General features: G+C 38.8%; 6 protein-coding genes and 1 long non-coding RNA gene across 14 annotated transcripts; 3 read left to right on the plus strand and 4 right to left on the minus strand.

Moving 5' to 3' along the window:
* Positions 1-540: 540 nt before the first annotated feature.
* Positions 541-96307, minus strand: CLEC16A (C-type lectin domain containing 16A). Of its 4 annotated transcripts, none has more exons than XM_026096351.2 (24): positions 96010-96307; positions 88020-88148; positions 86229-86362; positions 85277-85425; positions 84515-84620; positions 82783-82906; positions 81711-81885; positions 80048-80101; positions 77622-77735; positions 72335-72563; positions 71356-71485; positions 66852-66952; positions 60581-60703; positions 59504-59613; positions 58946-58990; positions 58178-58228; positions 55980-56108; positions 49332-49452; positions 34002-34153; positions 33051-33255; positions 31659-31826; positions 17740-17886; positions 11878-11997; positions 541-7727 (listed from the first exon to the last, which is right to left on the minus strand). In XM_026096351.2, exons 1-24 carry the CDS (start codon positions 96087-96089, stop codon positions 7357-7359), a joined length of 3267 nt encoding a protein of 1088 aa, XP_025952136.1. In that variant the 5' UTR covers positions 96090-96307; the 3' UTR covers positions 541-7356. The 4 variants fall into 4 exon arrangements, with proteins under 4 accessions (XP_025952136.1, XP_025952138.1, XP_064376465.1 ...); XM_064520395.1 differs by having other exon boundaries at positions 7589-7727; positions 11878-12001; XM_026096353.2 differs by lacking the exon at positions 11878-11997 and having other exon boundaries at positions 96010-96306.
* A 1809-nt stretch (positions 96308-98116) lies between these two features.
* Positions 98117-109184, plus strand: DEXI (Dexi homolog). The gene is made up of 3 exons (XM_064520397.1): positions 98117-98462; positions 98801-99583; positions 108591-109184. Exon 2 carries the CDS (start codon positions 99016-99018, stop codon positions 99295-99297), a length of 282 nt encoding a protein of 93 aa, XP_064376467.1. The 5' UTR covers positions 98117-98462; positions 98801-99015; the 3' UTR covers positions 99298-99583; positions 108591-109184.
* Positions 109185-111166: 1982 nt separating this feature from the next.
* On the minus strand, positions 111167-146544 carry CIITA (class II major histocompatibility complex transactivator). Of its 3 annotated transcripts, none has more exons than XM_026096469.2 (19): positions 146127-146544; positions 136351-136494; positions 134409-134537; positions 133889-133948; positions 132433-132516; positions 131737-131796; positions 128021-128161; positions 127825-127881; positions 126152-126217; positions 124005-125712; positions 123718-123891; positions 122763-122834; positions 121943-122023; positions 120365-120457; positions 118962-119045; positions 117970-118053; positions 117237-117320; positions 116540-116632; positions 111167-113381 (listed from the first exon to the last, which is right to left on the minus strand). In XM_026096469.2, exons 1-18 carry the CDS (start codon positions 146425-146427, stop codon positions 116560-116562), a joined length of 3495 nt encoding a protein of 1164 aa, XP_025952254.2. In that variant the 5' UTR covers positions 146428-146544; the 3' UTR covers positions 111167-113381; positions 116540-116559. The 3 variants fall into 3 exon arrangements, with proteins under 3 accessions (XP_025952254.2, XP_025952256.2, XP_025952257.2); XM_026096471.2 differs by lacking the exon at positions 146127-146544 and adding an exon at positions 142391-142731; XM_026096472.2 differs by lacking the exons at positions 136351-136494; positions 146127-146544 and adding an exon at positions 135614-135754.
* A 13605-nt stretch (positions 146545-160149) lies between these two features.
* Positions 160150-178368, plus strand: TVP23A (trans-golgi network vesicle protein 23 homolog A). 3 transcript variants are annotated; one of them, XM_064520400.1, is made up of 8 exons: positions 160156-160304; positions 160415-160494; positions 164448-164592; positions 165499-165588; positions 168436-168561; positions 170347-170476; positions 170922-170987; positions 176475-178368. In XM_064520400.1, exons 1-7 carry the CDS (start codon positions 160296-160298, stop codon positions 170981-170983), a joined length of 642 nt encoding a protein of 213 aa, XP_064376470.1. In that variant the 5' UTR covers positions 160156-160295; the 3' UTR covers positions 170984-170987; positions 176475-178368. The 3 variants fall into 3 exon arrangements, with proteins under 3 accessions (XP_064376471.1, XP_064376470.1, XP_064376469.1); XM_064520401.1 differs by lacking the exon at positions 170922-170987 and having other exon boundaries at positions 160150-160304; XM_064520399.1 differs by lacking the exon at positions 176475-178368 and having other exon boundaries at positions 160157-160304; positions 170922-171362.
* NUBP1 (NUBP iron-sulfur cluster assembly factor 1, cytosolic) lies at positions 172100-179338 on the minus strand. The gene is made up of 11 exons (XM_026096354.2): positions 179250-179338; positions 179068-179172; positions 178807-178943; positions 178516-178584; positions 177534-177566; positions 176452-176542; positions 175180-175334; positions 173885-173995; positions 173650-173752; positions 172835-172918; positions 172100-172266 (listed from the first exon to the last, which is right to left on the minus strand). The coding sequence occupies exons 1-11, from the start codon at positions 179281-179283 to the stop codon at positions 172214-172216; spliced, it is 975 nt and encodes a 324-aa protein (XP_025952139.2). The 5' UTR covers positions 179284-179338; the 3' UTR covers positions 172100-172213.
* A 123-nt stretch (positions 179339-179461) lies between these two features.
* Positions 179462-214380, plus strand: TEKT5 (tektin 5). The gene is made up of 7 exons (XM_026096310.2): positions 179462-184687; positions 185210-185293; positions 186858-186928; positions 189082-189225; positions 193123-193345; positions 209657-209811; positions 214051-214380. The coding sequence occupies exons 1-7, from the start codon at positions 184127-184129 to the stop codon at positions 214262-214264; spliced, it is 1452 nt and encodes a 483-aa protein (XP_025952095.1). The 5' UTR covers positions 179462-184126; the 3' UTR covers positions 214265-214380.
* Positions 197214-237184, minus strand: LOC135329950 (uncharacterized). The gene is made up of 5 exons (XR_010391631.1): positions 237103-237184; positions 229609-229706; positions 218368-218443; positions 200631-200760; positions 197214-197632 (listed from the first exon to the last, which is right to left on the minus strand). It is a non-coding gene; the product is annotated as an uncharacterized LOC135329950 (long non-coding RNA).
* Between the last annotated feature and the right edge of the window lie 28659 nt (positions 237185-265843).

A 265843-nucleotide genomic window follows, 5' to 3' on the forward strand; every position in this document is an offset into this window, starting at 1 on the left:
TCTTCCCAAGAAAACTTCTGGAGCAATGCCTAGTTTGAGAAATAACATTTCACAAGGAACATATATTGACTGTAATTAATGCCTATAGATGGAGAGGCTAATTAACAAGAACCCCACTAATAACTCAGTTGGATTTGATCCATATACTGAACTGGCAACATGCACCAGAGAAAGAGGCAGAGGGTACCAGGATAGATTTGTGGAAGAAATCACACATGACAGGCAAAAGGTCCCTTTCAAAGTGGTTCACAGACACTTTAAATGCTGCCCAGCCACTCTTAACCCTTGGTCCGGTCTACTTTCCATCACCTCTACAGGCTTCTTTGCTGCTCTCTCTTGCTTGCTGTGTTTTTCCTACACACACAATACCAAAATCCCTCAGCTATTTCAGTTTTCAGCTTAAAGATTAAAATGGTTAATGTTCACACATGAACAGCATTTTTCTTTACTAGAGCAAGCTTCTGCAAACTGTGCATTTCACTGTTATTGAATATCCTTGTGTACCAAAGCCAGCAACAGAACATGAAAGGGAAGGAAGGGTTCTCAGTAACACCATTTTTATTGCCAAGTTCCATTTACAAAGAAAGGTCTATTGTTCATTCTTGTCCAGGGTTTCAACAGTCATGACATATGATTAATGCCAGCAAATACAGACGCAGCTATAGGAATCTGGATTTCAGCACCATACATCAGCATTTTCTAACTCCACTCCCTACCCAGACACCTATTTACATTTTCCTTTAAATTAACATTAGGTACTGCCACATTTACTCTGAATGTCTAACATAACTTACATGAAATAGTTAATACTTATTGCCTGAAGAGAAGACATTTCAGAATTCAATTAACCTTGTATTCAGACTTTTTTTCCATTTAAATGCAAGTGCGTGTTCAGGATGACTTCTTTTTGTAATTGATTAAAAAAAGCATTTCAAACACAACATTACTGATATATATTTCAGAAGAAGACAGTCCTTTGCATTCCCTAAATGCTTTACGTATTGTTCAAAGCCCAGGTACATTCATTCTTCTAGAAAAATGTTTTTTTCCTCCCCTTTGCACTTAATACTAACTTTCAGAATAGCAGAAAAGCTCAAAATGAACTGAAGAGTTTGCAACAAAGCGCCAACACACATTCACAAGTGGAGATGCCTAAGGTTAACCCCTGAAGTTTACCGTGCTTCCAGCAGGTCCCCTGGAGTTGTAACAATCTCTTTATCCAGTGCTATCTCTGGGCAAAACAAACCTAGAAATTCTAATTGCCCATACATTTGCAGGCTTGAACCTATTATCAATTAACTTCATATTCACTGTAAATATTTCTGCCACAGTTAGTCCTTAAACACACCCAAATAGAAAGAGACAGACTTTCTCATCTCCTTTGATTCATCATACATGCTTGGATACCAGATAGCAATTATCATGCCTTATACAGACTTTACACTAGAGTGAGTGCCCAGAACAGGCAGGGGAGGGAATGGGGACACACACACACTCACGTAACTTAAGATCATAATCTTAAATAATCCTGGGAACACAATATACTAGTCTGAACCTTGTTTAACTCTAATTTTTGTCACCAACAACTTCAACTAAACAAGTATTCTTAGTCACTATCTGCTTCTTAAGCCCTGTGTAGTTACTTTGATAAAAAAAACAAAGCACTCCTCACCTTCATTTATGCTAACAAGACAGTCCCAGTAGTGACAAGTTTTGCTTTTCCTATTCATTAAGAACCAATCAAGTTAGCAAATAAAAATAAAACTGGTACCTCCACAGTGTATATTTATTAGACAAGCAAAGTTTAGTTTTACATTTGTAATACTGTACATTAGCAAACATAAAATACATACTTTATAACATCTTCCAAAGGAATCAAATCTAAGCAACGTGCAGATCTTTAAAAATGTTCTGAGCTCAAAATAGGGACAATTCTGTATAAATGTAATATAAAAATATGTTTCCATATGAAAGAACCTTCTGATCGAGATTCAGTGCAGAACTGCATCTCCCTGTGCCTCTTACTCATCAAAAATGCTGAGCAGCAGAAAAATAAGCACCTCCCTTCCCCCCCTCCAAAAAAAGCCCCCACCCTAGCGAGCCCTGCTTGGGTCACCACCTATTTTTCAGGAGCTAGTAAGAGACAGCAAGAGTTATACTATACATCTCTAATTCGTGCTGCCAATGTGGGAAAAGATGAGAGCAACAAAACAGGCAAGACTAGAGAGTCACCCCCCTAAAAAGACTTCCAGATAATAGGTGTGCAGCATCTAGGCTAGCGATATCCTAGGGTAGGGCAGTGATGGTCAAACAGTGACAGTACCAAGAAGCTCCTTCAAGCAAAACAGGAAGAGGACTTTAAACAAACCATGTATTTAGACACTCAGGGTTGTCTGAAAATGTCTCAAAATGTTGTCAGACCAGTCAATGCTGTCAAAATGTTTCAGATAACTCAATGTTGTCTGAAAACGCGTAGGAGACTCATCAAGGAGACTTATTATCGCTGAGGCACAATGCCCAGATCTCACTGCTGTCCCCATTCCATGTCTCTTTCCATATCTTTTATTCAATCATATGACTAATATAGGTTTAGCTTTCTAGACAACAGCTGCCTGTGCAATGTTCATTTAAAAGCAACTCACCATTAAACTTAAGCTGGCTAGTGAAGTCAACATCAGAATTTTTTGCGTGCCCACCTTTTGGAAAAGTAGTACATACTGGTTAGCAAAATTACTCATTGGGCTATTCTGTAGTCATTTACCTATAATACTTGTGCAAAAGAAAAGTGACTAGAGCACAAGCAACACATGATTAGCATTTACTTTTATGAAGTGGCTTCATACATTTACATAAAGTTTCACCTGATTATCTGATAGCTTACCTATGCCTTTAAGCATACAGTTTTAACAGTTTCATGTACTTTACAAAAAAATCCATTTCCTATTAGCAAAATGACACTCAATTACAGGGCAATTATTGAATTTCTAGATTGGTTAAAGTAATCACCCAAGGCCACTTGCTGTGAGTGTGGAAATTACAGCTACTCATGTCTTACTGCTTAGTTAGAAAAAAAAAAAAATCACAATAACTTAAGTCCTGCTGAGTATTGCTGATTTTTGCTATAAACAAACTACTTCAACCTTCTACTTTAAAATTCTGTATGCAACAACAATACTTCAAATCCACAAAGGAACTCTTTTTCCCCCGTATTCTGTCACTGTTGAGTGAAGGGTATGTGCGAATCACTGGACGGTAACTTAAACTGTGAGTACTGATTCAGATTTAAGTCAAATTCTGGATAGGGAAGAAGGGGTTTTAAATGTCACATACCTATACTTTAGCAACAGTATTTCAAAAAAGTTAATTTCACTCTGAAAAACAGCCCTAATTTTTCCTCACTGAATGACTTGAAAGAAAATTCTGTGTTGTAAAGTGAAGAATGATGAGGAGTTTACAAGGTGTAACTATACATTACACACACACACACACACACACACACACACACACACACACACATATATAAATAACCTCAGCTTAATTTAAGGAACAGAAGTCAGAATTGGAATTTATCATGAGTTAGCAGTGGAGAATATGAATGATCTCAGTCCTTATACTGTAGATAATTCATGACTTCACATGCAAATATAGGCTCCGGTAGGAATATACATGATCAAGTTTCTAACGAATTTGGTTTAATCCACACAGCCTATAAAGTGAAGTACAGGAAACAATGTCTGGTTTCTTTCAATATAAAAAAAAGTTCTGAAAAAAACCCAATTTCTTACACAAGTTTTAAACTGCAAGTATTACTTCACTAGTGAGGCAGACATTAGAATTAGGTGCTAATTTTTTTTCCTCTTCTTTACCAGATTACCAAATGTATGATGGCATTACTCTCCAAGAGGGAAAAGTTCAAGTGTTGTCCAGCATTGTACACTGGATGACAGAGAAACAAGAGGGCCAGTAAGAGAAAGCGAGATGTCAAAGGTCTGTGAAGGCAACCCATAGTTCTGTTTAAAAAAGTAGTATACTGGTAAAATTTGATAAAATACAGGAGGCATAGATCAGGAAATAGCAAAGAAATAATTAGTATGCGTTGGCTTCTTTGGCTTGTCTCAAAAGGATGGGAATAATAGAACTGTTTTATGTTTATATTCAGCAAATCCATTGAATGCTGTTGAAGATGAGCACAGTCTTTACAAACAAAGACTGAGAATTTAGCATCTCACACCAAATTTCAGGATTCTGCACTGGACCATTTCTGTATCTATTTTTAACGTGACTGTAGTTTCCTCACCTTCCCTCTGTGGTATTACACTGAAACATGGAGCCTTATGAATGGTCAGTTGTTTAGCTGCTCTTGTCATTTGCAACTTGGTATCTGGATTTAGTTAAAAAAAGTGATGTTATACTGATTCAAATCAACTTTTGTTTAGAAAAAAATTAAATTTGTGGCTGATGTGCTAATGCTTTCTTGGTTGAGTTTCCTTTTTACAGTGAAAGGGGGGGTAAGGAAACGGCCCTTGATTTTTTTCTGATAAGAGAGAGATAAATATGATACTCTTCAAGGAATTGTAGATGAGTAACATCATAGTTTTAGAGAGATAAAAAGATTGCCAGATGACAGACATTTCAGCATCTCCAGAGCTTTTACATTCTGAACTCTCCTCCTGCAGCATGAAGCACAGGCAGATTTTATACAATATGCCTTAATATTAGAAACAGACAAAGTAATTGCTTCTGTGACACAACCCTTCAGAAATTTAGGTTGGTCTAAACACTTTGCTACTTTTTATATAATAGCACAATATTGGTAGAGCTGATGTGGCTAGAACTTTCCTAGTGTAACTGCACATTTGTAGAGAGCTTTTGCCAGAACTGCTAACAGATATCCCACTTCACCACCCCTTGTCCCATAAAGCTCTGCCAGGAGTGGTTTACACAGTAGACCTAGTCTTCTATTTTCTTAACAGCAGTACCTATTTCTCTCAGCCCTTTCCTTTGGAGAGCTCAGTAGACAATTGGTCATGAGATTTAAAATTAATTAATGAAGTTAATGAAGAGCACAAACTAAGTTGGCTTTCTTTCCCTTTGTCCCATTTGTTGTGCAGTATGGCTCAAGAGTGAGATTATGCATGCCCATTAAAAAGCCTCTTTGTACATGGCCCTAATCTTGCTAGAATTGGATTTTAAATTAGATAAATAAAGATCAAGGTTTTTCTTGTCCAAAATTAATTCTATTTAAGAGGACTCAGCCTGCACAGTGGCATTTTCTGTAATCTAGGTAAAGAGTTAAGGTTAACAAATAACATAAAATGTTTTCAAATTAAGTAAGGCATCATTTTTTATAATGTTTTTTAAAATATTAGTGGGGCTACAGTGTAATACTGCCACATCTTAGAGTAAGTGTAGTCTGCAATCACTTCAGCTAATAAAAAAAATTATTTATGTGGTCCCTGTGGCCAAACTGCTCCTGATGCCTAGGCTACTTCAGGTCCATCTACATTAGCTGCCAACAGTGACTGCAGTGTAAACTTACCCTAAGCATATGACAAAAAAAGGTGGGCTCTCATTCCAGCTGCAAGGCCAAATTCTCATCCCACATCCACAGTAGTGCTGAGGATACCTAATTCTCAGATTTCATTTAGAGTTTGAGCCTATCTGAAATGGTCAGAGAAATGGTTAATTCAATTTGATACAAAGTAGAAGCCACAGAAAACTAGAAATCAACAAGATAGCATGCAAAAAGCTGATAAAGGAAGAGAAAATTCACTGGCTTTCATCTTGTATATGCACGTTTTGCAACTATTAAGTTATTACATTATGGAAAAGACTGAAAAAGTGAGCAAAGTTATACCTTTGGATTATTCAATCTCAAGATATAATATTTAAAATCAGTTCAGTAGTCCATCTGACAGACAGAGACAGTAAGAGAACGGAAACTGGAAGTAGGTAAAAACTTCTCAGATTTACCTATCTGATATCAGATCAGTGCAAGTGGAGACAGAATCAGGAAACAGATTGCACTGATGATTGAAATCACAATATCATGTAAAGCAAATAGTAGTCTTTAACCTTTGAGAGGCGCAGAGCACTTGATAATGCTATGTGAAGACCAGCAATAACATTCTGCTCATCTTATTACTAATTTAAATTAACACACATGGAAACCGATGAGAAAGCTTAAACTCTATTCATGTTAAGTTATGAATCAAGTCAGCAAGAAACATGCCAAACTTTAATCAAAACTTTTCCATTACTTTGTCACCTCAGTATCAGGATCTACAAGGCAAAGTAAGGCAAGCATAAGATCAGAATCACTTTTACGTAGCAATTTCATTTAACTTTTTTTTTTTTTAAACAGTGATACTATCCCAGATAGAAAAAAATACCTTCCCTTCTGTGTTTCGTACTTGGAGTTATCAGTTAGGTGTGGTGACCTTCCTCCTACATGAAGATGCAAAATTAAAAAAACAACAGCAACAACAAGAAAGAAAAAAACCACTCTTTCAACTGTTTGCTTCTAAAAATTGTCCTTCAGTAGAATGGATTTCTTCATTCCTCAGATGAGTAGCAATCTGACTGTCAGAAGAGAACAAACAAGCTATAGCAATCTCAAAATATTTTACATTCTTCTGCAGATGGTTAAGCAAAGACTAAGGAAGTCTCAAAAATCACTTATGTTAACCTGAATAAGCCTTTTTAAGTTTGAGGCGTTTACCTTCTAAAAAAGGTTAGATATATATCTTGCTTTGAATCAAACCCTGAAATAAATATTACACATGGAAAATACAATATTGAAGTTTAGAGTCCTATGAAGACAACACTGAAAGTGGCCAAGCCTGCTGTTATCATGCAGACCTCCAAAAGCTGAATGAGATCAGTATTAAAAAAAAAAAAAAAAACAAAAAACTTGTCTCAAATGGAAATGATACATCTGTACTATAATATATACTTTTTTCCTTGTCAATGGCATGTCGCCAGTTCCAACAAAATAATGATTCAATATCCCGAAGCCAGGTATCCCAAAATTTCTTCACTTCTCCATAATACTGTAGAGCTTTTACAACTAACCCAGTTCCTGCAGCTGGAACTGTATTTAAAGAAAGTAGGTGCTCTGAAATACTTTTGTGTTCTTGTATAACAGAAATGGTTGTGGAAACATCCAGCCCAGATTCAAAACAGTTCCCCCCCCAACTCAGTTTAAATATGCTGAACATCTGATGTTTATTTAAAAAGCTGCCGATATTCTCTTTCATCAGTGGGCCTCTTCTTGTGGACCAGCTGGCCTCTAATGGTTCAAGAAGTATCTGCACTTGCCCAAAAAAAATGACGAAGAAACTGGTTGCATTTGCTTCACTGTTTATCACAGTCCAAAGGTTGACATGAGTCAGAACATTCTTCCTCTCTTTCTTTCACCTTGCAAACTTCAACTTCAGATTGCAAAGAGGACTGAGGAATGTAGCTGAATGTACGAATGCTGTGTGAATCAACTGGTGGGACCAATGTAAGCGACTCTACGCTTAGTGCATCTGTATTGTCATCCGATATTAATGATATTGTGGGCTGCTGTGCAGGAATCAGGCTAGGGGACAGGTTTGCTGTTTCTATGTCACTGTGTTTTACAGCGTTCTTGCTAGACTTTGAGACAGCTGAAAGAGTTTCATCAGTCAACATCATCTGACCAGAAATGGTCATCTGAGGCTGCTCTGGAGCTGAAGAGTCATCTATCAAAGAAAACATTGAGAAACAATCAACGTTCAAGTTAGTGTGTACACTGTGTGTTAAAGCCTAACAGTGTATTCTTAAATATTCATAAGGAATAGTACTCAGGTGGAAAATGCAGTTCTGTGAAGCACTATGCTTACACATTCACTTTTCAGTAATTAGAAAAAAACCACAGAATATTATGAAGGCAAAATGTAAAATGCCAGCAATAAACTGTTCACATTAGAAATGAGAAAATGTGTATGTTTAATATTATAATGTGTAGCAATATCTGTAATATTCCTGGAGAGATTAGATCAAGAGGGAGAATAAGAAAGGCTCACCAGAATTTAGTATAGACTGAAATGAACACCCACCACCCCATATGAGGAAGCTCTTTAGAAATAACAAAGCAACCCCTGTAAAATTAATTTTCCCAAGAGGCTGTCTGGTTCTTGCAAAGTTGTGGAAGTCATTTCTGTGCACAATCCATTCTCAAAATCCAGATTTAAGTGACAACTGAACTATAAAAAAATAGAAGTATGGCAGAACAAGAAGTATAATGGAACAACGTGCTTACTGTAACTGGAAAGTACTGAATAAGCCTGTTTGTATACAGACTTCTGTTATATGCATTTTTTGCTCATAAGCATGGAGCACACAACATGGATAAAATTAGGAATAAGCAATTGCATCGCACAGAAAACTGATATGCTGCTAGCTCTTCCCACCCAATGAAAAACATTTTAATAGCTATTTGTACTGCCCTTTTCTGTCTTAAAATCCTAGCTATCTATCAAGCAAACTGCTCATTTGGCTCAGATGGATACTGAATGAAGGGGATGGGGGGAGGTACACAGCCTTATATGAGCAAGTCTTCACAGACAAGTCAATGTTTTTCTTTTCAGATTAGGGTAATAGATGCCATTAAAGTAACAGGTATCCAGCTTCAAGACAGCCCATTTTTAGAGCTCTTATGAGAAACAGCATGTGTTCAAGTGTACAGGCATCTGCAGAAAAATCTACAAGGCAATGTAGTGAATACAGAATCTAAGAATTAGTTTTTGTTTTTAATACACAACAACCTTAAGATATATCAGTTTCAATACGATTCCAATTATTCCTGCAAAATAACAGAAAACATGAACATAAGGCAAAACAAGGGAAAACAAAGCTTAGAATGGAATGGTTCCCCCCCCCCCCCCCAAAAAAAAAAAAAAAAAAAGAAAGGAGTAGTTTGGAATATCAGTAAGAGACAATTGTTTTCTCATCTTTCTGCTGAGATAACCCAAACAAAGATGTACTCTCACTTCAGAAAACCACTCAATTTTACTTTTTGCTGAACTGGTGCTAAAGCTTCTTGCTTTAATAAAGAAAAACAAAATTTATAGATCGTAAAAAATCTTGTCTCTTTTTATCACTAATTTTGAAAAGCTAGGACAGATGCAGGAGTAACTGCAGATTCTTATTAGTTGTCAGGAAGCTTTAGTGAGAACGTGGTACTGATAACAGAGGAAGTGATGAAAGGTTTGCGTGGAAAATGACTTGCTAAGAAAATATTGAAATAAAACTTCATTTCTCTGAATTCCAAGATAAAAGCTAACATTTAAATATGTAAAAACCAGTGAGCTTCTTTGCAGTGGTTTTAAATTAAATTTTATAGAATCTTAAAAAAAGAATATTATACACTGCCAACACTACTTTTGATCTATAAATATGGTAAAAATATTCACCAAAATTCAGGATTCAGACCCCTGAGACATTCTGGTAAGTAAAGTATATCAGTGAGTGATACTCTGGTCAGAAATAGTATACTAGAGCATATTTCTATTACAGTTCTGCTACTTCACTTCTAGTTCTGCATTACACTTTAGTCATTCTTCCCATCCCCAACAAGATATGACAGAATTCCTACATAATTTATTAAAATCATGATGGATAGAAAAACATCCTTTTGTTACGCTATGCTGTCTCAAATCCTTCCTCGCAGGATCTAAATGAATGCTAAAGTGACCCCCTTTTTAACGTTACAAAGGTAAAGGAAATAGTTGAAAAAAAGTCTCCATAGAAAAGTATCTGGAGTCAATAAACTCAAATTTTCCATTGAAAAGTCTGAAAACACATTTGGAAAAAAAGACAGCAGATACCAAAAAAGTGAGCAGAACAAACTCATTGTGTCCTTTGATTTCAGCTGCAGTGTTTATAAATAGAAATGCAAAAGTAGAGATCTTCTGTGATATTTATTATCAATAGCAGTAATTCTTCCTCTCCTCTACTCTCAATACTCCATTAGTAGCTGTCTGCACTTCACTTCCTTCACTCTATTACGGTATTTAAGGGCAGCAGTGACAGATTTGCTGTAACCCAGCATGGCACAACTGCCAAAGCTACTAGGGATTAGCAAACTGCGGCTAGTCGCTGCAGGGGCAGAAAGCAAATGCCAATGTACGAGGAGTTCATTTTAAAGATATCTATATCTATATCTTTAGATATAGTTAGATAGATATCTATATCTATCTAACATTTTCCAGAAAAGGTCAACAACTCTAATTATTTGGCAATATGTTATCTTCCCTAAACAACTACGTAAGTAAAAATTGTACTCTGCAATCACAGCTATAAACTATGGCTGCTAGAGGTACTCGAACCTTTGTGACCAAGCTGTCACAGATCCCTTGGCTATTTCACATGTGTACTCAGGTTAAAACTGCAACTGTAAGCTAACCCTAAGTACGGGTTTTAAAGTAGGATGATCTCCTATACCTTTTGAATACAAAGATGCTTAAGAGGAAAAACAGGTATTCCTAGACTATGGATCAAGGAAACTGAAATGAAAACAGAATGCAGAGATCCAGCATCTTGGCATAAAAATTTGGAATATAAAAGACATTACAATGAAAAATTGGATCATCTTCTTGATCTAAAAAGATCGTACACATAACAGCTCCCAGTTAATTGTATACATGGTTTCAGGACAGTAATTGTTAATAAGAACATCTATGAGGCTAAAAACTTCAAAGCATTTTGAGTTCAGACTCAATTCAGAAAAGGATCTAAATACATAATATATATTTATGTATGGCCTGAAGTCTTGTAGTCTACGAAACTTGTATAGACAATTAGCAAGAAGATGCACCCTCACTGAAAAAAACTCAAGAAAAGAATATTAGCTCTCTTTGGATGCAGAGGAAAATGAAGTGTTCAGCAACCTTAGATTTTGTTCAGCGCTTCTATAATGCTACCAAGGTTATCATTACAGAAAAAATTCCAAAACAAATCACATGTAACAGAAGTTAAAGATTATTATTAGGGAAAGAAGGTAGAAAAGAACAGGACAAGGAAAGAATGAACATAATACACAGAAAAGTGTCCTAAGCTGTTCAGCAATACACTATGAAAGGAAAAACAAACAAACCAAAAAACCAAAAATACCCTCAGAGCATTAAGTGAAAAGATGCAAAGCAAATCTATAAAAATGACAAAGGATGTTTATATAATATTAACAGAGTAAAATATTTTCATGCCATGATGGTGAAAAAAAGTAGTAAATTAGATTCAAGTTAAAACAGGTTTTATAACCTGTTATAGTAAGAAAGAAGTCTGAAGTCTATTTCCATCTTTTTCCTATCTGCTTCCCTGCCCCCCACCTTTTTTTTTTTCCCTTCAGACAGACAATTAAACAGTCCATAAAGCCATCTACCTGAATTTGATAATCACAGAAAAACAAGCTTCTATCATCACAGTCCAAGGAGAATCTCAGGCTGAATGTCTGTTTTACGTGAGTTGTAAATAGATTTCCTGCTGTTAGCTAGCTACCTGCATTCCTGTCCATTTAGGAACTTGAGCTTGCTAAATTCCACTACAGCCATGGCTGCCCCTGTGCAAATGAAGACATAGCTGCTTTGAAGCTGGAGGTTTGATATATCATTTCCTGGTAAACAGGACTTCCATTTTTTGGCAAGAGAGAAAATCATGGAAAAAAATGAGTAAAAGACTTTCAGAAACAGCTAACTATTGCTGCATGATTCTCAGTATATAACAGTATAGTCAAATATTTAAGATACTTTCTTCAGTTCCCTACATCTCCATCATTGCTGTGAGCATGGAAATCAAATATCGTTATGTTTCATTAACTGTTGTGGGCTTTTGAAATCTTATGGAGGAACCTGCCTGAATTGATATTGCGTGAGTTTCGGTTGCAGCTGCTGCTTGAAGACCTAAACCCAGTGTCCACCGTGACTGTCAGCCTCCGACAGACTAAACACCCGCCGTCGTCCTTTCCTGCCAGATCTTACTAGAGGAAAACACAGTGATATATCATACGAAGGCTTTAACAATGAAACAAGGAAGGGAAACTGGAATGAAGACAAAGGATAAATGTTAGAGTAGCAACAAGAATAAGGGACAAGGACACATCCATAACTGCTGATATCTTGAATACAATTTAACACTACACCAAGAGCTTTGTCAGTTTGGGAAATACTTCTGAAGATGGAAGTATTCATTCTTTAGGAAAAAGTGAATTTAACTAAAGTTATTTTTTGCTTACCTATCTGGAAATGTACATGATATGTTCTGGGCTAGGTCTTGCAATTCTGACAGCAGTTACACTGAGGTGGGACTGGCAGGCCTTTGCATTACAATATGACTCATGCTTTAAAAAAATTAAAAGAAGCTATCTTATTACGGATTCTGGTGATATAGCATTATTCCGATTCTCACTGGCAATAAATAAGAGGTGTACTACTGAGAAGGTGACAATACTTCAGACTGTGCAGCGCTGCTACCCTTAGACAGAAAACTGAAGTATTACATTTGGATTATAATAAAGCCAAATGCAGTATTTTTAAAAGATAACAGCAGTTAAGATGATGAAGCTCAGTGCATAGAAAGTTTCTGGAAAAGAAACTTTCAAGAAACAAAAGTATTTCTTCCTTACTTAGTTAGAAAATTACTAGCATCGTAGAACAGAAACAGTCACAGCACATTTACATTACTGATCAGAGAGGGAAGAGAGAGGGATGGTTTCAGTAAGATGGCAGGCAATGCTTTTACAGGTTCTCCATGCTTGATTAAGCATCCTCTCGTTGGTACATATATAAATTTTACTTTACAGACTAGAATCCAATTGATTCTGTGCAACAAGGGATAGCTCTTTCTACTTATTTTAGTCCATTTACCATCAGTATCTGCCAAAAGCATGAAATACAGCATAAATGGCAAAGAAGATCAATGTCTTCTGAAGTCCTCGATAGTCATTGCTTCAGTGTAAACATTTTCTTAAGTAATGGAGCAAAATGCATTTCAGGGCTTTAGACAACTTAAAAAGTGATAAAATACAGCATAGATGAAATTACACATATACACTTCTGGAAGAATGCTAACTTACTGTAAGAGAGGTTCTTTATCTTAATTATTGGCATACATAAAAATAAGCACCTCACAGAAGTGTACAGTTTCAGTAAGTGCAGCCAAGAAGAGACTATTCTAAGCTCAGAAGTTTAATGATTAAGATCTGCCTAGCAAGAAAACATTTTTATCTTCTACATAGCAACACAGATAGGTACATTTAAAGATTTTAAACATATATATACACATAAAAAACCAACCTGACAGCAGCGTTTTCAGAACCTGATGCTGCTTTTTCTGTCTTGCTAGGGACTCTCCTTTCTTTAATGAACAGCTTCTGCTTTTTCCATTTTAAGGAGCTGAGATCTCACAAAAGGCTAAACTTAATCCCCAAATATTGTAAATGCAGGAGCTGCTAGGCTTTAAAATACCTATGCCATAAAGTGTAGTGACAGTTATCAGGTAGGATAGTTGTAAACTCAGGAAAAAATTAATGTATTCATTAAAAAGCAGTTAATGCAACCATTGTTTTCTTACAGTGATTGAAATATGCATAACAGTCAGACAATTTTATGTCAGTTTAGTTAACATCCCTCCTCACATTAAGGTACTATGACATTGCTTTATGCAGGTAGGAGTGATAGCAAGTCAAGTATTTTGAATAAAAAATGAAAGTTAATTTTTTTCCTGCAATACATTTTGCAAAAAACTTTTTCGCATGATATGAAGTAGCATAAACTCTTTGCAAAAAAACTCTTAAATATTTAACTGTTAATATATGCACTACCTTGTAACATTGTTTTTTCTCCACTAATATGCAACTTTTCCGTATTTCACTCTCATCTATCACTGTCCTATGTAAATATCAATGTATTATGTTCCAAACCCTATGAAAATTAGAAGTACCATCTCAAACGTATCAAACCTTGTACAGTCTGCATCCCTCAAGAGCTAGTAGTCTAGGACAGCATAATTACAAGTTAACTGTAGAAACAGCTGTCATGGTTTAAGATGTTGCTCTTAGGGAAGGTAGCTGGAGTAGTTTCCTTGAAGTCCATCTACCCATCTCCACCTTTTCTTGGCTGGCCTTCTTTGACTGAACTTCCTGGGCAACCTAGCAGATTCTCACCATGTTCTTCATTGTCAACAACCAGATCAGCTGGTAGAAAAAGTAAGGTAGGAGGGAAGTAGAGACAGGGAGAAAGTATGTATGCTCACACGTGTGTGTGCGCGTGTGTGTGTTTGTTTAAAATGGGATGGGAAATGAAAAAGGAGGCTTAGATATGACTGACTGGTGGCAGCATTCAAGTGCTACCCTGGGTCACAAAACAGATCTTGGTAATTCTGCTTGCTGTCCACCAGCTACTTGTTACTTCCCGCTTTGAAGGGGTGACAATCTTTCATGCCACTTCTTATCACGGAAGCCGCCTCCTCCTCTACTTCACAGCAGAGTAAGGCAGCTTAGTTTAAATAACTTTCAAGTTAAGTGAAAATCACTTAGTTTTACACTGAAGAGGACAAATACCAGCAGAGCTGTTTTAGTAGTTTGCTGAGTGGGCTATCAGAGCTGATATGGTAAGAAAAATAGTGGTCAAGACACCATTACTTAATTTCAGTAGCGTATTTCTGTTCATGCCCAAGCCTACAGAACAGCCATCTGGACAAGCCAACCAGATTGTCTCTTTCACAGTCATGCTTCTGGCAGCAGCTTCCAGTATAGATCACAATTATGTATAAATACTATAAAAAAGAGAACATTCATTATCAACTTGCAATAAACTGATCAAATCAGTTAACGCAGAAAAACTGCTCCCAGAAATACAGATCACAGAATTGCTCTGACACTGCAGATCAATGAAAAGTGTGTCAACAAAGCCATCTGGGGCGGAGATGTCCCTTCCCCAAAAGGACTCAGCTCCAGAACCTAAGGGATTTCAGAATCCTGTCTAGTCTAAGGACCTTGAGACACCATTGGCTTCTCAACTATAAGTAGTTATAATGCTGCCTGTCCATTATTGGCTGCAAAGACACTAACATTTTGGTTCAGACCAGTTGTGCAGTTTTATAGAATTATGCACACTTAATACTTTAGTCTAGTTTGAAGAACAGTTTGCATGTACATGAATGAGTTTCCTTCACAAGGAAACTAAACCATAAGATATGCAGCACGTGTGCACAAAATGCACTTCAAATGTTAACAGAAACATAGGTCTGAACCAATAAGTGGTCTTTTGGACAACTCTGAACCACGTACATGTCAGGGATGCTTGATCCAGGAGGTCAGACTAAATCTAGTACAAATCAAAATCCTCAAACCACATGCTGGACAAATGTTTGAGCCTCAGCACCAACTGTTTGTTTTCCCATTGCACTGCTCACGCACATACAGTCGCTGTCTTCCTCTGAGATCACTGCCCTCAGAGTAGAGCACTGGAACAAAATCCAGGAGTTTAGCTCAAAATTTATCCCTACAGTGGTTTAATGCAAGATGCTGACTTGGCACTGCCATAGCTGAAGCAGACTCTCCTGTTTGTTTCCACTGACTTTGTTGAAGGTCACTATCCCCAAAGCAATAGGGCACAGACTTCTTGTGTCATCACAACTAGATTTGCTAAATCATATCCTACCAGCGCCCCTAGATCCTGTGCAAAAAACAGAAGACTCTTCTTTCCTGCATGACATGGCGTTTCGAACACACTTTATGATTAAGCCACAATGCAGGTCACACTAAATGCAGGCAGTTCATGCAATCTAATTGGTAAAGTGCAGACACTGAAAAACAGACTTTTCAAAACCTTCCTCGGATTTTTGTTTTTTAAACAATGAACAGCCTCCTCTCACTAGGCTCTTTTAATTGCATGAAAAATAAACAGGACTTTACATTACACAAATGCCTGTATACTGAATAAGTAGATTTTATTTTTGTAATTGCAGCCTATGATTATTCTTTTATGATGTACTATCTTGTTATGCTAGATGGGGAATTATCTGCTCTGGATTTACTCAGTTTTTCACAGAAGTCAGACTATATGCACTTGGAAAGATCTCTGTCTGAAACATGCAGTATGGTCTTGTTTGATACTTCTGTGACCTACCATGTTATTTACAACAACAAAATAATTTTTTAAAAAATCTCCTTTACCACAATTTTCTCTTAGAGACCGTTGCCAAGAACTTGTAGTTGTATTTCATTTCTTGATCACACTGAGGATTCAAATAGAGCAGAGGACATAGCAGTAGCAGGTAAGCCGTTTGACAAATCATACCACTTCTTCCCTCTGTGTAATCTCCACATATTTGTCTAGTCTCTCAAAAGACTAAGTAACAGTAATCACTTGTCAACAAAGAAAATAAAATGAGATCTTTTTGCAGTTTTGAATAGATTGCATATGAACACCCACATATGTTATTCCAGAATTATACACACTGCAAGAATATTTTGACTATACGTGAGTCTATTATAACATGTTTTTTAATCTAGTTTGGGTGCTAGAATGCTCTCCATATTATTCATAAACTTGATAGGCAGCCTTTTTTTTTTTTTTACCCTTTTAAGCGGTACTTCTTGCAAGAAGGCTAGCCACTTCAAATATAGAGTGTACACTGATCTCCCGATAGCGTTCAGTAATACTAAGGCATTTTATGACCTAGAGAAAACTAAATGCATAATAAAGATTGTATCATTCCTGGTATGGCTGCAGAAAAAGTTTAAACTTATCTACGTGAGGCTTTCAAATGAAGGCAAAATGCTATGCCATAATAGAGGGAACTGGAACAATCATTTCAAAGACTGATCAACACTGAAGGTGACTACCAAAATGAGGGGACTGCTTGAAAAAGTCTTGAGAGTTTTGTTTGTTTGTTTTTAAGTGGAGCAGCGCTGTTGCAGAATGAAAGCATTTCAATGTGCTGTTTCAGAATTTCTTGCTCAGCCTCCAGCTTGAGGCTGTCTACCATATAATTGGTATTCAGAACAAACAGCTGTAGGATTCTCTACTAATACAACACACAAAGGAAGAATGAAGGAGTTTTAATGCAACAAGAAGCCCCAATATTAACATATCCACTAAGTATACTCACCAATACATACACAGCTTCATGAAAGTTATAATTGTCAGTTAGCTGATGTGCCAGCTTCCTTTGCACCATTGCAATAGCCTCCTCAGCTGTTTTGTTCAACCAAAGGAGAGTCTTACGGCAAAAGCTGTACACTATTAGCATCTGAATAATAACTGCTTTCAAGTATCGCATATTTGGCTCATAATTAATTTAAAATAAGTATCAGACAAACGCATAAAAGCAAATGCTGCCCAGTTCAGAAGAGATGCTTCATGTGAAGTCTCCTACTATAAGTTTATGCAAACCAATACTTCTAGTTTAAAAAAAAAAAAAAAAAAAGTTGTATGTGCTAGGAGACAAATCAGACCAGCAGGAAGTTATTTCACTAGTATTTAAGATCATCACTGAAAGATGTCAAGTATTTATTGAATACAGAGTTCCAGAAATCTGAGAAGATCACTAAAATTTGCACTGCAATTTACTTTAACTGGTTTAGAAAAATGATCAAGTGCTCTAAAAACATAAAGTCCTAGTCTGTATTTAACCTAATAATTCAGTAAGTTAATTTTATTATAAACTACTGTTAATCCCTTAGTTCCTAGGCTGAAAATAGTGATTTAATACCTGATGGGCTCTGTGCAGCAGAAGGAGTGGAAGTTGAGCTTGCAGTCACTGAATCACAGCGCCCTGTACTCCCACTGCCGCTTGAAGGAGATGGTGATGAGAGTGGTGATGGATTATGCTGATTTATACACTGCGCTACAGCAAATCCTGCAAGACAGGACAATGACATTTACCAGTAAATAATTAGCATGGAAGAGTTCACTTATGTGAACAAACTGAGAAAGGTTAACAGTTGCATCAAAATGGTGTCAATTCCACATAGTGACCCAGAGGAGGTACCTTCTCTCACTTCCATCTCAGAAGCCTGAAACTCTGAATTTTTCTCTATGAAACATGCTATCTACAACTGCTGATCAATGAACAAGAAAACAGAGGGTAAGAGATGGAAAACATTTTGAGAACACAGAGCTTCGGAAAACAATGAAAACATGTCAAAACTCTGCAGTTTTTGGTGTATTCAACAAATTCAAGGGCCACAGAGCTAGAAGCGATAATGGAAAAGGTTAAGACAAAAAACCTCAGATAGAAAGCCTGCACTACACTTCTCAGTGCAATGATACCATCTTCAGGAAAATTTATCTATCAAATCCAATGCTGGCATTGGAATTACTCCACCTTCTCATAAGTCAAACATTCTCCATTCTAGAATACAGAACATTTAATATAGTGTCTGATAGCCATTTTTAAACAAGTGTTCTTTTGGCTTCTAGTCTAACATTCCCTCATACTCCTCAGACTGTAGCATCTTCCCCTTTTCTGATACAATCCAGCATTCCTTTCTCCTTCCTCCGCAGCCCTCACTTCAGGTCTTTGACATGCTGTAAGTTTCTTCACTTTGGTTCTCTCCCTCCTCTATGTACAGCAACCTGTGCACTTACTCCTTCAAGACGCAATTTCCAAAAGTATTGAGAACCTGAAGCACACAGGACCTTCAGCCAATCAGAAGCTTAAGATTTGGAAGAAGGACTGCAACGAAGGAAATCAGATCCTTGCTTTCTCAAACCCAACATCTCAGAACTTAACGACCTGAGAATGGGGTACTTTGCAATATTTGATTTCACAGATTTGATCAAGTTCTCACAGCTAGGCAACATCAGAGCCAAGATTAGAAGCCATGACTACCTGACATCTATGTCATGCATTCATTCCATAAAACCACACTGAATCAAAAAGTAAACAATAGTTATTCAATGTATGGTTGCATACAATAATGAAAAGAAGTCTACTGCATGCAGATATGCTACAAGCCAAGAGACAACCACAACTTATTCTTTTGTTTAGTGGTGAATGCACCTAATCATTCAGTCATATTCCACTAAAACAAGTGGCCATAAGGGTGTCTCTAGTTAAAGCCCAGCAGCACAGCAGACACCTGCTGAACATTTAGTAGCAGTAAACAATTAGTATATTTTGCTTCTATGGGTGATAATGTTGTTATCGTAACATCGTCCAAAGCAGATGCCACATTCAAAACTATTTGTTATAATCACTAGTTTTTATTTATGAACATCTATATTTTAAATAGCTTCTGCTCTAAACTGTGGTTAAGTGATGACAAACTACAAGAACAGTTTCTCCAAATTGACTTGTAACATTGTTTATTGGAGTTTGGTACCCATAATTAAATAAGGTTTATAAACAATTATTTCTATCTTTAAAAATCATTTTGATCTCTTATAAGCAGTCAGCTCTCAGCATTTGACCCAGCTATGTCCTCTGGGGAGCACATTACATTTTCTCGCTATATAAATGAACACGGATACTCTATCTTGAAACAGACCAGCCACGGTTAATCAGAGGGAAGTGAAAAATAGTAATTTGTTCTCTGATTCTTATTTCTTAATCGCCTATTTCTACCATAGAGGAAATATACAGCAGGTTCTATTTTATAGGTTGCTGATAAACTCCTCTATCACAAGCCTACATTAATTCACTGAAAAGGTTAAACACAATAATCATTATATCTCAATTATATTTTTTTAACGAAGCATTAGCTAAAGCTACAGTAAAACATAAAAGAATGACTGTGTGATTTTGTTCAGCTCTCATACTTAGTGCTCTTTCAATCTAATTAATTTATATCTAAATATCTTCTCAAATCTATTCTATAATCCAGACCTAAATATGACCATTATGTTTCCAACACTTGTGCTATATAACCTAATAAATTCTCTCTCCTGCGTTCTGTGTTGGTAATGGTCTGTTTTCAGAAATGTTCACAGTTCTAAGAACAATCAAGAAATCCCCTAAATACTATTGTTTTCTGAGAAATCCTCACACAAGGAAGTGATCTGCATGGCATAGGCTGCAGTGCTGAACTGTGAAGAATGCAGATGAGCTTTGTGCAAGAGATGTTTGTATCAAAGTTTAAAAGTAAAGTGGAATTCTAGCTAGATTATATCCTAACTTAACTTTCTTACAGAATATAAAGTATCTGATCACTGTAACTAACCCACTGAGGTTAACAACTTACTTGGAATTTGCAACTCAGAGCAGTTATGCCTCCCCCCCCCCCGCACCCCCCAGGGGCATGGTAGTTTAGGTTATTAAATAATATCAGTTTCCAACTCGTTTTCAAAAGGATTCTGTATCAGATTTCAACATGGCTACAGTGGCATTCAGTATTTGTGAAAGAAAATGAGCTAATATATGTTTCCACTGAATAGTCACTATAATTTTGTAAGTGAAGAAAATCCAATAATTAGTGTGTGCTACCATTCCTGTAGAGTCTGATGGTATTATCATTTTCCCTTCACCTTGAAATTATTATTCATAATTTGCTATTACAACTAGAATACCAGTCAACCACTGGCCAAAATACTGTGTCATATTTATTCCAAACACATTTTTCCCTAACTTACTAGGAGATTGTTTAGACAACCCAAGCAGATGTTATTAGCCAAGCATCAATAATTCAGCATGAACAGGGCCAGTTTTGGGGGATCACAGAACGTAACTTTAATGGACTTCTCTGCTCTTAAGAATCCTTTCCAAAATTAGTGTTCAAGAAACACTTATCCATGGTGCAACCTGTTTCCATAGGGAGAACCTAACAGATTACTGGAACTGATAGACATTAACACAAGAAGATGACTAAACAGCATCCCCCAATACTTGGAGGTATCTAAATTTGGCTGCTCCAAAGAAAATTAGTATCTTCAGCAAAAAAGATCTTGCAACTTGCATGGAGGTATTACTGTACACAGGCAATAAGTCTGATTGACATCATTCACTTGTGACAATTTCAAACTAAATATAACACTAATAAATTTCAGATATTTACAGATGATAAATACCAAAGGCATACGTTTGACTGATTCACCTCAACGTGAACGGAAACACAGGAGTGTCTTTGGAAGATGGTTAGAACACTTTAAAATACCGGCCTTGGAGAAAGTAGTCATTTGTAGAGAGAAGCTGAAAGATGGTGACTGTCAGCCAAAGAAGGGCCAAAAAAAAAGTCTGCTGTTCCAAAAGCACATTATTTTAACATTTCCCCCTCCTTCAAGAAGTCATTTTCTATTTACAGTTGACAAAGATATGTTTGTTGTTTCAAACAGCTTATATTCTTGACTGATTACAAAGACTTCCTTAAAGCTTATATTCTCATTTAACAATGGAGGAGTGGGTGGGTTTTTTTGTTTTTTTGTTTTTTTTAATTGCTAGGACTGAGGCAAGTAAGCGTGCTGTGGCTTTCAGCAATCTCAGAATCAAGGAAGTCAGAGCACTTAACTCTTGTACAAACCCTCTGCCAATGGCTTTCCAGAGAAAAGTTGATCAGTGGCAGTATAAGGGGCCTAGGCTTGACAGCAAATGTTCTTTGGCATAAACTCCTGCTGAGGAATACCAAGACTTGCAGTGAAAATATTTCAGTTCTGAAAAACTTCAGAAATTCTTTTCATGCACTTTATGTGGATCACTGGTTTGAGATGATCTGCTAACTCACTTGTGAATAGACTGTTTGAACAGGTCAGAGTATCTTCATGAGATGAAATTACTAAATTGCCCCTTATTGTTTCTTTCACTCACTGTTATTCTTTTTCCTCTTTGCTCTGTTTTTCAGCTGAATTTTTAAGAATTTTCATAGTTTTGTCATTACAGAAGTTGATGATTATATCTTGAGCTGCATCAATGCTAGAAAAATCCAAAAGGATCACAACTTCGAATGTCCAGCATGTAAGAATACTATGAAATTACCTGCTATAATTTACAATATGCTCTGAAAGCAAATTTCATAAACTACCTTTACCACACAATTCCAGTGAAAACAAGTAGTACTGTATTGTTCACACTGCCCTGAATCTTTCCTTTGAGGATCACACACTTCCCACGGTTCACTTTGCAACTTTCCTCACAACAATGCACCTAGAACAATTGCTGGATTTTCTTAGTAAGGCTTTCTTTTGACAGACATTCCTCCAAAAACTTGGAAGCTTTTACTCATTGCTGCAGGTTTTGTTAGCCAGCAGCTCTTCAGAAGTAGGAGTACCTCTCGTAGCAAGAAAAATGCCTTCAACATAGGTCAGGTGATGTATACAACTGTTGGCTTCTTCTGCCACACTGCTCACTCTCCCACAGGAAGCATTAATGCAAAAAGTTTACTTTTTATCGGCAGCCCCTGAATTACTCAAAATAGCCATGACATGTACAGTATGAAACACCTAACAATATAACACTTGCTGTCTTTACTACATATTGAGCATTAAAGCGTAAAGTATCTGACAATCAGGTATATGAGAAAGCAAATGCACCACACAATAGTTCAATCTTTTATAGAGAAGTCTCTCACGGCACTGGGTGGATGATTGCTCTATTTTAGAAAAACTCCCATATAAGGAATTTTCAGGTGCCCTGCAGCAAGCATTCAGTCAAAACTCAGTTTAAATGTGTTTGTTAGAAGCAACACATGAAAGCTTTAAACAGAATTACAAGTCAGGAAAATGCTGTTGAACAGCAGTGCTGACAGGATGTATTACAAAGAAAAGCAGCCAGGGAGGCTGAAGAAAAGACGACACGAAGAAAGCTGCTAGCAAATATCGGTTCTGTTAATAATTTGATTTCATCTGTGGTCCTACCTCTTATACTGTACCACCCATGGTTCAAAAATTCAAGAACTGGACCCAAGCACTTGCAGAAACACACCATCTAAACTGCTGTAGTACTTGGATCATATTTTTAGATTGATAAATGCCCCCTTTACCAAGCTTTTCTTGTATTTTAAGTCACAATTCATTACGTCCAAGATGAACACCACTTGAAAGAATTCCATGATAACCATGGCAGAGGACATCTACTTTTGGTAAAAACAGAACAGCTTAGTTTCTGAAATAAAACACATGTATTTATTTATGTTTATAGTAAATATAATAGTAATAGTTAATAGTTAGCTGCTTACCAAACTGATCTTTCACAGTCATTTAGATGGATTAGGTTAAACTGAGGCTACACACAGTGACACCTGATAGCTTGCAAAACATTTACCTCAGACTAAACTACCTCAGACTAAACTACCTCAGACTAAACTACCTCAGACTAAACTACCTCAGACTAAACTACCTCAGACTAAACGGACTTCTTTACACTCAGGGCCACTGGTACATGTATTTTTCATACAGTAAGTGTATATTACACTTATCATACATACTTCACGTTTTTGAACAGCAATTATGATGGGGAAACAAGAAATAAATCAATGGACTTTTGCCCACACAGGTGAGGCAAAGCCATCTGTCAGAATGAATGAAACTTGTTTTTGGAACAGTTACTAAAACCGTTGGTATAGAAGTGCCTACATCAATATGTTTTGTTTCCCCTTCAGCGCTGAAAGAGTTATACCCATCCAAAGCATTCTATATCCACAGAAGATTTGCACTGCTATTTCAAGGGAGGAACAATCTTTCATCCTTCCCAGAAGAGCAGAGAAAGTAGACAAGGCCTCCTGTACTTCTTCCTCAGGAAGAGCTTGCCTGACTCAGCAAGCCTGCCTACCCAAAGGTTCTGCAGAACAGCCCTCACCCTTCAGGTCCTTACACCGAGATTTGCTTGCAAATGATTTTAACATTTTCTCTCCCTTCTTCCCATGAAACAGCTGTGACTGAATTGCTGTTTCAGGTCCTCTCCACATATCAGTAAGTGAGCAACTCTACACAAAATATGTAATATAGAGGCAGAAGTTAAGTTATATTTAGCTCTAATTATTTTTTTAATTAACTTTTAATTTATTAACTTTTAATAAGCAGTCTTAAAAAACAAAACAAAACAAAAAAACCCCAACAACAACAACACACACCAAACCAAAACCAAAAACGCAAGCTGTCTGGAAACCACTGCTGACAGCACGGCCAGCTTTCACACCGCAGCGTCTTCATTACTACTGGAACCTTTGATCAAACTAGAGCAGGAACATTAAATTCTACAATGGTAGTTTCCTTTGCCATGTAGACAAACACAAAACATCTCATAACTGAACTCTACATCCGAGTCTTTACTCATCTCCTTAAGGTGTTAAGTTTCCCCCAAATGTTTACAGTGTCACTCAGACAACTCTCTATAGCAATACAAACTATAACCTTGAAGAGAGTCTTGTTTTCTTTCCTGGATTATGCCCCTCGTCCAAAGCAAGATACATTACTCAACATACTACCATGTCTAAGACAATCTTTCTAGAAGCAGCCCTAGTGCGTTAGGATAAGAAAGTCTGAATAGAAATATTTAAACATTTCTTTGGCCACCATATGCACAGATCCTTTAATTAATATTATCTGTGCAGCCACAGGTAACACTCATCCTGCCTGAAAATTTAGCACTTTTCAAACCTATAATTAACTTGGGAAGCAGAATAAATTTGTACTTCAGAGAGCCTTTGATAAAAAAGAATCTAGTTATCCATTCTTTTTTTCCAGTTTTGTACAAAAATGTCACTAAAAAGCTCTTTAAGCTGTGGTTCAGGAGGCAATGGCAGATGCAGTTAGTTTTCCTAGGAAGCTATTAATTTTTTTTTTTTTTTTTTTTTTTTAGACAAGTTTATAAAGGCTCCATGTGTTTTCTATTGCTGTCTAAATATAAACACATATTTAAGACTGCAGTAACTGTATATACTAAAATAGCACATAGAATTGTATTCTACAAGACCGGGTACAGAACTTCCCTGAACAGCATCCAGACACCAGCTTGTGCCACCTTCCAAACGTATGTCTGTTCACTACCATTTGAAATACAAGGTTACCTTTTTCCAGAGGCACTGTCCTCATTCACTACACAAGCTGACCAAAACTTAGAAAGGATAAACATTCAGGATGGACTCTTTTTATCTGCCGGAACATGTGGTCCTAAATCTTACGTCTACCAACGTAACTGCCCAGAAGACAAGATTAAAGGTGTAGTTAAACAGTATGCTTTCTTCAGCAGTCCATCCAGCTTAAATATATCTCACCCTTTTCTCTCCTGTCCCCTTCAGTTGAATTAGCTGAACCATATATAGAGATGTTTTGTTAAGCATATCTCCACAAAAATTTAAGCAAGAAATAAACAAAGTTTCTTTTAAGGCTGCTCATGTCAGTAATGGAAATTCAGCCTCATAACCATTTGCACCAAAATAACAGATGGGTTAGTGAGCAACATTTGAAAGACGGGCTGCAGTGGAGGACAGGTGAGATTAAACTTAAATCAGCTTTGCTGCTGAAGACAGGGAATCCTGGAACAACAGACTTGCATGCCCTTATCACTTTGGTGCTAGGAAAAAGTGTTAAGCCCAAAGCAATCTGATTTTGGATACCAACTTAGGACAAGGAAGGCTGGACATTTTTAGTGTTCAATATGTTCAAAACTTTCACTGATTTTACTTGAAAATGAATGAGCTCAGTCATTCTGTAAAGCAGGCTCTAGCTCCCCAGGTGACTACCCACAAAACTGGCAGTAGTGTCTGACCACCATGAAAACTATCAAGAGTTGCGTGTTGAGAATCTAAGAATCCAGTGAATTCTTAGCACCAGAGGAAGCCAGTTCTCCTGGCTGATACTCAATTTCTCTTCAGAAGATTATTCGCTGTCTTTCGGAAATCTTCATTCTCAGCAGTCACATACCTTCTTAATTATAAAAAGTGCGATTTGAGACTCTAGAGGCGAATTGAGAATTGAGATCCAGGACTGGTGGCAGGAGACGTCCCTATTTGTTGCAGGTGTTTTACTAAACAAACTGAAGCCCACACACCGTCATACTAGTAATGATTGGCAGTGTGCCACTTATTACCAAAATCACTATTGCTTTGTGTGCATACACGCTCGTCTGTATATACAGTGAAACAATAAATAGTTGCTTATTAGATAACCACAGTCATGGAATGATCACAAAGTAGTAGGGAGAAAGCAAAGAAAATTACTTTAAGCAAGCACATCAGACCCATTCCCATATTTGCAACTTCTGAATGAAGCCAGACCTTGCTTGTGAAAGCAGCTTTTTAATCCTGCTGTCTCAGCTTTCAAAGCTCTTCTTTTGTGGAGTTCTGCGAGTGTTGAATGCATTTTTATCTGCCCTGCATTTCACATGAGTTGCTTCCTGAAAGCCACAATTTTGAGGCCAGAGTAGAATCAAAATAATACTTTCTGGAAAGGTACAAAGTAAAAGCTCCTTGCATAAGGTACAGGAAGCAAACAGAACAAAAAAGACAATACTTTACCAACAGCAATAGAATACTTTTAAATTAAAAACCAGTATCCGTAAATGCACTGTTCATAAGGCATTCATCATTCTTTTAGATGTGGAGTTGGCATTAGGGGAAATGTTGCTTGGTATTATGCAACACCTTCATTTAAAATCAGGTAGAGGGGTATATGTGCCCAGCGCTAACAAACTGGCACACTGCATGTCAGGGGAGGGGAAGGACAACAACCCCACCCTCACTCCCCCAAAACCAAGGAAGAAATATGAACGCTTACTGGGTTTTAAAATTGTCCTCCATTGTATTATATACTTATTATCTACTCTGAGCTATAATATCTATAAACAGCAGTGGTTCAGACTGCCCATGTCCAAGTATCCTTTCTTTAGCTTCTATTTTATTCATGCCCCCTAATATATTGCTTACCACCCTTTTACCTTAAAGCCAGTACGTATGATCTCCTTTAAATGTCATTGGAAGTTGCTGGTACTAGTAACTTGCATGCCTGAAGTAGGACACATCCTGTGCAAGACTCTTGTAATTGTGCTGCCAGCAGCCAAGCTCAGCTCTAACAAAGTATTTATCAGAAGCAAACATTTCCCCCCCATCTCAGTTACTGCTTTATTTTGTGGCTCAGATGTCTCAGTAAATTTCATTCTTCTGTGATCAGAAAGGTCTCATCAACAGAAATACAGCTTGCTCATTTTCCGACATGACATATGAAGGCACCAGAAACCAAAACAAAGACGAAACTGCTCCCAAGGGCACTGCCATCAGATCCTGCTCAAGGCTATATTTCTACTCTTTTTTTGTGGATTATCTTTAGAGTTGCCAAGGCTAAAATACATGAGAAAAGAGTCACAAATATTAAGTGATGAGTACAAGCAGATTACACTTGCACTCCATCCTCAAAACACTACTGGATTAATTTGAACTGAATGCAAGCGCAGCACTGCTTATGTAAGTTGTCAGTGATTCCTGCTGTTTAAGCATTTGCTTAAATCATATTTTTGCGAATAATGGGTGAACACAGCTAGAATATTTTGTCCAAAGCTGTCCAAGTTTGTCAGTCTTTTTATATGCTTGGAAGTAGTTAATCGAGGAACATTAAAGTAAAAAGCCCAAACTGATTATTAACGTGATGAGTTAGTAGATATCCTCCACTATTCTTCAGCAGAAGAAAGGAATCAAGAAATATTTTAAATGCACTTACAGGCTATATAAGCAACTGTGTCCTAGCATCATGAAGGAAGAAATGCTAACCAAAATTCTCATCTATTTTTATTTAAAAGGGATATAAAGCTACAAAAGGAGACAACTTTTTTCCCTCCAGATTTTAATTTTAAAAGATGTCTATACTTTGCTTGCAATGGCTAACATTAACAAGAAGTTTTACTCAACATTATTCCCAAAATCTTGTGATAAACATCATATGCTAAGGTATGAACAATGGAGAAAACAGTAAAAGCAATCCATTGATTTATTTTGTTTTTTAAAGAAACATTCTCAGTAGGAAAGCAACTATAGTTGTTAAAATATGCAAAGGTATATTTTGCAGGAAATATTTAAGATTTCTCTTAAAACACACTGAGCATATAATCTCAGCATATAGCTGGTATTTGAAATTGATATTTGAGTTTGCTTGGAGTGCAAGTGTGTTTTTCAGGGGTTTTATTTGTTTGTTTCTTATTTTTTAAATGTAAGACCTCTCTTTGCCTGATGTTTACCAAAGCTGTTCATCTGGTTTCTCTGGAAAAAAATACGACCTTTTACTTGCACAAAAAATGCTTAACAAGCATCACATGAATATATAACTAACATAAGATGGTCAACAGTTCAATCAGCAAAACTATTTCCAAAATGCAATACCATTCTGGCAAGGGTCATGGTCACGACTCTGCAATGATAGAACTGTTCCAGTGAATGACTTTGCTTCTGCTCTTCTCTGGTAAGAATTGCCCAGTTCAGCAGGCCAGTCAGCAGTAATGAGTACAACCTCTCACCGTATCTGCATAATCCAAACTTCATAGAGACATATTAATGATCAGTTAATATTTTTGCAAATAAGGAGAGCAAAATAAGCAGAGCTTTAACGTATATGTAGTATGACACAGGTAGGAAATGTGAACCGGAGCAGACTTAAATGAGTGTTCTTGCAAATTTTAAATTCCTTGAGAAGTGGGACTAGAGAATTGTTTCAGAAGTTGCACTAAGATTCTCTGTATGCAATGAAATTTTCGGGAGGGCTGAAACAGTTTGTCATTGTTTCATAATGTCTGAGAAACACTTTGGACGTACAGCACTAACAGCTAACACTGTCCTACTAAAGAAAATGTTTAGCCTTCTACAAGTGTTGCTAACTCTCCTTTAACTCAATGAAAAACATCACCACTGAAGGAAAATTTTTCTTTTTCTTATAATTACAGTCAACATTTTGCTATTACTGTTTTTTTCACACAGTATGAATTCTGCAAAACTCTTTTAAATGATAGGAGTTGTTAAGAAACAAACACATGAAAACAGTGATTTAACTGCAGGTAGTTCAGTAATTTTCAAAACAAGCCCCCAAAAGTTTCTACTAAACTAAAAATCACAAATAAGCACAAAAACTTCTATGAAAAAAATCAGTGGAAACTAGGAACCCTCTTCTATTCTTTATTGAAGATAAAGGGAGAAGGAACTAGCCTTTTCAGAAAAATAGCTATTTTGTAATCAGTTGTAAAAGAAGTAATAATACTTTTTTTTTCCTCCTAAACTTATTACTGGCTATCAACAGCAGCATTTGAAAAACGCAGCATTTGAAATACACATATTGCATGTACATTTGAAAGACACATGGTGTCTGATTTCTCATATTTAATATTGGATAAGAGCTTCAAATGCTTTTTCTCCAGGCTTGCAAGTGCACACAGTGAAAGTCTCCAGTTCCTGGAGTTCAAAGCAAGTATCCTGCTGTTTGAACTAGCTACCATATGCCAATAAATAAATAAGTAAATAAAATTAGTAGCTGAAGTCATTTGTTATGGCTAAGAGTGTACTCTTCTTAGAGAAGGTTGATTCTGAAACAGCAAACAATATCCAGAATGCTGGCATCTTTTCAACCACACCTTTTCCATGGAAGTCTTACGTCAAAAGCAGCAAGGAAATATATTTCCCTGATACAACATAAACTTGTCTTTTGAAAAACCTGACTGGGAATGTGTAAGCTTTTATGATTTCTGTTCTCCACATGCAGGACTCCAGCAAAATATAGCTCTCATTTAGTCACAACACAGTAGAACACCTACTTGCTAATTAGAGTGCCTGTACTATGTTTCACCTCCCCTCTTTTTAATCTGTGAATTGCACTTAAAGAGAAGTACTGAGTTTCGTACAATGATTGGCAGCTAGCAGTAACAAGAGTGCATCTTTTTGCACTAATACAGCAAAATTAAGTAATTTCAAACAGTACGAGATTCAACTTTAAACTGAACCCAGAAGAAGAAAATTTCACTATTTGGAAGAAAGACCTCTACAGAGAGGTCAGGTCAGTTTTTGATAAAGGAAATAAGGAGCTGAAAGAAAGAAAGCATCAATTTAGAATTACCCCTTTAATCCTAGTTCAAAGTTGATGTCTTCGGAGGAGTTGTGAGCCTTTTCTGTCTTGTTAGTGCTCAGTATCCCAGTTATTTCTATGCACTGATGAGATGATGATCATAACTTATTCGAAGGAGGAACTATGCATGACTAACTGATGTGTTGTAGAGTGAGTGTGTGCAAGATGATTCATATTCCAACTCAATTTTTAAAGGATGGCAAAGTATTAAGACACTTCCAGCATATTTAGAGAAACTGCCATGGACATATTGCTCAAAACACACCTGGAATACACACCCTATTAGTACTTGTTCTCCTATGAGTAAATTTTTCCGTAAGCCTCATTCTGGAATTGTGTGTTCAGAAACATATCACATGTAAACACTTCATTGTTTACACAAATGTCACAGCTCAGCCTTTGCAGATGTAAGCCAAAAAATTTGTTCTAAGTGCAGTATGCAAAAAAGTTAATCTCAATATTATCAACAGTTCTCAACAGCTCAATGAAACCGAGTAAACTGGAAATGCAAGACAAATATTTTGATTTGTTTATGTTCACTAGATGCTACATCAGCTATTGCTAATGGTCTGACTTCTTAAATGAACTTTATAAACTCAAGGTTCAAGGCTCTAAACAACTGAACGTAATAGAAAGAACCAGTGAATTTACATTAACCTAGCTAGTTATAGTTATCATCGTTACTTGTTTCTATTCAAAATATTATATTGGATACTTATATTGAACTCAAGCTGATGAAAAGTATGACCTCTCCTACATACATCCTCTGATTCCTTCAGATTTCTCTGAAGAAATCCCAATGCTTATGTGACTATGGACATCAAGCTTTGAGTGGAAGCACGTTCTAGGGAGCCATGGGTTTTCCTTTTAAAATACAGGTGACAATTTTTGCAAATCACAGGTGCAGAAAAAGTTATCCCATTTATTAACCAACTTCACAGAATCTTGCTGTAAGGACTCAGGAAGCTTTCTGCCAAGGCAGAGAACCCGCCCCATCAAAATCTATCAGAGAATTCAAAGGTTGAACCACACTTAGCATTCAGACAGTAAAACAGGCCTCTTCTCAGTCCTAGTACTCAGATAAGGAGTAGTAAACTATGACTACTTTTCTATTTCAGAGGTAATCCACATCCATCAAGAATTTGGAAAAAAGTCATTTTAATACTGGACCCAACAGCCTTCTGATAATTATATGCATTATGAGAAAATAAATTAAATTCATAAGGTAAACTTATACCTCATGTAAGCATGAAACACAAACATGCCTGCATTTTCATCTATAAGGCAGAACTTTTCCTAAGAGCATGAGTTACCACACCTTGCTATGCTAATAGTCTTGCATTGGTTACAAAATAACCACTATTTGATGGGTAGCTGTTAGAGCATTTCTTAACTTTCAAGTTGCTAATCTTAAACTTTTTTTTTTTTTAAAAAAAGTACTGATGCTGTAAAAAGACAGCTAAATTACAACTGTCATTTAAAAGACATTTGCTAAGCTTCAGAGAAAAGCCTGTTTCTATTAAACATGAAAATAAGTTGGTTTCATTTTTTGATACTGTACAACAAGCATGAAACTTTAAAAGGAATCTAGTTAGGATCTTCAAGGTATGCTCCTTTTAAATCTGTTTGAAACAGACCAAAATTGCTTGATAATGAGTGCTATCTTACCTGGAACTTTGTCAACAGAGGCAAAAACAGACCGTTGCACTGTGGGATCACTGCTACCACGTCGTGACTGATCATAAAATCTAAATGGAAGGTGTTGGGACGTAGCTGCAGAGCTGTGTCCAAAACCCATAACTTCAGTTGAAGGCTGAACAGGAAGATCCAGGAGAGCTATGTTTAATCACAATTGATAATTTTTGTTACTCAAAAATATGTAAGAGGAAGAGTAGATGAAAACAAAATTCACAGTGTGCCCAGAATCTTAATGCTATACCAGATTGCTTAAAAATGCACACTTGCATTTACTTCTTGATTATGGTTGCAATTACATTCGAAAAAAAGTGGGACATTTCTGGCAATCTTTCCCACCATCTCTGTCCTACCGCATGCACACTAAGGAAGTCTCAGAATATAGTGCAGGAGAAAAAGGGGTTATTGTAAACTCTCTGCATTACACAGTCATAGTAGGAGCTATTTAAAAAAAACAAACCTGTCTTTCCCGGTACAAGTCAAGTCATTCACTAGTTATAACTGAACACTGCAGAAAGTCATTCAAAGAGACTACCTGCTTTTCACCAGCAAAGAGCTGTCTTTATACTACCGTTCTATTTATTTTATATCAAAACAGATCTGCATTAACTTCAAACTTGCTGTAAGATTTTTAAAGGGAAGAAAGCCATAAAAATATGACATATCTATTTTGTAAGCTCAGAGCATAAAACTGTTGACATTTAGCTTCATACAGAACCATAATACACTAAAATAATCTGAAATCATCTACAGTCAGAACAGTTCTCTGGCCAGCTCATTAAAATTAAAAGTAGCTATAACTTTCTCACAATTCTGATTAGTTAATTATTGCTCTTGGACAATTTAAGTAACTGAAATAGTTGTTGTTCTTCACTCGCCCACCTACTTTCCTTTTTATATTTCCAGGCTGCCTTTGCGGTACTCACCCATTCATTCAGCTTATTGCTAAACTTCAACCTATTCTTCACTCATTCGATATTTAAATAATATTTTACCCACTGTTTTATTTACTCAGATTAACTTTTTCCTTCATCTCTTAACATGCTTTGCCCCTAAACACAAAGATATCTAGCTGCTGATACTCTATTTAACTTTTCAGACTGCTCATCACCATCATTTCCAAGCATTAAGCATTATGACACAATGATATGCGATTCCTTCTTTTTCATCCTTTGATGCATGTGTCATTGATCTATCAAAATAGAAATTTTACTCCAATAAAAACTATTGCTTGGAAATGCGAATCTGTTTTAAATTCTACTTTGGCACATCACTTCTAAAGTCTTTGCAATACAATCTTGTATCACAATGTGATTTGCTATGACACATGACTTGCCTTAGAACCATTTGAAAATAACAACTAACCTGCTATTCTCTGCATTTTCATACGCCGAGCTTGGATACGACCTTTAGCAAGACGCTGTTTCGCAATAATACAGCGAATGTGATCAGAAAAAATAAAGGTAGCTTGAAGGATAGGGAAGGGCTTAGAATGAGGACTAGAAGCAGGTTTATGAATTATTATGTTCAGAGCCCTACTATCATCTTCTACTCCTGTTACCTGCATGTCCTGAAAAGAAACAGAAGAAAGTAACTAATGAAAAAGTTAACATTTGAAGTTATAGATTAAATAAAAGCATTTTTAAAAAACCCCATGAATGTATCAGTTAAAACACTTAAGAAAACAATTTCTGGGTTAAAAACAAAAAACCCACACAAGACTATGCAAGTTGTAGTATCCTGGATTTAGTTCTGCAGAAATTAGTACTCCTAGAGGTTAAGTCAGTTAAAAATTCAACTGAGTTATTTAAGCATAGTGAAATTTCAGGAAATACAAACATTAATGCTGGTATAAGGTAAGAAGCAGACAAATGAGCGAACCTTAAGTTTTTGAAAGCAGTTATATAAGCAGAGGTCAGTGTAAAGTGACCACCTCTCACCTTCCCTAACGTTATTTGAGGATCACAACACCAGCCCTATTGTGTTGACTAAGGAAAGCACTTGGGACTCGGTCCTAATTCTGTAGGATTTCAGTGTTCAGATGAACACATCCCAATTAATAATTAGGGATGCTTTTTTGAAACAGAATATATATTGAGAAAGTTACTTCATTTTAAAGTGTCTGTCTAATTAACCATATAAACTTCAGAAAAATCAAAGTCTCTTAAAAGCACAGATCAGAAGACTTAAGTAACAGAAGAAACAGGTAAGCATGCAACAGAGCTAAAGTGTATAAGATACTGTTATTACTATTTACACTACTTAGAATTTGTCACTCAAGAAAAATACGTACCCACGTTTAAAAACCGCCCTTACCTGCAAAAGGCCTGCAAACTTAACGACTCCCCAGCCAAGTCTGGCGACATCTGGCTCAACCAAACTCATCTGGTAAATATCCACAGCCAGGAACCTTTGAACTTGACCCCCATCTTTTGTTATCACTGTACAAGCAATTAGATCACTGTTATCTGGAGGAAGGGGAAAAAGTTAAAATGTTAACATACAAAAGTGCAATCATCTTTTAAGACAACTTTAGAGCTATTCATGTTTCATATTCTGCATTTCCTATTACATTCATATTCAAATTGAAAGAGCAGGATATATTTTAACTACAGTGGCTCAAATATCTTGCAAGTTACTTATATGATACATACTATGTCTACCTTGTTTTTATTACTTTCATTATCTTCAGGAAAAACTTGCACCAATGTTGATTTCTATTAATAAATGAAAGTCTCAAAGTCTTGTTGAAAGATCACAGGTACAGACCTTTATCACTGCAAGGAATTGTATCTGCCCTTTTCATAAACTTAGGCTCCATTCTGACATTAATTATATTTTTTGCTGCTACTAGAAAGTTTATTCTGACAGCTGATATTGACTTTTGGAAGCCTTTCGACTTCAAGGCTCTATGGACTCTCCAAATAAGCTGTAGCAGTCTTTTTCTAACTTGTTACATGAGCTTACATCTTTTCCTTTACCCATCTATTTTATGGATTTATATTGAATAATGATATCCCTTAACCATTACACTAATTAAAAAAAAAAAAAAAAAAACCCAAAAATCGGAAATCCTCAAACAAGCCCTACACTGCAGACCTCAGGAAATAAGTACTCTTCTGATCTTTTCAGAATCTTCTTGTTATCTGTCCCAGTTCAAACCCATCATTCTTGAGAAGCAACTGGAATCACATTCTTTACACCAGCTGAAGTCTGAGAGCCCCATAAACTGGCACTAACACCTCCCAGCAGACCTCTGCTGATCTTACTGCATTTGCTTTTTCTTTGCTTCAAATTAATACAATCACCTACTCAAAGCACACAGGTCTTTTCTCTCTCACCTCAAACCACCACAACTTATAGCGAGTAAGAACTTCCCACATGCATACACTTTGTACTACCATTTATTCTTTCTGCAGTTTACCTGCTAGATGGTACTCCTCCCAATTTGATAGATTTGACAAGTGGCATTGCAGTATTTTAACTATTTCTTGCAACAGTTTTTTAGGATGGAGACCATCTGACTTGCCAGTAATGATTTCTGTATATTGTTTCTACCTTTGCCATAGTTTTTCAACACACTCATTCCCATTAGCTGTCCCATTCATTAGTATTGCCAAGGCAATGATGGACCCAGCAGTTTGTACTTATTTATTCAAATAGTCTTTCCTAAAATCATGCATTTATGCTACAGACATTAATTGCATAGATGGCTGAGACTTTTGTCTTCTCCTGTTCTACATACACTTACTATTTTTAAGCTCACTATTTTTAGATGTGTGTGTCAAATATACATTTACAGTAAGATAAGTGTCCTTCAGGAAGATTACCTCATTACGCAAATTATTTATATCTATTTGAAGGCAGCTACTCTGACATGCAGAATTCAATGTCTCTCTGAATACTTACAGCAGTATCTTCATACTGATCACTGCTGTTGAATGCTCTTGCATTTGAAACCCAGCTGCAGCACTTTTCATGTTATTCATACAGCGCATTAAAAATAATCCTGCTAAAGTTTAATTCCACCTTCTGTATCTGAATTTAAAAAATGGAAAATATCTTACTACTATTTGTCTCTACTTTAGTTTCTCATGGAAGAGAAAAGAAAAAAAATGTATAATAATAAAACTAGAAGAATCAGCCAGATGGATAGGAATGAGGCTGCAGATCATATGCAACAGCAAACTTTGACAAACTTACCCACCCATCTAAGCATTGCGTTTCATACTAGAAACATCCACAAGATTAGATACAAACTACAAGTGGGAGGGTACTCTTGGTAGTGGCAGGTCACATAACAAGGGACAACAGCCACAAATTGTGGCTTGAAAAGTCAAGGAAATTTTTTGTTGTGATTAGGGTAATACAGCACAGGAAGTAGTTACCCAGAAAGCTTGTGCAATCTTTGTCACTGAAGGTTTTTAAGACTTAACCAGAAAAAAAGCCACAACTGACCTAATGTTATCCATAGTGTTGCAGTGAGCAGCAGGCTGGACTAGATTATCTCCAGAAGTCCTTTCCAACTACCATTTCTATGATTTAGCAATTACCCTTTATCATTAGGATCCATTCAATATTGATTGGGTGGGAAGAGGGAAAGGAAGGGATCAGTAAAACAGATATGGAATTCAAAATTAAAATTGGGTAATTAATGCTAACCCAGTGTGAAATTAGTGAATTATTGAAATTTTGAGAATACAAGTTTAATTAATAAATATAGCATTGCTACATTGCTGCAATACATATGTGGTGTAATTCAGTTACACAGGGTAGATTTCTATTACCTTTGCATATGCCCTAGAATATCCAAGAAATCCATACAGGATTGGCAAATGACTACGGGACCTATGCGAGATTCATGCCTTTCTAGAGAAGAAACTGGGAGATCAGGCAGGAAATCTTAGCAGATTTAAAGTGGCAATGTATGCTACGTTTAACCAACAGAATCCTACCCCTGATATTTACTGCACCAGTAACATTCTAATAACCTGGAAAATAAAAGATAACAATACATATTAAAGGAATCAAAAGCTCCAGCAAAATCTCAGATCTGAAAGCATATCTGTATTTGCATGCCTTATACACATACACATCTAGGAAGTGACAGGAGGAGTATGGCTCTAATATATTCCTCCAGGAATTACCTTCTAAAACTTATGTTACTTAACCTTTTTAATTAAGGACTGAAAAGCTTTAAGTTGTTACCAATGTTTGTAAATTGTGGAAAGCAGAAAAAAAAAAAAAAACAAACCACAAATAGCATGTACACTGAACTTAACATAAAAACAAAAGCCATATTTGGCTGTTTGGAAATGCATAAGGTCACATATCAGAGAATGAAAACCACACGCCTTGTAGGAGGAGGGATTCCAGCCAGGATTTAACTTCTGAAAGAGATCTGAAGCCACAGCTGACAACACACCAGTCTGCTTCTACAGTAAAATGGCAAACATTATCTCTGAATATACATAACAGGGGACTTGGGAGGAGAAAAGTAACGCCTCTGCTTTACATTGGTGTGACTATTCTCGTAACAATGGGTCAGTTCCAACACATTTACACTACTGTTTCTAGTTCACAGCTGCTGAAGAGTCATGATACAGTCATTTTTATGAAGAAAAAAAGAGAAAGTGCAGTTAAACACATTTCCAGTCAACTGATCTCATAATACTTAGTTACACTATAAAGCAGTGATGGAATTATGTGTTTGTATGTCAGATACCCAACTACATTTAGATGAAAATTTCAAGCTGAGTTAAGTTTCAGTACTATGAAAATGATCAGGGGGTGTGAGGCAGACCACAAACTGAAGGGTGTTGATGTGACCTAGCTACAAAAAGGTAGTGTCTTTTCTGGGATTAACAAGAATGCTTACACAATTTTTCCTCATGCAAAATAAATCTTGCATCCAGTTTGGACACCTCTAAGATGTGGATCCAAGATGTAGTTCCTAGACTTTCTCCAAGAAAAATACAAGTTTTAGGAAATACAGCCTAGGAGGGAGAGTTCAAAGACTTCTGCTGCTCACAGATTTAGATCAGGTGAAAATACTACATGAACACAGGCAACTATGTGCCTGTGGTAGCTGGAAGTCTTTAAGAACATAACAGGTACTTTAGGAGACAGTCTAGATGTACCTGACTGCCTCAGAGCTTCACATTTAGTTATTTCATGATTTACAGTCATCACAACCTTAGAAATCCTCTGTAGTGATTGTAAACCTCCTACAAAGGGTTAGCAGTCTGCAAGTACTTAGCTGCAGTCCAAGATAAGCACCAGGCAGCAGATAGTACACCTCTTCCCCTCGCTCCCCCCTTTACAAAAATAACTTTTTCCAAAAGCACGTAGCCACTTTGGTACAATATATTGCTTCACTACTTAGTGTGCCAGTCTAAGTGCAAACACAGCTTCAGAGTTAGTTTTGTACTTGGATGAAATGAGTTTTACAGATTAATATATGATGCTCTCGAAAACTGCAACATACTCCCCAAATATTATATTCAGAAAGTTTACAAAGCAATTTCAAACTTTATGTAGGCCCTAGGAAACAATTATCTGCCTTGTCCAAAATGTTTTTGGCTACCTACATTTCGACCATCTTGTTGAGCAGTTTAAGAGTAATTATTTTTGTTACTCTTCAAAACAAACATCCCTCTTTTAGAGGGACTCTAAACCCAGCAAATTTAGCAGAGAAAGGATCGTTACCTCAACTAAAAAGAAAAGTAATTAAGCATTAGTAAGCAAAACAGTCAAACTAAGCTCTCTTACATTACCACCAGTATAAGATTTGAACATCTCACACATGACGTAGGAGGTCAGTTCTGCCAGTAAGTCTAGAAAAATCTTGCATCCTGAAGCTCTTCAGGGCAAAAGTGAGTGTTGGCATTTGAAAGGAATGCCTCTGCTGGAATTTCTTATAAAAGAATTAGATTTTTCTCTTAGATGCTTATCAAATTTCAAGCATACTGAAAAATATTCATTTTCTTGTACCACGTGTGCTGGCACTCACTAAGTCACAGGGAGAGACTACTGAAAAAGATTAGTTTTCAGAGTATCATGAAACTTCGCACTCAGCTCGGTGTTTCATGACCATCTGGAAAATGCTGAAGACGACTGTTTACTAGTATCTATGGTGATGCAGGAAACCAAAAGCAGGTATGAATTTTTCTGCAAGATATAAACCTAAAATGAATAGCTATTTCTGCTCAAACTGTATTTTAAAAAATATATTATGTATAGGCATTTTAAGTGTTTTTGCATATATATGTATTTAGATACATATATAGATATACACACACACGCTCACATGTAAAAAACATTTGAATATGCGTCTTTAAAAAGATATTTTTATCTCCTCTAAATGCATTATAAAAATCTTAGAGAAGTACACAGGATGCTAAAATGCCAAGTACTGAAGTCAGAACATGTGAAATGACACAGTTTATTAAAAAATACAGCAAAAAAAAAGGAACAGATAGAAAGCTTCATGTTCAGCTTATAATGAGTACGAGTTTTTACATTGGCACAAAGTTCAGATACTCAGATCTCAGTTTTAAATCAACAGATTTAAACCTATGATGCTTGCTTTGCTATTTTGAAAACAACTTCAAGAACTAAAGATTTTTCAGGAAATATCTAGCTGCAACAGTATGCAGAGAAGAAAACAGAATTGTTTTATTTATTAAGCTATAATTACATAGACATAGACTTCAGTGTCTGAGGGATGACAACACTGAACTAGAGAAGCACAAGAAGCACTAGACTGTGGTTATGTTACCCTCTACTACTGCACTCTGATACAGAGGCCAGGGCTATGGACCCACACCTGTCAAACCTCCTAACTGGACCCACTCTGTAATAAATTCCTGAATGTGACAATCTGGAGAACAGATCAGGAAGATTTCTGAGAAAGTATTTTTTCTGAGGAGGAATCATTTGCAGTAACAGGAGGAATGACAGGAGCCTTGTTTTACATGCAAATTTTAATAACTGGACAGTAGCCTGGGAATAGTTATGTTTCAGTTAGGCAAAATATGTTTGTTCTAGACTGAGCAAGTGTTTAAAGCCACTACATTACTTTCAAAGTGGGAAGGAAATGACATTCATTCACCTCTGAAAAAAGCTGAGCAAACAGGAGTTCTAAAACATCCTCTGAAGCATCTGTTAAACTTGAAAAATCCCGGCATTCCACTCAGCATAGTGTCTTTATTTAAGAAAGAGGGGATAGCATAGATCAGTCGTCCAATTTCAAGTAAAAACACATAAAACAAAGCCTTTCCATTACAGAACCCTTGGCATAAACCCAGACAGCATCCTGGCCTGCACGAGGAAGATGTAGACTTGCAGGTTAGGGGAGGTGATCCTTCCCCTCTACTCAGGGCTGGCGAGGCCACGTCTGGAGTGCTGGATCCAGTGCTGGGCTCCCAGTACACGAGAGATGTGGACACGCTGAAGCGAGTCCAGTGAAGGGCCATGAAGACAAATAAGGCACTGGAGCATCTGTCATGAGGAGAGGCTGACAGAGCTGGGATTGTTTAGCCTGGAGAAGAGAAGACTTGGCAGGGCGCGAATCCTATCAATGTGTATAAATACCTGGTAGAAGGATAAAGTCAGGCTCTTTTCAGTAGTATCCAGTGACAGGATGGGAGGATGAAGATGACAAAAATTCCACTTATATTTAAGTGGGGTTTTTTTGTTTGTTTTTTTATTATTGTGAGGGTGATCAAACACTGGAACGGTTTGCCCACAGACATAGTAGAGCCTCCATCCTTGAAGATATTCAATTTGCAACTGGACATGGTCCTGAGTGATCTGCTGCAGCTGATCCTGCTTTAAGCAGGGGGTTGGACTGGATGACCTTCTGAGGTCCTGTCCAACCTCAACTATTCTGTGATAAATATTCTCAAATCTTAAAAAAAAAAAAGGTTCACTATGATGGCCTTTACAAAAAGTGTACATTTGGCAGAGAGAGTGGTTAAGGAGACTTAACTATCACATTAACTTTTTTTTTTTTAAACTAAAATTGAAAAAAAAAAAAAAAAAAAAAAAAAAAAAAAAAAAAGCTTTAAGCATTATTCGCTTGCTGGCCATGGCATTTAAAACACTGTAATTAACAGAACCAACAGCCTGAAACCAAGATCAAAGCACCAAGACTGTCAATTTGAGCTGCCATCGAACTTCATGCGAAAGGTTAGCTGCTATGTAAGATTAAAGAAGCCACCCACATGAGACACCTACAAACATGGCAAACAGTCTAAGGCCGGCAGTTTTCATATAACGTGCAACTGCTTCAAAACTGTTTACAGTAAAAAAACAATACTGAAAAGTAGCAGTATACACCATTCTGATGGCAACATAACCAGCAATCTAAAATAAAATCTGTGGAACACCTGACTCATTTCTAAATATACAGTCATATACAGTGCTGAGAACCTTTCAACTACAGTCAACGTTGAACATATCTGCCTCAAAATAATAAAATGCTTCTTTATAAAAAGAATTTCAACCTTTCCCACTGAGCTCCCATAGAACACTACCACTTTCATTCAATATTATGGAGCTTCACCTCTATGGCCAATATTTCTTGACATACCAGGGAATACATTTGAGATCTAACATCACATTCGGGGAAAAACTGAAAGCCATTTTGATAGCATGAGTTTTGTGAGATTTCTGAAAAAAACAAAACAAAACAAACAAGTGAACCCCCCCCAGAAGTAGCTGAAATAAATACTGCATTTTGTTAATCTCTATTCCTTCTTGACAGTATACGTATATGAATCAGTATGATCACTGTAGGCATCCCTGTTCAGAAAATTTTAAAGAGTACTGAAACAATGTAGATTGAAGGAAATTAGACCAAGAATACCCACAAAGTAATATTATAGTTTAAAAAAGGCACATATAACTAACTTTTTTGGCCATATTCTGTCAAGTGCTAAATCTCTCCACAAGATATGGCACCTATGCAACAGCATTTATCCTATATGCTTTATGCTGAAATGCCAGTATTCCCTTGTCTCTTGTTCTTGGACAACAAAAAGGCTTGAACTGGAAGCTGTATCTTCATGCTGCCATGCAAGTTAATCACTGTACTACCTCAATTTAGGTAGCTTGAATAACGATAGCAGTGATAAGCAGTTTAGGAAGTGCTGCCAAAGAAAACACATACACTGATGCATGTTTAACTGGGCAACTCCACTCAAAGGTCTCATGAATACAGAGTACCTGACAGTAGCCTTATAATAATTTAAAAAAAAAAAAAAAAATCATGAAACAGTGTGAACAGGCTTCCACTGTGGGCACGGCCTCTGATGACACTGAGCAGAGTCCACAGTGTTGGAAACAGGGAGGAGAAGAGGCTGTGGGGTAAGTAAATGTCCCAAGGAAGATGATTAAAAAAGAAAAAAAATATAAATCCTGGATACTTAACAAGTGACCCGTTAAAACCAAATGTTATCTATTTACTGTGAGGACCAGGTCCAAACATCTGTATCTGTGCTGAATAGGGCTATTTCAGCCATTTACTGACAAAGGAAGCTCCCTCCCAGGGAACGTGATCATGTTTCATGGAGACAAATACTGGTGCCACTGCAATAGGTTTAATGCCTCTCACAACTTGATTGGATTAAGTCTGTGCCTTTCTAGCTAACCAGAAACAAAAACTCTTCTGAAGCGACATATAAAAGATTATCAGGTGCTGGCTGTTTACAACATATTCTGACTCTAAATGACATAACAGGAGAAAAGACAACAAGAGAGGCTTTTAACAGCCTTTTCTGATTTAACTCCATTTTTGGAAATAGGCTGGAACTCTATTCAAAATTTTGAGATGCCAGAATTACTATTACTTACTCTCCTCTCTGGATATAGGCTGTTCTCATCAATGATAATGGGGTAAGTCATCTGTTTAATTGAACCTCTCTAAGTGTTAGCTCTGGACAGTTTCTTGTTTTCTATCTAATAAATGCTGGAGTACATGAAAAGAAATAAGCTCTGAAAAATCTACAGCTGTAAGTACACATTGCAGTCCCAACGTAAAGACTACAATCTTCAAGGAAAAATCAGAACACAGTGCACTTACATGAATATACTAAGGAACAGAACTGCCAACATTATGCGAATACTCTGCATTTAAACTTAAATATGTCACAACAGCAATAGATAAGAAATACATACTATTGATTTACTGTGATACTGTTTAACTGAGTAATACCCTCTTACTACAATTCATATTGTTCATAATGTTTGCTATCTGCACTAGATGTTTACTAAACAGTATTTCTCTGGAGCTACAGAAACATTTCTGCAAAAGGTTCAGGTTTAGCTATAACATACTCTATAGATATAGCTTCCTGTCTGTCCAAGGAATATACACATATATATACACATGTATGTATATGTACACAGACATTTTCAAAGTCCGGTATCAATTCTTTTGTCTTCTGATTTATGCCATACTGAAAACTGGTTCTGTAGCTAAAACACCTGAAAAACACATTCACCTACTTGGTGAATAAAGCAGTGGTCACAATGCATCTTGTTTCCTAATTAAAAAATAAAACAAAACAAAAATAGCTTAAGTTCACCACAAAACTTTAAAATAGAAAAAATACATTAAACTGGAAAAGACTCATTTTTTCCAAAATATGCTAATGGCAGCACCGCAGAATTGGGGGGGGGGGGGAGGGGGAAATGGGAAGCATAACACCTATACTTTTGAATGATACACCTACTTCCAGGAGAAGCAGTTTACAGTGGTTTCTTCTGTAGATAAACTCAGTTGCTGAAACCCATACTAATGAGAATTTTTCTCCTTTATAGAAGGAAGAATCCACTATCCCAAATAGTACAAGTGGGAGTAAATTAAATTTGTTCATTTCAATAAGTTCTGGGTTTTGTCATCAAAAATTATCTACATGTGGCAAGTATAGTCATTTTAATTAACCACACTTCATTCAAATTGTATTACAAAAACTTAAAGAGAGTAACTTGGAGGATCCTTATTTACAGGTGACATTTAAGCACTAATTCACATTTTTGAGTCTTGCTTTGCGTTTTGTGCTGCAGTTGTGAGACCTCTTGAATGCTCTCCTAACATGTCAGATGATAAATAGGTAAGAACTCCACATTGCTACTATTACAATTTTGATAACAGTAAAATATTCATTGTAGAATAGTCTGCACATTAAAAAGACAACATTAAAAATTACTAAAAACTATAGACACATTTCATAGCTTAACATTTTCAACTTTGTTCCTAAAGGAAAGAGTCCACTGGCCCTTCTGAAAAAGGGCACTAGAAGATAGTCATTTAGCAAAGCTGTTGAGGGGGCTATCAGCTAATACTTTAGGAATTACCTAAAATGGGTTAATTGCAATGTAACCATCTCAGTTCATTCCTGGGATTTACTACAGTTAGGTGGGCATCTCTGCAAACTTCCATTAAGAAAGCAGGAAAGCACAGCTAAGCAGTCATCCAAGAAGGAAAAAACAACACACACAAAAACCCTCAAAAAACAACAGCAAAGAAAACTACTGCCTGCCCTTTAAATACCAACCAAAGCTAAATAAATACTCAGTCAATCTCAGTGTTGGTATTTACTTGAAATATTGCCATTTACCTTCTTAAACAGCTTAGAACCGACTCAAAAGAGAATCCAAATACTCATTCTTACATCAAAAAATTAATTTTAACTTTAATTTTTTATTTGGAACTTGAGTTTATGTTTACTGTAGTGGAAAGGATAAAATAATCTTCTGAAAACTAAAATATGAGTCATCAGATAAAAGTGAGTAAAGTGTCTTTCTGTTCCAAGTTTTACATCATTGAAGGCAAAAATGAATCAGAGAATAGCTAACAAACTTTGCAAGTCAAATACATAAAGACACCACAGAGTTTTAAGTGTGGCTTATGAATACACAGAAACCTCTCCACAAGTTTTAGTCAGTGCTTATTCATTCTAGTCCATCACATTGCACGAGTGTGACAGCTCATCTCTAGCTGGCCTAAGAAGGCAACGAGGCAGGATTAGAGCATGATTAAATTTGTGTAGTGTCCTCAATGCATCATACTCCCTCTCTTCAGCAGTCCCATGTCTCTTCAGTGACACTTCCTATATTCAATCTGTCAGCCATATAGATACTGAAAAATAGAAAACATCTGGAACACTAACTTTATTGCCTCTTTTTTGCCTCTTTTGATGTTCTTGGACTAGAGTAGGCTAGGTTACTGTCTTGCCAATGGTTTCATTCCTCACTGGAGATTAGGTTCCTGTGCACAGCGATCAGCTAGCATAGGAAAGTGGCTATTTCTGTTCTTTTTAAAAATACAGTGGAACTGAACAATACAGATGCTTTCATATGACACAATGACCACTTAAATTTAGCTTTGCATTATATGAAGTTTACAGAGAAGGTATAGATAAGTAGTTTGCACATTTTCAGCAGCAAGGAACTTTAACAAACCTTTGTTACAGCTAAACGAATTGTTTGTTTCTAGTCATAGGACAGCAGGGAACTTGTGGAGCATCTGAAAAATAGTCACTTACTTCTGTCTGTTCAGAGAAATATTAAATTCTAAAAGGAAATTGTGTTAGAATCTATTAAGAATACTGTGAAATCTCATCCAATTACAGATTAATAAACTGCAGCAGGAAAGAACAGACTCTCACATGAGGACTTCCTGCATGTTAAAGCATGCAAATGTATTTTGCTTGCTCTACTGAGATATCTTTTTAAGGGGTTGAGGTCTAACATGAGATTTTTTCTTTCACTTTTTTGTTCTTCCCACTTCTACATCTTGGCACAACACTTCAGTTCTCAAAAATGTCCCTAGAACACTGGCATTGTGCATGCATATGCACATACAGAGACATGCCTATGAATGTATAGCGGTATTTATAAGCAATAGTTTCATGTATATACATACAAGTATACAGACAAGCAGTTCAAATACCATTGTTATTTCAGTCTTCCATGTTCGTCAGTACAAATATGTATTTTCAGTTAAGAACTGTATAGTTAAGGTCTACGAAATTCCTTAACAGACAACAAGTTAGTTTAAATCTGAAAGAGTGATATTTTAATCAATACTACAACTTTAGTTTATACACCTTCTTAAAATGAATTATGCTATGCATTACATTTTTAAATTTCAGAACATTTGATTCAAATTTAAGCAAATAAAGATACTTTTCAGGCTGACAGTTGTATTTACATCCTACACACACACTTCTAACCATTTACGTCTGACAGCCTACATTCAAAAAAAACCACTGTTCTGGACACCATTAAACATACAGAGCATTTAACTTTACTTTAGCAATTAAACTGGCATAACTTTCAAACATGTAATTAGAATTACAAGCATCATATATAGCAGAATGAAGAATGAGTAATCTACAGTCTGTTACATGTTCCAAGAAAAGGATACCTCATATTTTGCATAAAAGCAACTGCCTTAGAAATGAAGTGTCATAAATAAAAAGACACCTGCAATGAATTGCACAATACCTGCAGTGTAGTTCACTAGGTTGTATACTGAGAACAACCAGTTCCCTAGACTAAGAGACCAGCAAGAAAAAACAATGTTCTTTGGCAGGGAGGAGGGGGCCTAGCAGACAATATTTGGAAATGGTGTTCAATTTGATTTACTTTTTGTTCGGTACATTCTTAAAAATTAGCAACTGCCTTATAATCATGTTTCCAGTTAACTTATGAAGAACTCTTTTTTTTTTTCCAGTAGAAGCTGATTCATTATTTCACTTCACTCTCTGAAAGACAGCCAACATTACAATAAATCTGTAATTCATTAGAATCAGGAAACTGAGTTAATTCTGTACTACTATTCTTTTAGGAGTCAAGAGTAATTCAATCATGCACTTCATTTCTTATCTGACAAGTAATAATCAGGTATTGTGATTAACAATATCACATGCTGCTCATATTTTCTCCAGGAAAGTTCAGAATTTTTTTTCTAAAAATAAGCAGCAAGAAGAGGTTTCAAAACTAAAACTAAAGCCTCTTGGATAGAAAACATGGATTTCAGAGTTTGTGCAAGAATAAAGGCTCAGAATCAACAGCTGAAATTTAAAAAGAGAGTACAAACACATACCCGTTTAATTACTTTTTAAGGATAGCATTTTTAACTGTTTCTGAAAACGTTTGCTGTCATGACCACAAATTATATAAATCCTCTACAAGTTGCTATGCTATTTTGTTACTAGGCACATGGGTGAATTTCAGTCTGTTATGAAAGAAGAGGTGGGCATTTATATTATAATACCTTAAGGAGAAAGGCTAAAAGGGGTGAGGTTGCACTGCTCATTCTGACTAATTCACCAGCCCCAAACAATGCCAGTGTGAAGATGAAAAAGCACAACTCTTCAAGAACACATTTTAAGATGTATTTCCCCCTACATGTTTTCTTACAAGAAAACAGGAATTGAGATGACTAAACTATCAGTCTTCCACACCGCTGGCCACATAGCCACCAAACGCAAATAGTGGATTGATACCGTCTCATCTCTTGAATATACCCTGTAGGGTTTACTGCAGCCTAATGCTCACACTTACTTAATAAAAACATGTTCAGTTCCCTGTAGCTTGTACATTTTTACCTTTAATAAGTTCAGTTAACTGCTTCCACAGCATTCTTTCCACGTTTCCAAATAAATGAGTTTATCCTCAAAACATTTTACTGCTTGGAACTTACGCCAGAGGAAATATCCTACACGGTCTCATTCTTGTATACAGACACTTAAATAGATTTTAACAAATTATTAAAATTGTAATTTTAAGAAAATATACTTTTATTAGGTTTGTCTTTTTTAAAAAAAAACTATTTAGTTCCCTTGACTTAATTAGCTATAATTGCTAATATTGACTCTCTAAAAGCACTATCAAACCAAAATGCTTCATATTGGTAAATTCCCCAAAATTTAACAGCTATTCTGCAGAAAAAAAGCACCTATAAGAGAGTAACATTGGTTCAGATCATAGCTAAGCTATCTGATTGCAAGATAACAAGATGAATACAACAGCCTTTTTTTTTTTTTTTAAATCTTAAAATTCATTTCAGACTCTATTGTATCTGTGCAAGAAGCACATCATGGTCTAGGCAAATAATTTTAACACTAGTATGAGCTGAATACTAATACTAGATCCTATTTCTGTGCTTTTTATCCAAAATCATTCTATGCTTTTATCCATTAAGCTACTGCACAGCAGCTCTGGTTTCACAGAATATTTGCTTATCTCATTTGATTTCAAAGTTGGCACTTCACTCAGGTAAATAATATTCTTGATGGACTTGAGATGCACAGAAAAGGTCTATGAGATCCTCGACATAATCCCATCACATCTAAGACAACTGTTTTTCTAGTCTGAGTAGGATCAACAAGCATTTAAAAATAGTCTCAATATTTAAAGGCTCAAGTATCAGATTGAATCTTTTTCCTTTTTTTTTCTTGAAAGAAACATCTGAAAATTAAAACTCTGACAAATACGTACACTATTTTAGTAATCACATGCTCTCTAAAGCTAAGAATGCTACCCACAAGTTCTTAACAAGGTAACTGCCTGAACAAATTAGACAAGCACTTAACACTAATCAACTAACACCAGTATGTCAAAGCACTTTTCTTCAACACATTTAAAACCTTTAAAAGGTAAGTGCCTTGCACTACAGTAAGATTAACTTAAAACATTACAAGTTACTATTTATCAAACAGTGCCAGTTCTAGAGACAACTGAACTACAGTTTTATGATTAAGGCCAGAGTTACTTTATCAGGAGGCAACCTGACTTAGCCAAAAACCCAGTACCATTAAGTAACATGTATGGTCATCTAAAACTGTTATATTTTGTTGTTTAGTGAACACAGGCATCTTCAATTTGCAGCCAAATAGTATAGCTCATGATAATATTCCTTCCAGCTTTTCTACTACTTCAGTATGGAGCTTGCAGTCTAAACAATATCCTATGATACCGCAGAAAGATCACACTTTTGCTTAATAGTTAAGTATTATTTAACATCACAGGGTCATCCTGGATATCACTGGCTGATTCCCCTTGAGAATAGTTCAGTATGCTGTTCAACTAAGGGGTAAAAGTTTGCGTATGTGAGCTTTAAAGTGACAGAACTTAGGTGTAGAAAAAAAAATTGTGTGTGTCGGGGGGGAGGGGGAGGGAGACACCAGCAAACACCACAGTGTAGCTGGTCAAGTAACTCCAGTTCCTTAAAGTTCCTGCCTGATTTAAGAATATCAATGTATCTGAATAGGTGAAAGATGAAATCAGGATAGAAGAAAAAAGAAAAAAGAAAGATAAATCCTCCTACGATCTAGAATTTAGAAAAATGACATTTTTATAAGGAAACCAAATGAAGGATTCAGAATCCTTTACCTGCTAATATTTAAACATTGTGATACTTGAGCAGTCACGACCACTCCCATTCCAATCATTTACAAAAAGCATTTCCAAATCCAGTAGAAGATAAACTTAATACAATTGTCTTGGCAGTCAATCACACAAACATGATAAAAAAAACACCAAATAGTTAAATCAATTGTTTTTTTTTTTAGAGAAGGCTTGTAATTTTCCATCTCGTATATCATTTGAGAAGTTGGGAGGACTACTTACTCAAGTCAAGAACATCATCTGTCTTTATTAGATCTTCCTCCCTTGTCAGTGGTAACTGAGTTTCTGGTTCATCTCGCAGGTGCAGTGACAGTGAACGGAGCATAAAGAAAACTCTGATCGCCTTGAGAAATTAAGAAAACTGAATATTAAAATATTGCTGCACTCAGTGCTAAGTGTTTTAACAGAATCTTGCAAACATATACTCACTTTTACAACCCTTGAATTTGCTGACATGCAGTAAGTCTACTTTTTAAAATGTGAAAGCAATGTAAATTCTAAAGTTAAAAAGAATACAGGAAAAAGTTGACACACAGGCCATTTCTTTCAACTAAGTGGAACCAGCAAAGAGTTTATTCCACTGGCACAATTATACACCTTCTGACTGACAAGCAAATGATTACGAGAGCTGTGTAAGCAAAAACCTACCAAATTTTTTTCATTACAAGTCTGATTGTATCTACCAGACCTCTACTCTTTACATATAACTAAACAACCAACCTTCAAAGGCCCTCATGCTTTGGACTTGAAACAGTGAAGTGACTAGAGCCAGTCAAAAAAAGCTATGATGTATAAAAGTTTGAGAGAAAACGTTGGGATTTTTTGAGCTTTAATCTGCTGGATCATCTAACACTAATTTGATGCAAGACAGCATTCTCAGAGAATTTCATGTGTACTCTGCGGAGGTTTACATCAGGGCAAAGGATTCCGGAAGCTGCACCAGTTCCCAGGAGCTTTCAACAGCTGCTCTGTGAAACTGATATTCTCGTTTTGATTTAGAAATTAGTAACATACAGTATATAAAAAACAGATGAAATTATGGTTGTTCCTTGTCACTTTATCAGTCTATTTTGAAAGGCACCATTTATAATCCTCCTCAACTACAAGAATTCTGTTTTTTCAGTATAGAAAGTGATTTTTCATTTGCTAATACTATAGTATATACATTTTTTAAACAGCTTCCTACATAGGAATTCTTTGGTATACTGTAAATTGATTGCTGTCTTACAGTAAAAGCATCAAATCTGTGGAACAGCTGCAGTGCCCAGGGAACTCCCAGCTTGCAGGAAAGTTTGGGGGAAAAACAATCTAAATCACTTTCAAGGAAAACCCTTCCTTCCTCCCTATTTCTAAAGGCAGAACAACTATGGTTACTGGGAAACTAGAGATGTAAGTGGTTAGCCAGCCGTATTGGTAACGCTTTCAGAAACTTTTGGAAAAAAACAGATGACAAGAAGGAAGTTGTGTAATCGACTCTTCTGTGATTTGACGAGTGGGTGAATTTGGTACGCTGCTGAAATCTTAATAGGGGAATATGATTATTCAGAGTAGATGACGAGAGGGAGAAGAAGAAATTGTACTCCAGAATGAACAGACTAAGAAGGTCTGAGTAAAGACTGTCAAGGACATCTAGCAAAAATATGACACTAACACTACTTCATGAGTAAGAGTAGAGGCAGTTTATAATGGGAGATCTCATGTTCATGGAGATCACATTCAAATACACTGAATTTACTTAATTAAATAGATTATAAAGCAGCTTTATTACTGGATATTTTAAGAAAAAACCCACTATGCCGAGTTTAAAAGCCTCCAAATTCAACCAGGAATAGCAACATCCTTGTATTTTTGTTAACCCAACAGTTAAGCCCAAAAGTATTTTAATTCAGGGAGCAGCCATTACTCAGCCTGCTTTACTCACTTTTCCCTCAAACCCCTTTCCCTCCTAGACAGCGGAGGGGAATAAAAGCATAATAATAATTTAATATGAACATACTTCAATGAAATAAATGAGAGATTTCTCCAGGCACATAAAACACAAGAAGCCCACTAGCAGGTCATACTTCATCTTCCGTGAAAAATCAAGACCCACATACCACCTAATCAACAGATTAAAAACACAGACCTACCAGAGCTGCAGTGAAAAACTGAACAATTTTTAAAGGATTTAAGTTTAGAAGAAGAAAGTATTATGATTAGAAAGCCTCACTGAGCACTCTGGAGAAAAGTCAGACACGTCCTTACTAGGCTAAGCAATTAAAAATCTTTATGGCCAATGAGCATATTGTGCATTGTTAGCAGAAATAGCCTGATGAAGAGTTTTTAAAAGTGTACTCAAAATGCATAAGATGAAGAACAAAAATGTATTTTTTTTAGGAATTGTCAAACATGAGGAAATTATGATTCTTCTGACACTAACTACATGACAAAAAGAAATTAGTAGAAGATACAGGCAAACCATCGCAGTACTTATCTTGCTTTTATCACCAGAAATATTTCCTTATAGGAAAGTTACGAGCCTCTCGGAGGCCACCATATTTTATTCCATTCATGAAGAGTCACATATAAAGCCTTTGCCTCCTTAGGAATAAATCCCATTGCCACTCACTGACTAAACTCTGTGCAGCAAAAATAAAGTGCACAAAAGATGGTGCTCTGATCATGACAATTGGTTGACTATAGACAGGCTCAAGAAGGTTCCTAGTAACCCATAGGTAACTAGGCAAGTTTGATGTGTATTATAAAGAGCTGTTGAAAACAGTTGCTTTGTATCCATATTTCTCACACTGCCCTGAAACTTGCATAGGAAAATGCTGTAACTGCAGCCCTATTTAAGAATTAGCAATTTCTTTTTTATCCTATTCTCTACTTAAAAGAATCACTGGTGACAAAGTTACTGAGCCAGTCTAGGCCCAGGAAAGATGCAACAGTTACCAAAAATTTAATTTTCTTTAAGGATAAAGAATTATCAATACAGAATTAAACCTTAAGTCATTATCTACTCAAAAGGTTTTATGACATTAGAATTTTTCTATATTGTCTAGATGTCAAGGCAGAGCTGAATATACACTCACATCCTTTCAGTTTTCTGCTGAACAGCTGAACCCAAAAATCCTATCCAGGACCTCAGCTGGCACTAACCATAGTGAAAACAGTATCAAGAAGGCAGAGCTACATCTCCATCTGAGGTAGCAGCATACAGAACAGTACTTTTCTACTCTAACTGCCAGTTTGTTGGTCCCTAAAAATTACCCAGTGCAATGTGGAAGCATGCTGTTCTGCATAGGAAAAAGAAAGCATTCTGTCACCACACTGCAGTCAGCTGCCCCTCAGACATCTAACGAGGCAGGAGACAGAAAGGCAGCTATCATGGTTACAGTATACCATACGCTATCTTCAGCACAGTCAAGTAAGAGTCCACAACTTGCGCAAGAAGTCTCGTAGCAGTTTTTCCAAACCTAGATGCAAAAAACGAATGCGCTACAGAGAAGATTATCTCATTTACTCCAATTGTTATGTTACTTTTCACCTGGTCCTCTGTCATAGGAGAATTCATGGATTGCAGCAGAACTGATACAGTTTTTCTTTCTTCCCTCCCTCACTCTCCACCTCACAGCACAAGACTATTTTGCAAGGGATTCACAATAATCAGAAATATTAACTAGCTAATTGATTAATTTTAACACAAGTGTAACACAGGCAAGAATCACGAACCCTGCAGCTCTGAAAGGTTGCCAAGCCGTATAAAAAGTATTCTGCTACCACTAGCCTTTTAGCCCTGTAATGGAAATTCCAGAAGACTGTAAGGTAAGGAAGCAAAGGACAATTATGAGAGAGTGCTTCTTCTGCAACTTTTGTCTTGCAAAAGTATTAATTTTCCTTGCATGCACTCCCTATGAAACCAATGCCATCCATCTCAAAACATATAATGATATTCACTGCAGAATAATCTACAGGAGCAGGAAAGAAAATTAGCATTTCTGCCTTTGCAAACTCAATGTATATGAAGAGGGACTCCATCATGCTTCATCATGTTACAAACACTGACAGCCCTCAGTCTGCTAGTCATACCAATATAAACCCAAAAGCATGTGATTTGTGACTTTCTGTAACACTTTTAGACCGCAATGTAACAGCAGAGCTGTTTTCAACTGACCTCTGTTTTCTAAGAATATACTATCACAAACTTTGGTTAAGTGTGAACAAACAGGAATGGCTATCTTCCCTAAATAACTGTGCCTTATGAGGAGATACACTTTGTGTTGATTCCGCTACGTACATACACATACTATGTGCAAAGAAATACCAATGTGCAGGCAGACATCCTAATATCTTCTCACTCCTGACAAATGGCATCCTCAGGGGCAGTTCAAATCCTTCTCTGAAAAAAATCTTTGTTAGGTATTCCAAAATACAGTGTTCAAGACCCATTACATCCATTACTTCCCAAAGCAGCACACAGAATAAAGCAAGCTCATTTAGGTGACTGGCAAGTAGTACCGTTTTTAGGACTATAGAAACCAGAAGCAAAAGCTGCAGACAGCAGTTGGACTATCAACAACTCTAAAGCAGGCAGAAGACTTGATCAGGCACCAGCAGACTGTTTGAGAAAGTAGCCTTACAAATTAACATTTGTTAACATCTAATATCTTAAATCAAAGAGGCTGGCTGGCTGGACTTTGAGATGAGCTGTTGAAAACTCTTGAGAGGTATCTGACTTCTGAAAGTTCTTCCTAAAGTCCTTACAAGCAAATGAGATGTCACTTAGTGGAACTTTCTAGACTAAAATGAGAGCCAAAAGAGGTCCGATCTCTGACAAGTAAGAACTACTGACATAAATAAAGTACGGGATTTTTCCGCTTATTGGTGAAACAGAATTTGTTAATAACTTTTTTGGAAACATGTTATGAATCACTATACATCCAGAACTGTCAGCAAAACACACCTCCTGGAGATTAAGCAGCAGCAGTGTCACCATGGAAGCACCTGAAGTTAGGCATAGTGTCACGGCAATTCATCAGCTTAAGAGAAGTAAAGGAAAGTCTAACTGGAAGAAAGTAGCTATGGAGTAAGAATGCTAATAAACTCTAAAAATTCGAAGGCAATGTGATCAGGGGAAGGAGCACTGATGACAGTTTCTAATGCAAGATAGCATTCAGGGAGTTTGTGCTGATGAAAGAGACTCCTCCCCATACCCCAGGAGGCACAATTCCTATTTACAGGAGTATTTATATTTACTTTTGATCTTCCACAGATGGGAGTTAAGTCATTTCCTATTGAGCGCAAGAAAAAACCACGAAGCAGCTTCCATTAACAAACACTTCTAAGTAGTGTTCTGTTAAATGCCTCAGAGAATTCTAGGAAGCATATTTTGCTTTCTAAGAATTACACTGTTCAAATTAATTCACAGTACTTTATCAAACTTCAGTTGCTGTGATAACAAAAGTTGTGTGGCTTATAATTAGTATTGAAAGCAAAAGTATGCAGAAGATCCGTGGAAATATTTTTTTCTTCAAGAGTACTTGAATATGCTTACATAGATACATGCATAAATTCAAAGCTACCCAAAGAACACTGCTTTTCAAATAGGTAAACGCAATTATCCACTATGATGAAATTTAATATTCATAAGGAATATTCATGTCTTGAATTATTCTTCATACTAAACAAGAGCTTCCTAGATTATAGTTTTCAGAAAGAAAAATATCTGCGTGCTTCAAGCAATTCACTATGCTCTGGTTAGCATCAAAGCATCTTCAGTTTTACTGAAGCCATATAAAGTACTTTTCTGTGAACAGCACCAAAGCTTTCCTTTACTAGCTTTTAAAATATTTTCCTTCAACTGGAATCCTACAGATATGCAGATCACTATTACAAGTTGACTCTGTCCTGCTGCTTTGTCATCTTCCTCAGCAGTGTAGCCTTTCCACCCACTGGCTTCAACAAACCAAGCCACATATTTACTCCCTAAATCCTTGCATTCAAAACTGTCTTTCAATACTATGAAGATCATCATGCTGTCCTTCTCCACCCCCCTTCAAATTCAATACTTTTCCCTCTTTTTTTAACCATACATTTATTCTCCCTTTTTAACAACATAAAAGGTTACATGTACACCACCTTTTCAGTCGCACAGGAACTTGCCTTGTCGACACCCTGACTGGATAGAAACAACTCTAAGCCAAGTATCATGCAACTGAATTAGAGATATATTACTGCACAACGTTACTAAGACTTACTAGCACTAAAGGGCTTAGAGGACACTGCCAGATAAGGACTAAGTGACTATCCCAAGATTGCTGATAATGATGCGGTTATTTGTAATATCAGTATCACCTCTACAAATTGTTATAGTTATTAAAATATATTTTGCCTTCAACCTCACTCCAAAAATCTATACCATGAATTACTCTGCCAAGATGAACACTCTAGTGCAGAATTTTAGTTTTGCTATGTCAACAAATACAACCAGTATGGAGAAACCCAACCAGCCTCCAGTTGGAGATTTTTGCTTTACTGTGGGGAATATAATGAAAGATGGACTGAAATATCAGATCATGAAAGAAAATTGTCAATATGTTTATGAATCTCATATCAAAAATGCCTTTTTATGTAGATGTCTCCACTGCCTAGCAATGAAAACCTCAGCATGTATTAAAGTGACCAGATATAAGAAATTAGAGAGAAAACATTTCTCTGCTGGGACAGGTAAAAAATTAGATGGTCTGAACAGGTCCGTCTGCATTTAGTTTTTAAGATTCTATGCATGAAGCTTTTAATCAAGCAGCTTTTAAGGGAAAATGTTTGTATTTCCAGAACTGCTCATCAGCAGCGGTATTATTCCACTGTGAAAAAAATAGCCTTACTCACTCTTCGTGTCCTTTCCACATCTCCGCAGGGCAATCTTTTCACAAAATCAATACCAGTCAGTGGTGTCCCCGTTGGAGGCAACAGAATGGAGGCATCCATCATCAAGTACTCTACATTCATGGGTTTCATCTATGAAAATATTTTTACATCAATTACTATACAGCACAATTGAAGCTTGCACCTTTACTTTCAAATGTACAACATGGTTGCATATTTTGAGAGGAAGGAGTTGTCGGAGCATTCTGAGAATTTTTGATACCATACACATTATTTTAAGCTCTTTACATGCAATCTCTATTTTATATTTGCTCATTGGTCCCTAACACATTATTGCAGTTTCCATACTGACAAAACACAACAAAAACTGAAAGATTATAGAGTAGAAAAGCTGTTTTATGACTACTAAAATCCAAAGCCTCTATCACGGTTGATTACAAGTTTTGACTCAAATTTGTCTTGTGCTTGAAGCAACTATAAGAATTTCTTGTTTCTTTCCCCCTCCCTCCCCACCCAAAAAGAATCTAGTCCCTAATAATGCAAAAAATTTGCACACTACGTATTTTCCTTCAGTCTTACCACTAACAGAGTCCCTCCCTTAAATGGTTCCTTATTTTCATGAATCAACTATGTTTGAAATATCTATCCTCCTATAGAACTTGGCTGAAACTGCCCAAGGCTATCGCATATACCCACTGAACACGCAAGCTTCTTTTCGCCAGAAAATGAGCCAAAATGTCTGAAACATATTTAAAATCCTTTCCTTCGATTGTACAACACTCTGCGTAGAAGGCCAATGCAGACACGTGGGCATTCTCAGATAGTCGACAGAACCTAGAAGCGTTCCTGTCGACTTTGCAACATCCAGACACAATAAGCAAACTCAAACAGGTACCAGAATTTTCACAGTACAGTGTTAAGCTGCTGCCTTTCACATATACCAACTCAAAAATAGTCTATTAGTCAATTTAAAGGATCTGGTCTCAGGGCAGTCCATCTTCAGTGTCTAAAACACTGGATTAACAACTCCAGTTAATGTGCAGAAAATATAAAACAGAAATCTAAACAGAAGACAAGACAAATGAGAACACAAAACTAGAAGTTCCAACAAGTAAGTAAGTGAGTAAGTATAACTACTTGCAGGCACAATTCACATGGATGAACACTGGTTTAAACAGCATTGTACTTCATAAAAATGAAGAATGTTAAAAAAATGAAACTAATCACTGAAAGCAAAAAACAGAGACAAAGCACTACTGTATACAAATGATTTGCTTCTCTGAACTCAGTTTTATCTATGATTGTTAGGACATAACTTTTGCTCCATCTGAAGAATGGAGAAAGGAAAACATACCTGCCTTCAGAAAAGCTCTCTACCATGTTATTTGCACACCTCATCTGATAAAAAGACATCAGCAATACTCAGCACTTAAATTAGGTAACGAGTCATTTGCCAACTGAGCAAATAAATATGCTTAAAGGAGAATATAAAGCTCAACTTCTAGGGCTCAGCTCTCTACTGGTGAGTAAAAAAAACATGCAATCTCAGTAGTAGGTACCTGCCGGACATATATACTGAACTCGTAACATGAAAACAGTGTTAATTTTAGTGTCATTTTTAAAGCCTGAGAGAATGCAATAGCCAACTACTAAAAAGATTAAATGTTTAGTGAATGTTTAATTAAGTATCTCTATTATTTAGGCTGATAAAATACATGTAAGGTGCTTTTAAGTATTAAAAGTGTTATTGCAACATACCAACTGTAATCTTTTTTTTTTTCCAAAAAGATAAAAAGTGGCTGCTAACTGAATCCCTCGACTACTGTGAAAAAAAAAAAAAAAATGCCTGTAACTGACAATACACAGTATTTTTACCTGAATACTAACCTAATAATTGAAACAAATAATTTTTTAAAAGTATTTACAGGTTAAATATTAACTGTATGAGATTAAGCTTTGTAATATTTTAAACTTCCACATCACTGCTTCACACATGATACGGCACTGCTAGCAACACATCTAGTAATGGCTTTTTATTAAATAAAGAGCTGTGAAATTTCAGATAGATGATTTATGCAGAAAACAAAACATTTTCTTCTTCTGTTCTAGAAATAAAGACACCAGTGTGTCTTCTTACATATTCTTACTCCTGTCTTGTATCTGGGTTTGAGTGTGGGCTTATTTATTTATTTGTCACTTACTGTCATACTCCGGTATTCATCTTCAAACATATCCAGAAAAATTTCTTCTCCCTTTCAAAAAAAGAGGATATAGACATATGAATCCTTATGGTTATGGAACCATCTGCTTTCTTGGTTTTTAATTACTTATTTCCTATAAGCTACAAATTAAAAATAAACCCTGTACCACATCTTTCAGCAAGTACTCTTCAGGAGCATTCTAACAAAAATATGATAACATATTAGACATTTGAGAACTGTCATGGATTTACTACTCCTTATATAGGAGTTAATGCCTAGGGCTAAACATTTTACTTGTCTCAAATTGTTTACAATATGAAAGAAGCAAAAAGCTGCAGAGGTCTCATAAGTATAAAAGAAAAAAAAAGATTAAGTAAAAATATTTGAGATAAGATGCAACTAAAAAGCAGTATCAAGACAGGAACACCCTCCATGTTAGTCTCAATGATAGAAATCCCAGAAATGTTCTTCTGAGGTTTGTTTGGTTCTGTTCCATGAAACATAGCAGTGGCAACAAAGGCGCACCACTGCTCATTTGACCCCTAACACAAAGCCCACGAAATTTCGAACAGTCCTTTTGTGAAGCACATCAGCAGGTTAAGGGATAGGCAGGAAACGAGAATAATCATCCAATTGAACACTTTCTTCCCTATCACAAATATGAATCCTCCCCCCCAATAAAGCCACCAGGGGCACTAAGCAGAGACCAGCTTACAGACTTGCCTGTAATTCCACACTACCTAAATGACTTTCTTCCCATGTACATACCTTGTAAAAACGTCGCAGCAGATGAACACTTTCTTCCCTTGCTCCCTAGAAAAGGGAATATAACAACTTAATTGCGTTCCAGGTAATAAGTACTCCATTTACTCAAAGTCCCTTCAGAAAAGAACACCCCCCCCCCCCAAACCAACAAAACGCCATGCCAAACCAGCACTTTCAGAGTAAAGTATGCCCCCATACTCAGTCTTCAGCCTCGACCTCAGTAGAACACAGTTCTTGCACTTACAGAAATACAGCTTATCTGAGATTGGTTTTGAAACCGCTCTTCATTAGATTGTTGAGATGGCTAACAGGAATTTTACAGAGAAAATAAAACAATTACACTTCAGAAGTTAAAAGTTTAAATAGTGAAGTAACAGAAAATTGAATATTGGGTAACAATTCTTTAATTTCACTGCACAGAACCACCTATTGAAAAGTGTTGTAAAGGCTCAAACGTCAATGTTATGCTTTTTGTAATCAAACGTCAAACAAATTAATTCAAGTATACAACAAGACTAAGACAAGTAATGCTAGAATTGGTAATTTGAAAGAAATACTTACTTCAAGGCAAGCAAGGTGAACATCTTTTATGATGCTGCTATTTTTAGAAAATACAAGTTGCTTAAGCAACAGACAACCAAGTTCTAATGTTGCCAAACGGATTTTTCCATCTAAGAAAAGAGAATTTCAATACACAAAATAGGAGCAGTGTAAGTATTATTCTTCTCATTATTATTATTTTTTTTTAAACAGGTTTCTACTCTTCCCTGCAATTGTTACAAACATTCCTCCTCTGTCAAGAGCACCCTACCTGACAAAGAAGGGTGGTGATGCAGATACACAGTGCTGATTGCCATAAAGAAAAAACTTAAAGACTAATTGGGAAGATACTTTAAAATAGAACCATTCAAGAAGAAGGATCGATGTCATCAGAAAAGATTTAGAGTCTCAACACAGCAAAAGAGCTATGGCTTGAACAACAGAAAAAAAAATCCTGTCTCCATGGACTATTTCATTGAGCCCTGAAAACATCATTTCACAAAAACCTGAAAGTCAAGGAAAAATGTTTTCTGCAAAACATTTCAGAGCTGAATATAGAGTCTGCGGTTAAAAAAGTAATCATAGAAATATTTGCTATCACCTTCAGAAATAAAGGAAAGCTATAAACAAAGAGTACCAGCAATTTCCTGCATTAAAAAAAAAAAAAAAAAGAAAAGAAAAGAAAAGAAGAAAAAAAGACTACTACTTCATTGAAACTAGTGTTGGAAGCAAAGGCACCCAAACTGTGTTTTCAGGATGACACTCTACATTCAGCCAAAATCACTAGATATCTTTCGGCATTTCTTGCTAGATATTTTGCTTATTCAACAAAGCAGAAAGTAGGAATTAAGACAACAGACCTCTGTATAGACCTGAGCATAAAAGCAGTTATTCAGAAGAAATGCAGAGTTCCTGATTCTTCAACAATTGAGGGGAAAACTGACACTTGTCTTTCATAGTCCATATCTATTTATTGCTCAACAACGAACATGCTAAACAGACACTTCTCCTCAAAGGCAAGAGGCTAGCTAGCATTTTATTTTAAGCATCTCCAAAAATTTCAGCTTGTCAAGATGACAAATACTAGAAGTGTGATACCTGGTTGTGCAGCATAATTCATTATCCTGATGAGCCCTTCTGCAAGTACATGATTATATGAATTTCTCTCTTCGGCATGTTGAGCAGGAAGTTGAATTCTGTCCAGCTTGATTGGGTCAATTCCTTTTGTGAGGGGATGAAGGAAGGGAAATAAACACGCAAGCAGGAGTATGCTTCAGGGTAAACACTTTGTAGAGTGCAAGAGTTTTCTTGGATGAGTATAATCAGCATTACAAAACTATTCAAGTTAGTTCTGCATTTGTCTCTATCACAAAGAAAATGAGGAACAACAAAAAGACTAAACGAACTTGTATATCACTGGCAAATGTCAGATTTAAAAGGAGCCTACTAGGCAAAGACACTCAAATCCCAACAAAATGGCTGGTGACAACCAAGTCATTTTGCTGCATCTGGAATTCTCAGACTATCTGTCTGCATCTAAATCAAATCAAAGTCATACACCTGAAGAACGCAAAGGCTAAAGAAGGAAAAGACAAAAGTCTGATTTTAAATTCTGCTTTGGTAGTAAGTGATCAGTTCATATATAATTTAGAAATATAGGAGTTTTACTCTAGAAATAGAAGCCTCTTATTCAGGGAACATCCCAAACTCCCACAACACAGATTCCCACTGACTTGTGGTATTAGGAAACTAAAAATTGTCTTTTCTCAACCTATTCCTGTAAAATAGTAAGGTTATTTCTCAGTATGGGTTGGTTCCCAGAATAGACTAGTTACTGTAAGATCTCAAAGTAAAAAAGTTATGGATTTCTGAGGATTTCAGTGTCCTTGTTCTAAGGAATGGTAATAAACATTCCTTTCAAACAGAAGAGCAGTGTACCCTGGTTATTTTTTTCCAACCCTGAACTTGTAGTTAACTCCATATACCAATACTACTTGTGATATATATATGGTAATGAAGAAATAAAGCAGGTATTTGGAAAAAATCAATACAGGCTACCTTACGGATTAATGACAAGTTTTACAAATTTTCTCTGTCATACCAAGACTGACTAGAAAAATGAAGCATTTAAAGCAAATCAGTGGAATATTAGTGTTCACAACAAGCCAAGAGTTTAGTAAAGAGTTACAATTTCCTTCTGGGAAAAAAAAAAAAACCCTGCTTACGAGTAACGTATCTTAAGGAATATCTGTATGCAGATTAAGCAATCAGAGGGACATGGCCATTAATCAGCAGAAAGCCGTTAGTAGACTAGTAGACGTTTTAGTAGACTAAGAAAACATAGCAGGGGGAAGAGGCAGGACTGAGCAGGTGACCAAAAAATTGGCCGAACTGAAATCACCACAAAAGAATTAGCATTCAGCATCTTTCATTTGGCTGTCTGCCTGTCAAGAATGTAACACAGTCCTGCATTCTTGAAATATAGTACATGCTCTAGGATCATGTCTGAAGGACTCCTTTGGGGATTAAATATATCTAGGACACACTTTGCAAAGTGCTGCATTCACATACCTCTTGGGATTCTTTTTTCCTATTCACATGGATATTTCTTGCTGGTGAGAAACATGCACATTTTCTGTAAACCCATTCAAGAATGTAATACAAAACGCACAGTGAATGTCCAGATGGAGGGATCACCCAACCAAATGCCTCACTAGAGGTCTAAGTTTAGTTACAGAGTTTGAGAAGCCTGCTCCTTTAGAAGCTAGGCCTGACACCAAAATTCTTGGTTAGGCTAATGTAATTCATATTATTTTAATGTGCCCTGCTGTACTACTCTTTACACTGCCAGAAAGAGAAGGATGGGGTGAGAGGTGAAGTTCACGTTGTCCAGCCAGGGAATCAGAAACACATCTGAAATGGAAGTATACTGAAATAGAAAATCTACAATTCATTTTCCTGGGCTGTAGAGAGAACAGTCTTTTTTATGTTCAATCATAAGAAATCATCCTATGTTTCTAATTCATTACCTATGTGTTTGAACTGACTCCAGTGCTCAGTAATGCATTTACCATCTCTGTCAGATGGACTGCAAACAGATCAGTCAGATCCTCGACAAACAGGAATAACCTCCCAAAGATTTGCTGCTTTCTAAAATATGGGAAACTACTTTGCACTTCCGCATTTTCTTAATTAGATCATCACTGGGACATTGTTAGCTGTTACCACAGGATTTAATGCCCCTTTATAAAAGAAAAGGGTCACGGGCCCTTACCTTGAGAAAGGCTGTACAGACAGGTCGCTTGCATTCTACTGAATGCAGATATAAACATGGGCTCCAATCTAATCCTGAGGCACCTTCCATGATGACCCTGTTACTGAACTTGGTGTAGAGAAGAACTCCTCCACAGAAATTCCTGAATTTAGGAGGAACATTTAGCTTATGCAAGTCAAATAGAGGCACTAGAAATCAGGAGACTATAAAACCTTTCTTCTCCAAGGTACAGAGGGACTGATTGTGTGGTCCCTAAGGCTGAAAGCAGTCTCTTAAAAGGGACAAGAAAAGCAGGTTGATGAAGGGCAGTCAAGAGCAAAACTGGATGTCATTATCTGTCAAGTACCTAAGCTCTAGACCAGGGCAGGAGGAGTGGGAAAACTTCCAAACAGCAATGCGCTAATATAAGTTGTTGGAAAACTTGGAAAACTCATGAGTATAGCCTGAATGTTTGTTTATTTAGAGACAGCTGTCATGACTGCCAAAGAATGAAGTGTTGATTTTGAGCACTTAAATGCATAGAACGTGTCTAGGTATCTTCAGTTTCAGGGCCAGGAAGTTTCAGCCTCTCGAAATGTAGATACTTCACCACCTCTTTTATTTTTCTCATTAACCAAAAAATAAACAGCATAAACATTGCTGAAACTATGGAGCAACAAGCTGTGTCTGCTGCACCCTTCACTGTTTACAGCAATACCCTACATGTAAGCAAATCTTTGACACAAGAGACCATAGGCAACCTTTTTTCCTGGGAGCAGGACATCAAAGTGACTTTAATTAAACTGGAAGCAAGTACAGTGGGCTGAAGGACCTGCTATTTTATGGCCTTAAAAAGAAGAACTCTCAAGAAATACAATCCTGCAGTGTAGGCCACCTCCCATACTCCCTTATAAGGGCCTTAAAGGACTGCTGAGAACTCTCTGAAGCTGCACAGTTACAACTAACAAATTTGGCCATGGTAAGAAAAAAGAATCCATCTCTGCCATCAGAATTTTATAGCACAGACTGATTCTCAGAAGTCCATGAAGAGCAAGGCATTTTCTAGAGGAAGTATACTGGTTCTAAGATTAGCTTTTGGGGATGAAAAAAACCCAAAACCCACAGAGGTTAAAGTCAGACCAGGCTAAAGCATGACAAAGCTCTGGTGCTGCCTTTGGTGATAATAGTTCCACTGTCTGCTTTCTCAAGAGTCTGTGAAAGCCCTGAAATTCTCTGCAAATGATAGTCTCAGAGAAGCATCCTTTCATCCCTAGAGAAAGATATCTAAGAAGACATCAAGAGTCTAAAGGAGAACAAGAGGGGCTCACCTTAGGATCCTAGAGTATTTAGTGGATGAAGAAGCAAAATGTGTGTTCAAGACTGAGGAAAATATGGCAGGCATACAGAGAAGATAACAGAGTTAGAAAGGGACTATTTGAGGGCCATGGTTGGTCATTTTATATTAGTTGTTTTAATACATCACTATTATTACTTGTAGCTATTGGAAGAGAACCGTAAGGGAAGACAGATAATTCTAGTTTTAAGAACAGGACATTGTCCAATCAGTCTGAGAGCGCCAGTTACTTGCTAGGTAAGAAAGTGCTCCTGTGCTTCTGCTTCTTTTTATAATCATGGTTTAGACTTGCCAAAGGTGGAAGAAAAATCTGAAGGCACTGGTAAAATCAAGAAGTTCTGCCCAGACATTTGACCAAAGTACACATACGTTGTGAATATCCGTACAGGTTGGTTTCCAAGTAATTTGAGTAATAACCAAAGACTTATTGCTTTTACCCATATTTCTCGAAGAAAGGGAGCTGACGTTTAATGGCCATCCCTTCCCATACTCGCACCTGAAGCTTGACAGGAAAAGTACCAAGTAAAGTAGCAGCTAAGACAAGAATGAAATTCTGAAACTTCCCAGTACTTTGAATGAGTAGTATTTGCTTTAACTTGTCCAAGAAAAACTCCTTGTTTATTCTTATCCAGAAGCACTTGTTCAAACAACTGCCTGTCAGGCTGGAAAAAAGTTATCTGTTTATAAAAATAAGTTTCCCCTCATATAAAGCAATTATGAGGAAACACAAGCAAGACAGAGGTACTGACCTGGTTCCAGAGTGAGTCAGGCACAGCAGTATACCCCTTTATTACATTAATGCTATAGAGAAGCATGTTAAATAACACCCCCTCACACTACCCTAGAGTCTTTATATTTGCCAGAGAAATCATAGCCACCTTCCAGATGCACTGAAGTGAACAGAAGCTAGCTTACAGAACACAGTTTGCACAGGCATAATAGCCCAACACAATGTTTCCACTGTGCTCCCAAATAGGATGCTGCTCAACAGCGTTCTAATGTATCTTCTGTTCTCTCCAATCAATTGGGCAGAAGCACTTAATACATCTATGTAACTGAACAGCACTATAAGGGTTTGGAGTTAGATATTCAGCTTACTGCAGCCCATCCGACACTGAAAGAGATAGCCAGCTCGCTTGCGCTTCCTGAAAGAACTTTCCCAAAGCTTATTGACAGATGAGTATCTGATCTCATACAAGCATAAAGAAATTGCAATGACTTATTTCCCAATCACAGTAGAAGTCAAATCAGGTTAACACCCTTCAAAGCAAGCTGTAAATGTAAGGGCAAATATTTCGCAGCTGCAAGCCAGCAACTCACATAAACTGACATTTTTAAACATACAACAGTCCAAAATGTCACTTTAATCTCCTTTCACAGGTCCCGAGCTATTGCAGCTACCAGTCCCCACCTCTAAGCTAGTCACTGTGTCATATGACAGTTTCATTACACCCACTCCAGAATCGTTGCTCCAATACAGAGACAGATATTCAAAAGGGAAGACTTTTTTCTTTGAATAGTGTCACAAATTCTCTCAATTAGTTTAGTAACTCTCCTATCTCTAAAGGGCTACCAACAGTTCAAATTCACTTTTTTCCTTGTAAGTTCATAAATATTAAGTTTTCTTGCAGAACTTAATCGTGCAGACCAAAAATTTATCTCATGAGTCTTCCTCAAGATCCTCAACACCATTCTGCTTGCCTTTTATAGGCACCTTGAAGCTAGAACAACATTCTTACTTGTCGACATGCTATCACACCCATTGCCCTTTTGCTCTGTTCACTGAAGCAGCTCATGAACTTACATTTTCAGTATAAAGCTCTAAAGAAATTATTATAAGCAGAAAATAACTTAAATTCAGCTCTCGATTCCCGAAATAAATGATTATTCATATGAATGAAATGCTCACATAAAGAACCTATTCGAAATGCACACAAGAAAGCTAGTAATTTAAAAAACAAAAATCCAACCACAATCACCCCTTAGAAGAGGCTGCATATTCTCAAATTGTATGAATGATAATGGACTGCACTTTTAACACAGTTTTGCTAGTTTGTAAAACAGTTCAGGCTTCTTGAGACTTGGGAGGATGTCGGTGTTCTGTGTCATAAAAAAATAACTTAAACAAGCTTTCAATCAATTATGGCACAACAGATGAGGGAGGCTGTTGAGGAAGTGCATGGTAGAAAGAAATAGCTGAAGGTCTGGCAAAGCTGAATGCAAACAGGCAATAGCTGACTTTCATAAGATCTGATTCTCAAGCCTTGTGCATCATGCAGATGTGTAAAGCATACAAAGATTTAGTATTAGCACATGGGGACAAGTCTTGCAACACTTTATATTTAGATTACATGTAGCCACCGCAGTACATGCAAAGAGGGGGGGAATCACAGAAGGAAGAATCACAGGGGAAGAAGAAAAAAAAAAAAAATCACACCCCTTATATATTCAGACTGAATATAGTGGCCTTCAACTGAAGTTGAGAGACTAAAAATGAAACACAATAATCCTATTCCAGTTCCAAGAAATCAAAAGAAAAATTTGATATTCACAAAGCTTTCCACGAAAGCTGTCATAAAAAGGAGATCCTTAGCAATTATTTTTAACTTTCAGCACACTTATTTTCCTCCCTCTTATTGTGTAAGGAATTTCTCACTGTTTAAAGCACATATAAACATCAAAGATTAAGTAGGCAGCATGTGACTGTTTACAAAATCACTGCGACTCATTTAGTTTTCTCCGGGAAGAAAAAAGTTTCTTACCTTTATTATGTGACATGGCATACAGAAGACAGAGCACAAAGAGAGCATAGTAATCATCTTCAGCACAGTCTAGCGCATTATAGACCATATCGAGAAAAGGCCTGTGGAAAGCAGTAACTTTGAGATGGTGGAGAAGAAAAAGGCAATGTTTACAGAAAAACACATAATTAGTTATCCTATTCTACACATAGCTAATGGAAGAAACAAACCTAGCTATGCACATTTTCAGGCATTAAGCAAAAAATAACCAATTTGAGGGCAGGTTATAGCCATAACTTGTATTTTCTGACATTTTAACAGGATGTGTTACATAATACTTTCCCAACTAGTAACTGTTCACGCTTCTGTGGGGTTTGTTTCTAGCATATTTATTATGTATGCAGAAGTGTTCTACAGCTTATTGTAATGGTATACATAGATAACTGCCCAGACCTGCTATCACTGTGGCACACAAGATGACTACCTTAAAACTCATGTTGTGCCAGCCTTGAAATGTTTTTACTTTTATAGTAAGAAAGACACTTCACTAAAGGGTTGGAGGAGGCTAGGTTACACTAACAAAAGCATCAGAAAATTTTGAAGTTAACCAGTTAGAGAGAAAGAGAGAGAGAGAAAATAGAACAAGGAAAGAAAGTTGGGAAGGGAAAATAAAAACTCTGGACTACAAAAGTTTTTTCTCCTGATTTTAAGACTATGTAATCTATGACATGAGTATAGGAAGCTACAAACATTCATGAGTTCCCTTCACCTGCACCCTGAATAGATCAGAAAGTCAACTTAATCCAGAAGCCGTTTAGATAGACCAGATATGGCTGAGATTCAGCTGGTATTAGCCCACGCCTGGTGGCAAAGCAACTTGGCTTCTTGTCCTGAGCTGGTTTGCATATGGTCAGCTCAGAGCACAAGCAGGAATTAAATTCTCTGATCTATTTTTACAGAATAAGTGGCCAGGAAATACAAGATAAGGAAAGCGACAGGATCACCAGAAGAGCTGGGTTTAGAACTTTGATTAAAAAAGACATAAGAATAATTCCTTCACTGAACTGTAAAGTTTTTTCTTTAAAGTGAAAAAATCCTTATGTTACATAACATGTTCCTGATACTTGATGTAGCAATACATTAGCAATCTGAAATACTTTAAGATAACAACATTCAAAGTGGGAAAAATAAATTTCCCCACCTTCTGACACAGCAATTCAGAAGCATGCACTACAAACTCATTGTTGCAGTTAACTAAAGGTCAGAAGTAAAGTAAAGAATCTAACATGCTTGTATAGATATTTCAGATCTGTGGCACCCTCATGGCCACAATTTATGTAAACCACTCAATAGAAGTCACAACAATGTATTTGACACTTCCCTTCAGCTCCATAAACATTTCTACAACATGCTCTCTTCCACTGGAACAAAGCTATCACAAGAATAACTGGTCAGTTCATGACATTGCAGCCACATAGTAACGCATTTTTCATGTTAGATCACAAGCATCCTCTCTGAAATACCTAACTGACACTGAGTTACAATTCCTCTTTGCCCAAGTTCAACTTTGCTGTACTTAGTTAAGCCAAACTTCCCATGTGACATTCCCAGCATAAGAGATGTGAAGGGAGAAGAAAACTATTTGATGAAAAGCAACCTAAAATACTAGCAATATTGAAAATTCCGAATAATAAATGAGTGCCTTCAGTTTTCAAAGCACTCTCTAAGCATCAAGCAAGCCATATACAGGCCTCACAACATCCTGAAATAGGGTGTTTTACACATAGCCAAGAGAGCTCAGACTCAAGGCCATAAGCAGGAGAACCAAGGTATCCAGGTTCAAGAACTATTTAAATACTGTTTAAATACTGAGTTAAATACTAGACAATTCTATGTTTGTCGCCAGACCAACAACTGATCATAATTACTCTCAAAATAGACCTGAGAGGTCAAAGTCATGTTTTGTTTTAATTTTAATAAAACCAGTGGTTTAGGAAGTCATAGTTGCAGAAATATCAGTAACCCTTCCACCAACAATGATTTTACATGCTGTTAAAATATTTCTACCATCTCTAATGCATTTGTCACTGTTTTTCCCCCCACACATTTATATCAGATTTTTTGAATTACACAATTTCATGAAATCCGAAGAAATATGATCATAGCAGTAGGATGAATAATTTCCATTGCAGGTACTTTTTTATGGCATCTGTCTTTATCAGTATTATCACAGTCCCTATCTGAATAATCTGTGGCTCAAACTTCTAGGAATCCCCACTCTCATTAAGAAGTCCCTATATAGGCTAAATACAGCACAAACCAAATGAATTTCAGCTGAAAGAAAGCAGCACCAGAAGGGACAAGATGGCATGAATGTATAGCATTTTGGAAAATCTTTGCTACGTAACATATCATAAAAGTTAATTTAAAACAACCTTTAGCCTTAATCTATCTAGGAGTGAGGCACAAGCTAAAATGGCACAAAAAAATAGTTAAACTTTTTCCTTTTAATATTCCCTCCTATAGTAAAATGATTAAGGGAAGTTGAAAGCTTGACTTACATTTTATATTTATATAGAGCTTTACTAACTGAGGCCTCTTCTGTTCATCTGTCTACCTCTATCGTACATTTTTTTTAAAATCACTTCTAATATCAAATTAAAGGCTATGTGGCAAATATTTTCGGAAGTATTTCATAATTCTGAAGCCACGTTTTTCCTTTAGTCTTCTATGAGTGACTTGTAACAATCAGATCAGATGCCACAAGGGAATTCTTCAAATTATTTATTCTTGCTCCAGTAGAGCATCTCCACAATTGAAAAATACAACTCATTAGGAATCAATATCATCACACTCATCAGTTGCTACTCCAGTTACAAAAGTTTTACCCACCTGAGGTATGGGGTAAAACATTTCGCATTTTCCACTACGGTGTGGCACCTATCACCTTATCCACAACACTTGCAGTGATACCAATCAGTGAAGGAAAGAAGTTATGCATATTTAAGCAATCTTTTCTGAGACTTAATTATCATTTTAAATACTACGTTTGGGATATAGGATACCCCCAAAACTTAAGCTATAATGGTTTATCCTACTACTTTCAATAATTCATTTTAATAAAAGCAAGCTAACATATGCACAGAACTAGGCCAGAAATGCCCTGCCTAAGGTCTGTCCTTGTTTTTAAGAATATTTTAGTCCTGCAAGTTTTTTTTTTTTTGGATGCTATTTATTTTTAAAAATATGCAGGATGTTTTCAGATCACTACATGCAGACTCAACTGTCCTGAAATGCAAACATCTGCCAAATGCATTGGGATCTCACATGTAAATATTTTGCATCTTGAAGAGTTAAACAAACTAGTTGCTTCAGTATTCAATGCAGTCAATGCCAATTTCATTCTGAAAGTCATTTGGCACACTTTATCAAGATATTGCTAACTTACAACAATGTATTTTAAAAATAGTTCAAGTCTAGGTTCAATTTCATTTTTAAAGTGAAATTAAATTAAAAATATTATTTTTATTAGCCAATGTAATCAAAGCTATCTAAGCAACATACTTGCAAGTACTTTTGTGTCAGCGATGACAAGCTCAGTTTCTTTTTAGCATTCTAAAAATTTTAAAATATTTTTAATATATTTATATTTTTTCTTTATATTATTTAAAAACATTATTTTTAGCATTCTAAAGATATGAACACAGCAGAAATCTTACAAAAAGTATCTCATGGGTATTTAATATATAAGAAGCTATAGCCGATTTTAAAAAATTTTGCAAATAAAAAAATTTAAGATGGATTAGACTGCACTATCAGAGTTTCTGTTCTGAAATCAGGAGAACTTCTGCTCCCAGAAACAGGTGAAAACTGTATTTTAGCTTTATTCTTTTGTTTTGAGAACATTACCATACAAGTTAACAGATTTCAAGATGAATACATTTTCATTACTTACTCAGTTTCATTTAAAGAACAGTTCCTCATTTAAAAATCAATCACCAAGAGAAGTGTTCAATAACCCTAAGATACACTCGTACACCTCAGAAAGCATACAAAGGTTAGCAGGGCTTATTGATAAAAACTCACTACTGAAATTTTGCAAAATTCAGCCCTAAACCAAGGAATTCTTATTTTATCTTTTTGCGTATAGAAGTATATAAAATTGACAGGTGGGCAAATAAAATTCCTTAAGAAAACTGTTTTTCTAGCTGAATTCAGAGGTTTTGAAAAAGCTCATCTTCCATGAATACATTTAACATTCTGTTACTACATTTAACATTAACTACTTAAGGCACCGTAATTGCTTTAAAAGAAAGCATAAAGTTAACAAAGCAACTGGACCATATCCCAAACTGCTCAGTGGAGAGGCCACAACCCATCTTCCTATTGCCTCACATACTTTTGACTCACAAGAACCCCTGTAATTTTAATTAAAAGCAAACTTCAGACGTCTCTTAAGAGGGATGATAGAAGTGAGAGATAGCAAGCAAGAAAGCCAACAAGGAAAATTAAAGTTCCTTCTTACCTATTCCAGTTTGTCATCTCACTCCCAGAGGCAGCTGCACTCTTTTCTTCATCTGTTGTATTCTGTTCTGTCACAGTAGAGATAGACATTTCTGACAGTTTACATCTCTCCATGATTACCATCTCTATTTCTAAAGAACAAAAAGTTATATTTTTAACAAGTGATTACTGCAAACGCTTTCACATTTTACATTATGCATTAAAAGCAACTAATGCAACTATACATAAGAAGTATACGCTACAAACTTAAAAAGGTTAACGAATACCTAGATTGGGATTTTCTTTCCAATACAAGAAAAGCTTACTTATTTTAAAGATTTCTTTAAGGAATTTAAGTGCTACATAAGGAAATATGCATATACTCATATAAAACCAATTCTTCTTGTAGTTAGCATTAGGTCAAAAAAACTTGAAAATGTGTGATTAAAATCTAAAAAGCTCAAAGATTTTTTTTTTAATTTTGAACCATAAGATTCAAAAAGTCGAAAGTGACAATACATGGTAGATAATGGTATTTATTCATTCAGACATGTATAAAATACTCCTGAGCATCTTATAAAGGTAAAGTGGCTACGCTATTTGCCTTACCAACCAAACAACAACAAAAGAACCACCTTGCAGATAGCTGCACGTGATTGTTGAGCATTTTCTAAGTAGACTTAATGACTTTGTAGCTTTTTTGGGGTTTTTTTTGTTTTGTTTTTAAGTAAGGGCCAAATAAGAATAGGAAGAAATGAAAATCCTTTCATATTTTTTAATCGGATTAAAATACCATGTTCTGACAGAATGATTTAACAAAAAAAAAAAAAAAAAAAAAAATCCAGAAAAACAAATCCAAATAGAAAAAGATAAAATCATCCCTAGGTTTACCCAGTACAATAAAAGAAAAAGAAATCCATTTAACAGATCAAAACTAGGTCCACACAATCAGTAACGTTATCCAAATTGGGGACATCGTTTTTGTTTACTGATATACTCACCTTCATTTTCACTGCTTGTTCTGATGCCCTTTGAACTCCCTTCTGTACCTTTAGATTTATCTAGGTCATCTTGGGAATCCTCAGATCCTCTCTCCTCTTCATCTTCTTCACCAACATTTTTATAGTTGGGTCTTTTCTGCAATCTCTTCTTCCCCTTCTGTTTGTTAATTTCAAGAGACCTCTCAAGAGTTTCGGTGGGTTTTATGAAACATCTGATACTTGACTTTGCCTGCAAATTTCAATAGTACATACTGAGCTAGAGAGACATTTTACTATAGTTTATGAAGAAACTTCAGTTCTTACAAACAGGGTTTTTAGAATACAATTTAGCACATCACTTAGAAATCGCAAATTAGTATTAAAATACAGGAAAGCGGATCTCAACCAAACTGAAGTGTATCAAATCATAACTAGAACAGAATTATCTGCTAAATAATGTATCCTAAAGATTTCAAATTAAGAAGCAAGCCATTTTGGGATGAAGATATAGAATCATCTACTTTATCAACAGAAGTGTCTTAAAAAAAATGAAAGTTTTCTTTTGAAAGTTCAAATAATGAACTGTACTCAACAGGTGAAGTAGCTTATACATAGAAAATTAAAACACCTTTTTGTGAATAGGATAAAGACAGCTAAACCAAAAATGCATGTGAAAAGCAAGGTATTAATATGGAATACACTGTTTAAAAGTCTTATGCAGTAATGAGAATAAAAACCAGTGCTCTATGCTGCAAGCTTTTTTGGAATCTAAGCTTCCTTCAACTACATATTAGGCTTGTGCCAACTACTACAAAGTCTGGCAACTGAAATCAGTTCATTTATTAGGCTTAAATACACTTGTGTTCTATCCAAAGATATCAGAAGTTTGCCTTTCAGGTCAGAACAATGATTTTGGACTAGAAAGCAAATAAATACTTACTTTCCTAAAGATTTATTTATAGAGCAAGAAAATAAACGTAGACGATGAATACCTCCCAGAAGAAATCAGTATTTCAAGAGATTACAAGAAGTTCTGTGACTAGTGGGACTAACAAAACCTGTTTCGCTATATTTTTGTGGATTGCTTCCGAGTTGTGATGTTTTGAGCTCCCTTCTCATGTTTGGCCTGCCAGCTGGATTACCAGAGCACATGCTCTCTCTTACCCAGGACTGTACAAACACTGATCAGCTAACAAAACTCTCTGTAGCCAGGCAGCAAAATAGATGGTTTGGGGGCTTCCTGGCCACACAGGTTTACGCTGAGCAAGTGAGTTAGAGCAACTTCATTACCTTTCAGACCTTTATACCTCAATCAGATTTAGCTGAAACTGGATGAAGGGTTCAAAACTTAACGGGCAGGCAGGAGAAAAGAAATACAAGAATAGAAGAAATACAGAACTGAGATTACGTTCCTTCCCTTAGGTGTCTCAAGTGCAGCGAGCACTGAAGCAGAATATATCAGACAGATCTCAGAAAAAAAGTTTGGAAAAGTCCCTCCCCTCACTTGATAAGGAACTCCTACATGGAAAAAAAAGATTAGGAAAAGATTTTGGAAGAACCCTAGAACAAGACAAAATGCTACAACATTTCTCTGAGCCTCATTTGTTAAAGAGTTTTTATAAAGTCTTGCATAAGGCACCCTGCACTTGTCACTGAAACAAGTCACACAGTAGGAAGAACCTTTCACAATACCAAAAAAAGAAAGAAAAACCCCATAATGTGAAATTTACCACACATCTCCCCAGTAACCTCTCTGATATATTTTTAGTCAGATCAAACTGCAACATAGGAAGGTTATAAAACAACTGGAATTACTGGAACTACTTTCTTTATAAAGAATACAGGTACTTCACATCCGTGCATTCTTAATACACTGTTGTTAACCATGTGAGCAAAAGAACAGAAAAGACCATTTGACAGTGATATGCTTATGAGCACTAATCCATTGTCTGTGCAAACTGAATGTTTAGAATAAAGCTAATATATATTCTTTGCTGTCAAATATAATATGGTTATGTATTTCAAATAGTCTAAAATCAGAGTTTAAATTAGTTTACACTGTCTATATCTAAGCTGATTATACATTTTGAGATACGGCTATTTTATGCTTTTTAAATGTCTTTCAACCATATTTTCAATTTTGGTTCATCTTGAGCAATGCGTGCTGGTAAAATAAGGCAGTACCAGTAATAACTTCTTACGGGAAGGAGAAAGTAGGTTAAACAAAAAAAAAAGAAAAAAAGAAACAGGTAGAACTGACCCACATCCTAATTATGCAGGAAAATAGATCTCACAGGAAATAAGGTAAACCTTAGTGTGATGACAGCCAAAAAGTTAAAATACATTCTCTTGACTACACATATTCAACTCTCATCATGAAAAAACAGCAAGTATTTCTACTGATACCACCTAATAATAGAAACATGGGGGGAAAAAACATACGTACAGGAACACCATCACATCTTAACTTGCTACACTCTGAAGTAGAGTACCTGTTCATTTATCAAGCTGAGTGATAACGGATCCACTTTACTGAAAGCTCCATGTATGGAGTTTGGGCAATTACTACTGCCCTGTGGTGTTCAGCAGCTCTCCATGGGTAGACTATTGCAAATTCATAAGCTATCAGCAGTGAAATCTGCTGGTGATTTTTTCCGCAAATCTGATTTCCAGTAGAGAGCACCATTTATTCCTGCATTATCATTGTTATTTGCTCTGAATAAGTCTGGATACATTGCATTTACACACAGCAACTGCAACACTTCTCAGCTTTTCCTTTGTCTACTTGTTTTTCAAAGCTGCATGTTAGTATATACACTGATCGTTTCACTGCAATTTAAATATTTCAAGATCTCAAATACCAGAGAAGAGCAATGTTAAATAAATAATGCAGATTTAGAGATAACTGGCTTTCACCTCACATGGAATTATCCTGAAAACAACAAGAAGCCTAGGCGAATGAAAAATTACTACCTATGGAAATTATAACAGAAAGGAAGAGGTAAAAGAAGTAAATTTGGGACTGATATAAGAACAAACTCAAATCTAAATTTCAGTCCAAAAATAAATAAATAAAGCTCGCTCACCACTTTTCTATTTTGACCCCAGAACAAGCAACTCCAAAGTAGCTCTTGAAAAAGTTTGCATTATTCAGTAAAAGTTTGTAATTCCTTTGCAACAGAATGCACTAGAGTAAAAAACTTATGATGCCAATACACCTTAAGATAGTCCAAAGAACAGTCTGTAAAATGCTTAGCATTGCTCAAAGTCAACTTTCTGTGCTAAGAAGTCCTATCACAGAGTAACAAGGAACTCTCACCTTTATTTAGATCTGTCTATGCCCCCCCCCATGTACAGCTCACTTCAGCATCACTGCATGAAGTTGTGTATCAGCAGCAAATGCCATGCAGTAGTTGTTCACTCTCCTCAACTGAGAGCAGCTCACTTGGTATAGCTCCATGCCCTACTTAAAACAACAGGGAGTTCTTCCACAGATTATTCCCTGTTCTTTCTGCAAATAAAGAACTTCCACTAGCCGGCTTTATGGCAGTAAAGGATCCCTGTCTAAGTTTTCACTAAAGAATATGGCTGAACCTACTAAAAACTCATTTTTTCCCGTGGAATTTTTTTCCCCCCTTCCACTAAAATTGCCAAAACTTTGCTCTCTCCTAAAATCAAGCTCGCCTTTAGTGTGGTTTTATTAAGCATCTATCCTAGAAATACAATTCCCCTCCTATTTAGTAACTTTTCAGGTATAACAGAAATATTTTTTATATAATGACAGGCCACATCTTCATGACCAGCAAGAAGCAACAACCTAAATAATACTACAAACCTAAAACAAACAGAAGTTCATATGAAACCCCTAATATCCCTAATATTAATTCAGGCATACAAACATTCACGCTACAAATACTTTGCAACTCTCTACAGTAACTATGACAGGGAAAAAAAATACATATCTTTTACTTCTGCAACAAATGGTGCCCCACCCTCTTGCCACAAATTTCCTAGTAACAAAGCTGCTTCTGCACAAGTAACACACACAAAAACATTCAGTACGCAACTAGCAGAAGGTCTCACATTTCCTAATAAGAGACTGCTTTATCTTAAAAACATAAGGTCAACTCCATTATTCCACCTTAGAGGTTCTTCTAAGCAAGATTAGGTTCTAAAAATAAAGGTCAACAGTACAAATACTAGGACCCAAAAGCTACTGGCAAAGATCAGCCCATATAGCTTCCACCATACAGCGGGAAGAAATTTGAAAGAGTTGACTTGTATCATACAAAAGTTTAAGCATACCTCACCCTTGAAACTCTAACACCTATAGGCACTGCTGAGAAAGACTGTGCATATGCAACCAATCTAGTGTTTGTTATAAATTAAGCATCAAGACAGTAACACCCTTAGCTGTCCAGTCAGACATTAGGGGACACATTCATCTTTTAGACAGAAGTCAGTAGCCTCTTTAACAGAGTAAGGCCATACCTCCTTATTATTAGTATCCCCAAATAAGCCTTTTAAAAGAGCATTTCACCAACTGTGAAGCCCACAACAAAAGAGAAAAAACATATACATGAAACTCTTGGGGAAAAACCCCCAGCAACAGCAGCATCCAGGAACACTTGCACAGAATTAAATCTGAATGTATAAAGGGCAATGACAAAGCAATAAAATCCTCACCTATTGTGAGGTGAGGTCTTTTATGTATGCTCGTGGGCTTTCAGAGATGATCAGCCTTAACACTAAAATACTGAGAATATTTAGATGAAAAACTTAATTTCCCTGTATATTAAAAGGATTAACCATAAAGACAGTTATATTTTACTAATTCTCTCATTCCTGCTACAAGTTGTGTAAGGAAATAATTTTATAGGAAAGTTGCGATGACTGATCTGTATCTCACTACCAGGAAGTTAATAACTAAAACTGAAGGCAGACTTGATTGTAGGAATGTCTCAAAAGAGCTGAAAGCCTCTGCAGTGTCTCACCCCAGCAGAAGGGACAAAGTATTCCAATTTGTGTGTCCTGTACATTCTTGTACCACCACCTGCGATATATATGCATGCATAAATGCACAAATATTGTAATGTTGGCAAGTAAGAAGACATAAGTTGCACAGAGCATTTTACTGCTGTCATATTTGAGAATAAAAGTTGAAGTCTCATGTTGCTTTTCTTCCCTCCTAAACGTGATCACCTTAACTTACCAGTTTCAAAAGATCCAATTTTATTTTTCAAGTATTTTCTTTGCCTCTAAGTTAAAAGAAATGAAAAAAATATTCAAACATTAGCTGACCACTTACTGAATTTTTCTGAATATCTTGCTCAACTTTAGAAGAAAACACTGACAGGTCACCATTAAGAATAACCTCAGCCAATGAGTTCACCAAAGGTGCATAATGTATAATTAGAAAAACCTATTAAAAGAACGGGGGAAAGAAACATTAGATATTACAAGACACATACAATTTCATAATTTCAGTCACTGAACATATTTCTTTTGACCTCATTAAACACTATTACATTAAGTTTATATATAAGGACAGTACAATTGTTTGCACTGTTCATGAAATCTACTTTACTGGACAATAGATAACAATTCTTTCTACAGATATTTGCCCTTTCTCTACATTTTATACTACCTAGTTATAATGATGCTCCTTCTAAAATAAAGAAATTAGTCTCAAAGCTGATAAGGAAGGATAAAGTTATGCAATATTCTAGCAGGGAACTCAAATTAAAACCACTTCATAAAAATGTGGGTTTGGAGCAACTATACAAATTGAATATGTTACACAGTATCCATTAACTTTCTTGCATGTCAATGACTGACAGTACTCCAGTACACAATTATTTTGCAGTGATTCATAGTTAATGTCATGCAGCAGGCTCACTGGATCTGGACAGAACATCCAGCCACAACAGTCATATGTCAGCCTACACCTATTCTTTGCAAAAAAATATTGAACCTAGATGCCTAAACAGTGGTTCTAGCTGAAAAATCTTCAGATAATTTCCAAACCAGTAAACCTGAGCATTGTTTGGACAATATTTAGTTAAACACAGTATCCACAGGTTTTCTTTCTGATTCAGTTCAGCACAATTCCAGATTTTCAAAGGTAAGGTGGTTAGTATTCAATAGAGGCCTATATAAAACTTTGGAAAGTTGCGACACACTTCAAAATACTTTGAACAACCTCACAAATCACTCAAACTTCTAATTCAGAAAACAGGAGGGCCAAAACATTCCTGTGTATAGTCCAAGCACCTTACATATTCACTTGAAGTAACCCTGGATTTTTATCTGCTGCTACATGTGTTTCAAGCACCTGTCTCTAATATATGAAGAGCTATAATTAAAGAATGTGTCTGACAACAGTAACTGAAATAATTAAAAAAAGTTTTCAGATGCTCAGTGTACGCTTTTCAGACAGGATGTTTTAGTAGTTTTAGTCCCACCCTTTCAGAGATGCTCTCTAGGTTTAAAACAAAAACAAAAAACAAAAAACCCACCCACACCACACACGTGTACTTCTGCCAGGTACAGAAAACTTAGCTTGATTTTCCAGACCATATCCCATTCTGATGAACAAAATTTGCTCCCCAGTCTTCACGACTAGGAAACAGTGTTCCATTTTCTTTATTAAAACACAATTTAAAAATATAGATGCAAATCTTGAATTGATATCAAGCCAACACTATCACTGAAATCAATGAGATTAAGCGAGTTCAAAGTACACAACACTGTGTGATGTAGATTGCTTTAGTTGCACAGAGCTGTTGCTCCCAAGGTTTTATTTGTAGTCAATAAATCTAAAAAAAGTTCAGTGACATGGGAGTTAAATTAAGACACATCAAATTATGTATTCCTAACAAATCAAATTTTTTCAGAGAAGTTTTTAAAAATGACAATTATGGGCCATACAATAATGACTAATTTAAATTTGTAATTTAAAAGAAAAAAATTAAGAATTAAAAAAATTCTATTAAATAAGTAAAATTTATTTTCAGAGAGCATAATTTAAGAAAACTAGACTCAGTTATGTACAAAAGACTATAAGGAGACACAATTATTTAGCATAAGGTTTTTTCCTCCATTGTCTACAATTAAAACAAAAATAAAAAATATTCCCTCCCCCAAAAGACTTCCTTCATTTGAAAGGAAAAAAAAAGTTCCAGAAAGAAAAGGAAGTGGGACTTGTGAGAATGAGAAATAACAGGTACTTTTATAATTACTCCAATTACTGCAAAGCAACAGATTTAAGTTATAGACATAATGACAAAAACTGTGAGGAAGTTTGGGTGTAGTTCGGGAAAATTCAAACCTGGAATCCTCCAAAGTTTAGGCAAGTTCAAAGTGCAATATGCTGTTCATTTAAGTTTCACCTGCAATTTTATTAAATTCTGCCCTAGCACATTGCATGGCTCCGTTGAGTGCTGTTTGACAACTGTCAGAGCACTGAGTATACTTAAGGCTGCCATGATGCGATCCTCTGAGGAAAGATACTAACTGAAATGAAAGGTTCATTGGTCCATCTGTAATACAACAAATGAGCTTGCTTTTTTTCTTTTTCTTTTTTTTTTTTTTTTTAAGGGATTTAAGCAATGTTTGCCAAGTTGTCTTTAGCAGTTTTTCTGAAATACATCAAAAAACTATAATTCCTATTATAAATTATGACACTGTTGCAAAACATGTTCTGAAACAGGACAAAATAAGCTAAATACGTACTTGAGAAAGAAGATAGAGGGAAACTTGGAGACTTATTTTTGGACGCTCCCCACCCTAAGGAAAGAAAAAAGTTAAGAAAAGTGCTGATTTACTTTTACAAAGTTAAAGCATTTACACTATGTAATATCTTATTTAAAACAAAACATTGCATTGCTCCACATTCGACACCCTATCACCAAAACTTCCAGAAAGTATCATGCCAACATTCATTTCTTGTAAACAATTTTGAATGAAAGACTCTCCTATTAAGCATACATCTGGCTCTATACGCTTTAAAAAAAATGACTATTTATTATAGCCTTTCATAGTTGCTTCTGGTAACATTTTAACAGCTGAGTAACTGAGAACTATGTTGGTTTTCATTTTGCAACTATTTCTTCAAAAAGTACTTTTCAGATAACACTCATTAAAGGATGTTCTCAAAACTAGTTAGTCAGAAACAGAAACAATGAGATATTACCTACATATTAAAAAGGAGTTGTTGACAGACATTTTTCTAAATCAAGTAGCTCACAGACAAAAATAACTAAGTATAAGCTGAGCACAAGAACATTAAATTTACATATTAATAGTTATTTAAATATCTCTAAAATACATTAGTGATACTTTAGAAATCATCACCAAATAAATTAATCAGTTATCTCAAGAGGTAAAAGATAGCCCAGTTTCACAATGGTAAATATCTTTGAGTTCAGCCTAGTAAACATATTAGTCTGTGAACAGGATCTTTGATTTTCAAGTGCAAAAATCTGCTAGCTTTTGTGTGTTTATTCATGAAAGGGAAGGGTTAGAACAGCTGCAAATGAAAGCAAGAATCAGGAAATCTGCTTTCTGCCCCATTTCAAATACACCCTATCAATGGCAGGGTGAGATGACGATGACTATTCAGTCTTCAGTGCATGTGCAACAGACCGAATTCATTAATTTGCAATGAACTTTAGCTCTACGTAATGAAAATATTCTGAAATTCACAAGGCACTTCAAATCTTAAGAACAAACATGCTACGGAAGATTTAGAAGGAAAAAACCTCAAATAAAAAAAAAACAGTGGCTTTTTCTTTTAAATGACAATTGAGTATAGGAACCTGGAATTTTACAAACACAAGCTCAATTTCATTGAAACATAGCCTCAACTAAATTTAAAGGCCATATTCTAAAAATAAAGAAATAAAGCTTCAACTATATCATATCACCACTGCTAATAACAGAGTCAAGTATCAGAAACAAGGTTTACATTTTCAGCCTAAATTGGATTTTTACACTGTGGAAAATCTGTGCTTGTATGCTGGAAAAAGGTATTACAATCAGTTCTTGCCGGGGACATGTAACCACATCAGAAAATGAAACCAAACATCTCCTAGTGTCGCAGAAACTCAAACCCAGATTCTAATTTACAGCTCCTCTTGTCCTCACTACCGCTAACATTTAACAACCATATCATCCAAAACAGTACACGTTTAGTGAATGAATCTAAGAACAGAATAGATGAAGCTTTAGTCTTAGAGTATTTCCCCTACAGTCGCCTTATTCAAACTCTTTCATATACAAGAACTTTGACACAGACAATATTAATCCTACTACAGAATATACCTGGCAGACAAATCACCATACATACCAAAGTAAAAAATCCTTTAAGACTTAAATATTGGCAGGTATCCCTTACCTTATCTTGATTTACTAAGGAATACACATAGAGGGGAAGAAAGAGCCTATTAAGTAGGTGGTCTGTCAGCACATCATTTAAAAATTCACAGTTAATGATAAGGATATCATTAAGGTAATGCAAATGATCAAGATGTTCTGCTACCAGGTCACTCAGTTTGCCCCTATTTCTGTGCCTGAAAGAGAGCAGAAAAAGAAAGCCTCTGATACAAAAAAAATGGTAGAAGTGTTTTAAAAACTTAATGGCAGAATTCACATGTATCTTTTTCACAGATTGACTACCTGAAGCAGATGCTTTCAGTATAGTCACCTGAAGCAGCTAGTGCAGAGTATTCAGGCTTGTAATTGCTTTAGGATACACAGATTTTTTCCCCTGAGTTTTCAGAAGCAATATTTTCATGAAACTTCAGTTTCTACCTTCAGAGTCTTTTCAGACGCCAATCATAAAAAATGGTAAGGTTTGTCTCAAAAGTAAGATAAATTTCTGTTTTAATGCAACTTTTTCACACTTTCTTAAAGTGAGGAGATAATGGCTGCCCATTCTAAGGCATGTATATAAACCAAGGATAACTTGAAGAAACAAAGTGTTTCTGTAGTTGATAGCAGAATGTTACACAGAAATTTCAGATCTGACAGTTCAAGTATTAAATAAAGTTCAACTTTCCATATTACAATTTTTTTCCTAGAAAAACTTTTCAGAATGCTGTTCTACTGAGATCATACACAGAGAAAAGGAACATTAAACAAAGCAAAGTTAATAAGACTGAGAAGCACAAAATGGCATTTATGTCTTCCGAATAGCTATCAAACTTAGCAGAATGAAAACAAGGATGAAAAAGCATGTTGCTAAACAATAATTTACTTGTACAGACGTTAGCACAGATAGGGAGCACTAACCACTATTAACTCAAAGAACTGCTAACATAGCTTTGCGAGAATTAAAAGCTTGAAGTGTCTACAGGGGACTGTATTGAGAAACTAACTTAACTGTACTACTACAGACAACGTAAGAGATTATCAGTGTATTTGGGAAAAGCATTTCTATTCAATACCCAGCATTTGTAAAGGCTTACTCTTCATCAGTCTGCACACAGTTATCCAGTTCTATCACGTGGCTTCCAATAAACCAAACAAGGTTGGAGAAATAAGGGACAGCAGTTTTATCTCTAATGTAATGCAGCATTGGCTGGTTGTCCACTAGAGAGAAATTGTTAAAGAGAAAAATGAGTTTCCAATCTTTTTTTTTTTAATAAAAGTTATTTTCTGATTTTTGATTGCATGCTAGCTTTTCATACAAGTATATACCTGAATTTATCTGATGCATGAAACAGACATCTACAAAAGTTTAATATTGACTCTTAATTGGCTTGAATGAGCCTAATATTGATATATTTACATGGGTCTGAAGATAAACAAATCTAGTGGAATTCAAGAAGCTTTTTAGCACATTCTTTATTAAAAAGAAGAGAAAAAGCATAAGAATAAAGCAGTAATGCTGAAAGTCAAGCTAGTGAGACTTACATGACACTGCATTAAGGAACACAGGAATCATCAGTGAAGGAAGGGCAAAAGAAACAGACAACAGTTAACAGGATTAGGAACTGGGATAGTGACATCCTCCAAAAGGGTTAAAAAAGCTAAAGCACGAAGCATCTAAACTAAAAGATACAGGGTATGTGTTAGATAAGAACATTTGCAAATGGTAGTCAGAAAATTATGAAACCTGAATGCCTGAGCTCTTTTCAGCTGTAACCTTCATAACACTGCAACATTCAACTGAATATTCTTACCGTGAAATGTTATCATTTAGTTTAGTAAATATACACAAATAATGTATGAAGCCTGCACTTTGCTCTTTTTGTGAGCTCATTCAGGCATACAGCTATTTGAAGTAGAAAACAAATACTACAGTGCCTGTTTCTCAGCATACAAGAGGAAGACATTTGGTCCCTAGTGGTCAACACTATAAAAAAAGCTACCCACTATAAAGAGGCTATTCAAATTCTTTGCAAAGTGAATTGTTCATTGCTTTAAGAAAGATCTTACATTCTAATATGATGAAGACTGTCATGAAATCACCATTTCTCTTAATTGATAGAAAGATCTTACATTCTAATATGATGAAGACTGTCATGAAATCACCATTTCTCTTAATTGATAGAAAGTCATGTTAAACTTGCAATAAAGTAAAAAAAAAAAAAAAAAAAAAAAAAAACCCACAAATTCAGTGAAACAGAAGCCCTGTGTGAACATATTTCACAATACCTTACAGCATGCTGATTTCAGAGACAAGTTCTGAATATGCACCCATTTTTCACAGAAATCACTGTGGTATTTTCAGTCTATCACATAATGAACATTTATAGACTTACAGAAAAATTTAGGTCGGAAGGGACTTTTGGAGGTCATCTAAGCCAAATCTCTTTTTAAAGCAGGGCCAACTTCAAAGTTGGATCAGGCTGCTTTGGGCCTTGCAGAGTTTTGAAAATATCAATAGAGAGTCCTCAGCTTCTCTGGGAATCCTGTTCCAGTGCTTAGCTACTGTGAAATGTTTTTTCCTTGTGTCCAATTAGGATGTCCAGTAGAGGAATCTGTAACTGCATACTATTTACAAATACACACTGCAGCTTTGGGTTTCTGTTTCATGAAAAATAACATGTGCACATGCAGAGCAAGGACATCAGCATGCTAAGGTTTTCAATCTCATATAACAAGAACTAAGTTTAAATATGTATAGCTGAAAATTAAACTACAGTAAAACAAACATTTTGTATATGTGCCTTTTCTAATATTAAAAAAACATACCTTTGTAGACGTTTAAAGTTATAGTCCTAACAGCAATTCTGACCATGCTTTCTGGGTGGTTAAAAAACTTTATAGCTTCTGTATACAAAGCAAAGTCATTAGTGTGCTGTAACAAAAGGAAAGAAAGCATTATATGTTAGAATTCTACATGAAAAATGTTTTCCATGTATTGCTCAAGTATTTTTAATTTTTATAAAGCAATCAAAATGGTTTAACAATTCAGGGTCAGTTGCAGCTGTAGCTTTGATATAAAATAAACTGCTTTGACCAAAGCATTCTATGTTGACTCTGCACATATTCAGAGCTTTGATGCCCTCTTTTGGCAAAAAGTGGTATGGAGAAAGAGGAAAAGAATGTTTCAGCTCTAGCCTTCGATTAACCAGGCTTTGCAGACTTAGAGTGCGCCTCTTAAGAATTGAGTGGTAGAATGGAAAAAAAGATTCTGTTTATAAAAGCATGGTAATGGGCACATAATAGGTTGGATTCTCAGCGAAGCAGACTTGAGAACTGCTGAAACCGTAGAAGTAATACTAACTTTTAGATTTAGGTCACACTGTAGTTGTACAAATACAGGGACCTTCTTTTTTGATACGCTTCTCCAGAGACCATCACAAATGAATTCTCAATCACTGATATTACCATAGTAAAAATAAATTTAGAACAAACAAGTCATGTTGAGACAGAACGGAATACATCTCAAATTGGTATCAATTTTTACTTAAACTCCTCTCATCCTTATCCTGTAACTCTTTCTTCACTTACCTCATTATAAAAGAAATGTACAGTATGATTGTTGAGTTTCAGAGAAAGAGTTTTCAAAAATGATATGTAATATGCCATGATCTCCTCATCGGAAAAGTCAAATTTGTGGACAATAATAGAATTCACATAGTTATTAGAAAGCAGGTAGTCTGAAAAATAAGAGACATGACACAGGTTAATCAAAAGAGAAAAAAATCATTATGTTAATTAACTGTACTTAAAGTACCAGCTAGCAGCAAACTACTTGATGCCTGAAGAGCCCAATTTTTAGCCAAACTCCTCAAGTGACAACTTCAAGCAGTAATATGATAACAGGAGTCAATAGAGGATAGAATACACTTCCACTTGCATTTTCTCAATTTAAGCATGCTTTGTGGCTGACAAATCAAACCCTTAAAATAGCATTAACAAAATGTATAAAAAGGTCTCTCCCCCTCCTTAAGTCTCATACTCTCAGAGGCTTGTGTATCGCTTTCTCCTATTGGTAGTCTAGGAGTACACCTTTAACTGAGCATTAGCTTTCTGTCTTCTTTACATGTTTCTGAAAACCCTGAAGTAAACACATTTCAATTGAATGCCAGCCCCAAGGATGTCAGAACAGTTCCAGTAAGAGTTAGATGACAGACTTGCACTGCATAATCTGCAGTAGCAAAGCAAACATTTCAGGCCACAGCTAACTGCTGAGTTAAAGAACCCCTTGAAATACATGAAATGAGTGTTTCAATAGTATCAAACAACTACTTCTGTACTACTGAAAATGTGTATTAAAAAGATATTTTGGAGTAAATTACGCTATATTTTTAGTAGCATTCAGTTAAAAAAAGACTTAATTTAAAGAGAAAGAGTTCTTCTGTGGCAGGGCACCAGCGTTAAAGTTCATAAAATTAAAATGATTTAAATCAACTCTTGATCATTTAATACTAACTAAAATGTGTTAAAAATGTGCCCTTACACAATGATGTTTCATGACTGATGTTTTCAAAAAGGATGTTCAAGGTCTGCAGCAGCTGTACGCACACATAACGACCAGACTTCTGACGCAGGATGTTCAAGAAGAAAACAAACATATTCTTCTCCAAGAAAAAGCTAGAATACAATAAAGAGGTGTCAGTAAGTTACTTGATATGTTTAATAAGAACATGATTTTACTAGGATCAAGGATAATTCTAGGAAAGATTCACAAACTGCATATTTATGAGGAAGTATTTTGCAAAGTTTTATCTGTATAACAGAAGAACATTTTCCAAAAGCCCTAAAATGTAACTAGGGAACTTTAAAAACAGTCAAATTATGTGGTAAAGGGATATAAAGACCTAACGGCTATTTAATCTCCCTTCTTTTATTTTAATGCATCCAATTTATCAGGCAGCTTCCCTACCTTGCAATCACAAGCTGACAATTTTGAAGAGAGAGCTTTTAAATGAAGGTCAGGCTTTGTTTAATATTCACTTGTTCCTAAGCTAACAGGCTATTTATCTCCAACATTATGCATCTGCTTTTTGATTCTTGAATTTTGATTTCCAATTTTTTTTTTTGGTTTACAGGCTCTATATTGCATTCAGTCAGTCTCAGTTTCTGCTATCACCCTGAAGCTCAATTCTTAATTGCCTATGTTTAAGACCATGTCAGAGTACTGTAAATTCTTATTAAATATGCACCTAAGAAGGAAGCAAACTCAAAGCATAAACTAGAAGAATGACCACAAAAGGCTGAGCAAAAAGAGAAGACTACACATCAGAAGCAGGCATCTCAAAAGTGTTATTTGTGTACAATTCAAAGAGAAATAAATGCATGCAGCATTTTTAAACCAGCAATGCACATAGTTTAAAAAGGAACAGTATGGACTTTTTCCTATCAGGACATCACGAATACATGCTCATGAAAAAAATCTTTCTGCATAAACTGCAGTGAAAAACACCAAAACTGTGCAGCCTTAAAATTCTTCCAAGCAGAGACTATAGTAAGGAATGTGATGGAGCTATAGTATAGATACGATCAGAACTGTACAAGCTTTCTTTTTCTTAGTTCACATCATAACCAAGTCATGTTAAACTGATCTTGTAAAAATAAAACCAGCCACCCCTGAATAAGAAATGTTAAAAGTAATTAAAAACACTAAACATATTAGCTTTCATTATCTCAATCAGAAATTGCCTTCAAAAAAGACTAAGCATCACCAAGTAAATATTCTCATAGAGAGCCAACCTATGGGCATTAATAGCGAGATATGCAACTCTGAATATTCAGCTTATTTCTTTAAAAGTTTATTTTTTTATCACATTATTTTATAAGGAATGAAATACCATCTAAACAAGAATTCTAAATATCACTGCTAGAATAAGATACTCATTTAGAGTATCTTATATAAATTAAAGCAAACAAATGAAAGTCATATGATATTAATAGATGTACTTAGTAAATATGGACCCTAAAATAGGTTAGATTCTGTATTTATGTCACAGATTTTAAGGCCAAACAAAAACAGTACACGGAAAGGCCTCTGGACTTTGAACACTTTCTGTTACTAACAGAATGTATTGTTTATTTTAGAACTAAATTCTCTGCTTCTTTGTAAGAAAAGAATTCAATCCTGCTTGTCTTTCTGCCACAGGATATAACCTTTCCACCAACATTCACGAAAGGCAGTCTTAGAAGAGTTAACCTCTTGCAACTAGATCTCTATGCAACTCCAAACAATTTAGGGTCTGGATTTTGTTTTTGAAGAATGATTAAAATTACTTACTCAAATACTGAACTGTCATTCTGATCCCCCCATATAAGGATCTCTGTTATAGAACGAATAGTCTCCACCAGTAGGTTGCGGTTGTGATCTGTTACTGTTGTATTTTTGGTCAAAACATGATACATGTACCTAAAAGAAAAATTAATTGCAATTAATATGCTACCCTGTGACTTTCACACACACCATGTTTGTCTGCAGTCACTGTAACTTAGTTTAGATACACATACATACTATTTCTAATCGTACAGTTTTAAAATTCTGAAATTACCTTTGAATAGTGATGCAGAGGGAAAAGTAATTGTTAAACAGAATATATGGCAAATAAAACAAATTTATAACTACCCAGACTAATTACAAATGCTTATGCATATGTTAACAGGAGGAGAATTCCACAAAACTTGTTCCATGTGCTTCTTATGGCAACTTAGTGAAATTTATTAGTGAGTACTTTAAAGTCCAGTAGCTGATACGGAAAAGAGCAAGTCCAGAAGAACACGTGTAGGTCCAGCTAGAAAACAGCCTTCTATTATCTGCAGTGACACTTCTAAGAATTTATGTTAATTTGATGGTTAACAACCAAGACTATCAAAGACTGTTTCATTCATCTTGGCAAATCTTCATCTTCAAGTCTCTGACCATTCAAACATAGAAATACCATCTGAAAGGTGGCAAAGTCCAGCCTTACTGTCTCAGAGGGTAAAACTGTAAGACTGTCCAGTGAAGTTAGAGAAATGTACATCTATATTACAACAGGTGACAGGAACCTAAAGAAAATCTGAAAAGCTTGCATTACAAATCTCAGAATTTTACTTAATCAAGGAAGTGCATTTTCTGTTTTTCTTCTATTTTCAAAATAATATATTATGTCAAAGACTATTTCCCTTTGTCCTACAAAAAGGAGGGAAGATGCTAATAAAAGCATGAGAAAATATTCAAAAATCACTCCTTTCCTTAATCTGTGGTTTTTGCTTTTATGAAGTAATAAAGAAAAAGGAAGAATGTAAAGAAGTGGCACAGTTTTTATAAAAGAAAAAAAAATTAAGTTATACATAGTTAGAGAAATCTCATATAATTTTAAGACTGTGAAAGTTTAGCTTACTAAACACCTTCTGGCTATGTGACAGTATCATTGTTGTTTTGGATTCTGTGGAAGTTTGCCCAACAATTACAGTTGAAACTTGAGCAAACCATTAGCACAGGAGTCTAAAAGTTAAGGATGCCATTTTTAAGGAAAGCCACAGACCTGATGACCTCCAGCAGCTGCTGAACAGAATGTAAGAATACAGATTTTTGCCAAGCTACCATATGGTTCCAGGAAACACTGTGCATTTCTAAAACAAAATTTTGGGAGTCTCTGGTTTGCAGTAAGTTTCAGAAACGTGCGTCAAAAACAGACCTGAAATCGCATTTCAAAACCAGTATTTCCCACCAATTTAATCTACCCTAAGAAACTTAATCACTGCACAGGGCAAACACACAGCTGGACATCAGAATGCCACTTAACTGAATACATGTATAAGGCTGTTCCAACTATTTATCAGACTTAGGAAAAGGACAAACCAAGGCAGAAACAAACCAAGCTATTACCTAGCTTCGGAACCTTTTTCACACTTTAATTCAATGAAAAAAAGTTTGACCATACTTCCCGTTTCCTTAAAATTTACAACTGGTTTTGGGAATCTTTTTCAACCACTAACAGAGCTGCCTCTCTGTTGGCCAGAACTTCACATAATTTGCTACAAGACACAGACCATCCTCACAGGCCATGAAGGAAACAGAAGCAATTCCAGAGAAGTTTATTATAATCTTATGGTAAAATGTTATCAGTCTGCTGATTATGATAGTGCTTAATCATTAAATAAGGACTTAACTGTGTTAGGTACTGCACAAACACATCGAAAATTAAATGAGCAACTCTGAGAAGTTTACAGTTTTAACAAACTTGATATACCACATCATCCTTTCCCTCCCCCAAAATTAGCAATGTGGTAAAGGATAAATCATATTAAGGTTAGTGGAGCAGAGGGCAGAGAAAGAGAAAAGGAAAAGGTGGCAGAAGGGGGAAAAGATACGCTTTTCGTACTTTTCCTGTTCAGTAAAAAATTCTCTCTTTCTCTTTCTCCCCCTCTCTCCCTCCACACTGTTTTTCCTCACAGGTCAATACTTGTTTCCCAAGTCCAGATCTAGAGCTGCTCGGGTTGAAACCAGACATTGGAAAAGATGATTCATAGCTACCTCCTACAGTCATAACTGCCTAGTCACGTGCTGGTCCACAACAGGAGTCCCTCGACAGCAAGACAAAGCTTACATGCAAATCCTCTTCAATTAATCTGAGTACCACAGTTCATAATTCCTTCTGTGGAGACAGCGTGATGGGTCACAGGGAAGATGGGCAAGTTTGTAATTCTGACCACCTATTGGAATTCCTGCGGCTTTCTAATAAGCACATGGTACACAGGTCCTGCAAAAACTTCCTGTTATGGTACTGCACCTGTTATCAGGGCAATGGGTCCAGTCAGTGCTCTGTGTGCACGTCAGTTAACAGAGTAATGAACAGTTGAAGTCTGAAGGCAATTATATCAGAACAGTTCATTCTACAACAATCTGCTTGGTAACTATTTTTGAAGAGAGTTAGTTTAGTTTTAAAAGGATAATTAATGTTACACTGCCTGACAAATTTTAGCCTATTTATTTGAGGTAATATGTTTATAGATGTGATAATTTAGACATATTTCTAATTAACTAGTTATATTACATAAACTTAGGAACAAGGTTTACTCCAACTACAGAATTCTTATGAGCATAAACAGTGGAAAGAATTATATGCTATTACCTCACCTCAGGAGTCACTGGTATGTAAAGCATTACAAACATTTCTGACAAAGCAAGGAACATTTAATAACCATAAATACATTCTTAAGTCCAAATATATTTGCTTGATATCGATGTCACTGCAAAGTTCCCTGACTTGCAAACACACCAATGCATTATGAGAAAAATGTAGGCTTTACTTTTAAGCTACTCCTTTATCCATTTACTTGAAAATCAATGAGAAAACATGCATGAACTTGTTTCTCTTACCAGACAAGTCATGCAACATCCTGTATCATGAAAATATAAAGTACTGCACAAGACTGGTATTTTTATATTTACACAAATTCTTAAAAATAAATAAATAAAAATCTATCTTTATGTGCTGTGACAAAGGATAAGAATTGGTGCTCCAAAATACTAAATCCTTACAAAGAATAGACTGTCATCTCTATCTCTCTACATCTGAAAGCTTCAAGTTCAAACAACAAAAAACCCACCATGTAGGAATACCATTGACATCAATGGGAGATTTTGCTAACAACAAGACAGAAAATTCTGAATATTTTCTGGTAAGAAACTATGCTTATCGCAGTAAGCTTTTACAATTACTCATGAATACAGAAATTGTGCAATTATTTTTCTACTTCTTACACACACATTAAAACAGACAACGGTTTAGAAAGTCAAGCACTCAGAAATTAGAAAACACTGAATTTAACCATACTATACATGCTTCTTCATGCTGCCTATAACTACATAATTAAGGTTCTTGCAAAGGCAACTCAACACACAGCATGGACAGTACTTCAGGAAATGAATCAGGTATGAAACAAGAATCTTTAGCCATACTTAATTACAGACACTGTATGTGACCAGGTTATGAGCAATGTTTAGCATGCATCTATAATGGCATGTATTCTGCATGCATAAAAGGTTTTAATTAAAATACCAAACAATGAGACAGTAACGAGAAACGCGTGTAAAAGTACCAACAGCTCTAGATAAAACACCTCTTTACAAACAGGTTGGAAAAGCAGGAAAAATGTTATTTGTACCTAGAAACAAAGAAACTAAGCTCAAATTCCAGGCAAAGTTGCTCGACCTTTCACATTAATAGGAAAACTATGATCAGAAAAAATATGATCAGAAAATATCATCAGAAAAGGTTGAGTTGGTTTAAGACACTACCACTGAATTACTGGAATAAACCACATAAATTCTCTTTATCCATTCCACTGTGAAGTCAACCAGCTTAAATTACAGTTTGTAGATTGAGAGGGGAGGAAAATAAAAGCGTCCTCTCAACTAGATCTGGCTATGTATCTACTGAGGTTAGACTGTCCTCAACCGGCAATAAGAACTTTTTTTGGTATTTTAGCCACAGGTCACAGCTCCTAAGGCGAGGAGCTGCAGAAACAGAGTGCAGTGACTATCAGAGCAGCCAGAGAGAACAGTAAGAAACCCTGACCTACACAAGAGTGCCTGGCTTACAGGCAAAAGTAGCCAAGAACCATACCTGAACAAGCCACACAAACGAGAGAAAGAAAATGCAGCTAGTGAGGAAGCAATAGCTTCAGGTCTGCATAGCAAAAAAGGCTGTTGCCTCAAATAGCCACAATGCATTCATTTTTAGAATTGAAAGCATGTAAAGAACAGAACAGAGGGATAGATGAACAGCCTAGCTAAACAAACACTTAGAACATACACTCTCTAAACAGATCAAGGTTATTGGGTGTCCTTTCTTTACAATAATGCCATTTTAGATTTCACAATTAAAGATATCACACACAAACAAACAAAGTAAAGCTAGTATTCTAGGAGAGAATTATATACTTCATCTCTTATCTAAGTCAAGCATGAGCCACAATACTTGTAGACTGCGTCCATTCTGCTGCAAATCAAACAGGATATTACTTGTTCTACCATCCATGGCCACAAGAGAACATATGATCGCATTTTTCTTGTCTAAAAGATTCTAACATGCTGAAAGTGTCCCTCTCAGCCTCTTTTTTCTAAACTTAAATTCAATTTATTCAAATTTCATCATGCATCAGCATCCTTTCTCTCTCTCTCTGTACTTGAATTTGTCTGTCTTCAAGGGTAATATCAAAACCAGATAGATGTTCTATCTAAATGCCCATCAGCGCTAAGTAGCTCAGAATAACTGCCTCCTGAATGTTTATATCTGAGGGTAATTCCCCGCCCCAGCAATGCCTGATGATGTTGACTTACTCAGTCTGACCTCCCATGCTTTCAAAATTACTTTCCACAGTACTGCTGCCTCACCAGTTACATTCTATTTTGTATTTATGCACATGATTTCTCTTTCTTTGGTAAAGAGCCATACACTTAAATTTAGTCTTGCTGGTTTTGAACATTTCTCCAGTTCAGAGATAAGGACTGCAATACATACATCATCTTGAAAGAGCACTTGTAAGATCCAAATCTTATACAAGTGCATCCGACTCATTACTACTCATAGTCCTACCATCCTACACTATCCTACTTATAGTCAGAACCCATTCAAAACCTCTTTGTAAGCTGATTAATCATTGAAATCTACCAATTGTATATTTCTCAATAAGGTTTGTATTCACAGTGATTTCATTTAGAAAGTACTTCTCCTGTTAATGCTCTCCTTTTCTTGTAATACAGATTACCAGTACTGGTATTGCATTGCTGATCATACATCACTTGTTATTATTGCAGAAAAAAAATAATTTAAAGGAGGAGAGGGGAGCACCCCAAATTGTTAATTCACTGAGTTATCCACTGAGATCAGTGAGAAGTGAATCATGAAGAAAGGGCATTACAACCTGTTCAGAATAGGATTAAGATCATCTTTTTTACACATTGGCCAAAATGAATTTTATTTTCATACTGTTAGGCAAAATTGTTCATTTTGCTGCAAAGCATTTGGATTTCTCTACAGGCAAGTCTGAAGAGATTTACTATACAACATTTAGCTTTTGCAGGAAAATAGAGAAGGAAAGAAAGAAGAACAGTACAAAACAGTAATACAGCAAGAATATTTAAGTGACAAACACTGTGGTTTCTTCAACTTCATATTAAGAGAAAATTACAGCTATTATTTTAAAAGCTACCCAAAGTATAACCATTAAAAACATAAGTGTTAACTGCTAAAAATGCAGATTTTTAATAGAACCTAAAGAGATGGATAGTGTGTGTTGTTCCAGTGAAGGAATGACTAACATGCTTATATTAGGATTTATTCATTACTGACATTCACCTAGTCTAAACAAAACCCAACAGATCACTATACTTTTTTTAATTTAAAATAAAAGTAATTTTACGACAACAGACATAGCTCCTTTAAGCTGCTTTGAGACCAGCTTCCGACAATCAAGACGCACTTAAAAAGCTGAGTCTCGGAATCCAAGAACATTCTCTGACTGTTGTGGATAGCCATGATAAAATTAAGAAAAGTCAGCTAGAGACATAAAACCTGCACACGCATTCAAGTAACAGACCAGGACCATATCTGTTTTTTTTTCCCCAATGAGAAAAGAAAATAGGTCCATTTAGGTCAACCTGCAGGCTTTCAAACAGAAGGAAGTCTGTGACAATTGTCCATCCACTCACACCGTCCAAATCCAAATCTTGATACACAATCAAGAAAAGCCTCAATTTCCAGTGTCCTGCTCCAGATCTATTTAGGAGCTGCCCATTCAAGTGCAAATGCATTTTAAAGTCACTCTTTGTAGTTTGAATACCACTACATCTATGGAAGATGAGAAAAAAAGGCCTTAAAATAAAGCAAAGAAGAACTCCAGGTATCATGCTTTTATGACTTGATAGCTATACTAATTGGGAGAATCAATGCGGAGATATGCAGACCAAGAAAAACTGACATCTCACCTAAAATGCCATTAATATTACTCTCAAAAAATTAATATTAATTCATCTATTCATAAGTTATTCTAGGAAGCAAGAAGATAAAGCAATTAATTCCTGCAATACTTCAACTGTCATTAAAAGGGGGATTATCCATTCATCATTTCATGCAATGGATGTGAACTGAGTATCAATAGATATGGCACTTATCAGTCTACCAGAGGTAATGTCATGACAATTTTCAGGTCCTTAAAATAACTTCCCTAAAATAGGATGGTATCTTTCACTTCAGAATGACAAAAATGTCTATTTTAATCTATCATTCCTCAGGAAAAAAGTTATGACCAGGTCCAGCACCAGAATTATTCAGTAGCAAGAGAAGCTCTAAGCATAGACCTCACTGATTTTCTTGCAATAATCAGAACCCTTAGAATAAAACAGAGAACTTAGAAGTTTTTTATCCTTTGTCTTCCCTCCAACTCTCCAGTGGCAGAGCTAGAAAAAGCTATTCTACCCCTTCTACAGTTAGCAATAATGCAAGGATGTCAGACTCCACAGACTAACACTGCAATTCCCAAGCTCAATAGCTTTATTTTCATGCCAGCCTTCTACCCAGGGTACATCCCTGGACCTGCAGAACCATTGCCGACTGTTGTGAATCACTGCTGACTACTAAGATCCATTTCCTTTTCAGAAGCTCTGTACTGTTTACAGCCCAGGACCAGGCTCCTAGCTTCTTGGCCACTACCAGGAAGCAATAAAAGTTCTCTCTCAACAGGAACGCGATATTTCTCGTATTTAATACCTCTTACGCTCTACTCCACAGGGCGAGCCTGTGACATAATTAGAAATAAAAAACACGTATCACAGCCGTGAGTGTGGCATTGCGCCATGGAACTGCGTCTGCCCTGAATATATTTTGAGGCCAAGAGACGAGAGTGCTATCAAAATCGGGACTCATTTCACGGAGAAGGAGGTGGAGGAAAAAGAAAAAACACACTAAACAGAAAACCTCCGTCGCTGCTCGAGAACTGCTCCGGGAGCCTTCGGCTCAGGAGAGCTGCCAAACGCGCAAACCAGGGAGGGACCAGGGAGCCTCCCCCCCGGCCCCCGCACCCCTCCGAGCCAGAGCCCGCCAGCTCCCCCCCCCCCCCCCCAACGCCGACGGGCGCCGGTAGCCCTCTCCTCCCCCCCGCCCGGGGAGGGCCGGCCGCGGAGCGGCTCCCGCTTGCCGCCACCGCCAGCCCCGCGCTCCCCTCAGCGCGCTTCCCCTCACAGCACCCCGCTCCCTCCTCCGAGCCCCCGGCGGCCCCGCGCTTACTTGAGGTGATCCAAGGAGTGGATGCTACGGGCGGCCTTCCCGTGTCCGCCGCCCACCCAGCTGCGGGAGCGGCCGAACATGCTGGCGGCGAAGGGCGGCTGCGGCCCGCGAGGCTCTATGGCGCCATGGCCCCGAGGGGAGCGACGAGCCGGGCAGGCGGGCGGCGCCGGGGCGGACGGAGACCAGGAAGCAGCCGGCACCTCAGCGACCGGCAGCTGCCGACCCAAGCAGCAGGCGCACACAAGCTCCAAGACACAGGCGCCGGCAGGGCACGCTGGGAAATGAGGTCCGGGGGCCCCGCCTCCCCCAGCTCGGCAGCGGGGCGCGGACTGCAAGTCCCAGCATGCACCTGGCGCGTAGCACAGCGGGGGCGGGGCCCGGGCAGGGGGCTGCCGGGGCCGTTGGTGCCGGTTGAGCTGGGGAGGGGGGGCTGGAGACCGCGGCGGCGGGAGGGGTCGGGGAGCGGGCACCGTGAGGGGCGGCCTGCGCCCACCGGGGCGGACAGGGGCGTCAGGCGAGCGCTCGGGACGGAGACAACATTTTTCCGGGAGATGTTTGTTTTTCCAGGGTCCCGACGTTGGGAAAGCGGGATGGGGACGGTCCCGGCGGCGGAAGCGGGAAGTGATCCTTTTATTTCGGCTGTCTCATCGCTCCCTGCAAGGGGGTAAAAACAAACAGTGAAAGCAAAACACCGAAACCGAACGGGAAAACACCGCTCCCGCTGTCCTGCCCTGCAGGCTCTGCGACGCGTCGGGCCCTCCTGGCGCTGCGGCCTGTGTCCTTGCGCTCTGCTGCAGCACGGACCGAGAGGAGGCGCTGCGGGCGGGCCTGCCTGTCACCGCAACGGCTCGCCACGCGCCGCGGCCGGCAACGGCCACAACCGCCACGCGCCGCCAACCGCCACGCGCTGCTGCAGCCCGCCAACCGCTCCAACCGCCACGCGCTGCCGCAGCCCGCCACGCGCCGCCAACCGCCACGCGCTGCCGCAGCCCGCCAACCGCCCCAACCGCCACGCGCTGCCGCAGCCCGCCAACCGCCACCGCTGTCACCCGCCTCCCGCCTGGAAAAAGTCGCGAAAGGTCCCCGGGGAGCCCAAAGTTTTCTCCTTTCCTGTCAGTATGTCCCAAGAAAAGGGAAAACGCTTACCCTAAGCCAGCTCCCTCTGAGAACTTTATTTTGGCGGTTCTTTTAGAGGAAAGCAAAGGCAAAATATACACACCAAATGGCACTTCGGAGGAACGAAACACGCTTCGTGTCAGGAAGGTGCTTAACTAAGTGCCACCTTTGACCACAACGGCAGTTAGGAACCTCGAAGGCTTGAAGGATACCCCGCACCTCCGAGAGCCTGAAGACTGAATTCTATTTTTAATTTATTCTGCCCTTCTGTTTTGGAAGTTATGTGACTTAGATCTAGTCACGTCGTGAGAACACTGTTAAATTAGAAGAATATAAAAGACTAATTTTAGCCTAAACTAAAAATAGCCTTTTAACATGTGCACATACCTTTCAAATACATTGTAATCTGAGCTAAAATACCGGCCTCTGACATTTCTTGTTCACCGCTCGTAACTCAAAGACGAACCAGTTTTTGATGGGGTCAGTTCTAAGCAAAAGAGAACAGGAAGGTGCAGGAAGCGGTGATGGACATGCAGTTGCTGCCATTCTTGCTAAGGTCTTTCATATGCAGTATTGCACATTTCATTTTGAATTGGCTTTAAAACCAGCTTAATTGAAGCAGAACAAAGAGTAGTAATGACTGTCCTAGTAGATGTGTTTTATATTTATTTGGTTTAACCAGATAAAAAATCAAAACAAATCAAACTAAAAGTTGAAGAAAGAGAGTTGGGTTTGTTGTCCAGTGTCAATAAACAAGTTTAAAATCATGCCTTTGATGATAATTTGGCATTGGTAAAACCTTAGCCAATAAGGAAACGCCTCAGCTGACTATTAAAGTCCCGTTATTATTGCCTCTGGCATCAGGAAACCCCAAACCTGACAGTCTGCCTGAGCTGCAAGACCAAATAAAAGGAACAGAACGACCTGCTACAGAGGAGGTGCGTGTGGAAGGGCCTAACGATTGCAAATCCATTGGCGGGCGCTGGCGGAGATGCTGGAGGAGCTCGGGGAGCGCCCGGCGGCCCGGTGCGGCCTGGCGCCCGGTGCGCGCGGCGTGCAGCCGCGGGGTGCCCGGGGCAGAGAGGAGAGCGCACCCCGCCGGCGGCAGCGCGGGGCTGCGGCGGCGCTGCTGCAGGGGCAGAGGAAAGGGGAGGCCCCGTCCCCCCCCCCAGCCAGACGTGGCCGATACCCCCGGGCAGGGGAAACGGGATACGAGTGCGGATAGAGCCCCGTGAGCGCGGCGGTGCCAATCACGGTGCCTCCAAGCCAACCAGCGGCGGCGAGGGGCGGCGGCGGGCGGTGTCGGCGGAGGAGCGATGCGAGGGGAGCCGGAGCGGGTAAACAGACGCGGCATGCGGTGGCGGGGGGCGGAGGAGGCGGGCAGGGGGTCTCGCCGAGCAGGTCGGGGGCTGCCGGGCTGCCTGACGGCAGGCAAGGGCTCCGCGTCAGCCGCGCGGAGAAAGCGCCTGCACGGTTATTCCGGGAAGTTTGCAAGCGGGAGGAGGACGAGAGCCGCGGCGGGACTGCAGCAGCCGGGCTGGAAATGCCCCTGACGAGCCTTCCGCGAAAGGCAGCGCTGCGGCAGCGCCCCTGAGGCCCGCGCCGGCCACCTGCGCGCCCGGCGACCGCGCGGGAAGGAGCCGAGCCGCTCCCCTTGCGGGTTCTCCTCCTGCAGGGTCCGCATTGCTCCGTCTCCGGGATCTTGGCGTTTTCCGCAGCTGAGGCTGCGGGTGCGTCCTCGCCCGCCTTCTCCCCGCTCCCCGCCTGCGTCCCGCGGCTCCCGCACCTCCTCCGCGCCCCGCCAGGCGCCGGTGGGGCAGGTCGGCGCCCGCAGCCCGCCGCCGAGCAGCGCCCCGGCCGCGGAGCGCCGCCGCAGTGCCGCGCAGCTGTATGCCCGCCGCGGTCTCGGCACATCTGGATTCGCTGGAGTCCTGGGCCTTCCATGCGCTGTTGGTGCTGCCCTATATGTTTTACGTGGGCTTGTTCTTCGTCAACGTGCTGATCCTGTACTATGCCTTCCTGATGGAGTACATCGTTCTCAATGTGGGCATCGTCTTCGTGCCCGAGGATATGGACCAGGCTCTGGTGGATCTGGGGGTGCTGTCCGACCCTGGCTCAGTGCTCTACGAGACGGACAGCGAGCTGGATGTCTTTGATGGCTATTTGGAATAACGCCCCCGCGGCGCCCCGAAGTGACGTGACTGCGGAGCGAAGCCTCCTGGCCGCGGGCCGCCGGGGCTGGGTGTCCCGGCACAGCCGTAGCTAAGGCATCGCCGCCGCCCGGGGATGCCGCCGCCGCCCGGGGATGCCCTCGCCGCGTCTCAGCTCCTTCTGCACAGCATCTTCCGTTCAAAATGGCCTCACGGGTGCCGGGGTCAGCGGGGGCTGCTGCTCCTGGCCGGGCTGCGCAGGACCTGCCGCCGCTGCCGGGAAGGGCACCGTCGGGCTCGCACGGGAAGTAAGTCATCTCCTCCCGCGCGGCCCCGCTCGCGGCCCGCGGCGCGCACCCGGCGGCCGGCAGAGCCGGTGCGGAGGAGCGCGGCGCCGCAGCCGGACACGTCTCCGCTGGGGCCGGGAGCACCAGCCGGGGTCGCGCCACAGCCGGCCGGGAGACAGCGACCGCGAAGGGCGGCCGAGCTGTCTGCGGTGACCCCTCCGGAGCAGCGGTTGGCCACGGCGGCGCTGCGGGGTGGGGGCGGCAGGCACTGGGCGCAGCACACGGGGCCGGGCGCTGCCCTGCTCTCTCAGCACGGGCAGGCTCTGGTGTGCGGGGCAGGCAGGCGGCCGGTCCCGGGCTGGCTTCGGAGCACCGCGCTGCGGCTCCCGGAGCGCCCCCGGCAGTCCCGGGAGCCCGCAGGCGCGCGCCCCCCCGCGCCGGCCCAGGCCCTTCCCGGCGTGCGGCGCAGGAGCCGCTGGGGGCCGCGGGCTGTTGTCCTCTGCTGCATGGTGAAGAGAATGTTTTTCCCTCGTGAGTAATTTTCACAGTGCTGAGCCACTGCAGCTCTTACAGCTAGGTATTATGTTTACAGTTGGTCAACGACTTTGCTAATCGGGTCTTACGTGTCCTGGCTCTGAATCTAAATGATAATTCAGGGTAATATTTATCAAAAATTCACAAATCATATGGTAGCCAGAAATACATCTTAAACAGATGACCTTTAAAAACTGTATCTTGGATAATAGTAAACCTACACAATTCACCATTCTTTTTATGTTAATTCATAGTAATCACAGTATGAGGGTTTGTTATGGTTCTGAGTTACACTAAAACTCTGAAAATGTTGTAAGGATTTAGCATTTTAGAACATTGAAATGCAATTGGGAAGAGAATCACGATTTCCAGCTAGGACTCTCTGTGCCAAATGTATGTTAATCAAAACATTCACAGTTTAAATTAAAATACATTAACAAATCTGCCAGTAGAATTTTCAGCAAAATATTGGCTGTAAATTTGAAAACAAATTCAAGAGACCTTTGTATTTTCTATTTGAAAATACAGAAGCAGGAAATTCTGTTGTAAAGTTGCAAATATATCTTCTTTGGACATATTAGACAAATACCATTTAATATCAAACTATTTTAGTAAGTCTTCTAATTTAAAAAAACTGACTTTCCTATAGCATTCTTCTTCATACAGGTTAAAATTATATCCCTAGAAATTTCTATTCAGGTCCCATATAAAGTAATGGGAGCAGATTTTGTTCAATAGTTTTAGAAGGTATAAAATGGAAACTGGAGTTGCTGGAGTAATATTAGTATTACTCCGTTTGCACACACGCAACTGAGCAGAGTTTGGCTGAGGGCACATGGGAGCATAAGAAGTAGGGAAAGGGGGAACAGATCTGTTACCACTGAAGTAATCCCACTGCATGTAGTTACTGCAAGTCAGTGTTCATACAAACATTCAGTGGTGTATCGCAAAAAACTCTGTTTCTACTACTACCACTTCTGCTAGCACAGAAGGTTTGAAACAGAACTGAACCCCCACTGAACACTGTTGGCTACTTTTCTGACTGTCTCCTCCTTCTATCCCTTTTAATTTCAGCAAACAGCATATGTGCTCAGAATATCGGAGACCCAAAGGCCTTTGTCGGTCACCTTCAAATCCATATTCCCTGTCTTCCAGGAAATAAATTCATAATAATTAATGAAAACTTAAACAAAATCTTTGGTGAGTGTGCAAAAAGCCCTAACCCTCCCCCTCCTCCCAAATATCTCTCCCCAAACTCCAAATATTATTATTCCAACACTGTCTATTACAGGGATTTTAAAAAATGCTTTATTTTTCTTCTCACTTTTTTGTTGACTAGAATTTGTCATGATGGATTGCATCTAATTTTCAGGAAGACCCAAGGAGAAAAACAGTCATACTCTCTTTCTCCAGTGGATTTTTCCTATTACATAAACACATAGCTTAGCAGAGCATAGGAAGGATCTGAGCTCAATCCTGTTCAGTGTACTTAAATGGGCTTCTTAAAACTTCCCTTCATTTCAATAGGATAAGAAGCTTTGCAAACTATTTGATATTTTTGCTCTAAGACCATGTCACCTCTATATGTAGAAATCAGAATGCAGAAGTCTTCACAAATGCAGAAATTCAAAAGCACAGGTTTTCACAAAGCTTAGAAGTCCATACTCCCACTGGAGCCAATGGAGCTCTGCTCAGGTACCACCTGCAGCCCTGAATCTTTAATTTTAAAGTTGTCATGTTAGGCTATTGTTTCCATTGAGAATCAAATCACAAATTCTTAAAATTAGAGAGCAAAAAAGATAACATTACTATGCTTCATCTATTTATTTATTCAACAACCAGGACACAAATTGCATAATTATTTAACTACTAGGCAAAGACTAAGCATGTCTCCATGAAAAGGAATTTATGCTAATAGCCTGGTTACAGAGTTCTTTACTGTTCTGTGGCATTCATCTTCATCAGTTTCCTAGAAATACATGCAGAATAGGAGGTCCTTAATTCAGAGCTGCAGATTCTGTTTTGGGAGCAGAAATAAGGCATTGAAGGGGAAGATTAAATCCCGTGAGTGTCTGGTATTAAGTGACCTGAGTTCTGATGGGGGTTAACCTGTCTACCCATAGACTGAGGAAGGCTGTCCACCTGCTCTGTTTGCTTAGACCAGAAGTACTGAGGATTTGCAAGACACTGCAGGAAAAGTAGATCTCAGTTTTACCAGCAGAGCTTAAAATATACAGGCATTACTCTTTTGCATATAAGAGGAGTGTTCTTCATGTGACTCACCAGTGACTACTGAGAACAACCAAAGAGCTATGATTAGCCTTAGCTGAAATCCTGCAGTGTCGTCTTTGCATTAGCAAGTGATGCCTCCCACCTAGAAGCTGAGTGGCTTGCTTGAACAGAGGAACAAAGGGAGGAAATCCCTAGAGTTATTTAGATGTACAAGTAGAAGAGCATGTGGATTGGAAGAGTTCTCTTCTCTCTTGCACCCAAAACCTCAGTTGAATAAAGAAACTCAATAGAAGCAAAATTATGGCCAGGTTTCTGAGCATAATAGTCATGACTGAATTGGTAGCAGAGGTTGAGAATAGACAGCTAAGCAGCCTGAAGAAGCTTCCTATCCTATTCAAATGGAAAAATCTGTGTAAATTGAGCAGAATTTAGCTTGCTCATGTCATCTACTTTTTTAGCTTGAGTGTCCCTTAGAATAAGATTATGTGACTGTTCTCCTTGTACTGTCTTAAAATTAGATGTGACTCATCATGAAGTAATCTAATCAGAAAAAAATGAGCAAAAGTAATCAACAATGAAAAATGAATAGGAAATACAGTACAGGCATTACATATATTTTTGCATCAAGGTGAATTATGATGAATGTCCTTGGTGAGCAGAACCCAGCACTCGAAAGCTTGTGACTCAGCACTTCTGCTAAATGCCAGCATCTAAGTCCTGAATCAGTCAAAGAAATAGCTTAGTTCACTAGCTCACCAAAATAGTGCCAATTAGAAATGAGGGCTCAGTCTGTATGAGAAACGGTATGGCCCAGCGGAGGTGGAAATAAATAAGCATGCTAGATTCCTTCCCATGTCTCCCACTGATATGTTCTGTGAGTTTAACTCACTTGTGTCTCTGTTTCGTCTCTCTAAAACAGAGATGCCACATAAAGGAACGGATCAGAAAAATGTTATCACTAGCACTGTCAAGATATATACGTAAGCACATCAGAAGCCACCTCCTGACTTCTTCATTTTAGACTTGGAATCTTAATAACAATATATCCCAGTGATCAGTTACTGATTTTACCTCCCCATTTCTCAGTATGTTTTTCTCTCATTCGCAGAAATCTCTATGTTAAAAAAATGGGAAACAAACAGATAGACTCCATGATACAGACCAGCTGTCTATTTCATATCAGTTATAGTAACAACAGGATTAAGAACAATAGTTATGATTTTTAGAACCGTGTTTTGAATATTTAGGTGTTATTAAAATTAAGAGCAGTTGTGTGCTCAAACTCACCGGGTAGATTTGTTGTAAAGAGACTATTGTACTCCAGCTACTGTTAACAAGAACTCCATCCTAGATGGAAGGAAGACAAAATCTCAATTAACTGATGAACTGACCATTCAAACTCATTAACCACAGCAATGCACAATCCTACGGGATTTTCTACCAAATACATTCATTTATATATTTCAAGAGAGGAGGCAGACTTTTAAAAAAGTTTTCCAAAAGCTGCTGTTAATAACATGGATTAAAATGAGTCATAGAAAATTAAGAGACATCTAATATAGAACAGAAATGCTTAAGGCCTGAGTATTTCATTGGGTAAAAGTCACAGCCCACAAGTGATTTTGAAGACTAAATTGTGAAGAAATTTCTTGTTTCTGTTGTTCTTCATCACAAAAATGAAATTTACTCTAATCAGTTTGCTTTAATAGCAGGTGACAAGAGCCAATTACCAGTTTTAAGCCATCAGAGGAATTAAGAAATGAATCAAATTTAATTCATGTTTGTTTCCTTTGGAAAAATAATAGTGACACTATAGTTCAGGTGGCAACTAGTAATCTTGAAATAGCAAAAAGGAGTAATTTTTTTAGAGAAATTTAGTTTGTTCACTTGGCCAGTTCAACTCTTCCCCTTTATCTCTTCATAATGATTCTCATTTATAAGGAGAATGACTGTCCCAAAGAATTAAAGTGTACACAGTAATGGCTAAGTCTTTCCATTTCTTTGGGGAAAATTATAAATCTTCCTTCTCTTACCAGATTTACAGGCTTAAGTAGTCTGTCTGGCCACAGACTTGGGAAAAGACAGCTGAATAGTTTTAATGGTCCCCTCTGAGGACACAAAAATATTTGTAATATATATCGTCTCTAGTCATGAGATCAGATTTCACTCATTAAAAAGGCCTAGCAGCTGTATTGAAATTCTTTACAGAATTCTTTATGGAATCAAAACCTTAGAAAGTTGTGGTGTTGAGACCCTGATGCAGGAAGATCAGTATCTCTTGCAGGTGTAAGAAACTTGAGGAAAATCTGGCACAAATGTAGTCATTTCATTGACAAACCACATTCTCTTTGTGTAGAGAGTAGTGTGTATTTCCTCCCTAAAAGTTTGTGAAGAGATAGAACATTCAGTCAAAGATCTCATAAGCATCAGTAGAAACTTCACCATCTGGTGGATATTAAGGGAATTAAAAAATCTGACCTTTCACAGCCTGGTAGAAGGGTTTTGAGTAGAGTGGGTCCAGCAGAAATGAGGAGGAACAATTCAGCGATGACCAGTGGTTGGTTCAGAGGCTCCATAGCTTGGGATCTTCTTTTGCCATAAATTTTGCTAGCTTATTCTTGCTCTGGAGATGGGTGCTGAGAAGCATCAGTTTTGTGACCTGCTATGGTGAATGACCTACTCAAGTTTTCTTCAGCTCAGGAAGGATTTTTTTTTTTCCTTAATGGTAAAGAGCAATTTTCTCCTTTGCCAAAGAACATGGAGTAGAAGTGGGTTGTTTCCTCACGTTCTGTTCAGCAGGGAGAGACCTCTTCCTCCTCTTGTGAGAACTGTTGTAGGCTCCCAGCTACAGGATTAACTATGATAGAAAGGGGAAAGTCTAGTGGCAGCCATACACAGGAAATAATGGAAAATAATGACCTGTATCGAATAATTTCTGGGTAATGCTCTAGTTAAGTTAATAGACTTATGGCTACATTTCACCCACATACTCCTTGAAGGGCCAGAAAAAAAGGGCTGAGGATTGCTCAGGTAGTATAGCCCAGATAAGCCATAATATCTGAAACATGCTCTTTCAGAAAGTCAGGAATCAGAAAGTAGACAATCTCAGGATGCAAAACTGAGTCACTACATTTCCTTTGCTCCAGTCCGAGTTGTGAGGAACGGCAACTTCCTAGACAGAATTAACAAAAATAGCATGATGGAGTCTCTTTTTCTAATGGTAGAGTTATGATTTGGTAGACATACTGTTCAATACTTACTGTTATCCTTTAGGCTATAGAATAGTTCCAAGATTTAAAAAGATTTGCTAGCTTTTCTTTTTCAATCTTTTTTTCCACTGTTGAAAATTAGGTTCAAGTGAAATTTGAAGGACAGACTTTTAATCAGCTGAATAGAAAGGAAAGATTGAATATTCTGGTCAATTATGTCATTCACACACCATTTAATAGCTGCCACTACAAATTACAGTCTTGGACTAGCAGCCCTATAGCAATACTTGAAACCTTCAATAGATATCTTTATGCTTTGCTCTGGAGGCCCAATACATTTTGCGTGTTATTTCTAAACCAGACAAAGATTTGATCTACAATGTAGAACACTAAAAATCTCTCAGAACTATCTACCATGTAGCAGAGTTTTTAGTTCAGCTTGGAAAGTAATTAAACACCAAGTGAGTAGCTGCTGCTCCCCCTTTTCTTGTTCCTAGTTTAAGTAATAGGATTTTGAGCATGTGATTATTGTTGACAGGTACTGTAGCTGATAAACATTTGAGTGAAATACCTCAATGGGCACAAAAGTGCTTCTTGTTCTTGTCTTTACAGCTTCAGTTAGCTGCAGACAGAAGAGCATAGATCTCCTGTCATAGAGTCAGACCACTGGTCCCCCTAGTACCATGTTCTGCATCTGGCAGTGGCAGATGTTTGGGAAGACACACGAACGTGGCCAAAATCTACAGTCTGTTCCTCCATACTTCCCAGAATCCACTACGCTAGAATTTAAGGTGTTAGAGGGCACACTGACGCCCAGTCCCTTTAGCAATTGTTTATGGGCCTATTTTCTAATCCCTTTTTTTCCTGCCTGTTGAGGCTGAGATGAGCTGCTCTCTTCCCTGGACCATGATAGTTGTTGTTCTTTGCACCTCCTCTGCTCTTTTATGTTCTTCTTGAAATATGGAGATCAGAACTGTACAGTATGCTCAAGATGTAGGCACACCAAGGTTTTATATAGACTCACTATCTTGTTCTCAGTACCCCTCGTGATGATGACCAAAATTTTGTTGGCTTTTTTGGGTGCCACTGCACACTTCAGAGTGCCTCCTCCTGTCTTCAGACACCTGTTAATGATGATGCCAAAATCTTTCTTTAGTTGTAACTGCCAGTTCCAAGTTCAGCATCATGTAAGCAGGTGTAGGTTATTTGTCTGTAACTGCATTATATTACATCAGTTAAGTAAAGCTCACCTGCTACCTTTTTCCCCACTCATGCAATGTTATGAGGTCCTTCTGGAGTTCCTTGCCATCTCTACAGCATTTGAATATGTCAGAGAGCTTATTTTTTGCAAGCTTGGAGATTTCTTTGTTCACTCTTTCTTCTGAGTTGCTGATGATGATGTTGAGTAAAACCGGTCCCTGGGAGACCCTACTACTGACTTTTCTCTTATCGAGCCCTGTCTTTTGCATCCACTCTTTTAATCAGCTTTCAATCCATAAAAGGAGCTGTCCCCCAATTCTGTGGCAGTCTGGTTGCTTTATGGCTTCCTGTAATGACACAGGATTCCTCAATCTGTTCATGCTCATACAGAACGTGTGGCAACCACATTTGATTCTTCATTCAGACGCTTCATATATTCTGTTATGTCTGTTGTGTCTTGCACACCTTAAATGTCACATTGTGGCAGCCCTCCTGCCTCAGCACCTCTTGTGCCAGACAGTCTGCCTGGCGTGACATATGATCTGCTGAGCCACTCTTCAAGCACAGAAAGCAAAGGACAAGGAGAGAGGCTGCGTTTTGCCCTGCAGCCCAGTGAGAGCCTTTTTGTAGAGCTCCCTGCTCAAAGCAGATCAGTTAGGAGGCCTGTTAGGCTCCCCAGCCATGGCTTTGTACCACAACCTCCTCTGCCATTATATGACCAGGAACGCCCAAATTTGCTGCGGAGCGTCCCCTGTCTGCATGCTCTGTGCAGGAGGCCTATGCTATCTGTGAAAGGGGAAGGAGGGAAGAAGGGTCCTGGCAGAGACCCGCTCCACGCAGCGCGTTCGCCGCCCAGCCCGGGCTCTGCTCCGCTGCAGCCAGCAGGGGCTGCTCTCGGGCTCCCGCGCCTCGGAGCGCCGTGCGGCGCAGCCCCGCGCCCGGCCTGCTCTCCCCACGCACAGCTGGGCCGGGCTGCGCTGCGTTACGTAGCTCGGGTGCAGGATCACGGGACCAAAGTGATCCTGTCACCGGTGCCCAGCACCTTCACAAGCCCGGCTTCTGCTTCTGCCTAAAAATAAAGCCTCTTCAGGCACAGGGTTTACTTCTGATGACGGTAAAAAAAAATCACCCTTTAATAGCTGTCAGATACTTTGTCCTAACCAAGGCAAATTAGGTAAATTGGGATAAAGCATTTTAACAGCAATTTATTTTTGTCACCAAAACCAAGAATGTCACGTTATTTAGTTCCATAACTATTTGCTGGTGGATCCAAAATGTTTCAAACAAAGTGTCTCTAATGAAAAAAAAAAAAAAAAGTGACCAAAGTCAGAGGCTACATCAAATATAGAGAACACATAATTAACTCATAATTATAAAAAAACCCTAATGATCTAATAAATAGCATCTGCTTAAGAGAAAGTACCCAATTCAAAAATCAGTTTTAAGTAAAAAATAGGTCTAAGGATATCAAACCTAGCATAAAATAGAGTATCCTTCTGGATGTCACGGCTGGTTGTCCTCTCCTAAGAGCAACCCTTAATAATAGACCTGATGGACTCTGGTTGACAGCATATTCTCATACACCTCACACTAATATTTTCATGTCTCTGGGAAATTGCACTAAGAGCTAGTGTGCTCTAACACTAATGGGAACTGTTACATTGGTTTCAGTGAGAGGTTTTTCAGGCCTTTACTTTTCAAAGAATTATTCATAGTCAGAAAAAAAAATTCAAAACCTTTTAAGAAAAAACCAGCATGGTGCTATATCTAACATACGTAGTGATTTCTCTGTTCAGTCCAGGTCTAGAGGGTTACTCTGTATTTGTTATACTTGTGTGTTTTCTTTTAAACAGATTCATTATATACCTGAAATGGATTATGACCAGGTTACTGGATCAAGTCATGGAAAGAAATTATACTCTGAAATGTAGAGATGAAAAGAAGGACAATGGGACAACAGGAAGAGTTGTTATCAGACCTTGTCAATTGTGACTTTTTCCCCATGATCATTGCATCTGAGCGTGCACTAACTGCAGTGATTCATGTACACTACCGGGCTTCCATAGGTAATTCTGTGTTGGACTGAAAAAAAGCTGTGTTCTGTTATAACAGAAATTCAAGACTTTACTCAGATTTGATAAACTTTTGACTGAATACCGTGTCACCCAAATGGACACATTCTACATACTGCTTAAACAAGTTTCACAGTCGCACACTGAAAACTCTGCCAGCCAGTAGTTCAAAATCAGTGCTCTCTCAGGGGAATATATCCAGAAGTGGCTGCAAGGGAGGTTCTGTTCAGGGCAGAATTATGGCAAGAACTGTGCTAATAAGATATTTTGTTTATATTGTGAGTTTTGAAATAGATCAGAGAGTGAATTTTATATAAGTCAGGTGGATTCATTGCCTAACACAAGATACTTTACGGATTGTTTAAGCTCGTGTTCCTATGTACAGATGTGAAAGCAATACAATAAAGACTGACTTTTTTCATGAAAAACTGAACAGTCATTTGTTGGGTTTGTTCCTTTTCCACTTGAACAGAAAAGGATTTAAATATGCTTTCCAGGAAATTCCAGTTTTCTTAGATCTATCTGCAGCTAGTTCCACACAGACTGTTGAGAAGGCCAGCTTATAGGAAATCCTTCTCCATGAATAACTACTTTAAAAATCAGACCTGGACTGAAACACCAGCAACCACACTCTGTGGAAAAAAGAAAAAAAGTTACTGAGGGCAGGTATCATACTGGCTTTGTCTTATTTTCATTATATTTTTAAGAAAAAGGCTAATTTTCGTAATTGTGCAGTTCCTAAGACAACTTGATGTATCGAGAACATTTCAGATAAAACAGAATTGAACACATTTCTCCTGAATTCTCTCCATACCTTATATGTCTGTCTTCTGCAGTCTGTCTCTCTATCCTCAGCTCCCAGCTCAGGCTTTCGGCTCCAGACAGATGGTGTCACGAGTCCCTTTAACCTCTTCTTGACAACTAGTATAAGAGAACAAGGAGGAGACAGTCTACATCCCCATTGAAACAATGAGATGAAACGTGCTTACCAGAGTCTGTTTTTTTTCCCCAAGTATTCTTAGTGTGTTGTTGCTTTGATAGCATTTTTGAACTCCTACTGCAATAGAAATTTGCTCCCAGGCCTCAATATTGTGTGCCCCCAACACAATTTTCAGCTGCTCCTGCAAGAGGTGAAGTACTATCCCTGAACTACTTAGCATTTCTCCATTATATGTTCTGTCAAGTGCAGCTGAGGGACTTAAAAAACTGGCAAATACTGTGTTATAGACAGTCACTGGCCTGTGATTCAGGGAGGTAAGTCACTTAGGACACAATGTTCTAACATGGAAGAACAGATTTAGGGAGCTAAATCCCCATTTAGGCACCTAAATCCCCATTTAGGCACATATATAAAGAACAACCAAGTTTTAGGAAGTTTTTTAGTTCTTGTTCACATGCCCATTTGGTATTAACACAAGAAATACTGAATTTTGCTCCTAAAGGTGGCATGCCTGCTGCCTATATAATTAAACTTCTTACTGTTCACAGAGACAGCTTACATGAATTATTCAGGGTCACATGTATGCCATTCTAAGGATATGGTTCAAACTATCGTTATAGGTACAGCATCTGCCAGTTTGTGATTATTTCTCACAGTGGGTTTAGTGTTTTGACCATGCTACATAATGCACAGATCAAGCAATACAAATCCCACCAAATAAATCACTTAGGAGACTCTGAATCTTAGATCAAGATTTCTGGTATCTCACAACAGCTCAGCGTCATACATTTTGAGGACAGGGAAAGTATTTAAATTAAAAATATATCTGACTATCACCATAACACAGGCCTTAGCATTTTATCACGTCTTCATGCCTAAGAAAAAGAGCATGGGCATAGGGAGGGAAGGATTTACATTTTTCTCATCCTAAAAGTCAGGATTTTTTAGAACACACGTTTGGTTAGAGCAGGGTCTTTTTTTGGGGGGGGAAGTGAATTCAGTCTTCTATACAGAAGGCCTTCATTTGAAGAAAGCATTTTGGATGAGCTTTGAGCCAGAAGAATATCCAGACATTGAATCTTGATCAGTCTGAAAACTTGTAGCTGAAATGATAAAAAGCAACTTTTCCTCTGAAGCTGGCAGCTTCAGTCAGCACTTTTATATCTTCTAACTCTGGACTTACGACCTGTCGGTTGGCATTGCAAGATCTCACTGCCTGTTAAGAAAGCATTTTCTCCATTTCCAGACCACTGAACTGATTAGTGCCAACAGGACGCAGTTGTCTCCCTCTCACGCAGTGCTTTCTGTTAACTTAGAATATGGAGGCCCTTTGCATGCCATTACATTTGAAGCCAACAATGCTTTCATAGTGTTACAAAGAGAAAAAAACAAAATAATTTTCAACAAGTACTGCAAGTTACTGTAAAAAGGAATATTTTAATACATTTTGAAAGACATACAAAAATATCAAAAACACTGCATCACAATTTACAATCTGTACATTATCTGTATAAACATACCTCTCCTACTACCTCACAGAAAGAGAACAGTAGTTTACCCAACATCATTTTATGCAGACCAGACAGAGTCCTGCCTAGTATTTAGCACATTCTCAAATTTAGCCACACTGAGAAGTAACTGCAGAATATTTCTGTAAAGCGGCATTGCTCTGGCTAGGCTTTGAAAAGCTGTGCAGATTGTGAAGAAAATGGTCATTTTCTAGTTATAGTCACAATCGGCCTAGTGTTTTTCACCTTGCTCCCTTGTACTATTACCTCCACTCACTAGGTCAAACTAGGTTTGATTAACAGAAACAAACAATCCAAAAGACACACTTTCCTCCCTTCCTTAATTTGTCCACCCTCCCTCCCTGCTGTCAAGATTCTGCAGGCACTAAAATTTCAGCAGAGAAGTACAATTTGCTGGAAAGAACATAAAGATTGTGTTTTAAAACTGTTTAAATGGGTGACTGTTTTTAAACCAAGTAACAGAGTATTCAAGAGGTTAGTGGAAAGATTTCAGTTTGCATAGGTCCTTGGTCAGGATTCTGTCAACTCTTCCTGGCAGAAGAGATTTCAAAGGATTTGTTGAGCTAACCCTGAGCTAGCAGCATGACATACAGAGATCTCCCTTCCCAATTTTTGAGGCATATAGAACATTCCTAGCTATTTCCATCCAGTCTTGTTTTCCTGTCTTCAGCCTGTAACTGGACAGGGAATTAGAATGCTGGTCCTGACAGCTGTCTGTATATGATTATAAATTCTCTCCATGTTCCCAGAGCTGAACTGAACTAAAAAAAAAAAAAAAAGAAAAAAAAAAAGAGAGAGAGAGAGAGAGAGAGAGAGAGAGAGAGAATTGTTTTGCTATTAGAATCAGCAGGACTAGTATTTGGCCCACAGAACACCAAGGCCAGCAGAACAGACACTTGCTAGCACTCTGAAATATGCTATTGTCTATCATTGTCTAATTCTTCCTAACTCTGTAAAAGAAGGTCTCATAAACCCCACAAAGTAGTCATTTCACTTTCAAGTATAAAATAGATGTTTGTACATTTATGTTACCATCTGCAAGTGAGAGACTAAATCCCAGTCCAGGTATATGAATGAGAAGAAAAATTTGTTTCAGAAGTCAAACTAACATTTTTCAGCTCTTCAAAGTTTTATGCACAAATATTTTAGTTGACATGTATCTTGTGACCTAGAATCTCATTTCTTAGTAACTTACACCCATATATAAATAAGTGCATTTTTTTCACTCCTTAAAATAAAAAAAACACTTTTAAGATCTCATTTTAGACAAGCTAAAAAACTTTGAAGATTGTCACTTGGAGGATTTTTGTGCAATGAACTGAAACTCTTTATAGTATTTGGATTTCTGTGATATCATCAGAAAAATCCTTAATAGTTTTCCATTTTTAATTCATTTCTTCTCTTTAACTCTTTCTTTTTCCAATTCTTTTTGAGGGAACCAATAACAAGAGACTTAGTTGAACGAAAAATCTCCTTCTATCCTTTAAGACAGCATTGATGATAAATATGAAGAAAAGAGCCACTTCTGGATTCTTATGGATAATTTTACCATACCAAGCTGTGTTCCAGACTGATCATTCTTATGCTCCTGACCCTAACGCTTCAAATCAATCCAGATTTATGGGTGAAAATCATTGAGCTTTGGTAGTCCAAAATCATCAAACCAAATTCAATCGCAGTTACCACTGGCACCGGCACCATGAAACAATCAGATTTTATCTATTACTACTTCAGATGTGGCAGGTCCAGCAGCTTGCAATCTTACGCTTTGGTGAATCAAGGAAGCAGTTTTATACTACCAATATCCTGGTGACTCTTGTTCACATTTAATGGTGATCGCAATATCCAGATGTTCTTTTCATCTTTGAAACTTGATGTTACATCATCACTTCAATGGAAACACTGAGTCTTTGAATAGCATGTTAAAAGACAGTTTACATATTTGAACTCTATCATTCACCCACTTCAGGAATCACCCAGGAGCTCACATGTGACTTTTTTCATTTTGCCACTGTCATGAAAAATCAGCACTTTTCCTGATTCATTAAGCAGCAAAGAAGATAGGGAGATACAGAGGAGACCTTCTGCTCTCCTTTATGATACCTGTGAAATGATGAAAATAGAATGTTAGATGTATGCCCAATAGCTTAATACTCATCAACATCACCAAAACCATATATATGTGATGTGATTTGAAAACACAAGACAGTGACTGGTAGATGCTGAATGTTTCCATTTTGAGAGACAAGATACAGACTTCCTGCTGCTACAGATCCTCAGTGCTAATGAAGATGAATGTGTGCCTGTTTCCTCGCATACTCAGATATTGCATGAATGGGTAACCCACATCAGAGAATTGTGCTGCAAACATGAGAGGGTAGCAGCAGAAGGAGATACTAGGAAGACCAAGAGGTTGTTTATGGAGATCTGTGTTAAACACATCTTCTGCTTGGTGTGAAAGCAGACCAATGACCAAGAGTAACCAACTCTCAGAGAGCTGAGCTTGCTATCACTGACAGCCATAGCTCTGTGGCCAGTGATTTTCAGGACTGGAAAACCGACAGGCAGCAAGGTGATCTGGGAGCTGACCTACATGTTCAGAAGATTCTTATTCCCTGCTATCCTTGAGTGACAGACGCCGGAAGTTGTAGCAAGCCTTGCTTATATGAGATTTCCCAGCAGTGTTCATATCCCTAACATCTTCTCTCCCAAGTACGGTTATTCAACAAGACAAAGAGGTATTTGTTGTCGTGCAGGCTATTAAGGATCATTGCAGTTAAGGATCACTATGACGTTTCACTGCTGCTGTATTCAGTTAGTCTGTGGAGCTGGTATGGCACCTGTCTTCCACAGTCTGTACCCTAATCAGTGCCATATAAATAGCTAAGTCTGTATCTGGTGATCAGGGCACTGAGAGCAAGAGTCATGCAAAACCTTTGCTTGCTCCATGGCTTAGGGAGCCGTAGACAGCCACAGCCATTGCCAGGACCATTCAAATCGCAGCTCAAGCAGCTGGTGCTGGCTCTGCAATGTGTTTTTGGCCATCTGAAAGAAAACTGGAGACCCCCTGGTGTCTGGGTTTACTCTGCCTTCTGCCTCTTTACTGGTATCATTTCATTGGTGCATCCTGAGTAATTTTTCAGGAGCAAGGAAGAGCACATGGCAAAAAACTGGGAGTAAAAATACTAGATGAAACCGAAACGTCCTGTGCCTGCTGCAGTTCCTTCAGCCCCTAAATGTCAGGGCAGTCAAATCCTGATGATCATCAGCAAACTGTTCTTTGGTCACAGCGCAATTATTTTTAGGATGCTTCAGACAGAGCAAGGAGAATCAATGAAGCAAATGTGGCTGCAAGTGGGTAAACTGCACAAAACAGAGTGAGAACAAGGACTGTAGGAAACAATGGTTTGCTTTGGCTCCAGTATAGGCTCAGCGTCATGGTGAGAGTAGCAGCTGTTGAAGATTTGTATTAACAAAGGAAAAGTGAAAGAACTTACTAAAAAATCAACACAAAACTTAATCCCTGAGGTGTACAGAACTCATCTATTAAACATGACAAGAATACAGAGGTATTGAGTTTTGTGCAACACAAAACAGCAGGTTAGCAGGCCAGCCGCCAGTCACTGGGCCAAACTAGGAGTCCTAGGAGGAGTTTGCTCTTCCCCATGCAGCACTCTTGCAGTCTGCTGGTGTTATTGCCAAGGAGATGTGGCACGCAAGGTGAATGGGGTGGGGAAAGGGGGAACTGGTGTGATATTGATGTGTGTCACGCTGGGGCAGCATCTCTTCACTTAGCCACCTATGCCTTGATGCTGTTGCTGTGCCTGGTAAAACCAGTTAGAATCAGCAGCTTACGGAGAACCAGCAGAGAGGCAGGATAACCTCTCAGGGGTATCGGGGGATACTATCTCACTATTTCAAGTGAAAGTGAAGTTTCACATACTAAACTCATTAAGCAGGGTTTGACGCATTATCAGTAATTAATGGAGAGAGGGAAGGGAGGACCTGGATGGAGGCTATACTTTGGGCATGACATTGCCATTGGAATGGGCATACATTCCCACATATGGGCATGACATTCCCATTGGATTCTGTGTCTCTGGGTGAAAGCAAATGCTGCTACACAACAGGTTTAGCAGAGGAGGGTAGAGAAAGTGTGTCTGGAAATGGAGGTCCAGGACAAAACATTGTTTAATCCTAAAGCGGGACAAAACCAGGGAAGATCTATGACATGGCACAGAAGATAACACTTGTGGGAAAAGCTTTTCTGAGTGCATTCAGAAAGATGAAACACAAAGGGGAGAAAAACAACAATTCAGAACTCACTGCCGAAGAGTTCAGCACCACGCACCATTCCTTCTAAGCTCTAATGGCAATAGTCTGCCTATTCCACAGATTACGATTCTCAAAGGAGCTGCTGGATTTTAAAGGCATCCTAACTCCTATGACCCTGTGCCATTCTCTGTCCCTCATACCCCCCTGAGGTCTGGTGATCCTCCTTGAAATCTTTGGAAGGAGCCCGTTGTCCTCTAACTAAAAAGGAACTTTAAAGACTATGCCTGCATCTGAATTGATAATGCAGTTAAGTTCATCACAGAGCAAACAGAATATCCTCCATAGCTGCCATCAATGTTTTTAAACTTTTCTGTAGGCCTACTGTAAAGCCTTAGCCTTAGCCTTGGCCCAGCACTGCTCCAGATCCCTTTACTGTTCATGCTGGGGCAGTTGCAAGGATATGGCTTGATGAAGAGTATCACACCATGCACTGCCAATAAGCACTTTGTGCACAGAGTTTTTCTGCCCTAAACTCAGCAGTTCCAACTTGGAAAATGGCAGACTGTACCAGAGCGGCTGGCAGTGCCTAGCACAGTTAGCGCTGGCTTCACAGGGATGTGACTCTGTCATTTAAGGTCCTGGATGCTGAGACAGAATTGCAGAAGTGTGATGCAAGATGGTGTCAGGTAAACATCCCCGTGAAAAAGAAACTATGTACACCTACATCTGCTTGTAAAGGAGAGCAGCATGATACAGGCCTCTGGAGACAGTGAGCTCTAAGCATAAGAAAGCATGAAATAAGCAAAAAGGAGCAAAAGAAGCAAAAATAGGAATAAAGTCAGCAAGATTAAGATGCCTCCTGAAAATTGTAGTCCAAATTTATCCTACCTCATCTCTTCCCATCATAGATCTGCAGAACTTTTGATTCATCAATAGGTGCCATCAAAACAGATTTTAATGTCTCAGGGAGCAAGGGTTTAAGTTACCTTTATAGGATCAACTGAATCTACAAACTAATTCTAGAATCCAACTGATGAAGGTGTTCAAGAACTCCATAGGGAATGGTAGGATTCCACATCCTGTAAGAGCAAATTCATAAAGGAAAAAGATTTTAAGCATAACTTGTTTCAGTTTCTTTGTAAAAGCTGCCCTTCTCTTTTGAATATAGTTCTATAAAAGTATTTAATCTATGGAACAAATTAAGATGTATTGTCTTTTAGAATAAAGAAGCCCCTCTGGTGACTCTGATTATAGGACACACTACAGTCCTGTCTCCCTAAATATTCTTTAGCTTCCTGTCAAACTCCCTGACTCTGAACGTACACTGGCAGCTTCAGTCTCTTCAACCTCTAGTGATGGCTGCGCATGGTTTATCCTTCAAACACAAGCCCTGCAGCCCGGAGTGGGTCAGGTACACTAGGAGGGTACGTTGGGAGGAATAATGGGAAGCTCAGTGCAAACTATGCTTAAAGCTGGATAAGCATGCTTCCCTGGGGCGGCGGGGAATTTATGCAGCTGAGACCAGAGATGACATTTGTAATATTTCTGTGACTACTTTTGTATTTTGTTGATTTCCTTTTTGTGCCTCTTATAAACCTGACAGATGCAGAACACAACTGTAGCATGAATTCTAACCTAATTTACAGACCTAAGACACAACAAACAAAATATCAAGGGACTCACAGCAAATTCTTAATATGGGGACATTTTCTTAGGCTGTCAGTCAGCTGTTGGGCTCCAACGTCAGTTATTTTGTTATATTGAACACTGAGGGAAAAAAAACCCAAAGTATTTGTTAATTTATATCACATCACCTAGCAGTACAATCAAACATTTCATTCAAGATCAGGAATACTGCAAAGGCTTATCTAGGGATGGTGGAAGAAAGAAAAAAAAATCAGAATAGATCCCTGATTCCAAAAACCCAAAGCTCCAGTGGCTCCACAGTATCTATGGTGAACTGCTCCTTAAACCTCTCTAACCACTGACCCTATCTGGACTCCAGCATAAGCACATTTTCTCTGCACATGAGGCTGGGAATGACACAAAGCTTTCCAATACAGAAAGGCAGCAGCAAGACAAGTCTTCAACATTCGCTACAATCAAAACAGCCTTCTCAAAAATTCTCTGCTGCTGCAATCCAGAATAGCAGTCCAGAATAACGGAATTGTTTGTATCCAGTGTAGGGGCACAAAATAGTATTTTCAGGGAAATACACATCAGGCATCATCTCTTAATCTTTCCACAACCTTTACATCTTAACCAACATCAGCCTCTTCTAAGCTTAACATAATCACAAATCAGAACTTTTGTCCCTCAAATTCTGTCTCCTCTACTTTCCCTCAGCACAGATCTGAATTTTCAGAATGTAAGCAACTTTGCTCTCCTAGATCATCTCAGAAGATTTCATACTTACTCTAACACTCTTAAAGATGCCATTGCAGGAAGAATTTTTGCAAGATTTTCTGCTCCAAAATCACAAATGCTATTATTGTACAAGCTGCAAAAAACAAAACCAGTATAGTCACAACTGAATAATGGAAAATGTAAATTAGTGATATATCAGATCAAGGAATTTCAGATAGGGTTGGTACATCTTAACTTCCAATTTATGCTTACCTATTTGGAGTTAATCTTTAAAACACAAGTTTCATATTTTCTATATCAAGTAAGGCACAGAACCACCTCCCTTCTTCAGGTTACACAGCTACAACAAAAATGTCTAAATTCTTAATGAACGAGAACATTCTTGCCTACATTAAATCAAATAAAAAATCTGCAAGAAGATAAAGCACAAAGGCTTGAGAAGGGCATTCAGAACAAGATTTCCATGTGAGCAAGTTATTCCATAATTGTACACTACAGCTTCTCACATTTCTATCTAAGACTCTTCATTCAGCCCTATGCCAGACATTTTAATGGAGTGGGATGGACCATTGGTCCTGTACCAGCAACACACCACCACATTGCTGTCATTGCACTGGACTCAGCAAGCAGCAGATCTCTTGCAGCACTCTTGCAGTAGATCATAGCCCTGGGTAGGCATTTGTATAGGGCATTATTGAACAGTGGGTATTTTGAATAGGATTTAAAAGTCAGTATAGTCCTTGTTATATTCCTGAGATATGCTTCTGTATGTCTGCACTGGGTTATACATTTATCTCCTCCCTAAAGACACATGTCTGGAAATGACCGGAGTGCAAACGACAGAAAGAGAAGTCAAACACGCCAGCCTTCCTTATGGGACATGCCTTGCCACTTGCAGTGGGACTGGACTTTGTGCAAGAATGAAGTCCAAAGCTTGCCTGTCACAAAGGGTGTGCATATTTGCTCACCATGTTCAGTAATTTTTGGCAGAAGCAGTGAGATTTGTTGCACAAAACAATTGAACAGGATTCAACCACTTACCTAAGGGTTTTCAATGAAGACAAGGAAGGAAGAGCTTTAGCTAGTTTCTCTGCACCCACATCTGTTATCTTATTCTGTGATAAGCTATAGTAAACAAGATGGTTTTGTTAGTTGAGCATATTTATTCTAATTTATTATAATGTGGGGAAAATTCATTTTAGCTTTTGTCCTGAACAGTAAATGTGATGCTGCAATATAGGATAATAAAGCCATCTTTGAGCTACCATTAACTTGAGCCCTTTCCCCAACCTAGAATCCAAGATTAGGCTGAATTTCAAGAGCCTTACAAATAACATTAACCTCTTGCTAAATTTGGAGCATTTCTGAAAAATTTAGGGCAGTAACTTGTACCTGCCAGTGGAAGGGAAGAAAAGAAGGGAAAGGGGAAAGGGGAAAGGGGAAAGGGGAAAGGGGAAAGGGGAAAGGGGAAAGGGGAAAGGGGAAAGGGGAAAGGGGAAAGGGGAAAGGGGAAAGGGGAAAGGGGAAAGGGGAAAGGGGAAAGGGGAAAGGGGAAAGGGGAAAGGGGAAAGGGGAAAGGGGAAAGGGGAAAGGGGAAAGGGGAAAGGGGAAAGGGGAAAGGGAAGGGAAGGGAAGGGAAGAATCTCCCCTTTAATACACGCCAACATCTAAACTGACACAAGCCTACAGCGTTCTGTGTGCTAAGCCAGACACAAAGCATTTACATTCAGAAGCCTAATGACTGGACAGGACTGCAAAGCTGGATGGTTATCTAGGGCAGCAGGCTGCTAGGGACAGAAGAAGGGGATGAGAGGGACAATAGAAAATTATTTATTCCTACTGAAAAGTCCTGGAAAATTTAGCTCACTACTGCTCCTGTACAGGGTGGTCTAGGCTGTGTGAGGCTGTGATTGGGGCAGGCTGCCTGTCCCTCTCCCACTCCCTCAGTACTATCAGAAGGAGCAACCTGAGCTCTCCTGGGACCTCCATTGCTACTTCACTCCCTTCCTTCCATCTTCTCCCGAACTTTGTTCTTCCCTTTCCCAAGGGCTTGCTGCTTTGGCCTGGCCCTTGTCCTTTTTGCCTCCATTGCTTGAAGTTTTGAGGCAGCTCTTCCTGAAACAGATTCTGAAGTATTTAAAATATTTTATATACACTTTGTTTTTCTAAGTAATTTGCACAGTCTGTTTAGGTCAAATGCAGGAACAAAGATGAATTACTACCCTTGAAGGGAAATGAGGAATTGCTAATACACAATCCCTACTGCTATAGGATCCACCCACTTCTCTGATGAACGAGCATGCTAAATATGCCCATAGACTAAGTGGTCTACCATGCCCATGGGTTCGTTGTGCCCATAACTGTTAAGGCACAATATCCCTTAGGCTCTAGGTTTAATCTATTTCTTTTCAAAATTTTCTGAAACTGTTAACCTTGCAACTTACTTTAATGTTTCCAGCGACGTCAGCTTCGGAAAGACTTCAGATAGACTCTTTGCTCCTTCATCTCCTATGTCATTTTCACTCAGCGCTTCAAGGCTGCATGACCACAGAGAGGGAATTAGCTCCCTTTCAATATAAATTGTTGTTTTATTCACCTCAGAGACTACTCTTTATATCTTGAGAAGCTTCCTCCCCACAGTGGCCTTAATCAGCAAGAAACATCTCACAAATTCCAGCTTCTCTAATAAGTAGCTGTCTGCTACCCGAATTTACAGCCGAAGAATTTTTTTTGCTAGTTGAATGGCTTGACCCATTTCCTTTGATATGCAAATGGTAGGTAGCACTTAATGCCCTCCTTCACTATACACTGGCAGTTATTAAAATGGTTATGAAATAGCTGCGTTTCAGCTATTCTGAAATAAGATTTCCTGTGCTCACAAGAACAAAACAGACAAAATCCAGCACATGCTGTAAATCCCTGCTTAAATTGTTCCTTCCCAAGATGGTACCAGAAGTGAAGTTTTTTCATTCAGGTACCCTGACGGAAAGAGTTTTAGGCAGTCTCAATTAGATGCTAGATGACTTTCTAATCTCACAGACAACACTGGGATTCATCAGGCTATTTCCAGTTTTAGAGCTCTACTGTTTTTCTGAAATATCATAAATAGGCTACTGTTCAGGTACCATACACAAATGGCCGATGGGCTGAGCCAGTAAGGCTGAATGCCCTCTCAAAACCCAGTAATCTTCCAAGAGATATGATGACAGAATATTGACTTTTTTTGCTGTGATTCTTTCTAGAGTAAAGCAGCTTAGAATTCAGAGATAGCTCATTTGACATGGATGTGAGAGAATAAACAGTAACTGGAGTTCTTGAAACTGTATTTCTAATCTGGTAAAGGAAGGCAAAGACAGGGCAAAGATATGTGGGCAAAATGAAACCAGACTTTTTTTTTTTTAAACAGAGCTCATATCTTTTATACGAAACAAACCTGCAAAACTGAAGTTCTTGCACGTGTTACCAGAAGTTCAAGATGTCTGTTGACCCTGGAGGGTGCATTACCCAGCACAGGCACATGTACCCAAGTTAACCCCATCATTTAACACTGCTCCTGGTTCAGGAGCTAGCCTCTTCTCTTAGGGGACAGACTTTATAGGGAATCTCTCAGAGACTGAACATGGAGAAGGCTCGAGCTCAGGTGGGTTATGGAACTTGCATGAAGAAAAAGAAATAAGTAGGCAATGTTGGTCTGTGCCATTGCAGCAAGAGGGAGCACCAAGTGGGGCCACTGCATTAAACTTCTACAAGTTCTAACAGAGGTGGAAGTGACTGATGGGGTATCAAATGAAGGAAATATCTTAACTGGCATCAGCAACAGACCTGACGAGTCTTAACTGTTAGTATGTTGTCTATTCACTGAATATTTTGTTCAGTTTGTTCACCAAAACAAGTAGTCCCGTTGCAAATAAAACATTTCTCGGGTACATGAACTCCCCTATCCTCAAGGGCTGCTGAGGAGAAACATTAGCATGGTTAATCTTTAGAATTACTTAGCATAGTTAATCTTTAGAATTACTCACTCTAAATGCTGAAGTGATGGAAATGCTGCAAGAATTCCCACAAGTTTTAGGAATCCCTGAAGGCCACACACCTGACCCAGCCTAGAAGAAAATAAAGATAGACACACAGCAGTTGTTTCATGCTCAGGAACAGCAAAAGTTATGAATTTGTTATGCTCTTGCCCTACAGCCCCCAGTGGAAGCTAGTTTACACTCCTGAATAAGCAACCATTCCCTGCCCCAGCAGACTGGTGGGTGACAACTTCTGCTTTAAAACCTCCAGAAGAGGAGTCCACAAGGCTAAGGTCAAACAGGGCAGAACTGTTTGCACTGAGAAAGCAGTACATGCACTTTTTTGTTTCTTCTTGCAAGATTACTCTCAATTTGTTTTTGATTCCTGTAATTCTGTTCTTTTTCTATTTTTCACATTTCTCACTAAGTATTATACTCTTGATAGTCTCAGATAGGAAAGTGAAGCATTTCTGGGGAAAGATAATTTCACAAGTAGTTGGACCATGATCACAATATTTTACATCCTGTGGGACAAGATCTGCATCCGCTCATAATGAGCTAAATTTCAGTAAAATCAAACAACATTGATAGAACCATGTTGATATGTATCACTGTGGGAGCTAGAAATGACATTTTCAAGTTCTGACCATAAATTAATAATGCCAGTTCAGACTGGCAAAACATAAATGAATGGGTTTTACTTATTGTTTCTCCTTTAACTAGACTTCAATAGACTACCTTTATGTGAGTTCAGTGATTGCAGCCAATATACACAACTCTTCTCAGTCTTAAATGTAAACATATATCAACAGAGAGGCATAACACTTACGCAAATTCTAGTTTTCTGAGGTTTTTGATGGCAGGAATTTCATAGCTGTTCCAACCAGATACATCTTGCACACTAAATAAATCACAACAGAATGAATATATGAGAAATATTTTAGAAGCCAAAACAGTACTTTATAAAAAATGTATTAGTAAACTTTTACAAGAAACAAACCACTGCTGTATTAACTAGGAAATTTCTAGGAAAGTAGGAAACTTCAGAACAACTTCTGCTCCAACTTTTCTTCACTGGATTGATTCCAATCCAATAATTGTCTTTCATGGGGCAGTTGTCAGCCCTTTTTTTAACACAACTTAAAAATACATTCTTCTAAAACAAGTATTTTCTGTCAGACAAGAAACTTACTTTGTGTGTATTTGAATCAAAATAATTTGTGTCAAAACGGATGTCAGCATTTTCATTTCAAAAAAAACCCAAAATACTTTATTCGTGCATGTTTTTAATTGTAACCAATCCCCTAGCCACATCACCAGCAAGGATGAAACACAGGGCTTGTGGACCATGTAACACAAGCCTTTACCCTCTGAGCTAAAGGACTACCTGGGGTGATTTATGTATGGTCAAGGCAAAAAAAGCTTGTATTTATGGCCTAGGTGCTATAGGGGGGAAAAATCAGTTAACAGAGGTTATGTAACTGAAAGCATTTAGAAGATAACATTCTCAGAGACTGAAAAGAAAGGTGAGGAAAAAATTGGCATTAACTTCTTTATTGGCAGTTTGGAGAAATATTCTGCATGAGGCTATTAATCCTCCCTGCCACGACAATCATTCTACCTCAGAGTAGTAGAACACATGAGATGACACAAGAACTTGTGTTGCCTCAGTTTATTTCTCCTTTGGACAAACAAAGGACTCCATTCCCCAGGACTGTCATTGAACCCCCATTTTCTTAATTCACTATTATATTATGAGGGCTTTTGATCATAGATGAGCCTACCAACTGATTATCTTCCTCTGCATCTCTACAAGGTCAGAAAGGTCAATGATGTCCTTCACCGTCTTTGCCTTAAAGGGATCAAGAACAAATTTCTCTGTAGACATTCTCAGCAGTTCATACTCTTTTGTCTGTTCTAAAGACTTCCAGAGCCTGATTGTATCTCTGAGGGAAGCCCTGTAAAGTGACAAAACATATGAAATCAACAGATAGGACTGCTGCTGTTGCATGAAAATGTCTTCCATGTACAGTCCTATAACTGATGCTAGGATCTATGAAGAATGACCAACCTGAATGATGCCACATTCTTTAGTCCAATCAAGTCTTTTAGCCCTTGCATGTCAATGCCACTGCTTTGCAAATCCAAGGAAAACTCTTTTCTTGACCGTTTTAAAATAGAGTACAGCACGTGGACATCAGGTGGTGTAAGAACAACACCCAGAAAAGACAGCTCTGGCTTGAGTCTTAGGGCCACATGCTGCAAAAGATAGTTGTTTTGTGTTTCATAAATGCAATGGAAAAGCTCCAGTAACCTCTCTGGACAGAGGTCATTTATCTGCAGCCTTCTAATATATTTCAAGAGTGTTTTCTGCTTCTTGGTTGATTGTTTTACATCCTTGTTTGAAAGGAAGTAGAAGTCCATGTCATCCTGGAGGAACAACAATCCAGCCAAAAATCGAGGCAGTAAGTCTAACCAGTTATAAGGTTTTTTCTTCTTGGATGGAAAAGACAGGTACTTTGTTAGGCTTTTATCCTTGATCTCTTCTGCTAACATAAGGTGAAGTGCACCCAAGAAATTCTGAATGGCAAAATTGGAGAATGTGCTCCCAAATTCTTCTTCTCCAGTATCTGAATGTTTGGGGAATGCAAACGGCAGGACGAATCCATACTTCAGAGCAAATTCTTTAACTTCCTTAGAAGGAAGAAGATCACTTTTCATGGCACTTTGGTGCTTTCCTCCAAGATACCAGGCTATACGGGCTAATGTAGCAAGAGTCTCTTGATTTTGCATGGCTGTAACATCTCTTTGCATAGGTGTTAGCTTTTGCTGAACAAATTTCAAGAAGAGTGTAGTAAGAGTTGAAGGAAGGTCTTCATCTCCCATTTCAAGTACTGTCTCACAGAGAAAACAAACAAATCTACACATAACAGGGCTGTAACAATGACTGAACAGGTACGGACAATCTTTGATTAATTTCAGTGCCTTATCACAGTACGCTAATCCTTCAAAATACTTGGTTATGAATAATTCTCTCTGCTGAGGGGAGAATCCTACTACTTCAACAGTCTTATCCACTTTGGACACATACTGGCTCACCTTGTCTTTAGGTCTTGCTGTAAGTAGTAAAGTACAACCATTCAGTATCTTTTTTTGGATGAGGCCTGAAAGTAGCTCCTTTATACTGTATACCTCTTTGTCAGGCTTGCTGTCTGAGCAACGAGAAAAATTCTCATTATCATGCAGCCCTTCAAAGCCATCAAAAACCAGAAGGACTTTAGCAGGATTTTGTAGTATGTATTCAAAGACCTCATTGCTTCCCTCTTGAGGTTTTACAAAAAACTCAAGAAGCAGATCCTTCATGCTGTACCGCTTCTCAGGCATGCTTATTTGTTTGCACTCAAACCAAAAGACAAATTCAAACTGAGAAAACTCTCCATTGGACCAGTCCTGGCAGATCTTCTGAACAAGAATGCTTTTTCCCATTCCTGCTTTTCCTAGCACCACAATCACTTTAGTCTCTAATTCTTTACCTCCTGGGATTTGAAATATTTGGCTTCTTTCAAGGGCTGCCTTTTCCTTCCCTTGCAGATTACAAGTCACCAGCTCCTTTTCCATTACTTTTACACTATTCTTCCCACTCCTGGTTTCAATTTGGCCTTGAACAAGAGTTCCATCAATAAACAGCTGGTCAAGAGTTACTTCACGCTCCATGGCCACAAATTTGCACATGTCTCGGAAATAATCCATAAGGGATGTACAAAAACCTTCCACTGACCCTAGAGAAACAAAAAACACATGTATATTGAAGAAACCAGTCCACAATTTTCAGCATTGGTTCTGGGTGTTCATAACTGTAATACAGCCAAAATACATCAGTTCCCAGGAAGCAGGTAGGTCTGGATTCATCCCATCTAACTCGAGGTACTTAAATTAAGAATACAGGCACAATAGACGCCTTTACACATAAGACCTGAATCACTTTGGAGGTATCTATGTATTTGATATAAACAGCTAAGTATGTTACACGCCTCAGGTAGATAACAGAGCGATGTCTAAAGGTGAACAAGTATGACATCTTAACCAGGAATTGGAACAGCTTCACAAATTGTCACGAAGGACATTTTCTACAACAAGTAGCTTTTCTGTATAGAGAATAAACACAGCAAAATTAGCCATAAATGGTCAAAGTTTTAAGTTCAAGAGGTCTAAACTCACTTGGTCTTTTGAAAGGTTCTTCAGAAGGAACTATAGGAACTTGCACTTCTTTGAACACTTCTAAGCCTGGAGAAACACAACAATATACTTGAGGAAGATGGCCACTGATTCAGCTTTACTGATTTTAACAATGATGTGTCTAATCCAAATGTTCAAGTTCATTGCAACACAAATCATGTGCTGTCTAGAGAAAGAAAAAATGGCCTATTTTACAAGAAAAAGATGAAAAAGTTCACAAATAAAAGTACACCTTAGCTGACACAAACTGTTGTAGTCAGTATGACTACAAGATGACAGCTGTTCCAATAGCTGCGTGAAGCAGAAAACATATCATAAAAGAGTGACATCCACTGTTCTTTTCAAATGTCAGTGTGTTGCATAAATTCATGTTCACATGTCAGACTTTTTTATGCCACCAAAAGTAATAGCTTCCTTTTGTTATTCTGCACCTTGTAACTGGGTGTTAAGTATTAAGAGTCACAAATAATTGATATGTAAAACCTTGACTGAACTGGTAATAGAATTTATCCATTATTATATCCATTATATCCATATCCATATAACCATTATCCACTGTCATTGTTCAACTTTATTTCTTTTTCTCTGTTTGTTTTCATACTATTGCAGACCTTTGCACTTGGTCAGACGAGCAGCGTCTGCCACACATAAAGAAATGATAATTTTTCCAGAGAACGTGTATTTTCTACAAACAGACTATTAGTGAGAAAGCATCAGTTTTGACAAAACTTTTGGTAGGAAAGACTTTGTGGGTCCAGGACAGAATTTAAATTGATAGAGATGTTATAAACCCAACATCACCAATAGTCTGGTGGTTACCCCACTCAGCAGAGATGTGGAAAACCAGGTTCATCTCCCTAGACCTGCACAATATACCATTTAAAAACACTTCCCCAAACCTAGGGTTATTTGCCTATTAATCCTCACTTTAAAATTTTGCTATTTTAGGTGGTGTTAGCCACTAGAGGCAATAATACACTTGTACTAAGCTGCAAGCAACTGTAACCACCAGGGTACCTAGTGATCAGGAACTAAACATCCACTGCAGTGAAACTCCCTGGTCTAACGGCTCTCGGGGGGTTGGAAGAAAAGTGCCTGAGGAAAGTCTGCTTCCACAGGCAGGACTGTTACAGCCTGACCAAAACTCTGATTTCTTTATAAGCCCTTCCGTATATTAGGCTTCTGTATCATTTAAAGTTACTATATTGTTAAAGTTACATAGGAAAGAGGTCATTTGGGTTTTGGGGCTCCCATGCGAGCTGACTGCAATCTAGCTCCTAGCGCAGAGTGCTTAAGATGCTCAGGCCAAGCCCGTACCAGTACAACTTCTCGTTCAGATGATGCTCAAACACACTGGGTTTTTGTAATTGTTTTAACCAGATAAGACTTGAGAAACTGGACTTTACAGCAAACACCGTGGATTGGTTACTAACGTCTACTGGAACCTGTTGCTCTACAATCTTATCTACCTCATATTCTGGATTAGACTAAGCAGCCAGTGATCAATACAGAGAAGGAAATGCCATTAATTTTTCTTTTCCTGAAGAATGTCAACACGAGTAAAGCCTGGAGGATAGAACTGGCTTTGAGAACAAGCAATATGTTCCCCCTCCCACCCAAAGAACTCTACATACAAAAAGCCATTTTACACTCACCACATAAACTAACTGGAAAACTTGAGGGGATCAGTGTTTCAGTGGAAGAAGTCAGCACTGGAAATGAAACAAATAAATGATAGTTTTCAGGGTACCGCAGCTACCATCAACTGTGATGAGGGAACTTAGTACTTGACAGCATTGATTTTCCAGTGCTTTCTGACTATTTATGTGAATAAAAGATTATGGTGTTTACCTGGATATATTATAACATTTGATGTGCCATTTTCAATAAGAAAGTTAATTATCTGCTGAGGAGGAGCTGCAAAATCTGTATTCTCTTGGCTCCCTTTCGCGCTGACAGGCAGATACTCTGGAATCAAATGTGCTGAAGACCCTGGAATGGAGTGTAGAATAATTACTCTCCTGTTTTTAAAGCCTCTTGGCTTCTAAAAGTGGGCTACTTATCCTCTCCTGCAGCCTCTGGGCAAATCTGGAGAGTTTGCAAACCATAATTCATGCAGTCATGTAATGGCCACAAAATCCATTAAACAAAACCTCTTAAAAGGCACAACGAATACAAAATACAAGTGATTACCCAGCTTTTCATGGATGCTGGTTGCTGATAGACTAAAGAAAGTCTATTAACATAAGGCAAAGCACACAGGTCAAAGTCTAAGTGCACAGAGCACAGATCTAGAAGAGAGAGAACGTATAAATACTGCATGTCTGAGTGAATTTTACCATTCCTTGACTTCTTTTGCACACAATTATGCATCACATGGCTTGTACAATCAGCTAGCAAGCACCTCTGAACAGACTCACACCAGAAAATTTTTTGATGATGCAGTGCTTGCAACTCAATCAGCCATAGCCCTGAGTTTCTGCAGTGATGACAGAATTTCTTCTACTACTTTGTACTGTGTCTGCCAGCATCAGATACTTCAAGACTTTCAAATTATCCACTGCTTTTTGGTTCACTTCCAGCATAGCTTTAACAGGCAAAGGTGCTGGATTCTCTTTGCCATTATCCTTTGCCAGTGTACTACACACACTCTCTGCTACACAACATGATCAAGAGAAGGTGGCAACACAGGCCATTACTCAGATTAGGACTACCTTTTTGTGAACAAAATTCCACCACTGTTTTTGCTCTACTATTGCAAATACAGTAATAGCATATATCATTGCAAATTTAGTTACCCAGCAGCTGTTTGCAAAGTACTGGATGAAAAAGAAATTGGAATTAGAACGAAGTTTATTAATGAAAACTTTGCAATATCTTATTCTTAAGCCCAATTATTAATTATTGAGAAGAGCAGATATTAATTAACTCTGCTTTCTTATTTATTAACCTGCATGTCACCAATTAAATGAAAGACACGTTTTATTTCATTAAGGGTAAAGCACTTTTAATTTCCCTTGCATATATTTCATTCTTTTAGGGTATCCCACAATTTTAAGTGCTGGATTGAAACAGATGTCCCACTTGTTCTCCCCACCACCATTCATGATCAATGACTAACTGGGCTCATAGAAGGGTTTCCCCTTGTATAAATCAACCTGTGTAAGGGTGCACAGCTATAGCTGTACTGTACATACCAGGAATTATAAAACTTCTCTCTGATATAGTTATAGTGGGAACAGACAAAGACACGTGCTGGTGAGTTAGTGAGGTGGAGCAAACTGGATGGCTGCTGAGCGGCATGGCTAAGAAGCTGCCATTCCTCGTAGCCGCTGCAGGGACATCCATTTGAAAAAAGCAAAACAAAATGGGAAAGTTATTTTTTTCATTACTAGAAGCCAAGCAGGCCACAGAAAAGGTCTCAATAGATAACATAAGCCACCTGGCTCTGATCGGTTCTGTTTTATCTTCTAAAAGCAAGAAAAATGATAATCAGTTTCTGAAACATGCTCAGGTAGCAAAATCTAAAATGTACTTACAAAATTCTACTGTATCTCAGTAGTTCACTTTTTTCCCCCATTTTGTTCATTTTTCCTGGCCTATCTTCTTCCTGGGAATCTTCAGATGTGTTTTGATGTAAATGATCTTACACACGGATGAGTGACAGATACGACATAACAAGGTCTTAAATTGGCTGTACTAAGTTTCTCAGACATGGTCTGTTACCTTAATACTGCAAAAGATTAAAGAGGCCCAAGTACAGTAAGCTGATGATCTTGACTCCCTAGGTAGACACTGTTGTCCCTGTAAGAATAACTAGGCTGTGTTAGGAGGGTTTCTCCAAAACCAGTCACAAACACTTGAGAAACATCTCTACCACAAGTTCAGTCAAGTAAGATATACTTGTCTGTTTTGAACTAGTCTGCTAGTTTGCTCATTTTTGTCACACCCTTATTCTCAGAGTTGGTTGTGCTTTTTTTCCCCCTGTCCTATCCATGCAGGAACAATTAAGTCTCTATTTAATCACTTCATGTGGTCTAATACTTTACCAAGTGCTGCAAACCACGCTTTCTGTGCCGCCCGCATTGTACACTGCAGACTGGAATGCAAGCTCTTTAGGGTGGGGTGTTTTTACGTTGTTCATCAGGAACTGATGTGCCATTTTCATATTGGAAATTCTCATTGATATTGTGGTACAAAAGCAGGCTTTAAAAGGTGGCAAATCTATAAAGAAATTTAAGCAACTAGTACATAATCCACCTTTAATAGGTACTAACTGCCAGGAACTTTCTGTGTCTGAGTAACTACAAACAGCAGGCACCAGTTCAGCAGGAACTGTATTTACCTTCCCAAATCCATCAAGTGTATTTTTGCACAGCTGATTCTGCTCAATCCCCTCCCAGAATTCCTCACAAACATTGGAAAACCAGCTCGGGTCATGGGCCCCAGTGCACGTGCACTGTCTAGGGCTTTTGTCTGATTCTACACCAGCCCTTGGCAACTGCTAGGTGTATGCTTGAATTTCGCAGACGTGCAGTCCCATGATCCGACCACTCTCTGGATGGCTCTCTGGGTTACAAGCTGTGTTTTGCTGCCCATCCTGACACATAAAATCCCTGGCAGATATGGTACAACTGGAGTTCCCCTTAGGAAGCCTTGGAAGCCCACTAGCATACAGTGATGCACACGCTATTTCAAAATACCATATATTCAGCAAAAGGCAATTGCTTCAAAAGACTGTTTTTTCTGGTTTAGCTATCCCTGAGACTGCTGTAGCCTACAGCAGGATACGAACTTCAGCACTGCTATACCCCTGGGGAACAAATTACAGCCTGCTTGCCTGTCACAGATGCTGTCCCGTAGGTGGTCTGACAGTGCTCTGCACCAAAAAATTTCCTTTTCTTCCAATATTTACTTTGGTTTAAAGGACTGTATAGCATGGGCTGGGTCAAGGAGCCTTCTCTTCACGGTTAGTACTTTTACTACGCTGTTTTACTGCATTTTTGGGAGGTATCACACTTAGGCCACAGTTTGGCACTTCCTGGTTTTGATCCTCTTTTGTTCAGAGTCAAATAACCCACCATAAACAAAGGATGTACATTATATAAATTACAAAATTTGGCCCTGTCCTAGTTCTCCACTAGCCTGCTTTTTGCTCTCAGAAGGATTTTAAAAAGTTCAGCTCTGCCTCTCCTGATGCTAAGGAAATTATTTTTCCTCTCACTTGGCAGGAATTTGTGCTTTTCAAGCACAAGATCCCAGCTGTTTCCAGGCCACCACGTGCTCAGTCCCAATATGCACAGTTCAACAGCTACTGATAAGAGGCCATAGATTTGTTACATCACCAATTAGACTGAGGGGCATAACCAGAAGAATGTGATTCTGCAGTGATTTCTACTCTGCTCAAAGCATTTAAACATGAAAATTCACCATTACACTATTTTATCAAATCTGCGAGAGCAGACTTTCCCTAGAGGGCAAGACTACAACACTTAACAGGGGAAGAAATGTTGGAACACAAGACAATATACATTCAGTGATCTTTTCCTATTCATCCAATAACTCACCAATTTTCTTGTATTTGGGTTCTGAAACGTCAGAGCAACTCTCTGCAGAGCCTAAGAAAGCTGATGGAAAAAAAGATGATGGTGAGTGACACAAATTGAGCCCAGTTCGGTAATTTTAACTTTCCACTGTGGAAAGTTTCTACTTTTTAAAGTAGAAGGGAGTGCTAGCTGTTCCAATTCAGCTATTTCAGAACTGTAGAATTCATATTTATTAAACATGAATGTGAATAGCCTCACATTATTTTACTATGACTGTGAACTTTCAACAAGGTTGCAGATTTTTGTTACAGTAATCAAAGCTTTTCCCTATTGCTATTGTGGCTGCTAGAATCACTCAGCTAAGGCTTGCTGAGTTATAGATATGCTGAAAACAAAGTTAACACTGTCACATGGACGATGAAAAAGTGAAGAAATATAATATGCTTAGCGTCATATAACACAACAACAAACTGAAAATTGTAGAAGATATGCATGGGGGGAGTTGTAGTCCTTTCCAGCTCACAAAGGATGAGCAAAGTCACTGCTGATTTAAATGTGCAGGACTCTATTTTAGAGTCAGAGGAAGTACATCTGCTTATATCGGTGAAGAACTACATGAAAGATACATTGGGGCTGCTTCACAAACCAAAGATCTTAATGCACATTTAGAATCCAAACACCACAGCTTTTCAATTTACTCATGGTTTTTTTACTTACTTCGTTTGTGACATTTCTGCATCTTCACGTCAGTAAATTTCTCAGTGTTTTCAGCAGCCATTTCATCCAAAATAAGGTTCCCTGCTAAAAAGCATTAAATATTGCCAAATGTCAACCATTGTTCTCCTAGAAAAGTTACAGGGAGAGGCAAAAGCAAGAGACAAACACTCACAGGCAGCAATGATGAAACATGCTCCAAATGAAAGACGACAAACAGAAAACATATTGTAAAACATATATCAAAATCTATATGACTTAGCCCACAGAACCCTGGCAGCACACTCCGTCACCTTGTGTTAGTTTCTAGACTGCAAGAGATTCATCTACTGTCATGAATTCAGTGGCTACTAAAATGCAAGAACTTCTCAATACTCTAATCATGAGCAAAGAGGGCAAAACATCCCAGGTTTTGGACTGTATCTCAGGTGAATCAGAGAGTTTGTCTGATCTCAGTACTAGTAAAGTTACTCAGTCATTTTATATATGGAAAGGATTCGCTTGTTTAAGAGGCAGAGTAAAGGGTTCTAAACAGATCTTATCACTGGAGTACTCTGTGTTGTAAGAACTGCTCAAGTTATCCATATCATTCTTCTGCTGGCAAATGCTTAAGTACTAATACTGTACAATGTTTCCTCTAAACCCAATAGTAATTTTGCCATTAGGTACAAAACCCCAAAACTCTAAATAAACCTGGGAGCACTGAAAAGCATCAAAAAAGACATGGAAACTTGTAACCAGAATTAATTATCTGAGTTAAGGACTCAACCTTGGTCAGTCATTCCAACTTATTTTTCTCAGGCATGAAACAGGACATACAGAAATTCTGTGAATCTTTCTCAACCTATGGATTTCACAGCAGCCACATATTCATATGTATATATTTTGAAATAATAAACACCTGCTTATGTATCAACAGAAAAACAATGCTTTTGTATAAAGCAAATCAATTATCTCTGGGCAAGCACTGCAATGAAGAAATCATTCACTATGTGCATACTACACCATTGCAGCACTGGTCAGGGAGTGAAGCAAAATCTGACATGCTTCCTCAGGCAGCTCTGTGCATCCTCAACAGAAACAATCACGCATGAACTCTGTTTATACACATGCTAAGTTCTCTGGATGGGTCAGACTAATGAACACATGCACATCAGCTGTGTCACACGCTCAGGAAAAGTCTGATGCTACCTGAGGGCATACACTGCACTAGATGGTTGAGCTGCACATACACTACGGGGCCATGGTGAAGTGATCAGCAACTTGGTCAGAAATACAACTGCCACCCAAAATACAGAAAATCCTCACAATTTGCCAGGACACAGTTCCCAAGTGGAAGAAGAAGATACCAGATGTATAGAAACCTTACTATCATTCAAATTGTAGGGATGAAGTACAGAGCAGATGTTAGTCAGATCACTGTCATGGAGAAAACTAATCTTTGCCATAAAGATCTTACCAAAAGTGTCTTCCACCTGCTTCTCCTGCTGATCTTTGAGCACATATTCTGCTAATTCAGCTATCAAGAACAAAAAAAGGAACAGAGTAACTGCATAGTAAATTGCACAGTAGAAACTACTGCAAGTTTACTCTATTAACAGAATTCTGCATTCTCAGTGAAATTGAGGAGTTAAAATGATATTTTTTTCTTGTAAAACCTCTAATTGTTGTTCAGGAAATACAGAACACTAGAAAGGAGAAGTTAAGACAGGAAGTGTTTAGCAGAAAGGGACATTAATAGAGAGATTTTCCCCCTGACAACCACAAACTGTTGTTCATCTGTTTCCCCACAGTGAGATGTGCACAGGTTTGGGTAGTATGGTTAGATCTAATGGACATGAGTGACAGATCACTTTTAAGCAGACACTACCGCTTTAGAGTGAACATAGAATTTGTAAGAAGTGAGCAGAAAATAATGATCATGTTAAGATGCCAACACCTTTAAAAAAAACCAAACAAACCCAAAACAGCTTCCATACCTATTCTAGCATAAGCTTCTCTTGTGTTGGAACAGAGATACAATTCATCCCCATTTTCATCATTTTCCATTGTACAAAGGAAATCCATGTTACTGAATTGATCATAGTTGCTGGTATCAATTTCAGGATCTAGAATTAAGAAGGAGTGAAAATTGGCTCAATGAATACTGTAACTAAGGAAAAGAAAAACAGAAAGCAGGACATCCTGAAGAGGGAGAACTACTTCAGCGTAAGGCTTTGGCTCTGCATCGCACGTTGGCTAGCTAGGAACTGAACTCAATTGACAGTAACTTATAGTTATCAGAAATCAACACTCACCTTTTGCTAAATTCTGAGGCTTCCTGACTCCTAGCAAACTAAACAGTTCCAGAACCTGTTCTCTGACCCTGATGCCTACTGGTGTGGTTTGGACCCATCCATAGTATTAAACTTTCCTACCCTCCAGAATATGGTGCTACTATCCAAATTCCCTGTTGGAAATGGTGCTAGGTCCATGCTAATCCCTGAACTGCACCTAGGAATTGCCTGGAAAAAATGCCAGCTGGTCACAGCCAAAAGTATGCCAGGGACCATGTTAACAGTTTAACAGCACAGATGTCAAAGTTCCAGGGATGGGCCATACCCTGACACTAGTTCATTTACCTATGTCTTCTCACACACTGTTAAGGCTCAAAAGTATTCAAATAAGTGAAACATCTCTGATGTAGTAAGAGTCAGTCCTTGATCCCTAATTCATTCCACCTTCAGTCACTGAGCAAGTGAGGCCATGGCAGTGCAGAAGGCACATTCCTGCGGACGCTAGTAACAGAAGTCGAGAGAGCAAAGCTTAAACAGGGAAATAACGAATCACAAAGATGATTCCAGATTCTGGAGCTCAGGTCTCCACTGATTTGCACATGTAGTTGTTGACACCTGTCACTCATGAAAGCAATGAGAATGTGAAATGCTATCATTCTGATCTGGTAACATTTTATGCCTATCTAGCGCAGAGCTGTAGGACTTCATATCTGTCATATATTAACTTCTGTTCTTCTCCTTTCATTGACACTCTCAACCCACAGTCCAGCTAATTTGTTTAAAATAAGCTCAGATATTGTTCCACAATACAGTTAGCACCACAGATACGCATGCCTATTTTTATGCTGTCCTTTCCTCTCCCCAGAAAAGCCAGGGAAGGGAAGAAATTCCAGGGAGCTAACACTTACCTACTACAGGATGTCCGTTCCTGCAAATTAACCTCCACGCTTTCACACAGATTCAGGAGCAGAAAGTTAGGCCTAGGGCCAAACTCCTCACTTGCTTAGTTGTAGGAACTGATACGTAAAGTACCACCCTTCCACCCCACCCTTCTGCTTTCTCTTCCGCCACAGCATTATGAAATTGTTGGTCCGTGCCCCCAAAAGCTGTGAAATAGCATCTGCTAATGGAAGCCCATTAGTGTTGGTGCCTTCGGATCTCAGAAGGAAACAGAACGCTAGTTTGATTGCAGTTGTTTGTTAGCTTGCAGTTGTTTGGCTTCATCGCAAGCTCGTGTTTTGCAAAGCTTTTGGCTTGAAACTATGAAAGTGTTGAAAGTTATGCTTGACCAGCCTAGGACAGGAACATTTGCAAACACTAATTACAGGAATGACATGTGAACCAAAGACACTCCACATCACCTCACAAACTAATGGGTAATATGTACAGTATGTTTCATTACACCCGCTGAGCAGAAAGCTGTAAATATGTACTCTGCTTTAAGTAGATGATGGCACCTGGAACCAGTCACCGTTTTATATCTAGACAGACACAAAGTTATCACATTATAACCCCAAGTATCCACTGAGTTCAGCTCAGCAGCCACAGTACATTGCCCCTCGATGGCTGCTTCATCCAGAGGAGATGGGGATGGCTTACCCAATGACGGCTGAACAGATCGAGCAGTGTTGAGAATGCTACTCACCTGCTGAGAAGTCACTTTCTTCATGTCCAGATGATGCAGGGTCAAAGAGAGTGTACAGATGCAATGGATCGATATCACTGTGCAGCAAATCGAGATAGCCGTTTTCAGACACAAATGCTGAATCCATGATTTGTGTCTTGCTGTCTGAAATCACATCACAAAACAATGAACACGGCAAAAGAGCATGTTGTTTATGAGGTATGACAAAATCACAAGCTTTTGTAAACCAAAATTTCCACAAGGCAAGTGCTGTGGCTTTCTGTTCACTACGAGACATTGAGATCTTAAGACGACGAAACTGGTATTGCTTAACAAGTCTGGAGTTGATTTATAACCCTGAGTTACTTAAACTTATGGAGCCAGATGCAGCTTGTGATGAAACTTGTCTTAGTTCAGCAACAGCAAGAATCTATTTTTCACTCCGGTCAGGGGGATACTGCACTGACCATCTGGGCCAAAAGTATCTGGCAAATGCTGAATAAATTGCAACTCCTGTAAATTCATCAGGATATAAAAGGTACGAGCACAGATCCAAAAAGGCACCGGGGAATGAGAAGACTGCAGAGAAGCAGATGGAAGAACAGTCCCATTCTGTTCTGCCACGGCAATTTCTTCTCTGGAGAAGCAGCTTCAGGTTGGGATGGCACATCCCAAACTCCTGAGCCCTGGAGAGCATTGGGAGACATCCCCTCGGCACAGGAAAAACAGTGAAAAGTAGAACACTTATTCTATACAATTCTTCCCCAAACCGTAAGGCTGAATGTGTACAGAATGGCACGGTCACCGCGGGACTTAGCTTCTGCTAACAGGCCACTCACTGACATTGTGGAATTTATCACTGTTACTTTTTAATCCCTTTTCTTTCCAGAGCTAACGATATCTGTCCGCACCAGACAAAAAGCCCCGCGCACGGCCCAGCCCTGCCGGACTCGGGCGGGTGCCTCCCCGCGAGCGGCGCTGCTGCAGCCCTGCGAGCAGAGGCAGGGCGGGCGCCCGTTCAGCAGAGCCCCACGGCGCAGGCGAGTCCCCTCGCTCCGGCCAGCCACGTTCATACGGCCTGGGAACTGGTTAGGTTGCTGCAGCTGCGCTTCCTGGTAAAGCTTCTCTCTTCCACGCTATTTTAAATCCCTTGTGTTTCCTCCCAGTTACTCCAGCAGGCACCAGAATAAGCTCACACATTCTGCCCAAATATTCCACGTTACGGAACAAAACAAATATCGGCTTCTCAGGCTTCACAGATCACTGGTATGGATGTATCACGGGGCCGATCAAAGTCATTTACCCAACCGCAACATTCAGATGCCAGCATGAAATGAACAACTGGCAAGTTTTCCAGTCCACAGTTCACAGTTGTCCACATATCACAACCATGAAAAGTTTCAGCTTGGCAAAACTGTGTTTTGCAATGAAGGATAGCTATAATACGACTCAAATATCCTGCCTTCAGTAGAATGCCATTGCTGTCCCCAGTTGCGTGTGCCTATTTTCACAAGTTGTGCAAATGTGGAGCAACCTGCTGTGCCATCAAGTTTGCCTGTAACTTGAAGAAAAGCAGCTAACATTGCAGCTCTGAGCAAAGCAGCAGGGCAAACCTCCTTACACCACCACATGCTACTTTGTTATAAACTAATCCTCATTCCTCTCACAGCCCTATATGCAATTGTCCCTTCAACAGCTTGGAAGCAGACCCTCTCTCTGCGTTATGCAGCAGAAGACACTGGAGTCTGGAGCCAGGACTTAGAAGAGCTGGTGCACGCAGCGAGGACCTACGTGTGCGAACAACCTCTACTCAGGTAGTTCTCCTTTTTCATGTTGTGCGGCCTCATAACTTTACCAACATTTCAAAAATTTGAGATTAATGCCTGCTCTGCTATAAATGGAAAGCAGAAGTTGACTAACTCTCATGAGAACCAAGAATGAGATTATAAACATACTGGATTAAACTTTCAATTTGTTGCAGTGTTTTGGTTTGCCACTTCCTTTGGTGAATTAACATAAAAGTCCAAACAGTGTCGGGTCTTTGAGAATTTCAAGATTCCAGATTTTGCCAATAACCTTGTTGAAGCATTACCTCTGATTCAGTATAGTCCTTGGGCTGGGGACAGTGAAGTAAGTGGACAGAAGTCCTAAAGGCAGATAAATGCATCACTCCTTTCAAGCCCAGGGAGCAGTAAACTGCCTGATGACAACAGCCCAACAAATAAACAAGTCCGATGGAAAGAAACTAAAGTTGGCCTACTTAGTCTTTACGGAAATGCTCAGTTTTAGTTAAGTTATAGTCATAAGAGCTTTTGTTATGTTAAACCTTCCTTTGAATGGCATAAATAAACAATCCAAAATGTTCTGAGTTACAACAGTTGGGAACAGTCAGGAAGCAGCCAAGAGGACGTCTGGCTGGTGCAAAGCCCAGCCAGAATCCTGAAAAAGAGAAAGTAAAAGGTACTATAACCCAGGAAGCAAGTGGGAGAGAAACACAGCCTTCTGCCTTGCGAAGAATGGAGATATTGTCGCTCCTTCAAGAATGAAAAAACTGATTACCTGTCTTTTTTGCTTCACCAGTATGAATGGTCCTCAACTCACCCTCTTTCTCCTTCATTACACTGGCCTTGACACAAATCTGTGGACAGCTGCCTTGCTGTTAACTACACTGGGTTTCAGATGCCGTGATTTCTTTCTTTAGCAGAACCAAGAAATTCTTAATAGCAGCTGGGCTTTGCTGCATTAAATGACAGTGCCACTGTGGAAAGTGCTCTGTCCAAGGGGGCAGGGAAAAAGAAGAGTGTTTTGGAAAGAAAAATGTCTGCATCCAGAAAGCAGCAGAGGCAAACAGAATGACACTTTGGGGTACTATGTTTTGCTGTGTTTTAACTGAAGCACACAATAAAGCCTGTTGTTACCAAACACGTTTACAACAGCAATTGCTTTTCCAGGGTTCCCCTTCCTTCTCACAGCATCCCGCTAAATCCAGCAGCCCGCTGTCTGACACCATGGATGGATATGCTCTATACCGCTCAGTACCTTTCCTTGTTGTCTCATACACGATTTTAACTTAATTTACTGATGATAGAGTCCCATTGGGGTCCTGCAGTCCTGTCAGATGGGGGTTAGGCACATTTTCACCTCAGAGGACTAAAAAGTTATATAGTAATTTCTATATTTAGGGCTGTGAATTCTAGAGCCCAATCTCGGGGGGAATATCAAGGAATAAAGTCCTCTGGAACGCCAGTTATCTCAGTTGCATTAGGCCTGTAGGCACACTAAAGTTGCATACACTAAAGTGTGTTGCAGGGGTAGGGGAGACAGCAGGAGGGTCTTCCAAATATACTTCCATACCCTTCAGAAAGTTCAATTCTTTGTTTTTAGGACACTAGCTAAGAAAGATTTTTTTCATTAAATCTTTAAATAACACCTTCTTTCCTCATCACCTTTTACTGCAGCTCCATTGCTACATCCATCAGACCTGTGTGCCCCCTGTATTGCCCCGTGACAGCTCAGTGCGTGCCTGCTGCGGCAAGACTTGCGCTCAGGAAGCATTCGTTTTGGTCCTGTATTCTGCATTTGCAGCACAACAATACGATTCACTTGTACGGCTCTCAGCAGCTTGTTCGGTGCTCTCTTAGAGTTCAAGCAAAACAGTATGAACTAAAAACACCAGAAAAGTAGTCAAAGAAATACTGAACATCACCATATCAAGACAAAGAATCCAGTTAAAGAAACAGTAGATGTTCACTTAAATCACATGCAAATTTTAAGAGTTGAACATTTTATATTTTTAAAGATAAGAGAGAGAGTTATGATTATCGTTTGGCCCCAATAATTTGATTTAGCCATGTCTTACATTTTAAAAGATCAACATGTTAAAGACACTGAGTAATGGAATTTGTGACTAACTAAAATCAAACAGTAGGTAAGATAAAGGAGAAGATTTATACAAAGACAATAATGTAAGGTTTTCTCCAGAAAGAAGGTAGATGTTTCTGAGGCGATTTGTTAGGGGGTTTCCTTCCCCAAACTCTGTTGACATCTGAACTGGACAGGTGATAGAATGACCTCCCACAAGAGTATAGAGGCTAAGAAAATGAAAAAGTGAAGTCATTTCAGGAACAGAGGAAACCCCCTGCAATTTAATTCTCACATCAGTTTAGGAAGCTGTGGATAATTCATAGCAAACAACTGGTAGTGCCATGCAAATCATGCATTTCTTAACTGGAGAACGACATAACATTATTGCTCTGTACAGCTCCTTATCTTTAGATTACAGAAAGACCAGAGAATGGGACTGCCATCAAGACAGAAGGTTAAAAAATTACAAACGCAGAGATTGCTGAAGAAATACCATTCTTGAAACACCCAGGACTCTCAAGTGCTACACTTGAGACTAACCAGGGCGAAGCAAGCTGACAAAGGAACAGGTTATATCAAACTCTAAAATACGGACTCCAGTGAAACAGTTGGACTAATAACCCCTTCCCCAAAGGTACTTTGAATTAAACACTTCAATGCCACCAGCCACAACGTTCAGGCCTTCCGCCCCCCCCCCCCAACTTTCTATTTACCTTCTCTTTTCTTATCCCCCCCCGTGACGTGTCGTTGCTCATAGCCCACGATAAAGGTATCAGAAGATAGGGTTTTTGCCCCACACATTTGTTTTGGAGTAAAGCTATTATCCTGATGTTCCCTGGGATGTGGATGGGCAGGTAAGGAGGAGGAAGGAAGTCCACACCATGCTGTAATCACCTCTCTCTTTCCTCTCCCCAAAACCCTAACACTCCTTCTGCTCCATAGCTACCAACCAGCTTTTCCTTTCAGAGATAGCTTTATTATTCTTAAATTCCAAATAATGCTACTTAATTTACATTTAGCTTTGAAAGTTGCAGTTTCTCTTTCAGATCTAAAAAGGCTAATACATATGAAAGCCTATTTCCAGTTAGACCACCTGATTTCATGAAAGACACTACTTTTACCTACAAATCTTTTGCCTGTTCAAGTGTGTTATTTTCCACAGGCTTTATAGTCTAAAAAAAGAAGAAGAATAGATGATGTAGCAAAAAAGCTGTTCTATATCCTGCCACATTCTCCTTTAGATGTGTTTAAAGAAATTAGAGAAGCAAAGTGTAAATATCGACTAGAAGGATCTTTCTTCTGCTTTTCAAGGAACCTAGCTGCATGATGACCAGCACAACAGATTAAAGAAGTGTAACTACACTCACTCTAGAGTTGAGTTCAGACAGATTAATAACATATTATCCTGTAGGTGTCAGAGTTGTAAAAGCATTTGAGAGCCGAATCCACATTCTTATATCCAGTATCACCTCTTCTGTCACAACTGCACCATGCTCTCCCATCCTAGAAGTATGATGAAATAAAGCGGCACTGCAGACACCTTGCCTCTAAGTTTTTTAGCAGAAAACTACATCTGCATTCAGAGACTTTCTCTGAGACAGAACCTAAGCCCTTCTGAAAGAGAAAATAAAATCCTAGGCCTTCCAGCCAGAGCTGAGAAAAAAACTGGAAAAAAGCCAATTTCTTTCAATGTTCCTTAGTTTCACTTTCTGTAGAATCAACGTTTGTACAAAAAAAACTCACAAACCCCAAAATGAACAACAACAAGCTTTCTACCAAGTAACATGGCTAACCACAAAACAAAAACACTACAAATTCTCCAGAACTTCACCAACTCAAGCATATACTTCATGTTATAATATTTCAAGCAATACCAGTGTGGATACTGACACGCCGTACTTATTAATATCCAGAAAAGGTAAGATACAATGAATTTATCCTGACAAAAGCACCGCATTGAAAAGTGAAGGAAAAAGTGACCTGGAGAAACTGGACAGTTCCTGTTCTTTCCCTCTGGATTCTGCAGCAGGAGGTCAGCGGAGCTGCTACCACTGCTTGGTGGTTATAGAAACAAACCACAGAAAGGAGGAAATAATCCAGGGCAGAGGCAGCAGGAAAGCTAAAGGCTCCGGGGAATTCCAGAGGGGAAGATGAAGAAGCAGCTCACTTCTAGCAATCCCCGTATAAGCATTCTTACCTTCATCAGCAACTTGTCACCGGTAGGAAGAGCCTGCCACTTGTCACTAGTTTACTGTGGAACTGATCAGTTTACTCAGCTGGAAACTGAAATTGGATGGGAGCAGGTGCAACAGTCCTCGGCGCTCCCCAAAATTCTTTCTGTCCTTTAAAAAATCCTGTGAATTTCAGTTCAAATCTGTCCGAAGTCACATGTTTAAGCAGTGCATCAGTACGAATAAAGCGAGCAGCGCACAACCACTCTTACCTTGCAGCTCCATTTGCTCTAACAGAAGTGAAAGTATTTTTTCACATGTTCAGGAACCCTACCAATCCAAAATTAGCTCAGTATTTCATGCAAGCTTGTTTTGTCATTGCCCTAAAATGACAAGCACTGGGTCTGATAAAACAGGAACTTATAAAGCTTGTCTGACTTACGCCTAGTGTTTAGTGTTTGCATGTACCAACAACCTAACATACTGTGTATGTTCCTTTAATGCATTTCAAACTGAATCACAGTTTTTCCTCTATCCAGTGAATCACAGCTTTTCCTCTACAGCCGGTGCCTATCTGGTGTAAGAAGGAGATCCGTTTCCTTATCAGTTACACTAGTGAGCGTTCCTACCATGGTGCCTAGCTGCTTCAGTGGCTTTGCAAGCATGTTCTCTTATTTTTTTTCCATTTGGTATCATGGGATAGACCTACACAAATTAGAAACTAATTATGAAAGAGAACATATTGTCAAATGAGCAAATACTTTTTGTGGTATTATTCCACTGGCTTATAGCCTATAGCAAAAGTTCCACCACTGCTTGAAGGGGGAGGGAAGGAAGCGGGATATGCCCAACTCAGTGGCACGCAGGACCTGCTGCTTCAGGAAGGCAAGTTTTTGGTGAGCCGGCTGGTAAAGCTGGCTTCTGTACAAGGCCATAGCTCCCACTAAGAGCCTACAAGCGAAGCAGCTGCTGACCTGCACAGCACTTTTCCCTTTACAGAGGATATCTACTTCCACCCAGTTCCATGGGAAACATGCTCACCATAAAGAGATTCCCATGGGAAACATGCTCACCATGTTTCCTTCCCGGGAGCTGCTGACCAGCTCCTAATACTTAGAGAGAAACGGGATCCAGCCAGGGGTGTAGAGCACTAGCCACCTCTCTTCGGGCTCTCCAGCCAGACAGGCAGTTGTGTTCTTGGGATTCTTCCTCCTGTGTGACCATCATGAGGCACTTGATACCGCAGGAACTTTTGGCTGCTTCTAGTTTCAGGACACTTCCCGTCAGTTCCAGCTGTAGCCTATTCTGAGTTTTTCCCTTTAAGTAGTCACATGAGCTGCAGAGACCCTGGAATAAGTCAGGGCCTCTGCTTGGTATCTAGAGGATCAGCCGCTCTTAGACAGCTCAAATCTTTTCAGGGTCTCACAGCATCACTGTTTTACATGTTTCCTCTAAGCACAGTAGAAGAAAAGCAACATCTCTGTATAACAGCAGTCAGAGCAGAAACTACTGAAAGGCTTTCAAGCACAAATACAAATTCTGTATTCTAGTGCTCTGCCTATTCAGACAGAAGATAATAATAAAATCATTGCAAGGGAAACCCCTACAAAAGTTAAGGGGCTTGTTGTTAGCCCCATTCTAATGTGGAGCACAACCCCACAAGTTTACCAGCCTTGCAATCAGATTTTTTTTTATTAGATTTTGAACCTGTAATCCCATGAGATGATCTCCATGTTTCAAGAAAGTCTAGAGAACAAAAGAGTTCAGTTGTATGCTGTAGTCTGAAACTATAGTAGATAGTGTCTGTCCACGTTCGGCACAACATTCACAGCTACTCAGAAACAGCAGAAAGGAATTGCTGTACCTAATCAGATTAATGGTTCATCTAGTGAACGAGTCTATAGAAATGGTCTTAGAGACAGAACGAAAAACAGACTGGGACATGGGAGGCTGTGAGACAGCTGAGAACTGTCTAAGCTCCTCAGGTGACCATCAGCTTCTGTGCTTCAATTTTTGCTAATTCAAAGTGAAGATACGCTACCCTACTGCAGAAAGAGGAAACAGAATTATCGATCAGTACTGGAAGCACGGTGAAACTGATGCCAATAGTGGACTCTGCAAGAGGCACTTGCCAACTGGCGAAAGCAAGGACATTTTTGTCCAGAGATTTTACGTATCTGTATTGTGATAAAAAATAGCAGCAAAACTATGAAGTAGATAGGGAGAAATCTGCTGATATTAACCTGTAACTCTCCTGAATTCTCTTTGCAAAGGCTTCTTCAGAGTGCAACAGTCATGAGATGCAAGGCTGAAATTCAACTAATTTGACAAGAAGTTAGAAAATAACTTGCTTCAAAGGAAGTTGAAGTCTCTAATACAGTTTTGAGTCACTTCCTGATGAATTAATGTCTCCCAAACCACTTCTTTAAGCACATGTCTTTACTATAAAACCTAGGGAATAGCAAAAATAGTTGAATGTGTGATGGAGGAAAACTAATGGTTCTTTGGATGCGCTTCAACTTCCTTCTGTTATGTCTCAAATAAATGCAAGCTTTGTGGCAGAGACATGTGGCATGACAGGATCAAGATCTTTGAATACAGATTTTAGGTGCTACCACTACAAAAATGACAAGGAGGGGAAATCTTTTCCAGCACTTCAGGGATTTAATTAAAAACAGAAACCAGACTATATATATCCCCAGCATAAATAATACTAGCATACCTGCTACGATATTCTACATTTAAAATGTGAATTCTTGGCATTACATTTTAATCCGTGCAATAACTCTAAAATCTTCCAGTTGAGTATTTTTTTCTCTTATGAACTATTTTTAAGATTTTTCCCCAACATTTCCTCTTGTACTTCCAGCCATGTCTTGTGAAGTGATGCTAAATACTGTTTTTTTATGAAAAGAAAAAAGTCTACCCCCGCTACATTGTAGCCCAATATGCTTCCCTATGTTTTACAGGACTGATACAGTATTCTGTTAAGTATTCTTTTATTCTTGTTTTACAGTTTCTTATAGTAGCTTGGTTTTATAAAAGTAATTCTGACTGCTATAATTTAAGATGAGGTTCTGTAGCTTTACACGGGAGGGATGAGGTTAGGAGGTCCCAGAGCTATCCTGCTCCCAGTCATATACAATACCAATTCTTTGGTTGGTCAGACTTAAAAGTCAAGCGAGTTTATTGCCTCAGAATCATTAGGTGTCTGCATTTTCTTCTGTGCTGCCCACTAAGAATCTCAAAACTCTTGAATCCAGCCTTGTAAGTCACTAAATACTTCCCATCCCTAAGTTTGCAGCAGTCTTTTATAAACCCTGCAGCATTTGCCCTTATAGACATCTGGAACTTACAGTGGAGAACACTCCTCCTATCCATGCTTGCAAAAGACAGAGATTTCCTACCCTGAGTTGCCACGATGTGCCATGAACAAATGCTGCTCTGACTATCAATGGCTGATACATCAGTGAAGAACAACTGATTGTATCACGGTCTCCTTAATCTACTTTGCATTTCTGGTTCTTTAGAAGGTTGCAAACAGTATGTTTTATTATGGCCTGGCTATGAAAATGGATATCCGGTAGGTACTCTGTATGGGTGGATCTGTTTTTAGTTGCTGGTGCACTACCTTCTGCACTCTTCTCTTCCCCACTTCCCCTCCACTGATGCACTTTGCACTGCGCTGTGATACTATCTCAGAATGCCATAAACAAAAGTAAATGTTTAACAATGCAAAAAAGAGAAAGAAAGCAGATTTACCAGAAATGTACTTGCTTCCTGTTGGCTTGTTATCTGTGATGTTTTGAGGCTTACTGCCACACAGTTTTAAACAACAGAGGGGAATCAAAGTGTTCAAATACAGGTCCCATTTTTCCACAAATGTCAGAGATATCTTCCTTGCGAGGTCCTCTCTGTCTTTTTCATGGAGCAAGGTTTGATGGTACTCCTTGGATATCACATCTTCTTTCAGCATGAGGTTAAGCAATGCATGATCATCAGAAGCTGTAGCACTTGAGAGAATATTCCTTACTCTTGGCAGGATCTCCTTAAAAAGATTCATACCTGCAGCTGAAGACGTTTGAAGGAGGTCTGAGCAAAATCTAAACTGCTTAAATTAAAAAAAAATCCACTCAGTCAGCATCAAAAAGATGAAGTGAAAAAAAAAGTTATACTCTGCAATAGCAGAGGTGTTTCCTCATTTGATTAAGATTTTAAATAATGTTTCCAACAACAAATAACTTCTTGATGAAATGACACAACAGCACAACCCTTCCAACCATTCGTAAAAGCCAATTTTCCAATCAGCAACAGTCACCTGGAAAAATAATTCAAAAACATTTGCCCCATTCAAAAAAGAGTGCTATAACTCGATCTTGGTCTTCCAGTAGAGATGGAGTGTGGCCCATCAGTGGGCCCAACAGGGTCATTGCTCAACCAGAACAATACCAAAAGCTTCGGCACAAAACAGTATTACACATCCTCTGTAAGAGGGACAGGTTTAAAACTTGCAGACTCCCACATAGGGTTAGAGATTAGGCTGTGAGTACATTCTGCTTCATGAAGTCAACTGGATTAGAATAAGGGTGAAAACTCTGGGGTAAAAAGTGATCCCCAATCTGGCTCAAGCTTCTGCCACATTTGAAGTTACTACAAAGAAGAAAAAAAAAAGGGGGGAAAGAAGTTGGGCATGACTTCCAGCTACTCTTATTCAAAATCAACATACTTATATTCCAAGGGGCAGATATTTTAAGTTAAATTACTTAAAAAGAAGAGTTTTCAAAGCTCCAGTTCAAAGGAGCAGCAAATCTTCCATACCACCAAAGGCCCCTGCCTATATACCTCCAAATCTACTACAACCTGAGCCCTCAGTTCAGCTTAAAAATAGTAAGAAATCTATTTTAATACTACCTTCTTGACTCATTTCTCGCTCTTATTTTGTAGAGCTCATTTTGTATGCAATGTCTGACTAGGACATTTCAAAGACTTCTAAATGCAATCAATAAAATCTTACCTTTGTCTTAAGAAGATTTTCTAATAGATACTGTAATAAAGAATGGGTGCCTTCACCCCGGACTACTTTAAAAAGAAAAAAAACAAGTTTTCAATAAGAGCAGAGTACAAGGAACACAGCAAATGATCTTGATAAGATATCATCTATCTATAAGCAGAGTATGGATCTTTTTTCATATTAAGAGTGCAAAAATGATTGACAAGTTTTATATACTGTGACAGCAGAATGCAGAATAAATCTGCAAAGCCTATATCAAAGGGAAAATTTAATTAGTTGCTAGAATATCTTTAATGCACGTAACGCGACCACCTCTGAGCCAAGTATGAACATTCATCCTGTAGTAAGTAAAAATATGATAATATATTTCATCATGGATTACCTAAATTCTATTAACATGGTGCTCATTTATAGCAGCTATATCTACTAACAACAATTTTTACAGATGCAAAGTAAACTACGAATTTTGTTGAGCTATGAAATATACTAGAATTTAAATTAATTTTCTCATTTACATAACATTTTGTAGGGTAATACATGTTTTACATTTCTAGCTCTTTGATCATGAAAATGCCTTTTATCACGCCCAAATATACAAGAGTCTATGCCTAAAATTAAACCGATAGATGCCATACGATGCTTCTCAGCACTGGCTTATTTTTCCTTATGTCTATTTAAAACTTCTTAATTATTGATCTTTATGAAGTTTTGCAGTGGCTTGTGCGTAGGTATTGTTTATATTTGGGGAGGACATACTTTAGAGTACTTCAGTGTTTTAGAATAGAAGTGACAGCATTATAAAGATGGCAGTGACAATGGCAGTAAATAAGCAATTACCAACTACTTAGAATTGAGTTTACACTATAGTTTTTTCTACTTCATTTTTAGATACGTGATCCTTATAGTAGAACCTATATTCCCGAAATAAATACTGCAGCAAAATTCCTAGGTTGTTAGGAGGCTTATAAATGGAATCTTTTTAAATAGTCTGCTATATGGCTGCCTAAACAAGCCTGCAGGCTGAGTATAGAATAAGGTTCCAAATCTCATCTAAATACTTTTCTGTGGATTTGTTACTGGGTTTTACTACCTTGAATATTGCCATGACTTCTATTCAGCATAGGAAGCATTTGCAAATGGAACAATAATTCCACTTAGTTAGAAACAATGTATTGAGAGAAACTTGCTAAATCTTCTTAAATGTTTTGAGCATCCAGTTGCAAATTTTGGTTAAGATCCAAAATACCTTCGTAGAGGAACAAGGATTTGCTGCTTTTTCCAAATGTTCATGTTTATGTTCAGTATTGGAAAACTATGATTTTGACCTGCTTTTGACCTGATCTTGACCTACCTTAATGTAGCTATATAACTGACAACTGAGAAAAGCAAGTTATTTTACTTGTCCTTAGGGGAAAGTAAATCCCTTAACTCTTTCATTCATTTTCTCATTTTTCTCAGAATTTGTCTTTTTAATGTAATTTCTTTTAAAGTTACTGGCTACATTGATTCAAACAGAAAAGAGAACTTTTTTTTAAAGTGTGAGTAGGAATAAGCTCCACCTCAGAGTAACACTGTTTCTGTCATATTACATGGAAAAGACCATTTCCCCTACTTTTATCAACCCAAAACTGCACTGAATAAGATCTCTCCACTTACACGTGACCACCTTTTGGAGTAGATCACGTGCGGCAGCTAGGGGTTTGTCTTGCAGAGAACTGGGAACTGTTTGCTATCACAGAAAATCTGAATGGGTTCCCCACAGCTTGTGGAAGAGAGACAGTCCCAATCTCAGCTTCTCCTGCAAAGAATGTGTTCTTGTATGGGTGCAATAGATTAAAAAAATAAGTGTTGTCTCCATTATTTGGCTATGGGAAATTTTCAGAAACCCTTTTCAGCATCAGCAGTCACATTCAGGCCTCCTGTAGGTAGTAGTTCTCCTGAGTGAGAAGTTTCCTTCTTGACAGGAGATGAAGAGAGAGAGTTCAAGCCACATGAACAGCTGTCTATTAAAAGAAGAAACTCAATTTAAACTGTAATCCTCAACCAGTCTCTGCAGCTCATTGACCTGCTGCATCTTAGTTCTGCAGAAGCTGGATACAGAGAGCCTTGCTCATTGCTCCAGGGCATAAGTGTGTTTGAATGTGGGGGGATACAATAATGTGGGGAAGGCGGATTTGTCTTTGTGGGCAAAAAAAGAACTCCCTGCTGTGGGAGAGTTCCCTCCTTAAACAGACAAGCAAGTGAGCACACAGCTTATGATACCTCATCATGATTGCTACTTAAGCATGAGAAAAGCAGATTTTCTGTGTCTCACACACTAAGCAGTTTCCGCCTGCAAATGTGCCCACGGAAAGTCCAACACTAAGAGGAGATTACAGGCTTTTCAATCCAAATACAATATTGTTTCTTCTGTCATTCTAGATTTGAGACAGAAGTGGGATCAATAGTGGGATTGCCTTTGCATAGGTGTGAGGAATAATGATTTAAAGTTCATTCCTATTATACTCTTCCCACATGTTTTCAGGATTCCTGAGGACTTCTCCAAAAGGATCTGCAAGACGATCATCTGAGATGAAGCACAGTTTCATACAGCTGTCTCCAAATTCTATTGGAATATAGGCAAAAATACCAAGCAAATGGTTTCTAGCAAATGTGCTAGAAACACTCTGCCTTTGACCTTAAAATTTATTAGCCTGTGGCTATGGGCAAAATAAAGGGAAGGGGACTATAGTGGCATTAAGTTTTGAAAACTTGATTCAACTTCTAGCACTGCTGTAGTCCTAATGCACAATATTGAGAAAATGGTTAAATCTGCCTTCTATTTCTGGTTTTGTTTCTGCATTTGTAAAATCAAAATAACACTTTCTTACCATCTTGACACTAGGTACAATCTACTAAGGCTCATGAGATACCCAGATACCAGATAACGAAGACCATTACCCAGCCTGGACTGGTACAGTTTCACCTGCTTCACTGTCCTTAAGAAAAAGGATGCAAAGAATTGCTAGGATTTTACTAAGTTCATTCGGATTTCAAAGCTAGCTGTAGACATTGGGCAGCATCATCTCTACTTAGAATTGATACTTCCCCTCAGTGCAGAGAAATCAAAAGCACAAGTTCTCCTTTTTTTAACTAAATTTCTTCTTTAAAACGTCTCATAGCACAAACAACGTGTGTGAAAAACAGAACTAAATCTGACTGTACATTTTTGCTAGTTGTTGCTTCCCATGTTGCTTTTGTTTATCTCTTTCTATATCTACAGCAGAGCACTAAATATCTCTTCCTTTGGAATCTGAGAGAAGACTACCATGAGGATCATTAAAAAGAGACACAGCTGCCACGTAACTCCATTCATATCTGCGTAAGTGTATGTGACAGTTAAAGAGAATCCTTAAAACAGGAAGGAAAGTTGTGCAGTTCAAAACACACATTCATATGTGAAGCACAGAAGTGAAATGCTGATGCTGATATATTATACAGACTTGAGTCACTAGAATTGGAAAGTAGGAAATGTGCTAAATGAACTTTTTGGACTCTGACATATCGTAGGTTGAACAATTTTTCAATGCTATTCAACCTGAATAAAAGAAATCCCAAACAGAAATTCTGGTATTGAAGCACATTTATAGCCAAAGCAGTCAAAGATGCTAGCTGATTGGAAAAGAAGATCTTGAAGGCAGAGCCAACAGCTTAGACAAAGCCAATTTTCAAAGAAGCACAGTTCCTTTGTGATACAGTATCTATTGAAATCAATAGGGACTTTGCAGCAATTTCTGTAAGTGCTGGAGAATGCTGCATGTGATGAATGCCTGCTTAAGGCTTTAGCAGCATTTCCCTTAACTTTGTTATGTTTCTCAAAGCTGGACTAGAGGAATTTACCTTAGGTAAATCTTAGAATGGAGACATCAGTTACCAATATTGTGTTGTTTGACATGCATACACCCACAAGATTTTCTAAGTAATTCTGCCAAAAGTTACAGCTCTTAAAATCTTTTATATGTCTACTATGAAAATGGTCTTCCAGCAGGAAAATAAAGATGTAATATTACGGAAGATGTCTTAAACATAAAAGCCCTGCCTTTTAGGTTGCAGAGCTTGTTTTTTCCTCTGAGCTTATTTTTAGAACTGTCTGATCACACCTTTCCCCTGCTTCCTCACCTCAGTGCTTCCACTGATGGGTTAAAGTCAAGTCTTTCAACATTCTTCCACCCATACACTGCTTCTCGTACCACCTACCACATTGCTTCCCAATCACTAAGACGAACCTCAGCAGCGAAGTATGAACACTGCAGGTGAGATATGGCAAGATAATAGACTACAGCTCTGCTGGTCATATTGCCTGCTTCCCCAGAACATAATTTTCTTAAGTGAGCTTAGGAGCTCAAATGGTTGGGAACTTCCAACCTAGCAGATGCAAAGAAAGATTAGGGCCTCAAATATTTCTGGTCATTCAGGATCTCACAGAACTTTATGCAAGCATTCTCAGAAGACTGATGGAGCGAGGCAGTCTGAACAAAAGAACTGTTAAGACAACTGCATTGCAAAAACCTGATAGTATTCACCTTCTAAAGGCGCTCTCGCAAAAATGACCTTGTTTTCTAGTTTTATTAGACAGTTTGCTGCCAGTCTGCCATAAAAATTCAATGGAATTTCAGTTGCACCTTTAGTTATGTTTCCTGTAAAATCTGAGACTTAAAACTTATAGCCCTCACTTTTTTTTTAGCTTAATAACATAAATTTGCCAGACTAGCTTGCACAGTCTAGATTCATTATCAAGCCATGAAAACACAGTTACCACAAAGCTCTCTTTGTGGAGAATGAGGCAGATATATGAAGACAAAGACCTGAAGCTGCTTTCAATACAGCAAGGTATAGAGTATGTTCTAAACTATCTCTGCATTGAGAAGAACACATTTATATCATGAAATCCAACACTTTCCTCCTTGCCTGAATCCTGGTGATTCATTCCTTTTGCCAGCACTCGAATGATTGTGCTATGGGATATGCTGGACTTTTCCAGTGAAGAGGAAGCTGTAACAACTGAAAATTAAGTTAACAATATATTGTTGGTGTTCAAAACATAAGCATTTGTCATTTATAAGCATGCTGTTCTTTTATTATATTAATAGCACACTAGCCCTCTGTGATCAAATGTCAAGAGATTCTGTTCCCAGTCCAACTGACCTAGCTGGGAGGTCCTCAGAGTTGCTTGCAGAGGGCTCTAAAATTTCTGATGGACTCATCCATACCCTTAGACAAGTGACTGGGAAAGTGGAACACTGGAATGTCCTAAAGGGATCTTCGGTCTCAGATCACTGACAGCCTGCTCACCCACACAGCACTGACAAGTTGTGTAGGACAGGAATACGATATCAGAGGATGTTCCCTTCTAGTCTTTCTTGCTCAGCAATTTTCATCCCTTCTGCACGTAACAAGGGAAAACAGCTGATCTCTAGGATTTAATACACATACTCTGTCACAGTGCTAAGAACACTCAGGCGGACTTGTTAAAAAGAACTTATGTCTTATGGAACAGATACAAAGGTGATTTTAGGCCCTCTTCCACTTTTGTGAGAAAGTTATTGTAGTCACATTACATGACATACTCTCTGTTTCATGAAAAACTGTCTGGTTAGCTGCTCTTTAATTGTAGTTTACCGGAGCATAGTATTTCCTCTTTTGCTGGTATCTTTCAGAGTCATTTCATTTATTTTAAAAGTTGCCTGACATTTGCCCCTAGGGCACATGACTCCACCTCTTTGACAAGCATGGCAGAAACAAAATAATTTTTTCAACCACTCCTGCCTACGTACCCTTGCTCTGCAAAGGTAAGCATAGTTTTCTGTACTTTAATTGCAGATGTTAGAAATGATTGGTTACACGCAGGGAAAATTCCCTGAGATGAAAAGGCCTCATTTTTTGTGAGGTGTTACAGATCTATCCTATTTTCCACTTTAGCTTCAGCTTGATGGGTTTTATCACAGTCACAGTAACTTGAAGGTCTCAGTGATAGATGTTGTATTCATGAGGGAGAGAAGAGGAAGAGAGAAGGTAAGACCCTTCAGCAGACTTTCAACAAAAGTTTCAATAGGAGCAGCAAGGCCGTGATGGCTAACGAGGAAGGAACTGTGAAACTTCCCAAGATGTGGAAGTCATCAGTGTACATGCACAGGTATGTTCCATACTTATCTTAGGAACAAAAGATATCACCTGTCACCTGCAGGGAAAACGCACCTTAAAGGCAAGCTGCTCTTTCAGGAAGCTGTGGATGGAGTGTGCAGCATTTTCACCAGTAGCCAGATGCAGCTGCGTTCTCTGCAGGTCTGCGCTGAGTACGAAGGCCTGCAGTAACATACAGCTGCTCCCTGGCCTCCAGGGCTATACGAGGGAAGACACTGAGAGAAAGTGTTATCATTTCTCTTAGTTCTCAAGAAGTCTCTGAGTGTCATGTAAACAGGCAGATCGCATTGCCAATAGCTTGAGACAGGCAATGCATAATGACAGCCATCTAGCTAACAGAAGAATGGACTTGTCATTTATCTAACAGCTAAGGGTAATCAAAAAAAAAGAAGAAATATTAAAAAAAAAGCTGAGAAATTAAAACATTCTGTCATCACCTCTTGGACTTCATAGAATCAGTCCAGTACACTAGAACATGTGACAAAAACTGTAATTCCCCCTAGACTGAAATAAAATAGAACAAGAATGGGAAACAGAATACTAATGCAAGCCCAAACCAACAAGGAAAAGGACGTGTGCAAAACCACAGCACTGTGTCAAGTTTCAAAATGATGGAGGTAAGAAAACTGGGCAAAACCACTACACTGACAGTTGGAGAAATCATGTATTTTAGGGGCTTCCCTGCAACGTTTCTGGTTTTTAATCAAATATACACTAGACACAACAGATTCTAAAATCCACACATCTGCTACAGTGGCTCTGTCTTTAGTCACTTTAACAAAACCAGCACTTACCACTACTTTCATTCCAGATTCTGTGCTGTTTTTCTTGTAACTGCAACCAGAAAATGTCACAATTACGGACACAGTTACGAGGCCTTCTTTTTAGGGGCTTCAAATCCATGCTTCCATAGCCCTGCAGTGTCATCTCCTGGGTGGGTTGCAGTGGAGAAGGGGCGCTTTCAAACCCTTCTGTGGAAACTTTTTCTACCCTGCATAGAAGAATGCAAGTCAGATGGTTAGGGCATCCTCTGAGAAACATACAGGTTTGGGATGTAGCCCTTCTTCCAAGGTTTATTTCAAGATTTCTATTTGGAGATTGCTTAATCAAAAATCTATTAAAAATCTGTGGATCACGCCATGCACAGGAGAAACAAATGCTCCAACCACCATTTGGGGAGTCAGGCAAAACAGCCTTTGGGGACTGGCTGTGGGGGCCTCCAGCACAGCTTGAAGCTTCCTCCTCTTCCGAGATGGGAGGCTGAAATTTGTCACCTTTTGGGCAGCAGAGGAAATTGCTCTTCTTGAACATGGACTCCTCTGTAAATGGGGGACACAGGTCACACCTAAAAGAGAAATGAGAACGTTGCTTTTGGTTTTGTTCTTTCATAAAAAGAGCTTGGTCCTACTTGGTCCCCTACTTTCAGGAGAGGTTCAGAGCTGTATACTGCGGATAGAAGGAACTGTCTCCAAGCAGCAGCCCGTGCATCTTGAGAAGAACATGCTGTCAACGTGATGGATCCCAGTCCAAGACACTTAATCTTTCTGTGGCTTATATGAGGGGCCAAATACCTAAAAAACAATCCTGAGCATCTCTGTCTCTTCGTATGATTCAGGTGCCTACAGAAACAGTATGGATTTTGTGATTTTTAATTCTTCAGCTGCCTTTTCAAATTCTCTGTGGCTGAGTACTAGGAATTTTAGGGAGCTGAATCTACTCAGTGAAACAGAAAAAATGGTATTAACAAATTAAAGAAAGATACTATTAAATAGAAAAGCTATGGAAGCAGGTACCACAGTCTGCTTCACAGAAATCTGCATGTCAAAAGACCTGCAGATGCAGTTTTCTCCCTTTGTTGCATCGCCAGTTTAAGAACCCTCTCTTACTTCTCTTTTCTGTGTTTTGTCTATATTCTATGCTTTTTTCTGAGAAACATATTGCCTCCCCCAGCAGATACCAATTTAGAATAAACTAAGTAAGACCAATAAATACAAGCAAACATAACAAAAGCCACTTAACTACAGCCTCTACAGCAAAAGATGAAGTAGACCTTGCTACTGGAAGCAGCGGTTGATGAACTGTCCAGCAAGCACCTCCGGAATTTGTACAGAATTACATAGTCTTGCTGTACTACTCACAAGAAAAAAAGATAAGCCAATGAATTAGCTTGCAATTTTTATTAATAATTGCACCTTTAATTTGCACAGATAAAGCAGTAGAAGCAATTGTACATAGTTGTTTTTTTCACTAATCTCCTGTTGTTGTACTCAGTTTCTCAACTGTTTAATTATCTTCAGTATCTTTTTAAAGTAGGTTTAGATTACTTGCAGATTTTTTTCTCAGGAAGCCTACAAAGGACTGGCTCAAGTCAGGAAAGGTGTTTGATACTTAGGTCAATGTGTACAGGCCTTTTAAATTTATGTAGTGACGGAGGACAGGGATCAGGAGAATGCCTGCTGGTGAAAGCAGACAAATGCCAAGCCGGAGAAATGGATTCCATCTCTGCTCGCCACAGAGGCTCTATGAAGTCACTTAAACCAAACTTTTGAAAGGTGTCCAAACAGTTCAAGTTCCTTATTTTTAGAGTTTCCAAACCGAGAAGTATGAGATGATTTGCAGAAGTAACAAGTGCCAACAACTGCAGTTGAAAATGACTGAAGCTTTGAACATAGCAGGAGATATATACTGCTAAATACACCAAGAAAGACTGCACCCCAAGTGTTTCAAGCTGTTCACCCCAAGCTGGAACTCAGCTGACATTTTTGCCTTGGTCTGCCTTTGTTTTAGCTGCTTCTAGTGACCACAGTACAATCACGTCAGAAAAAGACACTGAAGTAAACGCCTTAACAATTGCCAAGCATTTTGTCTCCCTGCTGACCGCACCAGAGATTCCTACAGCAGGAGTTAAGTAAGATCTAAAGCCATACAGTGAATACAAAAGATAAAATAAGCTATTAAATAATGGCCCATTTGTGTTCTGAATGGAATTATGTACTTTTTCTTGATTTTTTTCTCTCACCAGAACCAATATAGACACCATTGTTCATTTTAGAAACAAAACCAGTTACTATGCAATAATGAGTATTTCTTCACATTCTTCTCTTGATATACTTTAAAATTATTTTTCATCTCTCCAGACATAGCTCATTGAAGGATCAATACCACCTTCATTTTTTTTTAATCTCCATTTATATTTAGAGTCTACACCTCTTCAGCTTTGACATGTATTTCAGATGTCCATTTCTGACTGATCAGGTACTGATGGCAGAACCTGAACTCTGCTTTGAGAATGTTTTGCTATATATCACCCAACTGAAAGAAGTTATTCTGATCTATGTCAAGCAAACACTGCATCTTCTGTTCTGTTAATACAGAACTGCTGATTACAACAGTTCAGGTATACGCAGCCAACAAATTCCATACAGATAGTCTCTGGGCCAAAGGAGGAAATCATCTTTTACAAATTAATTAGATGGCAATAGAAAATAGAAAAATAGACATTTATTTATTTAGTTCTTGCTCTAATTTGGCCAACCTCCTTAAAATTTAAGTATTTTATTGGAGCACCATCAAAATCGGTAATCTAATAAAAGCTAGGTAATAGTTATTCTGGGATTAGCAATATTTTCTAACACTTAGAAGAACAGAATATTTAACTGTAAATTCCCCAGGGATACATAAACCAGAGCAACTACTACTGAGTTGTTCGGAATATTCTTGTGCAGTTTAAGATAAAGGGCAAGTCTCTGAATTCCTGCCAGTACTAACCCTGGGCACTGCACCAAAGAAAAAGAGAAATCAGCTGACTTGCAGTTAATGGAGTCAACAAGACAGTATATTATTCTTAAAGGAGATTCTATTTATTGAATGGGAAAGGATACGCTACAGAGATCTCTCAGTCACTCATACCAAGCCTATAGCATTGCTAATGCTCTATGCTATTATTTTATTCTGGGAAGAAGACTGGTCATGGAACAATGGCAATTGTACAGTAGCTAATGACTACTTTTAAACTAGTTCATGCTGTATGTCTCAGCAATTAAATGAAATCTTAACGTATTTCATAAATGGTCAAGATTTCCCTGCGTACAAACCTTTCTCCCTACAAAACCTGGTTTATAAATTCAGTGCAACTACCTCTATGTTTTGTACTGTCGAAGAGTTATTCGAGGACTTATGCTACCTTTATTATGTTTCTAATCTTTCCATTGTTGAAGTCATTTGCTTTTAAATCAGAATACTGCAAAAAGTTGAGAATAGGATAGTTTGTTCCGTGAAGTCCTAAAAAACACTGGAAATTTCTAATGAGATTTTTCTTGGATGTATTTATTTTGAAACAAGGAATAATGCTTTTCTCATAATTCCTAAATGAAGAAATTCCTCTAAAACTATAATCCATGCACCAGTTTTAAATAACCTGGAGAACTGACTTGACCAATGATTCCTCCAGTGACCAACGATTCTTTCTAGCAGTTAAATTTGCTTTAAAAGAAAAAAAAAAACAAGACAATGCCTTAAATAACCACATAACAAGGTTTGACATAGCTTCACTAAGAAAATAATAACCAATACAATGTCTCAAATAATCAAATAACGTGATTTGACATAGCTTCACTAATTACTTTGGGAATATTGTTAAACCACTTACACAGTATAGTGGTAGGCTTCTGTGGGATTAGATAACAGCCCTTACATCAGGGAAACAGATAACACCTGCAGTGAATCAGTGGAGCAAACACTGGAAGGCGGGAAAATTGAAGAAATATTTATGCAGTTCAAAGTCTAAACACAGGTTCTGCTTCTTCTCCAGTCACACCAGTTCATCTCCAGTCCCCACAGAAGCGAGTACAGCCTTATCCAAAAAGGAATGTAACCTACAGTCAGTGTTTTCTTGTGCCTTAGAGCGGAAGTGTAACAGCTCAGATAATAAGGCACATCTGACTTGTTGGCACAAACTCAGCAAGAGGTGAGAAAGCAGTTGACACAGTAACTGAGATGAATAATCTGGCAGTCAAAAAGGAGCTGGATCTCTACTACTCCACACTTCTGCCACTGCACCTCCAGGAGCAGCTTCTATCTGAGCTGTTGCCAATATGTTGCTAGTAAGCAGAAATGCCTGTTGATATAATAAATCAGATATATGGCAACTTCACATGTGTACAGAATTATTTAATAATTGTATCTCATGATAATTCTCAAAAGAGATGAACTATATTTTCTTTGGGAGTGGAAGCCTAATTAAATAGTTTAACATTGCAGAATATCATGAGCCATCCCCCTGAATTCAGACTGCCCATACAAATTGGAGGGTAAGTCCTGTAGAGTGTATTTACTGACATACTGTAAAATGTTGTTTTAACACTGCCAAAGCCAATGTATAACTGTCACCTTATTATCATTATTACTCATAAAATACACCTTTTCCCCCTGCAATTTATATGTTAAATGCAAACTCTACTGAGAGCAGCTCCACCAGCGTTTCTCAGGTATCGGGTACCGCCTTGCTATAGCAATAGGTCTTGCACAAAGCTACTTTCCAGTGTTCACCTCAGTAACTTCGGTACTTACTCAAAATACATATTCTGTTTTAGCTAGATGTTTTAGAGAAGATTAATAAGTTATTCTTTCACAGGCTTATTTAATGCTTGTAATTAGTCAGATCTACAAACGCCCAAGTGCCAGATCTTCCCTGACCCTTTACTCAACAATTATCTGATTCAACCATTTCCCTCAGTTCTTCTGAAACCCCCTAAATTTTTGTCATATTTCCCCTCCCTCTGTGTTGAAGCTCAGTTGTCTCATTCCACCTTCCTGCTGCCTAGCTCTGTCATGCACTGAACCTGCAGTTTAAATAGAAACAGACAACTCTTAAAAACATTTAACAAAAGCACTAAATTTCCCACATTACACTAGTAGTGCACCCAATGCTCGAGCACCGTTGTACCCCTCCTCACCGAAGCAGCACGGCCCAGGGTCGGCGCTGCAGCTTGCAGGCCCGCTCAGAGGCAGGAGGGGATGGCTGCTGGGCTGGCCTCACGCTAACGGCACGGCCGGGATGGCCTCGCGCTGACGGCACGGCTGGGATGGCCTCGTGCTGGCGGCACGGCCGGGATGGCCTCGCGCTGGCGGCACGGCCGGGATGGCCACCGGACCAGCCTCATGCTAACGGCACAGCTGGGCTGGCCTCATACTAACGGCACGGCCAGGATGGCCACCGGACCAGCCTCATGCTAACGGCAGAGCCAGGCCCGTGAGCACTGTGGGGCTGCACACATTGGGGAACCAAGCAACACCTGTACCACGTTCATCATAATACATACTTTTTTATATATATATATATATATACACACACACATATGTATATGTTCACTTTTCCCTCCGCTTCCAAAAATCTTTAGTAACTGCTCCTGTTCTGACCAACCCGATGCTGCGGGGGGGGGCGGGGGGGGGTACAGTAAGACTAAACCCACAGAAATAACCTGCGCCTCCGGGGTGCCCTAGGAACGGCTCTCCCGCTGCCGAGGACCGAGGCGGGCGAGGGCAGGGCCTGCCCGCGCCGAGACCCCCCGGCAGCTCCCCTGCCGCTGAGGCCGCCGCCGTCAGGGCCCCCCGCTGCCGCCGCCGCCGCCCCGCTCGCAGGCCCCGGCCGGACCCTTTTCCCTGCAGCACCGCGCGGAGCCGCCGCGCCTGGCAGCGGGGCCGCCGGCTGCCTGCGGCGGGGCCGGGCCGGGCCGGGGAGGATGAAGCAGGTAGAGCCGCCGGCGGGGGCGGGCGCGGGGGCGGCGGCGCCCCCTCCCCCTCCCCCTCCCCGCTGACGGGCTCCGCGCGCGTCTGTGTTTTGGGGGGCTCCTCGCTGCAGGCGCTGGCGGACGACACCGAGGACGTGTCCCTGGAGCTGGGGAGCGAGGAGGAGGCGGCCCTGCGCTCCGCCGCCGTCAGGTAACGGGCGCCGCGGCCCCGTCGCCGCGAGGAGCGGCCGTTAGGGCGGCGCCCCGCAGCCGTCGCCGTCGCCGTCGCCGCGGGCAGAGGCCACGCGTGAGGGAGCCGCCCCGGCGCTGCCCCCCCGCCCAGGGGCCCGCTCCCCGGGGCGCCCGCGCTGCCCCCCGCCCGCCGCCGCCGCGGAATGGAGAAGCGAAACTGCGGTGGGCGGCGGCCCGGGAGCCGGGGCTGGTGCTGGTGCTCCTGCGGAGTCTCGGCCAGCGAGCCGGGAACGCGCCCAGGGATGCAGAACTGCGTCTTCTGAGAACGGAGGGTGGAATAATTTGGTTCAGTCACTTGTTTGGGTTTAACCTTATCCCAGTTTCAAATGCTTTGAACTTGGTTAGAGCTTACCCGGAGACTGAACCGCGGCAGCCCAGGCGTTTGGGGGCCTCCGGCGCATGGGCACGGCCTGCGGAGAGCCGTTCGCTTGGGGGCTGCTCTTGTGAGAAGAGGGGCGACTTACCCCCTCTTAGGTTTTCTGGTATCAGCACACACTCGGTCTGGGTTACTTCTGAGCCTGCGATCACCGCGCTTTCGAACTAGCCAAACAACACAAGACGGCAGAATTCACCCCAGCGTTAGGGAGGTGGCTGGAGAGCGGAGGGCAGGTGGTCAAGGCAGGAGGCCTGTTTGTTCAGAACTGGCCTGAACGCGGGTGGCCCGTCAGACGGAGGGTGCAGAGAGCAGCGCGCCCAGTGCTGCCGTCGCATTTTTGAGCAGGTGCTTGGAGTAGCTGCCCCCCGCTTCAGCGGTGCACTTCGAGCTTGACCCAGTTTGATTCCTTTACATTGGATGCAATTAACTGTGTAAGAGTTCACCCCATCCCAGTAGGCACCATCCTCACAAAGGGGAGCGAGGTGGTTTTAATGGCGATTGGCAGTCGTTCGGGCACCAGTTCCCCACCGCCTGTTTCGGGACACGCTGCTCTGTGGAGGTTCAGACACAGCAGGATGCCTGGAAGTCCAGGCAAGCAGGTCGCTGTGCCTTCGGGAGCCACGCGAGCACCCAGCAGTGCCAGCGCAGCATTTCTTACCTTCACCCTTTACTGGGTTTGAGTGTAAAATCTAGGAGAATGGTTAACCTGTTTTTAAAGTCTGTGCTGCATGGTCACTGTGTGAAGGCAGGGTGCCGCCTTCCTTGTCAGTACAAGAAATCACGTTAGTTCCTGCTACGATACCTTAATGCCATGGTATTTCTGGAAACAATCTTTTAAAACATTCTGTGAAGTAGAGTTGAATATCAATGCAGTCACTAAAGAAAAGCTGTACAGCTTTTTTGTTTCAAGAGGGATAGGCATGTTCTAGCTTAAGAGTCTAACAAACATGAATTTTATCTATAGGGATTAGCCAGTTATTAAAAAAAACTATTTGTTTATTGTTGGATTTGTAAATGCCATCTGATGGCTGTGGATTATGGGTATACACAGTTCTGTTAAATGAGGAAACAGTTTATTTACTGGATTCACTTAGTTTCAGGATTTTAAGCATAAATAAATGGACATTTTCTGAGGTTGAGCATGCCCTCCAAAAATGGGATGCAAGTTATGGTAATATCTACATTTTCCTCCCTTAGGACAAGAACCTGGGAATCTGCATGCTTTGGCTTGACTAACTATATCGTTGCGAGGACTGATACTCTGTAATGCCAATAAGCAGTGCTCAGTGCTTTAATAAATGTAGACCTCTTGCTCATGCCCCATTTTATCAGTAAAAACTCCTCAGAGTTTGCAAACTGAACAGTGTCCAAACAGTGATTCAGCATCCAACTTCCAAAATAAAACACTAACTTCTCCAAAGTTATATCTACTTTCACATTTGAAGCGCTGATATGTGCAAGTCCCATCTGCCCTGGTGCTCTTCCCGGTTGTGACCTATGAATAGCTTTTATTGCTACAACATACCATTTAGGTGAGGTATATAAGCAAACTCTTGCACCTTCTTCCTGCAACGTCATTGAGACTTGAAGGAGCAAGTCAGTACCTGCTTTTGATGGTTCACGCTATTCCCTCTGCTCTCCACCCCCTCATCAGGTTATGTAAGAAAAAGCTCCCTTCCCTTCAAGTGTCACATGTTTAGTTGTAAGTCAGAGGGAGTTTCTGAATAGTTTGAGGTTAGTGTGGGCATGATCAGGAATAAACACAAGCTTCATCTTTGTTTCATTCTTGCTTTTCCAGTCAAATGAGTCTACTACTACAGGCATGTTATTGCTATTACAGAACAGTTAATTACTGCAGAAGTCTGACTAGTATATCTAAACAATTGCTTTAAGTTTTGATTTCCAAATTTGTATTTTTAGATATTCATCAATGAACCAAAATAATTTATTTTTCAGAAATAAAAAATAGTTTTCCTGGGTTGGCAGGCACACAAAAGCTCAAAAACCCAGAAATGTAAATTGGTGTGCAAAGTGTCAGACATGAAAACAGCATTTAAATAATGTTTTCATATGACAACAGGTTAAACATGGTATCAGACATCAGAATCCAGAAATCTGAAACTTAGCATAAAAGCAAACAGAGTAGAAAGCTCATACTTGTAGGTATTTATATGCAATACAACTTATGAATGAATTCTCATTTACATTTCATTCTTATTTGAGTTGAACATCTTGAAGGCTGATGTAATGGCCCACTGCCCTTTTTCTATCCAAAGTGCTGAAAAAATCAGGTTTTGTAGTGATGTGGGTTTCAGCTTCACTTGGCCTTGTAATCCATTATTAGATAGATATTTGTATAGCTTTACAAGAAGAATGTTGTCCTGCAAATACCTTATGTTATGGTTGATAGTCACTTTGTGATTTGTCTTAATCTAAACTTTGTAGGTAATCTAAGACCGATCTTGTGATTCTTCCTATAAACTTGTCAAGTCTGAGTTTTAATTTTCTTAAATTATATCTTCTTTAACGATCATTAAAGAGCAAAATAGGTTTGCCAAGGCCATACTGCTGTTAATTGAATAAAGAGGTAGAGGGGATTAATGAGACAATTACTGACTTACAAAAAACCCAATTAATTTATTGAGAAAATGAGTTTTATTCACTCAGTATAGTTTTGCAGGAAGAAATTGATTAATTGAAATAGCTTCTGGTTAATTGTCATTTTAAACTAATTAGGATGTACACAACTCTACAGAATAAAGTCTTGTACTTGGTGTGTTACCAGGAGAATTTCACCCTGTGCTGCATTCTCCAACCCCCCCTTTCCTACTGTATAGGCCACTATTCTGTTCAGTATAGTTACTTCTTCCACTGAAATTCCTCTTTATTTTTGTTACGGACAAAGTTTAGTTGGAAGCGACTGAGGCATTTCGACAGATCAGCAAAACAAGCAGTGAGTGGACGTAACGAACACTGATTCACAAGAACTGCTAGCTTCCTACATTCTGCTCCTGTGAAAGGAAGAAGCGGTCACGCAGTTAACCTTCCAGTGTAATGACTGAAAGTCTTCTACCCAACAGATCTGTATTTTTTTTTAATTTTAGAGTTCCCGTTCTTCTTTTCAAAACAATTCTGAAAGGCGTAAGATCTCGCTTCTTTTGTGCCTTGCTATGCTAATTTTTTTCATGAGGTGATGATGAGTTTGGAGTAAGGGTGATGAATGCAACCGCTAGATTCCTTCATGCAGTACCAAAGAAACTGATGGGAGAATCTAGCTTTTGTTCTACCTTTGAGAAAGTTTTAACATGAGCAGCACAATCCTCTTTTTAGCTTTAGACTGGAGGTTGGCTACTGGGAATATTGCTTTGATAATGAAGATGCAGATCAGCGTGTGAAGTAATAGCTGCTACAAACAGATACCATTATAGACGAGAAATAGTTGTGATATTTCATAAGCTTTATGCTGCATTGTTAGCAAATACCATAGCATTCCTTCTTGTCCCATAACTTCCTAAGTGTTGTGCATTGTTTTCTAGGCACCCACTGGCCACCTTTTTCCATCTGTTTTTCCGAGTGAGTGCTATTGTTACCTACTTGTTCTGTGACTGGTTCAGCAACAGCTTTGTTGCCTGTTTTGTCACTATTCTCCTTCTCCTATCCTTTGACTTTTGGTCAGTGAAGGTAAGATGACCCTGAAAAGTAATTACCTTTGAAAATATTTTGTGTGCCATTAAATAAAAGAAGGGGAAGCCATATTCTGAAAGAAGTGGTAAAAACCTTGTGATCTGTTAATTCCTAAAATGCATCAAGCTCATTTTAATGAAAAGATGCTTACACATCTTAGTTACTGCCTTGGTTACTAACAGAGTGAGACAGTTACCCTGTCTTACGTAGATCTGTTTGCGTATTTTTCTCCCTTAGAAGAAGTAAAGTAGTACTAGCCTTCAGTGATGGGTTGCAGAAGAGTCCAAAGCTGCAATACGGTGCCACACCCCAGTGTGCAAGAGCTGCAAAACACTTCTGGGAGCCCAGCCATGGTGCTGGCTCCCTAACTGCCTGCGGGCACAGGGGTCCTGCCTGCACAGAATCGATGTGTGGAACAAGGCCATAGCAGTGGAGATGTGAGGCACTGTGTGTCCCCCAATATACTGAAAAATGCTAGTATTTATCCAGCTGCAAAAATGTTTCCTTAATTTGTTTGCTTGATTCCATGCAGTTCACTTACTCATGATTATTTTCTATTCTTTCAATGCATTTCTGTTTGGGGCTCGCCTCTCTTACTGGGAGAGTTTGTTTATCAGGGGATTTTCCCATTAACTGACTTAGGAAAGGTGCATCCTTTAATTTCCCATCTAAATCAATGTTGTTTTGCCAACTGTCATATTAGAACAGGAGAACAGGCCTCTGAATTTCTATTAACTTATCCATCCTCAATGACTGTTGTGTCCAAGTTGGCATAGCTTATAGAGCTCATTTAGCATTTGATGAAAGATGTGATTTTTCAGATGTGCTTGCCATTTTTCTGAAAATGTTAGTGTGACAAATGAATTATGCAACTGATTAATGCAGATAATTGTTTCTCACTAGAACGTGACAGGAAGACTCTTGGTTGGTTTACGCTGGTGGAACCAGATTGATGAAGATGGAAAAAGCCACTGGGTATTTGAAGCAAAAAAGGTAAGAATAGTAAGAGTAGGCACAGGGTAAACCTGATGCTCAAATAAAGTAACTGGACTCTAGAGCACCTTTCTAACAGTTGCTTTTTGTTCAGCTTCTATAAATGAAGAAGTATTCAAAACAAAAAGAATTGTAAGCACACAGGATTTATGACATCCTGGAGTTCTTCAGTGCAAAACTTATAACATTTTCATCAACAGAATAAGGATGTGTTACTGTAGTTGTGAAACATTTCTGGTAGTTCTGCTATTTTGTTTCCAGTGAGGATGTGTTGTGATAAAAGCAGCATCCCATAGTTAATTCCAACACAGTGTTCTCTCCAGGAAAGAGCTGCATTGAAAGTAAGGTTGAATAATTCGAATTCAGTTTTAAAAAGTGTACTCCTTTCATTCATGCTCATGGAATATGCTGGCAAATGGAACCTGGATCATGGGGGTTTTCACGCTGAGCACCCCTCCAGGTGCCCTGGACACCAAACACCCCCGGCATTGCCGCCAGCTAGAGGCGGGATTGTGGCTTTCACTTTTGTTTGCTAACCCCATTCCGAGAACAGCTTGGTAGAACGAGGCTTCGAGAGCTGTTCACAACATGGGTTTCAGGCAAACTCAGCTGCACACACAGCCTAGTGCTGAGGAAAATGTAAAACGCTCTGAAACACAGGTCTAGAAGTGCCCTCTAGCAGCCCAGTGGCTGTTGGCAGCCAGAAGGCAGCCAGGCAGCAGGCAGGAACACCATATGTAGGCAGAGTGCAGCTGACCACCCTTAGGAGTGTAACAGACACCAGCTTTCTTCCTGTAACCTAACTGACATCTAAAGGGAAAACATAGGATGGTCTGTATGAAAGTAAAGAAACTAGAAGACCTCCAGAGTTTCTTAGTCCTGTTGAGACAGCAAGCAAGAGCTTTCATAGCATCTAAAGCAATGTCATCCATGAAGTGACCTCATAACCTCAAAATTATCATAAAATGAGCAAGTGTATTGCCTAGTTCATATATTGCAGTTTGTTAGTTCTAGCCTAGAAGTACAAAGCTGACTTATCTGTATGGACTTAAGCCTTCCAGAAATTCTGGCAGAATAGTCATTTGATTAATATGAGAATCACAGAATCATGAGAAAGAATATATAATTAGGATGGATTACATTTTTGTCATGGATAATCCATGAAATATACTCCAACACAGCAAGATCCTAGAATACACATGATTCTCTTAGTTTCTGGTATCCAGTGTTCCTTACTTCCCTTGTCAGTCCTCTGGCAGCCTTTTCAGACCTTCTTATGGGGTGAATTTGCTTAGAAAAATTCCAAATCACTCACCAGCAATAAGCTGCTGATTTCTGGCCTGCTGCTGCTGTGACAGAGCTTCCCCTAGAAATCCTATTTTCTTCTGAGGATTGCTGGAAGTACAGTAATTCCTACTTTCACACTCCAAACATCAAAACTCTCTTCTCCCCTTTCCCTAAGCTGATCACAGCCTTTTGTAATCTCACTCATCAAGTTAACTAGGTCTTTCAGGTGCAGAGTTCTCAGGTTTATTGACTTTTTTCCCCCTCTGAATAGTTATCACTAATGCAAAGTTGCTGCTGAGTAATTTATAAATAATGCTGGATAAAGGAGAGTAAACCCTTTTATCGACTGAGAACATCTTTTTCTATAACTATGAAGGCATAGAATCATATTATTATTCTCTGGATCTCTGCAGTGTCGCTGGTTTAGAGTATATGTGAAAATAAAAGCTTTTAATTAATGGATCTTGTTTGGCAAAATGGAGTTACTTAAGCATGTTTACAAGTTGGATGCAATAGTCTGTCTAATGTGGGATGCATAGATGGAGAAATCTCTGATCTTCTAGCAAAGATCAGAACCTGCTGAATAATTCTCTTTCTTTAGTTTCTCTGAAGTGTTAGGAACCAATAATAATCCTTTCACCGTAGATAAAGACATTAGTTATCTTGACAAGAAGAAATTGGCAGCCAGGGCTTTTTGCAACCTGCCTTGATGTTTTTGCTCTCTCTGAAGTAAACAAACAGAGCACATGCCAGCAGTTGTCATGGCTGTCCAGCACTAGTATGACAGAGTAGGCATTTTTGAAACCACATTGCTTAAATTATGGAATATCAATGGACTGCATAAACAAAATTATTAGTATTAGCTAAGTTTTAGTAAAGTATTAGCTAAGATAAGACACTATGTTTTTAGAGAAGGGTATGGAAATGCGCACTGGTATGAGAATTCCTTTGTCTGAGTTGAAACCAACTGATAAATCCTATGGGGATCTTTAGAGTTTCCTTGTTAGCTCTTGGAATAGGTATGCCTTGCAATTTCCATATTAGCCTCTATAGCTGTTTGGGACTGAATTTTTCTTAGCACTTTTGCTTTGTGAACAGGATACCTGCCATGAATCTGCTTTACAAACCATAATACTTATACCAGCGTCTTCTGTTTCACACTTCTCTGAGGCCTTGATAGTTTAAGTCTAATGTTGTCAGAGCTAACTTAGTTTTTCTGTAGTTTAATTACTAGTGTAGCAGAACTTTTGACCTGTAAGTCAAAGTACTATTAATTTGTGGTGTTAGGGGCAACCGAGATTGACAACAGGAATAAAACATCTGACTTAAATGGGAACAGAAACCGGAACATTTTGAAAATTCTGTCATGTACAGTAGGGCAGCAGGCAGAGAACTTGGCACCAGCTATTTTTCTTCGTATTGCATTCCCCACCTGTGCATACTAAGTGAAGTTTAGGTGAAGAAGTGATTTTGTCCATTCTTCCTCCTTTGCTCATTTCTTTTGTTATTTATTGTTGGTTTTGTCTTTCTGACCAAAAGCTTCAATAATTTTCTTTTTAGGTATCTACCATAGCTGCCTCAACTGAAGTTGAAGCTCGAATCTTTTGGCTTGGTCTCATTATCTGTCCAGCTATTTGGACAGTGTTTTTCTTTAGCACCTTGTTTTCCTTGAAGCTGAAATGGCTGGTAAGTCTGGGGTACTGAATATGAACTACAGATGACAGTAGGTACACTACAGGTAGGTAGAGGAGGAACCCTGATCTGTTAATTCTGTAACAGTCTTTGAACCAAAATCTCCAACATTAAAACAACTCACTAACAGTTTCAAGTCATAAAGAGGTTTCTGCAGTCAAACCCAGCACTCTGGAATTGATTTATAATTTTTAGCCCCACTTCTACTAAGTTATCAGATACCAACTTTTTCATCTAACTCAAGTAGAACATCTTAACTGTTTGGCAAAATTGCAGCCTCATTTTTAACTGTAGCAACTTACTTTTTCCCAACTTCTTTATTTCAGTCAAAGGAAACTATTTGATAGAGGGCAAAAAAAAAAAAAAAAAAAAAAAAAAATCAGTGGTACTGGTTTTCAGGTTTTCACATCTCCTTGGGATTTGAATGTTACTGTGATTTGAATTTGCTCTTACTATTGGAATAAAGATTTTAGATTTCTGGTACCATTCCCTTTTGAAAGAACCAGTATCATAGTGCTTAAAAATCTTGATAAATTCAGCTATAATTACTGCATAACTACTGTATTTATAAACCATCTACTCTGTAAAGGAAATCATTATACCTATTTGCAAATAGTAAAAGAGGAAATTTACCTCACAGATTGCATTATGCTAAGATGCTTTTTGTCTCCAAAATCTTCATGTTTTCCCCTGTAAACTATTCTATTGTAACACTTGCATAATTGCCATTCATTCTGTCAAATTATTGTGCTTAAAAGCTAGATCAGAATGCTATAAGTACAAGTTCTTTAAAAATTTTGGAAAGATCAAAAGCAATGTCTTGCACACATGCTGCAGTATAACACATCACCACCAAGATTACATTTTATTACTAACTGACACAGGAAATTCAGATACATGTAAGAATCAATTGCAAATTTATAATTGCTTTTTAGTGCTCAAAATGACATAGCTAAACAAACAGTAGTTGAAAGTTAAACCAGTTTCTCAAAGGTTCCACCTTTCTTTTCGTAAACCAGAGATTGTTTGCTAGACTGAGCACTAGTTGGCAAAGGGATCCAAGCTAGCTCTGAAGAGACAGGTCTTTCAAGTGCTTACTGTCAAGTAGCAGTAATTGTAAAAGCTGAGGGTTACACAAAGGAAAATTTGATAGCTTCCAGGATATGGTTTCTGAGCCTATTTTTGTCATGTCCGTGAAAAACACTAAAAAAAAAAATCTTATTTTTTTAAATTATTTCATTAGTCGATTAGTTGGATAAATGAATTCTGCCTACTGCTAAGCCTATGGTACCATAAAAGAACCTAATTATTTTCAATGCCAGTTAATGCTACATATAGGTTCACATCTATTGATGCTCTTGGTAAATCCGTAAGTTACAGGATGTTATTCTATATAATAAGGCAGTTGTTGGTAAACAAGCCTGCAGGCTTGCTCTATATCCAGACATGAGTTTTTAAGATACAAATCAGACTTAAAATAAGTAGAGTGATTATAGAGTCAAAGATAGCCTTTTGAATATGATTTTAAGACAGTAAAGAATTCTTTCATAATGCAGAATGACCTTAGCCGGGAAGAAAAAACTGTATCACTAGATAAAAAGAGATATTTTGTAGAAAGGGACTTGTGTTTATAAATAGTTTGACTGGACTGCTCAGAAGTTCTCATTTATAGCTGAAGGAATATTTGATTCTTATGGCATTTATATACATGTGTGCATATGTATATACAGTTTATATATAGCACTATATTTGTCCTAGCTAACTTTTGTTTGTCCACAGGCTCTTGTTGTAGCTGGGATCTCCCTTCAGACTGCTAATTTATATGGATACATCCACTGTAAGTTAGGGGAACAAAAAAGCATCAGCAGAATAACTTCAAGTTTTTTTGTCGCAGCAGATGTTTCCAAGAGTAAGTACTAAGCTGGTTTGTCACTTATAGCCCATAAAATATCTGATACTGCCCTGCCACATGCTGTTGGTTTTGAGTCTTTCCAGGTATTAGTTCTTAAGTTCCCATAAGTTTCTTGCTTGCCGAGCCTGATTCTCCAAGAAACCCTTCTTGTGGGACTCTCCTGGCAGGCTGTACCCCATATCACTTTGCTACCACATTCTAGCCAAACTCAGCAGCTTGGTGTCCTTTAGTCTCTTCCCAGCTGGCCCTCTTCCAAACCCCATTAAGAATTTCCTCTAAATTAATTCTCAGAGGGATTTCTGACCTATATGATGCCTTTGCTTAGGCAGAGGCTTTAAGAACTATCTCAGCCCTCTGGCTTCTACCAGGCTCATCTCTGCTTATAAAAGATTCATATACAGCAGGTTAAGTGAACAGCCACATTCATGTGTTCATTCTACAGGACAGACAAGGAGAACTTCAGAAAATTGCATCAAAGAACATGGAAACACAGCCAGTAGATAATCAAGTAAGGACAAACTAAAAAAACTGGATGTGCAGTAAAAATATTCATGAAAGCTGTTCTTCATATGAAGACACTGAAATAAAGCTCTCTAGAAGTATGCCTGCAAGAAATACAGACTTTGTCATTTATGTTTGTAGGGTCTTTAAACTCTAAAAGGTTTGGAGCTACTGCTACTTACTTTAACTAAAACTTTCATCAAAAAGCAGTTTGTACAGGCAAGAATATAAAGCTTATTGTTTATACGCAGAGAGACTTATAAATCTGTAAACTGACCTGAAACTTGGCTTGTCCTGAGAACTAGGATGAAATCAAAGAAATGCTCATTTGTTTAACTTTGGCAATAGAATAAATAAAGTAAGTTTTCCTTATCATACACAATACTGATTCCTCAATAAAAAGTGGAATTACAATCACAAAAAGCCTCTTGGTTACTTAAGATACTGAGAGTTTATTCTTTAGTGTTCAGGCTTAAAATCTAGTAGAAGAAACAATATGAACTCAGGCAGCAAGTTTATCATAGAGTGCTTGTTTTGTGAAGCAGCTACAGTTATGTTTAAGTAATTAAAATAAATTAATCTTATTCTGATCCCTGTAATAAATTACTGTACCTGCACATAATTGTAAGTTGCCTAAACTCTAGTAGGATTTTTATTTTAAAAGCAATGCTGATTAAAAAAAAGACGGGACAATACCATAATGAAAATTCCATTCTAAATATAGATCTTTTCCACTGAAAGAAAGAGATACTCGAGTGAGCTTATTCAGTAAGAGGTGAGAGTGCATTACAATTAATGTTAATGCAGAATGCAGGAAAGAAAATCCTACTATTGATTTAGTGACTCAGTTAAGTTTATATACATGTAAATTAGCCATATTAGATATAATGCCCCAGTATCAGTGAAATGTATATACAAGATTTTATTCAGGAACGTGAATATGAAATATATGTCTTCAGAAGCCAACTTTATATTCAGTATTAGTACCATGACACTGGACGCAGAGCCCATCTGTGTTACACAGATAAAGGCTCAGTTTTGTAACATTCCAGCAAGCTTTCTGACCACCTGAGAACTTCAGGAATCTTGAAGTACTATGGAAAAACTAAGGCAAGGACATAAATATTAAGAATTTATTTGCAAGATACAAAATGATACATTCTTTCCATTAATTCAAGGCATAAGTTACATTTCTATAATTAATGTGAACTACATTTTTATTCCATTCATTGATTAGATAGTCTTTTCTTCTTGAAAATGCTGTAGATCACAGTATTCCTGAATCCCTGCAAAGACAGGGAGAAAAAAAGTAATATAAATACTATTTCAGTCACACATCATGGGTTATTGCTGCAGCAGTCTGTCCCCTATCAGCACAAATATCACAAGTTGGGTCTTTATCATGGCCAAAAGGGCTTTAGAAATTTCCCAGCTGTTTGCATTTTAAAACCTGCACATCATGTGCTCTTTAGGTACGTTTTGTATGTTTTCTGTGTTATTACTATCAGAAGTAGGGGCAATATTTAGTCAATTATATTTATTTATAGTGAATTCCTCTCAATAGACCTCCATGAGAGTGTTAAAAATTTTCTGTGAAAGCAAGGATACCCACATCTTTTCTGAAAATTGATTTAAGCCAAACATTGAAACTAAGCCTGCAATAACTGACTCCCAAAACCAAGTAAATATGGTAGTTGCATATGTTAGTTTCATAATTGCTGTGCACATACTCTGCAGAGTGCAAAGCATTATTAGTGGCAGAATAAACTAATTCTGTTTAGCACCATCATATATTGTAGAAGGTAAGTGCTCAGAACTGAGAGGATCTGTTCACACAGTGATTTCTAGACTTACTTTGAATGATACTTCTGTAAGATGATGTAGCTGGAGAGTCAGGTACTTCAGACAAGAAAGACTGGCCTTTATCACAACTTTTTCCTTGAAGGACAAAAAAAAAAACTTTATGAAAGCAAAGCAACAAGATAGATAAGCTCATCTTGATTTTACTTTTATCCCAGCTGTACCATTCCAAACAGACACTTGCTTCTATTCCCCTTAAGAAGTCCTTCCATTGATAATATAATCGGAGCTACAAATCTTGTAGTTTTCCAAAGAAATACTGGTAGCAAAAAACTTCACTCTTTTCAAAGTACTGACCTGTGCCTTGACAACATTAAATAAAATATTAATTGCTAATAGCTTGATTCTTCCACCCTAGCTATCCCATTATCCACAAGTGAATTTGGGCAGTGCCAGTAACAGTAACTTGGTAAATTGAAAGTGCTAGTTTTAAAGCTTAATGTTTCCAAGATGTTATTCTGGCAGTGGTATGATTTTCTTCTGTCTGTGTTTTTAGGTGATCATACCAAAGAGAAAGATACAGTGTATTTAGAACATGATTATATAGCTGACAAGCCAAGATTAAATATCAGCCTAAGGAAATTACCACTTTTCTCTTTTCACACCAAACTATGTCACAGTTCCAGTAACCTGGGTCAAAAAAAATGTTCTATGTAAAAGTGGATAATTACCTAAGAGACAATGTTTAACATTCTAATTTATCAGTGTCCGAGTCCACGTTTTCCAGTAATTACATTAGCAAAAGCACTGTAACTAAGATGACAGTAGGCACAACTTTTTTCAAACATAGTGCAATACAGTAACATTACCTATTTGAGGATCTAGAGGCACTTTACCCAGGAGGGAAATATTTAAGTTCTGGCACATCTTCTCTGCACCTCCAGTAGTTGGGGGAAAGATCTGAGATTCATTCTGTGACAACACGAAAATCAGAGTTAACAAAACACAACAATTTTGAAAACAAGGCATTTTAGAAGCAGTTTTTTTATATATAGACAACATCACAATAAAAAAAAAAAATCTGCAAGATACAAATTGCCTTACCTTACACTTTGGACATACAAAGCCACTCATATTTTCAACCACACCTATGATAGGCACTTTCACTTTATGACAGAAGTTGATCTCTTTCCGAACATCCTGAAGTGATACTTCCTACCAATAAGAAAAAAATGTTATTTTGATAGTCCATAAGCAGAACCTATTAAAGTACATCCTTAGAGCTATTTTAAAAAAAGTTTATAATGAATTATTGCTATCTTCATATTTTGAAAAAACAAACTTGTTAGGTACTCTACCAGTAAGTTATGCCTAGGAATGAACAGATAGATAAAACAGTTTTAATCCTCCGCGGAATGTGGGTCTATTTTGAAAATCTGACTTAATTCTTGTAGAGATTCAGCCATATTTATGTTTTGTCCCCTACCTTCATCTTGTATCTTTAGTTCTTTAAATGGAGCTTTCTACATTTTCAGTTTACAGAAAGACCGTTAGCATTCTCCACAGAGCAGAGAAAGACAAGAACCACCAGGCTTACATTTGCTCTTTCTTTTCAAATTAATATTTGAAATAGCTTACCATTCCCTCAGATTTTTCTCATATATGCCTGACCTCATTTAGTTCTCCTGTTTGCTTCTCCTTCCCTCATCACCTACCTTGTATTACCCTTACCACTTCACTTTCTTCACATTTTATTCTTTCATCTGTTCTTAGAAATACTAAGCATCTTCTGCTAGTTTCATCTCCTGCTCCTTTCCAAACAAGGCATTTGATAAATTTTAAATTTCAGCTGCACAGAGGTTGATTTTTCTTTTCATAAAATGCACTAAGTTGTCTACTCTCTATTTGCAAGTCAAGCTTTCCTTAAGATTGTAAGTTTTCTGCCTAAAGTTGTCTCCTCTCTGAACAATTTATGCAAGAGACTAGTATTGTACAGTCTGGAGACTTTGGGCTATTTTACGTGCTGTCAAACAGCATAAATCTTATCACTTAAATCCAAAGCTTTACTAACTTCTGAACATTTAAACATTGGTGATAATAAATTTGCAGTGATGTCAACTGTAACCTTGAAGAGGGAAGTGAAATTTCCTGCATTTCACTTCATGACAGCTTTTGATTGTGACCTGTTCAGTGGTTTGCAGGCTGTAACTAACCCGCTTAAGATCCTTTACTCTGCTGAGACATCCAGCTAACACATAAGCCAGCAATCCGTGAGCACAAAACAAGTCAGCCAATTTACTTGGAATCGGTACTGTTATTTCTCTGAAGTCAGAGATTCTAAACCAAGGATTTGCTTTAACTGTCATGATGCTTTGTCTAAGGAAATGAAATTCCCTTACCTGAGGGGTGGTGATTATAACAGCACCATCTATGTGTGCTGCACTGAGATACTGCACGATAGATAAGTGTTCATCTGAGGTACCTGGAGGTGTATCTACAATAAGATAGTCGATTTCACCCCAGTCCACATCACGAAGAAATTGTTTGATCAATCCTAAAAAGAAAATGTAAGAATATGGAACAGAAAAAAATATATACATATACACACACACACACTTGAAATTTTAAAGTCTAGGTATGCAGTTTCTTCTGACCACTGTCAATTTAAGTACAAAAATGCTTATTTTGTCAAGGCTTAAAAAAAATACACAGCATTTGACCCACTGTGTCTACTATTTAAAGAGACTGGAAGGAACACTGAGAAGGCATTCTCTAATGAAAGTTTATCTTGAGCTGGAATGCAACCAGCAACTCTATAACTTGGTGTGTGGTTCTATAATGAAAATATGGTAACTATTTACTCAAAGATCTGCTCTGTCAAATTTGGGTGGGGTGGGAAGTATTTTACTATCATTGCAGATTCAATATAAATGACTAGAAAAAAATCTAGCTCATAACTCCATCTAACAGTTGGCGCCACTACTTCTAGTTAGTTACAGGGTTATTAGCTACCTTTATGTACAGCAAGAAAACAAAATATTTGAAGCTATAGTTTTGTCTACAGAATTATATAGTGCTGTCCACAGGATGAATATCACAAAAAACTCCCACTTTAAAATTTATGAGTTGAAAAACTTCCTTTTAGAAAACACATTTTTTAATATACCAGACTACAATTAAAGCAAAGTTCAGAAATCCAGATATGCATATGCTATATTTTTTATTAGTGCAATTTGACTAAATTTAAGTGCGTTTTATTCCAGTTTTCCTGTTTTTACCCTGCTGTAAAACATTTTACAGTTGTTTCAACAATTTGATATATTCTATTCCCATACATTACTGTTTTAAAAGAGGAAAAAGAAACATGAAGTGGGATTAAAAAAAAAAAAAAGAAGAAAAGCTCTATTCCTTTTGCAGAACTAAAATCAGTCTTTATTACTACAGTTTCAAAGTGACTGAAGCCCTTAATTTTCCTCTAGTTGAACATACGCATTTGATGAAATTAAGAGGTTCTGCAAATTGCAAAGCCAAAACATTAACCTCTGGTTTAACTGGACTACTTTCTCAGTTTTTCCCATTGCTTACCATATGAGGTTTATGTTATTAAAGTCATCAACTGATATTTCATCTTTAAAGCAGATCAATTATTGGTGAAAACATTAAATACATACCATTTTTTTTTGGTCCTCTCCAGATGACAGCATCATCAGGACTACTGAGCAAGAATCCCACTGACATGACACCCAAGTTTTCTTCAACATACTAACAAAGAAGTAGTTGAACATTAAAGAAATCAATTCTAAATAAACAAATTTCATTGAAGAAGTAATTTCAGCGGGGGAGTAAAAAAAGGACATTAAGAAAATGAAGGCATGTTTCCTTTGATAAAGGGGGAAGAATTAGGCTATTAAAGGCTACACAGGTTCTTGTGCAACACTCACTAATCTAATGATAGTCATCTTGTTAACAAGATAAATGACAAGTCCATTTTTCAAAAGCTGAGGGCAATTAAAAAAAAAAAAAAAGAAGAATATTAAAAACATCAGAGAAACTAATATCCTCTCTGTCATCACCACTTGGACTGCATATACTTAGTCCAGCACGCTGGAGCATGTGACAAAAACTGTAACTCATCTAACTATATTCACGGACTGGCAAAGAACTAGTTGTGGTAAGTTTAACAGTGGTTTATGGAATCACCAGAGGCAACACAAGGCTAAAAACAGCCTTCCCTCTCAGCACTCTCAGCATCAAGTCTGTCTTTTTTTTTTTTAAACAAACAAACAAAAAAACAGATTACCTTTAGCATGTATCCTGCTAACAACAAAAGCACCTGAATTTTCCCCATGTTTTCTGCAGATTAACAATTTTTTTTGCCTAACTGTGCTTAAGATGCTTTCTGATCTTTCTGTCTGTCATTGAAAGAGTAACATACTGCACAGCTCTCATGACAACCAAAAATAATGAAATCAAATAACCAGTATTTATTGCCCATATTAACAGGCGGTATTAAGAAAGCCAGTACAAAAGAGAAATACATTTACAATGATAAAACTATATTGGAAACATGGTACTATTATCAACAAAAGTAATTTAAACCTCTGATTTATATGGCCTGTAGCCAGATTCCACAGAATCTGGACATTTGTGTCATTGGATAAAAAAAATGACTAAGTAGCCCCTGTTTCCCCCACTCCCTTACAAACAGCCCCCAGCCCATAAACTACTTTTTACAACAGTTAAACCAACTCACCACTGGAGACCATCCAGAACCACTCTGATGAACCTGAAAATTGGCGTAAAATGAATGAAATAAATCAGAAATAAATACAGAAATTATGTAACGCATGAACAATGCAAGTCAAAACTGATGATGATCTATGCTATAGATGCAATACTGCTGGCTTTATTAGAACAGCTGAATGAAAAACTACAGAGGACCCAGACTGCCATTAATAAGTGAACAGTAAAATCCATTCATAGAATCATGCAAATGTTACACCTAATGAGCTGACTCACACCTTCAGTATAACTACTGAACCTTTTGGCAGAAAAACTATCCATGATTTTATATATTTATATAAAATATTCTAGGGATGATAAAGATCATTGTGCTACCACTACTTAAGTTTTTAAATAGTCGAATATGCAGCAGATAACCAGCAAGAGCTGGGTATGATGCAGTTGGTATGGGCAATTAATTAATCAACCTGCTCAAACATACCCAAATGCCTCCGGAAGGTGCAGCTATTCTGAGGTTAGCAAACATTTGTGCTCTGAGTCAGTTACACAGCAACAACTTTCAACCAATACTAGAAGCATCATCACTGGAACACAAAGTTTAAATCCTCTTGCCTCATATTAACTGGAAAAGTCTTCAAGGAAAGACCTTGCTAATTAGCACACTTCGCATCAAAACAGTACAACAGTCCTCAACTTCTCAGGAACTCCACAGCTAGCTACTTTAATGAGGTCTTGTTTTTAAGTTTGGTAAGAGATGCTTCCTTTTTTGCAGCTTACGGTGAGATACTAGTGAAATGCAGTATTTTGTTGTTCTATTTTGCTAATAAAGCTGATATAGCAAAAGAGTTTTAAATGTCAATTTTTAAATAAGCTGTGTTATAACTCACTAGCCTACCACTAGCTGCTCACTTGGTAGTTTGCAGAACTGGTCCTCCTAGAAGCAAACGGCTCTTTTGCACTAAGCCACCACTAGGAAAGCCACAGAGATCTACCTGCTCTCCTTCTAGACCCATCATTTTAGGGATTGATGGCCCGCAAATATCTATGTCCAGCAGAGCAACCTGCAAGAGAAGAGACCACTGGAAATGTCTCTGCGGAGACCAAACCATTCAACGCAGACAGTAAAGGGAACTCCGCAATGGGAACAGTTCAAGCTCTTAACGAGAAGGGGCGCGGGGTGAGCGGCGCGGCCACGGCCCGGCCCCTGCGCGCTCCCCGCCGCCAGCCCCAGCCCCAGCCCCGCCCGCGGCCGCCCCCGCCTCGCCCCCGCGGCGCCGCCCCACCTGCTTGGCCTCGTCCGCCGCCAGCCCGTGTGCCAGGAGGGCGCTGAAGGTGCTCTTGCCCACGCCGCCCTTCCCGGACAGCACCAGCACGGTGTGCTTCACGGAGCGCAGCCGCGCCCGCAGCTCCGCCGCCTCCGCTGCGGGCGACACCGGCGCGACGACCGTCAGCGGGAGCGCACGGCCCCGCCCACCCCGGCTGGCCCCGCCCCCGCACGGCCCCGCCCACCCCGGCTGGCCCCGGCCCCCCGGGGCCTCCCTCACCCGGGTCCGGGGCAGCGGCGGCGCCGGCCGCGCAGAGCCGCTGGTTGGGGCATCCCTGGCAGGCGGCGGCCCTGCCCGCCTGGGCGCTGCTGGTCCCGGGACAGTCTGTAACGGAAAGAGAGAGCTGGAGCACAAGTACTGGGGAAGGGGGGGGGCGGCCCGCCGGCGCCGCGCGCCCTCACCCTCCGGCCGCGGCCCTCCCGCGACCTCGGCCATGGCGCCCACCACCTGCGTCACTTCCGGGAGGGGGCGGTGCTACGAAGGGGCACCGCGTGCCTCGCGCGCATGCGCCGGGGCCCGTCAGGCGGTGCCTCCCGAATGCTGCGGCCCCGCCCGGGCGGGCTCTGCGGCGTCTTCCGCCGCCAGGGAGCGCCCCAGGGCGGGGTCTCGCGCGGCGGCCGGTGGGCGAGACGGGGCGGGGCCGCCGGCCGGTGGGAGGGCGGTAGATAGAAGTACACCGAAGTGGTGGAGTCCGTGTCACTCGCTTGAAAAGAATTCCCGGTTACTACATTTTACTTTAGTCCTTTGGCAGCTTTTATACCCAGGAGCTTATGTGTCATTTCAGTAAATACTGTGACACTGTTATATTTCAGTTTTGAGTATATTTATTTCTGTACCTTGCTGACAGATTAATCTCCATTAATTCCGATACATTCATTCACAGGATTACTCTACCTTGATTTAGCCAAACAAATTCTGAGCAATCAGCCACTGTATTTGGTAACTAAAAGTAACAAAATTAAATTGATTTTCCAAACAAAAAACCCCATTTTGTCACAAAGTGTGCACAGCTTTGTGAGACAGTCTGGTCCTTATTGCTGTGCACCTTGTCGCCACCATTACCCCCTATCTGTCCCGGAACTGTTCCTGAGCATGGCCTTGGCCTCTCTTCCAGTCATAAAGTCATCACCTAACATTTGAATTAGATTTTAAACAATGGTGATTATTTCCTGTATTACACATCACCCAACAAAAACTCACAGTACACCTGATTAAAAATCATGTGTATGATCTGCATTTGTAAAACTGAATCACCTAGAGATACCAGCTGAGAGTCCCAGTGCAAGAGAGACCTTATAAACGTTCAGCAAAGGACAATTCCTGCCCACAGGAATTGCCACGTTGCCTTGACAGAAAGGCACATCTCCATGTGAGGTGGTTTCAGAACTGCTAGTGAGTCAATGCCGTTCCTGCTCACAAGGCCTCTGTTACGTTGGTTGCCAGGGCCATAAATATGAAGATTTTCTGATTTGAACATTGTGTCAAGTATTCCCATTTCTGCCTGATTAGTCCCACAACTTATTTGTTTTAATATACAAGCATTTTAGTTAATATTTAAGGTGGTGTTCCAATCCAATATCGGGAGGGTTTCGTTACGATCCCAAGGACGAGATTAAGACGCTATAACCGGTCAAATAGCATACAACCTCTTAACTTTATTTTCCACAAAGTGGGGAGAAAAGGTGGGGGGAAAGGCAAAGGGGAGAAGGGAAAAAGGGCAAGGGGAAAAGATAGAGAAAGTTGGAAAAGGAGAGAAGGAACTAGCTACCGCCACTCCGAGTCCAGTGATGTTCCGCTGACTCCATTCGAGATCTTCGGCGGTTGCAAGCCCCCCCGGCGGCAGCAGCGGTGGCCGTGGCCCGGCCACGGGTGCGGAGTTTGGCACGAAGGTCAACCACCCCCTGAGACTCCTTCTCCTCCCCATGGGGCTCCTTCTCTTCCCCCCCATTCACAGAGTTTGCAGTTTATATATGTTCTTGCCCCGCCTCGGGAGGTGCTTCCTCACTCCACATGCAGATTAGCTGTGGTGCGCAGTCCACCCTCGTGGAACCTTCCAGAAACGGGTTAGGGGCTTCTGGGGGTCTCCTGCTCATGCGCAGATGGCAAATGTGTTCGTGCGGCTTGTGCCAGACGTGCTGTTCCCCTAGAAGCCTTCTTCTGCCCTCTTTGCACTTTTTTTTCCCTGCACAGGCACATGAGGTTGTTTACCTCTAAACTGTGAAGAAGAGGGTTTCTTTTGTTGGAGGCAGGATGTTCGATGCCAGGAAATGGCGGTGCGGTGGCAATGTCGAGACAAAACTGCATTTAGTACTGGTTCTCTACAGGTGGTCTTGTTACAAGGCAACCCTGAGAAGCTCAGAAAGAATGTTTGAAGTAGGTAGATTTGGATAATTTCTATCTTAGATAGAATTTGCTTAGCATGAGTAGCCGCACACTTGCTTAGCATAAGTAGCTAAATTTGCTGAAGCCTTAGGCCGCGCTCCTAGTTCGTTAAGAAAAGGCCTCAGAGCTGGTGCAGGCTGGAAAGATAAGGGAGTTACAAGCAGTCTGCATTCCTGTGCCCCACTCTCCAGAAGGGAGGATGCCAAGGCTGAGAAATAAGGCCTGTTTGGGTGCCAGGACCTTGGGAAGCAAAGCCTCCTCTCACTGTTGAAACAGTGTTAATTAAGGGGTCTGGATTATGTCCTCTTCGTCAGGACCTTGGGAGATAACGTCTACTGACCTAGCTGGGGCAGTGTTAATTGATCAGGACCTTGAGAAGCAGGGGTGGGACCCAGGGAATGAAGAAATCACTAACCAATCAGTGTACAAGGGAAAGTCGCAAATCTGGCAATTTGTTTGTATAAATGCTACCTGAAAAGTTGGGGGGGTGTGCTTGATTTGTGGGAAACCACCGAGCACCCAGGCTTGCGCAACTCTGAAATAAATAAATAAATGTCTCTCCTGAGTGTGTAATTATTGGCTTATTGCACACCGGGCAACGAATCCGCTTTTCGGACAACAGTCTCACCTTGGAAAACAATATATAGAAAAGAGGATCTGGCAATATTTGGAAAGGTACCAGCACATCCTGATGTGTAATCAGTCTTTTGGAGAAAAAATACTACAAAGTTATCTTTGTTTTATCAAATACTCTCCACTTCAACAGTTGCTAGTTTTTTAAAAAGAACAATCTGATTTTTTTTCTAAATAACTATCCACCTACAAAAAAGATAAACTAGAAAAACTTTTTAAAAATACATTTAATTAAGCTGTCTATGGAGTTCAGCCTTTTTATTTTTTGTCATTAATAAATTATTACATATTTTCCATTTCAAGTATATTTATTTCAGGTGAATGCTCATCACCACTTGATAGCTGTATAATGTCTGCATTTATTGCTCTGTAATTATTTTCTGATTATATGGTAAAATAATGAAAAGAAAAATACTACAGGGAAGCGTTTATATGAATTCAAATGTCTGGAGTAGGAGGAAATAGCTAGTAAGACACATCTGAGAAAGGTATACTGTACCTTCCATATGAAAAAATTGGCTCTATTTTAGACTAAACGTCAGTACAGTGCTTTTGGTCTATGCTTCCTTTCAAACACATGGATTAGATTCATTGATGTCAGCAGGACTTTCCACATATGAAAATGAGGTACGTGTTCAAATATTTTTCTTTTGGAGTCAACAGATCATTTCCTCCATTTTTGAGAGTATTTAGAGCATTTCCCACAAAAAGTGGCAAAAAAGAAAAAGGTCTGTCTCTTCCTCAGAACCCACCTTCCTCCTGAGACAGCAAGGACTTTTCTTACAAGGATATCTTGGTAAAAAATAGCCTTTGGTGTTTGAGTCAGGCCAAACGGAGTAGTAACTCTACCAGCACTCCTGCACTCTCTTATACTCTGGTGTAACTCTACCCTCATGGGCAGCTGCTGAGAATTAATTCCATTGGTTATTGCAGGAGGAAAGTTTCTTGTGTGCATAAGCATTTGCAGGATCAGTCTTTTCCTGTTTATACAGCTCAGTCCACTGCCTGTCAAACCAGTGTGGTTCTCTTGCCTGTTCCTCATGGTCTTACATTTAGCACCTACATTTATATAAATTTTAAACATCATGAAAAGATAAATTTCATTTATAATGACATATATTTAAAATCACCTTTTTTTAGCTGGGCCATGGACTTATGCTAGCTTTCTGAGACAAAATATGCTGAAATGTAATGCATATACATGCATATCTATTTTATTTGCCCAAATTGAGAAATAAGTTAATAAGCTATTTCATAATCATGTATCTGGAGAAGAAAAGATGGTTGTTATCCAGCCTTCAACCTAGAAAAAATCAGCACTGATTCAAGGAATCTTTCTTAGGATAGTGAAATACAACATCTCATTTCAAGTAATTATTTGTGTGCAAAATTTTTGGCACAGCAGATGGGTCACAATGCAGTCTTAGAGCAGCGGATTTCAGAAAGACGTTTGTGCCAGACAGACCAGGCCGAAAGGGAAAATTAGAAAAGTTCATTCTCTGAGAGGTTACTCAACATTTAAAACTGGAACAAAATCATCAGAAGAGGAGAGGAAAGTCTCTCCATCTTTTATACTGTTGATGGAAGATGAGTGCACAGTGAGGGGAAAGGTGAAGTCCAAGGTATTTATAGTTTTCTCTTGTGTGTTTGGACCAATTCTCTCAAATAATCTGTAGAGATCACTGGAGGACTGTAAGTGATGGCTCCCAGAGTCTGTTTGTCTGTCCAGCACACTTGTCTCCATTGCTCCACTTCCCTGCAGTGACTAACGGATGTACAAGAACCATTTGGACTCTTCTGGCCCTGTCGTGTTGCTCCAGGCGAGCTCCTTGAAGGTGAACCTCCAGACCCCCCAGAATGAGCCGCTGGCAGATCGCTCTGCACCAAAACCGAGCTGTCTCAGCCTGTGCCTAGGCCTCAGGGTGGCCAACACGTACAGTGCTGTGCCCAGGCTCAGAGCACGACTCCCCGGCAGAACAACCCACGAGCCCCCGGGGCAGAAGGTGGGCACGGGAGGCTCCTGGAGGCGCCGGGGCCCCAGGGCGCCCTGGCCGGGCTGCGTGCCACCCTCCTCCTGCCTGCTGCCCCGCTGCCCCAGCAGCGCCACCGCAGAGCTCTGTGACACCACTGCTGTGTCACAGAGCCCACTGCGGCCACCGCCATAAAAGCAGTGCCTGCTCAGAGATGCTGCTGTCCCTCTCAGCTCCCTGCGCTGCCCGGACGGGCTGAGGGTGCCGACAGCTCTGGGCTGGGTGAGGCCAGGATGGAGTTTCTGGGGACCACTCAGACTGCCAGCTACTGCGGCACAAGGAGGAGCTGCCTGTTCCCTGACCCAGCTCCCATCAGCACCACCAAGGACAGCTATCAGTCCTACTACCTCCCTGGCTACCGCTACCTCAATTTGTGGAGGCCCAGCCTGTTTTACAAGGTGTCTTCTGTCCCTCCCAGCCCTGATAATCAGCTTAATCCTGCAAGGCGGCCACCCACCATGCTGCCATCACTGCGATCTGCCCTGCACGCCCGCTACAGCCCTCATGACTGGCACCAAGCAAACCTGGTGCAGTTAAAAGGGTCCGAAGCCTTCAGGCACTGGGCTGGTAAACTGAACACCGATTCGATGCGACTGATGCAAGACAAGGACCAATTGACCTACCAGATGCAAGAGGACAGCAGAAGAAACCTGGGAGAGAGGCTCTCCAACCTGGATTTCTGGAGAGCTGAGCTGGTCTATGAGCACGAGCGTCTGCTGACAGAGAACCATGCCTTGGAGACAGCAAAGAAGCGACTGGAGTGTGCTGCAGCTGAAGCACAAGGACCACTGAAGGTAGGTTAGAGGCAGCTACTTACTTCATGATTGTTCTGGGGAATGGGTAGAGGTAACCTGCTGAAGCAGGTTAATTGAGTTTCCTATTCACTAACTAGCTTTGCAGTCATTCCTTTACATAGGCATTAAGTTTTCAAACTTCAGTATTGGGAGGGTGAGGGGAGGTGGGATTAAGGAATTTTGTGATGGATAAGAAACATGGTAAACAACAGGTTTTAATCTGCACTCCATTTGCACTAAAGTTTAGGCATGCTGAGATGTAGGCCTTGCTGCACATTAATATGCAGCTAATCAAATGGCAGCTGTGATGGCAGCTAATCCTTGAAAGTAGGTTTTAACAGGCAAGAATGAGCCAGGAGGACTGATCAGTTGTGTACAATGAAGCCACCTCCTATCCTGATCCACCCTCAGTAGATGGTCATTACTTGACATGTCAGCTCAGTGGCCCCTCAGCAAAACTCAAGGTTTCAGTTCCCCACGCAGTATTGAGGCTATTGCAAATGTTCCTTGGTTTGCTTGCAGACAGCCCTAGAGTGCTTGTACAACCGTGAGAAGCGGATGGGTATAGACTTAGTTCATGATGATGTGGAAAAGAGCCTCATAAAGGTAAGACCCAACTTATTAGTTTATTTCTCAAACTGTAGGAATAACTAACACCCAACTAAATATTTATCAGGGCAAAAAAGTTGAAATAATTTCTTTGTTTATTTAGGGGAAAAAGCCAGGTTACACTACAGATGCTGGGTATGGTTAATGTTCTGTTCATCCTCTCTGGCAAGAGGAACAGAGTAGCATCCTTGGGAGGTCTTGTCCAGTTCTATCTTCTCTGATCTTACCAAACAACGTAGAAATATTTATCAAGATTGTTTTCTGGGCCATGTTATATAAAATTTCAGAAGTCCTTAGAGCTTTCAATATAAAATGCTGGCTTACTGTCTTGCAATATGTATAATCTTACTAAACAAAGAAAATGAGATGGATAATAAATGATTGCTAAATCCTTTACATTAAAAAGAAAAAAAAGTAAAATATTTTTGTCATTTTGCCATTGTTTCAGGCATTATTCTAGATTAGAAGATTGTGGAAAGGTGTCTAGGCCACACAGATAACCAGGATGTTTGTTCAGAGCCTACAGTCTGCAACTTGGAGTTTTAGAGTTTTTAATGAAGCATCAAGGAGCTGATATATATTATCTTAAGTGTTTAGCACTTAATTCAGGAAGAGAATTCAGGGCAGGATGAAATACTGCCTACTCTTCCACATGAAGAGATGAAAAAATTTTTTTTCAAAATGAAAAATGAAAGCTATTTGCCTGATCTCCCCAAGCACTGCTATGCAAGCTCGAGACCAACCGCAAAGGACAAGAAAGGCTCATTTTGTAATAACAGGAGAGCCTGTTATAAAGTTGCTCTCACTCCTACACACACTGCACAAGTGTAGAGACAGAGCTTGTGTTTTAAAATTCGGGGTGTCTTGATTTCCAAATTATTAGAAACAGTTTATTCACAGTTTTGAAACTCACTCATATATGACACTTTATACACTCTAGCAAGAGGGTACCTTAGGCTGAAACCAAATTTTTTTAAAAAGAAAGAGGCTGGCATAGCATATGGTTGTTTGAGGGACCATAATTACATGTAGTTTTCAGCGTGGTTTGTTTATTTTTTATTCATTTTAAGCTGAGTGGAATCTTGGCTAATATATATACTCTCAAAGAATATTACAATATAGCCTGTTACGGAGCCTGCTTCTAAAGTCAGACGTATTTTCAACGTACACATATTAACAAAATATTTGTGTTGTTCTAGAAAACCATATGAGTAGTTAGAGACGGTAGCTTAGTGTACTAAAACTCCTGTTTCAAGTATCTTCATTACACCTAAACCAAGTAAAATCTGACCTTAGTTTTATCAGAGTGAGTCCATCCACTAAAATCTACAAACTTGCTTGATATAATAGAAAAAGCCATACAAAAACCAGTCCAAAGAGACAACTTCGTAGCACAAAGGAAGAAAGGAACAAACCCACATCCTTTCTTGCTTGATCCACAATACCTGTGAGATATGTGAGACAGCTGCAACATCTGGATTATGCAGAATACAAAGTATAAATTCCCTAAAACAAAGAAAGTATAATGAAAGCACTGACAGCTGGGTATTTTCCTCTGTAGGAGGCTGATCTACTCAAGGATTGGCAAGCAAGAATGAGAAAACTTGCAGAAAGAATCAGTCAACAGTTGGGGTAAGAATTTACATTTACATTCTGTTTTTCAGAGAGGAAAGCTGAATTCAGTGTTGGCTGGTATCTAATGACAGATTGAAAATAGCAAAGGCAAAGTAAGAGACACTCTGTCAGATGCTCATTGCCCTCCACTTCTAATTCTTACCAACGATAGAATTCATATGTTAAATTGCAAAAAGAGCAACTCATGCCATTTAAAACACCATCTGAATCAAGCCAATTTCACAGAAGGGTTGAGGTTCTCAAGGGAGAAGGGACCTCCGGAGATCATCTAGTCTAACCCGCCTGCTTAAGCAGGGTCAATTTGTCATGTTCCCTCTTCTGCCAAAGATTTTTCTCATCTCCCATTCATCACCACCCTTCCAGACTCATTCATGTAAGATCACTATGAAGATGTGAGAGTCTGTTTTTTAATAGCTGGCTTAAAAAATTATAGCAGTGCAAAGTTGGATTCATAGGGATAGAGAAGGAACAGCCTAATATAACCACTTGAATAATAGATGGCAATTAGTGTGATAAGACATACCATTCTCTGGGGGTCTGTTCTGGAGAGTGCTAAGAACAGACCTCCCACACCAGCGTACCACGCGATGGAGTGAGGAGGCAGCAGGCTCTCAAACAGCATAAGGTAGATGTGTTTGCAACTGGAGTTTCCAAAGATGACTGTGACTCAGTTTTAGAAGTCATGTTTTAGCTGAAATCCTTCATTAAAATTAGGGATACCAATATTATAGCTACATTATGCCAATGTTGCTATGTGTCACACTGGAGTGAAGTTCAGAAGGAATTGAGTATTTTTTTAAATGCAAAACTAGATTTAAAGGAAAATTATATTGATAAAAGAAACTGACTTCTAAGCACATCATAAGGTATTTATTTAACAGGGGAGTTATGGAATGAACCTAAATTATTTTTACATGTTATGGGAGGCTTTGGCTTTGGAATTTACTTTGTTTCTTTGACAGTATGCAAACATCCTGGTAAGTGCAAATTATACTGCAGTGTTAACATTTAATTAAGTAAAACTCCATACAGTCTCTTCTGCACACAGAACTGAAACAAATAAAAAAGTCATGTTTATACAACATGACAGGACAAAACTCTCAAAAGAGAGAGTACAACTATTCATATATCAGGAAGGTAAAATTAGTACAGCAGTACTTGATTGTTAGGTTATGGGAGAAAATGACATAAGCAGTTTTTGCAAATGATTGCTCTGATTAATGGCACTCTCACGTGAGTCAGGTTAGATGCATTTCTGGAGCTCATCCCACTGTTGTAATATACTGAGTATACGATCAGATAAAAACTAGGTAGCATGAATTTTGTCTAACTCCTTTGTCTGGGATTTCAAGCTACCTTTGATTCAGTTCTGTGACCACAGCAGGCAGACTGATACTAATGCCAACTGACAGCTACATCATAGAAACAGCAGTATTTGCAAAAAATGTGAACGTTTGCAGTCTTCCTGATGCATTGGAAAGCAGAATTTTGACTCTTTTTTCGTCCATATTACTCCCATTATAGTCAAAGGGCTATGTCAGGCCTCCTCCCTCTTTGGAAGAGCCAAAGGAAAATAAGTTATTCCAAAAAGTCCTTGTGGGTAAGAAAGCAGAGATGGAGCAACATGTTTTCCTCCTAGTAGTCAAGATGAGCAGAAATATTTAAGCAGACTTTCTTTCTAGTGATGTACACTAGAGTTATTGTAAGTGACTTTTGCCCCCTGATCTGGAAACCTGGGAAACCAGAACTCTGGTCTGCACTTTGCATTCTTACTTGCAGCTTTGCTGGCAGAAAGGTTACCACTGAAAGCCTTTTGCTCTGAGGCTTTCCTTCATGGCACAGAACAACTGTCTCTTGTTTTTCACCCTTTTAGTCATCTATGTATCATCAAAATGACAAACCCCATTAAATGCCATGAGTTAAATACAGGTCTTCGGGGAGTACTCACCAGAGGCTAAAAGTTGAGCAGGCATGAATGGTATAGCAGCTCCCTCTAGCTAAATGACAGTGCAAAGCATTTTTATGCCACAGTGTAAATGCCAGCAGACTATAAAATTATGTGTTGAAGGAAGCAGAATGAAAGAAATTAGCTATTTGGCACAGAAACATAAAAGGTGGTTCATATTAAGGTAAGACTTTCTTCTTCACAGTATCAACAGAGATGTACAGCATGCCCTGGAGCAAGATCTTTCTGACAAAAACTCAGCCCGTTTTATTGATGAGAAGTGTTTTAACCTGAGGAACACATCAGACAGCATCAGCTTTTACCATGGAGTGGAGAAAACAGATGGAACGTGAGTATGAGCAGTTACTGTAGCTTTCTCTTTCCATGCTCCGTGCTGCATGTAAGCCTGATTATAGCACAACAAGCCCCAGCCTTATACATGAGAAGTGATACAGAAATAAGTGGCTTCTCTCTCAGTATGGCACTTCCTCTTTCCTTGGGGAAGCCCTCCATCACCCTCAATTACTCCCTGCCTTCTAGTGACTGCCATTGTTGGAGGCCAGGCAGAAGCTGTTAGTCTGCAGCACCTACAATATTGAATGTGCAGTGAGCTGTATTTTTCAGAAAGGACCATCCTTTATGACTGTGTAGCAGCTGACTCCTTGTCTTCAAAGTGCTTCATGCGGACTTCTCCTTTGGTTTTGATTCATACTGTTTTGTGGCCTTCTGGTTTCAAGACCAAACACAGCCAAAGCAAAGTTGTGAAAAGCTAAGGTGTGCATTTAGGTGCAATTTCGTAAACAGCATGCAAATGTACACCAAGGACTTTACGTATTTTCCATAAAAATAGCTTGGATTGCTTGGAAATTAGGTCATCAAGCTACAGAGAAATGTGTATTAAACAGCATGACTGAAAAGATTTGGCACACCTTTATCATTGCTGGCCGAAAAAGTTATATACAGTTTTAAAAACTGTGTATTACTAGTTGTCTTGTGAAGAGCTGCATCCAGTTCTAAAGCAACAGCAGAAAACCCCAACTTGCAATAGAGGGCAGTGTTTTTGTGCTAATGACTTATTAGTTGCCTTATCACTCTTCAACACAGCAGTATTTGAATGGTTAATGTACTCCATATCTCAAGTGATACCCATTCTGTGCTGTTGGAAGGAGGAGGGAAGAATCAATATCATTTGTTTACTTACATTCTGCTTTTCATTAAAAGATCACCTCATTCACTACTGAAATGAAGGCATATCCGAGAGAAACTTGGTAGGCATTCTACTGACACTAGTTAACACCACCTACTTTTAGGATTATTCCTGAAGAAGAATATTCTTGTATCAACTCTGATAAAAAGCAGATTCATATGAGTAAGTTTTACAGCCTTTTTCCTTTGTCATCAACCATTATCCAAAGCAGTGCCATTTTTCATTATCATTTTACTAAACTCATTTGTCAGACTGAGACATACCTGCAGCACTTAGGAGCAAAGCAGAGCAGGTGTCTTCTGCCTGAATCATTCAACAGAGACAGCCAAATAAATTACAATCTGGAAAAGCAATGTTGAAGAACAGATTAAGTATTTCAAATAGTCAAGACGGAAACATTCTTGGAAGCTTATTTTATGATCATAAAATGTATATAATCCATCAGACTATAGAGAAAAGCAAATAAAAAAATTCCCAGAAAGTACACTAAGATTATCTACATCAGTAGCTGTAAGCACGGTCAGTTTATGTTTACTGTGCTGCTTTTTGCACTTTACTGTGATGGTTTGTTGGGTCTGAAACTTTTCAGAGCAACTGCCTAAGTAAATATGTAGCACTAAGGAATTCCAAATCCTCTCATTTAGCGAGATCAGTATTTCAGTCTGGAGAGAGAGGAATATCCTATGAAAAACTATAAAAAAGGCCACTAAGAAGAGAAGCACTGAAAACATTAACTTTCTGTGTTCCTTAATATTTATTCTCAGTGTTCAGTTAAAATATAAAGAAAGCAAATGTTAAACTCAAAAAATAGTCACCTGTTCCTGGAGAGTTTAACATACACATGTAGATTTTAGGGGGAAGTTTTGTATAAAGAAAGAGGTCTAAATGCCTGAAGAAGTTTGTCTCAGCCTTTCAGTTTGGCAAGTAAAATATCTGTCCCTTTTCCTAAAATATGCTAAAGATTTCTGGGTGAAGGAAGAAGTGATCCAGGAGGCTAAGCAGTGCATTAAAGAAGGAGGTGAATTTAGCTCATGCTGCAGCACTTTTCAAGGTGTGTGCTCCACATCATGTCATGCCCAGGGTAGCTTTCACAGCTCACTTCCTTTAAGCACTTGTCACTGCTATGTAACTAGCAGAAGGGACACTGCCTTCACAGTGACAATTCTACACATCCCCGGCTTTTGTGCTTTCCTAATGCCACCCCTCCTTCCACACTCTTCTTTTTCTTTTAAATTAAAATTACTGGTTCTTCCCCCCCCCCCCCCCAAAGCAACCACAACTTCCTAATCACTCTGAAATTGTCAGTTTTTCTTACCTTTTTTTTCCATTGAAAAGGAGAATGAATCACCTTAATAATTTAGAAGACACCACAACAAGGAGGTTCAGCTAAACTTTCTTGACAAACTCCACACTAGCGACACTATAAGATAAATAGCAGTTTGTGGTTAAAAAGATGCACTGAAATGACCATCAAATGTCAAGTAAGGCAGAAAGGGTGTGTCTATTGAAATAAATGGCTGAGAGACGGCTTTACTGTATTAAAAGCCACATCTGGATGGGATTAAAAGTGTTCACCTGCAGATTTGTTTCGTCCATCCTTCATATCCCTAAGAGCTGCCATGCCAGTGTAAAGCACAATATCTAGATTCAAACTTTCAGCAAAGGGAGGGCTCAGGCTGCAAGTTTAAAGCCACACAGACTCCCAGTTTGGAAAGATCTGAATTTGGGTTTTACATTCAACGAATTATGATAATGAAGGCCAATTGTGAGGCTTGGACATGAAATCAAACATCCCAAAGTTTGGGTGTGTACAGCACTCTGCAGAGGAACTCTCATGTGTGGTATTTTTCAGTGCAGGAGCCCTATTAGTTTTATTGTGTATTCCCAGGCTTCTCCCTAACAGAGCCAGTTCTGTATGTCTCACAGATATTACTGCATTTAATTGTAATAGCCCTGCAAGTTAGGGCAGAGGTGGATATTTATCCAAATGACAGAGAAGGACAGTGATGGGGTTGGGAGAAAAGTCCAGTTATTCTGACTCCTAGGTCAGTGCCTTGTCTGATTTCCTGCCACCATTCCTTCTGATGGTGAAGGCTCCTAGGAGGTCAGAGCCCCACACTTCATTACACAGGTCACATCTCATGCGATAGGGCTGCTCTGATAGGAGACAGCTGTCTAAAGCTATGAACTGTGTAACAGTCCTCCTCTTTGTGATTTCTTGTCCATCTTCCCTAAACTACATTGGACTCTCATGTTCTCTGGTGGTGACACAGAACTCAGTCTTCCCAGGATAAAGGCTTTGGAGTTGCAAAAATATACAGTATTTGAATGTAATTTGATGGTCTGCAGTGTACAGGTGTTCATGCTAAATAATCTAGTAATCCCTTAAAGCCATTAACACTGTGAAACTTGACACAGAGAAATGAGTCAAATTTCAGCTGAAATACAGCAGGTATCAACTCAGACCACCACCTAGTCTGTTAAAGATGGAGTGAAGCTATATTGCTGACATGCACACCTGATCCTGAAAAACTATTTTTAAGCACAAATATACAACACGTGTGCAAGCACGGGTCATTCTTTATACAGCAATACATAAATCAGCTTATTTTGGAGTTGATGCCAAGGGCATTGAGACCTTTAGTTAGCAGCTATATAAATACTGGCTAGAAAACAAAGATTTTGCTGAGGATTAATGTAATTTACTTGTCCTCTATTTCAGGAAATAGATATTTTCATTCTTCCTTGTTGTACTTTGGGGTTTTTATTGTTTTTGGTTTTTTACTTTTTGTACTACAGCAACTAAGCAAACCATAGGAACTCTGTGGAATGAACAGCTCTCCATAAGTGCTGACAAATCTTTGGTTTGCATGAAAAAAACATACAAAAAAATAGCAGGTATGGAACCCATAAAATCATCTGATGTGTAAGATTGCGCACAGTTCAGTGAATGAACACTTTGTAATTATCACTGGACAGATGATAGCTCACCTAAGCTTTGATTTTATTTTCTTCTTTTTTTAAAAAATTTCTTTCTAGTGTTTCAGTTCCTGAAACATGGGCTAAATTCAGTGAAGACAATATCAAGTCCTCTCAGCATGCAAGGGCCAACTCTGTCAGGCTCCAGGATGAGACAGAAGCTGCACTGGAGAATGCATCTGAGGAGATGTGGAGTCATTTCACGAGTACTAACCTGGCTTTCAGTTATCGTATTTCGGAAGTAGCTGATGCAAATAACCAACTCCAAGCACAACTGGCCAAGGTAAGAAATTACTAAGGCTTGGCAGCTGCCTATTATCTTATAATATGCAGAAACTTTCCTAGAGTTTACATCCTTCTTCAATGAGCATCTCCCCAAAATATATAGCTGTATTACTTTTCCTGTGTTCTGAATGACAGAGCAAGGCTAACTTGCTAAAGGCACCATGCTTCCTTCAGTATGAAGACACTTCTGCACTGCATTTCCTGTTATCTGGTCTGTGCAACAGTTGTTGATTCACCGATTTTTTATTTCTTCACAATCAATTTGCCTACTTTTCCAAAGGCCTTGTGGACTTCCTGTCTAGCTGCAGTTTCATACCTACTTTATTACCCCAAATTATTTAAACCTATTTTCTTTTGTTAGTTTGTAGTAGCTAAGCTGAATAATTTAAGAAAACAATAAATCATCCTTAAAATCATATTTTTTTTTACAAAAAACCAAACCAATTATGTAATAGCATCGTGACAAATGTCACTTAATAGTTCATTCCACTGTATTGTCAGTAACAATAATAAATCCGAGTCAGTAAATTTAGAGTCAAGCTTTAAACGGGGTTTGGTAATATTATACATCCAAACTCCTACTGCATCTGTCAAATAAAGTGGTTTTACTCATGTTCACTCATTTGTTTCAATGCACATCTGGAATCAATAGTGTTTTCTTGCCATTCTGCTTACCCTAAGTAGTTTAAGATTTTTTTAGTTTATTTTTATGGACTCTTAGGAAAGTGCAAACTAACCAGCTAAATGTGTGAAATCATAGCACATAAATGAATGTGTTTTCTTCTAAATTTTTTCTGCTTATAAAGCAGGAAAGATGCTGAATGTAGTCTTCATGTGTTTTACATTGAATATGAATAAAGGCAACTACAGCACTTTTCCCTAAATTGGACCATCCATATAAGTTTCTCATGGATTTTAATCTCTGAATATTTGCTTCACATTTTCCACTGACCTTTTCTAAAGCTTCTGAGTGTCACTTTTATAAAAGGCCTTAAAGCATAAGGTAGCACAAAGTATATATATAGAATCACAAAGTGCATTGTGAGATATCAACATAATACCAGAGATATGATCACAGAGTCCAGCTGATACAATGAGAATGTCTGATAACTATAATATAATGGAAGAAAAACTGATTTGTGTCTATATACTATCACACAATTAGATTGCAGTAATAAGCTATCTGAAGAAACTGAGTAATCATATTTATAGAAAAAATAATTAGCTTGTGTGGTACACGTGAATAAAAAAGTGTCACGTAGACAGGAAGTCTGCAAGTCCTTTCTTTCTCTTTATGAACTACTGAGGCTGTATATGCTGACATACTAAGTGATAATTAGCACTTTCATAGCAGAGATACCTTACTCATCATATAAACACCCCCAGGAACATAGTTAGAGCAGAATAACAAAATGCTAGTAGAGAAGAAAACTGCATATGCTAGTGAGGAAAAATTCAGGCTGGTCAGTGTTGCCAAGTTTGGATGCAAGAAAATCGTTTTGTTTTCCTCCACCATGTCATTTCCATAGGCTGACTGTCATTCCCTATGCATGTATTTCTGAATAACAGAAGATAGCTAAGGGGGCTGCTTCAGCTAGCAGTACCTGTGCTCTACTCTAGGAGTCTAGTTTTGATTCTCAGTCTCAGCCTACAGCTTTACACCTGGCAGAAGCCATGAACATGGAGTAACTGTTGAAAGGAAAATGGAATAGGTTTGCTCAGTGAAAGCTTTGCTGGTTAAGATGTAGTGGATGTTATATGATAGGAGTCCTATTAATTCTATTGCTCATGATTGTACCGTGAAAGGACAAGAAGAAGAGTGAGTGAGTAAGGAGTGAGCATCCAGTTAACAGTCATCTATAGATAGGCTAACAGACCACCTTTTCTTTCTTGCTCCAGGTTTGCTATATAGACTGTAACCATCAGAGAAAAAAATCACTAGAATATATTTAAATAAGATAGCCAACAGAGCAGCAAGGCGACCGTACTGCAATTAAACTGTACTGCACTTCTGTTCTTCCTTTCGGATATGATTATAATCAAAAGCAGCTACTACAGTTCCTGTTCCCTTCATTTCTAATAGCAATTAGACAATGGGTGCTACAGTTTCATTTTTGTGTTAAAAAATGAATCACTCTTTCAAAGGCTGTTTTTGCACTGACTTCTCAAGCAATGACTGCTGCTCTTAGAGCTAGCATTCCCTCTGCCAAATTCTTTTCCTAGTTAAGCAGGCTGGCTCCATGAAATGGTAGAAGAACAAGCATAGAAAAGGTTTGCTACCTTGGAACCAGGAAGAGCTATTTATTTAATGAGGTCTGGAACCCACTTCTGAATGCAAAATACTTCTATGCTTCACAAAGCAGCAAAATCTCTTCCAGACAAACAGCTATGCAGCCAACCTCTCCCAACTGTTTGTTTCTAAAACCAGTATTCCAAGAAAGGAAAGAATGAAAAAATACACAAAAGAGTAAATACTGTGAATAATATGATCTAAAAATGATCCCATGATGAAATGGGACATTTTCTTCTGTTTATATCACTTACACGTAAAAGATCAGCTGGTTAAGGTTACGAACCAAAGGCCTAATGTCTCAGCTTGTAGAGCACCAGATGAAACAGTTTTTATCTTACACTGTAGATTTCATCTAGTGGCTCTGGAAGCAATTTGTTTTCCTTTGGAACTAAGCTTTTTGTAAAAACTCATCTAATTAGACTTGTAAACTCTGGGATCAGTGTACTGTAGTAGTATCTGTGTTTGATATTGTGGCCGTGATTATGCTGCATGCTGTGGTTAGCGTTTGTAATATGTGTAATTAAAAATCTTTTTCCTGGACTGGAATTTTTCCATATTCAGTTTATATTGCCTATATGTATGCATAATGGTGAATATCAGCCAAACTAATTACACCCTTTGACTCAGTTAATTAAAAATATCTATTCCATGTGGAAAACCTTTTTATTTTCCTACTGCTACTTAAGAAAAAAATCTCCTGTCACGTTAGAGGTGTTTTGCTTATATTACTTGGCCACTGCATGAGACTGTCTATCCATATCTATCTTGCTGTCACAGAGAAGAAAAACATCTCCACTCAACTTTACACATCCAGATGTTACCAGTTCCATCCACAGCCAGTGGAACTGACCTTTGACATAAGCCCCCAAATATGTCCCATTTTGCAATGCATTGAATACGTAAAGCAGCAACGGTTGTTTTCCAAAGATAAAGTGGGTCACATTATATGTGCCTAGGCCATGGCTTTAGGGACAGGAGGCCAGTCTCCACTTGGAGTATGGGAAGCTTGAAGGTACAGTTACTACCCAACCTTATTACTGTCAGAATCCTTTAATATTTATGTGAAAACAGCTTGTATGTTACAAACACATATTCTGTGCTGTAAGGACATGACAGAGGGAGGAAAAGACTGTTTCTACCAAAGAGGTAGGACCACAAGACAGGAACTAATAGTCTAATTGTGGATACACTGGACTGAAAACTAGTAATAGCAAGGGATACATAGAAGAGGTGCATTAGTGAAGTGTAGGATGTCTGTTCCTCCTGTAGGCTAACTTTATAGTGACTCTCTAACATTCCTGACTTTCTGTGCAAGAATGTCATTACCCTGTTTATGGAAATCTGCTAACAAAGCAATATGGGTATTGCTGAGATGAATATTCCATTGGAAAGCTCTTGGATTACTGCACTCAAATGCCTTTCTCTCACTAGTTGGATGACAGTATTATATCACATGTGGGATTAGGTGAGCACAGTGCTATTCATTTATTGCTTGGAAAACATCTGGTGCATAGCATTTAAAAAGGTTCTGAGTAAGCTGGACAAAGACTAAAGAATGACAAGGCTGCGGTACTGACAGATCAACAGGTTGTTTTACTCCAGGCTGAGTTCACATTTGTCATCTCAAAGCTTCTTTGCTTCATGCCTTTGTCTTCTACTCTATCAGTTCCTTTTCACTGCTTACCACAACGAGAGCGATCCCACAAAGAGTGGTGGTTTTGAGAAAAGTCAAGGAAAACCATACTCGTTTGAACTTAAAGTATAATCCATGCAGATCAAAACCAGTGCATGAGAAGTGTCTTAGAATCCACTGTGTAACCAAGTTTCAGTGCAGTTAGTGATGGCAAAGAAGGCAAGAGACCAAGGGCATCTGCTTCAGCTTTTCTCTTAATAGTGTTCAACCTATTCACTTCTTCCTTTCCCAGTATCTTGTCCATATTAAGAAATTCTGAAGTCCTTTCTTCGTCAAAATTCACTAAAATGACCAGTTCACTGAAATGACATAAAAATACAGGAATGAACAAGATGTGTTTTGTTCCACCCACAGTTTGCTACACCTGTTATTTTTTCAGAGTTGGGATGTTCCCCTTAGTAGGCATTTACTCATTTTGTATCATTAAGCTTCTCTTTCCTGAGTGCTTTTGCCTGAAACAATCCTTTATAGAACTTCTTTTCAGGGGAAGGTCGCTGGAATGACGTTCTTGTTCAAAAGTAATTGATCGTAGTTGAGTTATTGAAGGCTCTGTGAGAACAATCTACAGCAGTCATGCATGAAGCCTTCTTGCACCTTTTCCTCCTCCTAAAAAAGTACCAAATTTGTATTTCTCAGAAAACAAAATGTAAAGAGAAACAGCTATCCATTATTACTTTGCTTAGTTTTATTCTAGGACATTGTCTTATGTTCAGACAAGTGTGCACTATTTACCAAGAGATACACAGAATGCATCCATGCAGTGAAGGTATGCTCTGTTTTTGTTTCTATCAAGCATTATGCCAGAAGTTTTGCCAGGACCTTGTCCATCAATGACATAATGTCTCCCTCCCAGGTCACAAACTGTGCAAGTCTCAGACTAATAACTGCACAGCAGTCCATCTGCTTTTATAAGCATTTTGCCTGCTACTAGCTCTGTTGGTGGATTTGTACCTCAGTCTCTGCAATGTTCCTGCACCATTTACCTTGATCTGTTGATAAAAAGACTCCAAGAGTTTTCCTGTTGTAACTGATTGAAGTTCTATCACACAATTTAAGCTAAGTTACCACTGCAGACTGTCCACATATCCTATTTAGAAGCAGATCAACAAGGTGTGCTGTTCAGAAAAAGATTTCATATAGTTTGCCTTAACCATATACACTTCCCAATCCAGGTAAGACCAAGGGATGCACCTAAGAACTTTTCCTGGTATGCATTTGAAAAAGGGATTTGAAAAAATAATAAGCACAGGAGAAAAAAAGCCTCCAAATATCCCCCTCCCCTACAAAAAAACCCCAAACCCAAGCTGCTTGACACAACAACATACAGGATGAAAACATAGATGCAGTCTCATTTTAAAACATATATAACATCTTCCACCACTTTTTTTACTATTAACCTATGTTAAGCTGCGTTTGGTTAGAGGAATGGTTTAGGAATTTACAGATATCTTGTCTTAGGACAGCTAGCTTTATTTTTACCCTTTATTTTAGCAGATACTTGGTCTGAATCCCAATAACGAATAGATTCCAAATTCAGATCAAGTTTCCAAGCCATCATTGGGGAAGTCTCAGAAAAACATTAGTTGTCAGTGATTCCCACTTGCTTTTCTGCATTCTCAGTCCAGCTCTTGTCTGCTCTCACTGTTACTTCATCTGGCACTCGCCCTCCCCATTGATGTATTTGGGAAACTGCTTGAGTTTTGTCCACTTTAGGAGTTTCAGTGTCTGCTGTTCAGCTCTTCCTGCCTGCCACTTCTTTGGGGGAAAAATGCTTGGTGAAGCTGACAGTCCCCAAGTCTAACAGAAGTTTGGGAATGGATTTGCATGGGTGAAACATTAAAAAAGGACTAAATTGCTTTTGTATGACTAAACAGGAAATTATTAAATGCATAAGGGAAATGCTGTCCTTAAAAACCTGCTTTATCAGTCTCCCTGTCAGCCCACTGTAGAGCTTCTAAGCAGAATTATTCCCTGCCCACTTTTGCTTGATTTTCTTCTAGAGGCCAAGTCAATTTGCTGTCTTAACAGTGGCAATCAAGCTGAGTATGTGGGAGCAAGGCTGTGGTATAAAGCATTTCCTACTCCAACTGTAAAGCCCAGAAGTTATCTGATTAAAGGACTGGAAAGCAGGCAATTGGTAGAATAAGTTCCTCAACTTTTTCTTTAGCAGACTGAAAAGGATGATGTTAATAGCACTAGATGACACTACTTTATTTAGCTTATCCAAGAGACGATTCGAGATAGGGGCAGAAAACTTGCTAAATCAATAAGTATCTATGCAAAAGAAAAAAGCACTATAATAGAAGGCTTGAGCAGGCAAAGACAAAAGAAGAATCAGTTGCTAGAAGGCAAAGCTAAACAAATCCAGATGGGAAACATAAGCACATACTTTTCAGAGCAAAGAAATTCATCACTGCAACGGCTTACCACATATAGGGCCTTCCTTAGCACCAGGAACATGAAATCAAGATCAGTATTCTCCCTCAAAAGCTCTGCTCTTTCTACAGACACTGGCTTACAAATAGGAATTACTGCAGGATAGACAATTGACCTGCATGCAGTGCAGGTGGCCAGATAACTATAACTAACTTCTTTCTGGCCCGAAGATTGAAAGTGTCCCAACTGCAATTCTGTCCTAATTGCACAAGGAGACAATTCTATCACTAATTTGTCGTACTTAATTTTGGAACTAATTTCAGTGATAACATTATGAGGTCCATCTGGAATTTGGACTGCACAGCCCTGGACATATGAGGTGCTGGAGGCACAAGCCAAGGAGTCCTAGCTGAATACTTGGCAAGGGTTAGACTACGAACCAAAGAAGGTATTACAGTTCCACTGCGTTTCATCATCATTGAGCTGAAAGAGGATGTGGTCTTTTGGGGATGCAAATGTTCTCCAAGAATCTAAACAGAACACAGGACTCTGGCTCTGGTCCCAGGACCAGATTTTTAGGCCGGTGAATGGAAAACATAGCCTACCTAATATAACATAGAGGATGGAGGTACGGTGTCTTCAGCATGCCTCTCTACGACAGTCAGTTTATGCCAAGAAACATTACAGATGTAAAATGTACGCGATTCTCTAGGAAAAGAAGGAAAACCTTCAATCATGGTGCAGCCCCTCATTAATATGTTTGCATCTCTACCTTAAAGTTAGTATAACATAAATAGTTACCTTGGCTTTACTCACCTAAAAATAACCAATAGCACATGATGTTTACATACATTAGCTTTGGGAAACAGTGAGACCAGACAGCAAGTGACAAGTTTACACAGCCTAGTATTTACACCATACCTTAAACAGCAGATTATCTCAGCCAGCACCATGTAAGACAGAACACCTGCACTGTGTACAGAAGTGTTTGTATGCTCAGAGGCAGAGCTGCCCAGCACCACCCTTCCTGCAAGGCTTGCTCTTCCACTACCTGGGAGCAAAAGGATCAAAAACATGTTAGAAAAGCAAACACATGGTTAGTAAAACCATGAAAAAATAGCCACCCACTCCAATAAACAAGTAACTATGATTCTGAGCTTTCCACTGAATTCACTAAGAACGTGTGCTTTTAAAAACAGCCCTGATTTTTTTTTCCCAGGGTGCAAAATTATATTTCATCAATATATGGTGGAAATTTAACACTCAGTTGCCTTTTTACCTGGTATATTTTTAGTCTATACCTGCAGAACCTACAGAATTTTATTTCAGTAAGTTACTCCATCTCTTAAACAAGTTAGCCCCTGAGAGTCTCCATCCCTCAGGCTCACTGTCTCTAACCCAAAATTGTTGTTATTACATTTATAGTTATTTGTTATATTGAAAAAAATCAGCAAATACTGAATATGTTTATACGGTGGTCAGAAGGAAATACTGAATACATTTTATACTTACACAACTTTCTTTTATAAAATTCAGGGGATGAACCTACTTAAGTTTATAACTAGCATAAAACATGGAACAGAAGCTACCAAACCTCAGTGGCTGTAAGAACATAAACTGCCTACCAGCATCTAAAATAGACCCAGCTACAGCTGTGAAAAGGACACAGCCTGGACCTCCTTAGAACAGAAACGTAAACAAATACTAACAGGCAATGGGGTTGGCAGTGCGAGAAGCATGCAGGAGAGGTGCAGCAGGGCGCTGCGAGCTGGGGGAAGGAGCATGTGTATAGGGAGCGAGGGTGGGGCACTGTCCCACCAGGGCTTTTGTCTCTGACCCCAGTGTATCCTCATAAAACTTTTCTGTACTTTTTTTCCCCTTCTTCTTTGCACGCCTTAAAATCTTGCTCATTCACAGTTTTTCATGCCCATTCCTGGTGCATAGGCATACAGTTAATCTTATAATTTAATATTTGAACCTGTCTGAGAGTAAAGTTTTCAGATGATTAATGAACAGTGACTCAGAGGTGGTTGTGAAGGTGTGTGCTAGTATAAGCAGCTCAAACTTGCCTGGAAAAACCTGTTGGAATGAGGAAATATTTATTTAAGCTGGCACTATATAAACATTAGAGCTTTACTTACAAACCAAGAGAAATTACAGGTGCAAACTAAGGCACTAACTTGAAGACAAAAGTAGATTTCTGTCTGCTAAGGTGGTTGGTTAATATCATGAAATCATGAAGACTCGAACAGAGCAGTGAGTGTGGGCAAGTGGAGAAACTACACAGGGGAAGCCTGGCTTCTCCGCACGCCACGCAGCAATGCTCCACTTCATGGATTAGCCGAAGGATAGCATGAAACGGGGGCAGGATGAAGGAATCCTAACCAAGTGATAGCTCTTGTCAGGCTGTGTTCAGGTCATCATGAATCCAAATGACTTTATTTGCAAAATAACAGAAATCTCTTCTCACATTGAGGGATAGTCTTAAAGCTGCTCAATAAAGGCAGCCTGGACTGAATGAAAGTGGGACTTTGCTGACACTGAGAGAGAAGATGACTTCTTTCTGCCATGGCACCAAGACGTGAGGAACTGCGGTGGTGGTGATTACTATTGCTCCCTCCTTTACAAACCATCTGCACTCAGGCAATTCATATAAGCTCGGCAGAGGAAACAGGATTTAGTTCAAGGCAGCAGTACTGATATGCATTTATAAAACTGTTTCTTATTCTCAGAAAGGGCTGTCTTGTAGGAAACAGAGATGGGCGTATTTAGGAGCTTTTCAAGAAAGGAAATGTTTGTGGGCTTCACTGTTTCCAGCTAGGGACAGAGGTTACGAGACAAATGCACTGTGCTGTGACCTTGCAGCCAGCTCAAATCCAGCTTACTGCGACTAGGGTGAAATTGAATTAATGACTAGCAAAAATCTCACTCCTTACAGGAATCGATACCAAAGGGCAGCTGCATGAGCCACAACTGTTTCTCTCTCTGGCACCATCTCTTTCTAGAGCCATCTTCTCACTGTTAAAGGAATGCATATCCTTCTCTCAGATGAGGCAACCTGGGACAAAACAGAGTGTGTGCAAGGCCCAAACTGCCCTGTTTTATTGTTATTTTTACCAGGTTTAGCAAAACCACATTACAAACATAGCACTTTATTTTGTTTTCCACAGTGGTGATGTACACCAAGATCGCTGGTCCCGCAGCATCCAAAAGCAGCATATAGTGTAAAATGAAAGAGAAATACAGCAGAACTTTTCAGGCTTATTCTTGTTCTTCAGTAGTTAAATGTGTAACAATCAGGTATGCAGAGAGTTAAGCATTTTCTTGTGTATAGTTATGCCTTCCTCAGTTATTTTGAAACAGATTTGGAGGAGTTTAAAATTCAGCCATAAAAATTGTCTCCCATGAAACCAACTGTTTTGTTATTTCAAAGTGATGGGAAAAAAATCTAAACCCACTAAAAAGTTAATAAAGTAGTTTAAAGGGAAAGTGAATTCAAATTTAGCCCTAAATTTAGATTTTTTTTAAAGTCAAAATCCAGGCCAAGTTAAATGGTCCCATGTTTTTCTTCCCCTTTAATTTTAAAAAAAGCTGTTTTAAAATAAGCATCTTGTACATTTTGAGGACCAATGGAAAAGTTAAATAGAAACTGATTGCATATAAATGTGAAATTAATTGGATTATTTTCAGAGTTTAAAGTGGTAGCAGGATTTTTATAAGAGTTATTACTGAACAAATGAAAGGCCCAGGGTCCCTGGTCCTGCATTTCAACCTGTGCTGGACAGACCTTTATGGCCATGCAGAATCTGACCATAAGGACCCAGATTAAATGATCAAACGTACAAGTGCAGCCTTCTTTGTTGTATCAGTATCCTGTTTACATTCCGTTGTTTTCTTCTTTTTGGTGAAACAGTCATGTTAAAGACAGAACTAAAAATAAGATGTTGGGGATTTTATAGGTATTCTTTGGCATCTGTAGAACTTACAGTATGCTTTAGCTTTCAGATCGGAGGATGTCTATGGTATTTACTCCAGCCCTATTCCTGTTGTCACAAAGCCTTATAAACAAAAGCTTACAATATTCCCAAGTCCAGACCAATCTCTTCATTCCTGATGTGCTTGATGAGTTTCACTGGGCTGAAAATATTTTCCCTGGGCCCAAACTACTCAGCTGATTCTCTTAACTATGAAATTTAATCATCTCATATGAGCATACACGACAGATGCACGCAAGTTACTGCTCAGAGGGATTCTAACTTTGCCTCATCAGTTAAACTATCTGAGTGCATTATCTGCTGATGTTACATTCTGCTGAGAAGTGTAATTATTTCTTTTAAATGTACTTGCTTTCTTTTCTTAAAAGACTGACACACTGTTCCCCATCATCATCTGAACAAAAACAAAATAAAACGTGTTAAGTCATGAAACAGTGACCTGCATTTAAAATCTTTCAAAGGAAAGAATCAAACCCTGAAAAGGACAAGAACAAAGGACCTGGTAATGTCTATCCAGAATTTGGCTATGATATTCAGAAGTGACAGTAGCTTCAAACCCTAAAATACATGCATTGTAAAAACTGTCAGGTCCAAATTAATTCAGATTACAGAACTTGTAATCCAAAGATTAAAAGATATCATAGTTTTACTTTGAAATAATGTGGCCATAATGCCCTAAAATTAATTGTGAAATTAGACATATTATTCAATTAAGTATGATAACTTGCACAAAATATATTGGATGAAATATGAAAACAGATGAAAAACTTCTTTAAAAAAAAAAAAGACCAAGAGGCTAAATATTAAACTTAAAGAAATGTACACAACTGTGTGGGACAAGAATGTCCCTCCCACCATATTACCTGACTGCTGCTTTTTTCATTCACTGCTAAATGCTGAGCAAACCCTCAGAAAACAAAAATATTCATAATTACAGTCTGACTATAGGACTTTCAAAATGCTTAGGTTGTATTTAAGGCTACCCTGATCACACTATGATAAAGTATACGTGTGACTTCAGCAGCTCTGTCTCCTAGTCTTACAGTGTCCAGCCTATAAAAATCCTGGCCTTGGGGAAGTGAGAGAACAGCGAGAAGAGTTTTCAATAAGCTCTCAAGAATGCTCCAGCACAAAGTTTTGCTAACGTCCTGGAAGGGAGAGTACCCGGATGGGCAGCTGCCTGAGCCAGTCCTTCCCCATGCTCCCCCAGGAACACGCTGCTCAGGATTTGTTGTTTTCCCTTCCTGCCTTTGGAGGTCATCCAGAAATTACGTAGACTGGTGCAACACTATCTGGTGATTCTCCCCACCCATCCATTTATGTATAGTAGATTATCTAAATCATTTTATCCAATGTGCCAGTGTGTAGCCAGAATGAGTAATCAAAAGCTGTAGAGCTTCTGCAATGTGTTGGAAGTGGTTCCCCTGAGGCCATTTTTCTTCCTATGTCTTAAATGATAGTGCTTAAAAAAAAAGTAATAAAAGAATTGAGAACACAGAATAAGCCTAAACCACATCCACTTATATGTAGCCAGGCAGTGCTTAAAGATGGCTGAATAGATTTAAATTTGAATTCTGAGTTCACAGGCAGGTTTAAACTATTTTTCTTTAGGGAATGACTAACAAAGAATTTGCTTAGTAGTACTAACCGGTTGCCTTGGTTGTGCATAATGTTCTTGCAGACTACTTCTACCTTTATGAGCAGGACCCCAGAGTACCTAGGGAAATCATATGCCATGAATGTGAACTGCAGTTACTCCTTGTTGTACAAGCAGAAAAAGTTATAATGGCTGGGCATAAAACCTTGAGCTTTCAGTGACTTTTAGATGAAAAGCTCTCCATTCATGAACACTTGATTCTCAATAAAGAGAAGCATTTTCTAATTAGACTTCAGAGCTGGTCTCTTTCCAACATTAACATTGCGTGAAATGACATTAATATCATGCAAGATCTAAATACTTTGAGTGGCTTCTAGATATAAGACTATTTTCCTGTATCAGTTATATGCCACTATGAGAAAAATACACGTATCAATTTTCTAAAAAGAGAGGACAACACAATCTCCTCCTCCTTTGTCATTAAGGGAACTCCTACATGTTTGCTATGTGTGCCGTTGGCAATGAGGCCCAGTCGGGTGTGATATGACAACACAGCACAGTAAGTGCTGTGGAGGAATGGTAACGACTCTCAGCTTTGGTGAATACCGACATTCATTTACTTGAAACATTACTACTGAGTTTGAAACACACAGGTTTGTGGCCTGGAGGCTGTACCTTTGCTATGGCCAGATATGAATGCACTAGAAGAGGATCTGAGAGAAGTGTGGGTCCAGAAACTCCCTCTCCTAAAGTTCTTTCTGCCAGCTGACTTTAAAGAAAACGGCCTTTCCAAGGGACTGAGAACAGGTTATACATAGGCATTTTCCTTAGATATGCCATTTTCCCAATCTGTTCAGCATTGTCTTTACTAGGTCCAGCTTGTTCCTTCTACATCTTAAAACACATTTGACATATAATTTAGTCTTCCTGTCACATACTACTGTGACATACTGTCACATACCACTGGAATTGCCATGGTTTGCTATAGCCCAAATGAGGATTTGTGGCAGAGGGATGGCACTGTTATCTGAAATACTGAAGACTATTAAACTGCTTCCCTGGTCCTCTTATAAATTTGTATGATGCTTCTGAGCTTGCTGCAGTGTGTGTTCCTGTGCACATGCTGAGTCCCCTTTGGTGGCTTATTGCTTTCCTTCCAGGTGTGGAATAAACATAAGATACCTATACTGCTTCCACTGAGAGAGGGGGCAGTAAAAAATTTTTTCTCTCAGAAACTGTTCCGTTTATCTCCTTGCATTTCTCTAACCTGATCGCAACAATTAGCCTGTAGCAGAGCTTGTAACCTAACTGCACTCACTCAGCAAATGACATTGTTTTGATTCATATTGTCACATAGCATAAAATATCAGCACAGTGATTACATTACATGCTTACCATTGTATGAGCACATCTGTAAACGGCTACATTGCTCTGGGGAGCTGGTTTCACAGTCATGGTTGATTTCTAACCAAATGCTCTGGGCTGCTTTAATTGCTAGACTGATAGATTTCCTCTACAAAGGTGAATCACCATTTCCATCTGCTGCCCAAGAGGGAAAATGTTACCACCAATAAAGCTCAAAGTCTGAACCACAAAGGTCCTGCTCAGAAGCTGATCTGAGAATGCAAGTCCTGTATTTCATTATGAAGCCACATGCACCCCCTGTCCCTTTCTGAAACTTAAACACAATTTTGCCCAGTTCTTACTGGGCAGAGATGTGTGCTACTTTGATTGTTTTTATTTGAATTCAGTTTTTTATTGTAAAATGCAAACAGCAAATTGTACATGGAATTAATATAAGAGGCCATCATCCTCATGGCAACCCACTGCAGGCAACAGAATTACACCACAGTGAATTTGGCTCACTTGCACATAATAAGGCGTAGCATGGGAAACACCACAGTAGTGATAGAAGCTGAAATATAAACACAGGAAAGGAGGACCTTGCTAAGCAGCGGTAACTTCTAAAAGCACTGCATATTTCTTTCCCTCACAGCTTTGGTACATCCCTGCAGGTTGATATTTTGGTTGGCAGTGAAAGTGAACTGTGGGAGCAAAGTATTGGGCTTGTAAAATCACCCTGATAGACATCCAATAAATCAGGAGCAGCCTACCTAGGAACTAGACCTCGCCTCGGGGTGGAGGGAATGCACGCTCCTTGTCATGTACACACGAGCACACACTAGGTTCACTTAGCAAAGTGAACTTTGCATTAGCAAAGTCACAAATAGCAAGATTTGGGTAACAGCAGAAGCTACTCAAGCTCTGCTTCTGAGCAGCAGAAGATCCCAAACCAAATCCTTTGTGTCACCAGGGTAAAGGAAGGATGTGGACTTTCTGTGTAATGAAGATCGCTAACTTCATTAAGTCTCTTTGCCTCATTTTTTTTTTATCTGTAGAAAGAACTACATGTAACTGAATATAAAGCTATGTATCTAACAATGCTATCTTATCATAAAGTAGTTCCTCTGCAAAAGAGTTACCAAAGTGCACTGGATTACCTGCATAAATATTTCCAGTAAAATATGGGTTACTTATGGAGATTATCTAACTAAGAAAGAACCACTGCTGAGTGAAATTTTAAGGAGAGATTTACTACTCTTAGCTTCACTTTCTTCCACACTGTATTCCCTTCATAACAAACCAGACTTTTTTTCCTTGAAGCCTGTAAGCAGTAAAGGCTTCTTCTAGGTGAAGCCAGATTCAAGCTAGCTCTGTGAGAACCAACCCTGGGCCCAGAAGTGCTCAGGAGCACAGTGTGGAGACATTCACCTGGCTTCAGATCAGTACAGTCATGTTCATATGCTGCTGCTTCAGGGTCCAAGATGATTCATCTATTGGCAAATTGCAGTGCTGTAAGGGTTGAACTGGCTTGGACAGGGCTAGCCAGGAGATCTCTCGCTTTGTTCTACTACACAGCGTAGACAAGCCCTTAAGGATTTGGATTGGTGTGCAGGCTCCTGGCACCCTTAAACCTTTTGGTTTTGTCTATAAATAACCTTTCAGCAGCAGAGCCTAATTCAATTTTCAAGCCACACACAGCATTAGCTTACCTGGTACATCCTTGTATGTAGGCAAAACCTAAACAGCAGCATAGATTAAATCGCTTTACACCATTCTTAGTGATTGCTGAAATTCAAGTTGCACTGATTTTAGTAGCCTAGCTGCAAAACTACGTTAGTTAAATTTGTGCTCTTGCATTTTAAATCAGTCTATAGGAAAAACTTGAATTCATTCAACATATTGGCTGTAATGAATTGTGATAAATGAAAGTAATGTAATAATCAATTGACTAGGAAATGTTACCTGAACATAAACATTTTCTCCCTTCTTTTTCCAGACTGAATAAAAGAGAGTCTTTCCCTTGCAGTTTGATCACTTGCAGGATCCTGAGAGATAATATGAATCTATGATAACATATTCTGCAACTAAAAACAGTGCTATTCTAATTCCATGGGCCTCTCCTTTCAGGTGTTGTTTCACTCCGTACCTTCTCCATTTAAATAAAATAAGCCTTTAAAGCAAGTTTTTCTTCCCCTTTACAGCTCCCAGAGGAGCTTTCAAAACCTGTAGAATTTAGTTTCAGTATGAAAATATGACTGTGTTCCTAAGTCTTTGCAGACTTACAAACTTATGTCACCACAATACTTGGAGCACACATCAGTTTCAGAGGGGACATATTTGATGGCTTTTCTATTTTTATGAGGCATATGGAAGTGAGAATTGAATGAAGGTTTGAATGAAAATGGTAGCTTGTTTGGAATTTTATCTCTGCAAAACTTTCCTGATCAAGCAGCAACTTTGTAATTAAGGAGAAAAAAGAGACAATGAAGCAAAATAGAAGTGAGTCTCTGCAGAGCTATAAACACTCCCTTTTCAAAAATGGCTTTATACACAAAAGCACAGTTGCAGTTCCTCCCACCCAAATAACTCTGTGCTTGTCTTCTGGTTGTAAAAAATTTATATTCCAATTTGCCTACAAATTTTTAAATTTTAAAGTAGGAAAGAGATGGTACATTTCCTAGTGAAGTAGTTCTCCAGAGTTGCTATTCCGTTTTCCAGGAATAACTTCATTAAATGCTTTAATGTTTTGATATATGTCTGTAAGGCCCCTCCCTTTGGCTCTCCTGTGAGCTGTGATTACCAATGCCCTTTTAAAGAACTGGCATGATTAAGCCAACATATTATACAAATACACCTGATTGCTGTGAGTTTGTAGTAATCTCCTCCCTCCCCTAAATTAAAGCAAAATGACATGCCAGCATGTAAGCAGTTCCAATAGAAGTGTTTAAAGCAGGGGAGAGTTCCGATAATGTATGCATGTGAGGCTTATGAAAATGCTCTACTTTGTTCAGATACTTCAAGAAATCTTCCAGACAGAAAATACGATCATGTTACTGGAGAGATCTATAACGGCAAAGGAGTGCCCACTGAAAGTGGCTCAGACCCGCCTGGAGGGAAGAACTAAACGACCCAATATAGAACTTTGCCGTGATGCACCTCAGTTTCAGTAAGTAGAGGCCAGACCACCCTTGTCCCTTGCTCAGTCAGGCACTCAGGAATGTAAAATTTAACAGTAGGATGAATTAATTCGATAAGATTAGAACTGTATTCATTACATGATGACGATACAAATTCTGGAAGAAAGAACTAAAATCTCAGTAGCTATGTTCAAATAATGGGCCAAAATTTCTAATGCTTTGTGTGTTTAGTTCCCTATAGAGTCCTTCTCCCAGGTCAGTTAGGAGATCAATTGCTTGTTGGCGGCTGATATCTTTTGGGATTCAGTCTCACTTCCGAGTTGGGTTTTCTGAATTGATTTTAATTCCATTCGGTATAAAACAACAGTATTGCACTTCAGGAGTCTCCTGATTTTAGCAAGATATTATCTGAGACAAAATTCTGTTGCCTTATGCAAAAGTTATCTAATGGTGAAGCTCTAAAGGTTTACTGCAAATAAGAATGAGGCAGCATCTTTTACTCCCTGAACTCATTTTCAATGCTTTTATCCAACTATATAGTGATTCCAATATCATCCTTATATAGGTTAGCTCATCTGGCATGTATTTTGGTTATATAGCTCTGGGGGTTTTCCAGCTCATGTTGGCGTTAGCTTGGTGATCTCTGTGCTATGGTTCATTCTAGAGCGTGTACTATATCTTTCTGGTTGTACAAGATGTCTGAGACATTAGTTTTCTCTAATGACTGAAGAAAGATCTTCTGAATCCTGCTTCTCTCCATCTCTCCTGATCCATTTGGAACACATCAGTTTCCATGAGAACCCTATCTAGTATATCTTATTCAAAATGCTGTCTTCAAAATATTCTGTGGAGGTTTTCTCAAGAAATACTGCACCAGGATTCCTACTATACCTGTGTGAATTTCACATTCCAGGAAGAGATTTTTTGAAGACTTTTATGAAAAGTATGAAACTATTCCCTTTTGATTTTTGTCTCCAGCAAGATCCCAGTGTGTACAACAGCTTCACATACAATAAGATTAATGAGGTACATCGTGCTTAAATTGATTATTAATTTTCTTAAACTGTGTTTTATCAGCTCAAAAAGCCTCTATTCAAACAGGGAAGTGCCAGTGAATCATAGTTCACTGTACTGTCATCTTTTCCCTTTTTCTTCTAACTCCTTAATCCAGAAGTTGTACAATGCTATACAATTTTTTTTTTTGAGCTTCATATCTCCCTATTCAGATGTTGACATTTCCTTTGGTGTATCTACATATTATATATCTTCAGCTTTATGCTCTGCTCTCCAAATGCATTTTCTCACAAAATATTGTTTTGGATCTGAAGTCTTTTATATCCATTTAGATAATTTTATTTCTGTGGCTTTTCATATTACACAAGTCATGCCTGTTCTAGGTGCAGAAGTTCAGCTGTGAAAAAAACTGAAAACTTCTGATTTGGCCACTGTAGCATTCACTGAGCAATTACCTTTACTAAAGGAGCAGATCTCGTTTTTCACTTGCCACTCACCATTGATCAGGTGTGCAAATGTATTAGTCTCAGCATCCAAGGGTCTTTCAGCATGTTAGTTCCAAAAAACCCAAGATGGCCATAAATATTAAACCATAACTCCAGCCTTCTATTCACTCTGAGTCTTGTTCTCTCCCTGCTTCCTTCCTGAAGATCCCTTCCACAAAAATGTCTGCATCATTGTGATTGATACCAGCCTGCTCAACAGGACTGCATGTTTCCAAGATGCAGAACTTGTCTGATTTGGGATCAATAGCATGCTGAAGCAGAGGCTCACATCATCCTTTTTTCTTCCAACAATTACCAATCATGGCCTTGATGTTCCAGAAGGGTCCTGCCTAAAAAAGTTTGGAAGCTTCATTTAAAATCACTGGCATGTCAGAATGTCTTCAAATATTTTCCTCAACTGCAGTAAAAGGACAGAAATGTGACATACTTAGAAGATAAAGTGCACGTACAGGTTCTGAAACAATTAAACTTCTGCTAGCTTACAGGTTATTTAAGAGCTTTACATTCTGTTGCACAGCTGTTCTAAAGTATTTTAGGCTTATTGTACACACAAGTTTTGTATCAGTCAGTTCAGTCTGATATCTGCTATTTCTAATATCTTAACCAAAATGTCTAAACAAGTATACTCTTTACTATATGTAGTTATATTGACAGATAAATAGCATATTCCATTCTCCTTTCTCCAAGGCAAACCTAATCCAGATCAGGTTATTTTAGATGCTTTAACCAAAATCCAAATCTTTTACTGTTTTGTTCATTATAACTGCAATTAGAGATGGAAATTCTGACAGAAGGTATTTGAAATTTGAACTTTTTCACTCATGGTTTTTGGCTGAGCTCACATCTCAAAATACATTTTTTTTTTTTTTTTTTTACAGACAAACTCCTATCTGAGAAAGCAAAACCATTTGATAATTCCCCTTTTCAAGGATTTTTGATTTTTAAATGATTTAACTGTATTTCTCTCATGTGGTTTAAAGCAAGAAGGAGCTCAACCCAGCAGCTCAACTGTAATAGGGAAAGAAAATACCAAATGAACCGCTTCTTTGTAACATGCAAATGTTATCTGAGTTTGCTGTTTATTTTAAAGGAAGTGCTGATGTTGGCACTTGTTCTCTGTGTGCGCTGCCAACTTTGTAGTTGAAGGAATTAGACAGAAAACAAACTAATAAAGTCTAGCTTTTCTGTGCTGTTCTGAAACAAAAGGGACTATCCAAAAACAAGTTAAAGTGGATTCTGGAAAAAAACCAACGTCTTTAACAGGCTATGGCACTTTGAGCAATTAACAGAACATTAGATAAGGAGAGGCTACATGTGACATCACTTGTAAAACTAAACGCATTCAGGTTAGAGCAATGTAGAATATTCATGAGAAAACTTACTAGCTGTTATCAAGATCCTTAAATACGTTAGTTTCAAATTCAGCCCAATATTTATGATTTCAGGTTTGCAGACCTTTTAGTTTTAAGCCTGCAGACTTTTCAGTTAGCTCAGGAAAATGTTTCAGGGTGGGCCTATGCAAGACAATAGCAACTTTAGAGAGTTTGGAATTGTGGAATCCTAGAATATGAATCATACATCAAATGGTGCAAACTTGTAGTACTAAGCTACAGCCAAATCAAGGCATAGATACACTGCAAACCTCTTGGAATGTGAAAGGACCTCTTTCACACATCTTTTCACTAGATATATCTGTAAGATCACTATGCGAGAGGTAAACAGTTTGCCACAAAGCAACTGTGGCAGAAGTGCTTCTACATATGATCTTCAGAAACAAAGGCTTTTTAATAACAAGGTTGCTTTAAAAAGGCTGGCGGAGTGAGCCAGGAGCATTCCAGAAATCCCAAATCTTTGCATCAAGGAGTCTGAGATGGAACCACTAACTTTTGAAAAATGGAGGACACTAGAGAGGAACCAATTTCAAATGGTATAAAAAACAGATTAACTTTGTAACACTAAGATTTCTGAACTCAGAAAATACATTGTATTTGAAAATATGTTTTTGCTTGTCAGAAATATTAAATGTTAGTGTTTTCCATCTTTCGCAAAGCAAATCTGAATCAGAATTCTGCTGGAGACATGCATTTTGCCTCAGTTTATTGGTGATCAGTTTTTGGTAGGGTTATCTCTACACACAAAATCCTCAGTATTAAAGAGAGCTTATGAGCTCAGTAAGTACACAAGAAGCTTTGTCACATCTCCCTTGATAGGCCACTGGAACAAATTTGGCCAATATCAGCTCACAGAAAGACTTGATTTCACAGCTCCACATTCATTGGTTATCGGGGTAAGTGATTCTTTCCTGACTAACATGCTTTTACATCAAATCCATACTATTTGGCATATCCTGCTGCACAAGTTTAATCTACCATGAACTACACCACACATTTCAGTAACATCCCTCCCAAATGTATGCTACAGGATCATATATAGGTGCTCAGCATGGCCATGCTAGTCCTAGGAAGCTATAAAAAGGAGAGGTTGCAAGTGAAGAAGATTGCAATTAAAAAGATAAAAGATCAAAGCAGAGGGGCTTAGACTGCTGTTGAAGGTCAATGCAAACAAGAAATCATCACTTCTTACAGGTGCTAAGCATGCAAGTTTGGCAAAGAATAGTTTTCATATTGGTTCAGTCCAAGAGTACTGTTCAAATCCTGCCTGAAAAACAGACCTGCCACTGTTGAAAAAGTGTTGTGGTGAAGGATTGCTGAAGTTATTTGGGCAACTTGTCTCCTTCTCTTTTTTCAGGCTTGTCAATGAAGTTTTTACTATAGATGACACCTTACAGACCTTAAAGCAACGTCTGCGAGAGGCCCATGATACTCTGCAAACGTTGGTTCTCAACAAATCAAAGCTAGAACATGAAATTTCTGTGAAGACAAACTCCTTCATCATTGATAAGAAGTGTATGGACATGCGCAAAACCTTCCCCAGCACCCCACGGCTAGTTGGCTACACTTGAAGTAACAAGTAACCTTTGATCTCTTTAATGCATAACATAAAAGTTGCAAATCCTGAAGGAAATATTTATTATTTTGGTTTTTTAATAGTGAAATCCAATAAACAAACTAAAATCAATACCATGCTTCTTTCCTTAGAACAATTTAATATCCTCAACTGCAGTTGCTCCATGGAATAGAATTAGTAGACTTCCTCTGACAGAACAAAAACAGGCTGAAATAAGCAGAAAAATATTACGACACATGTACGTGAGTTATGAGCTACTGAAAAAGTTAGACTGACACTCTATACTCATCAACGGAGCAAGTGCAATACAGAATTTAGGAGCTCAGGGTACTGTGTCATCTGTTTTTCAAGCCTTGTCTGGAAAAGTTAAGTCTAAATGCTCACCCCATCCTTGCCCTCTCCTCTTTCCTAGTAGTGCTGAATTTGGTGTTTGTTTTGAATTAGCGAAGGTTGAGCAAACTTGATTCGCAGAAGCTGAAGGACAGTTTCAGTACGGTGATTTCAGGTGCATATGTAGCCTTATTAACTGAGAGGGAATCTTTTCATCTCTACCTCTCTTTTCTTTTTAAATTCAATTTTTCATGTAAGTAATTATGAAGAAAATCTTGTGTATTTGTATGAACTGTGTGTGATTTGTGATATTTGCCCAAGTCTAAAGGGTCTTAACTATTCAGAAATATGAATTATCCATCAGTAGATCTCAAATGACTTCACAAACAAAGACAGTACCATTGCTCTATTGTCACTGATAAGAAAATTTAAAAAGTGGGAATAGAACCAGGTTTTCTAAACATTAGTCAAAGAACAGAAGAAATGCAAATATTTGAAGAAGAATTATATGTATATTATTTTCCTGATCAAAACCTGTCTCTGGCCCTGACTCTATTCCTTTATATAGTAAAAAAAACCCACCTTGATTCCAGCATATAGGAATATAATGCACTTAAAGTTCCTGGACTGAAATTATTCTTCAGTCTCTCTAAATCAAGACTTACCTTTCTCTAGTTCTCAACAGAGCACTATTCAGTGGTGGAGAGGAGAGGGATGGAATGGGCTTTTAGATTCAGCTTTTCCAGATAGGGGTTGAAAATCATTGATAGTGCAGTATTCTTAATGAAGACTTCGAGGAAGAGCTAGTTTTAACTAATGTTCAAGCAGTCTGATTGTTTTGGACAAAATGGAGTAATAATATGTTATTGTTATTTGTGCTTCTTTCCTGGATTTACTCACATTCATTTACAGAATAACCAACAAACTAGAATTCTAGTAACAGAGTTGCCTTCTGCTACCTCAGGGTCCTCTTTACGGAACAGCTCCAGGAACACAGAAAACACATTTTACAACGGACCGAAGCCAAGTCTGAGACAATGCTAGATTTGAAAGGCTCCTGAGTAAACTGGCTCTGTTCCTCGTCCTTTGTTTTGTGTGGGTGGGTGCTTATTCTAGCTACTAAATGAAAGTAGCATTGCTAAGGCATGCTGAGCTGAGCAGGGCTGTTCAGGAGCCCTTGCAAGTTATCCTCAGTTTCCACAGAGCGTGGTTGTGCCACATTCGACCCTCAGCTTCATTCCTTCAGCTGGAAAAAATACTATCTCCTAGCTGTTGCATTAATCTGTTTACATAGCAATATATTGCTAAAGATTTAAAACTGAGAAAACATTTTGGAACACATGACTGGGACGTGACATTCAGGCCTACTTCTGACGCTCAAGTTGACTACCCTGCAGCTTGATTTTTCACACAAGGATAATACCTGCACCATCATTATGGACAGTGCAGGCTGCTCAGTCCAGCAAGCTCCAACTTGTGGCTTTTTAGGAGAAATTCCACCAAGCATGGGGAGAGCTCCGGAAACACAATTTCTTTTTATATTGTGATGTGTGACTGGAGAGCAGGTCAAGGGGTCTTGGCAACGTATGTGCCAGCGGAGACAGGAGGAACTCTGTTATTGAAGGCTTCATTGCTAACTTGGTTTGAATCAAGAGTGACAGCTTATTGTTTCTTACTCTGAAATACCCTACAAGAAGCTTCTGCCACAGAGCCCCCCTTGGGACATGACTTTAGGTAGGAGCAGGGAGGAATCTCACTGTGAGCTGTTTCTCGGCAGGGAAGTATGTTACCACTGGTAACATTTTCCTCCCTCTGTATGCCTTTGTGTGGAGGCAGGGGAGATTTTATCACTTGAGTCTGTTACTACCAAACTGTATGGGAGAAACAAAAATAGAATTTTGTAGAATAAGGCACTCGATTTCCATTTTATATATTATTTTTACAAAAAATGTAGAATAAATATTTGTGTTGAGCTGTTCAATATTGACAATAGTCCCACCCTATTTATCAAATACTGACAGCTGACCAAGCAGACCAGTAAAAATTATTTGGAAGTTTGGATCTTCTTCAAGTCTTTAAATACATTTCTAAAAATTGGAGACTTTCCCAGTTCACACAGCTACTCCAATAGCTAGAAATAGTTTCTCTCCTCTTTATGCCAAAAACTCAATTAAGTAATACATAGCAGAAGGGAGGCACTCTGAAGAAAGATGAATTTTGATATCAGTTTTTGACATGAGGGGAAAAAGGAAAAATCTTTGCTTGAAAACAATCAACAGGAGTGAAAAGTCAGCCTGATTCAAAGTCCTGCATTTGAAAATTTGGAGGCTTAGGGATGGAGATGTTGAACTAGGGTGCTAAATGCCACAAATTCAACTGTAATTAAAGCTATTCCAGCTCCTTACTGATTGTGCTTTTCTTCAGCAATGTTCTGTTCAAGATCTCTGCTCTGCTTTTGAGTGGAGTGCTCACTTAGTACATTGTGTGAACAACACCAAACTTGATTGAACACAATGTGAATGCCTACTAGAAGTGACTGCCTAAAACTATGGATCTATGATAAACAGATAAAACCTTTCTCTGAGTGCATCATTTTGTGGGCGAGGAGAACAATAATCCCCTAAGATTTGGCTACCATCAGTAACAAACTACTGCATACCACAAAAATAACAACACTAAACAAAATCATCTTCTTCCCTTATTATAACTGACCAGAAGATACTAAGTATGTTATCCTAGTGAAAAAACACTCCTGTCTTTCATTAATGACATCTATACATGCAGCACATTTATTTGCTAATAATGTATCCTCTGAAAAAGTAAACGAATTAAAGTCTTCAGACTGCTAGAGAAGGATGAGACTTCCATAGGATAAGGCTATAACACTATCTCCATCCAAAAACACCAAAATGTAGTTACCAAATTTTAGATGAAGGAGAAACAAGTCACTATTTGCTTCTTGAGAGTGAAGGTAAATGGAAAAGGCAAAAAAACATAGATTGAAGTCTTGTTCTGCCACTGCTTTACTGTGTAAATGAATTCACATTTCACCTCCAGAATACTGTCCTTAATCCCAGTTGTGATTAGAAGATTTGAATGTCAAAGTAAACACATTTTTAAAAAGCAGAAAGATAGTCACCCAGAGCAACCTGAGAATCTCTTCAAAAAACAGAATATAAACATTCTTTCAGCTTTATTTTGTAGATCTCTTTTCTTATGAACTAGGTTCTTTAACATACTCACAGGCAACCACAGACAACAAGAAGTATTTCCATATATAAAAACAGAAATTTGATGAGCAGGCCCTCAATGATATTTAAAGATAAAATCTGTTTTATAGCAAATATACTAATGCAGAAAAGATTAAAACCTGTCCCTGCCCATTTCAAACAATGGGATAATTTTAGTTCCAGACAAGCTATTTCCTAACATTACCTAAACTATAGCTCATAAAAGTTTATGGACTCAGTCTACAAACAGAATAAGAAAACAGTTGATCTAAATGTCTTCACTAATGATAATCTCAGTTCAGTGTCACAAGGTTACTGATTACCGTGAAGGCAACTCATTTTACCCAAACCTAGCAATAGTTTATTTCTCTCTCTCTCTCCTTTTTTTTTTTTTTTTTTTTTTTTTTTTTTTTTTTTTTTGATCACAGCAAGGAAGCAGAATTTGTCATGTATAGATTAAATTCCCTGCCCCAAAGAATTTACAGATGGTGCCCCCAGTCAATATAGGTCAGTTGTCATGTTCAGTGGAACTACTCACCTGGGAAAGATCTGGCATCTGCTTTCAGGACAGGATGTTATGGAGTGAGTAACAGGAGACAAAGAAGGAATATTAACTGTGGAGACAAAAAAGCGTTGGATTTGAAAATTAAATTTAAATGACGTCACAGTTTGGTAATACAGTTGCACTTTTTCATAACATTCTGAAATTTTCTGAAGTTTAAATGGATCAAAAAGGATCCTGTTTTTTTTTTTTCCTAGAAATAACAGGCAAGAATTGAAAGCATTATGAACATGCATTTCTCTAATATAACACAATCAAAAGTTTAAAAAAAAAAGGCTCTTTGTTTAGTGAAATTAAATGATGATATGCCATTTCAAAATGGAGAAACACAGAAATAAGAGAAGAAGCAGTTATGCTCAATCTGGAGCTGCAGGATGTGAACTGGGGGTCAGGATGGAGCTGCAGCTCAATTTGTATTTGGAACCAAGGATATGACCCACTCTGCTCCGCTGCAGGGTGGGGGTAGGGTAAGGGTAAAGGTAAGGGTAGGGAATGGAGAATTTCACCACAGCCCTCCTGCTTTCCTTGCTGCTTCCTAGCAATGGTGAGGACACACCAGTGCCCCACGGAGCCTTCGCCTGCACTTCCAAAGAAAAACAATATAAAACACAGACTTGGACCGAACATTTACATGCCCTAGTACTAAAGAACAGTCACATCTGTCTGCTATGCATTCCTTACAGGAAGGAAACTATTGCCTAAATCAGAGATATCAAAAACATTTTTGCACTTGAAGAGGGTATATATCACTGTGCAAATCTGCTGGAGACATAGCTGTCTGGAGTGCATCAGCAATGTGAATGTAACATGAAATACAGTGGACAGTTGCCTTTGTTTATTCCATCCCTTTCAGGTTTTGATTTGGTTCAATACATCCTGTTTCAGCTTCAGCTACCTCTCAGCTAAGCAATTCCTAGCTATTTTGTTTAAACACAGGAGAAGCATACCCTGACCAGCAGGGCTCCGGCACCTGCCAGGAGAAATGTGACCACTGCTACTTTGGTGCACAACTAGATTCCCTCCCAGATTGCTCCTGCTAGCTTTTGGGAATAATGGCAAACTGCATACATCTGAAGTGCATTCATCAGAGATAAGATTTTAAATTTTTCTCTCTTTGAATCCTGATCAGAGAATCTTCTGTCAGAGGTTTGAGTTTTTAACCCACAAGCAGCCATGGTACATGACTGTCACTACATAAAATGGTTTGGGATCATTTTTCATCACTGGAGAGAAATCATATGGAACAACACCTTCTATAAATGAAAGAAGTTAATCAGAACATGAGAATTGTAACATAGTAAAAACAAACACACGAGTGAAAAATAAAAGCAGATGGCTCTCGAACTGGATTGCTGCATCAAAGCAGTAGTCAAAACAGTAGTTTACAAACTAGCATGAGAATTTCACCTTATTTCTGCATTATTTTTTCCCCCAACTTCTTTTCTAAAGAAGGAATCCCCATCCCGGGTAGGTTGCAGGTTTCCTTTTTAAACCAAGGGACTCGATTCTTACAGTAAAGGCACAACCAGTTCTAACAATGACAATTATATAGCCAATGATAAATAAATATTTCCTGACTGTACAATAAAGAATATAAATTTATAAGAATGTAAAACAGCAAAACTTTTTTCCACTGCACATTGCTTTGAAATGTTTAAGAATAGCAGAAATTTCAGTATCACTGAATTAAGATCCCGCATCATGTAAGAACATGCTTGCTGTTTTTCCTGAAGTCATAAAATAACCGCTGTCTCCTGTTACGTGCATTACCAGTTCAGATCTGTTCTCTGGCCTCGGGCGTGCTGAGAATCACACTATAAAAACTCTTCTATTTAAAATTTAATCAGGAGAATAACACACAGGTCAGAATGGTCTAAACATTATTTCATGAAGGAAAGACTCTCCTGATTATTTGGACTTTATAGCTCTGATTATTTTTAAACAGAAATCCATCAGTGTTTATCCACTGTTCCTATGATGTCCTTTGATCTCTTACACTTTTATTTTCAAAAACACAGATAACATTCCTGTAACACTATTAGACAAATACGCAGAGGAGACAACATAGCAGTTTGAATTTTTGCTTGGATTTTCTCTCAGGATTTATGAACACCAAGGCAGTCCTTTGTTGGTTGCCAATGCAAGAAAATTCAAGCTTATATAAAATACACATCCTGATCTGGAGTAATTAATATAAGGTGGACCTACACTATACAAATGAAGCTTCTGGCCAGTTAAAAAAAAAAGGCAGCGTTTTCTGTCGTATCGCTATTGCAGAAGCCTCCAATATTGAATGGAATTTTTAAAGTGGAAAAAAAAAGAAGGGAAATATGTGTAAATAAACAAGGCAGATGTTCTCTTCTGGTGGGAAATTTCTTGATGTTGTGAAACAAGCATTCATAAGCACAACAAAACTGGGCTTTAAACAAACAAAAGAAGTGATGGAAATAATCTCTAGGTCAGAGGGCACCTAGCAAAGTGTGGTCAGGAAGGTGGTGGAGAAACGAGTGTCAGTGGTTCCCCTTCTCCAGACTCCAAAAACCATCAGAGTTTTTTATTTCACGATTAACTTGAGCTGGCACAGCAAAACCAGCAAGTTACAGTGAAACTGCAAGGGTGCCGAACGACACAGACCGCCGGACCGAGCAGCCCTTCGCAGTCAGTGCCACAGCAGCCGCCCTGCCCGCTAGCTTACTCGCTGGCTCGCAACCGTCCTCCAGCAACCTCTGCCAAATGACACTTGTGGCCTGTGCGTCTTGTTTTGGTCCCCTGCCTTAACGTGCAAGAACGAAAAGCATTCACCGAACAGACATTTCATATAGCTGGGCTTGGGCTAAATGCTTAGGCACTTAATATGCTACAGTGTACTTAAGACACTGTAGGAGAAAGAGGGGACATTGTTTAAAAAACTCAGCTTCAGAAACAAAAACGGTCATGTTATTACAAAAGAGAGGAGTGTATTCATCCCCCCCCATCACATCTGTGCCCTGCAGGCAATGTTCTGTGAGAAGTCTGTGAAACTCGTATTTGCAGCTATCTCAGACAGCTCCACCTATAACTGTCTCAGCTTTGGCTCTCCCAGTGCCTGACAGGATGCCAGAAGTTTGTACGTGACCCCTAATGCTCCTACGCAGGATTAGCCGTGTTCAACTAGCAAGCATATACAAACATACCATACAGGGAAACAAGGTAAATGTAAATAAAACTCCTAAATACATTTTCATCTGTTGTGTTCATTTGCTCGCAGAAGCACAGCGGTCTGATGCTGATGCGGCTGAATGTCTTGGGGAAGGACTGGGCTTCTGCTCGGTTCTGACGCAGCTCCAGTCCCACCTACATCCAGCAGCTCGTGATACTTCTGCACTCCAGATTCTGCTGTGACTTCAGCCCATGCAATAAACTAACCCCTTAAATGTTTATCAAGGGTTTTGTACAAGTTTTATAGCCAACACTGAGCTCCATGCTACTGTGGTTGCTGCATTACCTCCGTTAGCTGCAGCATTGCTGGATGCTGTGGCTGAAATCTACGTGTCCCACTGGCCACACTCCTCCAGAGCCGGCATTTCCTAGACCTCCATGATCCCAACCCACTATTGGCATTAGGAGTACTGCTGTTTCCCCACTGGCCTCTGTTTTCTTGTTCCAGAGTCCATTTCCAATCCCACCCCTGCAAGGAATAGAAAGTGCCCAGGTAGAGACCTCAGCTAGACATCCTCATCCTCATGCAGCTTCCTTTATTAAGGGGAGGTAGTAACCAAAAGGCTGGTCTAGTGATGGCAGGCCAAACCCAGCAGGAGGAATTCAAAGTGCACTAGCCACAAGCATCCTTTATGTATTATATATGCTTTACTATATTGCAGGACATGTTGGCTAAACAGCTAAAAGACATATTTACATATGCTAATCATCATCTTGGTATGTGCTTTTGCTGCATATGGAGTTAGTCTATCCTACAAGCAACCCATACATATTGTTCAGCTGAACTGCAGGTCCCTTGTTTTCAGCAGTCTGTTGACATTAATATTGCTTAGCAGTGCACAGCACTAGTCAGAGTACTTCAGGGACCTGTAGTGGCTGACAGTTTCCCCATCAGTTATCACGAAGTTTTTACAACCAGCTATGCCAAGGCCTACTGTTACCACAGAGTACGTCTACGCTGATGGTATCCACAAGTTTACAGAACACACCCTTTTCCTCATTCACATTATTTAACAAAAGGGTCAAGCCCTGGTGAGCGTCTGAGTATTTTCTTCACCAGAACTAAGTTATGATTGGATTTGTGAGTATACTGTTTTCCCCGCTGTCAAACAGAGCAGAGTGCTTCTAGAAAATAGTCTGCTGGAACTTGTGCTTTTCTAATCTCTATCCTTGGAACCTTATTCATACTCCTTATTTATACTCTTGCTTTCTTCAGCACGGCAGGATACTCAGCTCTCTAAATCTGTGGCAATGGTCAGAGCCATGAAGTTGAAGGAACTTCTTTCACCTGTAGTTCAAGTTTGTTATGATTCATGGGAATGGAGGTAGGACAGCCTTTCAGAAGTTAGAGAACTATTCAAAGATTAAAAAAAAAGTCTGGTGAAGAGACACCTGAAAGAACTCATTTTGAAGAACACTGATTTCTGCTTTACCACTGCTGATGGCTCCATAGTGGGAACAGCGGAGTCTGGTGACATAGGATTACTACAATAGCTCAAACTTCTGCATAACACATCAGATCTTTGTAGACTTCAACAAGAAACTTCTCTTTACTCTCTCAAAGCAGAGAAAAATTTGACCAAGCCATTCCAAAGGGACAGCTTTTGTTATCTGGAAACCAGTTATCTCAGCTAACTGCTTCAGGTACCACAGTAACTGCTTTACTGTTGGCAAATCAACATGTTCTAGCCATGGTGGAAACTTGTTATGAATGTTGTTTACCTATAAGTTGTCAGCATCGGTGATGTACCTGAAACAATCACCTGCCTCTCAAGAAATGGATTTTAACACCAGAATGGAATTAGCAATATCAGCTACACGTCCTACCTTTTACCCTTTGAAGAAAGCAACAAAAGGTAAAACTCCCTTCTCTGCAGGGCTTGAGGAGCATGGGGACCCCTTCCACATGTTCTTGTTAAAGTTTTGGAAAGCCATGCCTGAGCAGTGAGGAGCCACCCAGAGAGGAGCCACCCAGAGAATACAGTTATCGACGTAGCCCTTGCAGAACTGCAGTTGTGCTATTGCAGGCACAGTCTTGTTTGCTTTAAATTGCTGTGTCTTGTTCTAACCTGCCTCTGGCAAGCTCCAGTCTGCACCACTGCTGCTCCCTTTTCTGAGGAACTCGTTACCCTGCACCCAGCCCCTCTCCTTGGGAGCTACAGCAAACGAGCTCTGTGTCCCCACTTCACCTTTCTCCCATAAAGAAGAACACAATCCCTGCCAGCCCTCTCCCTCCTGCTGTCTGATACACAAAAAGGGCACCACAACACCACTGTTTCACGCAGGACAATACGTATTCAGTAGGCTCAGTGCAAAAGCTACTAGATGCCAGTGTCACAAATGCCGTCTGCGCAATGCAGCCTGCTCAGTGTCTGCTGGACACACACACTCCTACGGACTGAGCAAGTCCTAGGAAATGATCGGCTCTCCAGCTGAACTGCATAACCCGAAAATGCCACCCCAACCTACGCTGAGCCCAAACATGCTATAGAAATTAGGAATGCCATGTGACCTATGTCCAAAAACATATAGAAAGTTTAATAAATAATTAACTACTAATGGGTGCCCTGCATCACCTGTCACAAAATATGTATTCTCTTGTAAAACTTCAAAGCCATGCTTATTCCTTTAATCTGTGGGGGAAAGGAAGAGTTAATCTGTACAAGTTACTTGGTGCCTAATTAGTTTTGTGGATTGTACTGAGCATGAATGGATTCATCTGCCCAATAAAATATCGGTTTTATATATAAATCTTCATGTTTGTGAGTTGGGTAGAGACAGTACTGGTTTATAGCTAGGTGGAGGAGTGCCTTTTAAAAGTATATTCTGAATACTCCATTAAAGTTTTTTGGCACAGCTGAGGTTTCCTGTGTCCTGAACAGTGCACAGACAATAAGTGCTTAGGTAAACAATGGAGCTTTACTAAAGTAACAACTCTATACAAGGAAAAACTCAAGAATAATACCATCTAGCAGAGAAGTAAGTGTTGGGAGGAGATGATTGAGTGGGTTTAGCCTGTATTAATCTGCAAGCAATGTACAGGGCTTTGCTGCTGAACAGGTCATCAGGAGGGGGAAAAACATTAGTTTCTCCTCATCTACAGTCTGTGTAGGAAAGCCAACAAATTTGCCAAGCAGACAGTCCCAAATGATGCATTATTTTTTGTACTCTAACTGAAAGTACTTATGTAAAAGAATTGCTACCGAGTTCCCCCCAAGGGCAGTTACATTTTAGCTCTGCATTGGAGAGCTCCAGGATTTCTATACACAAACATTTAAAGCACTATGATTTATTACTAGTAAATTGCTCCAGCATGTTATTGTCCATTTATTTTTTCATATTCCTAGGACAGAGGAAGAACCATTCCTGGTATGATGACATTTACAGAGTTTATGCAGCCAGATTTACCTATTTAAAGGCCATCACTTTGTATTTAGACCTGTCAGGGTCTGGCAGAGTCCCCTGGCACATGGCACTGAAGGCCTGGCAGCACAGATGTTTGGTACCTTCAGCAAGGCAGAGGTAGGGCTCTCGGACTGGGCAATATCCAAAGGGAAAGGGAAAACAATTGATAGGACAATGACAAACTTTTCTTCTTCTGATCTCAGCAATAATGCAGGGCTTTAGAACGCGCTTCCGAGAAAAGAATATTTACAGATATGAATGTAACTGGAAAGAGGAGAAAATGACACAGATTTACCACAGGCAGAAAGGACTATAGTACCTCGTCTTTTCCTGAGAGGACAATAATTTTTTGATAGTAACAACTCAGTGCTGAATTGCCTGAACACATCCTCTGAAACGAGTGATGTTTTTGCCTCTTTTGCCTTTTCTCTAAGAAAACAGGTACTATAGATCACTTCATAATATAGTCTCCATTTACATTGCTACTAGTTGTATTATACTAGCACCTGGTTTTCAAATCTTGTGGTAGGAAAGCAAGCAAAGCAGTTAACAGAAACAACTGAGAAATGACAGATGAAATGAATTTAAGCAAACTATCATTGACAAAACCCTCCTTGGTGAACGTGACAGATGCTACGTCCTGCATTCATATCAGGGAGACAAACAATTACATTACAATTGCAACATTTTAAGGTTGGTAAGCAATCTAATGTGGCAAAAAGTATTGTGAGGGAATAAAAACTGCCAAGGCTTATTTAAAGTGAACCTATAATTCAATATATTTATTATCAATAGTGAAATTTTAGTTCATATTGCTTCAGGGAATTTTTAACAGAAAGGGAGGATAAAGGACAAAAAGCTCTCACCAGATTGCCACCATTTTTCCTCCACAAGCTTTTGTTCTTAGTCTACCATTTAGTCTGCTACATTAAAACTTTTGCACATGCTGATACTTCACGAGAGGTCATCTAGATTCTGAGTTTATGAAATAACAAAGCCAACAGTTAAAATTGAAAGAAAAGTATCTGGGGACTTATTTTATAAAAGTCTAGTTATACTACTGAAAATAAATTAAAACTAATTTTAAAATCCTTGGCAGTGATACTAAAATGTATGGCTAAAGAATGTATGTTCATAGAGAACATACTTGCTTTAGTGACAGAACCAAGATTTTATGGCATATCATATACCATACATTCGTTGTCTAGCAAAGAACACAGAAGTATTATGTCAGGCATTACAGATACAGATATTATGTGTATGTTCTTTTGTTCTTTGTCACATACAGTGTATAGCTACCATGGAAATGTAAGGATCCTTGAGAGGGAAAACATGTTTCAGATTTTACATGAGGGTTTTTTATTATTTCTTTCCTTTTTCATCTTTACACTCTCTGGGATAATTTTTTTTCTTCAGTTCAACTGAGTGTAAGAGTTGGATCTGGAGCAAGAATAAAGCCTAAACACCTTCGAGGCTTTTCACAACAAACCATGTCCTCCTTGTCCCTGTCAGACTGACAACAAGACAAGTCCCTCTAGCATCCATCTGCTGCTTTTGTATCAAAGTTTGCCTTAGAAGAGATAGTGGCTTTATTTGCACTTGAAATTGTCTGCAAGAGCGAAATTAAATTCTTGTGATGACACTAGCTAGATTGTGTTACCCCCATTTTATTGTGACTGACCGTTCAGTCAAAGGTAACTGTCTAATGCAGTAAATATATGCCAGCCTTCTTAGGTACAAATCAGTGCTCTTTGTCCAAGTGCTGTATAGACTGCATAATACCAAACTCTGTGTGTGTGCGTGTGTACGTACATGTGTAACCTATTTTTTGGACACTAGTGGCCTCTATGCAGAGCAAAAAGGGTCCACATTTTATCTTTATTGCTAGTATGAGTAGACTAGCTGTGAATGATATAACTAATAGTCTTAGGAACACAAATAGATAACCAGTTATTTAAAATGAACCTTGGATTTCTGTCATTATTGGAACAACCTTTTACGTGAGAAGTCTGAGGATAAATGGAAGGATTAAATACTTGCAATACTTAGTCTTCAACTCAGAAAATTTACCACATGCTTTAAAAGAGGAGAGTGAGGGAAGGCCAGATTTATTTTTTCTTTTAAAGGGCAACATTCTGTTTCCCTTTACACCTACTATCCAAAGGATAAAATGAAGAAAGGATGCATTGCTTTCCAAAGTATCTTGCAACTCAGCTTATGGAACAGTGTTATGACAACAGGCCAACTCACTTGGCCTGTTTCCAAGAGACTAATGACTTCTGGCCTACGGACTTCAGACTATTTCCTTCAAGTTTTGGGTGGCTGCCTAGAAGTCACTTGATCAGAATCACTCTATGCATCCTCTTTCCCATACCAGAGCACCTTCCCCAGTACGTGGTGGACCATTGTTACAACTGCTCTGTATTTTGTGCTTAATGTTCTCTGTTTCTGAGCTCAGATGGTTTGGACTAGAAGAACTCCAGAAGAAGTCTGCAAGGACCGCTGGCAACAGCCTAGTCCCTTTACTGGTAATTTTCCATCAGCTCAGAAGCATGAAGGCTGAAGTAGCCCAAAAGCTCTCCAAGCCTGCATTTGTCTCTGCTTTCGTCTGTTTTTGTGAGCTGGGTTCTTTCCTTTTTGCATTTCTGCTCAAAATTGTAGGCATTAAAAAAGACAGTCTTCCCCCCCACCCACACACCCACCAGGTAGTTCTTGGTTTAGTACTCCTGCTCATGAGGGGAAGACTGCTGGCCCTTACTGTGAGGCAGAAGGCTTTATCCCACAGTGCCACTCCCAGCCCATCTGCAGGTATTCCACAGATGCCAAAAGCAAGCAAACAAACAAACCCGCCCCCCTCCCTGCCCCAACCCACTATAATTCAACCCACTATAATAGCATGAGCTAACAAGCACGCTGTGATACTATCAGATATCAGAAGGAGCACCTATTTTCACCTTCCCTTTTGGGGTGTGTTTGGGAAAAACTTTACAGCACTCTCAGTTTTGTAAGCAACCATAGAAAGACCCTGCCAAAACAAACAAACAGAAAAAACACACTAACCCAGTCCCCCACCAAAACCCAGCAATGAAAATACAGATTAAACTGATACAAAATCCTGCATCTGTAACAGTGTCTATACAAAATGATTTTTCAAGAAGGAGCCAGGAATCAGAGCTCTGCAATAAGTGGTTAGTATTTTTTCTTTTCATTCCAAATTCAGATTGCTTTAACTCCACTCTTAAGATGGAAATTCAAAGGTTTCATCTGGAAAACACCAACACACTGGAGTTTCAGAAACAAAACAGTATCAGGAGCGCACACTCATGTAGAGCTAGGTGAGCTAGTTGTGGTGAGTACTGAAAGGAGAAGCACTAAGCCACAAAGCCATTTCAACAGGCCAGACACTGACTAATTTCTGTTCAGTACTAGAACAACAGTTTATGGCAGGACTGAAACAGGTGAAACCCAGTTCCTGAAACAGCTCAGAGTCCAGGTTATAGGGCCCCGCCAGGAGTCATGTAACATATTTAAGTCTCCCTTGTCTGCTGATCAAGCTTTCACAGTTGAGGTACTTCCAAAACTGTAAAGTTCTTGTTGCAATTCAATAGAAGCAGATGTGTGCAAGTCTTAAAAGAGCAATGCAGACAGACTACTAATGCTGGCAAAAGACCATTTCTTCCTTAACTTCACAGCCTTCCTCCTTTAAGAGGCCTTTCATTGGAATCGGCACCTCTTTCCAGCTGAAAAGTAGCAATCAACACATACAGACTACAAGAGCAGCACTGACCTATTTAATTTTACCAAGCGGAGAAAGATTCCCAAAGCACAAATGAATGACTAGATAATTCAGTACTGACACAACTACGGACCTGAGATATTTCAAATGTGCTTGTCATCACATTAGCTAGCTTTTCTCTGCAGGAAGATTGACTTGACTTGGAAAAATAATTATTTGGCTCAGCAAGTGCCTTTAACAGTGGGTCTGCTCAAGTTATTATAAAGTTGCATATACAAAGGGCCTCGGATTTTTTTCTGTCTCTGTTCATTTTACTATTCCAAAGAACAGTAGATGCTTTTAAAAACTGTAGTTTTCTTACTGATATTGAGGTAGACTCAGGTCTTAACTGTCCTTCCATAACTGCTCATAAGCATCTTTGGCAAGTTCATTTTATCTCAGGTGCCAAGACTGAGACCTGACTTGTTTAACAGAAGGGCTAATGTATTCGGAGTCATGAATGAGATTGTTTCACTAGCCAATGAAGAAAACATTCTTCCTCCATTACTAATGCTCACAGCCATGCACTGATTTGGCTTCTCTCTGGCATACGGTCCTGGCAAAACAAATAGTGACTGCCATCCAGAGCACAGAAAGGGTTGAAAAGCCTTTTAAGAGAGGAGAAACTTGATGCACTGCTAGCTTTGGGAGACAAGTGGTGGGAAAGGAACAGACCTAACAGAAAGTGGGAAGAGTAACTTGGACCTAGGAGTAGAAGAAAGGAGAGAAAAAAGTATACTGGCAATATAGAGGCAGGGGAAGATTTTCAGAGAGGGAATTACTGGAATCAGCATAATTTCATCATATATAGCAGTAAAAGTGGAGGGTGTAATAGTTACCATCCAAATTCTTTCTTGCAGCAGGCATTTCCTGCCTGCCTGATGAGTTCAGCAATGGCAGCTTGAGCAAATTGTGACCTCTGTCTTTCAGCTTGTCTCTGAAAAAAGTGAAAGAATTGCAAAGAAAAGTGTTAGCTACATAATACTCTGATCTTTCACTCTTAGGCACTGACAGAAATATATTCTGGATCTACAGTTCAGTTTGTGAGATACAGTTATGCTAAGCATCCTCACTGCAAAACCTAATGTTCTTCATAATGTTCTCCCTGGTTTCTTACTTCTCCGCTTCTGTACAGTAAACAGATCATGGTCTTATCCAATGATGCTTTGTGTTGAGATGTTTTGCAGTTCTTTCACAGACCACTACAGAAGAACTAGTCTGTCCTTTGGAAAGACTTAGGGAAAGCATGCTGAAGGAAAACCAACACTTGAATCATTTTTGCTTGTTTCCTCACAGCTATACAATCAGGCTGCATCAAACTGGAGATGTGATGCTTGCAGTTCCAGCTGTATGATAATTTTAAAGCACTTCCAAAGGTATGTTGAAGCTGAAGACCTGCGTAATACACTCACTTAATCATACAAAGCGCAATCTGTAAAGAGAAGAAACCTGTATCCTTACCTCGTAAGCAGAAGCAGAGAGAAATGACACTGATAAATAATCAATGAGAATCACTCACAAATGTTGTCAGTGTTACTTATCAGTCAGTCATTACTTAGAGATCTGTGTTCTTGACTGTTAAATATCGAGTCTGGATGCAATAAGCTCCAGTACCATAGCTGTGGGTGCACATCTTTCAGGATGGAAAGTCACATTCTGCTTTTAGTAAAGGCCTTAGGCACCATGTCAGTGAACACTGCTGAATGGCAATAAGCTCTACATGTTCCACTTTCAGTAATGACATGGCAGGAAAGGAAAGGAACAGTTAATTGTTTCTCTAGTTTCTCCTCTACCCTTGGCCCCTTTAATCTTTAAGATTTACGTGACAGTTTATCACTAGTCTGAATGCTGATACAGCAGTTTGTCACACACAGAAAATACTTCAGGATATTCAGAAGAGGGGGGAAAAAATCTGGGTTTTATTCTAACTGGAAGGGTTTATAATGTCTGACTCTCTATGAATTACTAATTGTTTTGAATTTTTCTCATGAACCATATGATTACTAAAGCAGGATCATCATAATCAAACTTCTCATTTGTTATTTCTTGCAAACTAGGAGAAAATCATTTCTTCCACAAGTATTCTGCATTCTTCTCTTGTTTAGAAATGTCAGGGTGTAAACAGAAAACAAAGTAGTAGCTTGTTTCCATTTTTGCTTCCCAGAGTGCACTGAACAAGTGGCCTCTTACATACTAGACACAGAAAAAAGTACACAAAACAAGTAATTAAAATGCCAATTTTATTATTTTCAGACTTCTCACATACAGAACATTCCTCCACATTTGCAAAGCTAACGCACATTTATTTAAAAGATAAAATTAAATCTTCTTGAGAATCTGCAAAAGCCTTGAGGACTTTCCTCATCTCTCTGGTACTAAAATGCCTGATGTTCCTATACAATACTACTTAAACTCCTCCCTCAAAAGTCTTCTACTTGTCAAGTTTTTTTTCCTGTTCTATAAAAAACAATTTTTTTTAAAAGAAATATGAAAGGAATCAAAGGGATTGTGTTGAGCCAGAAGTCCTCCTTTCTTCATCTTGACGGTACTAATCTGGAAAGCATCTGGCAAACAAATCCACTGAGAGTTTAAAAAAGCTTTTTATTTGTGCTTGCAGACTTAAAAAGAAAAGTGGTTAACATAGAGGCTTCATGAACTCATTGTATGTTTCCTTTACATTATTGCCACTTTGAAAACACAAGAATACAGCACAACATTAGCCATGCTCAAAGAAAAAGGACTTTCCTGGTAAGGCAGTGTGAAACCCGGGTTAATAAAATTTGCAGGCTACAGAGCCAGCTACATTGCTTCAATACAGTCCTCGCAGAGCCAAGGGTCTTGACTGCACAACAAAGAGACATAGGAAGCCTACTTGAGTCCAGCTGGGTTCACAGCTCATTATTTGATTATGCTGCATCAACTCCACCCATTTCCTCAGCCGCATTTTACTACCTTATTCATTACTTTACACCACATTCCCCAGGGCTTTGAGATACTTAAGTGGTTGGACTGCTGTTGAACCTCAAGAAGAGGAGCACAGTTGGGCCCAGACTGGTTCTGTATGAATTTTCTGGGCCCTCCCTTGATTCATACTCCCCAACTCCCATTTACTTTATGTTACTAATGCCCCAAATAATGAACCATGGACTGCAGTTTTAATTTAAATGCTACTAGATCCACACATAAAGCAGGACTTTGTTTTTGTAGCTCTATTAAATCATGTTGAATGTTCACTTTACAATATGACCATTGCTTGAACAAAGCAGGTAGGCAGATTACTTACAGAAATACTGTAGCTCAGAAAGGCAATGAGATCATTCTATAGTCTTCCTAAAGAAAACCAGCTATAAAAAGTGGTCAATGTTCAACAGGTCTCTTTTCTCCTCCTGAATTATCAGGCAGGCTCAGTAGGAACACTATGCTTGCTTATTTATCAGCAAAGCTTTTTGGGTGGGGAAAAGAGACAGACACCAAATTTTTGGAAGTCAGACTGAACTGCCTCTCTCCCTTCCCTCAGCAAGGCCAGCATGCTTGCGTGTGCATGCACACACACTTTTTCAAGGAAGTGGCATAAATAGGAACAAGCCCACACCTGTCTTTGTACAGACTAAAGCAGAGAGATCAAAGGCATGAGCTCTCTTCATAACTGAAACACAGCATTTTCTATCGAAATTATGTAAGGAAATGCAGATAAAGAACAGCCTATCAATCCTGTTTCTATACTGTGAGTCCAGTAAGACTGGCAACTTTCAGTTGGGAAGTACAAAGTGTGTATTTCTCTCCTGCTGCATAAATTTAAAGCATACATAAGACACAGTGACAGGAAGAAATGGAAATAAGTATCTTAAATATTTCCCATCTTAAAACTTGCGTTCAGTTGTACATAGTGCTGTTTAGTTAATGCAATGATGAAATTCACATAAACATACATGGAAGGCAATGCAGCTCATAAAGATAGTTCTCAGCTAGGAAAAGAGGATCAATTTTCAAATAGCTGGTCATTGTAAAGGTAGAACTGGAAGTTAGCCTTTTATTGAAATTCAAACATTCAGTAGATTTTTGGGTACCTTAATCCCTTTCCGTACTTATGCGTACCCTCAGGGATGAAATTCCCCTCAGTGTCAAAACTTTACCCTAAACCAGCATGAAATGCCTAGTTATATCCTGTGCATAATATACAGTTTTCTGTTTTCAGTTTTCTTAATATTGGACTTGTTACAACAATAAAGGCTTGTTTTGTTGAGAGAAAAACACAGGTACTCCAATGGCATTTCCCACATAGTGTGGCCACAATATCACTTTCTCACTCCATCTCCCTCAAGTATGTAGGATCTACAGGCAAGATTAAAAAAGAAACACTAGAGAGGTCAGCTTGGAGAACTTTTTGTAAAAACACATTATATGAACCATTCCAATATATTCTTTGGCAGATGTATAGTCTCTAAAGCTATTTTAAATCTGCTAAAGAAGTTAAACAGGTTTGTGAATATTCAGACTTTGAGGAGAGCTTTTGGGAATGCTTCCTTGGCTGCCTTGCAATCCACAACTGAGAAAGGAAGAGGGAGGAAAAATTAGTATTGTTTGCAGATGGTTTCATGCTTTTAACACTATCAAACTGTATTCTATAGGCCTTTGTTGCTGTCTTTGAGATCTCACATGTCTTGAAGACCTGCATAGCTCAGCCATACACCATGCAGTACTCTTCATCAAAAGGAAAAAGGGTGTCATATTAGGGAGAAGTATTAAGAACTATCCTAAACAGTGAACAGCTTAGGTGTGACCCACAAATTTCTCAGGATACTTTCAGATGGAAAGCAAAAGAAAAGCTGTTATTTGATCACATTTCTACTTCTCATTTATAATGAGGGCTAAAATTTGTTTTGAAGGGTCTATGCTAGACCAGTGTTGAATTCAGTGCAGGTTTGTGGAAGCTGCCATGCTAATGACACTACACGGTGTCTGGCAGCCCTCGCTGTCTTGCCTCATACTCTGCTCAGCTGCAGTCCCATTGTAGCCATTCCACCGAGCTCTCTTTAAAGGACTGTAAGAGGCTGAGGAAGCCGAAGTTAACAACAACCAACAATTAAAAACAAAAACAAGTACAAGAAAATCAAGCCTGCTTTTCCTGCATGGATGACTGTTCTCCTCCTCTCTTCCTAGAGAGGGCTGTTATCTGAGGTTGAGTTACCATTCTAATATCATGCTGTTAGTTATGATTTTGTAATTAACTGGCACAGGCTGGAGAGAAGAATCACTGCCTCTCCACTAATTTGGTTTTACTCAGAAGAAAGGTGCAGAAGGTTCTCTGCCTTGTTCATTCACTTTCTTTGTGAGATTTCCTTCTATTCACTACATGTTTTATCTTCCCATCTTTGCATTCAATTATTAACAGTGCCTAAGTTCAAATAGGCAATAGCTATGCTATTAAGTTCCTTTTACACAGTGAGGTTTGTGAAAAGGTTCTTCATCACGCTAAGTAAACTAGACAAGAACTTAGTGACAGTAGAAGAATTTCTAGCATAGCATAGAGAAATCCCAAGAGCTGCTTGTCATCGTTTGGCTAGGGGAGAAGAGAGAAATTCCAAGCACATTAAAAAATCCTCTTCTACTAGAAGAAAAACAAGATTTACAGGATTTATACTGAGCTAATATGCTATGGATTGTTATATCTGCCAGTCCTCACTGCATTAATTCTGCATTAATTTTTTAAGTATTATAGCAATGCACTTCTCTTATGAAGCACTTACTAATGCATGTTGCAATATAGAAACCTTAGAATTCTCAGTATTTCAGCTACTTAGACTCGGGGGACAAAAGGTATTCCATTTTACATTCCACTAAAACCATGTCAACCAATTTGACTTCTATGGTGCTCTCAAGAAGCTGCCTTCTAGAATTCCTGATTTAAAGCCACAAAAATGATCTGACTGTATACTTTGTTTTTCATTCAAAAGAAAAGTATAAATAAAATATGAATGTACTGTTTAGAAAAAATACACTCCTCCTACATTGCCTCCTCAGCTCTGTGCGTGCATAAACCTATATCCTCCTTATCTGCATGGTCAGGCTGTCCTCCAAAACTCAATGATGCTGTGATAAGCTAATGCAGACAAGAACCAACTAAAGAATAAGCATGGATTTAATGCAAGCATCATTTAATGCAAAACAATGACAGCACAGGGCTATAGGTGAGAGGAGATGTCTATGTGCCTGAAGTCAGAAACTTTAATCAGAGGTTACTATTATGTTCAAGTTGCAGCAAATTCAAAATTGAGGTTGTTTCACACTTACCAAGAGCACAGTGGAAAAGAAGCTGTGATCAGCTCAGTCAGTAACAAGTGCAGCCATAACAGCATAGAGGCTAATTCTGCTAACATGGCAGCAGACACATATAGGCTGGTTATGTCCTGGTTTTAACAATATAACAGAAGAGCTAAGCCTCAAGTCTAAGATATTGTATGTCCTGAAATGACATGCTCAGATTGCATGCTGAGCCTTCAGCCCCTTTATACATGCATGACAACCCAGGATGGTTCTGATCAGCCTCTCTCTTTGCAATGCTAGCTAAGATTCACTTGAAGTGAGTTCTATTTGTAAAATAAATTGTAAAATCTTCTGAGCATGAAGATCTTTGGTATTATGAATTTAAAAGTCAACAAGCAAGCATTAGCAAGATTAGGAGGGCTGCAGCACAGATCACAGCCTAATGAGGCAACGCTGTTCCAGTTTTCTCCTGCTAAAGACTTTTCAACGAAAGGAAAAATGAAGCCTAACTTTTGCTATTTAAAAACCTTTCTTTTTATGTTTGCATTCATCTAAAGTGGTACAAGCCAAAAGATTCGTTCTACTTCGGCTTGCTATACGTGCACTCCTCTGCAGGAGCTAGGTATCTAACTGACTATTGCTTGTATTAGTTTTATTAAGTATTAGGGAGCCTTGTGATGGTTAATGCAGTTCAGCATTTTCTGAAGAACTGAAGCTTCTTCTCCCTGCTTCTGGGTCACACTGTCCAAATTCTGTTTATTTCAGAATGTCTTTGTAGGCCCTGAACCTGTTTTCACTCCATGTATGTTAACCGATGAAGCTGCAAGTGTTAACAGCTAAGGTTACAAGAATTACATAACTTTTGCTTGGACAGGATCTTGAGGTTAGACTCAAGTTTATGACAGCTACACTGTTTATACTATTACCTTTTAAATCAAACATTATTCCCCATTAACATCAGATTATGTTGTACTGTAAGAAAGACATTTTAATACAGTGAAATAACCACTAAAATGGATTAAACTGCTTTTCTTTACACATTTTCCACTAGCTATGATCTTGCTCTAAACTGAAAAAATGAAACTCCTAGGAGACTTACTCATTTCAGAAAGAAAAATCTTCATTCCTGTTACCTTTTATCAAAATATCTTCTTAATTTATAGCTAAATATTGGTTTTGTTACAAGAACTGATACTTAATTCATCAGACAGAAAGAAGATAAATACAGTATTTATACCAAGAAAACTAGAAGTCAAAATAAAAAGGAAAAGCCCAACTACACAGAGCAATAAAAACTCACAGGGAGGAAAACTAAATCAGTAGCCATTGCGCTTGAAGTCAGTCCTTTGGGCTGCCCTCAGACCAGGCGGGAACAGCGCACGAGCCTGCCAGCCTGAGGACAGCATCCAGACATGGCTCACACGTTCGCAGGTGGCAGTGAGAGCCTGGCTCCTTTCCACCTTTCCGGAGGCCGGGGATTGCAATGCCCTCTGCCTCCCTCCAGCCCTGCCCACACGACTGCTATGAGACAGTGTTTGCAAGTGAGGTGCGGAGCCCTGGCCAGTAACATGTTTCTGCTCCAGCAGGGAGCCTGGACAGGAACCAGTTAGGTTGGAGCTCTCTCAGCAGCACCCTGGTCAAGAAATCCAGGTGCTGAACGAAGCAGGGACAGTCCGCTCTTGCTTATAGCATCATCCCTTCTCCCAGATGTCAGCAGTGTCTCTCTGCCAAGGGGTAGTGGATACCTGGGCCCCTTGGATGTCATCGTCATGGAGAAGCAGCAGCAAGAGACTAAATCTAGATAAACTTTAAGTGGAATTTCCTTTGCTCATACATATAGCCCTGAAGTCAGATGGCCAGTTAGTCAAAGCACTATTATAAACCAGTCCCTAGCTTGTCCTGACAACAAACAATTCTTCTACCCCAGCCATACCCTTAATCCATCCACTCGTATGTACTCTTCGGGGACTCACATCTCCAAAATCTCTTGAAACCCCATGCATCCTGGCATGCCCGAAATTACCTGTCCTTCAATGACAGTTTTCTCCTTCTGCTTGCTGTTTACCTACCAGCTGTGGGTAAACTCGCTCTGATCCATATTCCCTGCAATAAGAGGTGCTTGCAAGTTTACCCTTGCTAGATATGCAGCGGTTAGATGGCACACAGGAAACGTGCTTGAATTTTTAGGGTATGCAAACAACATGATGAGGATGTGAGTCACTACATATTGCTGGAAGATTTCAGACAAGGGAATCTACTCCTTCATCAGCATATTACCCCTGCGCTCCTATGCAAATCCTACCAGCACATCACTTAACTGTAGTCAATCGAGGAAACCGTCCTCCTAGATCTTTTATTTTTCCACTGGAAGAATCTTAAATCAAAATTAGCTTCTAAATAGCACTGAGATGTACAGTTATGTATACACATTAGGTAAGTGAGTAAAGCCTTTCCCACACTCTCTACTGACAGGTTAGGAGCACTGGCCTATTTCTTCTCTTGACAAATTCCACAACCTACTGCTTCTGCAATCTTAACTTCACCCTTCAGATCCTGTAGATTAGTAGCCGCTACTTCCTGTGCAGCAGGAGCTGTGCTGTTGGCAGAGCAAGTGCAGTGACAACTGATATGAATAGAAAAGGACAAACACACAAGCACTGAGTCAGGATCTCCGCAGACCTCTAAAGGGGAATCTGGAAGAGCAAGGCCACATTCCTAACTGCCTACTATATCTTTCTGATCATAAACAAACTCTACCCACATAAACCAAGAGCACATAACACAGAGCGCAAATGCAAGACTTACAGGAAAACCTACAAAATGACACACGCACATCACCCAATGTACTCAGTAAAAAAGGGCAAATGTAATTTGTTATTTTCAGAGTGACACTATTGTCTTTGTAAATTCAAAGGCACCTTAGAAGCTAAAATAATATTCAAACCAGACATTAAGGTCAGGATTCAGCTGTCTATGCACACAGGCCTTGTGCCATCCACTCTCTGGAATATCCCACTGTGCCTCTTACTAGCATGCTGCAAGGGTGTAGGTCTCCCCAAAGTCCTGTGCCACAACTTCTTCCCCTGCGCACAGCATTTCAGACCGAACCCTTCAATCATAACTCGTTAACCCAATAGAACCAAAATACATAATCCCTCTCCTCACCACTCCTTTCCTCCAAAGGGTACCCTGTTATCCAAAAGCTACAGAGGCTGCACTAAACCAAGGGAAAAAAATTAAGATGTTAAGAGATCCCCCTTCGCCTTTCCACTTCCTTCCAACCAAAGCTCATGACTGAACTAATTGAAGTGATTTCAAATAAAGCCCATCTATCTCTAGGTGTAGCTCGGTATTTAGCTCTTGTCCTGAGAAGGACAGGAGAAATAATGAACTTGGGAACATACTAGAACTCCACAGTCTGGAACCATTACTGGTCCATGAGCCTGGGTCTGGACCTAAGCTCAAATTTCAGACACCCTGAGGCTTGTGTTAAAGGTCTGCTTCTTTAACAGGAAAGAGCAGGAAAACATTTGTGCAGTATCAATAGTAACATCCACAAAATACTATAGCTAAGAATATTACAAAATACCAGCAATACTACAGGATACAGGATTGTAGGAGTTCTTTTGCTCTTGTAAATAAGCATACTTATTTTCTGTATACATTTCTGTAAGTCACAGAGATGTTTCACACTGCCCTTTTGATGGTCTCCCTTTCCAGATTCCAACCTGCAGCCAGTGAGGTTTTCTACACCAAGAAGCTTGTCACAGTTAACACCAGATTTGCTTGCAGGAACAATAAAAAAATATTATCCAGACAGCTAGGAAAGTTTTCCTAGATCTGTGGATACATTCCTCTCAATCATCTCTGCTTATATAGAAGAGTTGGGCTTCAGAAACAGATAACTTGATTAAGATTCATTGTATCTGGCCACATCTCAAACTCTCACACGCTTCCTCTAGGTCTTGAAATGCAGTCCAGTCTTGTCTACACTAATTTCTTTACAGGGACATTCATCTCAGAGCCCCAGTATATAGCAGAGATTTGCATTCCTGCACACCGAGTGCCTATGTTTAATTGTGAAAGTATACACTGAGTCTAACGAGGAAAATGAAACTGGGTCCCTAGGCTGGTATGAAAAGAGCCATTGAATGCATGACTGCAAGTGAACAAACAGTGTGTTGTTTGCTTACCTCCCACAATAGATTTTATCCACTGAGTCATGCCAAACAGCTTAAAATTAGAGGATAAGCTTTTTAAGAAAATTAATAAGGGAGAAGGGAAGAGAAGGAAGATGCAAACAACCCTCTTTCACCATCCCCTCTGCAACTCTCCAGACTGCTCCTGTTCAATCTTACCTTGAGGCATCATTAACAGACATTACGTGGAAAGGTAACAGAGAGGTATAACACTTCTCCACATACAGACAGTTTTGATGCAAAAACAAGATTAATTTCTTGGGCTAGTTCTTTCAGTTATGGGATCATCTAATACCTCTCATGGCTCCAGACCTTTCAGTGAGCCTTTTATTGATAATTCTCCTCTATGCAGTTTTAAATAGGTAAAGTTCACCTGCCTACAGTATTTTAGAGGATCAGGCCAAGGTATCACATCATCTGCTGAATAATCTTTGAAAATCAAAAATGGAAGCAACTACTCTCCTTTTGCCACTCCCTTGCCATTTCTGGGGTTTACATACTGTAGCAGAACTTGGACTGTTTGAAATATACCTATGAATGAAATATATGTATGAAATGTAATTTATTCTGCCTGGTTCTTGTCAGAGGATATGTTTGGTGGCTCACATTCCTCCCTAATATTCAACTTATGGTGACATTAGCTATCAAATCAACCTTTTCAGCTTGGTGAAACACTCACCTCAAATTAGCTTCCCAAATTTTTTCTGGATTTCAAGTTCGCTCTACAATAACTTCAGCTCTTTGGGGAAAACAACAAAAAACATATCCAAAAAACAAACCAAGATGCTTTACACTTGACAAAATTGTGTGAGGCTATCATTAGTACTAGGCAAATTCAAAAAAACAAACAAGTTTAGTCTAGCAAAGCAGAGGCTTACATTCTTCATTACAAAATAGGAAATAAAAAGTTATCAAAAACAAAACAGAAATGTAAGACACAGAACATACTTGAAACAGCTCAGTTCTCCCAACTGTCTCAAGAGTTTTGAGTCATGTCTCAGGAGGAGACATGAGAAAAGATGTAATTTAGCTGTACCGAATTCTGAGTTTTGACTTTCAGAAATAAATCTCACATTATCTTGGAACTAGAGCTAGCTCTGCTCAGGTTGCTCAGAGGTGAAGCTACCATTCTCTTCACTTCATGCAAAAACCATATCCTTCCCTCATGTTTTTGTTCTCAGCTTGGATCACATTAACATCATCTCTGCCTGGGTGACTTTCCGACTTTACAGTCTGTCTTTATATATTCTTTTAGTTTAAACGATTTTCAATAGGGATAGCATTCCTCAAGCTCTTACAGCCCTTTGTGTGTTGCACCTCATAAACAACATGCCTGTACTACTACTACTGTCCTACTCCTTAACCGAACACATTTTCGGATGTCACTGTGTCTTCAAAGGGGTCACTATACAACATTGATCATACAGATGATAGACTTGGTTGCTAATGCATGTTCCTTCCCTAGTGTTTAAGGGCATTTCCTTAATTTAAGGTGTGTTATGCTTTCTCTCTTCTTTTCTCCTCTGCAGGGAGAAGAGAAACCTAACATCACACAGAAACCTTCCATCTTTGGAGGGTTTCAAGACTCTGGAGACAAAGCCATAGCTGACCTGATCTAATGGCAGCAATAGCCCTGCTTCAAGTAAGAGGTCGGACCAGATGACCAGAGGTACTTTCTACCCATATCTCTAATGCTTTGAAGATAAATCTGCTCCATTCCACTGCCAATTCCATATCTTTTCTCTTTTTGATCAAAAGGTAACTCACCTAGCAGGAAATCAAAGATCACTTTTGTAATTCTGCCTCATTCAATCAGTTTTCATTCAGATTGCAGTTCTATTTCTGCTGCTGGCAATTAGACAGCTCCCTACAAACTGAAAACTTACAGTGATGCCCTACTAGTACACATACAGTTATGCACTTTTAATGTTACGGCGCTTTGGTCTCTTAACAACTCCAGTTGAACCTTGTCTACCTTTCATGAAATAATTATAGCTTTTTGGTAATATTTTGTACACCTGTCTTCTTTCTTAATTCACGTAAAAGCCATTGCTAATGTCTGCATAAGAGATTCCTGTTAGTTTACTAAAGCAAAGACGACTACAGTTAGTTCAAGAACTATACAAACAAATTAAACTTAAAAAAGCAGATAAAGCCATTTAAATAAAGTAATGCAGCATACACAGTCACAATATTTAAGTGTATTATTACTTACTAACCTAAATACTATTCTTCACAATACTTCTTGTATTCAGTGAACGAAAGTTAAGCCAGTATATTCCGTTTACTTGCAGGAGCCCTGTGAAGTTTTAATAGAGGGAGTAACTGGGGACAATTCCGTGTTTAACTAGCTTCTGCAAGAGTTTATATTTGAAAGTGATAGAAATGAATTTTGCCCTGTCATTGAAAGCTACATGACCAGTTGCTTCTCTTATTCACAAGTTACATCCATTCTTGCAAAACTCATTCCCTCCATATCTTAGCATTCTCCACCTTGGCTGACACTTCCATAGCGCGAGAAGGGTGCAGGAGTCATTGGTGCTTTGAAAATTTAGGTGCTTTAGATTAATAGCAGCGAAGGTCATCACTCAGGTCTTTGGCCCGGAATGGATTTGTATTCAAGGCGAGCAATACAGAGAACAGTTCATGGAAGCCAAGAATTCCTTGAGGAGTCTTTTGTTTATAGAAGACAAATTTTGAATAAGATTTTATAGTGCTTCCATTTGATAACCAAACTTCATTTTTGAATGAATATATATGTAGTATGGGAAGAACACTTATCTTTGGTGTGCGTTTGTATCACTTGGTAGACAAATACATCTAAAGCTATTTACTAGTTTATCAATTAAGGAAAACATCAATCTGAAGTTTTTCAATATTTGTCATTTCTATACACTTAATTATCTGGATGAACAGGTTTAATACAATAGTTTTTAATACTGAATGAACCTGGCTTTAGTCAGATATGAAGAAATTTACTGGACACTTGTTGGTATATAGCAGTTTCCACCTCTGATAGTGCAAAGAGTCACTGAATGCATGTTAATAGATGGATTTTAAAGTGGTATTGGGAAAACATGATCTAGCTAGTAGTTGTAATATGAGAATTATCTGCTACAACTATATTAGTAAAGAGACAGGAACAAGACACACCATTTCCGTAGTGGAGGTGGAACAAGACTGATGGAAGAAACTGCCTAAGAGTCCATGGGGAGATAACACACACAAAAAAGGGGTGGATCACAGTTCTGATAAAAACTAGAACATTCTTTCTCAGTCAATAAAAGTTATTACACTTAATATAGGCCATTAATCTTTCCATGTGCCTGGAGACCTAAGTCAGCCTATGCACACTGTTCCCTGATGTTTTTGTCAGCAACTAATTAATCTTAATGAGAGGGAGTTTTGAGTTTAGAAGTTTTATTTCACTGTACTGCAATTTGTTTTCACTGGCAGCTGGTTGAATTTTCCTTTTCAACACACAGTTGCGAACTTTCCTTTTTTTTTTTTGACAATCACACAAAGACAGAAGTGGACAGCAATTGATACATCTGTGTTTACAGCATTAAGATTTTTTTCAGAGTCCCACTTAGGTACCAAACCAACAGTGATTTATTTAGAGTTTGTGTACTCAAGTGCTATTTCAGTTGCTTTTGGAGCTTTCTATCGCGGCCTCTTCCCTCAGTTCCTTCTTGGATAGACTTGCATATCCTCCATTTGCTATTCTTTGAAGGCTTTGGTATTCAAATCACTGTCGTATTTTTTTTTTCCTGGTCAACAACAGCAATACAGAGCCAGTAACAAAAATCAGACTGTGTGGCACTGAAGCAGTCATCACATTAGTTCTCTCCAACTAGCTCCTTCAAGCATGTATCACCTGAAAGAAGCTGCTGTATAGTAAATACGCTGCTTTGATTCCATTAATCAAATAATAAAATTCTACTTGAAATACAAAATCTGAAGGATAAGTAAAGGAATATAGAAATTAAAAGGTAAATCTACTATGCTGACTGATAAATGCAAAGCAATACATTCCTTTCAGGTCCTGATTTTAAGTGTTGTGTTAAAAATGCATTTTTAAGAACTCAGGACAAGAACTGAGTGCTCAAAGCTAAAAATAAGATACAGAAGCAATTTATCAAGGTCAGAATTCATTTTTATAGCAGAAGGGAGCACAGAGGGAAGAATTTGAGCATTTGTGCTTCTTCATTTTGGGTACCAAATGTAATATATTCTAATATGTTTCCACAGGCCCTGGACTTTGTATCTTCAGAGACTTAACACAGTATCTGGGTAATTAGTGTGAGCAACTGGATTTATTTTACACTATTAGTTCTATCACTGCTTCTTACTACTGAAGAAAATAGTATTATTTATATTTAAATATCCTCTTTAAACCAGATTAAGCATTTAAATCCTTTAGTGCATGTGGTGACTTTTCCCATGGGGAGTATTACAAGTTTTCATCTTTCTCCTTATTCAGGAGAACAGGAGATGTCCAAACATTGTAAAGGAGGAGAGATTTGTTAAAGGCAAACTTCTCTCATCAAGCTATTGAGCAGGCAGGACTTGTCAGAACCTCTCTTACAGTGGGTAGGTCTGGTGACAAGGCTGCTGGACAGTAGCACACACACAGCAGGCTCCCTGTTTCCATTTCAGATAGTCTTTCATTCCAGCAGTTGGCACACTTCCAACAGCCTATGTCTTTCAGCCAAGTCGTCTGGGGGCCTTGCAGGGCAATGGGGACATTCTCAGCTTCTGATTTTTTCATGAAGTCCAGCCAAATTCTCCTAGCCCAGATCAGAAGACTAACGCAATGGCTTGATTGCAAAATAATCTTGAGTGCTGAATTTAATTGGCACCACTTCTGTTCTACCAGTGATCCCCTGTAAATCATCATTACTAAGTCCTAGATACTTTCTTGGCAGTCGAGTTCTCTCCACACCCACACAGAAATGTAACTTTTTAGCTTGAGGCTTTAGTACTCTGACACATCACACAGGATTGTAAAGATGCAAAACTGGAATTCAGACTGTAAAGATATGGTCTTCACTGCAATTCCTAAATTGTCTCTTTCCCAGCACACGCACAACTTATTTCAAGTATCACCTATGTTAATAAAATGCACAGGACAAACCACTTAATACTGTACACCAGCTCTCTGCTTCTTTTGATTAGCTATTGCTCAAATTCTTCTAAGAAGCAGACAAAGTAAAATAAGCCCTGTCCTCCTTTTTCCCTCCCTCTCTCAAAATCTAGTTTGTTTTTCAAGGTTGCTGTGCAATGGAGTTTAGCTAATTTATCCTCTATTTCCCTCCATCTCCCAGATCATTTGAATGCTGAACATAGATTTTAATAAATTAACATGAAATCTGTTATTGATCTTAATAGGCCCAGACTGAGCTCTCTCAAAATAACCAGCCCGGGTCACAGCATTGCCATAAAATCAATGGAAATGTGGATTAAGATTCAGCAGCATCAGTACCTTTGGAGCTTGAATGCATTCAGTTTGAACAATAAGCTACCATCAGTTTTCTGTATAATTCTCTGCACTGCTATCTGCTGGAAAGTTATAACGAAATTTGAGAAATACTCAGGCCCCACTTTCAAGAACATCCACAGTTTCTCAACACACATCATACATCAGCATAATCAAACTATTCACTGGCTGGTCAACTAACAACATTAAACAGAAACACAAGTCCGAGTTCGAAACCTATAGCGTTACTATTGCTTCCTTGATTAAGCACCCACAGAGACAGGCATTTTAGTATTGCATTATATCTGTTGTTTTAAAAGAGTGAACTAATGTTTTAAACAACCTCAGAACTTCAAGAGAATGTTAGTGAAAATTTACTAACTAATAAATTTAGAACAGAACAGTCATGAAAGTTCCTAAACTTACCTAGTCACACTGTCCAGACATATTGCAAGGAAAAACAATAAAACCCAGTTAAGTTATTTTTCTGCTATAGTCTCTTGTAGATTTATCTAACATTCAGAAGATGTTCCTCCTGCTCCTCCACAAGATACTCAAAGGCAAACGAGAGCATTGACTACCATGGGAAAGCACTCTACAAGATAAGTCTCCTTTACTGGATTAATTTTCACCATTAAACAACATGTGTTCTGTTTGTGACTTAGAGGATCTCATTTAGAACATATATTTTTATATAGGTTTGCCTGCTTTTTTTTTTTTTTTTTTTTTTTTTTTTTTTTTTAAATGTGGACAACTTCACCTGTCAGAAGACTTCTGATGTTACATACATAAAGAGGACTTACTTCTCCCCCCCCGCCGCCCAAACATACCTTGCCTGCATTTTTAATGATGTGATATGGTAATAAAACAAAGATGTGAAAATCTGTTTGACTTCATCATTAATACTGTGCATATTTCTATCACTGCACTTATTCATATTGCCAATAAATGCTAAACAAATTCATTTCAGGGCTTTCCAGCAATGTAGCATAAGGTTTAAGTCCAATTCCTATAATTTTTTCATTAAAGTTAAAATGAACTACCCACAGAAATGTTCATTTTGTCCTGTAAAGGAACAATCAAATAGACAACCCCATGAAGATACAAGGAAAACTGCAGCGACTCCAGACTGACCACAAATGCTCTCATAGACTTGACTACACTGACCTACCTCTAGTAACATAAACTTGCTATTAAGACATGTGAAACTAGCCAAATGTATGCATGTGCATTTCTGTACTTTCCATTAACTTGCATTTCTTTTCTTATTTTATTATGCATTTTATGCACATTTGGGCAAAATTGCATGTTTTCAGAAAAATTTCTATCGATGGAGGATGAATGTGTAGCTAAGACACTGGATTAAACAATGGGAGTTATTTTCCATCCCTGCTGTATTGTTCAGTGATTGGACTCTGAATCCATTTCCCACTATGTAAACTAACATGTCCTTCACAGAGGGGTTGTGCAGCAACATTAATAATTGAGATCCTGCACTGAACTTAATGTTTAATTCACTGCAGTTTCTCATATGGCATCATGTGTCAGTCCTGCACATGCATTCCCAGGATTCAGAACTCTCCCTCTCTTTTCCCTTGCTGCAATGGCTTGGCTTTGATGATTCAGAGATGTTGGCTTTCAGTAGGGGGAATTGAAATAGGCTGTTTTTAACAAGCAGCAGATTTCATTTTAACCCCCTCTGCACAGAACGCAAAGCCTTGAGTGTTTTCCAGGAGTCTCAGGTGTGATGCTATTGTACTCAGAATAACAAACATAGTTGTGCTTGACTCTTACTAAAGAAAGTGGAGATGTAGTTGTGTTACCCATTCATGATACCTTAGTCAAAATACTTTCACCCTGTTTACTCTATCAACAAATGGCTACTCATGTTCCTAATGTAAATAGGGATTGGGCCTTTAAGTTAAAATATCGTATCTGGCAATGGTTTTTTATTCATTTGTTTGGGGGCGGGGGGGTGCACATGCATGTGTGCGCACGCACGTGGTGCGCATGTGCATGTTTAAGTAGTAGCTCTTTGGACTTGCAGCCAAGATTTCAAATAGTTGCTGTTACATGGATGACTAATAGTGAAGGTGCTCCTCAGACTCTGCCACTGAATTGTGCAATTCCTTCAGTAGGGCATTACCCTATGCTAAGTGGAAACAGAGTGTGCCACACTTCGCATCATCAGCAGACAGCCTGGGAAAATACTGTTTGCCTGGCATCATAATTCTTTAATTAAAAAAAAAAGTCTTCAAACTCTAAAGCCTCTCTGACTGTTAAGTTTAACTAAAAATTTAAATGTTAAATTACATCCAACTGGAATGCATAGCAGCATCTCAAAGTAAGATGCTGTGACTAATGATATGGTAATGCCAAAAATCAAAGCATAGCCATACCCAAGTCAGGCAGTTTAAAGCTGACTCAGTTATCGAAGAAAGCAAGTCATGCCAATTCTGAGAGGGAGAAGTTACCAGCCTCATCTCATTCTGCTCTCTATTTTTGTGTCTTGGCAATACCAATACCCAAGCCAATACCCAGCTAAGTCTGTCCACAGCCCCAGAGTCACTGCCATAGCTAGGCTCACTGTGAAAGATTTAAAACAGTCAAATTGTTCGGGACACTGCTCAACTGAGACAACAGGAGATCAGCCAAGGGCAGGGATTCTGGCAGCTCCCTCTGAAGTCAGCATGAGGTCTTATTATAAATGTTTCTTATCAGAGCATCAGCCAGAGGGGAAAAAAACCCAAACAGCCACAGGAAGGAGGTGCACTCTAGGTACTGGCACTCTCTCCTCTTGTTTATTCCCATCTCTGCTGTAGATAGGCAGGCAGAGAATATTTGCCTGTATGCATAACAGTCTACTTTTCTAACTGTATTTTTATTACATACAAATAAGTATAGGAACAGAATCTGGTCTTCAGCTTAAAATATTTTCTAGCCTTCTTTGGTATGAAACCCTAAGCTCTTTATAAAGTACAAGGGATGTTGTGTTTAGGCTTTTTGTTAAGAATATAGGGAATTTTGAGATTTTATACTGCAATATAATAAAATATGACATGGACTGAGCAACAATCACCACCTATTCTACCACCATCAAAAAGGTATTGTGAGCTCTACTAGATTAAGACAAAGGCAACTGCTGTTTATAGATTTCCCCCCCCCCCCCCCAACTGGGAAGCAATTCTCTTCCAAAAAAGCCCCCATCCCAAATTTCATACAGGGAATTGCAAGGATTTCAAATGGGAATTAATTTAAAGCTTTATATACTGCAGTTGCTTTCCTACTCAGTTTGATCTGTTTTCTCACTGCTTCTTTTAATACTTAAACTGGAACAAAAGGGGAAGTCAGTCAAAATCTCTAATACCTTAATCTGAATATTTGAGCTAATTAATGAGATTTTTTGAAAAGGTAAAAAATTGGTTCAGATGAGAACAAAACAAGTTGTTTCCCATAAAGAAACTATAAATCAAAATATATACTATAAATGAAAAAATGAGTATAACCTCCAAAGACCATTCACATTGCTTTTTGGACATGGAACTATGTTAAGTTTGGAACTTCATATGGAGGACCATAAGGGGTAGTTTCTTACAGGTGACCAGATTTATAGACTAGTTGTTAAATACTCACGTACAGTTGTGAAGTATTCAAAGGCAATTCATTTTCCTAGAGTTTTGCTTCCTTTTTAGTCAGCACCTGTTCTCTCCTTTGGTAACCTTGCCCCTTTTTGAAACCCTGCTACTCCTGCCGCATAGGGCGAGAGGTACAGCTCCACAGAAGTTCCCTGTTCCAAGCCTGCCACTGTCTCAAAGATTCAGCCCTGCTCTGATCCAGCTCCACCACAGCCACACTCAGGTTCCTCTCTACACAGACTTAGAAACAGTATCTGAACTTTCCCTTTAAAATCCTCAAAAATAATCAAGCCCTACAACTGTTGATAAGATTACATCAATATTTTGCTTTCGGTCAAACAGCAGAACAAAAAACAAAGCAAAACACACAGCAGGAATTAAATGGACAGGGGTGAATGTTCAACTGGAAGGAAGCAGATGGAAGAGACTCTCTTCCAGCTTTCAGGAATGCCCAACAATCTGGTAACCTTTTAAATCACAATGTTCCTGAAGAGTTCCCATGTAGTTTCTTTTTAATATTAAAAAAAAGCATTTTATTTACACTCCACCAAGTGAAATCTTCACTTTAGCCCTCAGCACAACGCCAGCTCAGGATAACTCTTACAATTTCCTGCCAATGGCACAGTGGTGATGCAAAGCAAGGGACAAACACAGTAACCATCAGTCATGATTCTGGACTCTTTTGGAAGACTAACTGTTTTTATTTGGATTCTCCTTGGGCCAAAATACATATTTCTTGTTTACTATATATTTCAGTCTGGTACCCACAAATCAACCCTGGATCTAAAACAAACAGGTAAGTGCATTTGCCATTTGATTTGGTTGCCTCCTGAGAAGATGGAGTTTCAAGCAATCACCTTCCAAAGCTAACTGGCTTTGCTGACTGTGGCAGAAGATTGCCCTGAAGGCATCTGCAGAAGGAGCTAATGCAGACTGTGGCACCAAAACAAACCAGGCTGGCTGCTGTAGTGTTGGAAGGCATTACCATTAATATCTCCACCTCAGCTGTACTTTTAAAACTGACATACTTTTTTTATTGCACAATCCAAGGAAAAAAGGGCCTGTGATGCAATGCCAATATTTTAATAAGGAGTCCCCTCAAATATTTCCTATTAGCTGCTGATAAAACCCACGCATCGCAGAAGCATATTAACAGGGAATAATGGAAGGAAGTAGATGACCTGCTTTTCTGCTTAAGCGATCTCTCCCCACTATATCTGATTGTAGAATAAAGATCACACAATAATATCAAATACATTCACATTTATCAACAGCAAAGGCCTCCCATCTCCCTGTATGCTCTCAATAAACTTTGGATTCGATTCTAGTTTGGTCTTCAAAGCCATCTATCTTAGCTGTCTATCAATGCTTGAGGCACTTTGAAATGCTCCTGCCATTGCTAACATTAGTTCAGAAGCACAAGTACAAGGCCATTGACAGCTTAAGTATACGTGCCATGAACTTTTTAAAAAAAGCTACGCAGAATTGAAGCTACTGGCTATATTAATGGACTGCTATAAACATGTGCCAAATTATTGAGCTCAGTTCAATCAGAAATACTCTGTATTTTCCCTATTGATAACTGCTAAAATAATAATCTCCTTTGGGCAGATGCAGCTCAAAGATATGGAGATGAAACCATCTTGATCAAAGTGCTTTAGAAACAAAGTCCCAAATTAGGTCAAACTAACAAAAGTATCACTGAGGCACGTGCAAGACTCATTTGGTTATAGCCTCTTCCAGGGGACAGCAGATGTCAGAAGAAGTGACACGTATATTATTTCAAATATTGTCTCAAGCAACAGGGAAAGGAGAAGCTTAGATGCCATGGGAACTAGGGAACACCGGGGGAATCCCACAGACATCTAATTTACCTAAGCAGCATTTAGGACTCTCTACAAGGTTCAATGACAGTAATACTTAAGGAAACATGAAACAGTATACAACCATTCAAGGAATGTTTCCATTTAAAAAAAGTGCAGCCTTGTGCATTCTTTAGGCAACATTTCAAGAAGGTTTGACAGAGATGGTTCTGCAGTCTCCAGCATGCAACATGGTCTTCATCAGCAATGAGATAATCCCAGCAGTCACTGCTGAAGAGGCACTGTGAGGAGCTGCTCTCAAAACATCATTTGGCTGCTCTCTCACCCCTGCTTGGAGTAGTCATTTTCTGAGCCGCAGCAACTGCAGAACTACCTTTTCATCCTTTCACTGCAAAGGACAGAGCAACATGTACTACTCAGCAGCTGCGGTTGAATCCATAGTACCTTTGTTGTAAAGGACTGTACTGAGCAAAATCTATCGTGCAGCACAACAAATAAAAAGAAATACTAGGTTATCTATTAGATGGCTAAGTTTCCCATTTGTTTTACTATGTAAGGGGTTTTTTTGAGGCTTGTAATACCAGAAAACCCTTGTGTATGGAGAGACACTGTAAATATATTTCTCACCTCACCTGTTAAGTACAAAGATAATCCAGAGGGTGCCTAAAGCTTCAGGTCCTGTCTTTGATTTTCTTGAGGAACAGATGAGGTCTCCCTGTACAAGACAGAGCAGTTACATACACCCACTTCCTTTTCACCCTGCTTAAATCAATGACATTGAGCCTTGGCACTAGAGCAATTACAATCTCATTTTCCCTGCAGAGGAAGGATTGAAGGGCATGTTATCTGGAGGTATCTTTAAGCAGTCTGATGTTTGTACAACAGAATATTCAATATCCAAAGGATCAATGTTATAAATTCTCTACTCAGATTTCAACTAGTAGTAAGTAGATCAACAACCTTTGGATCTTTTCAGATCTTTCCTCCAAAATGTCATTTTCAGAGCTTTCCCTCTCTCTTGGCTGGGATAAGCAGATGGTGAGAGGGCATATCAGTGCACCTCACCTCAAGAAAGCGCCTTGCATCTTCCATCATCTGTATTTCTATCTAGGTGGGCCTCAAAGGAGTTTCTCCATTTATTGAACTAGTTATAGCCAGATAAACAATTATAAACTGGAAAAAAGTTTCAACAGCTAATGCCAAACAATGCCAATCCTATGCGCATTTAAATTCTAAATCTAACTTTGGCTGACAGTGTTTTCTTTAGGAATCTAGAAGAAAAATACGCACTTCCCAGCAGCTGCAGCTGCGGTGCTGAACTTCCGCTTGGTTAGAGAGGTACAGAGAACTAAATCTGCTTCCTTTAAACTACTGAAAATCCAGGTAAACTTCTCTGCATTTCATTAGTCAACCTGCAGTTATTACAGAGAATAAAAGCCCTCCATAACTTTATTTGTACTAATAACAAAGCTCAAACTTGTGGAGGCTATTCTTAGCCACTTAGGAGACAGAACTTAACAGCAATAAAAGCATATAGAATCTGTTAGGCTGGGAGCTATAAATTATAGCAATTTGCTAAGAGGCATGACAAGTTTAAACTCATTTCTTTACAGAATTCTCATAGAGGATAATCCACTTACTGTTCAAAACCTATAATTTAATCTTTATTTCTACTCCCCTGCCTCCTAAATCAAGTTTTATGTAGAACAGCAGATGAAATTCTACGAATTTTGGTCACAATAAATGATATTGTAGTAAGACTAATATTAGACTATGGCCCCATCCTAGACTGTCTGTTGCATTTTATAAGCTAAACATGACAAAAAGGAAATAACATGTTGTGCATGGATTATTTAGAAATATGTTTTTACTACGCCTCCAAAGAGTGAAACAAGAGATCATGCAATAGCTACATTTTCATCCAAGAAGGTATTCTGGCCCGGATTTCAAGAGAACAACCTCTAAAACTCTTTCTACAACAAAGAGGTAACATGTTTTCTCAGTCGGTATAGACTCAAGACAAGAGGAATAAAATTCTGTTAACCCTGAAAACCGAGGACTGCAGGTTACTGTTCGACGGAAAGCACTAGGGGCCGCTGCTACCCGTGGCTTAGTTTCTTTCCTATGGGTTCAAATTAGACTTAGTTTTTGAACAAATATTTGTATGAAAGTTGAGGGCAGTGTTTTGAGGCAGCTTTGGCAAGCAGCAAGGAAGCTCTCTCTTTGCTTTCTTGTAATTATAGGCAATGCTTGCCACGAAGTTACTACCTAGAAACCAGCCAGTAACAGTCTTGCTGATAGTGCTGTTCTCTCCTTCACAAATTGTATGCATGCTGTTTAAGCCAGTCCTTTAACAGTCACTCCCACAGTCAAAAGCAGACACTGCCTTTTCAACACAGACGGAAACCATGTCAGTACCCTGACAGTACCAAGGACTACAAATGGCAGAAGGCTCACAAGACTTTGGAAGCCACCTGGTTGGTGGAGATCAACCAAAAAACCCAAACCAAAACAAAAAACAAAAAACCCTCCAAACCAAAGACGTTAGTTTGTGCTGTCTAAATAATGAGCTAATTTAAATGTCTTCTCTCAATCTTGTTCACACAATTACTGCTTTATTTGCATTCTACAGCTCATATCCAAGCAGTCATTACCAGCCTTTCTGCCTTTTGCTTATTGTTAGCACTTTCAATAAAAATTAATAGGACAAAAGCGCTGGCAAAATGAATAGTTGCAGGTATGTGAGTTTTGTTTATATCTGCTCATAGTCATATGTATCACACAGCAGGATACTTATGGCTAAATGTCTGCAATTTCACTTCTCTTTCAAATCTAATTTCTTGTTAATAGCAACTCAGTTGAAGTAAAAGCCCCTCTGCATTACAGCCCCATGCAATGTACTCAGTAAGGCTACCCACTGAGCTGTACAGATCTGACCTGCGGTTTTCTTCTTTACAGCAGTTAAATGAAAGCAGGAATTCCAGTAACCTTTTGTTCTTAGAAATCCAGGGACTGGGAGCGGGGTGGGGTGGCAGCAAGGGGAGTATCACTGCAGTATCTGCAGCCATCTGACCTGCAGCATAACTGATAATTCCAGAAGTCAGACATTAACCTTTATTTCATCTTCTTAGGGAAAGACAGTGATACTAGAAGTATAAAGGCTGAAACAGGCAAGGCCTTCTTTACAAACACAACATGTCTTGATCCTAGAAAGTGTTTAAATTAGTGCCATGTCATAACTTTCCACCAGAGTAAGTTCTGAACACTGGAAATCCATTTCAGCCAAAGATAAAATGCATGAAGCAGATTCTCCAAGAGAATGAAAAGAAAAAAGTTGCTTTGAGCTAAGGATGCATCAGCACGCTGCCACACCCACTCCCATTTCAGCCCAAATATGAACCGTACCATCTAAAATGGCCAGTCTGAATTTACAGAGAAACAATTCCTGGTAATCCTGCAAGCTAGTGCCTGCCAGCCTTGCTTTTGTGGATGTGCTTCAGAACCTGAAAATCAGCAGCATTTGGCCCAGATGATTTTTAGTATAAGATCAATTTACAAAGACTTAATCTGTACTGACATACAATGAAAAGGAGCTAAACTCTGATTCTCCCCTTCCAATAAGAGCATTGGTGTTTCACCATATGCACAAAGAAAGACTTGATAAAGTTGGTTGTGGTTAGAGCGTGTGAGGAGCAGCAAGGCACAGGTTTGTCTAAAAGCAAGCAGGGCAGAATGGTTTTCTGACAGAGGCATGAGCTTCTCCTGCAGAAGAACGCAGTTTCTGTAAGCACGCTGAAATAGGTTCTGGCCAAAGTCATCTTCCATTCTAAGTTTCAGGATTTTCAAATCCATTGTCAAAATACTGAAATAGAGGAATTGATCAGTCAAATATCATTTTATATACCAAAGGAGGAGTACAGGTTTGGAATTCATTTATATTTAGCCACCTACAGTAATTTACACCCATTTTGTTAAGCATCAGAGAAGTCAAAGTAGCAAAAATGTTTTTTAAGAATGATCTCACAAATAAGATTTCTGTGAACAAGGAAGAAAGTGTAGAATTTTGTAGGATTCCTTAATCTTCTGATAAATATAAACATTTCATTAGAATCTCCTCCCAAAACTTCTCCACTTATAATCATTGTGCAGTGCAGTAGAAGAATCTTGCTATCAGAACAGCTGGAGGTTTGAATATCAAAAAATATGTCTTTTCTTGTCAATTTACAAGTCCAAATGGAAAAAAAAAAGCAGGAGATTCTCTTCTGTTCATTAAGAGCAAGAAAATTTTCATTCACACAAAGTATTTTCTGAGATCTACTTTTTCCAGTGTATTCAAAATGGCAGTCAGTGTATATGAGAATACAATCTTTTTCTTTCAAACTAGTGTCTTCAATATCTTTTCCTGACACAAAACCACTTTCTTAGTGAATTTTAGTGAGAATCACATGAAATTTGTTGGGTTTTTTTTTTTGTTTACCTGTTCTGGATGAAGCAAAGCAGGACAAGAACTAAGATCTCGATGACCAAACATCTTCCCTGAACTAAACAAAATCCCTAAAAGAGAGTTGATAGGGGACAGATTGGTGATCCCTTCCTCAAAGGAGAGTTAGCAAACATAGCTAGACAAAACACTGATTTGTGGGACTGCTGCTATCTTGATTCAAATTTCATGATCAGAACAAGAAGCAACAAACTGAAGGCAGACATTCCTGCTCCAGTCAGCTGTAATACTCCTTAGCTTTGCTTTCAAGTGTGTGACTTATTTTTATCCAAGAAAGGGGGGGGGAATTCAGCTTCTTATGGAAAACTAAAATGGAAATGTTGAAATCCATAAAACAGCTCATTGGCAGGTCCTCCTGACAACGAGTCTAAAACTACTCCAACAGATTGCATCTTTCTTGGAGGGCAGAAAGTATCAGGCAGACCTAAATTCTTCAACATATTCTACCACATGATTTCAATTATGAGGAAAAACAGCACTAGCTATTACCTTTATGAACTTGAAAGCTAGCACTGTAAGAAAAAGTTTATATATTCAAGGCTCTGATCCTGTGATGGGGTTCAAAAGCATGGAATTACGCTCAGCTGGAACCCTACTGCATTCTACAAGACTTGGGGGAGTGTGGGGAGACACATGGTCATTTAAGGAGAGAGGGAAAGGGTTTTGTCCCATGAGGCCATGGGATAGGTGTACTCTGTTCTCTCTCTGGATGAAATGCAGGTCTCTAAGCATTTTAATGAAGGATAAGAGTGGAAACAAACATGTATATGCTAGTCTACTACTAGTCTAGAATGGTAAATAGCCTCAGAGATGTGCTGCTCAGAGGTAAGGTTAAAGCATGAAATTAGTTTTATCAATTCAGGACAAGAACTTTATCCTCAGTCTGTCTCTACTGAACCAGCAAGCAATTGGCAAACATTTCCCAGGGCAGACACCTGACACATGGTAGGAACAGCGGGGCAGGAGTTTGAACCAGGGGAATTCCCTAAACGGTCTACATGGAGTCAATCTCAGATCTGTGCAGAAGGATGTTTAACAACAGAGGTGGTGAAGCAACTTCAGCAGAACAAAAAACTGACTGCAGCTTACCAGGCAAGGCTTCCAACCTGCCCGTCAGAGCAGAGACAGCCAGATTCAATGGACAGTGGAACATGTAGTGGGCTATTTCTCCTCCTAGGGAAAAGAATCTTTCCTTGACAAAAATGCCAATAAAATGGTTTGTTCACACAAAATAATTTGAATTTTGACAAGTCAGTATTTTCCCTCCTGTACTTTATGTAAAGCAGCCATTTTATGTAAAGCCATTGGAAAGTTCCCCAGAAAAACTTGTATTAGTATTCCACTGCAAGTTCAGGATCTGAAAGACAGTACTGTATTCTTTAAGATTTCAAAAGAAACAGGCCTCTAATTCCCCATGTTATATATAAAGTTACATATGAAAGTCTATATATTTTTACCTACTAAATGAGCCTATAAGGCTGGTTTCCTTACATTTCTGAAAAGCCAGACAAGATTGCTTTTCTTTTTCTTTTCTTTTCCTTAAGAGAGATGGAAGGTAAGGGGAGTGAACAAAAAACCCAGAGCTTACAAAAGAGGCAAACAAATTCGTAAGTTTGCTCTCCTCAACCCCATTAACACAACAAAAGAGTTTCTAAAACTAGAAACCTGTTTGTACCACAACTGCATTTGTTTATGAAATAAGAGTTTGCATTCAAATATCTACTGGCACATGCAAATATCTGATCCAACAGTAATACTACTAAGACATTTTAGTACATGCTTTAATACAGATCAATTGCTTTTCAGCTGGCTGTACCACTGACTGTGTGTCTGAAATGAAACCCTCGAGGCAGAACATCTCTGTGGGATGTTAAAAACAGACCAACCAACCCCAAACCCACTACTCACACTGAATATTTAGAAAATGGAGAATATAGGAAGTTCACAAAGTAATAATTCCAATTTTGGAAGTGTGGACTGTTGTTCCACTAGATTTTAGTGGAGTCTATGATATTTACAGTTACCCATTAGGAGAAAGCAAAAAAAGATATTCCAAAGGGACCCACATGATGGGCTTAATCATTCAGTATTAACAGATGCAGCCCCATGGCAGGAGATGGGGCTGCTTTCACCACTGGTGGTCTTATTTGAGCACTAAGTCTAAGCTCAAAGTTCCCTACCACAGGCTGGTAAATGCAGGTTTCCCAGCAAAGATAAACAACTTGGCACAAGGTAGTTCAGATCCCATGCTGCCACACCTTGCACCTGGCAGAGCTGCAGGCACTATCAAAGCAGGAAAAAAAAAGAAAAAAAAAAAAAGCCTGTTTCTCACCTGTCAGGCTGGTTTTTGGGTGCATATGAGCAAGCACAGCGAGAGAATGACTCTCCAGCACTGCCTCTACACCCAGTTCAATCAGTCCCCATGATGGGAATACATGTTTTCATAATACAAGGAATTCAACATTTAAGAATTGTTCCTTATGCTATACCTTAATTTACGGCATGTATTTGTGATTGCCTTCTTCGGCCAAAGCTACAAGAAGTCAAGAGTGCTTAATTTCTCATGAACACAAAGCAGCAGAAGCAGCCTGTAACAGCTAGCTACACAGAAAATCTGAGAACAGACTTAATCAGAAAGCTGATGCTGCTGTCACTTACAGTACAGACAAAAACCAAAGCTTTTAGCAACCAGGGTTTTGAATAAAAATGAGAACTTCCTGAGGTTCAGGGTTAGATGTTGGAACAGATTAGAAGATGCACATCCACATGGCCCCCTGGTTCCCTATGGCACACCCGCTGTCTCTCGTTCCAATTCCACCCTCTTGAAGAATTCAGTGTACACTGCCAATTAGTCTTAGTAATTTATAAACTATCATGTATATTCTGGAACAACTGCCAACAGGTTTATTGGCAGTTGATTACTTAGAATTTGTGTTTTACTGCAAGTTAAAGCTTTAATCCAATTTGCCAAACACCAAAAGGTGAAGGTAGATAAGAAGGCCTTACACCACAGGAAGAAGCTTTTATCTTCTACAAATATGACTGTCAAAACTTGCATGGGACAGAATGTTCCAATATCATCTTGCTAAGACTAAAAAATACCCCAAAACCTAGAATCTCAAAAATGAGCAGAATGCCAGGACTGCAAACTGAGCACTCTGAAGTCAAACTGTCCAAGTTAACAAAGCATTGAGTAATCTTCTGTTTTCATGTAGCAGCTATTACAATAGACTTTAATGTATTCTTAGATCACATACAAAATGCAGTATTAAAATCTGTCAGCCTTGGCTGCTCTCTTAAGAGGAACACTGCATAAGTAAAGATGTTAGAGAAAGGGTTGAAAGGCTGGGCACAGTTTATGTAAAAAAGGAGATAAAACATTGTAACAATACCAGCTGACACAATACACAACAGATTCCACAAGTGCGATATTGACATGGCTGGAAAAAGTGAATCACCTCTGGTACAGAATGTGATGGGCAATTTATAGCATCTAAAATGCACATGAACATGCATTCAGAACTTGATAATAGCTCTCATTTGTAGCTGGACTCTTACAGAAAGAGAAAAATCTTCATTAAAAAAAGACCATTTTTTCGCTGTAAATAAGTATTTTACTTTCATTTTAGTGCGCTAACTGAAGTCATTTTTCTTCTCAGGTGTAAGTAATAGTTTGCAAGTGCACATTGCTAACATACTGCAGATCACTTTAGGTTGAAAAAGGAACTGACACTATACAGTATCTTGCGGTTTGCAAAAAGAGATAAGAGCTGTTGCCGTGTGTGTTTTGATTAAGATAGTGCCTGAAGCAAGTAATAAGTATCCAAAACTGAGGTTGATTTTTAAAATGCTGATAGCAGTCCTAGCAGGTAGGAGCTCTTTGTTTATAGTAAAGCCTCACTGGAGAAAATGAGTAGTGTTTTGTACCTCTGTGGTCTCAGCATCTTCTGCTCTGTCAGTCCTGCCACAGGTTTCTTTTCAGCCCTTGCTTACCCTGAGGCTGCTGCCAGGGCCAGCTCAAAACCCAGTTCTGCAAGCAAGGTAGTGAGCTGCTTGAGCTGTCCTGATATAGAGCCAGTCTCAGGGTAGTCATCTGGGCTGAGCATTATCAGCTGCGATCAGCACCTTGTTTCTGGGCCATAACTAGTGGGTCAAGCAATGAGCAACTAATTGATGCAAACCTGGGAGAAGGGGGAGTTAAACAAAGGTTACAGGCTAAACACAAGAGAAACTGAACATATATTTCTAGGATTAAATGTGGATGGCTATACGTTGTTATTGGAAATGTATAAATAAATTAGAAAAAGAAGCTGTTATGGTGGCAATACATTTGCATGTAATTAATAATGGAATAATGAGAAAATATAGGAATGTTTTCTCAATTATAGTTTAATAGGCTATAAAATAGGCTCTGAATAAAAGGAAAATGAGCTGTCAACTACAATGACTTCCTTATACATAAGGCTGCTAGGGACTAGACTTATTCCTTCCAACGCCCCCCGGCAAAGCAGCACTACCCTGAGACCAGGGCAGTCCACTGATGGTCCTACAAGGCAGCAGAAGAAGAGTAGAGAAAAAGCCAAATTTGTCCTGTTAGTAAACAGGAAAAACAGAGTGACTGAGAACATATGGAAAGAACTTCTAACTTATATGACTAAATAGGAGAATAAGAAAGCAAAGAATACTTCCTCCCTTTATGCTAACAGTGTACAACACAATCCTGTAGATAATAGGATGGAGGACCACCAAGGACAGGAGAATATCCTATTCTTCTTTAAGGGGAAGTACAATAGTATTTGGGATTACCCGTCACTGTCTTCCAAATACCTGACTTAATGAGGCCGTCTTTGACTGTGGACATGTTTTGACACTATTCTCACTGTTCTCTTCTGCTCAAGCTGAACAAAGCTCTCAAGGAACTAATAGTATTTGACGTGTTTATCCAAGGTGCAGCTCCTCCACCCTCCCACTCTTGTGCAAGTGTAAGCTTATGTATGCCTATCACTATTCTAGGAAAAATAAGATTGTATTTTAAATATCCTATTTGCAAGTATAAAATGAGTTCTTTCAGGGGAAAGTTGGTGCAAAGCAACTTTAAAAACAGCTATTTTTTCACACCATATTGCAACACCACTGTTGAGAGAAGATGATAGATGCCAAATTTCTGACTTCATTTAGGTGAATGCTGTAACAAACCAAACAGTAATACAGCAAATGGCCATGTTACTGCAGAACTGAGGAGGACTGGCCTCATGGATGAAAAAAAAACCCAAACCCCTACATACATGGGTCTTTCATGCCTTGTTTGGAAAGCATCCCTAATATTTGGGATGATCTTTACCACAACCAGAGGAAATGAAAGATCCATTTCTGAATCTACAAGCAAACGCTCTTTGTTTAAGCTTCAGTTTTAACTGTTACCATCACCTCACTACTTTTCCAGCATCCATAGTATGAGACTATTAATAGAGAGAAAAAGACATCTATCTTCTTTGCCAGAGTTCCTCTGTTTCACTGACCAGTTCAGGCTACAGACGTTGAGATTCCCCACACGCAGCTAAAATTGCCTGGATGGATATATGCTAGTCAGCCGGGGTACCCCTAACAGAATAGGAACAGCACCTGCTCAGTTTTCAACCACAAAGTATTCAGTATCCCAGGTCCAGAGCTAACTTGAACAGCCCATCCTGTACGTATCATGATTATCCTTCTCTGTACCCAAATTTACTAGTTCAGGTAGCTTAGACACAGCTATATAAATTACAACTCTAGATTACAGAAGATTTACCTTTTCAGACACCAGTGACAAAAGATCTAGAAATTCCTGCCTGTGTCATAGAACTATTTGTTTACATTAATATTATTTACTGAGGAATAAAGAATCAGCAAGATATTGTATCATCCCAGTAAAACTAATATTACAAAACAAAAAAAAGTAGCTACCTAGTACTCTAGATGAATAGAAGGGGTTTTGTTGTACTCCTAATCTTTTGAAACTGTTACATTTAACAGTTTTAGTTCTTCCACAAAATATCACCTAAAAAGCCTTCCCCTTTTTCAAAGCAGGTGACAAAAGCAGGCTTATCCAGGCCTTGAAGATGATGATGAGAAGATTAAATTTAAATTCACAGGGAAAGTAAAATACATCAAGACACTCCTGAATAGCCAGTGGAGACTGGCAGAAGTGTGTGTATTTCAGGTTACTTTCATCCACAGTTCATACTCCAGCACTACTGAAAAGGATGCTTATAAACCAGAAAGGGAAGGCATGAGGAAGAAATGGAGAATAAGCTTTGAAGGAAAGCCAAAAGCTTGCTTTGGATATGGAGATGACCTACAAGTGATAGAGAATCAAGAGTCCAAGGATGACCCAATATAGATTATCTACAGTGTATTTGTTCAAGCAATAACAAGATGAACTTTACATCTTAATCAGTGCCTTTTGTCTCAGGGCCAGTCTATAGAAAAAAATCTCATTCAGAAGTAGAAATGGAAAGTAGCAACTGTCAGCTCAAATGACACACTGAACAGAGAAAAAAGCCATATTGACAGAGCCTGACATCTAAAAAAGTCAGAAAATGACAGGTCAGAAGGAGACAGATCCAAATAAGACAAAAGCTAAGGATCACACAGTAGCAAAAGACTTCACCTCTGTTTTGCATTAAGCATAATAGAACATTTACGTGCGAGTCTCTCATACCTACTGAGAACAGCACATTGCTTTCCCCTTTCTTCTCCATTTCCTGCAAAGACGATTCCAAAGGGGAGATAAAATAAGCACCAAACACGCAAGCTGCATGGTGGGAGTTCCAAGATCTGAAGCAGGCAAGTCAGAATAGCTAGATACCCATTCCTGGCTCCTCCGACCAACTGTGCAACAAATCACTTATTCATTCTGCTTCATGTGAAGAGACCAGTATCTTAGGCACGAGTAGATACTGCAGGAAAAATCTGCTAAAATCCTGTCTTTTGATAAAAGGCATTAAGTAGAGGCAATCAAACAGAAACTTTCATTCATACCTTTGTAAAACTTTCATATTCTAAAAAGTCAAAGCATAAACATAACACAATCTTTAAAATCATGATTAAATTTTCGAAAATAAAGCCTTCCAATGAGCATAGCTACTACTCCAGTGGCTTTAACAGAGATTCTGAGCTAAAAGCCAAAATGCATTTTAAGAAACACCTTTCTCTTACACGGACACTGTGGGCTCATGTTTTTCATGCTTAACATGATTCTAGAAGTGAATGGATTAAAAGCTTGTTTTGCATATATGAACAGGCTATACTACCCTGTCTTTTGAAGAGAACAATCACTGGTGCATATAGTTCTGGCATTCCACATGCAGTGTATTTAGGAATATTTCTTGCATGGCTGTCAGTGTGTAAGGGCATTTTTGTGTGCATAAAACATTTATAATACTACCTATATCATTGCTTATAATTAAAAATTCATTCCCAAGACATCTTAAGTGGATCAGAAATTTTGGCAAAAAATAGCAGACATGAAAGGGAGAGAAAATTCGAAATATCTCCTGAGTTTGGGACATCAACTCCACAATTCAGAATATACCTATCAAGTTTAAGGCTTCTGTAAGAGACCCTTGAGAAGTGCACAACATTTTTTCGTCTAATTCTAACTGAAGATGCTGTTTAGTAAATACAGTATAAAAGAAAGTATTTTTCATATATAATAACATTTCCATTCCCCAGGTCTGGAGGGAGTGAAATAAACTTGAAAAAAACATTAATTGCGGAGCTTTGAAAAAAAAGCTGATAGAAGCAGCTAAAGTAAGAGTACAATAATTGCTAGCTGTGTTTTTAATCTGAACCTTTGTTTAAACAGATGTTTTCTTCAGCATTTGCCTCCCACAACATCTGAGGCTGATGGACTCCCCTGACTTGTTTTTTCTAAAACACAGGAGCACACTGCAAATAAAAAAGGATTAGTTTTGTGCTGCAACATCTGTTTTGCTTATAAAACTGAAGCCTTCAGGGTTACACACAGAATTACCAGTATGCGACTCCTATTTTCTAGTTCTTTATTCACAAAACTCTGAATGAAACAACCTTAGAGACAGATCACTACAGTGCTGTTACAAAGTACCAGCTAATTTTCCTGGTCCCTAGTAACTGATTAAAATATTGCTTAATTGTATCTAGGAGATCTATTTTAATAATACTCTTACAGTGCATTTTGTAGTTAACCAAATCATCTGAGCTCAAATACTGTGCATAGATTCAAAACATGCTAGAAAGAAGTAGCTAGAAACCTGTTCCATGCAGCAGCTGCTGGTTTATCAGTAACAGCACAAAGCTGAACTGAATCCATAGGTACGCTTTCTTCTGGTCCTTGGTGATTCTCAACTCAGGACTAGTACTTTCCCATATTTGCATGTTGGTATCTCAGAAATATTTCTGTCAAACTGGCAGAAAGAGAGAAGCTGCTGCTTCTCTTTCAAAGGCCTGCAATCACTAGAAGCCTATAAATCTTACTTAAAATATGGCCACCTTTGGGAGGAGAGAGATTGCCTTCACTACAATTACTGGTTAATATAGTTGAGCTACTTCACCCTAGTTAGAGTAGATTGACAGCAGTCCTACTGCAGAGCATGTGTGTTCCATTGAACTACTTCCTTAGAAGAAATACTAACTTGAGCTATATGCCTACTTGTGTCCCAGACCAAATTCTACACAAATACAAATTTCCTTAACCTGAATTATGCAGTGCCTTAAGCTGCAGCTAGCTAAAACATTAAGACAAACCAATATTGATGTTAAAGACCAGAGAAGTATATTAGTATTTTGGACAAATGTTTTATTTTTGGATAAATAAACAATGTAATAAAGAGTGAAGATGTAGTTTGGGGGTCATCCAAAATTATTCATGAATTTGGGTTGAATTCAGACGGTGTGGGCCAACATCTGTAGAGTCAAAACAAAAACACTCCAAATTTGGTCTTAAAATGTATCAAAGGGAAAGAGTGAAAATCAATATAACCCTCCTTGAACTCCCCCCTCCCCTAGAAACATCCCCCGCAAAAACATTTTTTGAATTATTTACTTCAGCCCCTAATTAAACTGGACTTTTTATTTTCGGCTACCAAAAAGTTGGTAATTTCCACAAGCCTCTTGCAGCTGCTAGTGAGAATGAGTATACTAACCTCCTACAAAAAATACCTGCTTAATACTATTATATTAACAGCACAGATGAACTGCTGTCATTTTGGCTTTGGCATCCTCTACACATGGCTAAGTCTACTGATTGAGTGTCAGTCCAACTCTGTTATTGGGCTAGCTTGATTTAGGTTAAAATGACTTTTCATCAAACTACTTTGTCTTTGCATTATGCTTAGATTTTAGAAGACTCTATCCAGCAAAAGCTCTCCACTTTCTCCAAAAATACGTGACATTTTTGTATCCTGTTTGAAAATATGGTAAAAAGAAATTAAGAGTGAGGGGAAGAAGTCACAAAATGGGATTGTTCATAATTAATGGACTGGTAATAAATACAGAAAACAAGCAAGGATTTGTCCTGGTATTTTGGTAAAAACAATGCTATTTAACATCATTAAAACAACCTAAGTAAGAGTAAATTACCTGTATCTCTATTTAACACTCCAGTTCTAAATCCTATGCATCTTAAGAAAGTGTGAAACTCCCTAAGACAAGTCTACATGTCTTTGTTTCCTTAGCTGATGAGCATTCACATCAGAAGAATGAAGGCTTGCCATGAAGACAGAATCTCCAGAGAATATGCCTCTTGTCTCATTCTCCAGTCATATCTGAAACATGTTTTTACTCTTCGCATATCAGCTCTCATGAAAAAATCTGAGTGTGATTTGGGTTTCTTTAGGTTTTGTTTTTGTAGCTATGTCATTCACTGCCTTCAACTATTATTTTAAATATGTATATCTTCAGGATAGACCTCATTTGTAGCTGAGATGTATTTTCTCCCTGAATTCTATGAATTCTACAGTAAGTCATTGTATAGAGATATCTGAACAACCACCATGTAAATGAGCATTGAGATCAGCAAAAATACGGCATCAGTTGACTCAGGCATGCTTCTAGGGCTTCTTTGTAGTATTTCACATTGCAACTTCAAATTTTTTACATAGATTTGCAAACTGTAGACTCACGTGTGAAGATGGAGATGAACACTAACTGGTACAGATGAGTGTAAAATGATCATTATCATACAGAGTTTTCAGTCCAAATATTTTTATTTGTCTTAAGGATGAAATTAGAAGGAAGAGAATAAGCAACAGGTAGAAGATTTAAAAAGAAAAAACTCTCTTTGAATTAAATGCCAATCTCTAAACCAGACATCCATTTACCTGCATGAAAATCTGCTGCTCTTTTAGGAGGGAGAGGGAAGAAAAGGAAAGGCTTTTAAAAGTTACTGTCTTTTTGCAAGCTGAAAGACATCACACAATCATTTGACTGCGGCTTTTGTTACCGAGTAAAAGCTTTTAGAAAGAAAAAACTTAGAGCTAGGTAACAAGAATCAGGGCACAGGAAACATCTTGAACAAGGACACTTGAAAAGAATGAGTCTCTAGCTCACGAAAAAGATGAGTAAGGCAGCACTGGGTAAAAGTAAACAAATTAATGAATTACATAGTTAATGTACTTCTGAAACATTTCTTGCACTATGAGTACTGAATAATCAATTTTCTTTGGAAGCAGTGACAAATTCATAGCTGGAAAAAGTAATACCTTTTTGTTGTGAACGGCTGACTCATTGTCACCAAATATCACTGAGGTTTATTGCTTCACTGGACTCAGAAATGGGTTAGATGATTCTACTAATAGCAATATCCGTAGTTTTAAAATAAATATTAAAAAATAGCCAGAGCTTTGAAAGGCATATAAACCTTCCAGCTTTGGACTGGGAAGAACTTTGCCCTTTTGGAGGTTAAAGGAAAATCTGCTGTGTGCTGCACTGTTGCTTCCTTGCAAACTGGCACTGGCCAGTTACACCCTGGGGAACAACTTGGAGTAGAACTGGTAACAGCTGGTAACTGCAGTAGTAACTGTAGTATAACTGATAGTATTTTAGTAGCATTACTAAAATCAGGCATTTTGCCATATGATATATAGATAAAAATATTTAAAATGTCTATATTTATTGCACTATTAAAGACCAGATTTTATGCCAATGCGGTCTG

The sequence above is a fragment of the Dromaius novaehollandiae genome, chromosome 14, assembly GCF_036370855.1.
Source record: "Dromaius novaehollandiae isolate bDroNov1 chromosome 14, bDroNov1.hap1, whole genome shotgun sequence".
NCBI lineage: Eukaryota > Metazoa > Chordata > Aves > Casuariiformes > Dromaiidae > Dromaius > Dromaius novaehollandiae.

What these genes read in the sequence shown, in the direction of transcription:
- DEXI (XM_064520397.1), top strand. Translation starts at nt 99,016, where the DNA reads ATGCCCGCCGCGGTCTCGGCACATCTGGATTCGCTGGAGTCCTGGGCC.
- TEKT5 (XM_026096310.2), top strand. Translation starts at nt 184,127, where the DNA reads ATGGAGTTTCTGGGGACCACTCAGACTGCCAGCTACTGCGGCACAAGG. An exon ending in AAGCACAAGGACCACTGAAG is followed by an intron (nt 184,688 to 185,209) that starts GTAGGTTAGAGG and finishes GTTTGCTTGCAG; the next exon opens with ACAGCCCTAGAGTGCTTGTA. An exon ending in GTGGAGAAAACAGATGGAAC is followed by an intron (nt 189,226 to 193,122) that starts GTGAGTATGAGC and finishes ATTTCTTTCTAG; the next exon opens with TGTTTCAGTTCCTGAAACAT.
- CLEC16A (XM_026096351.2), bottom strand. Translation starts at nt 96,089, where the DNA reads ATGTTCGGCCGCTCCCGCAGCTGGGTGGGCGGCGGACACGGGAAGGCC. An exon ending in CCCTCTATCTTCTTTCTCAA is followed by an intron (nt 77,736 to 80,047) that starts GTACGTATTTAG and finishes TTCTTTTAATAG; the next exon opens with GTTTTTCTAATTATACATTA. An exon ending in GAGATGACAAACTGGAATAG is followed by an intron (nt 66,953 to 71,355) that starts GTAAGAAGGAAC and finishes TGCTTTCCACAG; the next exon opens with GCCTTTTCTCGATATGGTCT.
- CIITA (XM_026096469.2), bottom strand. Translation starts at nt 146,427, where the DNA reads ATGAATCTTTTTAAGGAGATCCTGCCAAGAGTAAGGAATATTCTCTCA. An exon ending in CTCAGAAAACTAGAATTTGC is followed by an intron (nt 122,024 to 122,762) that starts GTAAGTGTTATG and finishes ATTTTCTTCTAG; the next exon opens with GCTGGGTCAGGTGTGTGGCC. An exon ending in TCTTCATTGAAAACCCTTAG is followed by an intron (nt 118,054 to 118,961) that starts GTAAGTGGTTGA and finishes TGTTTTTTGCAG; the next exon opens with CTTGTACAATAATAGCATTT.
- NUBP1 (XM_026096354.2), bottom strand. Translation starts at nt 179,283, where the DNA reads ATGGCCGAGGTCGCGGGAGGGCCGCGGCCGGAGG. An exon ending in GGGAGGGCCGCGGCCGGAGG is followed by an intron (nt 179,173 to 179,249) that starts GTGAGGGCGCGC and finishes TTTCCGTTACAG; the next exon opens with ACTGTCCCGGGACCAGCAGC. An exon ending in TTATAATCACCACCCCTCAG is followed by an intron (nt 173,996 to 175,179) that starts GTAAGGGAATTT and finishes TCTTATTGGTAG; the next exon opens with GAAGTATCACTTCAGGATGT.
- TVP23A (XM_064520400.1), top strand. An exon ending in CTGCGCTCCGCCGCCGTCAG is followed by an intron (nt 160,495 to 164,447) that starts GTAACGGGCGCC and finishes ATTGTTTTCTAG; the next exon opens with GCACCCACTGGCCACCTTTT. An exon ending in CGCAGCAGATGTTTCCAAGA is followed by an intron (nt 170,477 to 170,921) that starts GTAAGTACTAAG and finishes TTCATTCTACAG; the next exon opens with GACAGACAAGGAGAACTTCA.